This window comes from Carcharhinus amblyrhynchos, chromosome 29, assembly GCF_965287045.1.
Source record: "Carcharhinus amblyrhynchos chromosome 29, sCarAmb.v2.hapA, whole genome shotgun sequence".
NCBI lineage: Eukaryota > Metazoa > Chordata > Chondrichthyes > Carcharhiniformes > Carcharhinidae > Carcharhinus > Carcharhinus amblyrhynchos.
The window spans coordinates 2,794,965-3,083,322 of record NC_137352.1 but is presented as its reverse complement, the minus strand read 5'-3'; the positions used below and the strand labels follow the sequence as shown (position 1 = coordinate 3,083,322).

Below are 288,358 nucleotides of genomic sequence, written 5' to 3'. Positions count from 1 at the left end.
CCAAAAATTACCCCCAAATAGCACACATGCCCCTTCTGCCTTATCAGATCACATTCTCTCTTATCTACAGCTGCATCTTGAGTTTGATTAGGAGAGACATTTGAATAAAGGCTTTGAAATAATTATGTCAACACACACAGCTTTTCTCCCCCCACCTGGTTCTGACTCAATTGAAAACACCAATTTTAACATCTTGTGAACATTGTGAAACACACAAAGGAGTTTCCTTGTAGTTATGAATAGTGGGAAATGTACTGAGGGAACTGCTGGTGGAAAAGATCACCAAGTTTAATTAATATAAAACAATACCTACACACCAAACTCCAGAAGTTTATTTATTAGTCACAAGTAAAGCTTACATTAACGCCACAATGAAGTGACTGTGAAATTCCCCTAGCTGTCACACTCCAGCACCTGTTTAGGTCAATGCACCTAACCAGCACATCTTTCAGAAGGTGTGAGGAAACTGGAGTACCTAGAGGAAACCCACACAAACATGGGGAGTATGTGCAGACTCCACACAGACAATGACCCAAGCTGGGAGTTGAACTCAGATCCTTGGCACTGTAAAGCAGCAGTGCTAACCACTGCACTACCATGCTGTGCAAACCCAGGGAATCCAGGATATCTTCCATTGTTACATCACACTTGAATATTTGGGTGGCACAGTGGTTAGCACTCCTGCCTCACAGCACCAGGGACCTGGGTTTGATTCCGGCTTGGGTCACTGTCTGTGTGGAGTTTGCACATTCTCCCCTGTCTGCATGGGTTTCCTCCGGGTGCTCCGGTTTCCTCCCACAGTCCAAAATGAGCCAGTTAAGTGGATTAGCCATACTAATTTGCTCCTTACTGTCAGGGGGATGAGCTAGGGTAAATGCATGGGGTTATGGTGATAAGGCCTGGGTGGGATTGTGGTCAATGAAGACTCAATGGGCCAAATGGCCTCCTTCTGCACTACAGGAGTCTATGGTTTCCATTTGCAATACAAAGATCAGGTGATGCCTTGTTCCAAACCTTTATTTTAATAGCAGTGACCAGAGCCATGAGATGGACTGCAGACTCAAGAAAGTAGCTCACCAACATCCACTCAAGGGCAATGAGAAATGCGCAATAAATGCTGGCCTTGCCAGTGATACCTCTATATAGATGCTGCCCTTGCCGGTGACACCTCTATATAAATGCTGCCCTTCCCAGCGACACCTTATTTTGTAAATTGAGTTTGTTTCTTTATATGCCTTGTTTGTGAATAGAACTCCTTCTGCCACAGGGACTGGGAGCTGAATGTCCAGGGGTATCAAGTGTTTAGGAAGGATAGGCAGGAGGAAAGAGGGGGTGGCATAGCTCTGCTGATTAAGGATAGCATCAAGGTGGTAGCAAGGGATGATATTGGAGCCAAAGAGCAGAAAGTGGAATCGTTGTGGGTGGAGATTAGGAACAGCAAAGGGAGGAAGACGCTGGTGGGTGTCGTCTATAGGCCCCCGAATAATGATCTGGAGGTGGGGCGCGTCTGTGGTAGGTAAAATGTTAGAATCTGTCATTAAGGAGGAAATTGCGAGGCATCTTGAAGGGAATTGCTTGATAGAGCAGACGCAGCACGGTTTCATTAAAGGGAAGTCATGTCTGACAAATTTACTGGAGTTCTATGAGGATATGTCTAGGGCGGTGGATAGAGGAGAGCCGGTGGATGTGGTCTTTCTGGATTTTCAGAAGGCGTTTGACAAAGTACCTCACAAGAGGTTATTGCAGAAGGTCCGGGGACATGGAGTTGGGGGTAGGGTGTTAGCGTGGATAGGGGATTGGTTGTCAAATAGGAGGCAGAGAGTGGGGGTCAATGGGTGCTATTCGGATTGGCGGATGGTGACTAGTGGAGTGCCTCAGGGGTCGGTGCTGGGGCCTCAGCATTTTACCATTTATATAGATGATCTGGAGGAGGGAACCGAGTGTAGGGTGTCGAAATTTGCTGATGACACCAAGATTGGGGGAACAGCAAATTGTGCGGAGGGTGGGGAGAGTCTGCAGAAGGATCTAGATAGGCTGGGCGAATGGGCCAGGAAATGGCAAATGGAATTTAATGTTGGCAAGTGTGAGGTGGTCCACTTTGGTAGGAATAATGGTAGGAAGGACTATTACTTACATGGCGAAAAACTGCAGCAGGCGACGGTGCAGAGGGACCTCGGGGTCCTTGTGCATGAGTCGCAAAAACCCAGCCTGCAGGTGCAGCAGGTGGTCAGGAAGGCGAATGGGATGCTGGCCTTCATAGCGAGGGGGATTGAATATAAAAGTAGGGAGGTCTTCCTGCAGCTGTATAGGGCATTGGTGAGGCCGCAGCTGGAGTACTGTGTGCAGTTTTGGGCGCCGCACCTACGCAAAGATATTTTGGCCTTGGAGGGAGTGCAGAGGAGGTTTACTAGGCTGATGCCGGAGTTGAGGGGGCTGAGCTATGAGGAGACGCTGAATAAACTAGGCTTGTACTCGTTAGAGTTTAGAAGAATGAGGGGAGACCTCATTGAGACGTATAAGATGATGAATGGGATGGATAGGATAGAGGCTGAGAGACTCTTCCCGCTCAAAAAAGACAGTAGGACTAGGGGGCACAGCCTCAAGATAAAGGGGGGGTGGTTTAGAACGGAGTTGAGGAGGAACTTCTTCACTCAAAGGGTGGTGAATCTCTGGAATTCTCTGCCCATTGAAGTGGTGGAGGCTGCCTCGCTAAATATTTTTAAGACGCGGGTTGATGGGTTTTTGATAAGAGAGGGGATTAAGGGTTATGGGGAGAGGGCGGGAAAGTGGAACTGAGCCACGACAGATCAGCCATGATCTTATTGAATGGCGGGGCAGGCTCGAAGGGCTAGATGGCCTACTCCTGCTCCTATTTCTTATGTTCTTATGTTCTCTCCTGACGAAGTGGCTGCACTCCGAAAGCTAGTGGCTTTTGCTACCAATTAAACCTGTTGGACTTTAATCTGGTGCTGTGAAACATCTTACTGTGTTTACCCCAGTCCAACGCTGGCACCTCCACATTATCAAAGTGTCCCAAGGAGGGATGGTAACCACCTAGTCACCAGCTGAACTACATAAATCATCTAGGATTCAGAAACTGAGGGCAGGATTTTCCCATTCCCCCCTCCGTGGGGATGGTAGCAGGCAGGATGTGGACCATGCAGAGATCCATTGGCCTTGGGCAGAATTTTCCAGCCTTGGGGTGAACGCAGCTGGAAAATCCTGGCCTGAGTGAGTCAAATTTATAGATGATACTAAACTGAGAAAGGCAGAGAAGATTTGATGAAGCAACTGAATATTTACAGAAGGACCTGGACAATGCTCACAAGTGACAAAATTACAGGAGATAAATTTCATTGCAGATAAGGGCAAGCCTTTGTACACTGATGTTGAACAAACCAGGGGAGTGGCTTAAAAATTAAGGAGTGGTGGTAGACGCTGCATAAGGCAAAAATCTTCAGATGCTGGAAATATGAGATCAATGGAAAAGCAGGTCAGGCAACATCCATGGAGGGAACAGAACAGTTAGTATGTCAGAAGAGTTCACACCCTAAACACCAACTCCTTTCGTTTACCAGATACTGTCTGTCTTGCTGGGTGTTTCCAGCATTGTCTGCTTTTACTCTGATCCTGAACAGTCACTGCAGGTGAGTTGTTACCAAAGCAACTGGATGCAATTCTTCTGAATTGGCATTAAGTGCCCACACCATTGGGAAAACCAGAATGCTTTCTGCTGGCACTAGCACCCTTTTTAAAGGGTGCCTCAATGTCTGCATTCGCAGACAGCTCCACCTCATCCTAAAAATGGAAATGTTGACCCCTGCCCCCAGCTGTCAAGGGAAGCACACATGAGGACGACCTCAACCAGGATCTTGGGTTCATGTCACACTATCTGTAACCCCCACGACTTGCCTGGGCTTGCAAAATCTCACTAACTGTTCTGTCTGGAGACAATACAGATTCCTTTAACCTGTGCTTAGCCCTCTCTCCACTCACATTGTCTGTACCTTTAAGAATTGATTATCTGAAAAGACTAGCATTCTAATCATTATTTTGTAAATTGAGTTTGTGTCTTTTGTGAGTTTGTGAATAGAACACCCACTCACCTGACAAAGGGGCAACGCTTGGAAAGCTAGTGGCTTTTACTACCAAATAAACTTGTTGGACTTTAACCTGGTGCTGTGAGACTTCTTACTGTTCACGCAGGACGATATGAATGTAGCTGAGGAGGTCACTGGGGTGAAGGGGTGTAAAATAGAAAGTATTGCAGTTGATACAGAGGATGTGTTGGATATTCTAGAAGGGTTGAAAATAGATAAGTCCCCTGGTCCAGACGGGATTTACCCTAGGATTCTATGGGAGGCAAGAGAGGTGATTGCAGAGCCACTGGCTCTGATCTTCAGGTCGTTGTTGGTCTCTGGTATAGTACCGGAAGATTGGAGGACAGCGAATGTTGTCCCATTGTTTAAGAAGGGGAACAGAGACTTCCCTGGGAATTATAGACCAGTGAGTCTTACTTCTGTAGTGGGCAAGGTTTTAGAAAGAATTATTAGGGATAGGATTTATAGTTATTTGGAGAGTAATGAATTGATTAGAGATAGTCAGCATGGTTTTGTAGCGGGAAGGTCGTGCCTTACTAACCTTATTGAGTTCTTTGAGAAGGTGACCAAAGAGGTGGATAGGGGTAAGGCAGTAGACGTGGTATATATGGATTTTAGTAAGGCGTTTGATAAGGTTCACCATGGTATGCTTCTGCAGAAAATGCAGATGTATGGGATTGGTGGTAATTTAGGTACTTGGATCAGGAATTGGTTAGCAGATAGGAGACAGAGGGTGGTGGTTGATGGTAATTATTCATCATGGAGTTCGGTTACGAGTGGTGTGCCTCAGGGATCTGTTTTGGGGCCACTGCTGTTTGTAATCTTTATTAATGATCTGGATGAGGGTATAGTTGGGTGGATTAGTAAGTTTGCTGATGACACCAAAGTCGGAGGTGTGGTAGATTGTGAGGAAGGGTGTCGAAGTTTGCAGGGTGACTTGGACAGGTTGCAGAGCTGGGCCGCGAGGTGGCCGATGGAGTTTAATGCGGAGAAGTGTGAGGTAATCCATTTCGGTAGGAATAACAGATGTGTTGAGTATAGGGCTAACGGGAGGACTTTGAATAGAGTGGAGGAGCAGAGGGATCTAGGTGTATGTGTACATAGATCCCTGAAAGTTGGGAATCAAGTAGATAAGGTTGTTAAGAAGGCGTACGGTGTCTTGGCGTTTATTGGTAGGGGGATTGAATTTAGGAGTCGCAGCGTCATGTTGCAACTGTACACAACTCTGGTGCGGCCGCACTTGGAGTACTGTGTGCGGTTCTGGTCCCCACATTACAGGAAGGATGTGGAGGCTTTGGAGAGGGTGCAGAGGAGGTTTACCAGGATGTTGCCTGGTATGCAGGGGAGGTCCTATGAGGAGAGACTGAGGGATTTGGGGTTGTTTTCACTGGAAAGAAGGCGGCTAAGAGGGGATCTTATAGAAACATATAAGATGATTAGAGGTTTAGATAGGGTGGATGGTGATAGCCTGTTTCCTCGGATGGAGAAAGCTAGCACGAGGGGGCATGGCTTTAAATTAAGGGGGGGTAGTTATAGGACGGATGTCAGGGGCAGGTTCTTTACCCAGAGGGTGGTGAGGGACTGGAATGCCCTGCCTGCTGCAGTTGTAAATGCGCCTAGTTTGGGGGCGTTTAAGAGATTGGTGGATAGGTTTATGGACGAAAAGGGATTGGTTTAGATTAGTGGGTCAATGTTTTTTTTTTAAAAAATAAGACTGGTCGGCGCAACATTGTGGGCCGAAGGGCCTGTTCCGCGCTGTAATGTTCTATGTTCTATGTACTGTGTTTGCCCCAGTCCATCGCCAGCATTTCCACATCATGCCCTTTAAATACTGCCAGGGCAGCTACAGCACAGGGTTAGGTACAGAGTAAATATCCCTCTACACTGTCTCCATCAAACACTCCCAGGACAGGTAGAGTACAGGGTTAGATACAGAGTAAAGCTCCCTCTACACTGAACTCAACACTCCCAGGACAGATACAGCACGAAGTTAGATACAGAGTAAAGCTCCCGCTGCACTGTCCCCATCAAACACTCTCAGGACAGCTACAGCATGGGGTAGGATACAGAGTAAAGCTCCCTCTAAACTGTCCCCATCAAACACTCCCAGGAGAGGTACAGCACAGGGTTAGATACAGAATAAATTTCCCTTTACACTGTCCCCATTAAACACTCCTAGGGAAAGTACAGCAGGTTAGATATTCAATAAAGTTCCCTCTGTACTGTCCCATCAAACACTCCCAGGAGAACTCCCACACGGTCAGAGAAAGAAAGCTTTTCCGATGGATGTGAGTGCTCATTGATAATGATGTATATGTGAAGTTAAAATTTTCTTTACTAAGCCCCAACAATGTGTGGAGCTGTGGAATCTTCGGTACTGTGGGCTGGTTCTGATTTGAAACTGTGTCAGGACTACGCAATGTCATTCTAATTAGGACACTGAACAACTGCAGAGCTGACAGTTTCATTCATCTATCTCACTTGGTTTTTGAATGCGGCTCCCAGCGACAAAAGGGCAGCATTATAATCTGGCAGAGACCAGACCCCAGTAAATCTATTTAAAGACGGTAGAAACAGAATTTATGAGAATAGTCAATAATATGTATTTGATGCATTATTTCCTCCTTAATTTTTTATATTATCTTGCTACTGCTGTATTAATGTTAGTTTTCCATTAGGATAGTTATTAGAGTTTATGCACTGCCTCATTACCCATTAAGAGACAGCAGATGTGTTTGCTCAAACACTCACAGTACATTCCCCAACAAGCAGCATCGGAGGCTCACGCCTACAGAGTAAAATATTGAGGATCAACCAAGTTCCTACTGAATGAAATCCCAGATTTCAAAGAGAACCAATGGAACCTGTGCTAATTTTCCCAGGATTTTGCCTTAGGAAATGTTGTGGGTTTTTTTCAGAGACTCTTGTTCTGGTAGGTCAACATACGGTTCTAATGGCTTGACACATGACTCCTCTAACTATTCGGGTGGTAAAAACAAAATGTACTCATCTCCTCTGCCTTCCGTCCTACTGCCAGATTCCTGTGACTATCCTGTTTGCAGCGCCAAAGGTGTTGTAGGATTTTTTCAGTGACTAAGTATTGCCAAAACTCAGCTAATACAAAGACTCGCAAAGTCAGTATCCTGGTTAAAGGCGTATCTTTATTTGACCAATGATCGCTGGGAGTGATAGCATTGGGCAGTCCATCTGATAAGAAGGTCCTGAGCATCCAATACCACTCTGAAGTTACAATACATCAGACAAGACAACTACACACTTCCAAGTTTACTTTTCCCATTTTCCTTTTAGTTATGGATCGGCCATCATTTGTACAAGTCAATCATTAACTGTAGTCATATACCTTAGCCAATTACATTCTACCTTCTGACATCACGGGATTTTTTTGATCCATAGAATCCAAATGCTTCTTCCCCACTGTCGCTTAGCAACCCTGACGCTTAGCTATAGAGTTCAAAGGTATTGTCCCCATCAACTCTCAATTACGTCAATGATCGAAGCAGACAGCTGATATTTCTATGTCTGAGAAGCACTGTTCTATCAGTACAAATCAAACAGTTCTATTCAAATTATGGTTTTGGGAACCCATACTGTCTGTAACTTATGCTGATAAGAATATATACATTCTGTGGTTTTCATTGTTCCAAAGAATGTGGCTCATCTCACTCTGTCTTCATTCCATCATGCTCTGGAGCAGGCTGCCTTAGGCTACAGCGTACAGATTACTTTAAAAATACCTTTTAAAATCTAAAATACATGTTTAAATCAGAAATACTTGTTCAAATCTCTTACTTGTTTAAATCTCTTACAGTGATTATATGTGTCTTTATGCAGACAGTTCCCCATTAGTCTGTAAATCTGATCTGGAGTTAATTCACTTAGTACTAGCAATTTTATCAGTGTCTTAAATTCCTGATTATCTGAAATTTCTCCATCGGGAAAGGTGTGGGGTTTGGGGTCTCGTCAGTTCGACTCAGCCACAACAATGAAGTGGATCCTTGCAATGCTTCAGCACTGTGATCTCTGCCAATGTAAGGGTTAGGGAGGGTAAAAACCAGGAGAATGTAATTGTTAAAATAATAACAATCAGCCGGAAATATTATTGAAGGAACATTTACAATTTAGCACTCTCGCCTTGAGAGTAGGGTGCAACCATCACCAGCGAAAGAAGCAACAGTTTCAGCCCATCGGTCAGTCAAACAGGTCGGGTTGCAGAGATCAAAATAAATTCAGCCTTCATAGCAACAACTTGTGTTTCTATAGGACCTTTAACACACTGTGTTATCTAAGATGAAAGCAAATTACAGTGGATGCTGGAATCTGAAACCAAAAAAGAAAATGCTGAGAAATCTCAGCAGGTCTGGCAGCATATGTAAGGAGAGAAAACAGCTGACGTTCCAAGAACTATGCTGAGGCAATATTTGACTCCAAGCTATCAGAAGAGAATTCAGGCCAGGTAACCTGTCAGACAGGTAGATTCTGACAGGTAGGTCGTTTGGTCTAACAGGTAGATTTTTAAGCATCCAAAAGGAAAGAGCTGTAGAGAAGTTTAGGTTAATGAGGGAATTGAAGGTTTTTTAAATTCATTCACAGGATCTGGGCTGTTTCCAAAGTTCTTCCCCAAAGCTCTTCAGAAGGTCTTAGTGAGCCATCATCTTAAATTACTGCAGTCCATTAGGGAAAGGTGCTCCCATAGTGCTGTTGGGTGGGGATTTTGGATATATTAATCCAATGATAAAGGAATATGAATATATTTCCATGTTAGGATGGTGTGTGATTTCAAGTGAATTTGGAGATTTGCCAGTGTTCCCACGCTACAAGAGGAAGTTTAAGGTTAGGAATCTGTGATAAAAGACTCACCTTCACCATTTACAATCAGGGTGATCAACTCTCAGGGTGGGATTTTCCAGCCATGCTCGCCCCAGCCCAGAAAATCCTGCCCAAGATCAACAGACCTTTGCATGGTCCATGTCCCGCCTGCTATGGCAGGCAGGACAGGAAAATTCCATCCTCAGGTAATAAACTAAGGGACATTTGGTATCCAAACGGGGTGGATGCTGGCAAACCTGGGGAAGAATCTACAGGTGCAAATAGCATCTGGATACTGTCAAGAAACAACCAGGGATGTGAAATAAGTGCCTTAAGACAGGATGGATCTGGAAATTCCAGGACGTTTAGTCAGCTTGACTACGGAGTGTGAAGGAATATTCCCCACTTGCCTGGATAGGTGCAGCTCCAACAAGGTTCGAGAAGCTCAACACCATTCACAACAAAGCAGCCACCTCATCAGTACCCCATCAATCAGCTAAAACATTCAGCTTCTCCACCATCGCTGCAATGCGGTTACAGGTTGTACAAGGTGCAAAGGTGCATGGCAGCAACTTGACAAGGTAAGACAGCTGAAATTATTGTCAAAAGCAAATCAGTGTGATGCAAGAATTCAGAATTGGAGGAGTGCAGTAATCTTGGAATGACACAGATATTAATTACTAAAATTGACCTTGTACCAAAAACACAAAAAGGCAAAAGGCATTGTAGACCTTGGATGCAGACCTCAGCTGCACAGTAGTAATGAAACAGACAAGGGGAACTCACCAGCTGCTGTTGGAAAGAGGGATTTGAGGAATCAGATTCCTGGTGCTTTAGACTGGCAGGGAACGATAATAAGTCAAATGGAGAAATCTCTGACATTCTAATCCCAACACCTTCTGTTGTCCAGATAGTTTCATTCTCTCTGCCAGATGACTGGTATCACAAATACAAGCCCAAGAGTTTAAAGTTTAAGTATTGGTGTCACAAGTAGGCTTACATTAACACTGCAATGAAGTTACTGTAAATATCCGCTCATCACCACATTCCAGCACCTGTTCAGGTACACTGAGGGAGAATTTAGCATGGCCAATCCACCTAACCTGTACATCTTTGGACTGTGGGAGGAAAGCAAAGCACCCAGAGGAAACCCACACAGAAATAGGGAGAATGTGCTAACTCCGCACAGACAGTGACCCAAGCCGGGATCAAAACCAGGACCCTGGTGCTGTGAGGCAGCGGTGCTAACCACTGTGCCGCTTGTGGTAATGATTTGACAAAGTGTTTTCTGAATAGTTTGTGGAATTCCTTTGTGTATCCAGATCTCCTATGCTATGCCTTTTACTGTCCAGGTCCTAGGCTCTAGAATTTCTCCCAAGCATGGTGGCACAGTGGTTAGCATTGCTGCCTCACAATGCCAGGGACTTGAGTTCAATTCTAGTCTTGGGTCATTACCTATGTGGAGTCTGCACATTCTTTCTGTGCCTGCGTGGGTTTCTTCTGGGTGCTCCGGTTTCCCCCCACAGTCCAAAGATGTGCAGGTTAGGTGCATTGGCCGTGTTAAATTCTCCCTCTGTGCATCTGAGTAGGCACTGGAGTGTGATGATCGGGGATTTTCACAGTGATTTCATTAGTGTTAATGTAAGCCTACTTGTGACTAATAAGTAAACTTTAAGCTGTTTCAACAGTTCATAAACTATCTCCTTGACCAAGTTTTTGGTCATTTGCCCTCGTGCCTCCTTACTTGGGTCAGTGTCAATTGTTTTATCTGAAAATGCTCCTGTAAAGTTCCTTGGTACTTTTTACTACAATGAAGGTGCAATATAAATGCAAGTTTTTTTTGCTAACTTGCCTCTGGTTGATTCGCTCTCTCGTAGTCCTCTCAGATTTAAAAGCACTCTGACTTTATTACGTCTGCAATGCTTTGCAACCATCAACGCCCATTCTGCACTTTATTGGCTTCTAGAACATAAGAACATAAGAACATAAGAAATAGGAGCAGGAGTAGGCCATCTAGCCCTTCGAGCCTGCCCCGCCATTCAATAAGATCATGGCTGATCTGTTGTGGCTCAGTTCCACTTTCCCGCCCTCTCCCCATAACCCTTAATCCCCTCTCTTATCAAGAACCCATCAACCCGCTTCTTAAAAATATTTAGCGAGGTAGCCTCCACCACTTCAACGGGCAGAGAATTCCAGAGATTCACCACCCTTTGAGTGAAGAAGTTCCTCCTCAACTCCGTTCTAAACCGCCTCCCCTTTATCTTGAGGCTGTGCCCCCTAGTCCTACTGTCTTTTTTGAGCGGGAAGAGTCTCTCCACCTCTATCCTATCCATCCCATTCATCATCTTATACGTCTCAATGAGATCTCCCCTCATTCTTCTAAACTCTAACGAGTACAAGCCTAGTTTATTCAGCCTCTCCTCATAGCTCAATCCCCTCAACTCCGGTATCAGCCTAGTAAACCTCCTCTGCACTCCCTCCAGGGCCAAAATATCCTTGCGCAGGTGCGGCGCCCAAAACTGCACACAGTACTCCAGCTGCGGCCTCACCAATGCCCTATACAGCTGCAGCAAGACCTCCCTACTTTTATATTCAATCCCCCTCGCTATGAAGGCCAGCATCCCATTCGCCTTCCTGACCACCTGCTGCACCTGCAAGCTGGGTTTTTGCGACTCATGCACAAGGACCCCGAGGTCCCTCTGCACCGTCGCCTGCTGCAGTTTTTCGCCACGTAAGTAATAGTCCTTCCTACCATTCTTCCTACCAAAGTGGACCACCTCACACTTGCCAACATTAAATTCCATTTGCCATTTCCTGGCCCATTCGCCCAGCCTATCTAGATCCTTCTGCAGACTCTCCACACCCTCCGCACAATTTGCCTTTCCCCCAATCTTGGTGTCATCAGCAAATTTCGACACCCTGCACTCGGTTCCCTCCTCCAGATCATCTATATAAATGGTAAATAGCTGAGGCCCCAGCACCGACCCCTGGGGCACCCCACTAGTCACCAACCGCCAATCCGAATAGCACCCATTGACCCCCACTCTCTGCCTCCTATTTGACAACCAATCCTCTATCCACGCTAACACCCTACCCCCATCTCCATGTCCCCTGACCTTCTGCAATAACCTCTTGTGAGGTACCTTGTCAAACGCCTTCTGAAAATCCAGAAAGACCACATCCACCGGCTCTCCTCTATCCACTGCCCTAGACACATCCTCATAGAACTCCAGTAAATTTGTCAGACACGACTTCCCTTTAATGAAACCGTGTTGCGTCCGCCCTATCAAGCAATTCCCTTCAAGATGCCTCGCAATTTCCTCCTTAATGACGGATTCTAACATTTTACCTACCACAGACGTTAAACTAACCGGCCTATAATTCCCCGCCTTTTGCCTGGCACCCTTCTTAAACAACGGCGTAACATTAGCCGTTTTCCAATCTTCCGGAACTTCCCCGGAATCCAGCGACGTCTGGAAAATAACCACCAAGGCATCCACTATAACCTCCGCCATTTCTTTCAGAACCCTCGGATGCATTCCATCCGGTCCTGGGGACTTGTCCACAATCAGCCCCTCCAGTCTGTCGAGCACCACCTCTCTAGTAACAGTAATGTCATTAAGACCCTCCATTCCTACCACCTTTCCATCTCTAACACCCGGCAAATTATTAAAGTAAAAGCACAATAGTGTCGGAGGTTTTGTGTTGGGATTTTGCAATTCAGCATCATTTTCATATTTCGGCCTTCAACCCTGCCGTGTGAGGCTCTGATCTGTGACAGTCAAATCAGCCTGTAAAAGTGGCTCTTAGTCTAAGAAGCCTCAGAAAAACAAGCCGAAGGTTAAGGCCAATCAACCTGAAGCAACTATTGCTCTGCATTGGGCTATTCTTTGTAATTCTTTGAAATGTGGACCTCATCAGCACCAGGAGTTTGAGGTGAATGATACGATTACATTTAAGAGAAGGATAGATAAATAAACAAGTAAAATGGGAATAGACGGGGTTAAAGGGTGGGTGGGAAGAGGCCTGTGTGGAACATAAATGCTGACATAGGCCAGTTGGAATGAATAGCCTTGCTTTTGTACTGTTAATTCTAGGTAAAAATGTGGTAGGATGTTTCATTGATTTGGAAATACAATAATTACACTTTGAAATAATGATGAGATAAGGGATGTCAACAACTTGTGTGCTGTCCAGTGAGCTGTCCAAGATTTGGCCATTGCTATGGAAACAGTTCAGGCTATTCCAAACTTTCCCATCCCTGATACACACAATACCCCCCAGTGAATACTTCCCACACAGCAACTAAACTATTTTCCTGTGAAACTCACACAGAAATGTTCCTGCGGGACAGATTATGAAAATGTGAACACTTTACTGTGATTTATTGAATCTGAGAGCCTGCAGGGCATTTCCATATTCTTATCAGATTTACTCTGAAAGGTACTTGAGGGTATTGTCATAAAAGCAACTTGTTCCTCTCTTTGCCTGCTCTCCTCATTCAATATCACTGTCATATCTTTGCCCCCTTTGCAGAAAGCCCCTTCCCCAACACTTGTTATGGTTTGAATCTATTTCTATTAACATCCTACTATTCAATCTCTAATTACAAAAAGTAAAACAGCTGTTGTATCCCCATCACTCACTGACGGTCTTAATAGAGACCCACCGTCTTGCACATTTAACAGGAATTCCTCTGAAACTCACTATTCAATTACATTCTAAACATCCATTTTCTATGCTTGTTGCTAATGCCTGTAATTAGCGCTCGATTATAATTTATGTTTTAGCTTCTTTTTCACTCAGTGCCTTGGCTTTCAGAAAAGAATGAATTCTATTCTCATTGAACAAGCTGACTCTCTTACAATAGATAATTGATGATAATGCTTCCTAATGTGTCTTATTTCTCTGGGCCCTTACCAGGACTAGAATGTACAGACTATTTAAGGTTTTATTCAGCTTCTTGTATGGTGCCTCAATGATTGTGACTGTCTCTAAAGGAGGATGTGGGCTGAGGACATAACCTTTTTTTTAAGCTCTTGCCTCTTGACAGATATTTTTGCACTGTTACTAAGAAAGGTTTTGAAACTAAAAATTGCACGGATGACAACAGTAATGAGTGTGTGTGAAGCTGAGATTTGTTGGTTCTGATTTATTTTTTGTCTGAGGGTTTTAACAAGATCATCACCGCAGCAGAAAATGAGTCCGGGAGAAAAGGTGGATAAATAAAATGTCTAATGTGGTGAGATTGAAATGCAGCCCTACTCTTTTTCTTCCTCTTTATAAATCAGCAGCACAGCAGAACACTGCTGCTGTTTAATTTTTGTAAAGAGATGTCACTATACTTTCAAAAACCATTTAGCTGAATGGATGGAAAACTGTGGTGGATTAGGTGTTTGCAAGTCTCATGGCCCAATTTTCCTTTATGTGCTTATCCCAGATTATGCTTTACTCTCAGACACGCAAAAGATAGATTGTTTGGTGCTGCTCTGTTAAATAAAGTTCTGGTTGAGAGCCTGTGTCTCATTCCAGCATGTGTATTGGACCTCGCCACTACAGAGAGGCAGTAAAGTTTCTCTCTTTGATATCTGTGTCTCAGGAACATTTCCCTGCAATAAAAGTAAAGACCTGCTTGACATTATAATGGACATGAAGCCTATTTCTGGGGCATAAATTCCAAAACCATAACAGAAGGTCTTGCATCATCAGGAAATTGTGATTAGATGTGCTTGTTATTAAACCCCTTTGTGGAAACCACTACATTACCTGCAGAAAGCAAGGCACTGCGATGCTGTTCTGATTCCCTAGTCCAAAAGCAAAGTTCTATAAATGTTGGAAATACGCACCAGGTCTGGCACCATCTATGCAGAGAAAAATAAATAGATGTTCCAAGCTGTGATTTTTCATCAGAACTACAAATAACTCCCCAGCACATCCTCCAAACAGTACCATAGGACCTTTTACAGCCACCTGAGAAAGCAGACGGGACCTGAGTTTAACACCTTATCCAAAAGACATACCATCGACAATGCAGCATTCCTCCTGTACTACAATGTCAGTGAATTTTTTTTTACCAAGTATTGAATTGGGACTTGAACCCATAATCTCCTGGGACAAGTGTTACCACTGAGCTACCACAGTGCTGTTTAAGTTTTTTCCAGATTGGAACAGAAAGAAAGTTAAATTGAAAATTAGACTAGCATTGGGTGAAAGCTTACATTACATAATTGAGGGTTCCTCAGCCATGAAGCTAACAGACAGGAAGATATTCTATGATCATGTGCAGGTTAGGTGGATTGGCCACACTAAATTGACCCTAGTGTCACGGAAATTAGTACAGTAAATGTGTGGGGTTTTGAGAATGGGGCCTGGATGGGATTATGGCCAGTACAGATTTGATGAGCTAAATGGCCTCCTTCTGTACTGTTGGGATTCTGTAGTTCTTTGATATTTAGCACACATTCTTTAATAGTAGTAAATCCTTCTAGCCCTGTCTGTTCATTAAAAAATCAACAAATGGTGCTAGGGGAAAGATGGGACTCAAGGGGATACCTTTGATCTTGCTTTCTCCTTTCAATCACCCCTTTTTCTGTGATTTACACTTTTTAAAATTGCTCCTGGGATATGCATCCCACCAGCAAAGCCAGCTTTTGTGATCCAAACTAAGTGCCCTTGAAAGGATCTTCTTGAACCACTGCAATCCATATGGTGCAGGAACAGCCATATTGCTGAAGGGAGGCAATTTAGAATTTTGTCCCAGCAACAGGAAATAACTGATGAATGAGTTTCAAGTCAGGCTAAACCATAAGTTGGAGAAGCAGAAATAGACTATTCAACCCATCAAATCTGTTCCGCTATTCAATGTGATCATAACTGATTTGATATAATCCTCAACTTTACTTTCCTGCCTCATCCCCAAAACCCATGATTTCCTAGTTGAATAAAAATCTCTCTATCTCAGCCTTGAAGGTAATTTATGACCTGGCCTCTACACCCCTCTGCAGTGAAGAATTCCATAGATTCACTACGCATCTTGTCTTAGATGAGCCAACCCTTACTCTGTGATGATGCCCTCTGGTCCGAGGCTCTCCCACAAGGGGAAACAACCTCTCAGCATTTATCCTGTCAAGCCCCCTCTAATATGTCTCAGTAAGGTTCTCTCTCACTCTTCTAAACTTCAATGAGAATAGGCCCAGCCTACTCAAAGTCCTCTTATAAGAAAATCCGTCCATACCTGGGGTCAATCTAATGAACCTTCTTTGGATTGCCTCCAGTGCTAGTAAATCTTTTCTTCAATAAGGGAACCAAATCTGTTCATAGTATTCCAGATGTGGTTGACTAATGCCTTGTATAGTTTTAGCAACCTATTTTTGTAATTCATTCTCTTTGAAATAAAGGCCAACATTCCATTTGCCTTTCCCATTCCCTACTGAACTACATGCCTCCACTGAGTGATTCTACTGACAAGTTAGGGATCTTTTATCAAAACAAGCTTTATTCACCACAAAGTTTAAGTAAAACTCAAACAAAATGAAGTAGCTTAACTTCTAACAGTTCAACAATCAGTAACCACGAAAAAAGCTCTAATTCCTAACTGATCACTAATTCAGTTCCAAGTAAGCAACATGGACTTAAGCCCACTTTAAATATAGTTAGCAAACCTAGGCATTCTCACTTTAAATTAGTGTAAAAAGTCCTAAAGCTGTCAATTTAACTCTGCAGAGACTTCTGTATTTATACAGCTATCAACTGTTAAGAAAGAAAGAGAAATTGTTTCTCTGCAACAAGAGTAGCTCCTCCCATCAACTTCATGATCACATGACCCTGCATACCTGAACACAGCTTCCATTATTTAAGCAAAACAAAACCCAGGGGTCCTTCCCCATTTGTAAACAAAAGCCGATTAACCTTGCGCTAAATAAATACTACAGAGTTAAAATGAGTAATTATCCTGCTTTCCAGCATCTGCTGAATTCCCTTCAATCTTCCCAACTGTTTGTAGAAAACAAAAACTGAATTTCAAAACATTTTCCTGAAACATAAAATGTATAAATAGCATAATATCATCACACCTCCTCCTTAAAAAAGTGAACCAACAATATGAAAAGATGGCTTCATTATTCTACAATCTCCAGCTTTCACACTATTAGTACTCTATAAGATATGCACCATATTACATCTAACATGCAAATTTGATGGTAGTAAAGTCCAGTTCAGAGTCTCCTTTCCAATATTGAATGTTCCATTATTTGCATGTCATCATCGTGATAAAGCATCTGCAATCATGTTCCCTCTTCCTACTTTGATTCAAAGCCCAAGCCTAGTTCTGTTGTCATGATTGTAAATTAATCCTGGTGATGTCCTTATAGTAAGAAGTCTCACAACACGAGGTTAAAGTCCAGCAGGTTTATTTGGCAGCACTAGCTTTCAGAGGCTCAAGCTCCTTCTTCAGGTAAGGACTTGTGTTCACAAAAAGGGCATATAAAGACACAAACTCAATTTACAAGATAATGGCCAGAATGCGAGTTTTTACAGATTATCAAGTCATAAAGGTACAGACAATGTGAGCGGAGAGAGGATTAAGCACAGGTTAATGAGGTGCGTATTGTCTCCAGCCAGGACAGTTAATTGAATTGTGAATCTCCGCTCACATTGTCTGCACCTTTCAGACTTGATTACCTGTAAAGACTGGCATTCCAACCATTATCTTAGAAATTGAATTTATGTTTTTATATGCCCTGTTTGTGAACACAAGTCTTCACTCACCTGAAGAAGGAGCTTGAGGCTCCGAAAGCTAGTACTGCCAAATAAACCTGTTGGACTTTAACCTGGTCCTGTGAGACTTCTTACTGTTCTTACCCCAGCATCTCCACACGATGTCCTTACAGAGCAGGGCAGGGTCCAGTGGGTAAAACTTTACATTGAATGCAAACTGCCACAAACGACTTGGGATTTGCTTTTTAATTTCCTTCGCTGAATCCAACCAGTTCTTTTGATTTTCAGAGTCCCCAAAATATTATACTGAAGTAGAACAAAGTCAAGAACAAAGAAAACTACAGCATAAGAACAGGCCCTTCAGCCCTCCAAGCCTATGCCAATCATGATGCTGTAACTACACTAAAAAATAACATTCTGCCCTTACTCAGTCCGTATCCTGTTATTCCTTCCCTATCCATCCAGATGCCTCTTAAATGTTGCCAATGACCCTCCTTCCACCACCTTCTCTAATAGTGCGCTCCAGGCATTCACCACTCTCTGCGTGAAAAACTTCTCCCTTGGACCTGTGCCCCCTTGTAATTGACACTTTCACCCTTCGGGAAAAGCCTTTGACTATCTATCCTGTCTATGCCTCTCATAATTTTGTAGACTTTATCAGGTTTCCCCTCAGCCTCAGCGAAAACAATCCTAGTTTATTCAACCTCTACTCATAGCCAACACCCTTGAGACTAGGCAATATTCTGGTGAACCTTCTTTGCACTCTCTTCAAAGCTTCCATATCCTTCTGGTAGTGTGGTGACCAGAACTGTATGCAACACTCCAAATGCGGCCTAACCAAGGTTTTGTATAGCTGCAGCATGACTTCCTAATTCCTGTACTCAATGTCTGACTATTTAAGGCAAGCATACCATTTATCTTCTTAATCATCTTGGCTACTTGGGTTGCCACCTTTAGGGAACTGTGGACCTACATGCCCAGATCTCTCTGTATGTTCATGTTTCCTAAGGGTTCTGCCATTTATAGTATAATTCATGCCTAAATTTGATCCTCCAAAATGGATCATCACACATTTGTCTAAATTAAACTCCATCTGCCATTTCTGTGTCCAAGCCTCCAATCTATCTATATCATATTATATCCTCTGACAATCCCCAGCACTATCAGCAACTCCACCAATCTTCATGTTATCGCAAACTTTCTAATCACACCACCCACATTTTTCTCCAGGATATTTATATCTACTACAAATAACAGAGGTCCTAGCACTGATCCTCGCGAAACACCACTAGCTACAGATTTCAATTCTGGAAAACACCCTTCCAGCACTACTCCCTAACTTCTATAACCAAGCCAGTTCAGTATCCCTCCAGCCAGTCCACCCCGAATCCCACATGATTTTTGTTTTGGTATTAGTCTGCCTTTTTCGCAAAGATTGAGCTGCTCACTGGCCTTGTCAGAGAAAACCTGTCCCTTTGTTCGTTTTCTCAACTTCACATGTGTGTTCAGGGCCATTCAGAAGGGTCATTTTATCCCTGTCCCCTTTCTGTTTAATTGATCTTAGTTCCTTAACTCCCCCTTCTGTGGTGAAATGGTACAACCAAAATTCTTTCCAGAATCTCCAATTCCTAGCTTCAGGTTAGAATTTTCTTCCTTTCCTGTATCCTTGGCTTGCACTCACAGATTTTCAATTACAGTACAATCTCCAACTCTGAAACCATGAGAAAGCCCTCATATTTACCAACATTGTACTCCGTCTGCCAAACTCTCGCCGACTCACTTAGGCGATCTATATCCCTTTACAGACTTTCAGTCTCCTCTGCACACTTTGCTCTTCTGCCCATCTTAGTGTCACCTGCAAATTTTGACACACTACACTTGGTGCCCAACTCCAAATCACCTATGTAAATCGTAAACAATTGCAGTCCCAACACTGATCCCTGAGGCACTCCACTAGTCATTGATCACCAACCAGAAAAACACCCATTTACCTCCACTCTTTGCTTTCTGTTAGTTAACTAATCATCTATCCATACTAATACATTACTTGTAACACTGTGCACCTTTATCTTATGTAGCAGCCTTTGGTGAGGCACCTTGTCAAATGCCTTCTGGAAATCCAGATACACCACATCCACAGGTTCCCCATTGTCCAGTGCATATGTAATGTTCTCAAAGAATTCCATCAAATTAGTCAAACATGACCTGCCCTTCATGAACTCATGCTGCGTCTTAATAATGGGACAATTTATATCCAGTCTTACTAATGGGACAATTTATATCCAATCTATATTCCTTCTCTATCACTGTACCATTTGAGCATATTATCAAAAAATTCACCTCACTAAAATTTCTTTCAATTTGATAAGATCCGCTAAACTTGTTTTTAAAGGTTCACCTACCACTGGTAATAACATTAATACTTTTTCCTCACTAATAACACCACAAATTTTTGATCTCTTATCCACTTCTTTTTTCATCATACATTGTACATCTTTTAAATGCTGTTTGGCCAACTTACCAGCCTGAGTGATTCTCACCCTAAAGTCTAGCCTCAGAACACTGAATCACCAATTTCTTCTTGGTTAATTTAAGTGGCCCTTTTATCTCATGATCAAATGTCAGTTTGAATGGACTGAATTTTGTTGATTTATTAGGTGTATCTCTAATTGCAAAGAGTACAAATAGGATTCCTTTATCCCCATTCTCTGGATCATCCCTCAACACGGTCTTTAAAGTTTGATGCCACATTCTATCACACCCTGGGTATTCCTTAGAAGACACAAAGTTAAATTTGATGAATGTCCAATAAAATTTGGGGTTCAGGTGCTTAACACCTTTAAAAGGCCACAAACAGTTGCAGAAAATAGTCAAGATAGCCAATGGAATACTGCTTGTCATATTAGATGTATGAGGAGACCATAAGACCAATCTTGTGAGTCATGTGACCTGCAGCATCCACTTTTTGCTTCAGCAGCAGTCCATTTAGAAAGCAAGAGAAAATGAAGTTTTGACGTATACACTTTTAATTTCTTTTCATGTCTTTTGACATAACACTATCTAAGCCCTTTATAATTTCTTACAACTCTATTAAGTATCTTCTCAACTTTCTCTTCTCCAAGGAGAAAATCGCCAGCTTCTCCAATCTGAACTGGAGTCCCTCATCACTGAAACCATTCTCATAAAGCGTTTCTGCGCCTCGCTGTATTAGAAAAGTCAAAGATGCGTCACACCTACTTGAAGTATTATCTGCCATGGAAAAGTCTTCATGAGTCAAAAACTCTTTTTTCCAACGGCGGATAATAAAATGGTGATATTGTATTTCTATTTACGTTATATGGTGATACAATTGTTATACCAAGTATCATCACACAGAAGGGGACGGGGACAAAAATTTACATGCTTTGATTGAAAAAGGCAGTTGGTCTCAAAGTTTATCCTCTTCAAAGGATTAGTTGGGTTTGTGAGGTCTGTTAAATCTTCATAATGCCATTGACACCACCGTATGACCAATGATAGAGTGAATGTGGGAAAGAGCTTCCATTAGTAGGAGAGACAAGGACCTGAGGGCACAGCCTCACTCTTTCAAACTGAGATGAAGAGGAATTTCTTCAGCCAGAGAGCAGTGAATCTGTGGAACTTTTTGCCACAGAAGGCTGTGGAGGCCGGATCATTGAGTGCGTTTAAGACTGAGATAGATAGGTTCTTGATTGGTGAGGGGATCAAAATTTACAGGGAAAAGGCAGGAGAATGGGGTTGAGAAACTTATCAGCCATGATTGAATGGCTGAACAGACTTGATGGATCAAATGGTCTAATTCTGCTATCTCTTATGGTCATATATTGAACAGGGAGGTGGATTTGAGACCAGGAAGAGATTAGCCATGGTCTGAATGAATGGCTGGGCAGGCTCGATGGGCTGAATTGCCTACTTCTGCTCCAAATTCCTATGTTCCTAAAGGACTGGTGTACAGATATGCTGCAGTTGTACAAAACTCCAGTTAGACCCCACTCTGAATACTGTGAGCAGGTACAGACACCACACCTTAGGAAGGATGTTTTAGCCCTGTCAGGAGTTCAATGCAGGTTTACAAGAATGACACCTGGAGTTCAGGGGTTAGGCTATGTGGAGGCATTGGACAAATTAGGCCTTTGTTCTCTTGAGTTCAGAAGGTTGAGGAGTGATCTGGTAGAAGTCTATAAAATATTTACAGGGAAGAACAGTGTGGATAAGGATAAACTATTTCCACTAGTTGAAGGCTCAAGAGCCAGGGGCCACAATCTAAAAATTAGGGCCAAGCCATTCAGGAGAGATGTCAGAAAAACTTCTACACGCAGAGAGTGCTAGAGGTTTGGAACTCTCTTTCTCAAACTGTGGTGGATGCTGGTTCAGTTGTTAGATTTAAGTTTGAGATATTGGGGATATGGGTCTAGGGCAAGTAGATGGTGTTAGGCCACAGATCAGTCACGATCTTATTGAGTGGCAGGCAGCTTGAGAGGCTGCATGGCGTACTCCTGTTCTTATGTTTCCTATATCAAAACACCCCAGTAAACACTCAGATCCTCCTTCTATAAATGCTTTCTGATACAACTGCTTTATCTCCCCTTTTTTTTGTAATTCTGCCAACTTTCCTGAACTAGAACTATCCACTTAATAGAATCAAAGAATCATACAGTGCAGAAGAGGCCTTCAGTTCACTGAGTTTGCATCCACATGTGAGAAACATCTGACCTTCCACCAAATCTGATTTACCAGCACTTGGCCCATAGCCTTGAATGTTATGACGTGCCAAGTGCTCATCCAGGTACTTTTTAAAGGAGGTGAGGCATCCTGCCTCCATCACCCTCCCAGGCAGTGCATTCCAGACCGTCACCACCCTCTGGGTAAAACAGTTTTCCTCCCCTTGTGACTGACTCTTCAGTCCAGGACCAGCTGCTCCTTATTCATACTGTCCCTGCCCCTCATAATCTTGTACACCTCAATCAGGTCACCCCCTCAGTCTTCTCTACTCCAACAAAAACAACCCAAGCCTACCCATCCTCTCTTCATAACTTAAATGTCCCATCCCAGGCAACATCCTGCTGAATGTCCTATGCACCCCCTTCCCCAGAAAAGATTCCTATGATCCAAAAATCTAAATCCCTGCACCTTGCACCAGCTCTCAAACCACACATTCATCTGCCTAATCTTCCCATTCCTACTCTCACTAGCAAGTGACACAGGTAGTAGTCCTGAAATTACTATTTTCGAGGTCCTGCACTTTAGCCTTCTGCTAACTCTCTACATTCACACTTCAGGACCTCATCACTTTTCCTACCAATGTCATTGGTACCAATATACACAACAACTTCTGGCTGCTCACCCTCTCCCTTAAGAATGTCCTACAATTGCTCAGAGATGGTTCTTGATCCTGGCACCAAGGAAGTAACACAACATCCCAGAGTCTCATTCACGGCTACAGAAATGCCTGTCTGTGCCTCTAACTAGCTTCCTCTTTGCCCTACCCTATTCTACAGCAGAACTAGGTGTAGTACCACAGGCCTGGCTGCTGCTGGTATCTTCACCTGACAGGCTATCCCCCTCAATAGTATCCAAAATGGTATACTTGTTTGAAAAGGAAATAGCCACAGGAGATTCCTGCACTACCATCTATTTGACTGAACCTGTGGTGTGACAACCTCGCTGTAGCTGGTGTCTATCACACTCTCTGCCCCCGTGTGTTCCGCAGTGCATCCACCTGCCACTTCTACCGAACAATGCAGTCTGTGAGGAGCTACAGTTAGACACACTTCCTGCAGAAAAAGTTGTCAGGGTGACTAGATTGCTTCCCAATTTCCCACACCTGGCAGGAGTCTATCTTCCCAGTACTTTTCTTAAGCCACCAATACTGTGACTTTGTGTGTCCAACCTTATTACAATGAAAATATTTAAGGTCTTATCTGTCTTCCACCTCCATATGTTCCCTTTTTAACCTGAGGCAAACTGTTCTTACTATCTTTTATGCAATCTCCTTTTCCTTGACAACCCGTGGATTTCTCTTTTTCCCAGTTTTTATCCTTCAGACTGAAATTGATGTTGAAAACCAAACCTTGATTTACAAACTAAATCAAAATCATCTGTCATTTATGCAGCTAATCTTACAATTTTAACCTTTTGCTCTTTTCCCATTTTAAGTTCAAGTTTTTTGTTCCTTTCCTGAAGTTCAAATGCTTGCTCTTTTCCATGTTCTACTACAGTTACCTGTCTTTCTCTTTTCTTGGCTTCCTAACTTAATTCTTTCAGCTGCTACCAGTAGATAACTTCTTTCCTCCTACTTCGACCCCTGGATCAGACTTATAAGTTAAACAATATTTGCTGTTAAATGCAAAACACTAATACAAACAATATTAGATTTTTAGAAAGATATTTAAATTTGTCTCTTCTCACCGAAGATCCAAAACTGCACTCAGTGTGCAGCTTGAAAGGGATCTTGCTGCTGGTGGTGGTGTTCCCTCACATCTACTGCCCTTGTTTTCCAGGTCATATAAGTCATAGGCTTGGAAGATGCTCTTGAAGGTGACTTGGTGATTTGCAGCAGTGCATATTGTAGGTGGGGTGCTCACTGCAGTCACAATGTACCAGTAGTTAAAGGGATGAATGCTTAAGTTTAGTTTAGTTCATTTATTAGTTTATTTTTAAGTGTCAACACTGCAATGAAGTTACTGTGGAAAAACTCCTGGCACCTGTTCAGGTACACTGAGGGAGAACTTAGAATGGCCAATGCACCTAACCAGCATGTCTTTCAGACTGTAGGAGGAAATCAGAGCACCCCAAGGAAACCCATGCAGACACGAGGAGAACATGCAGACTCTGCAGAGTTACCCAAGTCGGGAATTGAACCCGGGTCCCTGGCGCTGTGAGGCAGCAGTGCTAACCACTGTGCCACTGTACTGCCCAGAGGTTATGGCTAGAATGCAAATTAAGTGGGATCCTTTGTGCTGGATGGTGTGGAGCTACTTGAATATTGTTGGAGCTGCACTCCTCTGGTAAGTGGACTGTATTCCATCAGACTCCTCATTTGTGCCTAGTAGATGGTGGACAGACTTGGGGCAGTCAAATCATTGCATTAGTGTCACTGTTCCATCTCCCATCATCGCTACTTCTCTGGATATGTTTATCAATGGGACCGTGCTTTATTCTGTACCCAACACATGCTGCATTGCCATTGGAGTATAGGCTGAAAATGATCCCTAAAATTGAAATGTATTCCTTCCTCCTGCTTTAACATCCCTTAAAAAGAATCACAAAAGATGAATATCATATTCATGAATGGGAAAATGGGTTAAAATGGTGGAGGTGGAAAGGGGAGAATGATGGGGGGGGGGTTGCTATGATTGGATAGCCCCCCAACAGCATTTCCTTTGTTTATGGCCTTAATTTAGTTTTGCTTTGCTACATTTAGATGCCTTTTCTCCTTTGTGTCCATTCAGGTTGTTATCTCCCTGTCATTTTATCAGTAGGTCTAGCATATTTATCTCTTGTTTCTATAGACACTCATTCATCTTTGTCTCTTCCCTTTGTCTGTCTTTCTCTTTCTCCTCTTGTCTTCTCGAATGCTGCATGAATATCAACAGAACATTAAAAATATCCAAACCACCCTCAATGAATCACTGTCAGCATAGAGTGATGCTCACTGTGCAGTAACACTGTACGAGCAGACAGCAACCACTCTTCTCCCTGATAACAATAATTTATCTTTTCTAGTTATTCATTAACATCACTGACACTGAATTTAGACAGAAGGAGCTTTTCTGTAAATATGTCCCTCTTGAGGGATGATTACCAGTGACACGGTTCTGCGAGTGTGTATCTTTCATTGTATTAAACTGACTTCAAGGATAGAGCCTTTTATCTGAGTGATCCTGAGAGCCTGGAATGTTGGCAGTGGCTCATAGGGCAAAAGGCACTCGTATTATCTGAAGAAGTTGGTGTTCTTATTTCATGGTCAGAACTTTCACCAAGATTTCATTCTGACTTCACAGCAAAAGAGACACAAAAAAAATTGTAATTTTTATCCAACCAGTTACAGCAAGCCTTCCCAGAGCTTCATTTTGCCATGACAGCAAGAATCTGTATCCGTGAACACAGATTATGAAATCAGACACATTTATATCTGTAAGTTTAAAGTAACAATGAGCTGGTTGGAATACAATTCCAGCTGGATGCTGTTACAAATCATTTCATTTCTGTCAGGTTGTTTTTGAACTTTTAAGAAATTAAATCCCAGTATCTCTTCTGCATTTGTTTTGGCTGAACTTTAGGCAGCATGGTAAGACCAATAATTCAGGGCACTGGGGTTCTCAATCCAGTGTGTGAAATGCAATAAAATCAACTTAAAAATCAATGCCTAAGCAACAACAAATCAAATCTTTGATTTGTAGCAACATGTTGGTAATTATTGTAAAATGACATCAAAACCAAAACTGATAGCAAACCCAAAACAGACAACCAAACTCAAAAGTAGCATGAAAACCAAACTGACAAAAAATTTCAAAGTAGTACCAATATCAAAATTACCATTCAATCCCACAGATTTAAAGTATAGATTTTTATATTGCAGTGCAGTAACATAAAGCTTATATAGTACTGAATTAATAACGCAATGATCTTGAGTTCAAAGAGGGCATGGCCTCAAAATAAGGAGGAGCAGATTTAGGACTAAGTTGAGGAGGAACTTCTTCACACAAAGGGTTGTGAATCTGTGGAATTCCCTGACCAGTGAAGCAGGTGAGACAAGGATAGACACATATTTGAACAGTAAAGGAATTAAAGGTTATGGAGCTGAGGCCATGAAAAGATCACCCATGATCTTATTGAATGGCAGAGGGGCCAGATGGTCTACTCCTACTCCTAGTTCTTATATTCTTAAATTTTACCATGGTAAGCAGTAGATTGAAGTCAGTAAATCTAGTAATTTCTGCATTGGCATAGGAGCTCAAATTATTCAGTCCCATCACACCAATCATGAATGATGGTGGATAATTAAATAACCAATAGAAGAAGGAAGTTCCATGAACATGAGTGGTCCAAGAAGGTCCAACAAAAGTCAAGACTGATGCATTTGCAACTATCATCAGGTAGAAGTGCCAAGTGGATTATAGAAATGTAAGATGGAATCTTCTGCTCTGAAGTTTAAACTCGATGGCAGATGTAGAAATGTAATTTCCCAAGACAGGCAGGACCACTTTACACATGTGATTTTGCACTGTTCAGCTCATTATTTGTACATCCTTTGGAGCATGCTGAATCTCGTGAAGAGGCAGGCAGAAAGTCACCCTCCCCACCGTTACTTCATGGACTCAAAGGATGGGCGCCATATTTAAAATGCTCTGAGACAATCTCCTTCTTTCCTCCCTTAGTGTGTTACCCAGGTCCAGAGTCCACTCCACTCTAAACTCCCCTTCCAGTCTTTGTGCAATTTGTGCTACTGGATCCAGTGCGAGTTATGAGTGGTCTCCAAGAAGGTGAAAGCAGCAGTTACTGACATCAAAATCATGGGCAAAGTGAAGGCTGCCATGAGAACGCCCCTTACACAAGTCATAAAGGTGAACGTTGTAAGTTTCCACTGGCAGGGAAGTTCGTTCTGGTGAGCTGGATTTGTAATCAGCATGTATGACATGCTAATGCATGCAAAAGGACTTCCCGACATTTCCAGCTTCCATAGATTCCCAGACATTGTTGGTTGGGAAACTCAAGTTGCCTTAAAGCTGCAAAACTGAATTTCGACAGTTAGTCCCATCATCAGGAAATTGATTTTGGTTTCCCCACTCGCCACACTCCCCACTGCTGACAAACCGGAAGATCCAGCCCATAGAACCTGAGTAAATCATTCAGCCTTGAGCCTGTGGCATCATCCAATATATAGAACAGTCCTTAGAGATCATATTTTTGGGGGTTCATCAGATGAGGCCATATGGATAGAACTTAGAACCAAGAAAGGGATGGTCACTCTGATGAGGTATTATAGACCCTGCCAATAGCCAGTGGGAATGAGAGGATTTGAATGTAGAGACAGGGATGTTTTGCTACAATTGTATAGGGTGTTGGTGAGGCCACACCTGGAGTATTGTGTGCAGTTTTGATGTCCTTGTCTCTTGCTATAGAGAATCATAGAATCTTAGAATCCTTATAGTGCAGAGGTAGGCCATTTGGCCCATCCAAACTCTTCTCCCCTAACTTCACACATTTATCCTATTGGTCTCCCTAACACGAAGTGGCAATTTAGCATAGCCAATCAACCTAACCTGCACATCTTTGGAATATGGGAGGGAAGCAGAGCACCCAGAGGAAACCCACGCAGACATGGGGAGAACGTGCAGACTCCACACAAAGGGTGGCCCAAGCCGGAATCAAGAGTGTATAGTGAAGGTTTACCAGGCCAATTCCTGGTGATGGCAGGTCTGTCATATGGGAAGATACTAAGTCAGTTAGGATTATATTCACTGGTGTTCAGAAGAGTGAGAAGGGATCTCATAGAAATGAATACGATTCTAACAGGGTTAGACAAGGTAGATTCAGAAAGAATATTTCAAATGGTGGGGGAGTCCAGAACTAGGGATCATAGTTTGAGGGTAAGAGGTAAAACTTTTAGAACTGAGGTGAGGAGAAATGTCTTCACTCAACGAGTGATGAATGTGTGGCATTCACTACCACAGAAAGTAATTGAGGCCAAAAAGTTGTCTGATTTCAAGAAGAAATTAGATATAGCTCTTGAGGCAAAAGGGATCAAGGGACATGGTGGGAATGGGGGAATCCGCGTATTGAATTCGAAGGTCAGCCATTATCAAGATGAACGGCAAAGCAGGCTTGAATGGCCGAATGGCCTCCTCCCACTTCTAGTTTCTATCTTTCTATGTAACTAGAGTAGCTGGTGTGGAGATAGATTTCAGAGTTAAGACTCATTTGCAAATCCCTGGTAATCACCTGTAGTTACATCTCACCAGTCAAAGTACATGTTTTTCTTCTTTACACATGTCCCAAGGCTGATTCCATTTCTGTGTGTTCTCTTATGTGGAACCTTATCAAATCTCTTCTCAAAGTCAGTACAGAAGATATCCATAGGCATGCCCTTATCTACGATGTCAGCAACCTCATCACAAAATTCAACTAAATTAAGCAGACCTTGCTTATCCTTCACAAATCAATGTTGAACTTCTTTGATCAGCTCAAATCTGCCCACATTCAGTGACTCTGCCCAGAACAATAGATTTTAATCATAAGAACATAAGAACATAAGAAATAGGAGCAGGAGTAGGCCAACTAGCCCTTCGAGCCTGCCCCGCCATTCAATAAGATCATGGCTGATCTGTCGTGGCTCAGTTCCACTTTCCCGCCCTCTCCCCATAACCCTTAATCCCCTCTCTCATCAAAAACCCATCAACCCGCGTCTTAAACATATTTAGCAAGGCAGCCTCCACCACTTCAACGGGCAGAGAATTCCAGAGACTCACCACCCTTTGAGTGAAGAAGTTCCTCCTCAACTCTGTTCGAAACCGCCCCCCCTTTATCTTGAGGCTATGCCCCCTAGTCCTACTATCCTTTCTGAGCGGGAAGAGTCTCTCCACCTCTATCCTATCCATCCCATTCATCATCTTATACGTCTCAATGAGATCTCCCCTCATTCTTCTAAACTCTAATGAGTACAAGCCTAATCTATTCAGCCTCTCCTCATAGCTCAACCCCCTCAACTCCGGCATCAGCCTAGTAAACCTCCTCTGCACTCCCTCCAAGGCCAAAATATCCTTGCGTAAGTACGGCGCCCAAAACTGCACACAGTACTTCAGCTGCGGCCTCACCAACGCCCTATACAGCTGCAGCAAGACCTCCCTACTTTTATATTCAATCCCCCTCGCTATGAAGGCCAGCATCCCATTCGCCTTCCTGACCACCAGCTGCACCTGCAAGCTGGGTTTTTGCGACTCATGCACAAGGACCCCGAGGTCCCTCTGCACCGTCGCCTGCTGCAGTTTTTCTCCACGTAAGTAATAATCCTTCCTACCATTATTCCTACCAAAGTGGACCACCTCGCACTTGCCAACATTAAATTCCATTTGCCATTTCCTGGCCCATTCGCCCAGCCTATCTAGATCCTTCTGTAGACTCTCCCCACCCTCCGCACAATTTGCCTTTCCGCCAATTTTGGTGTCATCAGCAAATTTCGACACCCTACACTCGGTTCCCTCCTCCAGATCATCTATATAAATGGTAAATAGCTGAGGCCCCAGCACCGACCCCTGGGGCACTCCACTAGTCACCATCCGCCAATCCGAATAGCACCCATTGACCCCCACTCTCTGCCTCCTATTTGACAACCAGTCCTCTATCCACGCTAAGTGGATCTATCCACGCTAACCAGTCCTCTATCCACGCTATCATTCCCCCACAACTGATGGACCTGGACTGTAATTATCTGTTTTTTCTCCCAAATTTCTTGAGTAATGGAGAAATATTTCCAATGTTACAAAGCAACAGATTAATTCCAATCAAGGGAGATCTGGAAAATTATTACAACCGTATCGGCAAATCCCTTTGCTACTTCTTTTAATACCCTGATGTGGAAATCATCAGGTCTTGGAGATTTGTCTGTCTTAAATCCCATTAACTTAAGGAGGAGATAGACATATTACTAATCAGCAATGGGTTGAAGGGTTATGGAGAATGGGTAGGAAAGTGGAGTTGAGGCTGAGGTGAGATCAGCCATGATTTTATTGACAGGCTCGAGGAGCTGAACTGCCTGCTCCTGCTCCTAGTTCTTATGTTCTTAATTGTCTACTCTGTAATTTTTATAAATTAAGTGCAATAATTTATTCCCCTTGAATTATTTTAAGCTTTCTACTTTTGGTCAGTCCCACTGTTGTGACATGGATTTAAAGGATCTGTTTAATAAGCTTTCCTTTTCCTTATTATTGATAACAGTAGCACCTGCATTTGTCTTTAATGAGGCCATATTTCCCATAACCACTCTCCATCTCTTAATATATTTATAACATCTTTTACTGTCAACCAATTTGATATCTTTGCATGATATCAAGAAATGACTGAGTGCACAGGGTATGGATCCTGTGGCTATTCTGCTGAGAGTCTATGCTGCGAAACCAGTCATGATTATAGTCAAGCTGTTCCATTAAATTGGCATTTAACCAATAATTTGGAAAATTAACCAGCCATGTTCTATCCAAAAAGCGTAAGTCAAATCTAACCTGGCTAATTACCACCCTTTCAGCCAATTTCAATCATCAGCAAAGAGATGAATCATCAACACTGCTATCAGATGACACTGAATTACCAACAATCCACTCGCCAATGCTCAACTTGAGTTTTGTTGGACCGCTCTGCTCCAAACTTCATTTCAACTTCAGTCCAAACATGAATATAAGAACGGAATTCCAAAAATAAGGTAAAATCACTGCCTTTCACATCAGGGCAGCATGTGACCAAATGTGGGAATTAAGGAGCCCAAAAGAGAGAACACTGGAAAATCTCAGCAGGTCTGGCAGCATCTGTAAGGAAAGAAAAGAGCTGATGTTCCAAATCCAGATGACCCTTCATCAAAGTTAAAGGCATAGAAGGTGGGAGATATTTATATTGCAGGGGGAGGGAATGAAAGATGAGTCATAGCCATAGAAACCAGGGGAAAAGATTGCCAATAGTTGTCCACAGAGAGAAGAAAGGGCGTGAGTGGCCAAATGGCAGAGAAGCTAAAATGAAGATGTTGGGGGAATGGATAGGACAGAGGTAGAATGTAGAAAAGAAGACAGGGGGAAAGGTAGGGGAAGGGGGACAAAATAGGGGGAAGGAGTGGGGGGGGAAGATAAATGAAGAAACAGACCTATTGAATCATTGGAGTGTAAATGACCTTACTCCCTCATTTCTATACTGTTAGTGCGCCTTTTGATGGCAAAAGGCAGAAGGCAAATGGCCTCTCTCTCTCCCCCCCCAAGTGTTAATCCCAAAGGTTCTGGAGTAAAATACAGGTTGTGGACATTTGTACATTTCTTCTCACCTTTAAACCTGCGCACTGAACATTCCCCAGGTTCACTGGGGGCCTGACAGACTTCATCGGGGGTGGGTGGCATAGTGGCACAGTGGTTAGCACTGCTGCCTCACAATGCCAAGGATCTGGGTTCAATTCCTGGCTTGGGTCACTGTCTGTGTGGAGTTTGCACATTCTCCCCGAGTCAGTATGGGTTTCCTCAGGGTGCTCCGGTGTCTCCATGCTTGCTTGGGTCATTGTCTGTGTGACCCAACATGACCTTGTTCCCCCGTGCTATCCTCCAGGTGCTCTGGTTTCCTCCCACAGTCCAAAGATGTGCGGGTTAGGTGCATTGGCCATGCTAAATTGCCCCTTAGTGTCCCGGGATGTGTAGGTTAGAGGAATAGTGGGGTAAATATGTGGGATTACAGGGGTAGGGTCTGGGTAGGATTGTAGTCTGTGCAGATTCGATGGGCTGAATGGCCTTCTTCTGCATTGCAGGGTTTCTATGATTCTGGGACATTGAATCATGGAAGCCATCACAAGTTGGTGCAATCTGGTGTCCACACACTCCTCTGAGGGTCACTGAATGAGCAGCATGCCCTGCTGCCCAGTCTGAATGATTCCTGCAAACTATGGCTCAATCCCACACCAGCCAGCATCTACCAACTGAGCTTTCTGTGAAACCTGAATATTTAATGTTGTCACACAATTTGAAGATAAGAAGTTTATCACTGAAGCTAGTTTAAATATTGTATCAGTTTCTGCCCAATATATTAACTCCCCTTTGACAGAATAAACAGTCAGCCTCATCAGAATCAGAGATTGCTCTGCAATGCACAACTCTCTGATAAATCCTGCCACAAACTGCCCACTGTAATGTGTCCTTTCATCCGGCTTTTCCATTCAGCATTGCAAAAATTGGAATTTTCAGCACAGCAGACCTATCTCATCATTCAGGCTGCAAACCAAGGGAAATGGCTTGCATTTCCAATCTATATGTTTTATGCCGAAAAATTGTGTTTTTATTCACAGAGTTGAGGTCTGTGTATTTTCTGTAGTGATGTCGGAATGAACGCTCAGAAGTCAGTTTTAGGCTAAGTGGTAATAAAATCCAGGGATCTTGTGTCTGGCCGACTCAGGCATCCTAAGTGTATGATTACAACAGTTGGTGATGTTGGAATTTTCCTATGGCCTGTGTCCCCACTGTGAGCAGCATTTCATCTGTGTGTCCACAGGTGAAGGATTTGCTGGAGTCTGGATAAAAGTGCAGATTGGCCATTCACACCTTTTATTCTCTCTATGGGCTGCCATCAGCAACCTTTCCCCTTGTTTTTGTAGTTATGATTCATTTGGCAGCTCATTCCACACTCCCACCACTCTCTATGTGAAGAAGCCCCCCCTAATATTCCCTTTAAATTTGGGGGAAAATTTTACATGGATGAGAGGGGTATGGAGGGATATGGTCCAGGTGCAGGTCAGTGGGACTAGGCAGAAAAATGGTTCGGCACAAGAACAGCCAAAAGACCTGTTTCCGTGCTGTAGTTTTCTATGGTTCTTCCATTCCCTCCCCCTGCAGTATAAATATCTCCCACTTTCTGTTCCTTTTAGCTTTGACAAAGTGTCATCTGGACTTGAAACATCAGCTCTTTTCTCCTGTTATAGATGCTGCCAGACCTGCTGAGATTTTCCAGCAGTTTCTCTTTTGGTTTCTGTTGGAGTCTGCATACTCACTGCTGCAGGGGGCTGGTGTGCCATAGGCTGGATGACTGGAGTGCTGAGGCACCTGGTGGTGCTGGTTCTGATACTTGTAGGTGATTATGTAGATAATGGGCATCGTCTAAGGTTACCACACAACTATTCGGTTGTGGGCATTGCTGTGTATCACTGTCAACTGCTCGTGGCCAAGTGTGGTTTGAATACAGACCGTTTGACCAGGTGTTAGTGGATCGAGTCTGTGGGCATCTTGATCATACAGCATTTTGCTTCTCAATCTGTGTTGCCTGAGGGTGTCGTTTACATTTCACATTTTGGCTTCAGTGATAGCAGGAGGGATTGTGGTCTTGGTACACCTGGAAAAATATCATTATGCTGATGAGGGCAGGTCCTATGGTGGTAGATTTCACAAGCTGAGTTGTGCAGCACAGTAGTCTGTGTGACCCTGTGCACATTTCTCTGGATGTTTGGCTGAACATACCCCTGTACTGCCAGACGATTTGACTGTGATAATAAAGTCCTCTGTGTCTGCAAAGCTGCGAAATTCGGTAAAGAAGAATTGGTGGGCACTGTGGGGGCAGCACAGTGGCATAGGGATTAGCACTGCTGCCTCACAGCACCTGGGACCTGGGTTTGATTCCTGGCTTGGGTCGCTGTCTGTGCAGAGTCTGCACATTCTCCCCATGTCTGTGTGGGTTTCCTCCGGGTGTTCCGGTTTCCTCCCACAGTGCAAAGATGTACAGGTTAGGTGGGTTGACCATGCTAAATTGCCCCTTAGTGTCAGGGGACTAGTTAGGGTAAATGTGTAGGGTTATGGGGATAGGGCCTGGGTGGGACTGTGGTGAGTGCAGATTCGTTCCGCGTTTTAGGAATGTTACGATTCTATGATTGTCTGCTAAGAGTCTCTGAGGGATGCCATGTGTGGTGAAGTGTTTCTTGAGCTTAATGATCTTAATGGTTATTGTGTTACTCGTCATGTTTGGCAGGTAGTCAAGTTTAAGCCACCCAGAATATGAAACAATTAAAATGTTGTTTACCATTCCGTTCAAAGATGTTGTGAGCAATCAAGGGAGGCCCGGAACCTCATGGATATGAAGTAGTTCCTTTGCTTCATGTGGCTTGAGTGCACTGCATGATGCACATCTGGAAATTTCCCTGTGCATATGGGGGAACTCTATGAAGATTCCTTAACTTTATATCTGGTTTCTTCCAACCCAGGGTGCCTTAGTACAGGGTGAAGTTCTCATTTATATTCCCTTTGTTCCCCCCTCCACTCCCCCATCCTCATAATATAAATCTCTGCTGATTCTCTTTGCTCACAGCTCTGAGGGAGGGTCAAAACATTGGCTCTATTCTCTCCCCACAGATGCTGTCACCACCTGCTGAGATTTTCCAGCATTTTCTGTTTTTGTTGCCCTTAGTACAGTTGTTGTGTATAATACCTCTGGAGGGCATTCAGGATGACAAATTGTTGACCAAGCAATGTTAGTCCATCCTGTATGGTCAGCTCTTCTTTGATGGTGAAAAATGTGCAGAGCTCGTGGGAAGGTTCCCTTGGGAATTCTGGCCAGTTGTCTGCATGTGATTCTACCTGCACGTCCTGTTTGAGTTCCTGAATTCGACAAGACGACAGTACTTCTTTTATCATAAAGTATATGTCTTCCTCATAATCTGTCTTGTCTGTGGAGGGTAAGAAAGTTCCAGAGAGGGCATCGGTCAAGTGCAGCTCCTTGCCATGTTTGTAGACAACACTGAGGTTGTAGCATTACAACTGTCACATTGTACATTGCAGCCTTTCAGGTGCAGTGTGAAGAGGCTTCATTCAGATGGTGATGACTGGCTGGTGATGCTTCAACATTTGCAGGCTGACCATAAATAAAACCATGAAATTTGTAACAGGCAAAGACTAAAGCATGAAGTTCCTTTTCAATTTGTGCATAATGAGTCTGAGGGCCCAATTTTACCATCAAGTTGCGGCAGTTTTCAGGTGTGAAAACTTGGTAAAGTCAGATGTGATGCGAGTAACACAATCCGCGCCCGCCTCTGCACCAGTTCCCCCTTTACCAAGGCCCGAAAATGGCCACGATCAGGACTGCATCCGAAACAGGCACGATGGCCATTTAAATGCAACTGCACGTCCAACCTTACTGGCACTTCCCTCTTTACCACTGCATTCGCCCATCAAGAATCAGCGCAAATCATACATGCTCCACTAAAGTCCGATTTGGGCGCTCCAGTTAATGAGGAGGTACGTGCTGAATGTCCGATGACTCTCTGCTTCAGATCGCTCACTCTGTCTAAGATCAGTGGGGGCAAGGGAGGGTCCGCAATCGAGCTGGTTGGCGGGGAGGAGGGGGGATAAGGGGTCAATAATGTTGTCGGGGTGGGGCAATGGCTGTGGGAGCCAGGGGGAGGAATTAACTGAATATGTTAATGTATATGGGTGCTCAAACAGCGAAGAATTGTATCATCGTTGGGGCTGCAAGTTCCTGTTTGAGCCTGTTGATGTATGGCATTCTTGCCCATACCATTCAACATTCTGGTGGAGAACTTGATGAAAAGATTCAGTGACTTCATTATAACACAGAATGAACTTAGAAAGATAATCTGTCATACCAAGAAAGCGCTGTAACGTGTATGTCCCCACAGGACCAGCCATCTGCTGTATAGCCATTGCCTTGTCTGGATTGGGCTTTACACAATTGGCTGTGAGTAAGTGACCCACATAAGGAACCTGGCTGATGCCTAATCTGCATTTTGCAGGATTAAACTTCAGCAGTCTGCTCCTGATGCTGTCAAGGATAAGAAGATATTTATGATGTTCTTGCATAGTACAACCCCAAACAAGGGTATCATCAACAACGGTTGACCTCCAAAGAGTTGCTCCATGCACTGCTGGAAAACTTCACTGCCACTGGAGATCCCATAGGGCAAATGAAGAAAACGATATCTGTCTGCTAGAGACATCAGTGATTAGTTTCAAGTATTCCTCATCTAAGGGGCTCTGCCAGAACCCACATTTTTACACACTGGGAATCCTAAGCACCATGGCTGGTATTCTCTCAAATAAAATGTAAGTGCCAACATTTGGGAAAACAGGAGTATTTCCTGCCTGTTTTTTGGGCATACTTACCGGAGCGATTCACCAACACTCTGAACAATGCAGAGTGATCAGCAGAATTCACTAAGCAGGGAGCGGGGCCGATTCCTGCCCTCGAGACCGGCAGTATAGTGCTGAGCAGGCCACTGTCAGCGCTGTCAGAGTGGAGATCGGTGCATGCACAGTGGCCCCCCATTGCTGGCCTCCTGATCACTGGCCAGCCTTGCAAATCCCCATCACTGGCCTTTTGACCGTCCCACCCCTTGGTCGCTGGCTTCCGCGACTTCCCTGGGCAACCCTCTATGTCCTCATTCCTTTCCGAGCAGCGCAGCGGGCTGGGAGAATCTCGGCTCTTGTACTTCCAGTTCGACTCTCTTCATTGGATGATGTGGTCTGAATAACTCTTGCAGCACCTGGCCCAGGAGGTGGCCCACCATCTCCTGGAACAGACACAGCCTTTCCCAGCACTGGACCCTAAGGTCACCATTTTCTTGCTTTATACAGCTATTGTAAATGAATATTTAGTGAGGTGGGAAGTGCTGGCGGGTGGATTCACTAACAATGCTATGAAGTATTTAAATTAGGTTCCCGATCTTCCTGGGTGGAAACTTCGTTACGTCAAAGGGGAACGTGGAAAATCAGGAAATGTCAGTGAGAATTGCCTTTCCCGACACTTGCTAGATTCTGCTCCTGCATTGCTGCTCTCACTGATTGCTAAAGTGGGCTCAAAATAGTCCCCCTTGTAAATAGTGTGGGTTCCCTGAAGCACTGACAACGATGATATTCAAAAAGGTAGTTTATTCGTTCGCTCTGCAACTACTTCACCCCCAGGGATAACTCCCATGCTCCCAGAATGTGACCTCTTCTGTAGCTGCATCATCATACTCTTACGTGACACCTCAGGAGTTCTCGTGTGAAAATTAACTCATGCATTTTCTCCACCAGTGACAATACTTCAAAACTACTTGATTGGCTGTAGGGAACTTTGATACATTCTGCGGTGATGACAGGAACTACCAAAATCCAAGGACTTCTTTCTTTCAGAGGGTGAAGAAGGCATTCGGCATGCTTGGTTTCATTGGTCAGAACATTGAATACAGGAGCTGGGATGTCTTGTTGAAGTTGGGCAAGACATTGCTAAGGCCGCACTTGGAATGCTGTATACAGTTCTGGTCACCCTATTATAGAAAGGATATTATTAAACTAGAAAGAGTGCAGAAAAGATTTACTTGGATGCTACCAGGACTTGATGGTTTGAGTTATAAGGAGAGGCTGGATAGACTGGGACTGTTTTCTCTGGAGCATAGGAAGCTAGAGTTCTATAAAATAATGAGAGGCATAGATCAGTTTGATTGTCAACATCTTTTCCCAAAGATAGGGGAGTCTAAAACTGGAGGGCATAGGTTTAAGGTGAGACGGGAGAAATACAAAAGTGTCCAGAGGGGCAAGTTTTTACACAAAGGGTGGTGAGTGTCTGGAATGAGCTGTCAAGAGGCAGAAGTGAGGCAGGTACAATTTTGTCTTTTAAAAAGCATTTAGACAGATGGGTAAGATGGCTATAGAGGAATCATAGAAAAGAATCCCTACAGTGTAGAAGGAGGCCATTCCGACCATCAAGTCTGCACCAACCACAATCCCACCTCGGCCCTATTCCCATAATCCTATTTATTTATCCTCCTATCCCCCTGACACTAAGGGGCAATTTAGCACAGCCCATCAACCTAACCCACACATCTGTGGACTGTCTATGGAATATGGGCCAAATGCAGGCAATTATGACAAGCTTCAGGGTTTAAAAAAAAAGACAGCATGGACAAGTTGGGCCAAAGGGCATGTTTCCATGCTATAAACCTTTACGACTCTAAGACTCTTTCCTTGTATTATATCAGTGCTCAGTTTCCCCACTCTAGACAGGAAGAATCATTCAGACTTCCTCCTGCAGTTCACTAGTTGGAAGGTGCTGATGTGAATGTGGGAACAGAACAACCTCAGTTATAATGTTGAAAGGGTCCATCAACACTTCCTCTCCTGACTGAGGCACCAGACTGTATCAAGAACTGAAGAACTCATAGAATTACTACAGTGCAGAAAGAGGCCATTCAGGCCATTGACCCTGCATCAACTGTCCAACAACGCATCTTACCCAGGTCCTATCCCCATAACCCCACGTTTACCTCGCTAATCCTCCCACCCTACATATCTTGGGACACTGAGGGGCAATTTAGCACGGTCAATAAAGCATAGAACATAGAACATTACAGCACAGTACAGGCCCTTCAGCCCTCGATGTTGTGCCGGGCTATGTCCGAACCCAAGATCTAGCTATCCCATTCCCTATTATTCTGGTGTGCTCCATGTGCCTATCCAATAACTGCTTGAAAGTTCCTAAAGTATCCAACTCCACTATCACAGCAGGCAGTGTATTCCACACCCCAACCACTCCCTGAGTAAAAAATCGACCTCGGACATCCCTCCTTTATCTCCCACCATGAAACTTAAAGTTATGCCGCCTAGTAACAGCTAATCCGCTCGAGGAAATAGTCTCTGCACGATCACTCTATAAAGCTCTAAAGCACATCGTTGGAACAAAGAAAATTACAACACAGGAACAGGCCCTTCAGCCCTCCAAGCCTGCACCGACTATGTTGCCCTACTGAACTAAAACCCTTTACCCTTCCGGGAACCATATCCCTCTATTCCCATCCTATTCATGCATTTGTCAAGATGCCCCTTAAAAGTCACTACTGTATCTGCTTTCACTACCTCCCCCACAATGAGTTCCAGGCAACCACTACTCACTGTGTAAAAAATCTGCCTTGTACATCTCCTTTAAACCTTGCCCCTCACACCTTAAACCTGTGCCCCCTAGTAATTGACTCTTGTGCCCTGGGAAAAAGCTTCTGACTATCCACTCTGTCCATGGCTCTCATAAGCTTGTAGACTTCTATAAGGTCTCCCCTCAACCTCCGTTGCCCCAGTGAGAACAAATTAAATTTCTCCAACCTCTCCTCATAGCTAATGCCCTCCGTACCAGGCAACATCCTGGTAAATCTTTTCTGTACTCTCTCCAAGGCTTCCACATCCTTCTGGTAGTGTGGTGACCCGAATTGAACACTGAATTCCAAGTGCTGCCTAACTAAGGTTCTATAAAGCTGCAACATGACTTGCCAATTTTTAAACTCAGTGTCCCGGCTGATGAAGGCATGCATGTCATATGCCTTCTTGACTACCTTCTCCACCTGCATTGCCACTTTCAGTAACCTGTGTACTTGTACACCAGGTCCCTTTGCCTATCATTACTCTTAAGGGTTCTATCATTTACTGTATACTTTCTATCTGTATTAGATCTTCCAAAATGCATTATCTCACATTTGTCCAGAGTGTGGGAGGAAATCGGAGCACCCGGAGGAAGCCCATGCCAAAACAGGGACAACATGCAAACTCCACACAGACACACAGAATCCAGGTGCCTGGTGCAGTGAGGCAGCAGTGCTGACCACTGTGTAAATGTATCTCAATATGAGTCAGCTCCTCCAGGACGCCAGGAAAAGCCAGAAAACAAATTCAAAGGAGAGGTTTCAGCCTCTTTCAGAAGGTTGGATCATTGTGTTTTGTTAAAGTTATAGTGCACTTCCCTTTCCTACATACTGTATCCTTCAGCTCACATTTACTGAGCTGAGTCTATTCTAGGGCAGGTCCAAGACCTTGTAAAGTAACATTGATTTCACTTCCAGCTCCATTATTATCTCCTAAACTGTTACAGAATTTACTTAAAAGCTCAGAATGTTGTTACTTAGACTAGGGGACTAACTGCACCAACTGGCAGAGGTGGTTACATAAAAAGCCTCAAAGATCCAAAAGGGCCTAATTCTTCTCCACTTTTCTTGCTAGAGAATGGAATTGTGGATAAAGGGCAGCCTCTGCGGCCTTGCCCATAGCAAGCTGTGAACCCATGATGTGGAATCATGGATTAAGGACAGTCTCTGCGGCCTTGCCCGTAGCAAGCTGTGAACCCATGATGTGGAGATGCTGGCATTCAACTGGGGCGGCACAGTAAGAAGTCTAAGCTGTGAACCCAGTCAGTGAATATCAGTAGGTGTTTCACTTAAACAAAACATCTTGGTTTCTGTCTTATGTCCATTGTCAATGCACATTTTCCAACAAGAAACACTGAACAGAGAACAAGTGCAGGAATTCTGGCTTATTTCTAGTCTAATCCAAGGCGCCTCGAGACTAAGCATGCATTGTATTTAGCCAGCACCCAAGAAATCATGAGTTCAAATCCTGCCATGAAATATTGTGGAATTCAATACAAAGAACAACCCAGCACGGGAAACAGGCCCTTCGGCCCAACGAGCCCGCGCCGCCGCATCCTCCTACACCTACCCTGCCCTGTGTGTATGTGAGTGGAGTACTTAGATCTGGTTTGTGATAGCACCAAAAAAATGACCTGAAGAACTGCTGGATTGCTGTGAACACATAACTGGCTCACTAATGTCCTTCAAGGTATCTGCCGTTCTTGCTCTGTCCAGCATTAATGTGAGTCCAGTCCCACACCATACAGTCGATTCTGAATGTCCTTAGGGTTTGATGTGGAGATGTGGAGATTACTGGGGTAAACACAGTAAGAAGTCTCACAACACCAGGTTAAAGTCCAACAGGTTTATTTGATAGTAAACACCACAAGCTTTCGGAATATTGTTCCTTGTCAGGTGAGTGGAGAGTTCTGATCAGAAACAGGGCATATAAAGGCACATACAGTTTACAGAATACTGATTAGAATGTGAGTCTTTACAGCTAATCTGCTATTCAAGTCTTAAAGGTGCAGACAATGTGAGTGGAGATGGCATTAAGCATAAGTTAAAGAGATGTGTATCGTCTCCACACAGGATAGTAAGTGAGAAGTTGCAAGTTCAGGCAAGTCATGGGGGTTACAGATAGTGTGACATGAACCCAAGATCCTGAAGGCTGCCTTCATGACAGTGCAGAGTCGCTGAGCAGAAACTGATAACCAAGTTCCGCACACATGAGGAGGGCCTCAACCGGGATCTTGAGTTCATGTCACACTATCCTGTGTGGAGACGATACACATCTCTTTAACCTATGCTTAATGCCATCCCCACTCACATTGTCTGCACCTTTAAGACTTGAATAGCAGATTAGCTGTAAAGGCTCACATTCTAATCAGTATCCTGTAAACTGAATGTGCCTTTATACACCCTGTTTCTGATCAGAACTCTCCACTCACCTGACAAAGAAAGTGTTCCAAAAGCTTGTGGTGTTTACTGTCAAATAAATCTGTTGGACTTTAGCCTGGTTTTTGAGACTTCCTACTGTGTTTGCCCTCAGGATAACCAGAGCTAGGCAATAAATACTGCTTTCAAGCATCATTCAGATCCCAAAAGTATCTTTTACAATGGACTTGGTTTTTAGGTCATTCTAGGGTAGGCAGTGGCATTTATTTTGCCACTGCACCATTAAATATCAAAGAACATTGGTATAAAACCAGCATGTAGCATTGTCATGTAGAATCACTGAATCCCTAGTGCAGAAGGAGGCCACTCGGCCAATCGAGTTTGCAACGACAACAATCCCACCCAAGTCCTATCCATGTAATCTCACATATTTATCCTGCTAATCTTGCTGACACAAAGGGGCAATTTAGCATGGTCAATCAACCTAATCCACACATTTTTGGCCTATGGGAGGAAATCAGAGCACCTGGAGGAAACCCACATAGATACAGGGAGAATGTGCAAACTCCACACAGTCACCCAAGGCCGGAATTAAATCCGGGTCCCTGGTGCTGTGAGGCAGCGGTGCTAACTACTGTGCCACCACGCCTCCCCCATGTGGTGACATTCATGTTGGAAATGATTGCAAAAAGTGAAACAGGTACAATAAAAGGTGCTACAAAATATTCTTTTGGGCAGGAAGGCAAACGGATCCTTGGAGACCAAGGCTGCTCACCACAACCTGTGCTTTCCCATCACTGCCACTGAACAATTAGAAACAAGACCCTCCATGATGATGAAGCTGTAGGAGTTCTGAAGGCACTTATGCTTCATCTGAGGAAGAAACATCTATGGTCTGTCCAGTCTTTTGAATTGTAAAACTGCTGTGCCTCTATGTTGCACCTTTGCAAAGTCTTCTCTCTTTCTAGTTTACAGCACCTTACATATCTCTTGAAGTTGAGAGAATTTCTACAGAGGCAGTTTCTGTGGGAAGGTTGAAGTCACATCCCACGATATGTCAAGCTACATAAAGAGGAAAATGCAATCCCAACTGTAGCGTACCTATTAGCACCTTAGCTAAAATCAGCTACTTGATTGTACCTGAGGAAGAAACCTAGAACCTTCTAATTGTACTGTTGATTACCACATTAGGCAACACATATATAAATTTTTAGTCAGTGCAGACTTAAGTTGTTTACCTAAAAATGAGAGACTCTTTGGAATTACGTGATATGAAGAATTGGAGATTTAATTTTTGAAGCAGGTTTTCAGAGTACAGGGAGAACCTGAAGAGGGAGAAATACAGGGCTGATTGCCAACTAGCTGCACCATGTCTGAAAGCTTCCTCCCAAACAGCAACAGAAGGAAAGAGGCAGCTGAGCTGGTATTCCAGAGAGACGTCCCAAGGAGATAATTCTGCAATTAATCACATCACTGTCCAAAAGAGCTCCTTAAAAATCACATCATGAAATTTTGATGTAAATTTCCTTATGGTCCCAGTAAACTCCAAAGCTGTTTGAAATAATAAAACAGCTGAATGTCTGCGTGTTTAGCAACTGGGAATTGTAGATTATTCATGCAAACTGCAGCAATGAGCACCCACAATCAGATTTATTACTGTAAATATCTCTCCAACTTTCTTTCTTTTTCTATATCTCAGGTGCTTGTTAAGTATCTTGGAACATTCCATCTACTAAAGGCACCACATAGGTGTAAGTTGGTATGTCTTGTTGTTTTTTTCATTCCTTTTTCCTAACCTTTCAGTCTTTCCTGTTCTCACTATCCCTTTATTTCTTTATTCATTTTTTGTTTCCTTTTCTTTTTCACTCTGCCTCTTTCTCTTGGATTCCACACTGTCCCCATCTCCCTATGCCTCTTTTACTCTCTGTCTTCTCTCAGCAGGCAGTAAGTCAAATTAGTGAACTACATTAACCTTTCACAGTGAAAGCACAGTTTGTTTCACTCCTTAACTTCAATGGGCATTGTGTAAAAAGAATAATTGTAACATTAATACAGAACAAGGGGTTGGCAACAGCTTCAGGTGCCATTCAAATGGTAGATCCAATTGGCACAAATTCAGAAGGCTAGCTCTTGATACAAAACCTAACAACGGAGGAACTATTAAATTGAAAACATTTTCATACAGTGCAGCAGCAATTACATTACTCACTGACAAAGAGTCATCCAGACTCAAAACTTTGGCTCTAGTCTCCATAGATGCTGTCAGACCTGCTGAGGTAAAGTTAAAGTTTATTTATTAGTTAGAAGTAAGGCTTACATAAACATTGCAGTGAAGTTACTGTGAAGTTCCCCTAGTCACCAGCATCTGTTCGGGTCAATGCAACACATCTTTCAGACTGTGGGAAGAAACCAGAGCACCCAGAGGAAATCCGCACAGACACAGGGAGAACATGTAAACTCCACACAGACAGTGACCTGAACCAGGAGTTGAACCTGGGACCCTGCCCTGTGAGACAGCAGTGCTAACAACTGTGCCACCATATTTTCTGTTTTTTCGTTTGAATAAACGCACAGAGTTACAGGGATAAGGTGGGTGGTCAGCCTGAGTAAGATGCTCTGTCGGCGAGTCAATGCACTCGATGGGCCGAATGGCCTCCTTCAGCACTGTAGGGATTCTACGACAATTTGCCCAAAACACCTATCACCATGATGAAAAGCTTTTGCTGCAAAGCTAAAGGACAAGAGGGTTCAATGTGTCATTCATATATTTTTAATTCAGGTAGCTTAATAAAATTAACATGTACAATAGCAGGAGTAGGCCATTCAGCCCTTTGAGCCTGCTCCAACATTCAGTAAGAATGCGGCACAGTGGTTAGCACTGCTGCCTCACAGTGCCAGGGACCTGGGTTTGATTTCTGGCTTGGGTCACTGTCTGTGTGGAATTTGCATGTTCTCACCATGTCTGTGTGGGTTTCCTCCAGGTTTCCTCCCACAGTGCAAAGATGTGGGAGTTAGATGGATTTGCAAAACTAAATTGCTCTTCAGTGTCAGGGGGACTAGCTAGGGTAAACACATGGGGTTATGGGTGGGATTATGGTTAGTACAGACTTGATGGGCCGAATGGTCTCCTTCTGCACTGTAGGGATTCTATGATGATCTAGGCTGATCTAGTTGTAGCCTCAACACTACTATCCTGCCTAGCCCCAGTGCCTTTGACTCCTTTGTTAGTCAAGAATCTATCCACCTCTGCCTTTAAAATATTGCCTCTACCAATCTCTAGGGAAGAAAAATCCACACTCACAACGCTGAGAGAAAAAAAAATCTCTTCTGTCTGAAATGGGAGAGCCCTTATTTTTAAACTGTCCTTTCATTCTGGCCTGTCACACAAGGGGAAAGATACTTTCAGCATCCACTTTGTCAAGTCCCCCCAGGACCTTAAATTTTTCCACATGATCACCCCTCAATCTTCCAAATTCCGATGTATAATAGTTCAATCTTTCCTCATAAGTTAAGCCCCCACATCACAGGAATCAGCAAATTAATCTTCTCTGAAGTGTTTCTAATGTAATTATATCCTTTCCTAACTAAGAAGACCAAAAGTGTACAGAGTATTCCAGATGTGGTCTCAGCAGTGCCTTGTACAACTGCAGTAAAACACCCCTACTTTTGTATTCCATTCCCCTTGCAATAAACAACATTCCATTTGCCTTCCTAATCACTTACTGTACCTGCATACTAAGATTTTATGATCCATGTATCAGGACATGCAGATCCCTCTGTATCTTAGTTCTGCAATCATTCTCTATTTAGATAATATCTTGCTTTTCTGTTCTTCTTGTCAAAGTGAACAAGTTCACATTTTCTCATATTGTACTCCATCTGCCAAATTTGTACACTATCCCCTCCTGCCACACTTTGACGGTTATTTCCCTTATTTTTACCCTATTCTCTTGCCTTGTCTTCTCTATTTAAAATATCACATCTTACAACACTTGATGCCTCGCCTCTACGATTTAGTTTAAAGCTTTCTCTCCCACCCTGGTTCTATGATTTGGTCCAGCATGATTCAAGTGAAAACAATCCTAATAATATAGCTTCCACTTTAGACCGTAAGACAAAGGAGCAGAATTAGGCTACTTGCCCATCAAGTCTGCTCCACCACTCAATCATGGCTGATATTTTTCTCATCCCCATTCTCCTGTCTTTTCCCTGTAACCCCTGATCCCCTTATTAATCAAGAGCCTGTCGATCTCTGTCTTAAAGAACTCAGTGGCCTGGCCTCCACAGCTTTCTGCGGCAAAGAGTTCCACAGACTCACTACTCATTGGCTGAAAAAATTCATCCTCATCTCTGGTTTAAAGACTCATTCCTTTAGCCTGAGGTTGTGCCCTCTGGTTTTAGATTTTCCTACTGGTGAAAACATCCTCTTCATATCCACTCTGTCCAGGCCTTGCAATATCCTGCAAATTTCAATAAGATCCCCCCTTATCCTTCTAAACTTCAATGTGTACAGAACGAGAGTCCTCAACAGTTCTTCATATGACAAGCTCTTCATTCCCCAGTACTGGTGCCAGTGCCCCATGAGTCAAATGTTATTGCTCCCACATCAGCCTTTAAGTCACACATTTAACTGTTACAATTTGTTCCAACAGGAACAATCAATCTGTGGGAATGATATTGCCATTTCACTGCTAACTGCTCTCTCTGTCAATTCTTTGTACAGGGAAAGATGAATGAAACCCTTCTCAACCTTACATCACGTACTTTTCCCACAAATGAAGGATATCAACAGTCGGGGCACAATTTGCCAACACAAACAGTCACCAACACAGAACGAATCTTCCATTCAATGGGCAAATGGAAATTATTATGTAATATGCTATTACAAAAGGAGTAGGTTCCAGACAAAAATCATATCTGATACAGGTAATAAGCTATTTTGTCATGCTTATGGTTTATGAATTTATTTGTTATTCTATATCTAAATGTTAATTCATTCTGAAGCCAGATAGTGAAGTAGGAAACCAGAAGCCAATCTTTACTTAAAAGTACAGTTATTTACAGAATACTATATTACGTATGTCTACCTCTTTTCTCGCCAACACCCGGGGGGAATTTTCTTGTCCCCCCCATGACAGGCGAAGAATGGATCATGCAAAGGTCCATTGCCAAAACATTAAATGTGTTCAAGAGGTGGCTGGACATAGCACTTGGGACGAATGGGATCAAACGTTATGGGGAAAAAGTAGGACTAGGCTATTGAGTTGGATGATCAGCCATGATCGTGATGAATGATGGAGCAGGCTCAAAGGGCCAAATGGCCTCCTCCAGCTCCTATCTTCTATGTTTCTATGACCTCTGACAGTGTGTCTGAGGAGAGGCTACAGAACAGATTTACCAGGATGTTACTTGATATGGAAGGCATTAGCTATGAGGAGAGGTTGGAGAAACTTGGTTTGTTCTCACTGGAACAACGGAGGTTGAGGGGTGATGTGATAGAACTCTATAAGAGGCATGGACGGAGTGGATAGTCAGAAGCTTTTTCCCAGGGTGGAAGAGTCAATTGCTAGGGGGCATAGGTTTAATGTGCAAGGGGCAAGTTTTTTACACAGAGGGTGCTGGGTGTCTGGAACTTGCTGTTGGAGGAAGTGGTGGAAGCGGATATGATAGTGAGTTTTAAGGGATGTCTGGACAAATACATGAATTAATGCATGCATTAATGCCTTCATGAATCAAGGGATTGAGTTTAGGAGTCGGGAGGTAATGCTGCAACTTTAAAGGACCCTTGTCAGACCCCACTTGGAGTACTGTGTGCAGTTCTGGTCGCCTCACTATAGGAAGGTATTGAAGGGGTGCAGAGGAGATTTTCAAGGATGTTGCCTGGATTGGGAGGCATGCCTTATGAAGATAGGTTGAGGGAGCTGGGACTCTTCTCCCTGGAGAGACGAAGGTTGAGAGGCGACCTGATAGAGGTTTATAAGATGTTGAGAGGAATAGATAGGGTGGATTCTCGGAGGCTATTTCCCAGGGCTGAAATGGTCGCTACGAGAGGACACAGATTTAAGGTGCAGGGAAGCAAGTACAGAGATGTTAGGGGTAAGTTTTTCACTCAGAGGGTGGTGAGTGAATGGAATCGGCTGCCATCGGTGGTGGTGGAGGCAAACTCGCTGGGGTCTTTTAAAAGACTTCTGGATGAGTATATGGGATCTAATGGGATTGGGGGTTATAGATAGGTCTGTGGCTTAGTAGGTATACAAGTGATCGGCGCAACTAGTGGGCCGAAGGGCCTGTTTGTGCTGTAGTGTTCTATGTTCTATGAATAGGATGGGAATAGAAGGATATGGTCGCCGGAAGGTAGGGGATTTTAGTTAAGTCAGGCAGCATGGTCAGTGCAGGCTTGGAGGGCCGAAGGGCCTGTTCATGAGCTATAATTTTTTTTGTCCTTTGTTCTCTATGTATTCTTTTAATGAAACCATCAATAAATTAAACAAAATGATGGGGGGGGGTGACTGTCCCAGTGGGCACAGTAACTAACATAAAATATCAAAGGGAAACTTAACTAATTAAATCAAAATGTAATTTCCGATAATGCACCCCTCCACCACCACCCACCCCCCCGCCCCCCCACCACAACCCCCCCTGCACAACACCCACTGGACACAGAAGGAGTCTGTCTATGTGATCTTCTTAAAATGAAAGGAAAATCAATAAATGAAACATAAATGATAAGGGTGACAGCCCCTATTAGAAATCCCCTATTTATACTCTTTTAAGAAAATAATAACCAGTAAATTGAACAAAAATTAAAAGGATTACAGTCCCTGTTGGGACACCATAACTAAGATAAAACATCAAAAGAAAACATAATAACTTAAAGCAAAATGTAAATCCCAGGGGTGATCATTCACAACAGCTAACCGCAGCTCTCAGTGGTCGTGGAAGAAGTCTCTCCATCTATTCTCTTTAAGAAAATTGTAATCAATAAATTAAACAAAAAATTATGGGGCTGCCAGCCACTGGTGGTACCATGTAACTAAAATAAAACATCAGAAGAAAACTTGAAAAATTAAATCAAAATGTTATTCTCAGGAGTAATGACAGGGCGCCCTGCCCCTGCAGTGCCCGCCAGTCACACTTGAAGGAATCTCTCTATGTAATCTTTTTTAATAGATTAGAACAATAAATTACACAAAAATGTGGAGGCGGTGAGGGGGGAATCCCCTTATTTATAATTTTTTTAAAAAAAATCAATAAGTAAAACGAAAGACCAAAAATGAGGAGGTAACAAAAATCAAAATTTCAAAAGAATCTCACAAAATAAAATTAAAATATCATTCCCGGGGTGATGCACCTGTTCCCCATTTATAATTTTTAGTTAGGGAAATGATCAATAAATTAGGCACAAATGAGTTGGGGGGGAGGGGGTGGGGTCACAGCCCCTGATGGAGAACTGTAACTAAAAAAACCTCAAAGGAAACTTCACTCACTAAACCGAAATATCATGACCAGGGATGATGATGCACCCCAGCCCATACCTGCTTGGGTCAGGGAGTGGCGAAGGGGCGCAATGATAAAATGTGTCTTATTGCCTTTCATTTATATTCTTTGCTCAGCTACTAATCTTCAGTTGAAAGTTAGTGGAAGTATTTCCAATTATTGAAAGGTGCAGATTGTATATTCCCAGCACAAAGAATTCTAGATAATTCCTGTTACACTGAATTTCAAAGGGCCAGCTACTCCCAATGTCCTAGGGTGGCATAGCGACACAATGATCAGCACTGCTGCCTCACAGTGCCAACATTGCGGGTTCAATTCTGGCCTCAAATCACTGTCTGTGTGGAGTTTGCACCTTCTCCCCATGTCTACATGGGTTTCCTCCGGGTGCTCCGGTTTTCTCCCACAGTCCAAAGATGTTTGGGTTAGGTGGATTGGCCATGCTAAATTAACACTAGTGTGAGGAGCATTCACAGGGTAAATATGTGGGGTTATGGGAATAGGGCCTGAGTGGGATTACAGTCAGTGCAGACTCAATGGACTGAATGGCCTCCTTCTGCACTGTAGGGATTGTATAGAATTTTTGTTGGTAAAATATTGTTCTATTAACTTATCCTTAATCCATTTGAGTAAAGGTCACTAGTCTTCTCACTCGTCTGATCTTGCTGAGTATCTCTTTACATTGGATTTCTGATTGGTGGTTAAAGAACTGAGGCAGGGATTTGGAAACAGACTCTCATACATCAAGACCCAAGCTGAGCGTGTAGTTCAAAAATTCTAACATTGTGTGTATAAAATATAAAATAATACAAAGTAATTTATTGAAAAGCTTATTACTTCAAAGGAATGATGTGGAGGTGCTGGTGTTGCACTAGGGTAAGCACAGTAAGAAGTCTCACAACACCAGGTTAAGATCCAACAGGTACTTCAAAGGAAGTCAGAAAAGTATATTCAAGAAAATAAATGAAAACTCCAAACTATAGTGAATCATTGGGCTATCTATCAGTTATATGTCTACTGCAGTTTATACTGCATCATTTCTGAGTCTAAGTTCCCTGACCAAATCTGCGAGCTGCATTTGAGAACTCAACGTATCTGGAAGTCTAAAACATGCATTAATTTACCATTGCTCTATATCAAAAAGATAATAATATTGAAATCGGGAAGTGCTTTATTCTAAGTTGATGCAAAGTGTAGTAATTCAATCTATCCTCAGTTTCCCATCACCAAAAACCCCGTATGGTGCATCAAAAGGGCTATATCAGCAGCTTCCAGCTAGACAGTCTACACTTTGGGACCTACAACACCGGTCTGGGTAAGCAACAGGTTTGAAAATACCACTGACTGCTTCTCATTGGGAGACCATCTGGTTATCTTCCATGGCCTTCATGGCCATTTTAACATCATCCCTCCCCTTAGGTCCGAGTCTCTCCCAGCACCCCTACTGCAGGAAGGTTCTGTCCATCACTTAGTGGTCAGTCTGAGGTCCATTGAAGGGGAGGCTGGGTCAGGTGGTGTAAACTGAACAAGGGCTTTCGTTTTAGAGAAAGCATCGCAGAGTCACTGATGTGGTTCCTCCCCACGTTCCATTTCAGCCTGGACTCCCACTTCTTTGGCCTCCATCTCAGAATCCATATCTTCACTATCCGGAGAGACTACTTAAGAATCAGCTTTGAATTGAGAGTTGCCGAGCAATGGCCATCTTTGTGACCTATAGTGAGGCCTGCTCAGGCATGAACTCCCTGGCTCTGAGATGATCCAAATGCCTCCTTGGATTTTGAACCTGTAAGATACTGGTTCCTTTTTTCTCCATAATGATCCCAATGTCCCAACTAGAACCACCCCAGCTCAGCTGGGGCAGCACCTAAAGGTGCAATGCGATCCTGTAGTTGAACAAAAATCATGCTAGTTGGGTGCCCATGGATCTGCAGGATGTTTCTTCATGCCATTTTTGAAGGTTTTGAACTTCCCCCTTTCAGCCAGTCCATTTCACAATGAGTGATAAGGTTCAGTTCATACGTGCCGCATACCATTCGAGGGCACAATAATCTGGAAATCACCACTGATAAAGGCCATGCCTTTATCGGACACCAGGATTTCTGGTATTCCACGTGTACTGAAGCTTTGTCGAAACTTCTCCATCATAGCCTGAGCAGTGGAACCCACGAGGTGCACTTCCAACAACTTGGGAATATGTATCCATCATGATTAAAAAGATCGAGCCCATAAAGATCCCACAAATACCACATGTACACACACCAATGGCCTATCAAGTCATTCCCATGGGTGTAGAGAGGCTGAGACAGGGAGGTTTTGATTTTCTTGGCACACGTCTTGGCACATTTAGATAGTTACATGGATAAGCTGGGTATAGAGAGATATGGGCCAAATGCAGGCAATTGGGATTAACTTACAGGGGTAAAAAAATGGCAGCATGGACAAGTTGGGCCGAAGGGCCTGTTTCCATGCTGTAAACCTCTATGACTCTATGAGGTCACATTGCTTCATCTAGTCTATGATACTAGAGTCAGGGCTTAGCCACCAGACATAACTCCTAGCCAGCATTTTCATTGTTGATATTCCCAGCTGGCCATTATGTGGTTAATTCCGTTAAAATTGGACAGTATTCTGGGGGCAGAACAATTACTTGGGACTCCCAAAGAAGGATCCCATCTTCAACATTAAGTTCATCTTCCTTCATAAGGTAGATCAACATGGTGGCAAATTAGTTAGCACTGCTGCCTCACAGCGCCAGGGACCCAGATTCAATTCCCGGCTTGAGTCACTGTCTGTGTGTTCTCCCCATGTCTACATGGGTTTCCTCCCAGTACTCCAGTTTCCTCCCACAGTCCGAAAGACATACTGGTTAGGTGCATTGGCCATGCTAAATTCTCTCTCAGTGTACCTAAACAGGTGGCAAGGTGTGGCAACTAGGGGAATTTCATAGCAGATTTGAACACTGTGTTAGTGCAAGCCTACATGTGACAATAATACATATGCTTTAAAACTAGAGCTTCACTTCTTCGGAGGATTGTCCTTGGAATCCACTCTGTAAGATCATATACCTTATTTTAGATAAGGTTGGATCTTTTTGGGACCAGGCCTTGCCAACACTGGCAAAATCTCCAAAAAATGCAGAGCCATCGCAATGCTGGTAAAGGCACCAGACTTGTGGTCAATGGGAAGTGACTCAGTGCACAGCATTGGCTATCCAGGTTCCAAAGCGAAGGTCTAGAAGATACTTGTAGGCTAACAATAAAAAGGCTCAATGCTGTATCCAAGTGGAGGCTCAATAAGAGTTTATGGCCAGGAAATATTAATATGTCTACCATTCACTTATTGATAGAATTTTTTCACATCAAATGCGACCTCCAATCCTTCTTTCTCAATCAGAGAATACCTTCACTCTGCTTCTGAAAGGGTTCTAGAATCAAATGCAATGGGTTCTTCCATCCCTTCTTCCCATTGATGTGACAGCATTGCCCCAACCTTGTGTGGGGAAGCATCACAAGTCAAGGGCAGCATGGTGGCACAGCGGTTAGCACTGCTACCTCACAGTGCCTCACAGGGACCCGGTTTCAATTTTTACCTTGGGTGACTGTATGGAGTTTGCACTTTCTCCCTATGTCTGCGTGGGTTTCCTCCAGGTGCTCCTGTTTCATCCCATAGTCCAAAGATGTGGTTAGGTGGATTGGGTGTGGTAAATTGCCCCTTAGTTTTCCAAGATGGACTAGCTCTGGTAAAAGTGCTGGGTTATGGGGAGAGGGCAGAGTAGTATCCCTTGATGGAAGTTCTCCATAACTCTTTGGAAAATGGCACATGCAGATGAGATTGCAAAGGGCAAACCAGTATACTCTTAGAGTCCCTTATGCATATTGATCATCGCATATGACCAGAAAGACTTATCTTATTCAGGTTGAAGATAGTGTGACTAATGTACAGCTTGGAGAACATCTTTCCACCTGTTAACTTAGATTACAAATCTTCGATTCAGGGCATAGGATACCGATCAAGTTTAGAGACCTGATTGACTGTTAGAGCACCCACAAAGACACATTGATTTGTCAAGCCTATGGACAGGGATTATTGATACAGCCCATTCTGAAAATTGCATGGAGCTTCTTATCCCTAAACTTTCAAGGCTTCCTAGTTCAGTTTCTGCCTTCTCCAACATGGACTGATGGAGTATAGGACTGATCTGGCTCTGAAACACTTAGGTGTAATGTTAGGTTCAATGTATCTGGACCATGGCCCTTTTTATTTTTCCCAAGCCCTTTTGGAAAACTCTAGGGTATTTACGAATAACTTTATACAGTCTCCCCTGTGCCTGAAGTTCTCCAACTATTTCAGCTTGGTCTGCTGGAGTCAATCTCTCCCCGTAGGCTTGGTTCATGCCCCCATATAACAATGAGTGGGAGACAAGCTAATTGTAGCCTGTTCATTACTGGAGCCATTGTGGTGCCTTTTATTTGTAAAAGTTCTCCCGTATAGATGGCTGTTCTAGCCTTTGTATCTTCCAAACTCAGGAATTGGGTGCCAGATTGGAGACAGTTATATATTTGTTCTTTGATAACAGAGATAGCAGCTTCCGTGTTCCCCTCTATCTTCAAGGGATGGCCATTCACCAGTAATTCTACCATTATTGGGATAGTGTTTGTTGTGATGATACGATTCAGTTCTGTCTCAGGAAGAGCAGACACTTGTATTGCATTGTCAGCTACTGGTTTCAGCTTCTTCACCAGACAGCACAGTGCCTATTCCTGAAATTTCACCTGGGCTGTGTTGTTTGAGGGTGCGTGCAATAATCCGTTGTCTGGCAACTGCCCCCATCTCTGGAGTATGTCCTCTAATATTCTTGGGGTTGTCACTGTCTTTCCTTGATTGTTTGGTGACATTCATGGTCCTGTATTGAAAAAGGTCCTGCAACACCTGATTTACACAAGTGGTCTCCAGTGAGGACTGATTACAAGAGGTTCCCCACGTCCCTCCTTGTTGGAGGACATTGCTATCTGATGCCCATGTAGTACCTGAGCCCCTTTCTCTGTGTTCTCAAGTGATAAGACTATTGCAATGATTATCTTTTAAGTCCATATTATGTTCTGCCAACAATTTGAGTGGTCAGGTCTTTTATGCCACATATCAATCTGTCCTGCAATATTTTGTTAAATTCACAATATTCTGCAAATTCCACATCCTAGCCAAGAACTCAGTGACAGTTCCTCAGTTCTTCCAGCCATGTTGAAGCAATATCTCTGGAGGATTTCAGAAGGCTTTGGTCTTGTGGTTTTTCACCAGGTCTCCTAGCTTATTAAAAGATCCGAATAGGTCAAACTTTCTATCACACTGAAAGTCGGGGCCTCATATGGCATCAACAATATCACCTTTTGTTTTGCATTGCCTGCAAATTTTATGTTAGCATCAAAGAAATAACGCTTGCATTTCCCATTAGTGTCTTAGGGTTCAAGATTCCCTAAAAATAGGTACAATGGCTTTTTCTTACCAGAGAAGAATCTTGACTTAGGGAGGTTGTCAGGAGAGATGGGGAAAAGAAATGGTCTCCTCGTTGCCAATGTAGCAATTCAGCCAAGCGTGACTTTCCCATCACCAAACATTCTTTATTTGCACTAAAGAGAATGGCCACACCTGCAGCTTACAGCCAGGCAGATTACACCTCAGGAGCTACAACATCAATCCAGGTTGGGCAAAAGTTAAAAATCCCCACTGACCCCTTCTCATTGTATGAACTCCACGGTTCAATAAGGAATTTGTACCCGACAGGGAAATCTATAATGGTTAGAGACTTGCATCCCAACCATTATCTTGCAATTGTGTCTTTCTCTATATATGCTGTGTTTGTGAAACCTACCTCTCCACTCACCTGATGAAGGAACAGCGCTCTGAAAGCTTGTGATTCCAAATAAACCTGTTGGACTTTAACCTGGTGTTGTGAGACTCCTTACTAACCCAAGATGAAACATGGAAAGGAGACTATGCCAAAGTGAAACATAAACAGTACACAGTTGACAATTTGGTTCAGGTGGTAAGTTCTGGTAAGTTTCCTTCTCAAGTTTAAATTTAGATCCAGAGTCAGGCTCTGACAGAAGTTTCAACTTTTAAGTGAGTTAAACAGCCTTTTTAAACAAGCAGCTGCCTAGCAAAGACAGTTATCTGTCATTCAGCTGAAATTAGTTGATTCAATAGCTTTTAATTACTGTAACAGGAAGCAAAGCTAGATGGTGACTCTTCAAAGAGTCTAAAGAAGCAGATTGATTTTTCAAATGCCATAGACTAAGACATCCACACAGCTGTTTACACTGGCGGGATTCTCCGGTCCCGCCGGCAACGCACCCCCATTCGTGAGTTTCCCATTGGGGTGACATCAATGGGAATTTCCATTGACAACAAGAAAGAATCCCACTGCTAGCAAACAACCCACCACCTCCTGCTGGGAGGCTGAAGAATCTCACCCATTATGTTGAAGTGAGACATAAAGTGTGTAGTTGGGAATTTGGTGCAGAGGAGCAAAGAGGTACTCCTTTGTCTAATTTTATTAGCCTCTGGTAGTTGATGAGTTTTAACATAGAAACATAGAAGACAGGAGCAGGACGCCATCTGGCCCTTTGAGCCTGCTCCACCATTCATTACGTTCATGACTGATTGTCCAACTCAATAGCTTAATCCTTCTTTCTCCCCATAACATTTGACCCCATTTGCCGCAAGTGCAATATCTACCTGCCTCTTGAATACATTCAATGTTTTGGCATCAACTGCTTCCTGTGGTAATGAATTCCACAGGCTCACTACTCTGGGTGAAGAAATGTCTCCTCATCTCCATTCTAAATCATCTACCCTGAATCCTCAGACTGACTCCTGGTTCTGGGCACTCCCACCATCAGAAATATCCTCCCTGCATCTACCCTGTCTAGTCCTGTTAGAATTTTATAAGTGTCTATGAAATCCCCCCTCATTCATCTGAACTTCAGGGAAAACAATCCTAACCCAGTCAATCTCCCCTCATACACCAGTCCCGCCATCTCTGGATCAACCTGGTAAACCTTTGTTGCCCTTGCTCGAGAGTAAGGACATCCTTCCTCAGAAAAGGAGACCAAAACTACACACAATGTTCTAAGTCTGGCCTCACCAAGGTCCTGTATAATTATAACAACACATCCCTGCTCCTGTACTCAAAACCTCTCGCACTGAAGGCCAACATGCCATTTGCCTTCTTTACCATCTGCTGCACTTGCATGCTTAACTTCAGCGAATGGTGCCTAAGGACACTCAAGTCCCGCTGCACACTCCCATCTTCCAATTTACAGCCATTAAGGTAATAATCTGCCTTCTTGTTTTTGCTTCCAAAGTGAATGATCTCATATTTATCCAAATTATACTACATCTTCCATTGATTTCCCCACTCACCCATCATATTCAGATCATGCTGAAGGATCTCTGCATCCTTTTCACAGTTCATCCTCTCATCCAACTTGGTATAATCTGCAAACTTTGAGATGTTATATTTTGTTCCATCATCCAAATCATGCATATTGTGAACAGCTGGGGTCCGATTCCTGTGGCACCCCACTAGTTACTGCCTGCCAATTTGAAAAGCACCCATTAATTCCTACTCTTTGTTTCCTTTCTGCCAACCAGTTTTTCTTATCCATCTCAATACATTTCACCCAATCCCATGCGCTTTAATCTTGCACGATAACCTCTTATACAGAACTTTGTCAAATGTTTTCTGAACATCCAAATATACCACATCAACTGGCTCCCCCTTGTCAACTTTACTAGTTACATCTTCAAATAGATCCAACAGATTTCCCCTTCATAAATCCATGCTGACTCTTTCTGATCCTGCCACTGCTTTCTAAATTCTCTGCTATAAAGTCCTTGATAACGGATTTGAGAATTTTCCCCACTACTGATGTTAAGCTTACTGGTCTATAGTTCCCTTTTCTCTCTATCTCCCTTTTTGACAATTGGAGTGACATTAGCTACTCTCCAATCTGCAGGGACTGTTCCAGCCTCTGTAGAATCCTGGAAGATGACCACCAATGCATCTACTATTTCTAGAGCCACTTCCTTTAGTACTCTGGGATGTAGATTATCAGGCCCTGGGGATTTATCCGCCTTCAGTCCCATCAATGTTCCCAATACCATTTCTCTACTAATACTGATCTCCCTCAGTTCCTCCCTCTCACTGAATCTTGCATTCTCTAACATTTCTGGTATCTGATTTGTGTCCTCTTTTGTGAAGACAGAACCAAAGTATGTATTCAATTGCTCAGCCATTTCTTTGTCCCCTACCACACATTCCCCCATTTCTGTCTGTAGAGGATTTGCCTTTGTCTTCACCAACCTCCTTCTCTTCATGTATCTATAGAAACCCATAGTCTCTGTCTTTATGTTCCCTGCAAACTTACTTTCGTACTGTATTTTCCCCTTCTTAGTCAATCCCTTGGTCCTCTTTGCTGAATTCTAAACTGCTCCCAATCCTCAGCATGACCTATCATTTTTCTTGGCCAATCTGTATGCTTCTTCCTTGGATCGGATACTGTCTCTAATTTCCTTTGTAAGCCATGGATTGGCCTCTTACCCATTTTGCTTTTGAACCAAACAAGAATAAACAGTTGCTGCAGTTCCCCCGTGTGTTCTTTGAATGTTTGCCATTGCCTGTCCACTGTCATCCCTTTAAGTAACTCTCCCCAATCTATCAAGGCCAAATCATGCCTCATATCCGTATAGTTTCCTTTATTAAGATTCAGCATTCTAGTCTCTGAATCAACTACTTCACACTCCATCTTGATAAAAAAATTCTATTATGTTATAGTCACTCATCTACAAGGAATCTCACGCAACTAGATTGGCAATGATTCCCTTCTCATTACACAGTACCCAGTCTAAGATGGCCTGCTCTTTAGTTGGTTCCTCCACATATTGGTTAAGAAAACCATCCCGTATATAAGCCTTTATGGCACTGTGGCTAATTTGATTTGCCCAATCTATGTGCAGATTAAAATCACCCATGATCACCAATATTCTTTTATCACATGCATCTCTAATTTTGTTTAATGTCATACCCAACATCATCACTGCAGTTTGGATTCTATATATGACACCCAGTAATGTTTTGTGCCCTTTGGTATTTCTCAACTCTACCCATATAGATGGCACATTGTCAGAATATCCTTTCTCACTATTGTGTTCATTTCCTCTTGGTCTTAATTTTTCTTCCATGTCTCCTAGCTAGGTAAGTGCAACTTTCCATTACATTACTCTGTAAATTATTAACTGATTAACTAATTAAATAAATAAGGTTGAACATAGGTTGGAGGGCTGGAGTTGCATCATGAATGCAGCATGTGCGAATATGTGGAAGATGCTGCAAGCCCAGACAACCTTATTTTCAGGAAGGGTCTGCAGTTGAGGCAACTTTGGCTCAGAATTGTGAGCTGGAGTCCGAGTTCTGAACATGGAGCGGCAAGAGCTAAGTGGAATTTGGCTCCAGGGAGCTGTCACACTCCTTATGTTGGACAGAACCTTAGAGCTGGTCAATGCTCAGGGATAGGAGGATGTGACTGAGTCCGACAGATACCATCAGCCCTGGATTTGTCCAACAGGTACATGTGTAGATGAAAAGGACTGCAAAGTGGATGGGCAAACTGGCCCTGTCACAGCGGCAAAGGGTGTCATTCAAGTGGCAGTGTGAAGAGGAACATCCTAGTGATCGACAACAGAATAGTCAGGCGGATAATATTCTCTGTAGCTGCGACAGGAAGCTCTGTCAGTTATATTGTCTGTCTGATGCTGGGGCTAAGGAAACATTTCGAGACTAAAGAGGAATTTGGAGGGGGAGGATCTAGTTGCCATGGTCCAAATGGGAACCAATGACATTGGTAAACCAGGAATGGTGTTCTGCAAAGAGAATTTGAAGAGGTAAGGACCAAATTAAAATGCAAGACATCAAAACTAATCATCTTACCTGCGCAATGTGCCAACTGGCATTGGATCAAGCAGATTAGAAAATTAAATGCATAACTCAGAATGGTGTGGGAATAACAGGTTTTGATTCATGGGACACCGCTATTTGTACTGAGGAAAGAGTAAGCTATTGGGATGAGCACCACTTTGTGTCCTGGCCAATCTATAACTGGACAAGGTTTTAACAAAGTGAGTAGGGAAGATTTGGATGAAGGGACATCTCGAAATTCAAATTTAAAAAGTTGACGCATCAGAACCATACAGCAATGTGGGTAAAGACAAGGAGAGTGGGTCAAGAATGGGGAGAGTTTAACATATTTGGATATTGGCAACTGTTCAGGGGATAGAAGTAAAAAATTATAATGAAAGATTCTTTATCTGAACGTATGATAATCTGCAATAGGAAAAATAAATCTGTGGCAAAATAGAGATAAATTATTTAAATTGAATTGCTACTGCAGAGACAAATGTTACAAGGTGATTAAAGATGGGAAATAAATAGTCCATTCAGACAGAATGGCAAAGAGAAGGGGTAGTCCTGACAGCAAAAGATAATCAGGACGTTCATGAGAAAGGATCAGGCCTCAGAAGATCATGAACTACAATCAGTATGGCAGGAAGTAGGAATAGTGAGTCAAAAAAAATCACCAGTGGGGTTAAACAGTAACTACACCATTGGGCAGATCATTATATAAGAAATTATTGGCACTTGTAACAAAGGAAATATAATAATTATGGAGGGCTTTTCATATGTACTGTGACAATCAGATTGGCAAGAGTGATCAGTTTCTTGGGGCAATACTTTGTGAAACCACCAAGGATAAAGCTATCTTAGATCTAGTGTTGTGTAATGAGGCCGGGTCAATTAGCAATAATGTAATAGAAGATCCACTGGGAAATAGTGATCACAATACTATTGAATTCCGTGGGTGGATTTTTCCAGCCCATCCCACTGGTGGGAATTTCTGGTTCTGCTGAAGTCAGTGGACTTTTGAATGACTCGCCACGTTTTCTGACCATGCCTCCATTACAACAGGGCTGTAAGCTTCTGCCCTATGTTTGAAAGTGACATAATCCAGTTGCAAACATGAACCTTAAACAAAGATAATCACATAGGATTGAAGGAAGAACTGGCTAAGGTTAATTGGGTAAACAAACTAAAAGGTATGGAAATAAATGAAGAACAGCAAATATTTAAATAAACAATTCAAAATTTTCAACAAAAATATATTTAATTCAAAAACATTAACAACAGAGGCTCATCCATGGCTCAGACAGGAAGTTAACGATAGCATATGATTAAAAGAGGAGGGTCACAGTGTTGTAAATCTTGGGATTAGGAGTGTTTCAGAAACCAGCAAAGAGATACCAAAAAGTTGGTAAAAAGAGAACTAGTCATAAATGTAAAACAGATTGTAAGTACTTAAAGAGCAAGAGTAGCTGAAGTAAATGTTGGTGCCTTGGAAATGGAAACATGGGAATTGACAGAAGCATTAAACAAACATTTTGGTCTTGGGTGGTACTACCAGCCATTCTTGATGATGGACATTGAAGTCTCCCGCCAGAGTACATTATGCATCCTTGGTTTTAAAAACCATATTAAATGGTTTTAACATGGAGGAGTATTGATTCATGAGGGGACCGTGTGAGGAAGTCTCTGGTTTCTTTGCCATGTTTGATCTGGTGCCATAAGACTTCATGGGGTCCAACATCAACATTGAGGACTCACAGGGCAACTCCCTCCCAACTGCATACTACTGTGCCACTGTCACCACTGCTAGCCCTGCCATGCCGGTGGGACAGAACATAACCAGGAATAGTGATAGTGGTGTCTGGGACATTATCTGTAATATGTCCAGACAAATGTAAGGTTCCAAAATGCATTTTGGAAGGTCTAATACAGATAGAAAATAAACAGTAAATGGCAAAACCCTTAAGAGTATTGATAGGCGGCAGGATCTGGGTGTACAGGTACACAGGTCACTGAAAGTGGCAACACAGGTACAGAAGAAAGTTCAAGAAGGCATGCTTGCCTTCATCAGCCAAGGCATTGTGTTTAAAAATTGGCAAGTCATGTTGCAGCTTTATAGAACCTTAGTTAGACCGCACTTGAAATATAGTGTTCAATTCTGGTCACCACACTATCAGAAGGATGTGGGGGCTTTGGAGAGGATGCAGAAAAGATTTACCAGGGTGTTGCCTGGTATGGAGGGCATTAGCTAAGAGGAGAGGGTGGATGTTGACATGGCGGGTTTGCCATTGTCATTTTCTCAACCTAGTTTGATGTTGGGTGATTCATCTGGTTTAATTCCTTTCTTGTTTTCTTTGTGGTGGTTCAATAGGTCATTTCCAAAGACATAGTCTCATGTAGCTGTTGGCCTGGAGTCACATGTAAGCTAGACTAAGTAAGAAGAGCAGGTTTCCTTCCTGGAAGGATATTAAAACATACGCATTTTTACTACAATTGACAATGGTTTCATGACCATCCTTAGACTTTTAATTTCATATTTATTTAAATTCAAATTGCTCATGCTTTGGTCAAGCAGGCTACTGGGGTGTTGAAGATGAGCTGTGTAGACCGGTCACAGCGCAGCACCACATAGCAGTCCCAAGAAGGTTTTGTACATCGTGGGCTGTCATAACATGGTGCTTCAATGCAGTGAGGAGATGGTCAAGGAGGAGATGGATAAGTAGCACATCTCCTCTGAGGAGGAGGATGTCAAGCTGGCTGAAGTTGAGGATCCCCTACAAGAGGCAGGTGATGGCCATCATGCATTGATGAGGGTCAGAAGGGGAAGGAGAGCTCAGGATGCCCTAATAGCCTCACATGTTGCTGATACCCATGATTAAGGTGACCACTAGACCTCCATTAAAGGAGATGGCCCTTGCTGACTGTTTGCTGGCACCACTCATTGAAACCTGATATGATTTGTGTCATGGGAGATGAGTGGTTGCCCCTAATCCCAACAATGCAGAAGGATGATAATGAAAACAGAGCATTGCTTCTCTAAGAGCTACTGCTAATGTTGTGACTCCTCTTTGGTTGACGCAGCTCACAAGCTCCCATGGACCAGGTTAATATTAGGACAATGATGCGCATGTAAAAACATCTCTCCAGATGCATGCTCCTCCATAGTTAGGGGTGTCCCTGAGGATCATGTCACCACCTCCATTTCTCAATGGTCTAGCACTGGGATAAAGGTTTCCCAATAATGGGGTTGAATGATGAGTTTGACCATTTTGGAAGAGCTCTCCATCACCTGTAAAAACACTTGAATTACTGATGTGCTGGGTCACTGAGGGTATGCCAATCAGTGAGTTGTGTGCCTCGCAAAGAGATGGAGGAGGCTATGTGTGAGCATCCTGCCCTTCGGTGTTAGATTTGTCTCCATATGAAGATATGAGTGCAAAAAGTGAGGTTTAATGATTTGACAAAGTTGGTAAGACACATGCGCTCACTATCTACAAGTCCCTGACAACACCCATGCCCACACTATGCAACTAATCTTTCTTCACTCTCTGCTTCTACATTTTGGTGTCTGTCCAGAATCCAAAAACGGGGGCAGCCTACTGTCTGTCACGCCCTGTAATCTGTGGTGACTTTGGCAGGATTCCTCTGACCTTGGCAGGCGTCTTCTGGAGGGCCGAAACCACATGTGCCTTGGTCTGTTTTCAGAGCGCTGAGTGGTGATGCCACACTCCTCCATGAACATGACTGGAGCTGGTTCAGTCACAGGAAGGGGAGACTCAGATGGGCCTGACATGCCCAGAGCCTCCTGCGTGGTTGGCTCTGAGCTATGGATCAGGTATTCCTCCTCCCAATGGGTGCTTGAGGATCTCTGGCTTTCTCCTTGGGATAGGTCAGCTGGAGAGACATCCAGATGTCTTGTGATCCTCTGGCACTGTCACTCATGGATGGCCACAATTGCCTTCACCACAGAGTGCATGTTGAGGTCATGCCCTCTACCAGTGCAGAGCAGGCCAAAGTCCTGCATCCAAGGTCTCCACTACAGCCGCCACATTCAATGTTGACCTGGTTGCCTTGGAGTGTCAGAATGATCTCTTCGGACATGAGGTGTTGACACTCCTCAGGTCGGCCTTCCAATCAGGGGAATGATGCAAACATCCATTCCTGATATTCCTGCTCTGCCTTTGGAGTTCCAGCACCTGGGGACAATCGAGTCCAGAGATATGTCAACCAACTGAGGCCCTTCAATGAGTCCTGCCCTCCGTCTGCCAGATCCCTGGGATATCCCTGCCTTTGCCTCAAGTGGATCATAGAGTGGAGTGCTCAGTGTGTGACTCTATGTAATGTCCCAAATTAGGGGTTGTGGGTTTTGAGAAAGAAAAGATGTGGTTTGCACACATAGATTCAAAGTAACACACAATGGCTTTATTAAAAGAGATGTTCTCTGCACAGAACAGAAACTTAAATTACACAACAGCCTGCGAAATCCACTAATGACATCATCAACAAATTATGCAACCAGCTCTTAACATAATCATGTAACTATTTAAATATATAATCCTCCAAACCCTCTCTACTATTTAAGCCCACCAAGGTATGTATCTCTGCACTAGTGAAGTGCATGTGAAAGCTGTGATGCCTCTTCAATGTGCATGTCAGAAAATTCATCAGAGTTGCTCTCCGGGCTGATGTCTGTTACTCTGCTGCTCAATACCCTGTGCTGCTCCCCTGCTGTGCCTACAAGAGAATGGGAATGGCATTAATGTATGGAAAGAGCATAAGGATATAAGAGAACTTGTATGCAGTTGCCAAGATGAATGATGGTGTTATCGGTCCTTTTTTCTGTGCCCACCTCTGCTCCTCACAGGAGCAGTCCTCATCTTCGCAAATGACAAGATTATTTTGAGTTTAGCCATTCCTTCTCCAATCTATGCTCTTCTTCCCTTTTATTGTGAGCCAGTTTGTCCAGCAATGAATAGATGGGGAGGGTGTAACCCAGACTTGTGCCAGGTGAGATGGTAAGTATGCCTAGCATGTATGGCTGGTAGGTGGAAGCAGCCATGTGATGAGGAGCCACATGGGAGATGAGGGGAGAAGGGTGTGGGAGAATGATCGTGGCACTCCTTGAGGTAGTAGTGAGTGAGCTCCCAGTATGTGCAATGGGTATGAGTGGAGATTGATGAGCAGCATTCAGGAAGCCCTTCATCCTTTTCCTGCACTGGATTCGTTTGCTAGTGCAGGGTGCTAGCATTCGTCAGTGCTTCAACTGACTCCTGTGCAGGTTGGGTGACCTTACTGGAAGGAGTTCTCCCTGCCTAAAGTACACAATGTGTCATCTCTCCTTCAAGGCATCAAACACTCGGGGCTCCCTCTGAGAATCTTGCAGCAGCCTTCCTCACAGCCAGGACTTGGATCAAGTGAAGCTCCTGAGTAATCAAAGCATTCAGCTGATGGTGGGTATAATAAGTCTTCTGAGGCAGAAGTCCCTTCACCAAAATTCCTTTATTTACAAACTCCAACAGCAGTGCACAGAGTGCTAGCAGTTGGCAGTCTATGTCCGTGGGTCTCAGAGGAACTGACACACCCTGTTTAATACAGGGCAAAGATTTCCTGATTGGCATCAATTGGATTCTTAATCAGGGAACTCTTTTTGTGTTCAAACCAAATAAACAAAATCAACTTAACTTAGGGACAACTCAAAAAGGCCAGCTCCCTAAAAGGAGAAGCACTACCTGGTACAAAAGACAAAACAGAAAGGAAATTTAAAACATCAAATTACAAGGCGATTAAAGGGGTCAATAATACATCCCAGACCCTGTGGTGCCCAGCATGCATGGAAGGCATCAGTAATGCCCTCAGACATCGCATGCTCCTCTTCCAGGGGATCCTTGATCAGGGAGTTCATACTCCAGTAGGTCAACTTCAATGGCCTGATTGAAGTCATTACAGTGGGCTGGGGGAATCAGGTTTTGTCTGTCATGGAGGCAGTGTCAAACGCATGCAATATTTTTTCTTCTAAGTTGCTGAAAATGCAGTTTTTGAGTAATTAAACCCTCTACTGTGGCACAGTGACTAACCATTGGATATATCAGAATAGAAGCAGACACCAAATCTGCACCAGCTCGAGCAGCCTTGATGTTTAAGGCAAGTCGTAATGAAGATGAACAATCAAAGCATTTTAATAACTCTGGTGTTTCATAGTTTTGTCACCAGCCCTGTGAAGTCTCTCCTGTTATTTTGAAACAATCATTCCAAATGCACCTCAATGGAGACTTTTATATTCTATTCCTTTGGCCATAAATGCCAACATTCCATTCACTTTCTTTATTATCTGCTGTAACCGCATGCTAGTTTTCTGTGTCTCATGAATGAGGATACCCAGATCCCTCTGCACCAGAGCACCCTGAAGTCTCTCCCCATTTAGATAAAAAGTCGCTTTCCCATCTTTCTGACCAAAATGCATGACCTCACACTTATCCACGTTAAACTCCATCTGCCACATTTTGGCCCACTCTACTAACCTATCTATATCCATTTGTAAGGTTCTTATTTCCTCATTGCAACTTACTGTCCCGCCTATTTTTGTGTTATCTGCAAATTTGACTATAGCATCTTCTATCCCTGTAATTCATCAACATAGACTGTAGACCCAAGGACGAAACTTTGTGGCACCCCACTGGTTACTTTTTGCCATACAGAAAAAAACATTTATCCCGACTCTCTGTCTTCTGTCCATCAGCCAGTCACCCATCCAAGTCACCTATGCAAGCTAATAAATTACTTTGAATCAAATGTGATCTAACCTTTTGTGCAGCATCTCATCAAACGCCTTCCAGAAGTCCAGATATACTACATGTACTTGATCCCCATTATCCACTTTACTTGTTGCATCTTTGAAGAACTCTACCAAATTAGTCAAACATGATTTGCCCTTCAAAAAAACCATGCTCTGACAGATAATGCTTTGACTTTCCAAATGTCCTGATATTGCTTCCTTGATAATTGATTCTAACACTTTCCCAACAACAGATGTTAACTGAAGGCTCTATAGTAACTAGGGACGGCATGGTGAACAATGGTTAGCACTGTTGCCTCATAGCACCAGTGACCTGGGTTCAATTCCTAGCTTTGGTCACTGTCTGTCTGGGGTCTGCACCTTCTTCCCGTGTCAGCCTGGCTCTCCTCCAGGTGCTCCAGTTTCTTCTCACAGTCCATTGAACTCTCCCTCAATGTATCCGAACAGGCGCCAGAGCATGGCGAATAGGGGATTTTCACAGTAACTTTGTTGCAGTGTTAATGCAAGCCTACTTGTGACAATAATACATAAACTTTAAACTAACTAGTCTGAAATTTCTCACATTTTGCCTCCCTTCCTTTTTGAGTAAGGGCATTAAGAACATAAGAAATAGGAGCAGGAGTAGGCCATCTAGCCCTTCGAGCCTGCCCCACCATTCAGTAAGATCATGGCTGATCTGTCGTGGCTCAGTTCCACTTTCCCGCCCTCTCCCCATAACCCTTAATCCCCTCTCTTACCCAAAACCCATCAACCCGCGTCTTAAAAATATTTAGCGAGGCAGCCTCCACCACTTCAACGGGCAGAGAATTCCAGAGATTCACCACCCTTTGAGTGAAGAAGTTCCTCCTCAACTCCGTTCTAAACCGCCCCCCTTTAGCTTGAGGCTGTGCCCCCTAGTCCTACTGTCCTTTCTGAGTGGGAAGAGTCTCTCCACCTCTATCCTATCCATCCCGTTCATCATCTTATACGTCTCAATGAGATCTCCCCTCATTCTTCTAAACTCTAACGAGTACAAGCCTAGTTTATTCAGCCTCTCCTCATAGCTCAACCCCCTCAACTCCGGTATCAGCCTAGTAAACCTCCTCTGCACTCCCTCCAAGGCCAAAATATCTTTGCGCAGGTGCGGCGCCCAAAACTGCACACAGTACTCCAGCTGCGGCCTCACCAATGCCCTATACAGCTGCAGGAAGACCTCCCTACTTTTATATTATTTATTTTATATTATTACATTAGCATTTATCCACTGGAACCTTTCCCATAACCAGGGAATTTTGGACTATTATAACTAACGGATCTACTATCTCCGCCACCACTTTCTTTAATATCCTAGGATGTAGGCCATCAGGCCTGGGGGACTTGGCTGCCCTCAATCCCAATAGTTTGCTGAGTACCTTTTCCTTATCGATGTTGATTGTTCTCAGTTCTGCCCTTTCTATTACCTCTGAGTTGCCCATTCCTGTAGGAATGGAACTAGTGTCCTCCACTATTAAAACTGAGGGAAAGTATTGATTTAGCACTTAGACACCTGAAAACTGGGAGTAGTGGACAGGAGGAAACATAACTCTAACTGAAAAAAAGGTGCACATTCCCTCCCTTCCTTACATCAATGCTGCTTTAAATCTTGCTGCAGAGTTGTACAATGAGCACTTCAGCTTCTTCAGTTTGGAAAATGAGGAACAGAGTTGCAAATAACTCTATGACTCTTTCCTGCTAACTGAAGAAAGAAACTTCCGAATGGATCGACCAGACCTTCTGTCGAACGAAATGAGAGGTTGTATAGGCATGCAGCTCACAAAAAAGGAGAACTAAGGTTAAGATAAACTTTACAGTGTAGTTCATCGATTAACTCAGTGAAGCTATTTGTCTGCACTGCTCAGAAAAATAGTTATCTTAAAGAAAATAGACCAATTGAAATCATAAAACTTAAAAGAAAATTTGTGTCTTAAAAAAATACATTTCCTACTTTTTAATCTTCTATGTATAAATGATAATGAAATTCTGATTATTTTGGAGCTCTCTGCTTCAATAATTCAGAGACAGTGATGATTTAATGTTGCTCAGTAATTACCTTTCATGCTGATAGTAATTGAAGTTCTAATAGAAATGAAATACCAGACGTAAAATTAATCCTCACCGGGTCGAATTCAGGTCAATCACTTTGCCGATGTTTGATCATACGACCTGTTAATAGCTTGTTACATCAAACCATAGGGACACACTCCAACAGTCATTGCTTTGAAAACTGGGACATGAATTCTCTTCTTCGAAGGAGGAAACAAGGATTTGTAATGTTTTGAGCTGCATTGTGAACATCTGCTGGCCACAGGATAAGTATAAATGAAGCTTATCATGCATCACAATGCTTGGAAACATGAGGCCAATGTGTCCTTAAAATAAATCCATCCCTAAGCACCAGCCACGGGTGAGAAGATAAAGTTTTGACAGGGGCACTGTCCTTGAAAAGATTATTTTGAACTTTTAAACCGTATTACCTTGATGGCCTCAAGTTCTTTGTATTTTAATTTTACTTCTTACAAAGTTTTGTGGCTCAGCTTGCAATGCAGGTTTTCAGTGCAGATAGGCCTGTGACAGCCATCATTACCAGATGTGATCAGACGAGAGCTATAAATTGCCTGGTAGCCATAAGGTGAAGACCCTTGGCATAATGCCTTGACTTCAAGCTTTGCCATTCCCCAATACTTCTGTTTCCTTCCACCATTGATCACCTCCACCGACCTCCCATTGGAAAACTCTTCAAAGCAGCACATAGCTGAGAATTAGATGATGCACACAGTGTATTTTCACTGAAGGAAAGCATTAAGACAAGCACTCTGGATATATGTGGACCACACACTGTTAAGCTTAATAAAGGTTAGGTTGACCGAGAGCGGAATGTGTCCTGACAATTCCTTTGGTATGAGGCAGAATAGGTTGTTGAAGAGTAATAAAGTGGCACTGATGGGTTTTGATGTATGGTTGAGGACTCAGTGGTGGAGGTAATGAATACATAGATATGACTTGTCTCTTTCAGGCACAAAACAGTTAAATAAATGTGTGGTCTATTAGACCCCACCTAAAACGCCTTGTTCAGCTGATGTTTTATTTGCTCAGTAAAATCTATCTCTAAGTTGGATTAGACTGCTTCTTGTTTTTTCTGCTTTCACTTTCTCCTGCCCTGTCCAACTGCATTGGAGATTCACAGAAAACAGGAGGGAAACTGCAGATGCTGGAAATTTTCAATAAAAACAGTAACAACTCGAAACACAGAGCCAAGTCAATCAGCATCCTTAAAGAGAAAAGACAAAGGGATGTTCGAGGCAAGTTCTTTGTTCGAGACTAATGAGAGAGAGCATTTTTCATTGAATCAGATAAAAGAGATGTTGAATGTTCAGTATCATTACCTATTTCTCAGGTGAAGTAGTCTGTCTCCATATGCAACAAAACCTAAACAACATTCAGAATTGAAGAAGTGGCAAATAACATCTATCCTTATTGATCCTCACTGATTGCAGTTTGTGGATTAGGAAGTTTAGGATCTCATCTTCTTGAAGCAGGTAGGGACCTCATATCTGTGTAAGGAGAGATTAAAGATCTCTGTGAATACTCCACCAGCTCGTCTGTGCAGGAACTGAGTACACATCCGGACCAGCCACTTTCTGTGGGTTAACTTTCAAAAACGTCTGTGATGGTGACCTCAGATACTTGTTCAGCTGATGCTTCCGGGGTGGAGGGCATACTCTTGTTGACCTCTTGCTCAAAACAGGCATAGAATGTATTGAGGTCATTGCTATAATCGGATGGCTATCCTTGTGGCTAATCTGGGACTCTAGTTTGGTCCAGTACTGTCTCTTGGCACTTTTAATGGTTCTCCATAGATCATCTCTGGATTTCTTGTATCGGTCAAGGTCACCTGACTTGAACACCTCAGATCTGGGCGTCAGTAAGCAGTAGATATTCCTGTTCATTCATAGTTTCCAGTTGGATAACATATGGATTTGCTTCTTTGGCACACAGTCTTCTATGCACTTATTAATGAAGTTTGTTACTGTAGTGATGCACTTATTCAGGCTGGTCGCTGAGTTCTTAAATCTTGGCCAGTCACTGATTCAAAGTACTCCCATAGGAGATCATCCAGTTCCATAGACCAACGCTGTATGACTTTCTTTATTATATTGTGGATGGCACGGTGACACGATGGCACAATGGTTAGCACTACTGCCTCATAGTGCCACAAATCCGGGTTCAATTCTGGCCTTGGGTGACTGTCTAGTGGAATTTGCACATTCTCTCCGTGTCTACGTGGGTTTCTTCCAGGAGCTCTGGTTTCCTCCCAGAGTCCAAAGATGTGAGGGTTATGTTGTTTGGCCATGCTAAATTGCCCTTTAGTTTTAGGGGGTTAGGAGGATAAATACATGGGGTTACAGGAATAGATTGTTGTCGGTGCAGGGTTGAATGACATCCTTGTGTACTTAGGGATTTTATGATTCTTGAGGGATTCTCACGTTTCAGTTTTTGCTTGGAAGCCGGGAGCAGGAGCACAGCTTTGTGGTCTGATTTGCCAAAGTGTGGGTGGGCAATAGTACGGTATGCATATTTGATATTTGTGTAACAGTGATCGGGGATGTTTGGGCCTCTGGTGGGACAGGAGATGTGTTGGTAGTATTTTGCTAGGACACTCTTAGCTTGACCTGATTGAAGGCCCCAGCCATGATGAACAAGGCCTCAGGATGTTTCATCTCAAGGCTATTTGTTGTGGTACATATTTCGTCCAGTGCGGTCTGCATGCCCACATAGGGTGGGGTGCAAACTGCTGTCAGGATTACAGCGGTGAATTCCTGCGGAAGGTAGTAGGGGCAGCATTTTAGTGTCAGGTATTCTAGGATCTGGGGACAGAAACTTGCCAGTGTTGCTACGTCTGAGCACCAAGAGGTGTTGAAAAGAAGGCAGAACCTACCTCTCCTCGCCTTGCCTGAGCTGCTGTATGGTCCAGTCTGTGGATTGAGAAGCCCTCTGGTTGTAGGCCGTAGCCCGGTGAAGCAGGAGTGAGCCATGTCTCCTTGAGACAGAGTACACAGCTGTTTCTTAGTTCCCTTTGAAAAGTGAGTCTGGCTTTAAGTTCGTCTAGTTTTTTTTTCAAGAGATTGGACATTTGCCAGAAGTAAACTGGGGAGGGAGCCTTTGGATACACATTGTTTCAGTGTCATCTGCAGGGCTGTGTGTTTCCCACACTTATTGGTGTGGCTGCTTCTCTTCAGACCTGGGAGTTGGTGCGTGTAGTCTGCGGTATCAAGGATGAAGGTGCACTCATTGAGGTTCTGCACTTTGGTCAGTGTGTGGAGGAGGTTTTGTTGCCATGGTTGCTGTCCTGGTTCCTGCATTGACAATCAGGTCTATGCAGTTGGGCATTCTGGGTTGCTGTCGGGTGGTGGTTTAACTTCAGAGGCCAGAGGATGTCCACATCATGCTCTGGCATGGACTGATTGAAGGCTGGTGAGTGGATGGGGTCTCCGGAGTCGCGGTCACAGATGAGCCAATGGTTGGGTCCACTTGTTAGAGTTCTCTGGGTCACTGCCACAGGGGGGTTTTCTTTGGAGGACGGAAAATCTCTCGACCTGCAAGAAGATGTAAAAGAGCAGTGTTAGTAATTTTTAAGCGGTGGGAAATGATTTTTAGAAATGTGGTGATTGTAGAGGGGTGGGGGGATGGAGTGAGCACTTGGGGCCATCTGAAGGTCACAGCTCCCCAGATCAGAGGAGCTGGGGGCCAATGGAGTGAAGGTCCTGTAGGTGGTTCCTAGTTGGTGGGGACTGGGGAAGCAAAGGTCTCAGCTCCTGGACTGCTGTCCTGGATGGTGAGTGCTGGGAGAGCGAAGGCCTCAGCTCTATGGGTGGTGTCCTGGTCAGTGGGGACTGGGAAAGCGAAGTCCTCAGCTCCCAGACTGCTGACAGTGAGGGCTGGGGGTGTGAAGGCCCTGGATCCAGGACTGCAGCGCGGCCTTGCACCCACATGGTCAGTGAGTCAGGGTCACCCCTATGTCAGAAGTCCTTGAAGTTTGGAGGATCGCCAAATCTATAACAGATTGAAATGGGACATTATCAGAGAGTTTGAAAGGGTTATAAAAGCATAGAATGAAAGTAAAAGATAGAATTAGAGACCAAGCTGTGCAGAGCTCTCAAGAAGTTGCCTCGCTCCGCCATCATCTTAGGAAAAGCAGGCATAGCCAGTGACACTCACATCTTGTGAAAGAATGAAACAATACAAATGGAGCGTCTAAGTTGCAAATACCTCTGCAGATCTTGATTCACATCTTGCAAAAATAAAGGTACACCCACTTCTCCCCAATTCAGCATTTTGACAATGTTCATTGTCAAGCAAGAATAAATAACACTGCAGTGCAGCTTTAATGAACTGACTAAAACAGCTTCAAGAAGCTACCTTGCTTTTCCCAACAGCAGAGAAATAAGAAGTTCCAAACAAGCAATATTCCAGAGCAAAGAATCAGCTGAACAGAAGAGCAGCTGTTTTATAAGGGCCTATTCAGACATACGAATCAGATGATGAAAATCTCCCCAATTTGGACTGGAATCAGGCACCCACTGATGAGCATTCCTCTTGAGAGCTGTCCACAGCATAGCCTCTAATTCTATCTTTTACTCTCATTCTATGCTTTTAAAAGTAATATAACCCTTTCAAACACTTTCAGGCTGCAATTATAGACTACATACATGGTCTCAAAATGCAGGGATCCAGCACCTGATGCACAACAGCATCTCTGAGATCAAGATCACTTGTCAACCTTACAGCTATTTTCATGTGACCTTTTGTTTCATACTGCTTTTTTAAAAATTCATATCTGTAATTCCATTGCAGGTTTTAATTGTTATTGGCTGCAAGAAACCCAAGAAGCATGTCCACTTTCCATTAGAAAGTATCTTACATATTATACATAATAGAAGGAAGTCTAGAATAGAGAAGGCAACCACAAAAGCTAGAAGAGGAACTACAAAAGATTGTGAATGTAGCCCAATCCATCATGTAAATCAGTCTCCCATTCACTGACTCTATCTACACTTCCAGCTGCCTCAGCAAAGCAGCTAGCATAATTACAGACCCCAGGCACCGCGGACATTCTCTCTTCCACCTTCTTCCATCAGGAAAAAGATACAAAAGTCTGAAGTCATGTACCACCCGACTCAAGAACAGCTTCTTCCCTGCTGCTGTCTGACTTTTGAATAGACTTACCTTGCATTAAGTTGATCTTTCTCTACACCCTAACTATGGCTGTAATATTACATTCTGACTCTCTCGTTTCCTTCTTTATGATGTTTTGTCTGTATAGCGTGCAAGAAACAATATTTTCACTGAATGTTAATACATGTGACAATAATAAATCAAGTCAAATCAAATAAGATTAGAAAGGTAATTCATATTTTTGGGCAAATATTGAAAATGCTGAGTGCTGGTAACTGTCTGTATCTACAATAGTTTTAAATAACATACGTTGAGCAAAAGAGCAGACTATGTTCAACATTCTGAATTGTATATTGACGTTTTCCGACAATTCTGTATAAGGTTTAGCATAGAGTGTATAGATCTTTGGTGATTTCGTAAACCAGTTCTTAGCAAACTGATTCATGATTTTCTTGCACTTTGCAAAGAGCAAATGTTCCACGCCTTTGACAGTCAAACTTAATTTATCATCTCCCTTGTTAAAAGTAATGGAATGGGAAAGAAGACAAAATTATGTCCCTTGTCTACTATAGTGTGAGCTTCCTTGGGAGTGACAATCTGAGGAGCAAGCATAGGCAGGGTCAAGAATGTTTGGAGCTTGCAAACAGTCTGATATAAATGCAGATTCTTTTTTCTTGAACTCTCCTATAAACATCCAGCTTTCACAATCAGAAAATACCTTCCTATGTCTAGTCATCCAATAGTGTAGCCAGTGTTATCAAACCCAAAAACTGAACATTGTGATTTTGAACATGCCCCGCATGTATATTTCTTCAAATTACTGAGGATGGAATAAGGAGTAATCCAATGAATTGAGGTCAATGTAAATCACAAAATGATTCACTGCACATTTAATTAGTATTCTTACGAATATTTGCAGTGACTTTTGAGCCATTTATTAACACTTTTTTGTAACATAAAACACCAAAACATGTCATACCATCCCTGCAAGGCCAAATACTCTTTTCTAACGGGTGGCACAGTGGTAAGCACTGCTGCCTCACAGTGCCAGGGACCCGAGTTCAATTCCCAGCTCGGATCACTGCCTGCGTAGGCTGCACGTTCTCCCCATGTCTCTGTGGGTTTCCTCCGGGTGCTCCGGTTTCCACCCACAATCTGAAAAAAGTGCTGGCTAGGTGGATTGGCCTTGTTAAATTCTCCCTCAGTGTACCTGAACATGTGCCGAAGTATGGTGACCAAGGGATTTTCATAGTAACTTCACTGCAGTGTTAATGTAAACCTACTTGTGACTAACAAATAAACTAATAATTCTTCTGAAACTAGTTGGCATCAAATGGAGGACTCTAACAAAAAAAATGCTGCAAATACTCAGCAGCTCAGGAAGTACCAGCGGAGCGAGAAACTTTGCAAATAGCCTGATTTTCGTGCATTCAGGCATGCATGCCAGGCAGGACATGAAGCAACCACATTTTCCGCTTCAGCCAGAGACTTACAAAAAAGGTAATATCATACTGACTTACCAATTAAGGGCTGGCCAGTTTGAAACACAGCCAGACATTCCTGAAGCAACACCAGCAAGGACAGATCCAATGGGGACCTGGCAGGAAATTTATAATGTGGGTATGCCGGCGTTGGACTGGCGTAAACACAGTAAAAAGTCTGACAACACCAGGTTTTAGTCCAACCGATTTATTTGATAATACTCACAAGCTTTCAAGGTTTCCCTCTTCGTCAGGTGAATGGAGAGTTCTGGCCTCAGACAGAGCATATAAAGCACAGACAGTTTAGACATTACTGATTAGAATGCGAATCCTTACACCTAACCTGCTGTTCAAGACCTGAAGTGGCTGACAATGTGAGTGGAAGGAGCACTGATCACAGGTTACAGAGATGTGTATTGTCTCCAGACAGTACAGTAAGTGAGGTTTTGCAAACCCAGGCAAGTCACGGGGGTTACAGATAGTGCGACATGAACCCAAGATCCCTGTTGAGACCGTCTTCATGTGTGCGGAACTTGGCTATCAGTCTCTGTTCAGCGACTCTGCGCTGTCGTGTGTCGTGAAGGCCGCCTTGGAGAATGCTTACCCGAAGGTCAGAGGCTGAATGCCCGTGACCACTGAAGTGTTCGCCAACAGGAAGGGAACAGGCTTGCCTGGTGATTGTCGAGCGATGTTCATTCATCCGTTGTGGTAGCGTCTGCACGGTCTCCCCAATGTACCATGCTTCGGGACATCCTTTCTTGCAACGTATCAGGTAGACAATGTTGGCCGAGTTGCAAGAGTATTTACCATGTACCTGGTGGATGGTATTCTCACGTGTGATGATGGTATCCATGTCGATGATCCGGCATGTCTTGCAGAGGTTGCTGTGGCAGGGTTGTGTGGAATTGTGGTCACTGTTCTCCTGAAGACTGGGTAGTTTGCTGCGAACAATGGTCTGTTTGAGGTTGTGTGGTTGTCTGAAGGCAAGAAGTGGGGGTGTGGGGATAGCCCTGGCGAGATGTTCGTCTTCATCAATGATATGTTGAAGACTCCGGAGAAGGTGTCATAGCTTCTCCGCTCCGGGGAAGTACTGGACGACGAAGGGTACTCTGTCCACTGTGTCCCGTGTTTGCCTTCTGAGGAGATCGATGCAGTTTTTCGCTGTGGCGCATCGGAACTGTCGAACTGAGTCGAGCACCATATCCTGCTCTTATGAGGGCATCTTTCAGGGTCTGGAGGTGTCTGGCACGATCCTCCTCATCTGAGCAAATCCTGTGTATACGGAGGGCTTGTCCATAGGGAATGGCTTCTTTAACATGTTTAGGGTGGAAACTGGAGAAGTGGAGCGTTGTGAGATTGTCTGTGGGCTTGCGGTACAGTGAGGTGCTGAGGTGACCGTCCTTAATGGAGATGCGTGTGTCCAAGAATGCAACTGATTCTGGGGAATATTCCATGGTGAGTCTGATGGTGGGGTGGAATTTGTTGATATCATCATATAGTTGTTTCAGTGATTGTTCTCCATGAGGCCAAAGGAAGAAAATGTCATCGATGTATCTAGTGTATAGCATTGGTTGAAGATTCTGTGCAGTGAAGAAGTCTTGTTCAAAATTTATAGTCAGCTCTGTCAGTCCAGGGAAAACATTGGAGGAGGCACAAGAAGCACTCCAGAAACCATGTCAGCATCAGCTGTGTGACACACCAGGTGGGGGAGGGGTGTGCATTTTGCAAATGCAGGTGGAATCTCAGCCCCTGGTTTTCTGACAATTGCCTGGGCACTCTCATGGAGGCAGTGAGTGCCAGGTAGATTATATTAGTGCTCAAGTTGGCGAGAGGAGGCCATCTCACCAAACCAGGAAGGTGTGGACAGAGGTGACCACCAAGGTTATCAGGACTGACATGACGGCAAAGTCAGCAATGCCGCTGTCAGCGAGAGGGTGAAGGGGGACAGCAAGAGGTAGAACTCACAAGTATAGTTTAAGACACCATGAACAAGGGAAAAGGTTTTCACAGACTAATTTAGTAGATTTCCTCACCGCACTGTATTGTTTTTATGTTCCTGTGTCAACCATTGTATGTTTTATTCTTTAGTTACATTTGATATCAATATAACTCAAGATTTTGTTTCAAGCCCTGAGTGGTCCTCATGTTTTTCGTAGATACAGGCCTTATGATAGGCGATAGCAGCAGCAAACTTTGTTACAGAGGTTGTAAGGTGACACTGGGGACATGGCATTGTATTGTCTTAAATATTGGTGAAGTGGTGGCCTTGGGCACAGTAGCCTTGGCAGCCAAGCTAAAGGAGCATTGAATTAAGGCCTCCCTGGTGTCTCTTCCTCCCTGAAGTTTTCACATTGCTGGTTCCTTGTCCTCATGCTGTGCCTTCCTGGGGTCCTCATCAGATCCATTTACAGAGTCTTCAAGTGAGGCATTTGGAGCACCACAGGCAGCATTCACATCTTCAATTTATGATATTACTGTTGATAGGGTCCTGGAACTGAACCCCAAGGCATATTATTAAGCCAGACTATCTTTGACATAAATGTGAGAACGGGATGCTTCACTAACAAATTAAGGATCTTTCATCAAAATAAGCTTTATTCATAACACAGTTTAAATACAACTCTAACAAAGGAAATAGCTTAATCGTAAACAGTTGGACAATATTTTAGAAAAGGAAATAAATTATCATTGTTTTAGTTCCAAATCAGCAACTTTCTGTTACAGACTTAAATTTCCAATTTAACTCCGATTTAGCAACCATAATTACACTTGCTATAATCTCAAAGCTTTCAGAGAGGTTTTGATTTTCAGAGGAGCTTGCAGACGTCTGTCTTTAAATAAATCCCAGCCAGAACTTAAAGCTGTTTCTCTGCTACAGATCTAGATCCTCCCATTAACCACATTATCACATGATGCTGTCAATCTACCTAATCAAATATTCCTGGGGAAATCTTCATATTTCAACAAAAATCCATTACCTCTCTCTAGGTAAACACTTCTTGGTGCAAATAAGTAGTTATCCTGCATCTGAGCTGTATTCCATCCAAGCATACTATCTGTAGGAAAAAGCAGAATTTTAAAACATTCCCTTTAAACATAAAATATACTGATAGCACACTATCATCACACTGTCAATAAAAGGGTGCTTGGTGACAGAAGCCTGGCCTCAGGTTTATTACAGAAGATGAGTGCAGTCAATGGCACCCTAGGTGCAGGGGAAGACTGCAATAGTTGCGAAGCTATGGCTTGCTCAGCCTAGCTGGGCTTTGTCTGTCTGGTAATGAACAAATGTGCAGACCTATCTGAACAGAACGTCAGGTATGAGCTTGGTGCAGCAATGGGAAGCTGATTGAGAGGTTTCATACAGATCCCCCACTGACCCCTGAAATGATCTGCCTGTATAAAAATTGTAGGTTGCTGTGATCTCAGAGATACTGGCCCACCCACATGGTTGAAAGTGATTTCTGGCCCAATCATATGGCACAATACTGTCATGGTGTTCATTGAGAGGAAGGGCCTTCTGTGGCAATGGACCTTGGAGTTTTGCCAAGTTAGCTTGACTGCTGCCTACACTCTGGCAGCAGGATAGTGGTGTCTTCCACAGTGCCATTTGCCTTGCTCTCACTGCTGGTCCTGCACCCCCAGTGTCTACACAATGCCTCTCACAGATCTCTCCCTGCAACGCCTGACCTCTTCTCCTTTTAGCTCTTCCCGTCCTCCACAGAGGAGGTGCCCCAGTGGAGTACACAAGCTCCATCTACTGAAATGCAGATGCCACTATCCTGTGCCCTGACAGTTGCAATGGGCAGAAATGCTGCAACAGAGCTGACAAAAAAATCCTCAGAACAAAGCTAACAAATACTTCACGAAAGATTGACTATGTTAGGACTGTTTTTGCTGGACTTCATACGAATGAGGGATCTCATAGAGGCTTATAAAATTCTAACAGGACTGTTCAGGATAGATGCAGAGATGATGTTTCTGATGGTGAGAGAGTCCAGAACCAGGGGTCACAGTCTTAAGATTTGGGGTAGACTATTTAGGATGGAGGTGAAAAGACATTTCTTCACCCAAACAGTGGTGAGCCTGTGGAATTCATTACCAGAAGAAGTAGTTGATGCCAAAAAATTGAATGTTTTGGGACAAATGGGATCAAAGGTTATGAGGAGAAAGCAGGAGCAGGTTCAAAAGGCCAAATGGCCTCCTCCTGCTCCTATCTTCTATGTTTGTATGTAAGGAAACATAGTAGAAAGTCTGATATCTTCAGATTAAAGCAACAGCAAGCACTCATCTGAATGCCTAATAATTCACTGCTAAAGCTCCAGCCCGCCTTCATCCTGCCCTTAGATCAGAACATTGAATAAAAGGATGGCTGGCTGCCTGCCTGCCTATGGGCTACCCTAAAACTTCCGACAGTCAATGTTAAATTGCAGTCAATTGGATTTTTAATCCCTTTAACTGCCTTAATTGCTGGCAGGCATTCAGCCTCCCCACCCCCCACCCGCAAGCCATGTAAAACTCTGTGGTTTTGGATTGAGGACCTTTCATTAGAACTCTCACTTCTTCATCAATGGTTGATAGATTTTCAGTATGCCGTTTCTTGGCTGAACAGGAAGGCACTCTGACACTTCCCTATCTCCTTCATTCTTGTAGAATGGCCAGACAAGCTGCAGTTATTGCCCTTCTAGCTCTGGACTGCAGACAGCGATCCTCTGCTAAGCTCAAATGAATTAAACCATTCCAAAATACACATTCCAGAACGTGTTGATCTTTTTGAAAATGTTTTTAACATCCATTAGTTCTCATTAAGGTGCTGTGCAGAAAGCACCATATAAGATAGCTACTTTGTGTACTATTGCATAGTGACACAAGCCTTGTAAGTGGTTTAATAGCTTGAGTTATATTTGGGTACTTTATAAATTACCTGAAAGTCATCCTGGGTTAAATAGTTGAAGTGATACTCGTGCATCTCAGTAACTCCCAAGCAAGAGGTGCTACTGTCTCATTTTTGCCAAAGGTAACAAGCCATACAGATTCACATGCCTTTTCTTCCTGCTTTTAAGCATTTTATCCTTCTCCACTTGTGGGAATATCAGTGTTGCCCAGGGCTGATTAGTTTTGTGTGCCCACCTTCTGTTCTTCAATCAAGTGACCATTCTTAAGGTGTGAGCATCCTGAGTGAAGATTTCTTTTCAATAGAGCTTGTTATCACTGGTGCTAAACCATTGTATTGTCCTATCTCTCAAGAGGTGAGATCTGCCAACTCTGATTGGATGTTGAGATGGAGACTTCCTAGTCTTTAGGGTTTAATCCCATTTAAATCAGTGGTTCTACCAATTGACCGATTAGGGAAGCAAGCTTGTGAACAATTTTATTTTTAACCAGGATTCAGTGTATTTCATACATTGGTTAATCTGTGGTCAGGAATCAATTCAAATTCAAGGACGAATGCAAGAACAAATTTGACAGCAAGCATGCAGAGATTTTAATCTTTCTAAACCTTGAAGCAAAGTACACTTGAATATTTCTGGAACCCAAATGAGCAACAGTTCCCCCATATGGTCTGCAAACTAAGAGTTGACATTTTTACTCAACTTGTGGCCTAAATTCTAATTTTATGTTTCTATCTGGTTTGCAAAGCCTACACCTATGCTCAGTGACACTAACTGAGACTCTGCTATCCTCCTGCTGATATCAATTAACAAACGATAGAGTCTCTTCCATTACATTTGATGCCTTTCCACCAATCCTGCTGAAACCAATATGTGGCATAAATAATTCTTATGAGAAGCATGCTAACACACACACACGGACACTCTCACACACGTGCATGCACACACTCACACCCACACGCATACATGCACACGCACTCACACAACCCACGCACACATGCACATGCGTGCACACACACCCATGCACACACACACACACAAGCGTGCACATACACACATTCACGTACACACACATTCACCCACATACACACACACGCACACACCCATGGACACATGCACACACACACCCCCACATACCCACACACACATGCTCACACCCACACATGCACCTCACACCCACACGCGCACACATACATACCCCTCACATACCCACACACAACCATGCACATGTGCACTCACACACGCCCCCACACCCACACGTGTACACATACACATCCCCACACCCACGTGCACACACACACACACACACACACATACACACACACACACACACACACGGGATTACCTGGGGTTTCCCACTTTCCTTCAATAGTTGATTGATTTTTCCATTTCTTGGCCCTTTTTCCCCAATCATGTTCACACTTACTTCATTTACTTATATTTAAGTAAATAATTTATCTGTTTAAATTAAACTACCTGGATAAAACCATTCAGCTTGAATTAGCATCTGCATCCTTTAGAGTTTCACGCTCTCATTTATAAGTATGATCTCTCAGTTCACAAAGCAATATAAAAATGGTTTGCCAGATCTCAAATAATTGATTTGTTAATATTACACAATGCTACTCAACAAGGTTTCCAATAACAAAAATAAAGATTTTTTTAGTGTTGTTGAAGGCTGTTTGTGCCTCTAAGTATAAAGTGTTGATCAACAATGACCTTAATATTCATTTTGTAAGTTTAATAGAGTTATGTGAGCCTACAGCAGTAATGTAGCAGTTGCATTAGACTTCATTCCGAGCCTGTCGCATAAGAGTATAGTTAAGTGGCAGGGGCTCCTGGGAACTTAACCTCTTAAATTTTAATTTAAAAAATTCAATCGATAATTTACTTGTTGTGGGAAATCGTGCTGTTGCATAAAATGGCAATCGGCAAGGCACTGTGTCTGGGAGGAGCTGCATGCTAGATAAATCTACAAACAGTGACAATTCCAAACTTCAGTCCATCTTTCTGCATACACCTCAGCCTGGCACTTGTTCATATGAAACTTGTAAAATGTTTATATCAATTCCTTTCTCTGTTTAATGTATTTTAATGGAGGCAGTGACCCTTTTAAAATAAATTAGTGTTCTCTGTGGCTTTGGTCCGTTTTGCTCGTTGTTCCCATTTGTGAAAAATGGGACTTTTACAGTAATGGTATAATATAAATGCAAGTCTTTTAAGCTTCAGGTTCTTCAATGTGCAACACAAATGGTCAAAATTGCTCTTGAAACCCACAAAACCAGAAAATGGTAATAACTGAACCATTGACATTTACACAAAGAAAAAGCCCGTTGCTTGACTTAGTCTCTTGTATGTCTTTTTTTTCAATCAAATCAAAATGAATTCAATTGCTCTGACTTCCTCATAACTCTGCAGCCTTCTTTGTTTCAAAATATTTATTCAACTTTCCCTTAAAATATGTAAAGGCCATAATTCAACCATTCCATGTGGTAATGCATTCCATACTCCCAACAACCCTCCATATAAGAAACTCTCCTAACCGCCTCACTCTTTTGAATTCATGACTTTGTCATTGATTCCTAACCGATGAAAATAATATTTCCTTTTTCAATACAAAACTCTGCAATAAACTTCTATTAAATTTTCTCTTGCTGTTTTCTACTCACTCCATTGTAAATAGCTCCTGCATCCTGCTTTTTCTCACAACCACACTCTTTTCAAACCACTCTCCCCTCACCATCTTCGTCCAACTAGGTATATAGTCCTGGTGGTTTTAATATCCTTTAGATAATGAGCATCCAAAAAGTTTCCTTACAGCGGCCTACACATTGATTTATTAAAGTTTGGCATCATTTGTCTAATCTATTATTCTGTCTTACTGTTCATGTGTCAAAAACTGCGAGCAAGCATTTAATGGCTTTATCTACTTCCATTCATACTTCAATAAAATTATATACTTGAATCTCATGATCATCCACATCCCATCAGCACTTCACTACTGCATGTATAATCATTATTTATTTCAGTATGGATTCAGTCAAACTTCTTCATATTGTATCTACCACTTGTTAACGTAACTATGTCCTCTTGAAGTCTTTGACAATGTTATCACCTAGCTAAATTTCCTATTTTTGTCATTATCAAGCTGTATGCAAGTCCAATTCTCTCCCTGAACCTACTGATAAATTAAGGCAGACTTTTGTCTGTTACCATAGCTAGTTATTCCTGGAACAGGTTGCTAAGTCTGTCATTAAAGGACTATTGCTTGAGGGCACCAATCTGCATCAAGCATGGCTGACCAGGAATATCTCTCCTTCTTCTGCCAGCCAATGGAGTATTGGAAGGATTTGCAGGTTGGCACTGAACTTGTTTGGCTGCCTTATGAACGCACCTTCCTTGGCTATCAAGTCCTAGGGTGGGACTTGAACCTGGAGTTTCTGGTTCAAAGGCAGAGACACTACTCACTGCACCACAAGACCTCCCAGGTGTATGTAATACTGCAGAAAAATGGTTCAACACCTGGTCCCTGAAACTTGCTCATACTGTAGTTGGGAATAGCATTGACAAGAATACAGTACCCAGAAATACAGAGCAGGATTTCTGATATCTACTAAATAAACATTGGAATCGCACTGCCTCCTGTAGCTATTAGCTGGCAATAATTCTTCTTGCTCCAGTTAAATTACCACAGTGATCCAGACTGGTGCTAGCTCATTACTACTCTAAGAATTGATGTCACTGCAGTGTCCTGAATACTTCTGCTTAGGTGGTCCCTCAGGATCGAGGTTGATTTGTTTCCACTCCAATTTAATTAGTTCTGAGAGGTTGGTAAGTCCAATGTGAGATCTGCAGACTCTGCCATGTCTAAGGTAGGTGGTTCTGGAAGGACAAAAAAAAACAAAGAAACAAAAAACAAAGAGAATCACAGCACAGCCACGGGCCTGCCAAGTCTGCACTGACCATGCTGCTCAACTGAATAAACCCCCTGTCCTTCTGGGGACCATATCCCTCTGTTCCCATCCTATTCATGTACATGTCCAGACATCCCACAAAACTCACTATTGTATCTGCTTCCACTACCTCCCCTGGCAGCAGGTTCCAGACACCCACCATCCTCTGTGTAAAAAACTTGTCTTGTACATCTCCTTTAAAACTTGCCCCTCGTATCTTAAACCTAAGCCCCCTAGTAATTGACTCTTCCATTCTGGGAAAAAGCTTCTGACTGTCCATGCCCCTCATAATCTTTTGAGCTTCTATTAGGTCGCCCCCTCAACCTCAGTCATTCCAGTGAGAACAACCTCGCCTCACAGCTAATGCCTCCCATACCAGGCAACATCCTGGTAAATCTTTTCTGTACCATCGCCAAAGCCGCCACATCTTTCTGGTAGTGTGGTGACCAGAATTGAACACTATATTCCAGGTGCAGCCTAACTAAGGTTCTATAAAGCTGCAATGTGACTTGCCAATTTATAAAGCCGATGAAAGCAAGCATGCATTCTTGGCTACTTTCTCCACCTGCATTGCCACTTTCGGGGTGACCTATGTATCTGTACACCCAGATGCCTCTGCCTATCAATACACTTAAGGGCTCTGCCATTTACTGTGTATTTCCTATCTGTATTGGACCTTCCAAAATGCATTACCTCACATTTGTCTGGATTAAACTCCATCTGCCATCTCTCTGCCCAAGCCTCCAACCGAACTAAGTCCTGCTGTATCCTCTGATGGTCCTCATCGCTGTCCACAAATCCACCAACTTTTGTGTCGTCTGCAAACCTACTAATCAAACCAGTTACATTTTCCTCCAAATCATTTATATATATTACAAACAGCAAAGGTCCCAGCACTGATTCCTGAGGAACCTCACTTGTCACAGCCCTCCATTCAGAAACCCACCCTCCCGCTGCTATCCTCTGTCTTCTGTGACTGAGCCAGTTCTGCATACACTTTGCCAGCTCACTTTTGATCCCATGAGACTTCATTTTCTGTGCCAGTCTGCCATGAAGGACCTTGTTAAAGGCCTTACTGAAGTCCACAAAGACAAGAACCATTGCCCTACCCTCATCAATCATCTTCTTGATGATTGATGATTATCAATCACGAATTGCAAAAACCCAGTCTGCAGGTGCAGCAGGTGATCAAGAAGGTGAATGGAATGTTGGCCTTTATAACGAGGGGGATAGAATATAAAAGCAGGAAGGTCTTGCTGCAACTGTACAAGGTACTGGTGAGGCCGCAGCTGGAGTACTGTGTGCAGTTTTGGTTGCCGCAATTGCGGAAGGATATTTTGGCCTTGGAGGGAGTGCACAGAAGGTTCACTAGGCCGATACTGGAGATGAGGGGGTTAGCCTATGAAGAGAGATTAGATAGACTGGGTCTGTATTCGTTAGAGTTTAGAAGGCTGAGGGGGGGATCTTATAGAGACGTATAAGATAATGAAGGGGATAGATAGGGTAGAGGTAGAGAGATTCTTCCCACTTAGAAAGGATAGCAGGACTAGCGGGCACAGCCTCAAAATAAGGGAGGGGGCAGTTTAGATCGGAGTTGAGAAGGAACTTCTTCACTCAAAGGGTGGTGAATCTCTGGAATTCTCTGCCCGTTGAAGTGGTGGAGGATACCTCACTGAATATATTTAAGTCACAGGTAGATAGGTTTTTGATAGACAAGGGAATTAAGGGTTATGGGGAGACAGCGGGAAAGTGGAACTGATCCACTTCAGATCAGCCATGATGTTACTGAATGGCGAGGCAGGCTCGAAGGGCTAGATGGCCTATTCCTGCTCCTATTTCTTATGTTCTTCTTCACTTCCTCAAAAAACTCAATCAAGTTGCCTCTTGCTAATTGTCTACCTATTTCCAAGTGGGAGTAAATCCCATCTCAAAGAATCCCCTCCATTAATTTCCCTGCCACCGATGTAAAGCTCACCGGCCTGTAATTACCTGGATTATTCTTGCTAGCCTTCTTAAACAAAGAAACAACATTGGCTATTCTTCAATCCTCTGGAACTTCCCCTGTAGTCATGTGGAGATGCCGGCGTTAGACTGGGGTAAACACAGTAAGAAGTCTCACAACACCAAGTTAAAGTCCAACAGGTTTATTTGGTAGCAAACGCCACTAGCTTTTGGAGCGCTCCTCCTTCGTCAGATGAGTGGAAGTTCTGATCACAAACAGGGCATATAAAGACACAAACTCAATTTACGTAAATAATGATTGGAATGTGAGTTCCAATCACATTCGCATTCCAATTATTATTCATGTAAATTGAGTTTGTGTCTTTACTTGCCCTGTTTGTGATCAGAACTCCCACTGATGAAGGAACAGCGCTCCAAAAGCTAGTGGCGTTTGCCACCAACTAAACCCGTTGTACTTTAACCTGGTGTTGTGAGACTTCTTACTGTATCTCCCCTGTAGCCAGAGAGGATACAAAGATTTCTTTCAAGGCCCCAGCAATTTCCTCCTTTGCCTCTCTCAGTATTTTGGGGTATATCTCATCAGTCCTGGGACATGTCCATCTTAATGTTTCTCAAGAATCCCAATACTGCCTCCTTTTTGATCTCAACATCACTCAAACTATCTACACAACCTTTCCCAGATTCATCATTCATCAAGTCCTTCTCTTTGATGAATACTGATACAAAGTACTCATTTAATACCTCACCCATTTCCTCTGGCTCCACGCATCGATCCCTCTCCTGTCCTTGAGTTCCCTCCCCTGTTCTTGAGTAGAAGGGTTAGGTAGATGAATCGTTTGGAGGTTCGTGAGCTCCCTCAAATGTCTTAACATTACCTCGATGCGTTCCCAGTGAAGTCTTTCCATGTGCATGATGCCTTCCCAAGTAAACCTTCATTTTGTTCAGTCTCAAGCCAAGAACTCCTATGAATTGGCAGGGATGTTTAACATCTTCAATAGGGATTGGAGGACATTCCCAAAATTTCTGCTTTTCTTCTGGGATCTGCTGCATGATCAGTAGGATAGTTGCTTTGGGAGACTGGTATACAACATGTTCTATCCAGCAGAACTTGTTTTGTGTAATTTGCACTTTTTTTCATTCAATTGTGGGACATGCCCATCCCTCGTGGCTTGAGGGCAGTTAAGAGTCAACCACATTGCTGTGGTTCTGGAGTCACATGTAGGCCAGAACAAGTAAGGACAGCAGATTTCCTTCTCCAAAGGACATTAGTGAGCCAGATCGGTTTTTCCAACAATCGACAATGGTTTCATGGTCATCAGTAGATTTTTAATTCCAGTCTTTTTAAACTGAATTCAAATTCCACTATCTGCCATGGTGGGATTCGAACCCGAGTCCCCAGAACATTAGCTGAGTTTCTGGATTAATAGTCGAGTGGTTGTACCGCTAGGCCTTTGCCTCCTCATTAATGTTGGGCTGTTGGTTTGGAGAGGATGCTGCTGTTGACTGCCTTTCGTGACACCAGATTAGGAGGATCAGAAGGCATTGCCGATGGTACTTTTCCAGTGCTTTGAGGTGCCCGCTGTAGGTTGTCCAAGTCTCTGGAGCATATAGGATCACAGGTGTCACTGCTGCTTGGTAAATCATGACCTTAGTCTCAGGTTTGAAACCCTGGTCATCAAATATTCATATGCTCAGTTGTCTAAAGGCTGAGCTGACCCATTGGAGGTAATGACAACACTGAAACATCCCAGCTGCACAATCTTATATTTCCTTACCTGGGAAGTGTCTGCCTCACTCCCTGAACTCAGGGACGCTGTGGTAGTCAGCAGACAAGTACAATTGTGGTGCCAAAAGAGGAGTCTTCCTGATGTCTAACACAGGGAAGATGATTGTAAGAATTTTCCTCAATTGCTTTGCCACAGTGGCCAAAGACTCCTTCCAGAGCTGCAGTTTGGTTTCCACCCATCAAGAGGCACCACTGACATGATCTTCAAAGAATCTTCAGAGAATCCACAGTACAGAAGGAGGCCAGTTGGCCCATCGAACCTGCAATAACAACAATCCCACCCAGGTCCTATCCCTGTATCCCCACTAACTTCAGTTGTGTCAACTTCACTTCTGGCCAAAAGAGAAAATGCTGGAAAATCTCAGCAGATCTGGCAGCATCTGTAAGGAGAGAAAAGAGCTGACGTTGTGAGTCCAGATGACCCTTTGTCAAAATGTTTAACTCACTTCTTGGCAAATGTATGGAGCCTTTTCCAACCTCACAAAACCTCTTGACTTTGTCAACCTTGAAGATTTTTGGAGTATCGCTCCTCAAGTTTGACTGCCTTCAGAAATTTGTCACCATGCTCCACCTGTTGTAGGGCAATCGGGGATTGGCAATAAATGCTGTCCTACCTTAGCCAGTGACAGCCACATCCTGTGAAAAGATTTTTATAAAAACTCCAATGACAAGTTCCTCTCTAATGGAACTACAAGTGACCCTATTTCAGAGAAGGCGTGGGTGAAACTGGGTTGTGTCATTGCACCAACCCTCTTCTCCATTTTAACAAATTATCCATAGGCATGCTCACAATCTCCAGAACAGATGGGAAACTGTTCAACCCTCATCACCTTCAATCCAAAACTAAAAGCATTCCAATCTCAGTCACTGAGTTTCAGTATGAAAATGACACTTAGGCATTCACTTACTCAAAAACTGATCTCCAGGTCACTATCAGCTCCTTCTCTGAAGCAGATGAGAAAATGGACCTTTTGCTAAATATCTGGAAAACTAAAGTTCACTTGCAACCAGCTTCCATAGCACAATGCCTGTCTCCAGCGATTAAAATCATCATTGAAATCTGGAAAATATTAAGTATTTAAAGTAAAAAGTTTACTTGTTAGTCACAAGTATGGTTACGTTCACGCTGTAATGAAGATCCCCTAGTCGCCACACTGCGGTGCCTGTTCGGGTATACTGAGAGAGAATTTAGCATGGCCAATGCACCTAACCAGCACATCTTTGGGCTGTGGGAGGAAACCGGAGCACCTGAAAGAAACCCATGCAGACAGGGGGACAATGTGCAATCTCCACACAGACAGTGACCCAAGCTGGGAATCGAATCTGGGTCCCTACCGCTGTGAGGCAGCAGTGCTAACCACTGTGTTCCAAGTATTTACAGTAACTTGGGAGCTTCCCCTCAAACAAAATGATAAAATTCGTAATTTCGCTGAATATTGAGTGGGCACCTCATTGCCCTTATTACTGGTTTCTCTGCAGTGCTTTGTGAAACTGGCTTGTCAATGCCACTGAGCCGTTCAGTGCATTGGAATTGTTAGATTACACTCTAAAATAATATTCTAAAGTAAGAATTTAAATGTGGTCTACGTAAAGACTTAAATTAACATAAAATTAAGACATAGATAAGTTAAAACATTGAATTCAACCTTATTTGAGAAAATCAATTATAATATCCATGCATTGTTTAATAGTTTTTTTTGTTGTGCAGCTTATTTTTTATGGTCCCATACTTCTCCACAGTAATTACTGAATATTGTATGCATTCTAACCATTGCAGATTAATGTCTTCTTTAATATAATTAACAGTGGGAAAAGACTGCCAAGAAAAGTTGTACCTTCTTGTGACTCTATTTTGCATCCATTCACTTTTTTTCCTCTTTGTAAATCTATTGATTAGTGTCAACTCCATTAAACACAAGTAAAATGTTTCATCGGCCAGGGCATTAAGTTTAAAAATTGGCAAGTCATGTTGCAACTTTATAGAACCTTGGGCCAAACTTGGAATATAGCGTTCAGTTCTGGTCGCCGCACTACCAGGGGGATGTGGAGGCTTTGGAGAGGGTACTGAAAAGATTTAACAGGATGTTGCCTGGTATGGATGGCATGAGCTATGGAGAGAGGTTAGAGAAACTTGGTTTGTTGTCACTAGAATGACGGACGTTGAAGGGCAACCTGACAGAAGTCTTCAAGATTAACAGAAGCATGGACAGAGTGGATAGTCAGAAGCTTTTTCCCAGGGTGGAAGAGTTAATTACTAGGGGGCATAGGTTTAAGGTGCAAGGGGCAAGGTTTAAAGGAGATGTACAAGGCAAGCTTTTTCTAGAGGGTGGTAGGTGCTAGAAGTAGTGGAAGCAGGTACGACAGCGACCTTCTTGCGACGGCTTGATGTAATATGTCTTCGGAGGCAGAAGTCCTTTCGCCAAAATCCCTTTATTTACAATTCCAACAGCAGCACTCAGAGTGCTATCAGTCAGCAGTCTACCTTTGGGAGTGCCAGAGGAATAACATACCCGGTTAAATATAAGGAAAAGACTCCCTGATTGGCCAATTTACTGATTCTTTAATCAGGGAGTTCATATTCCAACAGATCAACATAAATGGTGTGATTGAATTCATTACACTTGACAAATACACAAATAGGATGGGAATAGAGGGATATGGTAACCAGAAGGATAGGGGGGCTTTAGTTCAGATGGGCAGCATGGTCAGGGCAGGCTTGGAGGGCCAAAGAGCCTGTTCCTATGCTGTAATTTTCTTTGTTCTTTGTCCTTATTGGAGTAATTGCATTTATTTAAAGAAAGTGGTAGTTTACTGTACAGCACCGATGAAGGTTGATTTTGGATTGGCACAATTTTGATGAATTTCAGTACTTGTCCAGGTGAAAGATGAGCACAACTAAGTTTCTACTTTGGGAATCCTAATCATTCCCAAGTCAAGAACATCACAGCCAGTTGAAATTACAAGGATGTTACCATACTTTTACAAAGATTATACCAGAAATGAAAAATTTAACGCACTGGGGCTATTTTCTCTGCCACAGAGGAGACTGAGGGGTAATCTGAATGGTGTCTTTGAAATTATTGAAGTGTTTGATTAAAATAGAAGTTAAGAAGATGTTTCCAAAGAGAAGAGAAACCAAACAAAGTCTCTGTAAGCATATGGTTATCACTGATAAATCCAGTAAGAAATTCAGGTGATACTTCTTAACCCAGAGAGATGAGAACATGGAACTCACTACCACATGGAGCAGACTCCACTTAGACAGTGACCCAGGCTGGGAATCAAAACCAGGTCCCTTACGCTGTGAGGCAGCAGTGCTACCCACTGTACCACCATGTCACCCAAACAAGTGACCCAAGCATAAATCTACGTTGGCACTCCAGTATGGGACTAAGCAAGTGCTTCAATATCAGAGGTGCTTACTTTCAGGTGATGCAATGAAGCAGGTCTCTGCCTGCCCTTTCAGATCTCCTGGCACTATTTCGAAGAATGAGGGAATATTATATTTATAAAATCAAACCCAGCCACTTACAGATGGCATGGCAGCTGGGGAAATTACTGAATTCCATTGTAGCCAGGAATCGTGGAAGCAGAAAAGCCTCAGTGCTCCTGCATATAACATCGATAAGGTAGTAGAGAAGCTTCTTAAAAATTATGAGAGCCCACAGTATCTAGTGCAACTAATCACAGAACAGTTTGACAATACCTTAAAACTGATTTGACTTTCAGCTGGGGCTACTGGGCATGCTGGAGTGTTGCAAACGCAGTGAATTTCCCCCATCACCACCTGAAGTGAGGAACTAGCTCAACAAAAATATTGCTGAAAAAAATACCCAACAAACATCCAAATGAGCTATACCCTACCAATGTCAGGGTACACAGTGAATCAGATGCGAATTTAGCCGTGATCAAAAACTTCAAGATAATTCTGCTTCCTGAATTATTTTAAGTTGAATTGTATGGAAGCAAAATAAATATTTTGACTTAAAACAGTTTTACTATGTCCCTTGTAAACTGTGGGGGTGGGTCATGTGAATGGTTGCCCTCTTCAATGGTTAATCCCTGTTTGAATGCAGGCCGTTATGACCCTGCTGACTAGCTCCTGCTGCAAGCTCCAACATAAACTTCATTTCAAGGTATGTGCACTTAGACAATGGGAAATTTATCTGTTTCTAGTTTCCTTGGCAACATGTATTTGTTTGCCTGTCCAAACTCAGCACAGAAAGCATCTGTCATTATTCATACACCAATTCTGCAAGGGGATGGAGAATGCATAAACACTGGCTGCTACAAATCAATTGAGCTCAGCCCTGCCCCTCTGCTGTACATCCGTTACACCATGAGCATCTGGCTTGCTAATATCTGCATTTCACAATAAGACCAATCTGTTATACCTGAACATGATTATTAGCTTTATTGTCTTATTGAGAACAAAATGTAAACAAAGACCAAGAAGATAGCATTTATTCAACTTTTATCTAATTAAAAATGCAATGTTTAGTTAAAGGGATTGGCTGACTTCTTGGTATAGGTTTGCTTAAATATTGGGCATTCCAGAGGGCAGATACAGTGGTGGGCGGGTTTTGCATTTCCCGCTGAGTGATGATGGCAGGAAATAGGGCCCGATTTCATGCTCAGTTCATTAATTATGCATTGGTGAATAGGTCTCCGAAACACTTGGCAGCCAGGCACTGATTTGTCTGCCCCGCTAATAGGGTTATAAGTCTGGTCACCATATTGAAATATCACACGAACACGCACACTACTAAAAACAGGCCAGCTGTGTGCCAGAAACATCTTGAAAAGAGAAAGATTCACAAGATTCCGAGATTCGCAATGGCTTCCTTGAGGCCCTCATCCATGGAGTCTGCAAACACTGGATGTCCTCTGTCCAAGGGGTGGATCCAGGAAGCTTGCTTCGCTGACCTCCAAGGTGGTTGCGAAGGAGGTCAGCTTGCTGGGCACCTGCCCGAGAAATACCATTCAGTGTAGTAACAGAGTGATCACACCTGCTCCACCAGGGTAAGTCAACCATCACCTCACTCAATCTCACAATGGCATCATGCATTCAAATGATTACACTGCTAAGGCATCTCACACAACATTAGCAGGGGAATCATCAGCACTGATTTGTCTTATGGACACTTTACCGTCACCAGCATCTCATCTATCATGCTGCACAAACTCTATCCTAAGTCCCTTCTGGTAGGATTCAACAGACACAGTAAGATACATGCTTCCCAACCACTCCTCCATATACTTTCATCACATTACATTACCTTTATCTTCATGCAGGCCAAGCATGCCCACAACTGGTGGGTCATATCCCAGAGGGGAGAAGGAACGGCAGATGTACAGGAGCAGTGCCATTTCCATGGAATCCATAGAATCCCTACAGTGCAGAAAGAGAACATTTGGCCCACTGAGTCTACACTGGCCTTCCAAAAGAGCTTTCTATCTCAGGATCACTTCCTTGTCCTATCCTCATAACCCAGTGCATTTTTTATGGCAAATCTGCCTAATCTGCACACTTTTGGACTGTGGGAGGAAACTAGAGCATCCAGAGGAAACCCACAAAGACAGGGAGAGTATGTGCTATCTCCACATAGTCGCCCAAAGCTAGAATTAGACCCAGGTCCATGGCACAGTGAGGTGGCAGAGCTAACCACTGTGCTATCCTATGAGGAGGATGCCTCCGGGCTGGCAAGTGAAGACAAAGATTGCCATCTCCCAGCAAGCCAGTATGGCTAAGCCTTCCATGAGTTGATCACATACTAATAATCACAGTGGGTCCCTGCAATGTTGTATGCACCTTGCTCATAAACTATATATTTTCTCTCTGTCAGGCACTAGCAGATCCAGACAAACCACCAGAGTTACCATAAGCCCCAGACTCCAGACCACCAGAGAGGAGGGTGCTGAGAATGCATCAAAGAAAAAACTGCCACTGCATTCATCTTCATCCTCCAGCATTATTGGCATACATCCCAATTGATCATGGATCTATATTAGGCTTTGATTCACATTCTGGAGAGCACCTCCTCTTCAGTCTCTACAGCAGTCAAAGGCAGTGAAAGCCCAGGTCTCTGGCACTCAGAGGACTGCTGGAGATCAGGCACCATCTAAGTCCGATGATGAGCCTCTGGAAGTGGCCATCTCAAGCATGCTGGAGATGCATTGACAGTCAACAGACTAGAGCGAATGATGGAGGAGTCTGCCCACGTTCTGTCTGATGTCATGGCTTTGAAATGCAAGGTCTCCCTAGAATGGGTGACTGCCTTGCAGACCATGATCCAGCAGATTCCACACCACCCCTCGTCAAAGTCTGAGGCATCTCAGTGGTTCATGCACCTCATGGGTCTCTTGTGATGTTTCAGCACTGGGTCCAGGTCCTCCAACTTGGCATCCAATGTGGGAGGAGTGTATCTAACAGGTGCCCATCTCTTATGATGCGAGCGCCTGAGTTCTAGTTCGCCCCCTCCCTTGGGTGGCAAAGGAGTAGCTGTGGCTTCATCTGCCATGTCCATTTTGGATTCCAGATCTCAACTACAGGCGAAGAAGAGGCTGGCATCTCTGAGAGGACTCTTCTTGTTTCTTGGCCCGCTGGGCATAGTTGGCTCTGGGTTGAACTGATTCACTTGGTCCAGATGTTTTTTCAACCTCCCAACTGCCTCTCCACTCATTGTTTTCAATCTCCGACTGCCTCTCCTCTCATGCTGTATTCAATCTCCCAATTGTTTCCTCACTTGCTCTGTGTTCGATCTCCTGACTGCCCCTCTAGTCATGCTGTTTTCACTTCTGTGTATATTTTATTAAATTTATTCACGCAATGTGGGGGTCGCTGGCTGGGCCAGCATTTTATGCCCATTCCAAACTCAACTGGACTCACCACATAAACACAGTGGCTACAACAGCAGGTCAGAGGCTAGGAATACTGCAGTGAGTAACTCGCCTCCTGACTTCCCAAAGCCTGTCCACCATCTACAAGGCACAAGTCAGCAGTGTGATGAAATATTCTTCACTTGCTTGAATGGGTGCAGCTCCAACAACAGTCAAGAAGTTCGACACCATCGACAAAGCAGCCCCGCTTGGTTGGCACCATATCTACAAACATCCACTCCCTCCACCACCAACACTCAGTAGCAGCAATATGTACTATCCACTGCCGCAATTCACCAAAGATCCTTAGACAGCACCTTCCAAACCTACGACCATTTACATCTAGAAGGACAAGGTGAGCAGATACATGGGAATACTATCATCTACAATTTTCCCTCCAAGCCACTGATCATCCTGACTTGGAAATATATCGCCATTCCTTCACAGTTGCTGGGTCAAAATTCTGGAACTCCCTCCCTAATGGCATTGCGGGTCAACCCACAGAACATGGACTATAGCGATTCAAGAAGGCAGCTCACCACCGCCTTCTCAGGGGCAACTAGGGACGTGCAAGAAATGCTGGCCCAGCCAGTGACGCCCATGTCCCATGAATGAATTAAAAAATATAACTTTCTTGACGACTCTTTTAGCTCTAACTGGAAGCACACACACGACTTATATGCAGCTTTGTGAATATCTAGCTTATGGATATCTTTGCATAGAGGTCATCTATTTGTGACTTTGGATATTTGTCTAAACAAAATATTTTATTCACCATCACAGGCGGATTGTGTTGTCTGGCTTCAACGTTGGATCTACCAGTGCGGCCTCTCGGAAAACTGTACAAGTCTAATTATCCCCAACCCTTCTAATCGCTTCAGTTTGTCCTCCACTTTCACTTGTAGTGCATATGGAACTGGTCTTGCCTTAAAAATATCTTGATTGAGCATCTGGGTCCAAGTAAATGTTGGCCTTGACCCCTTTTATTTTTCTAAGGCCTGTCTTGAAAACCTCCGGGTGCTTTCCAATTATTTCAGATAAAAGTTTTCAGTGCCCATTTGAAACTTTTCCTCCGAGCACTGTTTTTTGTTAACAGTCCCTCCCCAAAAGGCTGGGGCCTGGCCCTCGTACCACTATCAACAGGAATCAAAATGTTTGTTGTCCATATAAGGCTTACAGTGGTCCCTGCCTCTCGTATTGGCTCTCCCAAAATAGTTGCCAATCTTGCCTTAGTATCTTCACTTGAATGTAGAGATACCAAATCACAATCTTCTAAATTCACGCTCCCCTACAATGGATACTGCTGCCTCTGTGTCTAATTCCATATCCAATGGGTGTCCATTCACTTGGAGCTGTATCTGTATTGGGGCCACCTTTGGTGTGTGACACAATTTAGTAATGCTAGTTCCTCCTCTTCAACCTGACTTATCTGGTACATTCTGTTTTGGGGCAGCTTCGTCCTTCGATATGGGCATTGCACACCCTCTTTGTTTTGGTAGCCTTGCTTGGGGTAGGCTCCCTGGTTGCATGCACTGGCTGCATGCACTGGCTCCTTAAACTGTGGAGGTCTGTTGTTGGACTTCCCTGGATTCTTTTCTTGCTCATTTTTCCTCACCTAAGGCTGCGTTTCACAAATATGTTCAAATGGGGACTTGCGTCTACAGTGGGATGCTCCCCCAAGCCAATGGACATTACTATCTAAAGATCCTTGTAGCTCTTGGGCCACTTTCTCTGCAATTTCCCAAGCTCTATGGCTTATTTTAAATCTAGGTTTTGGCTCCGTCAAAAGCCTTGTTGGGGTTGCTAGATCATTTATGTGGCACACTAAACAGTCTCTAAGCATTACCAGTGATGCTGTGCCATATTCGCAATGCTCCGCCATGTCAGGGATTCCTGCAAATCTAGCGGTTGTATTGAACCTACACTACTGCAAGATCGCGGATGGTTTAGGATCATAATGATTTGAACATAAGAACATAAGAACATAAGAAATAGGAGCAGGAGTAGGCCATCTAGCCCTTCGAGCCTGCCCCGCCATTCAATAAGATCATGGCTGATCTGTCGTGGCTCAGTTCCACTTTCCCGCCCTCTCCCCATAACCCTCAATCCCTTCTCTTATCAAAAACCCATCAACCCGCTTCTTAAAAATATTTAGCGAGGCAGCCTCCACCACTTCAACGGGCAGAGAATTCCAGAGATTCACCACCATTTGCCACCATTTCGATTCACTCACCAAAGGTCTTGGAATCTGGAGTTTCTGGATACGTCAGACTTTTTATAATACTGAATGTTGCAGTCCCACACGCAGTCAATAGAATGACATTTGCCAAATATCTCCTATTTTGTTTGCTCAAAAGAAATACCTCATTCTCTCAGCATACGTGGCCAGTCTCAATATTAGCATCGTATGGCTCCAACTTCCAAAAAAATGGCATTGCAAAGACTGAATGACACAGGCTTACCAGAATCTAATGAGCAGGGTTACAAAACTGCACCTTTATCTAGTCACCAATATAATAACTCCAAGGGTCAGCTGGGAAGGAACCATGCTTTCTTTGCACAAAATGAAAATAAACAATAACCACAAGCCTGTGGTGAACACAACAGATCCCAAGTGAGGCTAAAGGGTTAATGGGCCCTTTCAGGGTCTTGCTTTATACAGGGCTTGGTATAATTACCAGTCCCAAGGGAGCTCATTTCAATTAGCTAACTGAGTGGTCAATTAGTGGTTCCCCTTGCATATCATGGAAATTATCATAGTTTAGCTCACTCTCTGCTTTCCTGTTTATCTCCATGGCTTCATAAAGATGAGGGTCATGATCTTTTAAACTTACACAATAGAACAAAGAACAGTATACAGCACAGGAACAGGCCCTTCTGCCCTGCAAGCCTGTACCAATCACATTTACCTATCTAGGCCAACAGTTCATATCCCTCTATTCTCCATTTGTTCATATGCCTTCAAGATAAGTCTTAAATGTGGCTAATATAACTGCCTCAACCACCTCACTTGACAGTCATTCCAGACTCCCACCACCCTCTGTGTAAAAAAACTTCCCCCGCACATCTCTACTGAATCTTTCCTCACTTATCTTGAACTTGTGCTTCCTTGTAATTGTCATTCCTGCCATGGGAAAAAGTTTCCAACTCCTCACGCTATCTATCCTGCTCATAATTTTATAAACTTCTATCAGGTCACCCCTTGGCCTCCTTCTTTCCAAGGAGAACAATTCCAGTTTATTCAATCTCTCCTTACAGCTAATACCCTCTATACCAGGCAATATTCTGGTAAACCTTTTCTGCACTCTCTCCAAAGCCTCCTTCTGGCAGTGTGGTGACCAGAATTGGATACAGTATTCCAAATATGGCCTATAATCAATGCTTCATACAACTGTAACATAATTTGCTAACTTTTATACTCAAATGCCCCATCTGATGAAGGCAAGCGTGCCATATGCTTTCCTCATCACCTTTTTCATCTGTGCTGCCATTTTTAAGGATCTGTAGACCTGTACTCCCAGATTCTCTGTGTGTCTATGCTCCTGATGGTTCTGCCATTTATTTTGTAACTCCCATCTGAATTGGATCGATCAAAATGCATCACCTCACATTTGTCCGGATTAAATTCCATCTGTCATTTCTCCGCCCATTTTTCCAGCCTAACTATATCTGCTGCATTCTCTGACAAACTTTATCACTATTTGCAACTCTGCCAATCTTAGTATCATCTGCAAACTTGCTAATCAGGCCAGCTACGTTTTCTTCTAAGTCATTTATATATATTACAAACAGCAGAAGTCTCACCACTTATCCTTGCGAACACCACTAGTTACAGACCTCCATTCAGAAAAACTCCCTTCCACCACTACCCTCTGTCTTCTATGGCCAAGCCAGTTCTGAATCCATCTAGCTAGTTCACCCCTGATCCCATGAGATTTAATCTTTTGCACAAGCCTGCCATGAGGGACCTTGTCAAATGCTTTACTAAAGTCCACGTGGACAACATCCACAGCCCTTCCTCATCAATCATTTTTGTCACCTCCTGAAAAAACTCAACTAAATTAGTGAGACCTGACCTCCCTCATACAAAACCATGCTGTATGTCGCTAACAAGACCATTCAGTTCCAAATGCGTATAGATCCTATTCCGAAGAATCATCTCCAACAATTTCACTATCACTGATGTCAAGCTCACTGGCCTATAATTATCCGGATTATCCTTGCTACCCTTCTTAAATAATGGGACAACATTGGCTATCCTCCAATCCTCTAGGGCCGCACCAGTGGAAAACAAAGAAACAAAGTTTGCTGTTAGAGGCCCAGCAATTTTATCTCGTATTCCTCAGTAATCTGGGATAGATGCCATCTGGCCCTGGGGATGTGTCCACCTTAATGCTTTTTAATTCACCTAACACTTCCTCCCTCATAATGATGACTTGTTCTAAAGGGTTTACACCCCTCCGAGACACCATCCATCAATGTGTCCCTCTCCTTTGTGAATATCGATACAAAGTTCTCATTAAGAATCTCACCCACGTCCTTTGGTTCTACACATAATTTCCCTCCTTTGTCCTCTAGTGGACCAAATTTTCTCTAGCCACCCTCTTGTTCCTAATATATGTATAAAATGCCTAGGAATTCTCCTTAATCCTCTCTGCCTAGGACATTTCATGACCCCTTTTTGCCCTCTTAACTCCCTGTTTGAGCTCTTTTCTACTTTTCCTGTGTTCTTCAAATGCTACATCTGTTTTTAGTTGCTTAAACCTCATGTATGCTCATGTAACACCACTGTTTAAGAAGGAAGGGAGGCAGCAGACAGGAAATTATAGGTCGGTTAGCCTGACATCGGTCAATGGCAAGATTTTAGAGGCCCTTATTAAAGATGAGATTGCAGAGTACTTGGAAGTGCATGAGGACTGAGTCAGCATGGCTTTGTCAAGGGGAAGTCATGTCTGACAAATCTGTTAGAGTTCTTTGACGAGATAACAAAGACGTTAGATAAAGGAGAACCAGTGGACATGACTTATTTAGATTTCCAGAAGGCCTTTGACAAGGTGCCACATAGGAGACTGTTAAATAAGTTAAGAGCCATAATATTAAGGGTAAGATCCTGGCATTGATAGAAGATTAGCTGACTGGCAGAAGGCAGAGAGTGAGGATTAACGGATACTTTTCAGGGTGACAGCTGGTGACTAGTGGTGTGTCTCAGGGGGCCACAACTTTTCACAATACACATTAATGATTTGGAAGAAGGAACTGAAGGCACTGTTGCTAAGTTTGCAGATGATATGTAGAGGGGCAGAAAGTATTGAGGAAGCGGGGGGTGGGGGGGGAGCTGCAGAAAGACTTGGCCAAGCTAAGAGAGTGGGCAAAGATGTGGTAGATGGAATACAATGGAAAAGTGTGAGGTTATGCACTTTGGAAGAAGGAATGGAAATTTTCTAAATGGGAAAATGCTTAGGAAATCAGAATTACAAAGGGACTTGGGAATCCTTGTTCAAGATTCTCTTAAGGCTAACGTGCAGGTTCATTTGGCAGTTCGGAAGGCAAATGCAATGTTAGCATTCAGGTCGAGAGGGCTAGATTAGAAGAGCAGGGATATACTTCTGAGACTGTATAAGGCCTCAGAAGTACATTCCTCAGACCCCATTTGGAGCATTGTGCCTTGTACCTAAGGAAGGATGGAAAGTGTCCAGAAAGGTTCATAAGAATGATCCCTGGAATGAAGAGCTTGTTGTATGAGGAATGCTGGGTCTGTATTCATTGGAGTTTAGAAGGGTGATGGGGGGATCTTGTTGAAGCTTACAGGATTTTAGAAGGATGAGGGGGGATCTTACTGAAACTTACAGGATACTGCCAGGCCTGGATACAGTGAATGTGGAGAGGATGTTTCCCCTAGTCGGAAAAACTAGAACCAGAGGGCACAACCTCAGGCTAAAGAGACAATCCTTTAAAACAGAGATGAGGAATTTCTTCAGCCAGAGAGTACTGAATCTGTGGAACTCTTTGCTGCAGAAGGCTGTGGAGGCCAGGTCTTTGAGACAGAGTTAGATAGGTTCTTGATTAAAAAGGGGATCAGGAGTTATGGGGAAATGGGGATCAGAAAAATATCAGCCTCATCACCAGAACTGACAAACAAGCACCAAGACCTGGCTTGGCTGGTGGTGAGAAGGGCACTCCCCGTCAGATCCTTTATGCACGCTCGAGGTCTCAACAGCACCGCACGCTGCCCTCGAAGCGGCTGCGGGGCTGACGTGACGGTCGCACACCTCCTTGTGGAATGTGCCTTTGCAAAGAAGGTCTGGAGTGAGATGCAGTGGTATTTGTCGAGGTTCGTCCCGAGCAGCTCAGTGACGCAGGACTCTGTGCTCTACGGGCTGTTTCCGGGGACGCACACCGAGACAAATATCAACTGCTGCTGGAAGGTCATCAACTTGGTGAAGGACGCACTTTGGTCCGCGCGAAACTTGCTGATCTTCCAGCTGAAAGAGCTGTCCTCGACCAAGTGTTGCAGACTGGCACATTCCAAGGTCCAGGACTACGTGCTGAGGGACGGGCTGAAGCTTGGGGCAGCCACCGCAAAGGCACAATGGGGAAAGACCACACTGTAAGGCCTTTTAATGGAGGCAGACCGAGGGCCCAGGAACTGCAGAACACCCTCGACCTGCGTAGCTGTGTGCCAATCTGAGCACTAACGGCACACAGTAATTAATTGAGGCATGTATATAGTTTTAAGTATTGAAATGTAATCATTGTAATTAGCACAAATCTGTAAATATTGAGACATGGATATAGTTTTTAAGTATTGAAATGTAGTCACTGTAATTTGGACAGATCTGTAAAAATGTTTTGATTCCACATTGTTTTGCAGCTCAAAGCCCTGTACATTTGCAATAGATTACTTGAGATTTTTATGAATAAAGTAAATTTTTGGAAAAAAAAACACCCGCCCGAAGCTTGCTGATCTTCCAGTTGAAAGAACTGTCCTTGACCGAGTGTTGCAGACCGGCACATTCCAAGGTCCAGGACTACGTGCTGAGGGACGTGCTGAAGCTTGGGGCAGCCGCCGCAAAGGCACAATGGGGAAAGGCCACACTGTGAGGCCTTTTAACAGAGACAGACTGAGGGCCCGGGAACTGTAGAATACTCTTGGCCTGCGTAACTGTGTGCCTATCTGAGAAATAACAGCACACAGTAAATTTTGAGGCATGTATAAAGTTTTAAGTTTTGAAACGTAATGACTGTAACTTGTATACTACTGTAAAAATGTTTTTATTCTGCACTGTTTGCAATTTTTAGACATGTAAATTTGCAAAAGTTTAATTGAGATTTTTATGAATAAACCATATTTTTGAAATTAAAAAAAGTGCCCTCGCTTCTCAGCCTTTTGGCTAAGATCAAGTGTAGTATTGACATGCTGTACTTGGTTGAAGTCATTAGATTGCATTTTAGCTTCATTTGAAGCAATTTTTTCAAGCGGCATCTCGGCCTTTTGGCTAAGATGCAAATGAAATCAAGCCTTGGAGGAGGAGCTATACCTACTCCAATCAGCTTGGATCATGTAGGTCAAGCCCAAGACAGAGGGTGAGAACCCTGTCTTGTCAGCTTGGATCTGGAATATCTCAGCTTGTTGAGACTCTGAATTGGACTTGATTAAATTGAATTGGAATAAAAACTAAACAAAAAAAAAGTCCCAAGCTTTCGGAACACGCTGTTCCAAAAGCATGGGGCATTTGCTACAAATAAACCTGTTGAACTTTAAGCTGATGTTGTGAGATTTCTTTCTGTTTCACCTCCATCAACTCATGGCTTACTGAGACATGCTGCCACTCTTCACCACTGCTCAATCTTAGGATAGCATGAACATTTGTTTCAGTGACATAAAACATGCCGTTAACATATTTCCCTTTGTGTGTTCCTGTGATTTGATTTGTTCCTGGCTGTTGAATCTCTGTACTTACATATGCCTTTGGCATGACATTGCTCAGCTTTAGAGCAACTTTCCTTGGATAATCAGCTTCTGTCAGATTTTCAGGAAAAATCTTCTGGTATGGTCGGAGCAGGATGATGTTATTCTGTCCTCCCATATCAAGCTTCAGATTTCTGGCTGTTGGCTTATTTCTCCTTTTCCTGATCGGAATGGTTGCGTAAATTTCTTTTCCCTGGAAACTGTCACATTCAAACATCTCATGGGGGGTGATTCTCCCATCCTGCCAAGCTAATTTTTTTATGTGGCAGGCCAGGAGAATCGCATGATTCGCAGCGCCAAAAATCGGCTGGGAGGCGGGACTAATATTTAAATAACCTTTAAAATAGAATTTAAATATAATTAGCGGACCCGGGACTGAATTGTCATGGCATGCTAGCATCTCCCACCGCACTAGGAGTATTTCACTCCAACAGCATTCAGACTAGCTCCCCACTTTCGGCGAACTAGTGGGATGACCCCACTGAAGCAAAGGGGGGCAATCTGGGCATGGGCAACCTGGCACTACCCAAGGGGCAAAGTGTCCATGCCCAGGGGGCATCATGGCACTGCCCACCAGGCATGGGGCAGTGCCAAGGGGCGGGACCTAGGGGGCAATCTGCGGGGTGGAGGGTCCCGCTGCCACTCTGCAAGGGGATCGGTCAGAGCTGAAGGGAGTACAGTGGTTGGTACACAGCTTCAGGAATCTTGGTCCGATTCCAGGTTTGTGTCACTCTCTGTGCTGAGTCTGCAGGTTTTCCCCGTGTCTATTTCCTCCAGGTGCTCCGGTTTCTTCCCACAGTCCGAAAGACATGATGGTTAGTTTCATTGGTTATGCTAATTCTCCCTCAATTTACCCGAACAGGTGCAGAATGTGGCAGCTGGGGGAGTTTGATAGTAATTTCATTGCAGTGTTAATATAAACCTACTTGTGACAATAATAAAAATAAATTTAAAAAATGATGGAAAGACATTTCGATCAGGAACGCGCAGAGGCAAAGATATGGCATCGGAACGAGTGCACAGACCTCTAAAGGCCCCATGTACTATCCTGGATGTGGCCTAGTCTGCAGGTTACAAACTGGACTTCCCAGCTGAGTCTCACCAACCAGTGTGGAAGCAATTCCTCGATCCCTGGGGCTGTTTAAGAGATAGGTGACACATTGTTAGCCATGACTGTGGTACAACATTCATGTGCCAACCAAGGAGATATACTTATGTAACAATTAGATACTAACTCTATTTAAAAATAAAGTTAAATGTTATATCATTTATATTATTTTATAGTGTAGCTACAAACATTGTAGATGTTGATTGTGCATTGCGGTGACACTGACATTTAGGATTAATGTTACTAAGATGTGGAAGATTTGGAGAGAGCGCAAAGAAGTTCACCAGGATGTTGCCTGGTCTTTCCAGACCTAATAGAGGATTACAAAATTATGAGAGCATAGACAATATGGATAGTCAGAGGCCTTTTCCCAGGGTGGAAGTGTCAATTACAAGGAGCACAGGTTCATGGTGAGAGGGGATAAGCTTAAGGGAGATATACGGGGGAAGTTTTTCACAGAGTGATAGGTGCCTGGAACGCGCTGCCAGAGGTGGTGGAAGTAGGCACATTAGCAACATTTAAGGGACACGTGGATTGGTATATAGATAGGGAAGGAATAGAGGGATACACTCCAACGCACACCAGGTTTTACAGATGCACTATAAGATTTCTTTCTGGTTCTGGCATAGCTTGGTATGGTTTCTGCTCTGTCCAAGACCACAAGAAACTACAAAGGTCATGAATGAAGCCCAGTCCATCACTCAAACCAGCCTCCCATCCACTGACTCTGTCTACACTTGCTGCTGTCTTGGAAAAGCAGTCAACATGATCAAGAACCCCATGCACCCTGGACATACTCTCTTCCACCTTCTTCCATTGGGAAAAGATACAGAAGTCTAAAGGACATGTACTAAATGACTCAAGAATAGCTTTTTTCCCTGCTGCCATGACTTTTGAGTGTACCTACCTGGCATTAAGTTCTCTCACACCAGGTTAAAGTTCAACAGGCTTATTTGGAACCATAAGCTTTTGGAGCACTTCTCCTTCATCAGATGAGTCAGGATTTTGTCTGCTTTCTTGCATCTTTGTGGGAACTTTTTGTTTGTGTCAGTAGCACAATCTTCTTGGAGATCTTCTCCACTTTGAGCCGGCGGTTTACGGTGTTGGTGGAGCCATCTGTTAACGTGGAAATGTTGGTGTTGGATTAGGGTTGGACGCTCATCTGATGAAGGGGCAATGCTCCAAAAGCTCGTGATACCAAATAAATCTGTTTGTCTTTAATGTGGTGTGAGAATTCTTACTGTGCCACCTCAGTCCAATGCCGGCATCTCCACATCATCACATTAAATTGATTTTTCTCTACACTCTAGCTACGACTGTAACACTACATCCTGCACCCGCTCCTTTCTTCTCTATATGCCGCATGCTTTGTCTGTATAGCGCGCAAGAAACAATACTTTTCACTGCATACCAATACATGACAATAATAAATTAAATCAAATCAAAGATACGGACCAAGTAAAGGCAGGTTTTTTTCAGTTTAGTTAGGGCATGATTGGCACGGGCTTGGTCTGTCCTGTGATGTACTTCTTTTCGTTCTTTGTACTAGCTGGGGGTTTTGCTTCAGGAGTTGAGTTTGGGAGTTGGAAAGTTTTCTAATCTCTGATAAAATCATCAGCACTCGAGCAGCCCATCCAAAAAAGATAGAAGAGAACATTAATCTGATAAGTAACAGAATCCCCAAGCTTTACTAAAATAAAAATGCTGGAAAAAGCTCAGCAGGGTTAGGGTTATCAGCGCAGAGAGGGACAGCAATTGGATGCTTACTACCTGACTGGGTTTATTGCCGCGCATCGCTTCAACATCCCGCCAAAATCCAACCGCCAACACAGCCCGGGGGCGGGGGCAGATCGCAATTGCGCTCAAAGACTGACTGGCTATTTCAAACGTCAATCATTTATTAAGAGCCAATCGCAGCCTTAGATCCGCAACCTTCTCATTCTGATTGGTTTGTTGGTGTTCCAGTCTGCGCATGCGCCGCTTTGCCGTGCTGGCTGGGTGAGCTCGCGCGGAGTCAGTTAACCCGGGGAGGCCTGGGGCCTTACTGGAATCATTTTTCCACTGAGTCGCCATTCTAACCCGAACCCCGCTTCCTCGGGCTCTATCTGTTTTCCACAGTCTCTGACAGGACCTCTTTCGAGGCACTTTGCCGCTGCGCTCAGCGCCTCTGATATAAGCCAACGAAGTTTTTACCTCAGCCTCTCCTCCGTAATCCAAGTGGCCCACATCTATCTGCCCAGTCACAACTCCCCACAACAACTAATGTACATAGAGCCCCTGGTGAGAAAGAACATGCTCAGACACTTACCAAGATCACAAAGCAAAATCTGACACCAAGCCAGATAGAAAGTTTGGCCGGAGGTGGGTTTTAAGAAGTGTCTTAAAAGATGAAAATAGCCTAGAAAGGCAGAGGTATGCATGTTGGGGTGGCGGGTGGGAGAGGTTGCTGGAGATGAAAGGGGTGCTAGAATTCAGAATTCAACAAAGAAAGACCAAGGGATTGATGAAAAAGGGGAACATACAAAATACAAGTAAGCTTGTAGAGAACATAACGACCGACATGAAGAGTTTCCAGAGAAACATGAAGAGGTTGAAAAATATAGATTCCTACAGACGAACGGTATGTATTGGAAGGAGATAACTGAATACATATTTTGGTTTTGTCTTCACAAAATAGGACACAAATCATATACCAGAAATGTTGGAGAATGCAAGATTTAGTGAGAGGGAGGAACCATGGAAGATCAGTATTAGGAGAGAAATGGTACTGGGAAAATTGATGGGATTGAAGGTGGATAAGTCCCCAGGACCTGAAAATCTATATTCCAGAGTACTTAAGAAAATAGCTCTGGAAATAACGGATACATTGGTAGTCATCTAGGATTCTACAGACTGAAGATTAGAGGGTAGCTAATGTCTCCAATATTTGAAAAGGGTGGTAGAAAACTGGGAATTATAGACCAGTAAGCTTAACATCGGTAATGGGGAAAATTCTCGAATCCATTATCAAGGACTTTATAGTGGAGCATTTAGAAAGCAGTGGCAGGATCAGACAGAGTCAGCATGGATTTGAAAGGGAAATCATGCTTGACAAATCTGTTGGAATTCTTTGAAGGTGTAACCCATAGAGTTGACAAGGGAGAGACAGTCAATGTATATTTGGACTTTTAGAAAGTGTTTGACAAGGTCCAACGAAGATTATTGTGCAAGATTAAAACAAATGGCCAATGGAGGAAGTGTATTGAGATGGATAGAAAACTGGTTGCAGAGAGGAAACAAACAGTAGGAATTATTGGGTCCTTTTCAAATTGGCAGGCCGTAACCAGTGGGGTGCCACAGCAATTGATGCTGGGACCCCATCTATTCACAGTATGAATGATTTGGATGAGGGAACAAAACGTAACATCTCAAAATTTGCAGATGATACCAAGGTGAGTTGGAGGGTGAACTGTGACGAGGATGCAGAGATCCTTCAGCATGATCTGGATAAGTTGGGTGATTGGGCAAATCAACAACAGATGCAGCATAATTTGGATAAGTGCGAGGTTATTCACTTTGCAAGCAAAAACAAGAATTTCACAGTAACTTCATTGCAGTGTTAATGTAAGCCTTACTTGCGACAAATAAATTTTATCATTTCTTCACCCAAAGAGTGGTGAGCCTGTGGAATTCATTACCACAGGAAGTAGTTGATGCCGAAATGCTGAATGTATTCAAGAGGCGGCTGGATATAGCACTTGGGGCGAATGGGATCGAAGGTTATGGAGAGAAAGCAAGATTAGGTTATTGAGTTGGACGATCAGCCACGATCATGATGAATGGTGGAGCAGGCTCAAAGGACCGAAGTGTCTCCTCCTGCCCTAATCTTTTATGTTTCTATGTAGAGATGGATGGGGTGCTGGAGTTGAAAGGAGTGCTGGGGAAAAGAGGTTGCCGGGGCATAGTTAGACAGTGTTCCCTGATTCTTCCATGGTGGTGGGGGTTTCTCTGAAGCTTATGGGGTGATCTTCTGAGTTCCTGAGGGGGTTGGGAAAACTTATTTTAAACGCAGATTAGGGGCTCTATCAGGTTTTGTCCCACCAGAGTGATAGCGTAAACCATGCCCCTAGATTTTCTGTGTACTAAGCGCCAGAAAGTCTGGTTTGAGAACCCAGCAGTGTTTCTGGAGAACAACATGTCGGTTTTCAGTCAGAGCCTGACATTCTGACAGATTTTGGGAAAATTCCACCCAATGTCCTTTTATGGAAATATTAGTGCCAAACTTATATGAAAATCTGTCAATACTGTGGACAATATGTGACAGTTGGGTAAGATTACCTCTGCTATTGGTGGTGGCATTATAAATGCTTTAAACTTGCATCCAAGATTTAGTCACAAATAGCAAACAGAAAATTTGCATCTCATAGCTCTTAAGAATTATTTTAAAACTGAGGGAGCATGTTTTGTAATTGTTAACAAGTCATTTGCTTTTATTTGGCTTCCAGGACTGATTGCTGGTTTTGATGTCTACCTCAACAGTAACGGACACATTATAAATGGATAGTTTGAACTGTTGGTGAATATGAACGTGCTGCTGCAAAACTGCTTTGAGACACTACTTTTCAATTATTGATTTTTTTTCCCCCCAGTGACTAATCATATACACACATACATTCAGACACTGGGAGCAAGTAGATACATTGCGAAGTATGGTGAATTTGGGTCTTGCTTCAGATGTTCTCTTGGGTGCAATAGTGTTAGCTTGTCCTGCGGACAGTCTGAAAGTCTTGTAATGGGGTGATTTCTATTACACATATATTAACTTTACAGGAGTGTAATCCTCAACTGATGGGAATGCGAATGTGCTCCTACATATGCTTTTCCAATCTTTTCAAAGGCAAACCAAGAAAGTACTTAATTCAGTACGACTTGTTTTTGCATAATAAGACAAGATTATGAACACACAGTGGGTTCCTTCACATCAGTGTCTTAATTTCCATTCTTATTCTATTCTCTTTTATCTCTGTGTTCACATTGATGGAGATTGCTTCTGTTCGTCAGCACTGCTGAATGTCTGTGACCAGTGACTTCAAACAGACAGTTGTTTTAGTTGATTGCTGAGATAGTAAGCTTTTTCCTTTAGAGAAATCACTAATGCACAAGTTATTATTTTGACTGAAAATAATGTGTTCGTTCAGTTACTTTAAAAACCTAACACTTAATGTAACTTCCACAGTCCAAAGATGTGCAGGTTGGATGGATTAGCCATGCTAAACAGGGCATCAGGAATATGGCAAGGTTGGGATGCTCTTTTGAACAGTTGGTGCAGACCTGATGGGCCGAGTGGCCTCTTTCTGCAGTGTTGGGATTCTATGATTTCAGTTTCTCTGGAAATGGTAAAAAATCTAGAAAACACAATGATTGATTATGAAGTATTTGTTCAGAGTATCATTATCTGTTGTAGAATAGAATTTGCTCTAACTCAACCAATGAATTTTACAGTGTAGAAGTAGGCCATTTGAAACTTTGTACTTAGATCCCTAAAATATTTATCTATTTCGTTTCAATCCACTTCCCTTTGCCCATACCTTTCTTAAATTATTTTTAACCAATATTTATGCAGTTTCATTTTAAAAGCTCATTATGGATTCTCTTCTTTATATTTCACAGAATATGTGCATTGCTAGCTAGGCCAGCATCTTTAATGCTCATCCTTATTGCCTTTGAGAAAGCGATGGTGAACTGCCTTCTGGAACCACTGCAGTCTATGTGGCATAGGTACACCACTAGTGCTATTCGGAAGGGAGTTCCCAGCAACAGTGAAGAAATGACAATGTAGCTCTAAGTCAGAATGGCGTGTGACTTAAGGGGCATGGCTTTAAATTAAGGGGGGGTAGTTATAGGACAGATGTCAGGGGTAGGTTCTTTACCCAGAGGGTGGTGAGGGATTGGAATGCCCTGCCTGCTGCGGTTGTAAATGCGCCTAGTTTGGGGGCGTTTAAGAGATCCGTGGATAGGTTTATGGACGAAAAGGGATTGGTTTAGGTTAGTGGGTCATTGTTTTTTAACTGGTCGGCGCAACATCGTGGGCCGAAGGGCCTGTTCTGCGCTGTAATGTTCTATGTGACTTGGAGGGGAACTTGCATGCAGTGGTGTTCTCATGTGTCTGCTGCCCTTGTCATTCTATGTGGTAGGGGTCATGAGTTTAGAAGGTGCTGTCAAAGAAGCTTTGGTGAGTTGCTGCATTGCATCATGCAGATAGTACACATTGTTGCCATCATACTTTGGTGATGGAGGGAGTGTATATTTATGGTTGTTTATTCTGTTATGTTTAATTTAGCGAACTTCTATTTATGCTCTTCTAGTTATTGACTCACTGATCAAGACAGCTTATCAAAATTTGGCACAATTCTGAATAGCTATCTGATCTACTTGCATCTTTTATTTTAATTAAAAAAGCCTGAATTTCTGCACCTTCCCTTACAAAGCTTTAAAAATTGGCACAGAATTAAGTCATGTACCAATGATTGAATGATTGATTGAAAATAATTGCAAACAACATAGTAATCATATTCAGGGTATTAGCGGATTCCTGATCATTTCGAGTTCGCTCAATTTGTGCAGAATATGATAAATGATTCTTTTGATCATTTGTTAAATATATGTGACATAACACGATATTGAACAATAAAGTCTAGTTCTGAAAGGATAACAGAAAATGCTGAAAATACTCCAGCAGGTCTGGCAGCAGCTGTGGGGTCTCAGGTCTAGGTATCTATTAATAGTGCCTTTCTTGGTTGTGGCATCTATAACGATGCTCCAGTTAGCCTCCAAATCTCTAAAATAGGTTTGCCAGTGGCTTCAGCTGGCTGTATGCTCACTGGCAATTTACAGATACATAATGATCACATAATTGAGGTACTCCAGAGCTGCTACAAGCTTATACAGTGCAAATCATGAACATTGGGATTTGAATAAAGAAGTGTTTGATGGCTGGCGCATGTGTGAAAGGCTGAAAGGCCTCGCTCTGCAGGGAACTATGTTTCTTAAAATTAGATCAACATAATATTATTTTGGTAGCGCAGAGCATGAATTATGCTGATAAAAGAGACTTCAAAGCTTTTTATCTTGCACTCGTCAAGATACGTTTTCAAAATACCAACATAAGGGGAAAACATCAACTTGAATTGTATGAGAAGAGCATGCAGACTGGTTGACAGGTAGACTCTGGTAGAGATATTACCATGGAAAGGGCACCAGTCCAAAGATGTGTGGGTTATGTCGATTGGCCATGCTAAATTGCTCCTTAGTGTCAGACTCAGGTCATTCGGGGGGCAAAATGACTGCCTTTGGCACTGTAGGATTCTATGATTCTAGTAGATGGTGACTGATAGTTAACTGCCAAATAAAATTAGAGACAACTTGACTCAATGCCCTGAGGAATGAATCAATGGCTGTCACTTATCCTGTTTAGCTAAAACAAATGCAATGTGTGTACATGTTCTTTCTGTCTACAAAGTACAGAACCTTGTGCATTAATATATGTATTTTCGAGTACATGCAAATGCGCCACACTGAGTGACCAATATTAGATGTGATTCCACAATTGGACACATGCGAAATAATCTTCAGTGGCTAAGAATTACATTGACAACCAGTTTAAGAATGCAGTGAGGAATGGTGACTGACAGTCAGGATTGCAGCAACTGTCAGTCACCATCCACAGGTGCATTCTCCTTGGCATTGCCTTTACCAAACAGAATCCATTTGCCAAGCAATCAGGGCTCTTTCTCCTGTAGTTTTAATTCAGGGAAGACAGTGGAACTGTCACTAGCCTTGTAACCCAGAGGCCCAGGTTAATGCTATGGGGACCCAAGTTTGAATCCCACCATGGCAGATGGTGAAAATTGTATTTAATAGAAATCTAGAATTAAAGGTCTAATGATGACCATGAAACGATTGTCGTAAAAACCCATCTGGTTCACTAATATCCTTTAGGGAAGGAAATCTGTTGTCTTTACCTGATCTGGCCTACATGTGACTCCAGATCCATGGCAATGTAGTTAGCTCTTAAATGCCCTTAGCGATGGGCAATAAATGCTAATCCAGCCAGTGATACTCATATCCTATGTGTTATAATTCAGGTCAGAAACTCCAAGGTGTTTTATGAGGTCCGCCTGGATCATAAGTTTTGCACTTTGAATTTGGCTAGGTTAAGCATGATATGTTTCACTTCAGGTATGATTCAAAGGCCCATTAGGGAGCCTGTATCAAACAAATTTTATTTAAGAATATAGTTAATATGTCTGGAAAGAAAATAAGCAATAACTTTTATCAATTATAAACAAAAGCAAAACAATCACAATGACGTACAACTTTTAACAAATATATCTAAAATGTTCCAATCAAACAAATCTTCCCATAGACAAAAACTCTTTCTGCAGATTTAACACAGCAAAGATTACTGCTCACGTGACACTGGAACGAAATCCTTTGGATGTATGCTGGAGCTCTCTTGAGACACACAGACAAACTTGGAGTCGGAACAGCTTCCCAGAGCACTAACGAGAGATTCTGGTTGAGCCACTAACTGCAGGTTCTCTATTCCATAAAGGCAAGAAGCCTTGCTTTCAGCAAACCAGCAGAATTTCCTAAAAACCAGGGAGAGAAAGAAACACTTCTTTTCAGCTATCTAATGTCCCTTCTAAACTAAAACTTCTGCCAGCCAAACAGAAAATGAAACCTTAAAATCACCAGGAAGAGAAAAGAACTCTCCAAAACACATGACCTTCCTATTTTCCATGCAATGTCACAAAAAATCCAAGATTAAAAATAAACAAACCTAATCTATTAGCAATAAAAGGACTTCTCCAGATAACTTGGTAACACTGAGAGCTACAGAGAACTTTTTTTTAAAATATATTACATTCTTAACTCCTAACATCACACCTCCCCCTTAAGAAATAAAACAAACCATCAATATTCAAAGATAGTTTCATTTTTCAAACTTTCAGTTTCACACTACTAGTAGTCCACACTAAATATACATTTTACAATATCAAAACATGCAAACATAATAATATAATCCATTTCAGTCCTTGTCTTCCACCATCAAACACTCCTTCTTTATCACATTCATGACACACTGCTTCCTCTCCAATATTCTCTGTCATCCTTAATCTTGCTTTGATTCCAAAGCCGAACTCAGTTTGTTGTTACAAAGATAAATTAGCTCTGGTAATGTTCTCCAAAAACTAAGCAGGATCAGTGGGATAACACATTGTAGCCATAGTAGCACGGTGCTTCATCAACAGTTTTCTTAACATAAATGGTGCGCTGTCTTTGACAGTACTGCAGTGTATATTCAGGCAATTTGAACAACTCGGGAACATGTTCCAAAACAGTCAATTTGACTTGTATCACTCTCCACACCTGCTCACATTCTTTGTTCGCATTATTGTCAATTAACTGGCTCTCCTTCACCACCTCCACCAGTTTTGGAGAATCAAATCAAGACTTTCGGCTGCTGCATCTCAGACCGAGTAAACAGCATAGAACAGTACAGGCCCTTCAGCCCTCGATGTTACACCGACCTGTTAAACCAATCTAAAGCCTATCTAACCTACATTATTCCAATATCATCCATATGTTTATCCAATGATCATTTAAATAGTAAATATCTGAACCTGTGCCAACTTGAAAAGGTCATGTTTGCAAGGATGTTGTTCAGTTGGAACAGCACTTTCTACAACTATCTCCCCATTATTTTAGTACTTCTCAGTGTATTCCCACACATTTGTTCGTGTGGTAGTAATAACTCAGGTCAGTTCAATTTTCCTCTGAAAGGTAACTCAATATTCTATCCCTATTTTTAATCATGAACTCGTTATCCAATTTAATTTGAGGAATGTCAAACTCAGAGTCATCTTGATTTGGTTCTTCACTCTGAGTAATAACCACTGAAACCTCCTCTTTTTGCTTTCCTTCCCTATCAGAATACTTTTTAAACATTTTCACATGATTCACTGAACTTTCCTTCTATCTGGCATTCTTATCAAATAATTTACCTCACTCAACTTCCTTTCAATTTTATAAGGCCCACTAAACCTTGCTTTTAAAGATTCACCTATCACTGGTAGCAAAAGCACAAAACTTTGATTTCCTATCTGCTCCCTGTTTCATCGCATGCTGTGGCATTCTTAAATGTGTCTAGCCAATTCACCTGCTCTACTCAACCTTTCCCTAAAATTTGATACATAGTCCAATAATATAGTCTCAGAACACCCACTCACGAATTTCTCTTTAAGTGGCCTCCTTACCTCATGATGAAAAATCAATTCAAATGGACTGAACTTCGTTGATTCATTAGGAGCATCCTAATTGCAAAGAGTACAAGTAGAATTCCTTTATTCCAATCCTCTGCATAATCATGACAATAAGCCTCAACATTGTCTTTAAGTTTGATGCCACCGCTGTAATGCTCCCTGCGATTCTGGATGGTAAGCAGTTGATTTAAATTGTTTTATTCCTAAGCTATCCATAACTTCCTTGAATAATTTTCATGTAAAGCTTGACCCTTGATCTATTTCTGTGGGTAGTCCACATCTAGTAAAAAATTGAAATAACTCCTCTATAATCCTTTTGGCTGTAATATTACGTAATGGAATGGCCTCTGGAAACCTAGCAGACATCAATTATAGTTAAAAGATACTGATTCCCACCTTTTGTTTTAGGGAGGGGTTCTATGCAATCAATTAAGACCTTTGTAAAAGGTTCCTCAAATGCTGGAATTAAGGGTGCTGCTTTTAACACCGCTTGAGGTTTCCCTATCGCTTGACATGTGTGACATGACCAATAAAATTTGACTCCACCTTTATGCAGTCCAGGCCAATAAAAATGTTTTTGTATTTTAACTTGAGTTTTCCTTATTCCTAAATGACCTCCTGCTTGTACCTCATGTACTACTCGCAACACCATCTTTCTGTATTCTACCAGCTGTACCACTTAATGAACTTCTGCCCACTTTTCATCCACCTGAATATATAAAGGTCTCCATTTCCTCATTAAGACCCCATTTTTAAGATTATAGTATTCTGGTATACAATCAGATACCTCTTCTGTGTATGCTTTCTAATACAACTGTTTTACTTCTATATCTTTCTGTTGTAACTCTGCCAACTTTCCTGAACTATAAATATCCACCTCATCCTCCACTGTTTGTGTTCTTTTCCAACCATCTGGTCAAAAATCGTTCCTGATAATTGAACTTCAACTTCCTTTTCTCCACCTTTGATTTCTTGTCTTAACCTGTGACTTTGTGACCTTGTTATTACACAATCAGGAAAAATCCCAGGATATGCATCCTTCAACAACTCAGTTGTTTGATTTTCCACTGGCTTTTCAACCACAGTAGGCATCACCCCCACCTATGATCCAACTACATCATTATCCAAGATAAACTATTCCCGGACAAGACAACTTCTCTACCACTTCTACTACCACTTCACTCTTCACTGAACTCTCCAACCTCACCTTATATAATGGAACACTACTCTTCTCACTCTGAATTCCACATATTACCATCTTTTCTGGCAATACTCCTCCCAAACTACACAGCTCTTCATTTCTTACCATCAAAGATTGACTTGCTCCCATATTGCTTAAAATTTTATCTTCTTTACCTACTCCTCTTGGTACACATCACAAGTACCACACAAGTCAAATATTTAAAGAGACCTGGCACCTTCCTATCAATCAATTCTTGACCAGGCTGCACATTATGTTGTACCTCTTTCACTTCAACTGGGCTTCCCTTTACAACTTTAACAAAGCCCACTGGCTTATCACATCAGTCTTCCCAGTGCTTTTCTTAAACTACCAACACTGTGACTTTACATGTCAATTTATTACAGGCAAAACATCTGAAGCTTTTAATTTCTCTTCCACCCTCCTATACTTCCTTTTTAACCTGAGGTACATGGTCTTTATTACATCCCACAAGATCTCCTTTACATTTACCACCTGAGGATTTCTTTTTTTCCCAGTTTCTATCCCTCAGCAGCTGAAACTGATGTCAGAAACCAAACTTTGACTCATGAGCTAACTCATAATCATCTGCTATTTCTGCCACTAACCTTGCAGTTTTAACCCTCTGCATGAGTTCTTGCTACATCAGGAAGTGAATTTTTAAACCCTTCCAAGATAATAATTTCTCGAAGAGCTTCATGCATCAAATCTATTTTCAAAGCCTTATCCATCTATCAAAATTACTCTGTTTGATCCTTTCAAATCTAGGTATGTTTGACTAGGTTCTTTCCTTAGATTTCTGAAGTGTTGTCTGTAGGCTTCTGGCACTAGTTCATATACACCTAAGGTAGATTTTTTAACTTCATCATACTTCCCAGATATCTCTTCTGATAGTGATGCAAACACCCCACTACTCTACCTACCAACTTTGTTTGAATCAGTAATACCCACATGGTTTGTAGCCATTTAATTTGTTTAGCCACTTTCTCAAATGAAATGAAAAAGGCTTCTATATCCTTCTCATCAAACCTTAGCAATGCTTGGACATAATTAAATAGATCCCCACCAAGTCTTTGACTACAAAGCTCTTGTTCCTTTTCATCTTCCTCATCACTATCCTCAAATTACTTTTCCCTTTACCTCCACCGATTTTAACTAATGATCACTATTGCCAGTTTTTGAAGTTCAAATTCTTTTTTTCTTTTTCCCTTGCCTGCAATTCAAACAGTCTCTTTGTTCCTCACTTTCTCTGGCTTTTTCTGTGGCAATGGCCTCCCTTTTGCATTTTCTGCTCCAATTGCATCCCTTTGGCTTTCATTATCCTTTGTTTTGCATTCAAGCTATTTTTCATGTTCAAGCTGTTTCATTTGTAATTGAATTCTAGCCACTTCCAATGATTTTGACTTTTTCTGGCAATATTAAATATTGAGCTGTCGCCACACTTATCTCCCCCTTTCTTACAGCATTAGGTAATGTCAACTGCAACATTTTTGCCAATTCCAAAACCTTTGTTTTAGTCACCTTTTGCAAACCACTCTGTGTGACTTCTTCTACCCCCAGGAATTTCTTAGCCTCTGAAAGAGCCATTATTCCATAAGGCATTCCCTTTTTAAACCTGAATACAACAGCCAAAAGGAAAACAGAAATATGCTCACCACTCACTGTCTTTGAGTTCAATAATCCCAAATCAATCAAGATATATAGATTTAATCCTACAAAAGAGCCCCCAATTGTTATAATTCAGGTCACAAACTTCAAAGTGTTTTATGAAGCCCACCTGGATCATTTGAGTTTTGCACTTTGAATTTGGCTCAGATAAGCATTATATGTTTCACCTCAGGTATGATTCAAATGACCTACCAGGGAGCTTTTATCAAACAAAGTTTATTTAAGAATATAGTTAACTTTAATGGAAAGAACGTATAACCCTGAGAAAATATATCTGAAATGTATCAATCAAACAAAAACTTCCTAATGACAAAAACCCTTTCCACATGTTTAATATAACAAAGACAAATGCTCATGTGATATTGGAACTGAGTCCTTTGGATGAATGCTGCAGTTCTCTTGAGGTACACACAGACAAGCTTGGAGTCAGAACAACTTCCCAGAACCCAGGGAGAGATGCTGGTCAAGTCACCAACACCAAACTCTCTACTCCAGGAAGGCAAGAAGCCTTGTTTTCAGCTATCCAGTAGAATTTCCCAAAAAAAAAGGAAACACTTCTTTTCAGCTTGATGTCCCTTCTAAACTAAAACTGCTGCCAATCAAAGCAGAAAAACCTTAAAATCACTAGGAAGAAAAAACAACTGTCAGAACAAATGAGTGTCCCCCTAACCATGCAGCATCATAAAAGATCTCAGGTTAAAAATAAACAAACCCCATTTAAGTAGCAATAAAAGGACCTCTATAGGCAACACTGACAGCTGCAGAGAATATGATTTTTTAAAAAAACCTCTTAAAGATGCACCAATGTCACAAATGAACGAATTTTTAAAAATATTCTTTTCTCCTGATATTGGTATTCTTGCAAAGTGCCCTGATGAGTGCAAGGCAAAAAACTTGGGCATATCTTCTTTTACAACAATATTTTGGCTGTAACATCTGAGCTCCTCAGTGTCAGGTTTGGATGCAGTGGGGAACCCTCTCAGAGTTTCATAGGTAGGCAGTTGCATGGCAATTGCCCAGAAGAATAAATTTCCCCCAGACAATTGCCTGTGTTAGGAAATGCAGTTTGAATCACAAAATTTATATGGTTCTGCCAGAGTTACACAAATAGTTACTCAGAAAGTTAGTAGAATTAAAGCTTCTCCTAACTGCTAGGTAAATTAGGAACATTGGAATTAGGAGCAGAAATAGAAAATTCAGCCTTTCAAGCCTGATCCGACATTCAAACAGACCTCCCCCTGGTTTCAAATCCACGTCTCTATCTGTTCCCCATATCCTTTAAACCCTTTTTTTAAAATCAGAAATACATCTATCTTAAAACCATTTAATGATTCAGACTTCCCTGTGCTATGGGGCAGCGAGTTCTACAAATTCACTATCCTCTGCAAGAAGTGGTTCCTCCTCAATTCAGTTTTAAATCTATCACCTCTCAACCTATGCTTGTGACCTCTTGTATTGGAGGCAGTTCAGAGGCGGTTCACCAGATAGATTCCAGGGATGAAAGTGTTGACTTATGAGGAGAGATTAAACAGTTTGGGTGTATGCTCACTGTAGCTTAGAAGGATGAGAGGGGATGTGATTGAAATATGTAAAATACTAAAAGGGATTGACAAAGTAAATGAAGATCAATGTTTCCCTACTGTAAAGAACCAGACTGGCAGTCCCATGGGATTGTCCCCACAAGCCAACCTTCGGGGTCTCCTCCCATACTCTCTATTTTCCAGGAAAGACCCTTCCCTAATGGTATTTACACCCATTTTTTGCCCCTGGTGGGATTCCCCAATCCCACATGGAACTCCTCGACCTACCCCACAGGCCATACTTCCTGACTGAACCTTGCCAACACTATGCCTCCCAGACCTAACCCAGTCCTGCCCCCCAGCCCCCCCAATCCAACCAGATTGCCTTCCTAATCCCTACCTCCCCAACCCAGCTTCCCTTCCCACCCCACCCCATAATCCGACCCCATCACCATCCAGCAAATTCACAACTCCCATCCCGGTGTGTGTTCAACTCACCCCTCACTGGATGGATCCATCTCCCCAACCTCCCAATAGCTAAACCCTGTCATCCCCAACCTAGAACTCTGATCTGCACCACCATCACCTACCCCGGCCAAAATCCTATGCACTTACTGGATTAAACACTTTGGCTTTAAACACAGGATTTTAGCAAAGGGTCATCTGCTCTTGAAACATCAGCTCTTTTCTCTCCTTACAGATGCAGCCAGACCTGCTGAGATTTTCCAGCATTTTCTCTTTTGGTTCCTATCCACTTACCTTTTCTCTGACCTGTCAATTTCAATAGACCTTTAATTTATCTGGGTTACGCAATTAATGCTATAAAAAGGGATGCGTCCGTCCTCCATTCAATGGTGCTAGACTTTGAGAAATCTCACAACACCAGGTTAAAGTCCAATTGTGAGACTTACTGTGTTTACCCCAGTCCAGTGCCAGCACCTCCACAGCTAGACTTTGATACAGAGAATTGACAAATGCTGTACTGCCTGGATCTCACATGGCCCAAATTGGAAGGCTGGGTGAGACAAGCATGGAAGAAATTAGCATAAGCACTTATTCTTAGAGAAGCAATCCAATGCTGATTGCAACTCCGAGGAACCCCTAATTACATCGGGGACCTGAGGTGGAGGGTGACACATGCAGCAGTTCCGCACAACTGTAGAATTCACTGGTTCACGGGCTCCGAAGCTTGCCCTTTCTGTAGTCTTGTGGAGTCCATGGATCATGTCTATGTTTTGTGTCTTAGATTGCATTCCCTTTTGGTTTTCTTGAAGATCCTTTTATTAATGTTTTGTTTGCACTTCAGTCCCACACTCCTGCTTTACAGACACCTGGTGCAGAGAGGGGCAGGTCAGGATGGCGACCTCCTCATGAACCTGCTCCTGGACCTGGCGAAACATGCCATTTACAGGTCCAGGCAGCGGGCGATCGATGGGGCCATCCATCCATGCCCCTCTACCGCAGCTACGTTTGCGGCCAGGTGTCCCTGGAGAGGGCGCATGCGACGTCCAAGGGCGCAGTTGACACCTTCCGCGCCTCTTGGGCACCGCAAGGGCTGAGGTGCATTATCGACCCTGATAATCACATTATAATTTGATGTTTTAATTTTCCTTTGTACTTTGATTTTGTTTGGGCTGTCCCCCCTCCTTTTGGGAAGCTGCCCCTTTTACTTCGTCCTGATTTAACTTGAGTTTGTTTATTTGCTTTGATCTAAAAGAGACCACTCCGAGGAAGTTATGGCCCATTGTTTTATTACACCTCAGTGGAGCTGAAAGGCACAACTGCTTTATCTGCCAAAAGCAATGCAGTCACAAGCTGTAGAATTTTAGTTTGGTAATCGAAAGGGGATATGACCGAAGTCTGAACATGTGGACTTACATTGGAACCATGCTGGAAATGTTCCTAGTGCTGGTAGCGCCCTGCTTTGGGATGCACAAGGCTGGCTTAAGTGCACTGAACCTATGTCACAATTCTGTTCCAGTTCTGTTTTTATCGTTGCTGTTTATTTTCATTCTCCACGGCATCAGTGATGCACAGATTCAGTCAGTTGTGGGCAAACTGCATTTCTAGTTTCATTATGAGCTTGTTATAGGGATGCAAGTGATGCATTGTTAGCCTCTTGAATTTGATTACACATTTAAGATGTCGGTTTCTTTGTGACAGATTTAAATGGATTGTGTTGGTCCAGTAGATGCAACATCTACTTACTTTCCTTTTATATTAGAACAGCAGTGAATAGAAAAAAGTTGATTTAGCCACCACTGCTCTTCAAAGCATCTTCAGCAGTTGTGGTTCTTCTGCACAAACTCTGCATCAATAATATCTTACATATCGAGAATGCTATCTCAACAGCAAGACTGCATTATGAATATATCACAGGCATTGTGATCGATTTATACATAGAATGTAATAAGTAGTGCTGACATTTTAAATCCATTGTTTAATCACTTTTTTGAAACAAATATCTGGTGGAAGTAACAGTTAATTTTTACTTAACATAAACTACGAAAAGTGATATTGGATGACCTTGCTTGGAAGTTAAATTGGAAACATTTTGGAGAGGACATTGTGGATGGTTAGTGATGAGGTGACATTGCTTGTTGAGCACTATCACTGGGCTTGATGGCATGATACGACACTGGTTCATTTCCCCACATTGCAGGGTCTCCATCTCAGCATGGCACCACAGAATGGTATTGAGACGTGAAAGGAAAGGTGAAGAGTAATCATGCATGAGGATTTTTCTTATCTTTAACGGATAGCTAGAAGAAAAGTTGATAGAAGCCTAGGAGCAGCTTGGCAGATGTTTGTGGCCAGGATAGAACCAAGGAGAATCAACTTGAACATAATCAACTATATTATTTTTCATTAGAGGTGAAATAATAAATTGGTTGATTCATTGGTTGTGCTTGATGGCAGGAGGGAATGCCCTTACCAACTGCTACTATGTAACCATGATGGTTGACGAAATAGAATATTGTTGATCTGAGGGAAGCCAAACAGATGCTTTATTGCGTATAGAGACTTGAGGCTTGGGAGTTCTTTTATACAAATAATATAAATACTGTTGTGCTGAACACAGTAAGTCAGAGAATGTCCTGTTTAAAAAGGCCAGGAATACCATGCAACCAAAGATGTTGTTTAATACCAGGTGTTTCTATTGAATAAAGACTGGGTGAATTTACACAAAGGTCAATTAAGTGGTGCATATACCATGGCTTTAGTATTTTTATACCTAAAAACGTTCTTTATACCCTTTTGAAGTTTGACACACAAATATGAGGAAGATATTTGACATGATCAACAAAAATATGCAGTTCAGCGAGCCCCAAGTGAGGTGCCTGAAGATTGGAGGGTGGCAAATGTTGCGCCTTTGTTTAAGAAAGGCTGCAGGGAAAAGCCTGGGAACTACAGGCTGGTGAGCCTAATGTCTGCAGTGGGTAAGCCGTTAGTAGGTATTCCGAGAGACAGGATGTACAGGCATTTAGAGACGCAAGGACTGATTAGGGATAGTCAGCATGGCTTTGTGAGTGGAAGATCATGTCTCATGAATTTGATTGAGTTTTTTGAAGGGGTAACCAAGAAGGTAGATGAGGGCAGTGCAGTTGATGTTGTCTACCTGGACTTTAGCAAGGCCTTTGACGAGGTAGATTGGTACATAAGATTAAATCTCATGAGATCCAGAGAGAGGTAGCCAATTGGATACAAAATTGGCTTGATGATAGAAGACAGGGTGGTTGTAGAAGGTTGTTTTTCAGACTTGAGACCTGTGACCAGTGGTGTGCCTCAAGGATCAGTGCTGGGTACACTGTCATTTATATTAATGATTTGGATGAGAATTTAGAAGGAATGGTTAGTGAGTTTGCAGATGATACCAAGATTGGTGGCATTGTGGACAGTGAAGAAGATTATCCAGGTTTGCAACAGAATTTTGAGCAGTTGGGCCAGTGGGCCGATGAATGGCAAATGAAGTTTGATTCAAGTAAATGGTAGATCAAATCGAGACAGGACCTACTTCGTTAATGGTAGGGCTTTGGGGAGAGTTATAGAACAAAGTGATCTAGAAGGACAGTGGAGTCAGAGGTGGAAGGATGGTGAAGAAGGCATTCGGCATGCTTGGATTCATTGATCAAAACATTGAGTACAGGAGTTGGGACGTCTTGTTGTAGTTGTAAAAGACATTAGTAAAACAAGGATGTTAGCTGGATTGGGTGGCATGCCTTATGAGGATAGGTTGAGAGAGCTCGATCTTTTCTCCTTAGAGAGACGAAGGATGAGAGGGGACCTGGTAGAGGTGTACAAGATGATGAGAGGTATTGATCGCGTGGACTCTCAGAGGCTTTTCCCCAGGGCTGAAATGGCTGTCACAAGAGGACTCAGGTTTAAGTTGCTGGGGAGTAGGTACAGAGGAGATGTCGGGGGTAAGTTTTTCACTCAGAGTGGTGGGTGAGTCGAATTGGCTGCTGTCGGTGGTGGTGGAGGCAAATTCGTTAGGGTCTTTTAAGAGACTTCTGGATGAGTACGTGGGACTTAATAGGATTGAGGGTTATAGGTAAGGCTAGTAGCTAGAGATAAGATCGGTGCAACTTGTGGGGCGAAGGGCCTGTTTGTGCTGTAGTTTTTCTATGATTCTATAAAACCACACTTGGAATACTGTGTACAGTTCTGGTCACCCTAGAAAGGATATTATTAATCTAGAAAGAGTGCAGAAAATATTTACTGGGATGCTACCGGGACTTGATGGTTTCAGTTATAGCTAGACTGGGACTTTTTTCCCGAGAGCATAGGAAGCTTAGGGATAATCGTGTAGAGGTCTATGAAATAATGGGGGATATAGATAGGTCAACATCCTTTCCCAAAGGTAGGGGAGTCTAAAACTAGAGGGCATAGGTTTAAGGTGAGAGAGGAGATACAAAAGGTTGCAGAAGGGCAGTTTTTTCATTCTGAAGGTGGTGTGTGTCTGGAACAAGCTGCCAGAGGCAGTAGTAGAGATGGTACAATTTTGTCTTTTAAAAAGCATTTAGACATTTACATGGGTAAGATGGGTACAGAGGGATATGGGCCAAATGTGGGCAGTTGGGACTAGCTTAGTGGTAAAAACTGGGCAGTATGGACAAGTTGGGCCAAAGGGCCTGTTTCCATGCCGTAAACCTCTATGACTGTGTGACTCTAGCCTAATGGTTACTGGACAAGCTTCCTGGAAAATCCTCCCCATCATGTCTACAGTTCCCCTTTATGGTGTAATTTTCTAAAATTCCCTGGAATCGTGAAAAGGTCCCATCAGATTGGAAAATGGTAAGTGTAACTGCTCTGTTGAAAAAAGGAGACAAAAAGCAGGGAACCACAGGCCAGTAAATCTAACATGTCATAGGGAAGATATTAGAATCTAATATTAAGGAGATTATAGCAGGACCTCTACAAAATCCTGATGCAGTCAAGCAGAGTCAACATGGTTTTGTGAAAGGGAAGTTGTATTTGAGTAATTTGCTGGAGTTCTTTGAGGAGATAACAAGCCATGTGGGTAAAGGGGATCCTGTAGATGTGTTGGGCAGGATTTTCTGGCCATGCTCACCCCAAAGGCAGAAGATCCCGTCCGAGGTCAACAGACCTTTGCATGTTCTATGTCCCACCTGCTACAGTTCCCATGGGTGGATGGGACAGTAAAATTCAGCCCAATGTACATGAATTTCCAAGAAGTATTTGGTAAGGTGCCACATTAAAATGAGAGCACGCAATGTAGTGTGATGAATACTTCAATCGTTGAAAATGATTCATCTTCAAGAAATAAGATCTTTCCGGAGGAATTTGTATTTTGAAAGGCACTGTTTAATAAATGGTTAATGGAAGAACTTTGATTACTTTTCTTGGAAGAGATATGTATTTATAAGAAAAGGTAATTAAACAACTTTAAAGAAGCTGCAACCTTATGATCCTGGTGGACTATGTACAAAACAGATCACTTGGTAGTTTATGGCGCAGAAAAAAATTAGGAAGAAGTCTCACAACACCAGGTTGAAGTCCAACAGACTTAATTGGTATCACAAGTTTTCAGAGCATTGCTCCTTCATCAGGTCGCCTGATGAAGGAACAATGCTCTGAGAGCTCGTGATTCCAAATAAATCTGTTGGACCTTAATTTGGTGTTACGAGACTTCTTATTGTGCCCACCCCAGTCCAGCGCCGGCATCTCCACATCAGAAAAAAATATACCTGGAAAACTGCTTAGAAGTTGCTTTTGCGAAGAAGGACCAACTGCTTATGAAAAGAAGATAGCAACCATTTTGTAGCCTGGAACCAGATCACAACCAGAAGTAAATATAAGCTGCTCTTAAGTTGCCTACATGCTGGGATAGAGTTCTTTCAGATGTTTTCTGAGCCCACCTGAAAAGCAGTGCAAGAGTCATTGATTGTTTCACCGACCAACGCTGAGAGAACAACTGTATAATCCAGATACCATTTCAAGCATTCCATCACCTTTCCTTTTCCCTTAAACCATTGACCCTTAATTAGTGGCAAAATTTCCCTGCTTTTTTGGTGTGTGTGTGTATCTGTCTGTCTCTTAGGATTTCTCAAAAGAGTAATACTAGTACTAGGATACTTTCATATTCCATACCATAGATTAATAAGCATTACCTTTCTATTTGACAAGACTGGTTTTATAATTTGTTTTATTGAAAGAAGCTGGATCAGCTAACAAAAAGTAGCAAGGACAGTAGCAGGAAGAGTCAAAGTGCAGGCTTGCAGTGGTGACTGGGGATTCACTAGTAAGGGGCACAAACAGGCACTTCTGTGTCTGCGATCAAGACTCCAGGATGGTCTGTTGCCTCCCTGGTGCTAGGTTCAAGGATATCTCTCAGCGGGTACAGGGCATTCTGAAGTGGGAGTGTGAACAGCCAGTAGTCATGGTCCATGTTGTAAATGACAACATAAGTAGGAAGGAAAATGCGGTCCTGCAAAATGAGTCAGGGAGTTAGGAAGGCAGCTGAAATGCAGGACCTCTGGGGTTGTATTCTCAGGAATACTCCCTGTGCTTCTTGGTAGTGAGGCAAAAAATAGGAAGATAGTGCAGCTTAGTAAGTGGATTGAGAGTTGGTGTGAGAAGGAGGCTTCAGATTTTTAGACCACTAGATCTGTTCTACGGTAGATGGAATCTGTACACAAAGGGCTGTTTGCATCTCACCTGGAAGGGCACTGATATGCTAATGGGAACATCACTGTTGAAATAGCACTATATATCTAGCCTTCTACCAAGCCATAAGGCTTAAAGTTTTTAAATGTCCGAAAAAGCCTATATCCATAAGATTCCAGGTTTGCCCAGGAAAGAGGTAGCTAGTCCTCCGGCTGCAAGTATAATCAAGGCTGTCTAATCTAATCTACTTGCTGTGCATCTCTTATTCTCAAAAAACTCCCCAGAATTCTATCTTCAGCTATCAGGATTCATCTGAACTTCAGCTCCTGAGTGAAAAAGACTCTAACAAACATGTGATCCATTCTATTTGGTTTGAACATTCATAGAAATTAAGTGCCATTCTTTTACTGTATCGTGAATATGTGTATGTGTGTGGCTAGAAGAAGCAATAAACTTGTCAGGGGAAAGTGGTTGTAAATAAATAATGCCCCGGTTTAAAAATCCATGGAAGTCTGCTACTAGTGACTTTGTAAAAAGTGACCAGACACAATCAGAGGTTTGAGAGCACACGTCAGTCTTAACTAAATGAAACCACACTGGTTATGAACAGAAGACTAGAAGACTTAGGAAATTCGTTCTGTCTCTCTCCGCTCTCCGAGAAGTTTTATTATAGAGCGTTGGTGAGACCAAATCTGGAGTACTCTGTACAGATTTATTCTCCTTTCTTAAGAAAGGATATAATTGCATTAGAGGCAGTTCAGAGAATGTTCACGAGGCTAATTCCTGGAATGAAAAGGATGTTAATTCCAATAATTGTATGTTGATGAAGAATCAGACTGATGCTGGCCTTTACCTTAGAACAGATTTGTTCCAAGACAGCAAACTAAATTCACAAACTCTCAGTCCTGCCCGCCCATCTACCATCACCACCACCATCACCCCCACCCCCACCCCCCAACACATACATACACACACATATCCAGACTGGTTATATACTCTTACAGTAATTCTCTAGTTATAGAGACAGCTGGAAACAGGCACTTTGGCCCAACTTGTCCCTGCCACCCCCTTTTTTAACCACCAGGCTAGTCCCAATTGCCCACATTTGGCCATATCCTTCTATATCCATCCTATTAATGTAACTGTCTAAATGCTTTTTGAAAGACAAAATTGTACCACTACCTCTGGCAGCTCGTTCCAGACGCTCACCCCTCTGGATCCTTTTGTATCTCTCCCCTTTCACCTTAAACTTATGCCCTCTAGCTTTAGTCTCCCCTACCTTTGGGAAAAGATGTTGACTATCTAGCTGATCTATGCTCCTCATTATTTTATAGACCTCTATAAGATCACCCCTAAGTCTCCTGTGCTCCAGGGAAAAAAGTCTCAGTCTATCCAGTCTTTCCTTATAACTGAAACCATCAAGTCCCGGTAGCATCTAGTAAATATTTTCTGCACTCTTTCTAGTTTAATAATATCCCTTCTATAATAGGGTGACCAGAACTGTACACAGTATTCCAAATGTGGCCTTGCCAATGTCTTGTATAATTTCAACAAAAAGTCCCAACTCCTGTATTCAATGTTATGACCAATGTCCTTCTCCAATTGGTGACTTTTGTACTTAATTACCAAGTTAAAGTATGTATTCTATCACAACACATTTTTAACATTAATAGTTTTCTGAGAAAAGGTTGAGCGGATTAAGCCTGTACATATTGGAGTGTAGAAGGATATATGGTGACCCCTTTGACAAAAGTATAAGGTTCTGTGGGGACTTGACAGGGTAGATGCTGAGAGAATGTTCCCTCTTGTAGTGGAATCTAGAACCAAGGGGCACAGTTCAAAAATAAGATGTCTCCCATTTAAGACAGATGAGAAATGTTTGCTGTTGAAGGGTCTTTAGTATTTGGGGAATTCTCTCTCCCCCACAGAGCAATGAAAATGGGGTCATTCAATATTTTTAAGGCTGAGTTAGATTATTGACTAACAAGCTGGTGAAAGTTTATAGCAGTAAACAGGAACATAAATGGCCTAGTGGTATTATCACTAGACTATTAATCCAGAAACTCAGCTAATGTTCTGGGGACTTTGTTTCGAATACCACTTTGGCAGATGATGGAATTTGCGTTCAACAAAAAGTATCTGGAATTAACCTACGCAAGAATTGTCGATTGTCAGAAAAACCCATGTGGTTCACTAATGTCCTTTAGGGAAGGAAATCTGCCGTCCTTACCTGGTCTGGCCTACATGTGAACCCAGAGCCACAGCAATATGGTTGACTCTCAGCTGCCCTCGGTCAACTAGGGATGACAATAAATGCTGGCCAACAATGCCCAAGTCCAATGACTGAATAAAATAAAAAGGTAGAGCAAGTAATTAGGAATGCAGATGGAATGTTGGTCTTTTTTGCAAGGAGAATGGAGCTGTTACAACTGCGCAGAGCATTGGTGAGGCCACATCATATTAAGTTCTCTGTACTTAAGAAAGGGTATACTTGCATTCGGAAACAGTGTCGAGAAGAATTGCTAGGCTGATTCCTGTAATGAAGGGGTTGTCTAATGAGGGATGGTTGAGTTGATTGAGCCAAAACGAATTAAACAATTGGAACAATGAGATATTATCAAGACAAAAGATTCTGAGGGGGCTTGACAGGAGAGGATGCTTTTTCTCAAGGGGGAATCTTGAACTAGGAGGCACAGTTTAAAAATAAGAGGTCTCCCATTTGAGACTGAGATGAGGAGCATTTCTTTTCTCAGAGATTATTAGTCTGTGGAAGTTTCTCCTTTGAGAATAGTGGAGGCTTGGGCATTGTATACATGCAAGGCTGAATTAGAAAGATTTTTGATTGACAAGGGAGTTAAGGGTTATGGGGGACAGTTAGAAAGATGGAGTTCAGGACAAAATCTGTTCACCATTGCTGAACCTAAATCATGGAACTCCCCTTCCCCCACTAATAGCACTGTAGGTGTATCTCTGCCAGATGGATTGCAGTGGTTCAAGATGGCAGTGAACCACCTGCTTTTCAAAGGTAATTAGAGATTGGTAACATGGTGAATGACGCTTACATCCCATGAAAGAATTTAAAGATTGGCTGCTGTGGCAAAATGAGGCTCCTGGGTCAAAGCCATCCAGGCATATCCGCAACCCCTCTCAATACAGAGTTGAACACAAAGGCGCAAATATTCTCTCATAAGACAGAAGACTGTTAAAGAGAAAGTTTTTATAATAACTCTAAAACTTTGACAAAGGGACATCTGGACTTGAAACATCAGCTCTTTTCTTTCCTTACAGATGCTGCTGAGATTTTCCAGCGTTTTCTCTTTTGGTTTCAGATTCCAATATCTGCAGCAATTTGTTTATAACCTTTATAATAACCTATTCTAACTTATAACATGCTGAGATTATTAATCTTTTAGACAAATCTTTTTTTCCCCTGTGAAAACCATAAAACCTTGTATATTATGCTGGCTTAATATTGGCCTGTAGTATTTCAGGTTTATTTCTTATTTGAAACCAAGGTAGATGATAGGCTGGAACAGAAAATGTTTGAAGAATTTAGCAGTCTAGCAGCATCTGTGGAGGGAGAAATAGAATTAAAGTTTTGAGTCGATAGATGCTTGCTCTTCATGGTTAACTCTATTTCTCTCTCATAAAGCTATTTCTCTCTCATTAGTATAAAATTTAAAAGGTCCTGGAGTTGTGTTGCAGTGATGGATGGTTCTGGGCTCTGGCGCAGTGGGAGGAGAGCGGTAGACAGAGGGGAACCGGTGGATGTGGTGTTTCTCGATTTTCAAAAGGCATTTGATAAGGTGCCACACAAAATGTTGCTTCAGAAGGTTAGGGGGCATGGAGTTGGGGGTGAGGTGTTAGCGTGGATAGAGGATTGGTTGTCTAATAGGAGGCATAGAGTTGGTATCAATGGGTGCTATTCTGATTGGCGGTTGGTGACTAGTGGAGTGCCGTAGGGATCAGTGCTGGGGCCTCAGCTATTTACCATTTATATAGATAATCTGGAGGAGGGGGCTGAATGTAGGGTAACAAAATCTGCTGATGACACAAAGATGAGTGGAAAAGCAAATTGTGTGGAGGGTGTGGAAAGTCTGCAGAGGGATCTGGATAGGCTGAGCGAGTGGGCGAGGACCTGGCAGATGGAGTACAATGTTAGCAAGTGTGAGGTTATCCACTTTGGCAGAAATAATAGTAGGAGGGATTACTATTTAAAGGGCGAAAAGCTGCAGCATGCTACAGTGCAGAGGGACCTGGGCGTCTTTGTGCATGAGTTGCAAAAACCCAGTCTGCAGGTGCAGCAGGTGATCAAGAAGGCAAATGGGATGCTGGCCTTTATAGCGAGGGGGATAGAATATAAAAGCCGGGAGGTCTTGCTGCAACTGTACAGGGCACTGGTGAGGCCAGCTGGAGTACTGTGTGCAGTTTTGGTCGCCGCACTTGCTCAAGGATATTTTGGCCTTGGAGGGAGCGCAGAGGAGGTTCACTAGGCTGATACCAGAGATGAGGGGGTTAGACTATGAAGAGAGACTAAATAGACTGGGTCTGTACTCGTTGGAGTTTAGAAGGATGAGGGGGGATCTTATAGAGACGTATAAGATAATGAAAGGGATGGATAGGGTAGAGGTAGAGAGATTCTTCCCGCTCAGAAAGGACAGCAGGACTAGAGGGCACAGCCTCAAGATAAGGGGAGGACGCAGTTTAGATCAGAGTTGAGGAGGAACTTCTTCACTCAAAGGGTGGTGAATCTCTGAAATTCTCTGCCTGTTGAAGTGGTGGAGGCTACCTCGCTAGATATATTTAAGTCACGGGTAGATAGATTTTTGACAGACAAGGGAATTAAGGGTTATGGGGAGAAAGCGGGAAAGTGGAACTGATCCACTTCAGATCAGCCATGATCTTATTGAATGGCGGGGCTGGCTTGAAGGGCTAGATGGCCTACTCCTGCTCCTATTTCTTATGTTCTTAAATGAGGAATTGACGTCTAGCAGGAATGGAAGGGAGAATTTGGGAGCAAGGATTGATGGAATGTAGCATTGTGGAGTTGTTACTTAGAAGATCCTGGGCTTCAGCAATATTAAACATGAGGCTGGGATTTTGTTTTATTGGGAATATAATTATATCTGGTTTGGTAGACTGGCCTAAAATACTGAGAAACAGTACTTATTTTCAAGTAAAGCAGGGCAAACCTGGTAAGCAGGATTACTGGCCTGATAGATCTGAGAGGAGATATTCCTATCACTGCGGAGTGTTGAGCAAGTTCTTGGATGTTGTAAGAGCAGCAATAGAGGAGATGTTCTTGGGTCTGTAATTACAGGAATAGGGTACTGAGATCTTGGAGCAGTGATGCATGTTGCTTGGTGTCTGGGCAGGCCTGGGAAAAGTGTGAGTGGGATTCTGTTGGCTGAGAGGAAGGGCCATTATCTGTCAGCATTCCCAGGAAGGTTTTCTGAATGTGGCAGTAATAACGGTTGTTCTGGAGTATGATTTCACTGTTCGAGATAATGAGAAGGACCTTGAGTGTCAGCATTGAGGCTGTTAAAATACAGAAATACTTGAATAGAGTATCTGAGTCTCGGCTTTTAGAACACAGGTTATTGTTGGGATCTCAGGTTTCCTGGAGTCTGATCATGATATTTCTTATATTTAGGACAAAGGATTCCAAGATTGTTGGGTACTGGAACCTATAAGTTGGCATTTCTAGAATGCTGGATCATTTAATGTGGGAACATTTGAAAGTTGAGGATAGTAGCATTTAGTTGCAATGTCTGCAATGACAGGGACCTCAAGATTTTGAATATTTTACCAAGCAATCAATTAACTGCATCAACATTTGCAACAATTGATTAATCCTTTTGTTCTCGACTCCATTGAAGATTGAGAGGAAGGAACTCAACCCAATCCTTTCACTGATGCTTGCTGAGCAGTGTTTCCAACATTTTCTGTTTAATTTCCAGTGTCTGCGGAATTTTATCTTTTGCTTAATAAATTTGCAAATCTGCTTAACAACCAAGATCAACTTGAGTGTAAAATATGTTCACACAATTAGCTTATGATGCTGCAGTGTGATGCTCACATGAAAAAAAATGCAAGCATACCATTTTTACCATAATAAAATATAGATGGATACACAAAAAATACTTCTTCTGGATTTCCACTTCTGTTTAAATGTAACTTAAACCAAACACATACACACACACAAAAAACATAATGTATAATGTTTATTAGATTTTTAATTCTGTTCACTGTTTAGCGATTATCACACTCTGTTGATGGTTTGGGGACGTACAGCCTAAGGCAGTTAACAGCACTATAAGAGTTTGATTTATGTAGACGTATTGCAATTAACAGTTTAGCAACGTTACACATTGTGAAAGACCTGGATGTTAGATATCAAACATCGTGATGTGTTACAAATTGTGAGAACAAGTGCCTTATCGTGGTGTACATCACCAATGTTTTGGAGCGAGGTGGCTTTATTAATGTAACAGTCAGAATAGTGATGTCGTGACTTTACAGTAGATTGCAACATTTAAGTGTGCAATAATTCTGCTTATTTGCTTTTATATGTTTTGATCTTTGCCATGTTGCAACTAATAATTGTGAGAAGTCAATTGGAAGTGTGACCTTTGGACATTTTTAAAGATGCTGTGGGGTTGATGTACCTTTTTACTGTAGTTTATAATCTAAAGTTAATAGCTCTTTGGAAAGCGAACTATGCTGCCCTGGGTGCAAATTGTAATAATTCTGTTCTTACAGTTAGAATAGAATGGCGTCATGGAATTGAATCCCTTCAGTGCAGAAGGAGACCATTTGGCCCATTGACTCTGCACCAACTCTCCAAAAAGCATTCCACACAGGCCCATCTCCTGTCCTATCCCTATAGCCACACATTTAACCCGCTAGTCGCCCTAACCTATATATCTTTATCCCAATGGTGGGTGAGTCCAGAACTTGGGTCATGGTTTGAGGATAGTGAGAAAACCTTTTAGAACTGAAGTGAGGAGACATTTCTTCACCCAAAGTATGGTGAATGTATGGAATTCATTACCACGGAATGTAGTTGAGGCCAAAACATGTGATTTCAAGAAGAAATTAGATGAAGCTCTTGGGGCTAAAGGGATCCAGTGTTATGGGGGGAAGGCAGGATCAGGATATTGAATTTGATGATCAGCCTATTGAATTTGATGATCAGCCATGATCAAAATGAATGACGGAGCAGGCTTGAAGGCCGACTCCTGCTTCTAGTTTCTATGACACTAAGGGGCAATTTAGCATGGTAAATCCACGTAACCTAAGTCATGCCTCACCATATGAAAATAGTTGTGCATTGTTAACCTGCTCGATTGGTATGTTTAAAATGATTTGTACCATTGCCATTCACATACACGCTGCTATCTCAATACCACAGGTTACCCTGACTTAAATGGGGAAGATGTAGACCAATTGCTCACATAATGATGTGGCTACAAAAAGAGTCATAAGAACATAAGAAATAGGAGCAGGAGTAGGCCATCCAGCCCTTCGAGCCTGCCCCGCCATTCAATAAGATCATGGCTGATCTGTCGTGTCTCAGTTCCACATTCCCGCCCTCTCCCCATAACCCTTAATCCCCTCGCTTATCAAAAACCCATCAACCCGCGTCTTAAAAATATTTAGCAAGGCAGCCTCCACCACCTCAACGGGCAGAGAATTCCAGAGATTCACCACCCTTTGAGTGAAGAAGTTCCTCCTCAACTCCGTTCTAAACCGCCCCCCCTTTATCTTGAGGCTGTGCCCCCTAGTCCTACTGTCCTTTCTGAGCGGGAAGAGCCTCTCCACCTCTGTCCTATCCATCCCATTCATCATCTTATACGTCTCAATGAGATCTCCCCTCATTCTTCTAAACTCTAACGAGTACAAGCCTAGTTTATTCAGCCTCTCCTCATAGCTCAACCCCCTCAACTCCGGTATCAGCCTAGTAAACCTCCTCTGCACTCCCTCCAAGGCCAAAATATCCTTGCGTAAGTACGGCGACCAAAACTGCACACAGCACTCCAGCTGCGGCCTCACCAATGCCCTATACAGCTGCAGCAAGACCTCCCTACTTTTATATTCAATCCCCCTCGCTATGAAGGCCAGCATCCCATTCGCCTTCCTGACCACCTGCTGCACCTGCAGGCTGGGTTTTTGCGACTCATGCACAAGGACCCCTCATGCGTCAGGAGCATGGAGTTCTCCCAAGGGCGCAGGCAGAGTACAACATAGAGTAGCTGCTCAGCTAGTGAATAAAAGTTTGTTACAGTTCCTTGTTGTCAGACTTTGGGAACCCATGACTTCTACAGCAATGAGCAAGAACAAAAAAAACTGTTCCTTCCAATCATTCTGCATTCATCGTGTCTCTCAAATAATACATGTATCCTCGACTATTACCTCAAATTATTTTCAGCATAATAAAGCCATTTTAAAACTGACAAAATGGGCCTGGAATGTCCTGGAAAAACTATTTCTTTGGGAGAAATGGCATCGGTAAACAAGGGATCCCCAACCCAAACAAGACAAGTAAAATAGCCCATGATATTTCTACAGGCTACCCGAAGTGGGTTCTAGAGAGGGAACATTCTCGAAAATTTGAGGACAAGGTTTAGCAGTCAGTAGATATAGCATTCCTCCACTTTGAGCTTGCTCTGCTATTCATTTTGATCATGGCTGTTGCAGCTGGTGCATAGCCCATCGTGTCTCCACTTCAATGCCACTTCATTATGTAAGGATGAGTTTTGAAGACCAATTGTAGGCTAGGTGCTAACACAGTCCTGCAACTTTGTCTTCAGATTGATCAGATGCCCTGAGCTTGTGGTTATGCTAGTTGTGTTGTAGTTTTTCTCAGGCTGGTGTCCTCAGTGGGCGGTAGACAACTTGGGACATTCCATCAGTGAGTACAGAGCTCACTGCATATCCACTGGTAAAGGGGATTTGTGTTGTAGAGCCTCTGATCCAAGTTGAATAAACCTCAAGGTAAATGCAGTCCCGAAGATCTAGCAGTGGTCTTACGTTCTGGTCAACAGTATAAAATCTGAAACTGCCCAGTTTGCAGTAGAGAATGACAGTAAATTCAGTATGGATAGTTCATCTGCCGTAGCCACAAAGTTCACCTTGGTAAAGGAGTCTGGTGCTGCATATGAATTTAGTTCCTATAACAGTCTTCTGTCACTGAAAACCATGTCAAGGGTGGTGAAGATCTCATCGTTTTCTGCGATTGTGCCAACACTCTTGCAATAGAATATTGGAGGCTCAGTGGTTTTGCTGCTTTTGGCTGAGCTCCGTTTCACTCAACTTGCTGACGTGCCGACCTTTGGAGGACTGACTGGCTGCAAAGTGGCTGGCCTGTGATGAAGGTTGCTGCAGTTTTTATTTGCAACATTTTGCAAAATTATTCCACTTGCTACTTTAGTTGCAGCATTTATCATATGTGAAAATGCTGTTCTGCTCTGAGAGTGATGGACATGCAGTTGGAGCAGGGCATGATCTGTACAAAAAATCTTCTGTTTCCCATCTAAAATCTCCGCTGCCTTTTATGATAGTCTATTTAACATGCAGGGCTTGTTTGTCATGTTAAATCTTTCCTTCACACCACAAGATCACTGTGCATCCCACAGACTATTCGATCTCTGACTAGATCATCTGTAAGGGTGCAAAATGCATATTCCTTCAGTAAGATTTTCTTTGTTGCCATATAAGATTGTATTGATTCACCTGCTCTCTGGTTTGTTAAATTAAATGCATGCCTGTAGAGTATTATATTCTTTTACTAGAGGACAAAGTTCTCAAACTTTTTTTAGAATTATTTCAGGTCATCTTTCTCCTCTTCTATTTGGAAAACAATTCAAATTTCTCAATGGCCTCAAGGCCAGCTATATTTAGTAAGGTGTAAGCTTGTACCTTTTTCGATTTGTCAGATAATGCAGCACTGCAGCAAATGTGTCACTCCTCAAACCTTTCCCAACTGTCTGCAATGTTTTCATCAGTGACGAGTGGGTTGATGCAGCAAAGTCCTTGTGCCATACTGCCAACTTCTGACACCATGTAGAAGTGCTGGGTTCCCAAACACTGAAAACAAGGACTTGTAAGAAATAATTCTTTATTCACTAGCTGAGCAAATATTCCATACTTGTACTCTGCTGCTGCTGAAAACTGGTGTAAATCACGATTGTTTTTTCAGTGGGAGTTCAGACTCAAACCTCTCCACTCTGTGCAATGCAGAGGTCACAGTCATGAATCTCATTAAAAACTTGGGAACGGGGCCTATATACACCAGAGTGTGATGCACAGTGGCCCCGAACTGTCATCCTCTGGTTTGCTGGCCAGCCCAGGATCCCTGCAGTCCTGCCACGCCCCCAACGGCCTAATCGCAGCACTCATAAGGATTCCTGGGCCAGCCCCAACAACCACCCCCCCCCGCCCCATCTCTAGTCTCCCCCACCCCAGCAATCATGATTCCCCCCACCCTAGCAGACGCCCCCACACCAAGCAGGCCCTCACTCTAGACCGTCCTGATCGCTGGCCTCCCTCCAGTACGAACCAATTCTGATGCAGAATGGCAGCTGGACATCCCATCCCCATCGATTGCCCCTATTCAGTTTCCCCTAGGTCCTGCCCCCTTGGTACTGCCCAATTCCTGGTAGGCAGTGCCAAGGTGCCCCCTGGGTGTAGGCACTTTGCCCCTTGGGCAGTGCCAGGGGCACTGCCAGGGTGCCCAAGGCCAGGGGGCACCACAGCCCCTGCTGCCCGAACCCCTGGGGGAGCCCCAATTGCCTCCCCTTCTCTTCAGTGGGGTTTCCCTTCAGTTCCCTGAAAGTGGGGAGCTACTCTAAAGCCTGCCAGAGTGAAATTGTACCGGCTGAGTGAGAGATGCTATGAGGCCCAAAGAATTTAGTCCTGGGCCCGATAACCACATTCAAATAATATTAAAATAAGATTAAAATACTTACCTGCTGTTCCCATCAGTTTCTAGTGTGGGCCCCACCGCGCCAGTTTTCGTCACTGGAAGATGTGCACACGTCGGGAACTCATGCACGAATCCCGCAATTGGCATACGTGTGATTCTCCTGGTCCGACCCCAGTAAAAAAATTAGCGGGTCAGGATGGGAGAATCGCGGCCAATTTTAATTGCTCCCCATTATTAAAAAAAGATACGAGCTGTACAATCTTTTTGTTTTTCACTCTTCAGGACTGACATAAGAGTACCAAATTTCCAATGAAACAACAATTTGTCATGCATGACTAAATGAATGCTCACTGGTTGGCGTTGGCTCTGATTGGTTGAGACACTGCCATGGTGAATGTATCAGGGGACAATAACATGAGGGACAACATCTCCCTGGTGAATTTGACATGGCAAGATCTCAATCAATCAGCCTACTTGCCAACCAATCAGCATCACTTTCTCATGTTATTCTCTTTGAAATTTGGTATTCTTGCAACTGTCCTGATGAATGCAAGACAATGTCTTGGCATTTATTGGTAGGGGGATTGAATTTAGGAGTCACAGCGTTATGTTGCAACTGTACACAACTCTGGTGCGGCCGCACTTGGTGTACTGTGTGCAGTTCTGGTCCCCACAGTACAGGAAGGATGTGGAGGCTTTGGAGAGGGTGCAGAGGAGGTTTACCAGGATGTTGCCTGGTATGGAGGGGAGGTCCTATGAGGAGAGGCTGAGGGATTTGGGGTTGTTTTCGCTGGAAAGAAGGCGGCTAAGAGGGGATCTTATTGAAACATATAAGATGATTAGAGGTTTAGATAGGGTGGATAGTGATAGCCTTTTTCCTCTGATGGAGAAATCTAGCACGAGGGGGCATGGCTTTAAATTAAGGGGGGGTAGTTATAGGACGGATGTCAGGGGTAGGTTCTTTACCCAGAGGGTGGTGAGGGATTGGAATGCCCTGCCTGCTGCGGTTGTAAATGCGCCTAGTTTGGGGGCGTTTAAGAGATCCATGGATAGGTTTATGGACGAAAAGGGATTGGTTTAGGTTAGTGGGTCATTGTTTTGTAACTGGTCGGCGCAACATCGTGGGCCGAAGGGCCTGTTCTGCGCTGTAATGTTCTATGTTCTATGTTCTAAAAAGCTTTGGCATCATGCCTCTTTTTCAATAATACTCATGGTCTACCATTGGTGACCGCCTCTTGAATTGCCTAGGTTGAAAGATCTGGAATACTCTGGCTACACCTTTCTTTATGACTTCACCTATCTCCATTTCTCCTTAAGACCTACCTCTTTATCCAAACTTTTGGTTATGTGACCTCTGTGAAGAACTTGGGACCTTTCATTACATTAAAGGCACATATAAATGTAAGATGTTATTCCTTTCAATGGGCAATGAACTTTGTTGGCAAGGCCAAAATCAATTGCCCTTGAGATGATGGTGGTGAACTGCAGTCTTGAACCACTACGGTCCATGTGGTTTAGGTACACCCAAAGTGCTGTTGAGAAGTAAGTTCCAAGATTTTGACCCAATGACAGTGAAGAAACAGCAATATCATTCAAAGTCAGGATGGTGTGTGGCTCAGAGGGGAAATTACAAGAAGTGATGTTCCTATGCATCTGCTTCCATTGCTCTTACTGTGGTAGAGGTCTCAGGTTTTGTAGATGCTGTTGAAAGAGGCTTGAAGAGTTTCTGCAGTCCATCTTGTAGATGGTATAAATTGCAGCAAGTGTGGTTTGCAAAGCTCAGCACCGCTGTGTCTCATATCTGATATAGACTTATTAGTAAAGCTTTAGTTAGTCAACAACAACATTGAAACTTATTTTCAAAATTCATTCTTGAGATGTGGGTATCAGTAGTTAGGCCAGCATTTATTGTCCATCCCTTGTTGTCCTTGAGAAGGAGGTGGTAAGTTGCCTTCTTGAAGAGCTGCAGTCCCTGAGGTGTAGGTACACCCACAGTCATGTTAGGGAGGGAGTTTTAGGAATTTGACCTAGCAACAAGGAAGGAACATTGATATTTTCCATGTCACATTAATGGCTTGGAGGGGAACTTCCAGATAGTGGTGTTCCCATATGTCTGCTGCCCTTGTCCTTCTAGGTGGTAGTGGTGGTGGATTTGGAAGGTGCTGACAAAGGAGTCTTGGTGAGTTGCTGCAGAGCATCTTGTAGCTGCCACAATTTGTCAGCGGTGGAGGAATGCTAATCTAATGGCAATTAGATTAGAGGGGTGCCAATCTAATGGGCTGCTTTGTTCTGGATCATGTTGAAGTCATTGTCATTCAGCAAGTGGAGTGTATTCCATTACACACTTGTCTTGTGTCTTGCTAATGGTGGACAGGCTTTGGAGAGTCAGAAGGTGTGTTAATTTTTGCAGGATTCCTAGTCTCTAACCTGTTCTTCTAGCCACATTATTTATATGTCTAATGCAGTTCAGTTTCTGGTCAATGGTAACACCCAGGATGTTGACAGTGCAGGGTTAAGTGATGGTAATGCCATTCAATGTCAAGGATAGAATGATAAAATGTGGATTAGCCTGACAGCGCCAGGGTTCGATTCCAGCCTTGGAAAACTGTCTATGGAGAGGTTGCATGTTCTCCCCATGTCTGCGTAGGCTTCCTCTCATCGTCCAAAGATATGGAGGTTAGTTGGACTCGGTAAATGTGTAGGGATACAGGGATAGGATGGAGGGGAGGGCCAGAGTGGGATGCTCTTCTGGAGAGTCGGTGCAGACTCGATAGGCCGAATTACCTATTTATTTATTGTAGGGATTTTATGGAATTAAAATGAATCTTAGCATTTGCTTTTCTAACAATTATTGTTACAATAATAATTGCAATTGTTTGGATCATTCATGATGCTTAACCAAAGACCAGTATGCTGCTGGACAAAGGAAAATCAGAGATTCAATTACAAAGGAGTTAGCCTTGTGCAACTATTTAGCTACAAAGTGCATAGCAAAGGCTTAAGGGAAGCACACTTGTTGAACCTTCCACTAGTGTATGATTTAGGAAGACCTGAAGGTTAAATTTTAAAATATTTTTAAATTCTGCCAATACTGTGCAAGATTAAAGACAATACCTGTTGCAGCATAAATCGGCCAAGACCAGGTATAAACATTAGTTTTGTCCAGTTAACTGCTTTCAACAGATGGGGTGCTAAAACTCTCTGAAACCTCTGGCCCAAGCTGAAGAATGAAGGGAAAAATCAACTTTTGTTCACTAACCAAGCACCCATCCCGGAAATGACCATTTATGGATATCAATTGAAAGCATGATGTGATGCCATGGCAGTTTTGCCACCTGCTCAAAGTATTGGAGGGTAGCAAGTACCTGTGATGTCATACCCCAACAAGGACTGAACATCTTGAGGGGATGAGCTTCCAGACACGCGTAAATAAAATAAGCAGAAATCCTGTACAGTAGTTTAGTTCGGCACATTGAATTATATTGTGTGTAACATATTATTATGTATTATTATATAAGGTTTATGTTTATCATAAGCTTATTATTAAAAAGCAACTGATAAGCAATTAAGTCCTGGCAAGACTACAGCCAAAGGCTTTATTCATTTAGTTTTCAGTTATGAATTTTGCTGATGTTTTAGAAGTAACTTCTCAACAAAATAAAAATTCAGGCCTTGGTACTGAACTCCTTAGATTATTAAGTAAATTAATTTAAATGGAAAACATGTTGGTGTTCATGTTACATCGAGGTTGGGTAATTTGTACTTCTCTTTAATGAACATAAGGTGTTGGAGTAATCCAAAATACAAAGTTGGATTCTATCCTGGATCTTTAAAGATTTTATATCGTAGGAGCTTATAAATTAGGACTCCATTAATGCCTGTGTCATCTCCTTAGAAAGAGCACTCTAGTTTAGTCTCACACCTTTGTTTTGTCCCCAGTATCCGTGCAAATAGTTTTCAAGTACATGATCAATTGCCTTTTTAAAATTTTTTATTGAATCTATATCCACGACCATTTTAGATAATGAATTACAGAGCTTAACATTTTTGTGTGAAAACTTTTTTCTTTATTTTTGCTCTATGTCCTTTTCCTATTATTTTTAATTTGTAGCCTTCCATCCAAATTGTTTCTATTTTGGAAAGGAAAGCTTTATGACTTTGTTTAAATCTTATACTGTCCTACTGCATGGGGTGACAGACATTTTGCTATTTCTAAGGGTAGAGATGCTGAGTGTTTCTCCATTCTTCAACTTTAACTTAGAAATAGCTTTTCTTTAAACTGCTTTGATGGCTGTATTGGTAAACTCAGTGTGTAACTAAAACTAGAGGTCCCTTGTTCAGTTCCTGGATGGTGCTGAGTAAGCAGAGCAGCAATTATGCTCTGCAGTTATCTCCAGTGCCCTACACTTTCAGGGTTCTTGCTGATATTTGTTGGCCTTTTGAACCTTAGCAATTGTTCATTATAATCAGTTTCTCTAATTTCAACTGGAGTCACTCAATATATTCAGGATACCAGCTGACCCAGTGGCATGGAGACCACAACTCACCATAGACCATAGAGATTGGAGCTCCTTCTCTGTATGAGCTTTACCCATGCCATTGTCATCAGTTTTCCTTCGATGTCAAAGATGGTGATTTCTTACATGCGAGATTTTCTACAATGCATTCTAACATAGCCATAGACCGTGATGCAACCTGCATGACTTTCCGTAGCGCAATTGTCTGATTTTATTGGGTCTTGCAGTTTTTCTGACTTGCCTTTGGCCCTTAGCCACCTGTATTCTTTGCTGTTTGAGGAAAACATTTCCACTATTTGATATTGCTAGGAAGTTCTTTATTGCTCATTTTTCTTCCAGTCCATAGTTTCAAGGAATTCTTAAACCTTAGTCCCAGCATACCTCACAGGCAACAAATTTAACTTGTTTAATATGAATGCATTAAAGATTTTATCATCAATTACATGTACCACATATCCATTCCACCTGAGCTAAGCTCTGATGATAAGTGCTTTGATTGCTGAGATTTCTGCTCTTTGAAGTACCTCAATGCTTTACACTCTGTCTTCTCATTTGATGCCCAGGATATTCTGAATACAACTCAAGTGGAACCTCTCCAGCTACTGAATATGTCTAGAGTTGGTAGTCCAGGTCTCATAGGCATACAGGAGAGTAAGTATTACCACAACTTTCACAGTAATTTTTGTTGTAAGTTTTATCCAGTTTCTGTACCCATACCAATGGGGCATCTTTTGTCCAAGAAAGGAAAAATTTAATTAATGTACAAGTAAAGAACAGAGATCTTACAGCATGGTGGGTAGCAAAGCTGCCTCTGAGCCAGAAGCTCCGGGTTTGAGTCCTACCCCAGGCCTTGATGGCCAAGAAGGTTGCAGCCTTCCAAGGTGCTGATGGCTTGTGGTAAGAGTATGAGAGACTACTGGTCAGCAATGTTTGATGTGGAGTGATGCCTCTTAAGCCATAAACCTCTGGCAACAGACTAGTGACCTGTTCCAGGAATTACTAGCTATGGACACAGGAGAAGGTCTGCCTTAGGGCAAGATTAGGTGCAGAAAGAGAATTGGTACAAGTGAAGAAAGTAGTTTGATCCTTTAACCACAGGATGTACATGTAACACTATATTTACAGGGAATAAATCAGTCTGAAAGGTGGTCTCCATTGCGGGACAGGCCTATCCTAGTCTTCCGCAATTTTCATGGAGTCAGGCCAGCTTTTCAAAGAGTCGTGGTTCATGGCACCTCAGAGGTGTCATGAATCATTGTCTACATGAAGAAACCTTCTTATAAGAAAATTCAAAAGGCTTATGCCAAGCTCTGGCACTTCCATGCCCATTCACCCACTATACACTGTATAGAACCAACGGACTATCAGAAAAATACTCCTCCTTACTATAGATGAATAGAGGTGTCAATCATCTAGACTCTGTATAGAACATAGAACATTACAGCGCAGAACAGGCCCTTCGGCCCACGATGTTGCGCCGACCAGTTAAAAAAAAACCATGACCCACTAACCTAAACCAATCCCTTTTCGTCCATAAACCTATCCACGGATCTCTTAAACGCCCCCAAACTAGGCGCATTTACAACCGCAGCAGGCAGGGCATTCCAATCCCTCACCACCCTCTGGGTAAAGAACCTACCCCTGACATCCGTCCTATAACTACCCCCCCTTAATTTAAAGCCATGCCCCCTCGTGCTAGCTTTCTCCATCCAAGGAAAGAGGCTATCACTGTCCACCCTATCTAAACCTCTAATCATCTTATATGTTTCAATAAGATCCCCTCTTAGCCGCCTTCTTTCCAGCGAAAACAACCCCAAATCCCTCAGCCTCTCCTCATAGGACCTCCCCTCCATACCAGGCAACATCCTGGTAAACCTCCTCTGCACCCTCTCCAAAGCCTCCACATCCTTCCTGTAATGTGGGGACCAGAACTGCACACAGTACTCCAAGTGCGGCCGCACCAGAGTTGTGTACAGTTGCAACATGACGCTGCGACTCCTAAATTCAATCCCCCTACCAATAAACGCCAAGACACCGTATGCATTCTTAACAACCCTATCTACTTACATAAGAACATAAGAAATAGGAGCAGGAGTAGGCCATCTAGCCCTTCGAGCCTGCCCCGCCATTCAGTAAGATCATGGCTGATCTGTTGTGGCTCAGTTCCACTTTCCCGCCCTCTCCCCATAACCCTTAATCCCCTCTCTTATCAAGAACCCATCAACCCGCTTCTTAAAAATATTTAGCGAGGCAGCCTCCACCACTTCAACGGGCAGAGAATTCCAGAGATTCACCACCCTTTGAGTGAAGAAGTTCCTCCTCAACTCCGTTCTAAACCGCCTCCCCTTTATCTTGAGGCTGTGCCCCCTAGTCCTACTGTCTTTTTTGAGCGGGAAGAGTCTCTCCACCTCTATCCTATCCATCCCATTCATCATCTTATACGTCTCAATGAGATCTCCCCTCATTCTTCTAAACTCTAACGAGTACAAGCCTAGTTTATTCAGCCTCTCCTCATAGCTCAATCCCCTCAACTCCGGTATCAGCCTAGTAAACCTCCTCTGCACTCCCTCCAGGGCCAAAATATCCTTGCGCAGGTGCGGCGCCCAAAACTGCACACAGTACTCCAGCTGCGGCCTCACCAATGCCCTATACAGCTGCAGCAAGACTTGATTCCCAACTTTCAGGGATCTATGTACACATACACCTAGATCCCTCTGTTCATCCACACTATTCAAAGTCCTCCCGTTAGCCCTATACTCAACACATCTGTTATTCCTACCAAAGTGAATTACCTCACACTTCTCCGCATTAAACTCCATCCGCCACCTCTCGGCCCAGCTCTGCAACCTGTCCAAGTCTTCCTGCAAACTATGACACCCTTCCTCACAATCTACCACACCTCCGACTTTGGTGTCATCAGCAAATTTACTAATCCACCCAACTATACCCTCATCCAGATCATTAATAAAAATTACAAACTGTAGTGGCCCCAAAACAGATCCCTGAGGCACCCCACTCGTAACCGAACTCCATGACGAATATTTACCATCAACCACCACCCTCTGTCTCCTATCTGCTAGCCAATTCCTGATCCAATTTCCTAGACTACCCTCAATCCCATACATCTGCATTTTCTGCAGAAGCCTACCATGGTGAACCTTATCAAACGCCTTACTAAAATCCATATATACCACGTCAACTGCCTTACCCCCATCCACCTCTTTGGTCACTTTCTCAAAAAACTCAATAAGGTTAGTAAGGCACGACCTACCCGCTACAAAACCATGCTGACTATCTCCAATCAATTCATTACTCTCCAAATAACTATAAATCCTATCCCTAATAATTTTTTCTAAAACCTTGCCCACAACAGAAGTGAGACTCACTGGTCGAAAATTCCCGGAGAAGTCTCTGTTCCCCTTCTTAAACAATGGGACAACATTCGCTAACCTCCAATCTTCCGGTACTATACCAGAGGCCAACGACGACCTGAAGATCAGAGCCAGAGGCTCTGCAATCACTTCTCTTGCCTCCCAGAGAATCCTAGGGTAAATCCCATCCGGACCAGGGGACTTATCTATTTTCAATCCCTCAAGAATATCCAGCACATCCTCCTTATCAACTGTAATACTGTCTATTCTACTCCCCTGCAACCCAGTGTCCTCCTCAGCTATATTCTTGTCCCCCTGCGTGAACACTGAAGAGAAATATTGGTTCAATGCCTCTCCAATCTCTTCCGGTTCCACACATAACTTCCCTCTGCTGTCTACAACTGGCCCTAATCTTGCCCTAACCAACCTTCTGTTCTTGACATACCTATAGAACACCTTAGGATTCTCCTTAATCCTATCAGCCAAAGTCTTCTCATGTCCTCTTTTAGCCCTTCTTAACTCACTCTTCAACTCCCTCCTAGCCAATCTAAAGTTTTCTAGTGCACTACCCGAGCCCTCAAGTCTCATCCGAACATAAGCCTCCTTTTTCTTTTTAACCAACGAATCAACTTTTTTAGTGCACCACGGTTCCCTAGCCCTACCAATTCCTCCTTGCCTGACAGGGACATACCTATCACGGACTCGCAGTAGCTGCTCCTTGAAAAAACTCCACATTTCGGACGTTCCCAGTCCCTGTAATCTCCTAGTCCAACCTATGCTTCCTAATTCTCTCCAAATGGCCTCATAATTACCCTTCCCCCAGCTAAAACTACTGGCCCGAGGTTCATGCCTATCCCTTTCCATCACTAAGGTGAACGTAACCGAATTGTGGTCACTATCACCAAAAATGCACACCAACTTCCAAGTCTAGCACCTGGTCTGGCTCATTTCCCAGCACCAAATCCAATATAGCCTCACCTCTAGTTGTCTTATCTACATACTGACTCAAAAAACCCTCCTGCACGCTTTGTACAAAAACTGACCCCTCTAACGAGCTAGAGCTATAGCAATTCCAATCAATATTAGTAAAGTTAAAGTCCCCCATAACAATTACCCTATTACTTTCACTCCTAACCAGGATCGTCTCCGCAATCCTTTCCTCAACCTCTCTAGAACTTTTAGGAGGTCTATAAAAGACTCCCAACAGGGTGACCTCTCCTCTCCTATTTCTAATCTCCGCCCATACTACCTCAACAGACAAGTCCTCATCAAACTTCCTCTCTGACACTGTGATACAGTCCTTGACCAATAATGCTACCCCTCCCCCCCTTCTACCTCCTTCTCTACTCCGACTAAAGCATTTGAACCCCGGGACCTGCAACAACCATTCCTGACCCTGCTCTATCCATGTCTCTGAAATGGCCACAACATCAAAGTCCCAGGTACTGATCCACACTGCAAGTTCATCCACTTTATTGCGAATACTCCTCGCATTAAAGTATACGCATTTCAAACCCTGCTCCGCCCCAGCCCCACGATGCCGTGCATTGCAGTCCCCATCTATGCCCCCCTCACTTTCACCCCCTTTACTCAGGATCCCACCCCCCCTCCGAATCAGTTTAGTGCGAATAGTAGAAACTGAAAGCACTTGACCTTGTGCTCTTTACCTTGTGTAAATAAAAACCTCTTTACCTTGTGTAAATAAACATTGTGTAATTGACAGAAGTGACCATAGAGCCGAAGCTGTCAATTAAGTAAAGTTTTCCCTGGGGCTCAGCTATTTCATCTCTCAGTCAAGCTTCAATATGCATTCTTGGGGGCATGAGGTAGTATGGCTAGGGAAGGGATGAGGGCTAGAGAACCTTAAATATTTCAGTGTCACTGGGAAGACGTTCCACTGCACTGAGGCAGACCTTTTAAATAGCCTGCTTCAGCACCTGCCCCAGCTGTCTCCAGATTTGTCCAGGTCAGCTGGCCTGACTGAAGCTCACCCCCACGCACTCCCATCTACCAGCAACCGCAACCTTCTGCCAATACATACACTTTACTATCTTTCATGGCACTTTCTCCCAAAGTGGGTGGGTTTTGCCAAGTATTTTTCCAACTTTCCCCTACCTGCCTTAAAGATGATCAGAAATCAAAATCTATCCTTCATGTCTCAGATTCCATCTGTCTTGTTGCCTACTGGACAGAATTCACAGGAACTTCACCTTGGTGTCCTCCCTGACCACAAGCTGAGCTTCACCAAGGCTGCTTGTACCTTTCAAACTTCCTTTAGCCCAGTACAGCCTTTTGATACTGAGAGCCTCTCTTTGTTATTTTGACACAATAAGAATGTGTTAAATTTTGATTTTGAAAGCAGGTTTTTATTCTGATAACACAGGAAACTACCCCAAACAGATCCCTGCGCACCAGCAGGGGGCCTTTAGTGAGTCTCCCAAGTGTTTTTTTTAGCGCAGTCAGCTCCAGGCCAGAAATCGGTCGAGAGTTTATTATCATATTGAAATTAGAATTTCAATATGATTAGTGGACCCAGGATGTTATTCTCCTGGCCGTTTGGGGGGGGGGATGTATTGGGGGTGGCTGGTGGGAGGGGGGTGGGGTGTCAAGGGTACCGGCCGGGAGAGGGGGTTGGGGCGGCGGGGCATCAGGTCTGGTCCGGAGAGATCTGGTAGGCCAATGATCAGGGGTGGGAAGGGTCTGGAAGGCCAGTGATCAGGTGGGTTGTAGGACTGGCCAGCGATTGAGAGGCTGGGAGGGGGGCGGGGTGCGGCGCATGGGCAGTGTGCATGCGCCCATCTTCACTCTGACAGATCAGCATGTGCACAGTGGCCCACTCAGAGCTATGCTGCTGGCCTCTCAGGTGGGAATAGGCCCTGCCCATTATTTACCAGAGTGAATCATGCTGAGGTGCTCTGCAATGCTCAAAGTGTTGGCAATTTGCTCTGGTAGGTATGCCCAAAAAAAACAGACAGGAAATGCTCCTGTTTTCCTGCACGTTGGGCACTTATTTTTTTGGGAGAATCCCAGCCAATATATCAAACTATAACTGTAAATTGGGTTTTTAATATGTCCAAAGCAACACTTTGCATCATTAGTGTTAGTTGATACTAGCAGTTTTACAAGACTGATTTTTTTATTTGCCTCCTTCTTCAAGGTACGGTAGTACAAAAAAGCATGAATTTGAAATTCTAGACCACATTGACTTGTGTTTTGATTCTCTACCCTTTGAAGGCTCAACTTGACAGGTTTTAAGATTAGAAAGCATAAATCACAATTAGATAAAAAAATCAATCAAAATAATGTTCAAAAAGTATCATAGTATGTCCCAAAAACCTGACTCGAGCCATACCCCGTCTTTCAAGATAGCAGCTTGCAAGACTGTTGCAAAGTCAGTAGAAAGATGTAAACAGGGCTGGAATTCTCTGGTCGTGGACATTTGGCACTCAGCCAAATCTCCATTCATAGCAGTGGGACTGGAGAATCCCAGCTGCGCATGAGGTTGGAGAGTCCTGGCCGGTAGTTCCAAGTTAGCAGCTGATGAAGAACTAGATAAGTGGTTGAGCTGTGAGTAGGATGTGGAGATCTTAGAATGATTTGGACAAGCTGATTGAGTTGGCAAATGCATGGCAGGTGCATGTATAATGTGGGTAAATGTGCAGTTATCCACTTTGGTAGCAAAAGCAAGAAGGCAGTTTATTATCTGAATGGCTATAAATTGAGAGAGGGGAATGAGCAAAGGGACCTGGATGTACTCATACACCTGTCACTGAATGTAAGTATGCAGATGCAGCAGGCAGTAAAGAAGGCAAGTGGTATGTTGGCCTTCATAGCAAGAGCATTGAAGAGCAGGAGCAGGAATGTCTTGCTGCAATTATGCAGGGCCTTGACGAGACCACATCTGTAATATTGTATGCATTTTTGGTGTCCTTATCTGAGGAAGGATATTCTTCTTATAGAGGGAGTGCAGAAAAGGTTTACCAGACTGATTCCTGGAATAGCATGACTGATGTATGAGGAGAAATTGAGTTGGTTAGGATTATATGCTAGCGAGTTGAGGAATAGGGAGAGAATGCAGATAAACATGTGTCTGCAGGGATGGTGTAGGAGGGAGGGTTGTTACATGGATAATTGGAGCACATTCTGGAGTAGTTGGGACCTGTACAAACAGGACAGTTTGCACCTGAACCAGAGGGGCACCAATCTCCTGGGAGGGAAATTTGCTACGGCTCTTCGGGGTGGTTTAAACTAATTTGTCAGGGGGATGGGATAACGAGCTGTAGTCCAGAAGCCAATGTTGAGTGTAGTGAGGTACTGAGGAGGGCATCAAGGTCGCAGGAGTGTGCCGGCAGACAGGAAGGTGGGTTGAAGTGTGTTTACTTCAATTCAAGGAACACCCGGAATAAGGTAGGCAAACTTGGAGCATGGATTGGTACTTGGGACTACCATGTTGTGACCATTACGGAGACATGGTTAGAACAGGGATAGGAATGGTTGTTGGAAATGCCGGGGTATATATGTTTCAATAAGAGTAGGGAAGATGGTAAAGGACGTGGAAGAGTAGCATTGTTAATCAAGGATAGGTTAATGGCTGCTGAAAGGCAGTTTGAGGGGATCTGCCTAATGAGGTAGTATGGGCTGAAGCTAGAAATAGGAAAGGAGTGGTCACGTTGTTAGAAGTTTTCTATAGGCCCCCAAATAGTAATAGAGATGTGGACGAGGAAATTGCAAAGCAGATAGGTGTGGAGGTCACAGGGTAGTTATCATGGGCGACTTTAACTTTCCAAATATTGATTGGAACAAATATTGATAGGTCGAACAGTTCAGCTGGGGCAGGTTTTGTACAGTGTGTGAAGGAGGGTTTCCTGACATAATATTTGGATAGGCCGACAAAAGATGGGGCCACATTGGACTTGATACTGGGTAATGAACCGGGCCAAGTGTTAGATTTGTTTGTGGGAGAGACTTTGAAGATAGTGACCACAATTGGGTGTCTTTCATTATTGCAATGGAGAGGGATAGGGCCATACGGCAGGGCAAGGTTTATAATTGGGGGAGGGTTAATTAAGATGCAATTAGGCAAGAATTAGGGAGCATAAGATGGGAACAGAAACTGTCAGGGAAAGACACAAATGAAAAGTGGAGCTTGTTCAAGGAACAAATACTGCGAGTCCTTGATAAGTATGTCCCTGTCAGGCAGGGAGGAAATGGCCGAGTGAGGGAACCGTGGTTCACAAAAGAGGTTGAATGTCTTGTCAAGAGGAAAAAGGAAGCGTATGTAAGGATGAGAAAACAAGGTTCAGTTGGGTCACTTGAGGGTTACAAGGTAGCAAGGAATGAGCTGAAAAAAGGACTTTGGAGAGCTAGGAGGGGCATGAGAAGTCCTTGGCCGGTTGGATAAAGGAAAACCCCAAAGCTTTTCACTCTTCCATGAGAAATAAAAGAATGACCAGGGTGAGGTTAGGGCTGGTCAAGGATAGTATTGGGAATTTGTGCATGGAATCAGAAGAGATAGGAGAGGCGATGAATGAATACTTTTTTTCAGTGTTTACCAAGGAGAGGGGCCGTGTTTTTGAGGATGAGAGTGTGATATAAGCTGATAGGCTGGAGGAGGAAGATGTTCTGAGGGAAGATGTATTAACAATTTTGAAAAACCTGAGTGTCGATAAGTCCAATAAGGTAGATGGGCTATATCCTAGGATTCTTTGGGAGGCAAGGGATGAGATTGCAGAGCCTTTGGCTTTGATCATTGGGTCCTCATTGTCCATGAGGATACTGCCAGAGGACTGGAGAATGGCAAATGTTGTTCCTCTGTTCAAGAAAGGAAATAGGAATGACCCTGGTAATTATAGGTCAGTTAGTCTTACTTTGGTGGTCAGTAAGTTAATGGAAAAGGTCTTGAGGGATAGGATTTATGACCATTTTGAAAGGTGCAGCTTAATCCGGGATAGCACAGATTCGTGAGGAGTAAGTCCTGCCTCTCAAATTTGATTGAATTCTTTGAGGAGGTAACTAAGTTTGTAGATGAAGGTAGAGCAGTTGATGATTGGCGGATGGTGACTAGTGGAGTGCCCCAGGGGTCGGTGCTGGGGCCTCAGCTTTTTCCCATTTATATAGATGATCTGGAGGAGGGAACCGAGTGTAGGGTGTCGAAATTTGCTGATGACACCAAGATTGGGGGAACGGCAAATTGTGCGGAGGGTGTGGAGAGTCTGCAGAAGGATCTAGATAGGCTGGGCGAATGGGCCAGGAAATGGCAAATGGAATTTAATGTTGGCAAGTGTGAGGTGGTCCACTTTGGTAGGAAGAATGGTAGGAAGGACTATTACTTACGGGGCGAAAAACTGCAGCAGGCGACGGTGCAGAGGGACCTCGGGGTCCTTGTGCATGAGTCGCAAAAACCCAGCTTGCAGGTGCAGCAGGTGGTCAGGAAGGCGAATGGGATGCTGGCCTTCATAGCGAGGGGGATTGAATATAAAAGTAGGGAGGTCTTGCTGCAGCTGTATAGGGCATTGGTGAGGCTGCAGCTGGAGTACTGTGTGCAGTTTTGGGCGCCGCACCTGCACAAAGATATTTTGGCCTTGGAGGGAGTGCAGAGGAGGTTTACTAGGCTGATACCGGAGTTGAGGGGGTTGAGCTATGAGGAGAGGCTGAATAAACTAGGCTTGTATTCGTTGGAGTTTAGAAGAATGAGGGGAGATCTCATTGAGACGTATAAGATGATGAATGGGATGGATAGGATAGAGGTGGAGAGACTCTTCCCGCTCAAAAAAGACAGTAGGACTAGGGGGCACAGCCTCAAGATAAAGGGGGGGCGGTTTAGAACGGAGTTGAGGAGGAACTTCTTCACTCAAAGGGTGGTGAATCTCTGGAATTCTCTGCCCGTTGAAGTGGTGGAGGCTGCCTCGCTAAATATTTTTAAGACGCGGGTTGATGGGTTTTTGATAAGAGAGGGGATTAAGGGTTATGGGGAGAGGGCGGGAATGTGGAACTGAGCCAAGACAGATCAGCCATGATCTTATTGAATGGCGGGGCAGGCTCGAAGGGCTAGTTGGCCTACTCCTGCTCCTATTTCTTATGTTCTTATGATGTCGTATACATGGATTTTAGTAAGGCGTTTGATAAAGTTCCCCAAGGTAGGCTCATGAAGAAAGTAAGGTGGTGTGGGATACAGAGAAATTTGGCCGATTGGATAAGTAACTGGCTATCTCATAGAAGACAGAGGGTGGTGGTGGAGGGAAAATTTTCAGACTGGAGACCAGTTACCAGCCGTGTACCACAGGGATCAGTGCAAGGTCCTCTGCTATTTGTGATTTTTATTAATGACTTGGAGGAGGGGGCTGAAGGGTGGGTCAGTAAAATTGCTGATGACACCAAGATTGGTGGAGTAGTGGATGAGGTGGAAGGCTGTTGTAGGCTGCAAAGAGACATTGGTAGGATGCGGAGTTGGGCCGAAAAGTGGCAGATGGAGTTTAACCCTGAAAAGTGCGAGGTGATTCATTTTGGTAGGATAAACTTGAATGCAGATTACAAGGTCAACACAGGGTTCTGAGGAATGTAGAGGAACAGAGAGATCTTGGGGTTCATATCCACAGATCTCTGAAGATTGCCACTGAAATGAATAGAGCCGTGAAGAAGGCCTATAGTGTGTTAGTGTTTATTAACAGGGCGTTTGAGTTTAAGAGCCATGGGATTATACTGCAACTGTACTGGACCTTGGTGAGACCACATTTGGGATATTATGTGCAGTTCTGGTCACCTCACTATAAGAAGGATGTGGAAGCATTGGAGAGCATGCAGAGGAGATTTGCCAGGATGCTGCTGGTTTGGAGGGTAGGTCTTATGCGGAAAGGTTGAGGGAGCTGGGGCTTTTCTCTTTAGACTGGAGGAGGATGAGAGGCAACTTAATAGAGGTTTATAAGATGATGAGGGGGGATAGATAGAGTGGACGTTCAAAGTGGATGTAGCTGTTACAAGGGGCATAATTATAATTGTAAGGCTCATGATGGGAGATATAGGAGGGATGTCAGAGGTAGGTTCTTTACTCAGAGAGTGGTTGGGGTGCAGAATGGATTGCCTGCTGTGGTAGTGGAGTTGGACACTTTCGGAACTTTCAAGCGCTTATTGGATAAGCACATGGAGTACACCAGCATAATAGGGAGTGGGATAACTTGATCTTGGTTTTGGACAAAGCTCGGCACAACCTGATAGGGTTGTATAAGATGTTGAGAGGTATTGATCGGGTGGATTCTCAGAGGCTTTTTCCCAGGGCTGAAATGGTTGCTACGAGAGGACAAGGGTTTAAGGTGATGGGGAATAGGTACAGAGGAGATGTCAGGGCTAAGTTTTTCACTCAGAGGGTGGTGGGTGAGTGGAATCAGCTGCCGTCGGTGGTGGTGGAGGCAAATTCGATTGGGTCTTTTAAGAGACTTCCGGATGAGTACATGGGACTTAATAGGATTTAGGGTTATAGGTAAGCCTAGTAGGTAGCGATATGATCAGCGCAACTTGTGGGCCAGAGGGCCTGTTTGTGCTGTAGTTATTCTACGTTCTAACATCGAGGGCCCAAAGGGCCTGTACTGTGCTGTATTGTTCTCTGTTCTATGTTCTGTATTCACTAGCACTCAGAAGAATGCGGGGGATTGCATAGAAATCTACAAAATTTGAATAGGACTAGCCAGGGTACATGCAAAACGGATGTTCCCGATGGTGGTCGTAGTCTAGTAAACCTTTTAGAACTGAGATGAAAAGAAATCTCTTCACCCACAGAGCATGTGGATATTCTCTACCACAGAAAGCAGGTGAGGCCAAAACATTGAAAGGAGTTCGATACAGCTCTTGGGGCGAAAGGGATCAAAGTAAGTAGGGAGAAGGCGGGATCAGGCTATTGAGTTGGATGATCACAATGAATTGCAGAGCAGGCATGAAGAGCCAAATGGCCTACTCCTGCTCCTATTTTCCATGTTTCTATATTTCTCTGTAACAGCCAGTAGCTTAATAATTAACTTTTGTTTGTTCTTTATCATTTGGATGGACTACATCTTCAATATGTTAAGTATTGCACTTATGCAGACGTGAACTAATCTTTCTTTGGAATGGCAGCCTGCATATTAATGTAGATTCGCTCTAATAAAAATAAATTGTGTCAACATGAAAATTTCTTGAAAATGCAGTTCACTGAACCTTCTTAATTTTCTACGGTTTAAAAACAAATTGGTCGCTGCTGTGCCCCAATGCCAGTTAAAATTTTCCTACCTCGATTACTGCATTGAGCATCATAGATCTACAGGTGTCGAGTGAAAATTGCAACTAATATCATGTACATTTTCTCTCGCATGAACAAGAATTATTGGCGCTTTCCAGTCCCTTATCAGAGAATTGTAAAAATTACAGCATAGCAGAAGTCTGTTCACCTCAGTGCACCTATGTTGCTGCTAGCTCTTCAAGTGGAGCTATCCAGTCTAATTCATTGTCATATAATGTAGGTTGCCCTGGCATTACAGTATTTACAGGGGTGGGATAAAAACAAATTGCTGCTCGCCTACGGATATCTGTTTTCCAATTATTTTGTCCATAATGGCTTAAAAATTCTAGCATAGAGTTCAAGGTATAATTTCCAACTTCAGTTAGAATCTCAGTCAGAAAAACAAAATTCTGAGGGAAACAGTTTCCTGATATATAATCATTTCTTTTTTAAATTGTGTATTGTGGTTGTTGCGCAAATAAATGTTAGCTGAGAAATTCAGCATCATTTTTGTGCATTTTCAGTTTACAGTTTTGGCAGGTAACAGCTTTAGAAGTATCAAAATCAGATGGAAGTTGTTGATGCCAGCTTTCCTCTCCAAAATCAACTCCCTCAAATCCCCTCATGCTTTTAGGACCTTCATCTCATGGAGTCAAACCCATTTACATGTCATAATAAGGGTCAATTTCCCGCTTCTGCACTCTCTATGCACTTGGGTTGAGTTAGACTGTGAATGATAAGGGATAGCTGTTACCTGGATCAGCTGAGGCAGGTGGAAATGAGGAATTTCTGAGCCTGAAAAGTGTGGAGAGATTCAATATTGATTTCTGTAACTGGCAATTACTTTTTACAGCGGTTTATTTCTGACATCCTGCTGGACTTTTGCTGCTTCTTACAGTGTGAGACTATTAAGAGTTTCACTAAGTTTCTAAAGCCTTCTAATTTCCATGGAGTCAGTGTATTATTTCTATGTGAGATCATTTTCACATCAATACAATGGGTATGCAAATGAGCTGGCACAGGAAGTTCTGGTTTAAGTACCTCCAAACTATCAATGGGCACAACTCATTTTTCGTATTACTGTAGAAGTGGTGCAACTAACTGTGTGAAAGTTCTAGCTGTATCTGCTCACCTGAGTGAAGAAAACAGATTAAAACTAAAGGAATTACTTGCAGCCCATTTAATAAATTGACTTTTTATTTGTAGTTATAACTGACTGCCATTTTTGATTTGTAATATTTCCCATTATGTCATGGTGGTTTTCATTTCTGACCATTACTTACTGATCCCATTTCCTATCTCTAGTTGCTGATTAATGAGCATGATTTTTAAATGAATTAATTCAAATTGTGGTATTTAATTTGTATATTAAAGTAGAAGAACCTTTAGCTTTCTCACCTCTGCTATGTAGTTTCTCTCTGCACCCCACTGTCTCATTACTTCCATCACCACTTATGGTTACCTCACCTAACTCTCCAACTATAGCTTGGCACCTTACCCTTCAGAAATCTGACTGTCTTTTCAACTGTGATTGATGGATTAGTCAGAGGTTAAAGACATTCTGCAACCTCCCATTGACAGTGGTTCACATATGGATTCTACCACAGGGTACAGGTGCTTAGCTTGGAGAGTCTCAGCTGACATTGGATTCATGGCTGAAGAGTCATTAGCCCATAACTTTAGGGTTTTCCATCATTGCACTTGGAGGGTACCTCCAGGAATCCCTCCAGGAAGTTCCCATGTAAGAGTTTACCTGGGAATTGCCCAGAAGTGCTAACCTCCCCTGGCTGGGAACCTTCCAAAAGAAGGGATTTAAATTGCTAACTTTGGGTGGTTCTGCCAGTTATACCCTGATAGTTACTCAAAAAGAGGTAGAAGGAAAGCAATCCTTTCTAACTCCAGAGTAATGATCTAAATACCCAAATGCAGCCTCACAGGGGACCCACCAACCCCATTCCTGGTGTGATGAGTGCTTATAAATATACTGTAAAAAAAAGTAAACTGCATTTGGATACCTTTGAACTTAATGTTTGAAATGAGACTTGAAACCTCATACATCTGACGTGCAAGCTGTAATTTTACCAAGATGTAAATTTTAAATTTAAATCCCTGCTTCCAGTCTGATACACCCCCCCTCCTCCCCAACCCCTTCACCCCCCCACACCCCAGCTCCAGTCTGGTCTGAAGATCTTCTGTGTCTGGCTCCAAAGAGCAAATCACAGGAACAGGCCCTTCAACCCACCAAGCCTGCTCAGACACGTGATGCGTTTCTATATGAATGACCTTGGGTGGGATTTTTTCATCCTGAAACTGGAAAATCCCTCCTGAAATCAGCGGTCCTTTCCATGCTCCGCTCCTCGCCCACTATGATTCCCATGGTGGGCAGAACAGGAAAGTTCATCCTCTTTTGTCTCTACGCAGTCTGTATTCCTCTACTCCCGGCCTATTCATGTATCTGTCGAGATAAGTCTTAAAAGTTGTTATATCTGCTACCACCTCAAGCAGCGCATTCCAGGCACTTACCACCCTCTATGCAAAAAATCTTGCGTTTCACATCTCCTTTAAACTTTCCCCCTTTTATCTTAAACCTATGTCCCCTAGCGATTGACATTCTAACTTGGGAAAAGGACTCTGACTATTCTACCAATGCCTGTCATAATTTTGTAAACTTCTATCGGGTCGCCCCTCAGCCTCCAATGTTCAACTGAAAACAAACCAAGTTTGTCCAGTCTCTCCTCACAGCTAATACCCTTCGAACCTGGCAATATGTTGGAAAATCTTTCCTGTAACCTTTCCAAAGCATTCAGGAGGGAGTGGCATAGTGGCATTGTCACTAGACTAGTAATGCATATAGATCAAGGTACAAACCCTGGAAATGCAGATTGTGGAATTTGAATTCAATAAACATCTGAAATTAAAGGTAGTTTATATTCCAAATAGGCCTAACTAAAGTTCTGAACAGCTGCAAAAAGACTTGCCAATTTTTATACTCATATGAGTAAACTCCTGACCAATAAAGTTAAGCACCTTGCCACTTTGAGAGAACTGTGGATCTGTATGCCTAGATCTGTATGTTAATGCTTCTATGGGTTCTACCATTTACTATATGCTTCCATCTGAGTTAGACCTTCCAAAATGGATCACCTTGCATTTGTCCAGATTAAATTCCATCTGCCATTTTCTGCTCAAGTTTCCAGCCTATCTATATCCTGTTGTAATTTCTGGCACTCCTCACTATCTGCAGCTCCCCAAACTTTGCAAACTTACTAATCGGACCATCGACATTCTCCTCCAAATCATTTATATATATATTACAAACAACAGGGGTCCCAGCACTGATTCCTGCGGAACACCACTGGTCATAGGTCTCCAGTCAGAAAAACAAGCTAGTTCGGTATCCATCTTATCAGCTGAACGCAGATGCTATGTGACTTCACTTTCTTAAGAACATAAGAAATAGGAGCAGGAGTAGGCCATCTAGCCCCTCGAGCCTGCCCCGCCATTCAGTAAGATCATGGCTGATCTGAAGTGGATCAGTTCCACTTATCGGCCTGCTCCCCATAACCCTCAACTCCCTTATCGATCAGAAATCTATCTACCCGTGACTTAAACATATTCAACGAGGTAGCCTCCACCACTTCAATGGGCAGACAATTCCAGAGATTCACTACCCTCTGAGAGAAGAAGTTCCTCCTTAACTCTTCTAAACTGGCCCCTCCTTATGTTGAGGCTGTGCCCTCTAGTTCTGGTTTCCTTTCTAAGTGGAAAGAATCTCTTTACTTCTACCCTATCTAGCCCCTTCATTATCTTATATGTCTCTGTAAGATCACCCCTCAGCCTTCTAAACTCCAATGAGTACAGGCCCAATCTACTCAATCTCTCCTCATAAGCTAACGCCCTCATCTCCGGTATCAACCTGGTGAACCTTCTCTGTACTCCCTCCAAGGCCAGTATATCCTTTTGCAAATAAGGGGACCAAAATTGCACACAGTACTCCAGTTGCACCCTCACCAGTGCCTTGTACAGTTGCAGCAAGACCTCCCTGCTTTTATATTCTATCCCCCTAGCGATAAAGGCCAACATTCCATTTGCCTTCTTGATCACTTGCTGCACCTGAGTTTTTGCGATTCGTGCACAAGGACCCCCAGGTTCCTCTGCACAGTAGCATGCTGCAACTTTTCACCATTTAAATAATATTCCATCCTTCTATTATTTCTTCCAAAGTGGATAACCTCACATTTGCCATCGTTATATTCCATCTGCCAGGTCCTCGCCCACTCACTCAGCCTATCCAAATCTCTCTGCAGACTTTCCGCATCCTCCATGCAATTTGCTTTTCCACTCATCTTTGTGTCATCAATAAACTTTGTTACCCTACACTCAGCCCCCTCCTCCAGATCGTCTATGTATATGGTAAACAGTTGAGGCCCCGGCACCGATCCCTGCAGCACGCCACTAGTCACCAACTGCCAACCAGAAAAGCACCCATTTATTACAACTCTCTGCTTCCTGTTAGATAGCCAATCCTCAATCCACGCTAACACTTTACCCCCAACTCCGTGTCCTAACCTTCTGCAGCAGCCTTTTGTGAGACACCTTATCGAACGCCTTCTGGAAATCCAAAAACACCACATCCACAGGTTCCCCTCTGTCTACCACACTAATCACATCTTCATAAAAATCCAGTAAATTCGTCAAATTTTCTGCATCAGTCTGCCATGAGGGACCTTGTCAAAAGCCTTGCCCTGTCCCCATAAACAACATCCACACCCCTGCCCTCATCAATCATCTTTGTCACTTCCTCAAAAAACTCAATCAAGTTTGAGAGACACTACCTCCCCCATAAAAAGCCATGCTGCTATTGTTAATCAGTTCATATTTTTCCAAATGTGAGTAAATCCTGTTCCTAAGAATCTTCTCCAATAATTTCCTTATCACTAATGTAAGACTCACCGCCCTGTTATTTCCCAGATTATTCCATTTTTCTTAGATGAAAGAAGGACATTCGCTATTCTCCAGTCCTTTTGGACCTCTTCGAACTGCATTACCCACTTCCCTACTCCTGGACCCACCACTCACCCTCTCCCATTTGATCCCACCCCTAAACCATTTACCAGTGAAACCTACCTGCTCCCTTGTCCTTTTGGAACTCCCCCGTCCTTCCACTTCCCTATTCCAGGACCCCACCACTTACTCTCTCCTGGCTGATCCTACCCCTAGACAATTTACCAGTGAAACCTACCTGCTCCTTCATCCCTTTGAGCATCCCCTTTACAACAGCTACGTCCGTAAAAAGGGGTAGTGACTTTACCTCCCTGCACCCCAGTTACTCTGCATTGATGCTGTTGGGAGTGCGCTTCACAGCTGCTGTCTCTCCCAGCCTAAGCGTGGAAGGTTGGGCAAGATGGGACCTGTGCAATTACAGCAAAGGGTTGCAATCCGACTGACACTCTGCAGAGATTATAGGCCAATGACAATGCTCTTTCCAAAATTGACAAATGGCATTGTGCCTCTTAAGAAGAGAAGCACCATTCTGTAAGCAAAAGGGATTTTGTCCATTTGACATTGGTCTATAGATAGCTCTGGTAGCTGCAAAAAGGCTTTGCATGTCATGATGATCATATTGTTGAACTTCTTGGCAATCAAAGGATGAAAAACAATAAAGTTGCAAGTCTTCAAAGCTAGTGGGCTTTTAAGACTCCATGGATGCATCCTGTGGATTTAGGAGGAGAAAGAACGTTCCCTCACTCCACCCCGCGACTTCAGGGATGCAACAACCGTAACAATTCTCAAAAGAGTAAAACTTCAAACTGTGGAAATTATCGAGGTACTTCCCTCTTGTCCATTGCAAGGAAAATCCTACATAGAAACTAGAAGCAGGAGTAGGCCATTCAGTCCTTTGAGTCTGCTCCCATCATTCATTGTGATCATGGCTGATCATTTGAATTCAATGTCTTAATCCCCCTTCCCTCCATAATCCCTTGATCCCTTTAACCCCAAGAGCTATATCTACCTAATTTCTTCTTGAAATCAGACAATGTTTTGGCCTCAATTACTTTTTGTGGTAGTGAATTCCATACATTCACCATCCTTTGAGTGAAGAAATTTCTCCTCACCTTAATTCTAAAAGGCTTATCCCTTATCCTCAAACTATGATCCCAAGTTATGGACTCCCCCATCATCAGGAATATTCTTTCTGAATCTATCCTGTCTAACTAATTTTATAAGTTTCTATGAGATCACACCTCTCATGCTTCTAAACTCCAGAGAGTATAACCTTAACCAATTTAATCTCATATGATAGACTTGTCATCCCAAGAATCAATTTGGTAAATCTTCGCTGTATGCACACAATACTCCAGATATGGCCTCACCAACACCCTATACAATTGCAACAAAACATCCCTTTCCCTTTACTCAAATCCTCTCACTATGAAGGCCAATATTCCATTTGCATTCTTTACTACCTGCTGTACCTGCCTGCTTACTTTCAGTAACTGATTCACGAAGACTCCAACGTCTCACTGAGTATCCACCTGTCTCAATTTATACCCATTCATGTAATAATCTGTTTTCCTATTATTATTACCAAAGTGGATAACCTCACATTTATCCTCGTTATACTGGATCTTCCATACATATGCCCACAAATTCAGGCTGTCCAAATCACGCTAAAGCATCTCTGCATCCTCCTCACAGTTCACTCTTCCACCCAACTTTGTATCATCTGAAAATTTGGAGATTGATTTCCTCTTCCAACTCATTAATGTATAATGTGAACAGTTAGGGATCCCAGGATACATTCCTGAGGAACCCCACTAGTCAGTGACTGCCAATCAGAAAAGACCCATTTATGCTCTTTGTTTCCTATCTACTATCCTGTTTCTATCCATCTTATGACATTACCTGCCATGTAATCAATCCTGACAATACATTCTCTTAAATTGTCTACTTCCTGTGGTTAAGGAAATCTCCAGAGACAGAGTGTCTTTACACCTTCTAGAGGAATCTGTGACATGGTCTTTGTTGCCAAATAAATCCAAGATAATATCAAGACCAACATCAGAACTCTTCATTGCATTCATCAACCTGACCAAAGCATTTGACTCAGTATCGCGAGTCTCCATCGATTGTGCTCCAAAGATTTGAATGTCCAAGAAACATCATCAAATCCTGCAGTTGTTTTATGACAATATGATGCAGCTGTCTTGAGTGGGAAATCTGAAACAGTTCTCCTCAAAATCTGGACCGTATCAAGCAAAGATGTATATTATCCCCTTACTATTTACAATCTACCTGCCAGTGGCTATTCACCTCATCAAAGCTCAACTGCCCTCTGGTCTCAATATTAAATATCATCTCCATCGAAAACTCTTTAACCTCAGTTACCTCCATGCCCAAACTAATGCCTTTGCACACTCTGCACCACGTTTACAAGCCACTCTTGATCTCTTCAATTCTGCATACAACAAACTCAGACTGCCCTTGAATGTTGCCAAAATAAACTTGTATACCAACCCACACCTGGTCAGACAAATATTCCACTTCATATATATTAAAGGAGACACTCTGTAATATATTGAGTGCTTCCCATATCTAGGCAGCTATTTCTCAAAAGCCACCATTGACAAAGAACTCCAAGTCTGATCAAGTGCATCAGCTCAGCCTTCTATAAACTATGACAGCATGTGTTCGACAACAAAGACCTCAACAAATCAACAAAATTCCTAGTGTACAGAACAGTTATTGCCACTACACTGCTGCAGTGCAGTGAGATCTAAACCATGTATCAGAGACATCTGAGCACTAGAGAAATTCCATCAGTAATGCCTCCTCTGCATCTGGATTCAATAAGAGAGCTGTTGAACACTAATGTCCTTGAAATCAACTCCACAGCATTCAGGCTAAACTCCTACACTGTGTCTGGGTGGGTGAAAAATGTCTCCCACACCAGGTCTTGCTTTCTAAAATCTTTAATGGTCAACACTCCTGAAGGAAAAGGAAAATGCTTCAAGGACACCCTGGAACTCTCTTTGAAGTGCAGCAGCGTTAACAATAATGACTGGGCGGAGTTTATTATCTATTGTTCAAAATGGCGACAACATTTTCGTCAAGCTGCATCACACTTTGAGACACAGCGTTTTAACACGCTTTGAGTCACAGTGCTTTAACACCCTTTGAGTCACAGCGTTTTAATGATGTGGCATCACAGTGACAGAGATAGTAAAAAAGGAAATAAATCCTGCACCCTGATCCCACTGCCTTATAGGACATCCTGTTCATGTGACCAAAGATCTATGGGTTGAAAATTTGCCTGTAAACTCACATGAAGACCCAGGGCAGAAATTTGAAACTCTGAGCAGACATCAAATGGAATCGAGGGACAGCTGGCAATGAAATATTTTCTGACTCCGACACCAATTAAGGAATTTTTAATGGCTGAAAATTAGTTTCTTTATACTCATAATTCAATTGCCATGGAAAAATGTATGATGTACTAGATTTGTTTGGTATTTATATTCTACTAGTCACAGAATCCCTACAGCGCAGAAGGAGGCCATTCGGCCCATCGAGCCTGCACCAACCACAATCCCATCCATCCCCTATCCTCATAACCCTATCTATTAACCCTACTAACCTCCTGACATTAAGAGGCAATTTAGCATGGCCAGTCAACCTAACCCACACATCTTTGGAGTGTAGGAGGAAACCAGAGCACCTGGAGGAAACCCATGCAGACACAGGGAGAACATGCAAACCCCACAAATACAGTGATCCAAGCCAGAAATCGAAAACGGATCCCTGACGCTGTGAGGCAGCAATGCTAACTACTGTGCCACCCCAAACTATTCTTCACTAGTCACTATTCATCTTTGGCAATATATCAATGGTTTAATAATAGGGCCTTAACTTGTTATATTTGTGATGGACCAAAAAGCTGGAAATACTGTGGGGTGGGGGATAATGGAATATTGGTGAATGTCCTAAAACAATGGAGCACAGCAATAGGATCCCCATATCTGGGAAAACAATCAAGGGGTTTAGCAGCACTGAACTTTGCCCTACAAGTGAGAATGACATCTTGAAAAGCATGATCCTGATGTCCAGGAGTATTGTAAAAAGGAGTCTGAGAATATTTATTCCATCATTAATCAAAGATGACTTTATCAATGAACTAACCCTCTTTTGTTCCTTTGTCACCTCCAGACTTAAATCTTCCCATACTCTTGTAGTTGGTATCCCCTCTGTTACCTCATTTAAAATTTTGCAGTCCATATCTGATTCGGCATCAAGTTTTGCTTGCTTTTCACACAGACCTTCAGTGGCTACTAGTCACGCAGTATCCCACATTTCAAATTTTCATCTTTCTGTTATCCCCATGGATCTTGGCTTTGGTTATCCTTGGTTAGGATTGATAAAGAATGCTGAAGGCAAGGCTGCTGGTGAACTTTATCTTTTATTGAACGTTTTTCTGATTATGTACAGGGTAAGCTTTAGCACAAAGTTTCACATAGAACTCTCTCTCAGAAATTCCATTATCATGCGATTTTACATCAGGCAGATGAAGCTTTCTGGTTCAATACTGAACACTCTGGGTTTTGGATTATGTCTTTGTAATTTCTCAACTGTCCCTTAACCTTCATTTGAACACCTCCTGGAGCGTGAAGTTGTATGGTTGATGGCTAGAAAACTCCTGCTCCAGTCACTATTCAGAATCAACTGAAACTCCTGCTCCAGTGTCTAATTTGAAGTTTGTTTTATGTCCTTATGCCATAATGTTTGCACTCCAATAATTTCCATTAAATCTTGTAACTTCTCCCAAGAATGACATGTCATTGTCTTTTGCATCTTCAATATCTTGAATGCTCATTGTTTTTTTAGATTGCTCCTTAAATTTCTAACTTGGTAACTTATTGATGCTTTAAAATGTTATCTTCTCTTACAAGCATTTTGGGATATTATTTGCACTGATTTAGCCTTTACCCACCATATTAGAACCCTGATTAATGGCAGAAACTACGTCTCTTTCACTCTTTTTTTTGTTTCTAAGTAGGTGTACTGCTGCTCCTGTGTCCTGCAAACTGCTGTCATCATTTTTCTCCATGAAATCTCCCTGTCATGTTGAATAAATACATGATTCTGCTTTCTTTTGCCTTGCCTGCCTCATTAACTGCATAGCCTTTGATAGCATTAAATCCTACCTTGATTGTAGAAAATCTGATAAAGTCTCCTCTAAGATACCTTCAGCAACGTGATCCCTAAGTTATTTGTCTTTCAGGGCTCCATATTCATATTTCTCAGCTACCTTATATAAATGGCCAATGAAAGAATCCACAAACTCTCCTGGTCTTTGATTTGATGGGTCGAATGACCTCCTTCTGCACTGTAGGGATTCTATAATTAGGTAAAATCGATATGACTGGTTTAGATTCTGCTACTTTTTCCTATATGTTTGTTACATTTCCTAGAATTCTGACGTGTCACTCTTCTATGTAGGTGAAACGAGTCAACCAACTGCGAAAAGTTTTACATCCCATTTTATATATGTTATAGAAATTACAACACAAAAGGAGGCCTTGTGGCCCATCACACATGCTATTGGCTAGAAGGTTAGGTGAATGAAAAATAAATATGCAAAAATGAATGGGTTAATTAGCCTCAGGAGAGGCTTTAATCTGATGCCTTGTCTACCTATTTATTTGGATAGAAAGATCACGCAGCTGAATTAAAGTTAAAGTTTATTTATTAGTTACAAGTAGGTTTACATTAACACTGCAATGAAGTTACTGTGAAAATCCCCTAGTCGCCACAGTCCAGCACCTGTTCAGGTACACTGAGGGAGAATTTAGCGTGGCCAATTCACCTAACCAGCGCATCTTTGGACTGTGGGAGGAAACTGGAGCATTTGGAGGAAACCCATGCAGACACAGAGGAGAATGTGCAAACTCCACACAGTGACCCAAGTTGGGAATCGAACTTGGGTCCCTGGCGCTGTGAGGCAGCAGTGCTAACCACTGTGCCACCCCAGTTGAAGGAACAGCAGCATATTTCTTGGTTTTGTGGCCAACATGTGTTCATGAACCATCACTACCAAAACAGATCTGTGGGATATTTATTTTTCCAATCTGCTAAGTTTCTAGGACTTTAGTGCATGCAATTTGGCTGCTGCATTTCTTTTACAAGTTATTGCATTTCAATATTATTTAGTTGGCTGTAAATTGCCTTGGGATGTCCTAAGGACATGTCAGTACAAATGTATGTTTTTTTTAATACCCTTTCCCATTACCTAAAATCTCTTATGTTCTTATCAGATTCGTAATGATAACTGTTATAAAGTGGAGGCTGACCCCCTCTGAGAACTGACGTCTAACCACTCAAAGCGAGTACCTCGCCTCATAATCTGTAAAAGTGAGTGTGACATGGTACGATCTGCTCTTCAGCAACTTTTAATGGTTAAATCAAAATAACTCCCTGACACTCTCTTTTAAGTTAACAAGTGACACTTTTCTAACATTTACCTAATTACCAGTAAACAAATTAATAAAGTATTAACAAACTGAATAAGACAAGATTCTAATGGAATGCCATTCAGATAAATACAATTCCCACTTATTAACAAAAAAATAGAATTTTAGTCAGTTTCTAAACTACAACCAGGTTTTGTGTCTTCCAGAATATTCTGGGCCTTCTCTGTTGATTCTTCCATCTGGAACTTTTGTCTTCTTTGGTACCTTCACTGTAAATTGATGAGATGAGGCTTTGAGCTGAGCCCTGAACTAAGAGCTGTCACTTTGGCAGTTATGATGTGGGTATGCCGGCGTTGGACTGGCGTAAACACAGTAAAAAGTCTGACAACAGCAGGTTTTAGTCCAACCTATTTATTTGATAATATACTCACCAGCTTTCGAGGGGACTGCCTCTTCGTCAGGTGAATGGAGAGTTAGGACTCTCCATTCACCTGACGAAGAGGCAGTCCCCTCGAAAGCTGGTGAGTATATTATCAAATAAATAGGTTGGACTAAAACCTGCTGTTGTCAGACTTTTTACTTTGGCAGTTGACAGTTGCTGTCCTCCTCTGATGCTCTTTCCCCTTTTTGTACCTGTGATGATATATCAATATCATCCCCATAATATGATTGGTCTTAGGTTGTCAAAAACATCAAATTTAAACTTAATAGGTTCTTGGTATCTAAGTGTCTGATTCAAATTTGATTGGCTGAATTCAGAAAATTCAAATGCCTGAAAATCTGTTACCAAGGCAACCCTGCTGCTTGGCCTTCCGATACAAGTGTTTCATTCTGTGCACCTGCATTTTTAAAAACTCTGAGCACAGAAAAAAACACCACCTTTTAAGGGGACTATGCAATGCTTTCACTTCTTAGCTTTTTCCATTTATTTTTATAATTTTACAAACACTAAATTCTAACATTCTACTTCTCAATCTACAATTATTCTATTTGACTTCACAACATAACCAGTATACTTCTTTTACTGCAAGAATGCATATTTCTGCAAGAATGCATTTCAGTGTTAATGTAAGAACATCAGAAGGCCTTTAGACCCCCTTGAAGCACATCCCTCTAGTTATCCTGTAATTGTAGTATCCAACTGCCTGACTGATTATTTCAAATGTTTATCTTAGTAAAAAGTTTGTAATATCTACTATAAATTTACATTCCACCACTTTAATGTCCGATCCTAGTTTTCTGGTTTAATTTAAAATAACATTCTTTGCTTCTTTCTCCATCCTATTTTATATTTTATATATCTGATGAGATTGTGCCTTAAGGGCTTTTTTTCTGGACTGCAAAGCGTGTTGTAATGCATAAATTATGTTTTGACACTGAAATTCTTGTGATGCATCTCTACTTGTGATCTTTTTGGAATGCTCCAGAACTTGCTGAATTCTTACTTTTATTGCTCCCTTTATTACTATTGGAAAAGTTGCTTAACATTTTTAAAGAATTCTGAAATGGATGAAAGGTTTTTGAGCATGAATAAGTAAAACTATGTCCTGTGCTTTGGGAGAAGGTCAAGCCCCAAGTAAGGGTCATCCAGTTTAAAATTAAATGTAAGAAAGGGGTTAGGAGAAATTACTACATGAGGAAATCTGTGGGAGCTAAGAAACATCACCATGGGGAGTAGTTGAGGCAAAGAGCATTGCACCTTGAATCTTAAGGGAAAAGTAGAAAAGCTTTTGAAGTGAATTGGTGTAGGGCTATGAGGAAGATCAGGATAGTGGAATTTTTTTGATTGTTTTCCCAAAGGGTTGCAGTAGCCAGAATGAACCAAATAAAATCTTAAGAATTACGAACAAGAGTAGGCAATTTGGCCCTTTGTATCTGCTCCATCATTAGACAATCTTCTACCTCAACTCCAGCTTTTGCACTATCTCCATATTCCTTTTTTAATACCAAAAATCTATCACCCACTGACTTGAATATACTGAAAACCGATAAGAAAGAAGAATTTCAACAATTCTCGACCTTTTGAATTAAGATTTTTTTCCCCTCATCTTGGCTAACCCCTTACCCTGAGGCTGTAATTCCTTTCACAGCATCTCATGTGTCAGGCCTCTTGAGAATTGTGTATGACCACCTGTTCAGCTTGAACTGTAATGAAATTAATGCCCAGCATGTGACTATTGGGATATTAAAAATTCTGGGAAATTGAAATAAAAATTACTTTTATATACTACCTTTCATGTCATCTGAATGTTTGCAAATTAAATGATAAGTTATTCTTGGAGCATAGTCACTTTTTTACAGCACGGTCTCACATAGATCAAATGAGTTAACCTCTCTCAGCTTGTGCCATATTGTCTCTGCTTCTATTTAATAAGCAGATACGGCCTTGTTTTAATGTTTATTGAAAAGATAATATAATGTGGAATTTCCATGGATGCTGAATTACAGTGACTTAGTTTCTGTGTTCAATTGCATCTGTACATTACAACAAATAATGCTGCCTCACTGTGCCAGGGACCTGGTTCGATTCCCGGCTTGTTTGTGCGGAGTCTGCACTTTCCTCTGTGTCTGCATGGGCTTCTTCCGGGTGCTCCAGTTTCCTCCCATAGTCCAAAAGAAGTGCTGGTCAGAATCATAGAATCCCTACAATGCAGAAGGAGGCCATTCAGCTCATCAAATCTGCACTGACCACAATCCCATCCAGGCCCTATCCCCATAACCCCATTCATTTACCCAAGGCAGGCCCCCTTGACACAAAGGAGCAATTTAGCATGGTCAGTTCACCTGACCTGCATGTCTTTTAGACTGTGGGAGGAAACTGGAGCACCTGGAGGAAACCCACACAGACACGGGGAGAATATACAAACTCGGCACAGTGACTCAAACTGGGAATCAAACGTGGATCCCTGGCACTGTGAGGCAGCAGTGTTAACCATTGGCCATGCTAAATTCTCCCTCAGTGTAACCAAACAGGAGCCAGAAAGTTTTTTAAGTTTATCTATTAGTCACAAGTAAGGCTTACATTGTTGTTTATCCATCGTCATTGATGAGGACCTCGACACCATTAGTCATTTTGAGGCTGGTTGTGGTGTGTCTGAAGATGACTGATCAGGCCAATTCGGGCACAGAATGTCCTGGCACATATTGGACAGACTTGTGGAGGCACTGCCGTAGTTGTGCTGGTGGCTCTGGACTTGTGCAGCTCACGCTTAAGTTGTGCTTCAGCAATACACCTTGCTTTGTAAGCTTGACAGCCTTTGTGGATGAGGCAGCGCCAGGTAGGGTGGTTTTGTGCCAGTGTTTCCCAGGTGGTCGTGTCCATGTCAAGCAACTTCAGGGAAGCCTTGAGTGTGTTCTTGAAACATTTCTTCTGCCCTCCATGCGAGCGTCTTCCAGCAGAGAGTTCCCCAAAAAGGAGCTTAACACTGCAATGAAGTTACTGTGAAATTCCCCTAGTAGACACAATCTGGTGCCTGTTTGGGTCAATGCACCTAACCAACAGGTATGTCAGAAGCTTATAGTGTAACGATTAGGGGATTTTCACAGTGATTGCGGTGTTAATGTAAGCCGGCTTGTGACACTAATAAATAAACTTTAAAACTTTAAATAACTATGACATGGTCTTAACGGAGACTTTTTGCCTCTGAAGCTACCTTGGGTCCAGTGCTTGCTTTGTCTTTGAGCTGGATCTCTCCCAACAGTCTTAATGCAATCACCGGGCTAACTGAGTGAGTGAAGCGACCAGTCTCCAATCTCTGTGTAACTCTCAGGCTCTGCGGCTCAGCGCTGCTGGCAGTTGCCATGGCCACAAGCGGTTAAAATGCCGCTGCCTTCCATATTTGGTCTTTATTCCCGCCTGGCTGTGACATCAGTTGTTGCAGAGAGCACGCCTCTCCCTCTCTGCCTGTGATTGACGCGGGGAGTTTGGTCCAGTTTGCGGAGGCTGGCGGCGGGAGCAGTGGCAGCAGCGCGGGCAGAGAGGCAGCTCAGCATCGGCGCAAGCCCGGCTTTCCCGCACACACCGCCGGCGGGGAGCGCGGCGACCCAGCCGGATTTAGCAGATCCTCAGCCGAGGAAGCGGCCTCTCGGACCCCCCTGTCCCCAGGGGGCGGCTCTGCTGCTGCCTTTTTGCTGAGGGTTTGGATCAGGGCGGCGAGCTGCCGGATATTTCGCTGCGGTTCCTCGCTCCCCCCTCCCCCTCCTCCCCTCTCCCTTCCCCGGCGTTCGCTACCAGGATGGATCCGGGATTGTGTGCCGGGAGGACGGCTCGCCTTCTGCTGCTGCTCGCAGCGCTCTTGTCAGGTAGGAAACTCCACCGAGAGCGGGGCTGGGAGAAGCGGGGGAGCGGGAGCGATGCTGCAGCGAGCCAGCACCGGGGCTAGCAGCAATAGGCTGGCTGAAATCTAGCCACTTTGAAAGGTTTCAAACCGGCTCCCAGGCTCCAACCAGGAGCTGATTAACTCCGGGAGCAACAGCGATGAAATTTCTGGGACAAATATTTATTACAATTTCATGTAAGTACCAAACAAACACAATGTTGAGCTCAGCTCCCCCTTTAGATTCCATTCTACATTCCATCTAAAAGAAACTAATCGCTACATTTCCAAGCTACCATGACCTGGTCTGAAAAATCTAACATTGAGTTTAGAAACCAAAATAATTCAAATTGTTGAGTCCAGTTGAAGGCATTCTGCCTGTCAGCGACCGGAGATTGATTCTGATGTGGAGACACTCCATCTGGTTGGAGTCCAGCTGCTTCATCGCTATCCTAAACTTTGCCTGGAGACTTTCTGCCCCTCGCTTTGCTCAAAACTCTGCACACTACTGTCCCTTTTTCTCTTCCCTTGGGAGTCAGGTATCTGTACCAACGCCGCTAGGAACTGGGGACTGCGGAAGGGGCTCAGTTTGGGTGTCAGAGTCTTGCCAAGATCGAAGCTACATCATTTGTTTCATATCTGAGATTTCCCATTGACTCAAACCCCATCTGAAATCGGTCAACATCTGAATCGAAGCACTTTGCGAAAAGTAGGAATTCAGGTCTTAAGTTTCTGTCAGCCCGTGCGAGTGTCTGCTTCCATTCGTCTCCACTTTCTCACCCACCGTTTTTCTTTGTAGATGGCGGGGGTTTCATTTTATTCATTTTTCCCAGATAAAACTGGTGACTAACCTCTTCTCAGCCAGTCTCATTCATTAAATAAATATTAAATATCTATCACCATGTCTATCTTCTGGTTTTGTGACTTGTCAAAATCAGATATTTGGTAATCCTAATATTTGACCCCATAGCTTTGTTTAGGTGATTTTGTCAGGCTGCTTGCTTTTTTCTGTGTGGCCTTTTTCAGTGTTCAGTTTCTGCTGTCTCCCGATGAAAGCAGTGATCAATTAAACCTTGCGCTGATATTTTATCTTATTGCCACATTTGCAAACTGTAATCCTCATTTTTTTCTTGTGTTATTTGTAATATGTACAAGAAAATTATCCTTTTTTATAATGAGAACAGAATTACATGATTGAAAATGCTGTTAGAAGAACCCATTAATACCTGAGATTTAATTTTTTTTCTCTGGTAGACATTATTAACTGGCAGCTGTGTTTTTATAATTGCACTGGAGCCTCATCTGTGCTGCATGAGTATAACTGAATGGATTGCCAATGATATGGTTTAGGTTGCAAATAGTAGATACATGAAAGAATTGCATTTTTGATTGAATTTTCAGCTTTTGGATCAGTTTATTGTCTGTTTTCCTTGTCATTTTAAATAAAAATTGAGCTCACAGTCAGGATCTGAGAGTGTAATCAGTGTGGGTCCTGTTGTGTCTTTGGGAAGTTGACAGCTTTGTTGGTCTTACACTGTCTGAGACAGGTGAAGCTGGAGTTTGACAAGTGTTTTTTGTTGTGCTGTGAGGTTCAGCATGACCATGGTGATGATGTGATTCAATGTAACCGACATCAGGACAAGCAACTGACGTAAACTGTAAGATTTGGGAAAATTCACACAAATATAACAAATCCCTTTGCATGACATTCTGACTCTTTGGCCTTCTCCATCACATTTGATTGCAGTTAGCATAGCTAACTGCAGGATCACTGGTAAAGTTGCAGGGTGGGCAGGTGATTTTGAATCTACTGATAAATGTTCTGCTTCAGTACAAGATTTATCTTTAAGTTTTGAAAACCCAGTGGTAATTGCCTGGGGGAATGGGAATAGAATTCTGTTTTTCCCAGATCCATTAGGGTCAGTTGAGAGCAAAAATTTACCATGGTCTGTTATTAAAGGTTTTTCATCGCGGTGTGGTATACTGACTGGAAGAGATGCTGTGATAATTCTGTGTTGATATTGTTCCTGCAGAGAGGATTGCCTTAATTATTTTCTCTTGCATTTTTTTGAAGGATTGGCATGATATTGACGCAGTTAATTAGCAGGCAAAATGAAAAAGAACAAGTTTAATTTGTGAAAAGGCTTGGGTAGATGTGTGACCAACCACCAAACATGCAGAGACGTCGTTTTGTAGTCTTGCCCTGATGATTAAGCTGCTGAACAATGAGAAACGTTTGCTTTTTAAGGAGATAAAGGAAAACAGACTTGTAGGGTCTTCTTGTTGCTGGCTTCACTGATTTATATCCCTTCCCCAACCTCCACACTATCATTGCAGCCTTTTTATAGCAAACTTCTGGTGGGTAATGTGTTTCCCACAGAATCTGTGATCACATCCACCAACTAGAAATCCCATTTACATAGTTATAATAAATTAATTTGAGTTGTATACCACAGTGACTTAAAAGTCCAAGTATTCTATCTTGAGTAACAATAATTGTATCTTGATGATGCAGCATGTTAACAGTAACATCATTTCAACAGCCGATGTAGGACCAGTGTGTTGGATATATTTATATAATTCTGCTTCCATTTGCAGTCCTGAAGTGAAACAGGCAATCATTACATCCTTAGTACTTTTATTTTTGTAAACCTGCATGCATCCTGGAAAGCAGGAGGAGGATAAAAGAAAAGGAGTGGGGATTAACCAATCTTGTAATAGTGACAAAGCTGTTTTGAAAAGTACAGTTCTGCTGAAAAGCCCAAAGAAAATCCTGCCTCCGCCACCCCTTTAATTTCAGCCTGTTCCAGATGGCATTGAAATATCATGAAATGAGTTGAGACTGAATGCAGTTTCGTAAACCAAGTTGTTGATGACTCCAACCCCATTGAGCCAATTCTCAACCTTTTGTCCTGTGTCTGATGAGATGTTGAGAGATTCTGTTCTGATAGCTCTGGGAGGGGTAAAGAATAATTGAGTGTGTGTTAGTTTTTAACAATTTAGTTTTCTATCTGGTGTTGGAAAAATAATTTGTGAAAGGCAGGGGAAGGCAGCACAGAACACAAAACCCTCGAGAAGACAACACCGGATTTATCTGCTGACATTATTGCTATTTACAAGTATGAGAATATACTGTCCAAGAAATTCTGTGGTTAATTTGAGTGACATTGCTCCTGTGGTTTAGATAAAGCTGCTAAGATGTAATGATCTTGGAATTGCAGAACAGAAGGAAACCATTTGGCCCACTGCGTTTATGAGGCCATTGCTCGAGTAAACTTTGTAGATAAATGGTCTAAGTCGGAAAGTTAAGTTAATTGTAAATGTTTGCCAATTGAGTTCACTTGTATTAGCTTATAAAAAGAAAAGATTGCTATGCATTTAATTAACTGATACACATTGGATGAAAAAAGAACCATATACATACAAAATGAGCTGATGCAAATTTGTTTTTGATACGCATGGGCCCATTTTCTGTATATTACTGACAGTTAAAACTGAAAATCTTAGCAATACTCAGCACTGACAGGTCATCAACTGGGAATTTTACAGCCCCTCCCACCAGCAGGAGTTTCAGGTCCCACTAAAGTCAGTGGACTTTTGAATGGCTTATCGTGTTTTATAGTGGTACCCCCACCATGATGATGTGGTAAAATACCACTTTTCAACTCTCTTCCTCTGTCCACAGATGCTGCTCAACTTGCTGAGCATTTTTTTTTAAAGTTTCAGATTTCCAGCATCTGCAATACTTTGCTTTTGTTTCACTGATTATAATCTATCTTCACTCTTTGTTCACTATCCAGATCAGCGACAACATGCATTCAGCGCAATTCAGTGTGCCATGCTTACTGACAAATAGTGGTACCATAGGAACAAAGGAAACCATTCTCCTTTTTACATGTTGGTGGATTGCAGTCATCAACTGACAGTTTTACAGCCTCTGGCTGGTGTGGCTGTAACACTTCAGATCTGCACCCTGTAAATTCCAATGTGCATCAGCTTTTAAGCAAGTTTGACATAGGAGAGGTGGAGTAAATCATTCTTTGTACATGGGTTTAAAGGAAACATCAAGGACTGGCTTGTAATTGGGGTAGTTTTATTTATGATGGCTTTATAAAATTAATGTCATAATTTTTAAAGAATGTTTTCTCTGGATACTATAGGTAACATTCCCATATGCTAAATAATCTAAATACTTTAGCTCTTTGCAAATGTAGTTTGTGTCCTTTTGCTCAGAGTTTGAAAATATCTAATTGCAAATTTTGCTCAAGCTTCTCTGAGCAGTAGATGATTGGACAGTGGGACGGATGTTCAACACAATTCAAATGGACAAGTCACCAATGTAGCAAGTTGGTTGCAGCTAGGAAACACTGTCACTCGCACATCTTTTCTTCACAAAAGCATGATGTAGTCATTTATCTTAATTGCAGAATTTTGCTGTATGTAAATTGGCTGCACTGTTTCTACCCATTATAACAATCACTACATTTAAAAGCCCTTCACTTGCTGTGAAATGACCCAAGGTTCTTTTTTCCCCTCCTATTTTGTATTTTTCTTTTTATGGAATATATTTAAAACCACAAAACAATTAATCTTTTTTCACGTTAACTATTTAAATCCACTCTTTGCTGCCAATAATTGGATGGATTTCCTGTTTCACCAGCATTTGGGCTGTTGGTTACAGAATCCTTCATCCATGTGCAATTGGACTTCAGATTCCTTTAACAATCTGAGTACATTCTGATTTTTGAAAAATAGATTTAACCATGATTTCCAGTGCAATGCAAGTGACCTTCAGTGTCAAAGCACTTAGGGGAGAAAAAAACTTAAATTTTTTCTGTCTTGTCATTTATATAACTTTCTATTTTAGAGTCTGGCATCATGTCAGTCTGTTGTTCCCTGTCCTTTGGGAAAAGGCTATTGCATTATAGAAAATACTGAGTCTGAGACGCACTGCATCATTCCAATTAGTGCAGTTTATTGTAAGGAAGTGGTGTGTAAACAAGCATCCCGGTCAGCAAATGACAAAACTCCAGTGAGGCATGAGGAATGCTATCATCTCCCTGGTGAACTACAGTTTGAAACTAAAAACAAAATGGTCTCTTCATTATAATCTGCAAAATGCGAGGCTGTGATTAGCCTTCTGAGGCTTCTAATGCAGGGACAGATAAATTGACACGCAGCAGGTATTGAGAGATTGTAGGCCTAACTGAGAATACATGTTAAGTACAGTGTGATCACATGTGCACAGGCGCCCATGTGATGTATAGAGACCGCTGACGCTGTTGTAGACACACGAGAAAACTCCCACAGAATTAAATAGTAGTTTCCTGAATAGATAGACATGAATGCAGGTACAATTGGACCATGAACATATTTGGGGAAGTTACAAGCCAGTATTGTTATAATGATATTAGCTTGACAAGGCAGATGTTGCTTCTCATTTGCTGGAGAGTTTAGAACTGGGGATCAAAGAGATCGGCCAGTTAGGAGTGAGATGATAAAATATCTTCACTTCAAGGGTTTTGAATCTTTGGGATTCTTGAGTCCACATGGCTGTGAATCCTCAGTTATTGAGTATTTTCAAGATTGAGATCAATATACAAGAGAATCAAAGGATGTGAGAATAGTGTGGGAGAATGGAGTTAATATACAAGGTCTCCCATGATCATACAGAATGATGGAACTGATTCTGGACCGTAGGGTCCACTGTTGCACTGCTTTATCTGATATGTTTAGCAAATAAAACACATGGCCATCTGGAATCTTAGCAGCTGATTGAATTTGTCAGCTATGTTGTGAGGTTTTCCTTTTTTTGTGTAAGTGGGTGTCATGTATATGGGTTTTGCATGTGGCTCTTTACTCAGCAGTTGATTACTGGCATGGCCCTGTTCCCCATCAGGTAGGATGCTGCATGCAAGCTACTGCAGATCTGTTTTTGTTTTAATCTGATTAAGTGTGATAACAACTGTTTGGCAGAGTTGGAAGTTTTCTGCTTCTGATGGAAGCGTTCACACTTTATTGAAATAGTGATTTATGATTATACCTGCCCTACTAGTTGAATCAACTTCAGTCATCTCTGCCACTCCCTCCCTAACAACACTGTGGATGTATGCACACCAGGTGAATTGCAGCAATAAGAACGTGGCTCAGCACCGTCTGCCTGAGGACAACTGGGGATGGGCAATAAATGCTGACTTTGCTAATAATGTACAAATCCCAAGAACAATTTTTTTTAAAGTAAGTGTCCCTTTAAAAATAAATTGTTGCTGTGCTACATTGAAGACCTCGTTATGGTGCAAGTGCGCAGCTTGGGGCAGAGCTGATTTCTCAATTTCACTTATAAAAGGAAGCGGTGAAATTAGAGTGTAATGTCATTAACAGGTCTGCTTCTATTATCATTCAACCTACAGAAGCATCTGTGAGACCACTGATTTGACTAAAGCATATAGATTATTTTTTGAATGAAAAAAAATTAAAGACTTGGAAGGGGCAGAAAGGACAGGCTGTCCATACTGTGTGGTTTCATGGTTGGACAAGATGACCAACTGGCCATTGCCAATCACAAAGTGACTAACTTCCCTGCAGATCTGTTGCAAACTTACTATATAAATTGTGTGGAAGTTTGAGATGAAATACTTAAACTAATTGAGAGATTGAGGTCAAGGTCACTATGATTCCAAGCTATCTCCACAGTTTAACGCTGAGATAAATGGATTTAATTTGTTCCGTGAGCAAAACAAACCGTAACCACTGTGATGGCAGTATGAATATTGGCTGTGCATGCAGCTTTTCCCTTTGGTTATCTACATGCACTGCATGCTGGCAATTGCTTAGTTTTGGCCATTTGGATGGATATCTGATACATTTGGAAACCCATCAACATTTTGAGGCCTCTGAATGAAGCTACTGAGAAATGTTTATCTACAAAGTTTTGCTTGCCTTGCACATTGTCTCCTCAAGCTTACTAAGCATATCTAGCTGAGTTGAAATGGACAAGACCTTGGGCTCAAGTCGGTGCCTGGAGCTACTTACAGAAACTTAACCAGTGGAAAGTGAACAGCTTAACAAACGTGATATTGATGAGCATTTTGGCCCTAACCAAACAGGCAACAGTATATTACCTGAAGCTGAGTGGGAAGAATTTAATCTTTTTCCCTACCTCCTTCCAGCCCAGTCCTATGCTTGGTTCCTTTAATTAAACAGAGTCCCTTTGATCATTAAAGTACTCTGTAGTACTGTGTTGTTTTGGAGCCACTTCTAGTTCAAAAGCATCCTAAGTTTATACACACTGGCTATAGGTTTGAGTTTGGCAGAACCCTTAAGAGTATTGATAGGCAGAGAGATCTGGGTGTACAGGTACACAGGTCACTGAAAGTGGCAACAGGTGGAGAAGGTAGTTAAGAAGGTATATGGCATGCTTGCTTCATTGGCCAGGGCATTGGGTTTAAAAATTGGCAGGTCATGTTGCAGCGGTTTAGAACGGAGTTGAGGAGGAACTTCTTCACTCAAAGGGTGGTGAATCTCTGGAATTCTCTGCCCGTTGAAGTGGTGGAGGCTGCCTCGCTAAATATTTTTAAGAAGCGGGTTGATGGGTTCTTGATAAGAGAGGGGATTAAGGGTTATGGGGAGAGGGCGGGAAAGTGGAACTGAGCCACAACAGATCAGCCATGATCTTATTGAATGGCGGGGCAGGCTCGAAGGGCTAGATGGCCTACTCCTGCTCCTATTTCTTATGTTCTTTGTAATAGGCCGCACTTGGAATATAGTGTTCAATTCGGGTCACCAGACTACCAGAAGATAGTGGAGGCTTTGAAGAGGGTACAGAAAAGATTTACCAGGATGTTGCCTGGTATGGAGGGCATTAGCTATGAGGAGAGGTTAGAGAAACTTGGTTTGTTCCCACTGGAACGAGGGAGGTTGAGGGGCGACCAAATAGCAGTCTACAAGATTGAGAGGCATGGACAGAGTGGATAGTCAGAAGCTTTTTCCCAGGGTGGAAGAGTCAATTACAAGGGGGTATATGTTTAAGGTGCGAGGGGTAAGATTTAAAGGAGATATACGAGGCAAGTTTTTTACACAGAGGGTGATGGGTGCCTGGAACTCATTGCAGGGGCAGATACAGTAGTGAGTTTTAAGGGACATCTGGACAAGTACATGAATAGGATGTTTAAATTTAGTCGGTCAGCATGGTTGATGCAGGCTTGGTGGGTCAAAGGGCCTGTTCCTGTGCTGTAATTTTCTTTGTTCTTTGCACTATCTTGGTCGATAACACAAGCTTCTCATGAGTAGCATAACTTGTCACAAAATTGCCATTATCTCTTGACCACAGCTTGGAGCTGCACCACCTCCACAGAATAATGGTTCCACTAACTAAAGGCATAAAACATCAGCCCCAGCAGCTTGCCTGTCTGTAATTCGATTGTGGTAAGCCCTACCTTCTGTATATAGTTTGAATATTTCATGTTCACACCCCTCTTCAGATAATACTTTCCAGCAGTTGTCACCCCAAGACTGTTTGCTCAAAAACTACATGTTGGACATTTGCTAACAGTGACAACAGGATCTGTGGTGAGAAGCATGTTACACCAGCCAGTTCGATGGTACCTGCTTTGGAGAAGGAGTGACAGCTAAATTGCAAAGCTACATCTTTTATTTATAGAAAACACTTGCACGTGTGCACTTGTCTGTCTTATGGCTGATGTGAAAGCTTCTCTGCAATAAAAGGACTAGCTGACATATCAGGTCCCCAAGGTAGAATTAGAAAGCTCTAATCAACAATGGAAATTGTCTAAAACTGTCTTGCACTGCTCACGTTGGCACTATAGTAATGAATGCATGAAACTGTTGTTATTCATTAAAATTAGCCCTCCTGACCCTGAGAATTGATGGAAGGTGGTGGTTAATTATTGAGCTGTTTATTGTTATGGAGTAGTAAATAACTGTCACGTTCCATCTCTGAATAAAGGTAGGAATTGCTCATTTGACTAGTCATTGTACATTAATTATATAATAACTAAAGATTAGTGACTTTTATAAACTATTAATTTTTAAGTTGTAGGCTGTAATTTAAACCACTTTTTCCAACAGTATTAGATATATTGGCAGTGAGTTACGTGTCAAAGTCAGCTTGAGGTTTAGTTACAGGATCAGATGCTCATGATGAGGTTATAGTACTCGATACTTTATCAGGAAACATTGGCATAATTATAGACTAGTGTTGGTGGATAAGGCATAATTTACTGGGAGATGAAGATTAACTTTTACTTCGCAATTTAAAGCCATACGTTCTGTCCTTATTTTAATATAATTTTTATGTAATAGCTTAATAGTTGGATAGGAAAATGGAGCTCAATTTGGGAATCAGAGCTGGTTAGAACACAAGAACATAAGAAATAGGAGCAGGAGTAGGCCATCTAGCCCTTCGAGCCTGCCCCGCCATTCAATAAGATCATGGCTGATCTGTCGTGGCTCAGTTCCACATTCCCGCCCTCTCCCCATAACCCTTAATCCCCTCGCTTATCAAAAACCCATCAACCCGCGTCTTAAAAATATTTAGCGAGGCAGCCTCCACCACCTCAACGGGCAGAGAATTCCAGAGATTCACCACCCTTTGAGTGAAGAAGTTCCTCCTCAACTCCGTTCTAAACCGCCCCCCCCCTTTGTCTTGAGGCTGTGCCCCCTAGTCCTACTGTCCTTTCTGAGCGGGAAGAGTCTCTCCACCTCTGTCCTATCCATCCGATTCATCATCTTATATGTCTCAATGAGATCTCCCCTCATTCTTCTAAACATGAACTGGGAGAGACAAAACTGAGTTGGAAAGTGCCACCTCTAGCAGAAGGAAGCAGCTAATGTGACAAGTTTACATGGGAAGTTTCCATAACAAGAATATACTTTGGAAAAAGATGTAAGAAAGTCACACAGATGTAATATTTTTAATATGGGTAGCGTTTTTCCAACTGTAAAAGAACACTGTGACTTCTGATGTGCATATGGTCTTGTTTTTTTAAATATACTGTTCATGGAGGATAGTGCAAAACATTTACTGTAGCAGGCCATTCAGCCTAACAAACCTATGCGCTATTTGTGTTTGATACAAAGTTCCTTCTACCATTCATCTAATGCCATCAATGTATCCTACTCTCTTATATATGTGTATTTACCTATCCTCCTCTTTAAATATTTCAAGATACTTGACTCAACTATTCCTTGTGGTAGCGAGTTCTACCCTCTGGGTAAAAAATTCCCTCTTAGATTTATTGTTCACTTTCTTATATTAATAACTCTCAAATTCTGGTCTCACCTGAACCTGGAATCATCATCTCTGTGACTACCTGATCAAATCCTTTCATGGTTTGAAGGTCACCTTCAGATCATCCTTCAATCTTGTGTTGCCTGAAGAAACAGCCAACCTGTTCAATCTTTCCTGATGCTTCTAGCCTTTCAGTTGTCATTAGTTTAGTCTTTTATTCTACCTTCTCTGGTGCCCCAATTAGCTATTTAGAATATAGAACGTACGAATTAGAAAAATGGATGAGAAACATAAGTAGATTATTGCTGATGACACTAAGCTTGGGGGAAAGGCAAATTGTGCGGAGGGTGTGGAGAGTCTGCAGAAGGATCTAGATAGGCTGGGTGAATGGGCCAGGAAATGGCAAATGGAATTTAATGTTGGCAAGTGTGAGGTGGTCCACTTTGGTAGGAAGAATGGTAGGAAGGACTATTACTTACGTGGCGAAAAACTGCAGCAGGCGACGGTGCAGAGGGACCTCGGGGTCCTTGTGCATGAGTCGCAAAAACCCAGCCTGCAGGTGCAGCAGGTGGTCAGGAAGGCGAATGGGATGCTGGCCTTCATAGCGAGGGGGATTGAATATAAAAGTAGGGAGGTCTTGCTGCAGCTGTATAGGGCATTGGTGAGGCCGCAGCTGGAGTACTGTGTGCAGTTTTGGGCGCCGCACCTGCGCAAGGATATTTTGGCCTTGGAGGGAGTGCAGAGGAGGTTTACTAGGCTGATACCGGAGTTGAGGGGGTTGAGCTATGAGGAGAGGCTGAATAAACTAGGCTTGTACTCGTTAGAGTTTAGAAGAATGAGGGGAGATCTCATTGAGACGTATAAGATGATGAATGGGATGGATAGGATAGAGGTGGAAAGACTCTTCCCGCTCAAAAAAGACAGTAGGACTAGGGGGCACAGCCTCAAGATAAAGGGGGGGCAGTTCAGAACGGAGTTGAGGAGGAACTTCTTCACTCAAAGGGTGGTGAATCTCTGGAATTCTCTGCCCGTTGAAGTGGTGGAGGCTGCCTCGCTAAATATTTTTAAGAAGCGGGTTGATGGGTTTTTGATAAGAGAGGGGATTAAGGGTTATGGGGAGAGGGCGGGAAAGTGGAACTGAGCCACGACAGATCAGCCATGATCTTATTGAATGGCGGGGCAGGCTCGAAGGGCCAGATGGCCTACTCCTGCTCCTATTTCTTATATTATTCGGCCTCTCAAACCTACTCTGCTATTCGATAATATCATAGCTGATCTGAATATGGCCTCGTGTCCATAGAGTCAGAGGTTTACAGCATGGAAACAGGTCCTTTGGCACAACTGTTTTTTTTAAACCCCAAAGCTAATTCCAATTGCCTGCATTTGGTCCATCTTCCTCAATACCCATCTTACCCATGTAACTGTCCAAATGCTTTTTAAAAGACAAAATTGTACCCGCTTCTGCTACTAGCTCTGGCGGCTTGTTCCAGGCACTCAGCACCCTCTGTGTGAAAAAAATTGTAGTAAAAAGTCTGACAACACCAGGTTTAAGTCCAACCGATTTATTTGATAGTACACTCACTAGCTTTCGGGTTAGTCCCTTCGTCAGGTGAATGGAGAGTTGTGGCCTCAGAGTATATAAAGCACAGATATGCTCTGCCTGAGGCTAGAACTCTCCGTTCACCTGACGAAGGGGCTAACCTGAAAGCTAGTGAGTGTACTATCAAATAAATCAGTTGGACTTAAACCTGGTGTTGTCAGACTTTTTACTGTGTTTACCCCAGTCCAACACTGGCATCTCCACATCGTGAAAAACATTGCCCCTCTGAACACTTGTATCTCCTCCCTCTCACCTTAAACTGAAGATCTGAAATAAAAACTCAGCATGCCTTCAGTTGGGAGGATAGATTGGAAAAGCTGGGACTCTTCTCCTTGGAGAGAAGAAAGGAGGAGGATATTTGATAGAGATGTTCAAAATCATGAAGGGACTTGACAGAGTAGATCGGAAGAAACTGTTCCTGTTCCGGGAGGGCAGAGATTTAAAGTGATTTGCAGAAGAAGCTATTGTGATGTGAAAAAAACTTTTTCACACAGCAAGTGGTTCAGTCTGGAATGCGTTGCCTAGAGGTGAGGTGGAGAGGGAAGTATTTGAACAGCCTGTACTGCTGATGGTGGATTTAAGGAAGTCCCTGAAAACTGAGGAGAATATCTGGAGATGGGCATTCAGAGTTACTTTCATATGTATTAATCAAACTCCTATGATTTTACTCAGAGCTGTTGCAGTCTCTGTAGAAATTGATAACTCTTGAAAACAGTCAAACTTTCAGTTACAGTCTAAAAGAATGACATGACAAAATTTCATATTTTAGAACTTCTTTTCTAATAAGTAACTAAAAGCACTATTCACTAACACTATTTTACTATAAACTACAGAGTTTCTACTTTAAGTTTCAGAGGAAACTATATTCCTCTTTTATATTTGGTACACAGTGCACTCTGCAGTGAACAATAGTCCTTATAGCAAATCGTCAACATTGCTCCCAGCTTCCAATAGGCACCTGTATCACTGAGTAGTAACTTTGAATGACTCTCTTCTCAATGTTAAGAAAGTTCCTTAAATCCCATATTGGCTTTAAAGCTTGAATGATTTTCCTTTCCCTGGCATGCCAGGACAAATCTCCCAAAATTTTGAGATGGCTGGGGACTATCTCCCCCCCCCGCTGTATTTGGCTGGTGGAGCTCACTAAGTCAAGCTGTTGGCTACGTTAAAATGTTCCTTGTGATATTAATTAACCTGTAGGGAAGACTGTAATGTGATCTCAGAAAATGGCTCCCTCTTCCCCATGGCAATGTGAAACCTGTTAAACTTGCATCCAGGTAGAAATACTGATTAGCTTTTCCTGATCCCCAACCGTCTTTCATCTTAGAAGTAAATGGATAACTTATAACGCAACTGTTTACAACCTGGTACTTGGAATTTTGGGAGACTCAGAATCAACCCATTATGAATTCAGTGACTGCAGCCATTATCGCCTCATGGAAACCTTACTGGTAAAACAATCTAATTCCTTTTCTGCCTTCTGACAATCAAACCACCTTGGCATACTGTCAGACAAACGTCAGAAAAATTTAAGGAAACAGTTCCAAAGCATCATTGGGCATGATCGAGCTTTTTTTACCCTGCTGCTGCTGCAGTGAAAATGGAGAATTTGGCACTCTGCCAAATCCCCATTCACTGCAGCAGGATCGGAAAATCCAGCTGACATAAACGTCTGGAAAATTACACCCGACATCTTAAACCTTTCAATCATAACAGGGATATCCATTAAATATGTTGCTCTTCTAAGAAGGAGCTGTCTTATCAGATGAAAAAAATCTAGTACAGATCAAAATTGTTGTTTTGGGAAACTTGAGTTTAATCAAAGTTGAATGTTTCAAGTTGAAAGCCAAGGAAGAGTGCCTTGCATTTTCCTTTTAAGTATGATTGCCATTTTTTTGAGTGATATTAATAAGGTGTTTTGTGTTGGTACAGAAGAAATTTTGCTACAACTTTGCAGTGCTTTGATGAGAGTACACCTGGAGAACTATATACAGTTTGAGCTCCTGCATTTAAGGAAAAATATGCTTGCCTTTGAGGGTGTGCTACAAAAGTTTAATGGTTTTGGCTTGATAATTTTACTCTGGGATATAAGGAGTGTCTTATGAGTAAAATAAAAGGAAGGAATAGAACCTGTGAACAACATATTACACCAAGGGATCATGCAAGAGTAGGGAAATTTGATAAAAGAACAAATTTAAAGACTTTCTTCTCAATGTTTTGAGCATTCAGATACAAAATTAATGAGTTAACCGCAAAAGGACAAATTGGTATGATTTGGTGGCAATTACTCGTAGGGAAACGTGGTTAGGGAACTGAATATCCAAGGCTTTTCAGTATTTCAGAAGGATAGATAGAAAGGAAAAGGTGGTAGTGCAACTTTGTTATTGAAGGAAGAGATCAGTGGTGAAGTAAGAAGTGATACAGGCTGGAGCTCAAGATGTAAAATCAGCCTGAGTAGAAATAAGAAGTAGCAAAGGAAAGAAGTTCCTAGTGAGAGTAATATGAGACCCAAACAGTAGTTCTGTAGTGAGGCACAGTATAAATGAGGAAATATTGAGAATGTGTAAGAAAGTTACGACAATAACCTTGGGTGATTTTAATTAGTATCTAGAGTGGATTAATCAAACTGGCAAGGGTAGCCTCAAGGGAGAATTTATTGAATGTATTAGTTTCTTGGAGCAATATGTTATGGAACCAGCCGAGCAGCAGGCTGTTCTGGGTTTGGTGTTGTGCAATAACGAGGGATCAATTAATGATCTCATTGTTAAGTATCCCACTAGGGAAGAATGATCATAGCATGCTTAAAATTTCAAATTGAGTTTGAAGCTGAGAAACTGGAGTCCCATACTAGCATTCTGGACTTAAACAAAGGTAATTACATAGGCATGAGGATAGATTTGGCCCTGCTAGAGTCAGCAGGAAGACTAAAAGGTAGGGTGGTTGATGATCAGTGGTAGATGTTTAAGGAGATAGTCAATTCCTCCGAACTAAAATACATTTCAGAGAGGAAGAAAGATTGTAAGATGGGGAAGAAACATGCATGGCTAAGCAAGGAAGTTAAGAGTAGCGTTCCAAAAAATGTGTGGATTAGGTGGATTGGCCATACCTGTTCGTGTCCCAAGATGCGTAGATTGGCATTAGAAGGGTGGATGTATGGAATTACGGGAAAGGGCTTGAGTGGGATCCTCTCAGAGATTTGGTGCAGACTTAATGAACTAAATGGCCTCCTTCTGCACTGTACAGATACTGAGGCATACAATATTGCAAAGACTAGTGATAGGCTGGAAGATTGGGAAACTTAATCAACAAAGGATTACTAAAAGAGTAATAAAAAGAGCAAAAGTAATTTATGAAAGAAAACTAGCACACAATATGAAAAATGATAGCAAAAACTTTTTTAATTATATAAAAGGGAAGAGAGTAGCTAAAGTGAGATGAGAAGTATCATCACTGAACATTGTGAAGCTTTAGCATTCTCTACGTATGAATGAGTCATAAACTGAAGTACACTATTCGGCCTTGTGAGCCTACTCCGCCACTTAATAATATCGTGGCTGTTCTGACTGTTACATCTCGCCTAGCTCTGGTAACCTATCAACCCCTTGTTTTAGCAAGAATCAATTTATCTCTGCCTTGAAAACATTCAAGTACTCTGCTTCCACTGCCCATTGAGGAAGAATATTCAAAGACTCACTATTTTGAGGAAAAAGTTATTCTCGTCCCTGTCTTAAATGGGTGCCCCCTTATTTTCAAACAGTGACAGCTAGTTCTAAATTCTCCCACTGAGGGATAATCCTCTCTGCATCCAGCCTGTCGAGGCCCCCTCAGGATCTTGTAGTTTTCAATTACTTTGCCTCTTACTTTTCTAAACTCCAGCGGATACAAACTTTGTCTGTCCAATCCTTTCTCCTAAGACAACTCTCTCATTCCTAGTATTCTGGTACTAGTCTATTGAACCTCTGTGAACTGTTTCTAAAACACTTAGTTTCTGTATTAATTAAGGAGACCAATACTGTATTCCAGATGTGGCCTCACTAATGCCCGGTACAACTATTGTATTCAACTCCCCTTACAATGAATGATAACATTGTTAGCTTCCTAATTACTTGCTGCACCTATATACTAGCCTTTTGTGATTCATACACTGGGACATCCAGATCCATTTGCACCTCTGCAGTCTCGCACCATTTAGATAATTCCTTTTTTATTCTTCCTGCCTAAATGAACAATTTTGCATTTGCTTACAGTATCCTCCAATGCTGGACCTTCACCTACTCAATCTGTGTCCACTTGTAGCTTCCTTATATCCTCTGCACAACTTGCTGTCCTACCTATTCTTATATTCTGTAAGACTTTGAATGCTCAGTCTTTGAAAATATTCAAAGCTGAGAACAGTAAATTTTTGGATACCAGGCAGATTAAGGGATATGGGGATAATTTGAGAAGATGCAGTTGAGGTTGATCTTATTCAATGGCAAAACAGGCTTGAGAGGCTCTTTACTTCCTCCCTCTTTTTTTTCATGTTTCTATATTCTAAGCAGCTGGGCATATTTTAAAAACTAGACCAGGAGAGAAATGTACTTCTAATCCAATCAACTCTTGCCATGAATAAATTTGCCTATAATATCCAACAATACATATTGTATATTAAAACATGGTTTGTTATTCATCTCATTGTTGTATATTTGATCTAGCTATTTGCAAACTGGCTACCGTATTTTTTAAGTTCCACTGGTTTTTCCCTATTTGCTTTGTTCTAACCCCTCATGATTTTTAATGCCTTAGTTCTAACCCCTCATGATTTTTAATGCTTTTGTCAAATCTCCTCTCAACTGTCCAAGGAAAACAGTCTCAAATTCTCCAAATTATCTGCATAACTGAAGTTCCTCCTCCATGGAACCGTTTTTGTGAATCATTTCTGCATGATACTTTCACAATCATCCTAAAGTATGGTGTCCAGAACTTGGTACAATACTCCAGTTGAGTCTGAACCAGTGTTCTGTACGAGTTTAACATAACTTCCTTGCCTTTATACTCTGTGTCCGTATTAATAAAGCCTGGAAGTATATTTATTAACCCCACACGCAACCTGTCCTGCCAACTTCAATGTTTCCAATGGCTGAAGGATTTTTTTTTAATTCATACGTGAGATATGGGTGTCACTGGAAAGGCTAGCATTTTTAATTCCCATCCCGGTTTGACCTCGAGAAGGAAGTGATGAGTTTGTTACCTTCTTGAACTGCTGCAGTCCCTGTTGTGTAGGTACACTCACAGTGCTGTGGACAGAGTTCCAGGATGTTGAACCAGCTACAGTGAAGAAACAGCGATTATGTTTCCAAGTCAGGACAGTGAGTGAATTGAAGTGCAACTTCCAGGTGGTAATGTTCCCATGTGTCTGTTTTTCTTGCCCTTCTAAATGGTGGTGATCGTGGATTTGAAAGGTGCATTCTAAGGCACTTTGATGAATTTCTGCAGGATATTTTATAGATGGTATACACTGTCGCCAGTGTGTGTTGGTAGTGGAGGAAATCAATGTTTGTGGAAGAGGTGCCACTCAAGCATCTCATGTCCTGAATGGTGTCCAGTTTCTTTGGTGGTGTTGGAGCTGAGGTGGGAGAGTATTCATCACATTCTTGATTCATGCCTTGTTGATAGACAGACTTTGGGGAGTCAGAAGGTTAGTTACTCGCCACAGGATTCCAAGCCTTCAACCTATTCTTAGAACCAAAGCATCCCTATAGTACAGAAGGAAGCCATTTGGCTGATCAAGTCTGCACTGACCCTTCAAAAGAGCATCTTTTCCAGGCCCATCCCTGCACATTTACCATGGCTAGTCCACCTAACCTACACATTTTTGGACACTAAGGGGCAATTTGGCAAGGCCAATCCACCTAATTTGCATATCTTTGGACTGTGGGAGGAAACTGGAGTGCTGAGAGGAAACCCACGCAGTCACAGGCATAGTATTTATATGGCTAGTCCAGTTCAGTTTCTGGTCAATGGTAAGCCCCCAGGATGTTGATAGTGAGGGATTTGACGATGATAATGTCAAATTAGCTACTCTCTTGTTGACAAATGGTCATTGCCTGGCACTTGGGTGATGCGAATGTTACTTGCCACTTGTCAGCCCAGGCATGGATATTGACTAGATCTTGCTGATTTTGGATATGGACTGCTTCAGTATCTGAGGAGCCACGAATGGTGATGAACATTGTGCAATCATTAGAGAACATTCCCGCTTCTGACCTTCTGATGGAAGGAATTAGCAACCAGAGGCACGAATTTAAGGTAATTGGTAAAAGAAACAATGGAAATGAGAGGGGAAACCTTTTTATGCAATGATTGGTTGGAAACAGACCACTATCTGAGAGGATGGTGACAGCAGTGCCCTTCTTAGTACAAGCATGAGGATATTGACTGCTATGGACTGTAATGTCATACTTTGTGAAAGTGGCCACAAATCCTGTTATGAACATGAGTCCTGCTGTTCACTGGTGTTGTGTTCCTATGAATTCTCGCAAAGGACAAAATTACGAAGGATGAACGTCCTTTATAATGAAACTGAATTCCAGCCATCCTAAAATTTGGATGTTAATTGGGTTTATCAGTTGGACACAATTTGCCTTATCAAATCCATGCTTGCTTTTCATAAATCTGCATTTGCCCAAGTGACTAATAATTTTGCCCTGAATGATAATTTATGACGTGGCTGCAAGGTGACAGGGACTGGGAGCTGAATGTCCAGGGGTATCAAGTGTTTAGGAAGGATAGGCAGGAGGAAAAAGGTGGGGGTGTAGCTGTGCTGATTAAGGATAGCATTAGGGTGATAGCAAGGGATGATATTGGAGCCAAGGAGCAGAAAGTGGAATCGTTGTGGGTAGAGATTAGGAACAGCAAAGGGAGGAAGACGCTGGTGGGTGTCGTCTATAGGCCCCCGAATAATGATCTGGAGGTGGGGTGGGCTGTTAACGCGCAAATAAGTGAGGCGTGCAGGAATGGGACGGCCGTAATTATGGGGGATTTCAATCTACATATTGATTGGTCGACCCATGTTGGACGCGGTGGGCTCGAGGAGGAGTTCTTGGAATGCTGCCGGGATAGTTTCTTTGAACAGTGTGTGTTGGAGCCGACGAGGGAGCGAGCTATCTTGGATCTGGTGTTATGTAATGAGGCGGGTAGAATTAGGGACCTTGCGGTGAAGGATCCTCTTGGGGAGAGTGATCATTGTATGGTGGAGTTTCTGGTGCAGGTGGAGGAGGAGAAAGTGGGTTCCCAGACACACGTCCTTTGTTTGAACAGAGGGGAGTACGGTAGGATGAGAGAAGAATTGGCGAATGTGGACTGGGGGAGCGCGTTGGAAGGTAGGTCTGCTGAGGAGCAGTGGAGGATCTTTAAGGAGATCTTTCTTGGTGCTCAGCAGAAATTTATTCCAATGGTCAAAAAGGACCGTAGGAGGAGAGGTAATAAGCCGTGGATAACGAAGGAGGTGAAGGAAAATGTTTAACTAAAAGCGGAGGCGTTTAGAGTAGCTAAGAGTAGTGGGCGAGAAGAGGATTGGGAGAGGTTTAAATGTCAACAAAGATTGACAAAGAAGTTGATAAAGAAGGGTAGGAGAAACTATGAAGCTGGGCTAGCGCTTAATATAAAAAAGGATAGCAAGAGTTTTTATAAATATATAAAAAGGAAGAGGCTGGCTAGGGTGAACGTTGGACCCTTAGAGGATGAGAAGGGGGACTTAGTGGTAGGGGATGGGGATATGGCTGAGGTCTTGAATAACTTTTTTGTTTCTGTCTTCACGGAGGAGGACGTGAATAATTTGCCGGGTGTTAGAGATGGAAAGGTGGTAGGACTGGAGGGTCTCAATGACATTACTGTTACTAGAGAGGCGGTGCTCGACAGACTGGAGGGGCTGATTGTGGACAAGTCCCCAGGACCGGATGGAATGCATCCGAGGGTCCTGAAAGAAATGGCGGAGGTGATAGTGGATGCCTTGGTGGTTATTTTCCAGACGTCGCTGGATTCCGGGGAAGTGCCGGAAGATTGGAAAGTGGCTAATGTTACGCCGTTGTTTAAGAAGGGTGCCAGGCAAAAGGCGGGGAATTATAGGCCGGTTAGTTTAACGTCTGTTGTAGGTTAAATGTTAGAATCTGTCATCAAGGAGGAAATAGCGAGGCATCTTGAGGGGAATTGCTTGATAGAGCAGACGCAGCACGGTTTCGTTAAAGGGAAGTCGTGTCTGACAAATTTACTGGAGTTCTATGAGGATGTGTCTAGGGCGGTGGATAGAGGAGAGCCGGTGGATGTGGTCTTTCTTGATTTTCAGAAGACGTTTGACAAGGTACCTCACAAGAGGCTATTGCAGAAGGTCAGGGGACATGGAGTTGGGGGTAGGGTGTTAGCGTGGATAGAGGATTGGTTGTCAAATAGGAGGCAGAGAGTGGGGGTCAATGGGTGCTATTCGGATTGGCGGTTGGTGACTAGTGGAGTGCCTCAGGGGTCAGTGCTGGGGCCTCAGCTATTTACCATTTTATATAGATGATCTGGAGGAGGGAACCGAGTGTATGGTGTCGAAATTTGCTGATGACACCAAGATTGGTGGAACGGCAAATTGTGCGGAGGGTGTGGAGAGTCTACAGAAGGATCTAGATAGGCTGGGTGAATGGGCCAGGAACTGGCAAATGGAATTTAATGTTGGCAAGTGCGAGGTGGTCCACTTTGGTAGGAACAATGGTAGGAAGGATTATTACTTACATGGCGAAAAACTGCAGCAGGCGACGGTGCAGAGGGGCCTCGGGGTCCTTGTGCATGAGTCGCAGAGACCCAGCTTGCAGGTGGTCAGGAAGGCGAATGGGATGCTGGCCTTCAAAACGAAGGGGATTGAATATAAAAGTAGGGAGGTCTTGCTGCGGCTGTATAGGGCATTGGTGAGGCCGCAGCTGGAGTACTGTGTGAAGTTTTGGGCGCCATACTTACGCAAGGATATTTTGGCCTTGGAGGGAGTGCAGAGGAGGTTTACTAGGCTGATGCCGGAGTTAAGGAGGTTGAGCTATGAGGAGAGGCTGAATAAACTAGGCTTGTACTCGTTAGAGTTTAGAAGAATGAGGGGAGATCTCATTGAGACGTATAAGATGATGAATGGGATGGATAGGATAGAGGTGGAGAGACTCTTCCCGCTCAGAAAGGACAGTAGGACTAGAGGGCACAGCCTCAAGATAAAGGGGGGGCGGTTTAGAACGGAGTTGAGGAAGAACTTCTTCACTCAAAGGGTGGTGAATCTCTGGAATTCTCTGCCCGTTGAAGTGGTGGAGGCTACCTCGCTAAATATTTTTAAGACGCGGGTTGATGGGTTTTTGATAAGAGAGGGGATTAAGGGATACACTTAAATCTCTGTTTTTGATCCTTAATCAGCCTCGCTCCTCCTTTTACCCCCCTTTTTTATTATTTGTATACTTATTAAAAAAAACTTGGGATTCCCATTGCAAGTTATTTCTATGATTATGTACTGACTTTGGGATATTGCAACTTTTTATAGATTATTCTGAGTTTGGGAATTGAATGACCTTTACAGAAGGGATTTGCAGTTTTTTAAAAACTCCAAATATTGCAGAGAAACTCTGCACACATGTTGTGGATTATTGCACTTTTAACATCAGCGAATGTTTCAGCATTATTGGGAGTAAAGGAATAATCCACTCACATGGTTGACAAACTGCCCAAACTTATTACATGGCATTCTGTGCTTGTTATTTAAAAATGAAAAATCTCTGTGAAATCCAGCATTAATGAGATACTAAGAATTTCTCTAATCCTTTCCTTTGAAATCTGCCTGAAATTGCAGTGGGCCTCAGATTGCTGGTAAAGTAACTGCCCCCTGCTTCAGCGTAGTCACCTTGTCCAAAAGCTCTGTGCTGGTGCATGTTCACCAAGGTAGATAGTGAAATAGAAAGTTGAAATGAAATTCTGTATTGTAACCCAAGGTCAGCAGTGTTTTTCCCTGTGTCTCCAGTTTTAGTTGGTTGCACAACATCAGTTACCACTCTGGGAAGAGTAGGAATTAGTTCATCTTTTCCCTTTCCAAGTGGCCTGTGATTTATTTTTAGCCAAAGATGGTCGAGTTTTGTTTGTTTCTCTGTTGAGGTGTGATTCTTTATATTGGTTCATTTGTTCTGACCTCTCATCTTTGGGAATTTATTTGATTGCTACCAATAAATGCTTGATTAGCATTGTGATGTCTGGGCACACATCAAAGTGAATGAAGAATACTAATCTATCCGAGCAACAGCAGGACATCAAAACTACCCTTGTCAGTGTTGCATGCTCTCCAGAAAATGCCCTGAGGGGAATAAGAGGAAGTTAGACATCACTATCAAAGACATTGCTCTGTACTAATAATGATATAGATTGAGCTACACCAAAGCATATGCATATCAATATTCCCAGTTGTTACAGAAGACTATGGGTTTTTGTAAAGAGGCTGAGATACCTGAATGATAGTCTGTTGCTTGGAAAGCATGGAATAATTTTACTCTGCTCAGGCCTTATGTTCGACAATAACAGTATTTAGTTACTCATCAGTAGTGACCACACATTGTGCCACTGGTACTGAACAGTGTCTGGCTGCACTGGTGAGAGTAAGAATACTCACAAAAACCTCACCATAGCTTAAGTAGTAGTTGCAGTGTCAGCCTGCTGACACCAGGCTGTTAATACTTGACCAATAAGCCACAGGAGAATGAGAGCTCAGTAACATTGAACTTCCCTGGTTTGAGCAATTAAGGGAATTATAAATTTAATGATGGATGCAGCTGCTCCACTCTTAGCTTCCTCACACTTTCATAGATCCTGGCAGTCTCATACAAAGTATAAATTTACAAGATGGCAATTTTTCACCACCCCAGGTACCAAGAGAAATTTAATTGTTTCTGATTGCTGTCTTTTGGAGTTTCCCAAAAATTTCTTAAATATTGAATTGATAGGATATCAAAACATAATCAAATTTGTTTCTTTAATAAAATAATCTTACAGTAATGCCACATTAATCCCCCCACCTCACTTGCACTCGCTCGCTCGCACTCACTGCCCTACACTTCCAGCTGGCTCAGTTTGACGAATAATTTTTGCCATCTCAGTAATTTCCCAGAGCATTATCTATGTTCATAACATGCAACTTTTGTCTGAGAGTGAGTACCTTCTTTCTGATTGATTAACCAAATGTTTAAGCCACATTTGGTCTAGCTGTTTCTGCTTGGTTTGCAGTTACCAATTTCACACAGAATGTGGCTCTTTTTGACCTTTTGCAATTCTGCAAATCTTGCTTTCTTACTTTTCTTGGCTATTGAGGTGACATATATTCATCAAACATCCAAAAAGCTTTAAATTTGTTTTACTCTTTCATGGTATGTGGGTGTTTCTGGCTAGGCCAGCATTTATTACTCATCCCTGACTGACATTGAGAAGGTGGCAGTGAGCTGCCTTTGTGAATCAGTGTCGCAATGCTGTTAGGAAGAGAGTTCTGGGATGCTGGTGAGGTGTTAGTTGGATTTGCCCTGTATTATGTGGACAGTAAGAAGTCTCACAACAGCAGATTTAAGTCCAGCCAGTTTACTTGATAGTAATCCCACAAGCTTTCGGAAACGGTGTTCCTTTGTCAGGTGTGTGGAACCTTCCAGGTAAGGACAGCAGATTTTGTTCCTATATTGTCTGTAGAGAATTGTAGCTTTTTTTAATGAGCTGAAACATTCTTTTGGTTCATTGTGCATGATCTCTTCATCAATGTGGATTCCTGTGTTAATGACAGATGTGGAAGTCCTGGCTTAGTTTGAGATGTAAAATTTGGGAATTCAATGTGAAACAGCTATGCCTCATGATGATTATCATTTACTTTGATAAATTATCGAATACTTTTTTTAAGAAAGCAGTGCAATATCTATTTTAGAAGCATCTTGGGGTAATTGAAGTAGCCTGAGGTCACAGTGTAATCTATTGTTTATACTCTTTATTAGTTCCCTCTGGCTGCTTTGCTGATTGATTAATGTTTTGCTACTCTGTCTTTCCTAACTATCCAGTTTAGCCTTTTTGGGCTCTCTGCTATTTGAAAATGTTGCCTCTCCACTCCCCATAAACTAACCCCTCTCTCCCTCAGAACTTAACTTTGATCTTGACTCCTAAGTGTTATCAGTCTAGTGTTTAACTCATGAGAAAGGTACCAAACCTACGGTCAGCATGTCTGGTGTTTTTATGAATGGCATTTAATTGTTATGATAGTAATTGCTTTTGAATTGATGGAATCTTGCTATTGGACTGAAAATGGGTAATCTACCTCTGTGAACGTCATTGGCAACTTTTGTCTGAAGGGCTGTTTTCTGAAATGGTGCAATACTTTAAGTCGCCCTACATGTGTCAGCTTGTGGGAATTATCACGGTTCACATTGTTGCCATTTTGAAGTGCTTTTTAATAATGGGTTACCTTGCTGTTATTGTTTCTCTTCTTTCTTCACGCTTCTCTTCAGCTAGGTTGTTGACTTTTGGGGATACAGAATCCGTAAGTGCATTTGGCCCATCGAGTCAACATTGACCAGAATTCCACCCAGGCCCTATTCTCATAACCCTACATATTTATCCTAGCCTAATCCCTCTGACACGAAATGGCAATTTAGCATAGCCAATCCACCTAACCCGCACATCTTTGGACTGTGGGAGGAAACTGGAGCATCTGGAGGAAACCCACACAGACACAGGGAGAATGTGCAAACTCCATGCAGACAGTGACCCAAGCTGCAAATCGAACCCAGGTCCTTGGCGCTGTGAGGCAGCGGTGCTTACCACTGTGCCACCCATCTATCTTCACCCTTCTCTCCCCACTGGTCTCTAAGATTAGCTCTTTGACCCTATGCCATTCTATTACAAAGAATTTGTGTGTGTGTTATACTTTAGACTTAGTGCCAGGTTTCAGTCAGTTCTATCTCTGAAAGCTTCCTTGGCATTTGGTGCTCTTGAATTCAGTGCTTTTGGCTGAATGCATTGCATTTGGTAATCCTTCATTGTGCTTCACAGCTGCCAGCACAAGACTTCCCCTGAGCTTTATATACATCATTTAAAGAATTGCTAAATTCCGTGTTATGCATCTCGCTTGTTTGAGAGTCTCCTTTATTTTGACTTGCTGGTAACCATAAGCCATAGGCTTGTATCTACTCTTTGGGGTTGAAATGATCTGTTTTCGGTTGGGAAAGTAAGTTTGTACCACTGCAACAGGAGAAATGGTTGTAAAAATGTTGACTCCCAGGTTGGTCTCATTGAGCTTTTTTCCATTGCAGTTGGCAGTGCCAGTCCCTGGTTAACTAATGACAGTCTCTGTTGGAAGTTGAATATTCTTTTGTTGTAAGCTTGACTGAGAATAGCTATTCCTATTTTTAAAAGCTGTAAGTAAATTTCAGTCCTGAATGATAGCTTCAGGAATAAATATTGCAGTTGACTGTTACAATGATGTCTGTCAGCCTCAGTTTACCTGGTTATTTTCTTGGAGGACTTTGAATAGTGTGGATGAACAGAGGGATCTAGGTGTGTGTGTACATAGATCCCTGAAAGTTGGGAATCAAGTAGATAAGGTTGTTAAGAAGGCGTACGGTGTCTTGGCGTTTATTGGTAGGGGGATTGAATTTAGGAGTCGCAGTGTAATGTTGCAACTGTACACTACTCTAGTGCGGCCGCACTTGGAGTACTGTGTGCAGTTCTGGTCCCCGCATTACAAGAAGGATGTGGAGGCGTTGGAGAGGGTGCAGAGGAGGTTTACTAGGATGTTGCCTGGTATGGTGGGGAGGTCCTATGAGGAGAGACTGAGGGATTTAGGGTTGTTTTCGTTGGAAAGAAGGCGGCTAAGAGGGGATCTTATTGAAACATATAAGATGATTAGAGGTTTAGATAGGGTGGATAGTGATAGCCTTTTTCCTCGGATGGAGAAAGCTAGCACGAGGGGGCATGGCTTTAAATTAAGGGGGGGTAGCTACAGGACGGATGTCAGGGGTAGGTTCTTTACCCAGCGGGTGGTGAGGGATTGGAATGCCCTGCCTGCTGCGGTTGTAAATGCGTCTAGTTTGGGGGCGTTTAAGAGATCTCTGGATAGGTTTATGGACGAAAAGGGATTGGTATAGGCTAGTGGGTCATTGTTTTTGTAGCTGGTCGGCGCAACATCGTGGGCCGAAGGGCCTGTTCTGCGCTGTAATGTTCTATGTTCTATGTTCTATGTTTAACCATGGCGAATGACAAGCTTGTGGAGCTGTTCTCTTGGAAAATAAATTCTTTACACATTTGCTGGAGTTGAGGTTGGGGTTGCGAGCATGGTCTTTATCAGGTTAATTACCAGCTCCTGCATCCAGTGGGAATTAAGCTGCAGATGTCCGTGATTCATTTCACTTGTCAAGGTTTGACATTCAATGTTCTTCCATCAAGTGTGCACTGATTTCTGCCACTTGCACTAACCAGATGTAATTAGTTGCTACACCGGTATTTACTGCTGCAACCTTCAACAATCAACTGCTTGCATCCATCCACCTTCCAGCTCCATTCCTTTCTTTAGTGCAGCTGGAGGCTTCAGCTGAACAGCAGCAAACTTGTCTATCCAGCTCAAGCTTGCCACAGGTAAGGGAAAGGAAAGTAGTTTCAAGTATATGATGTCCTTCATGATCTTGGGCCGACCCAAAGCACTTACAGCCAACTGAGAACTTTTGAAGTGTAGGGGACAATTCTCTAGGGCCACTAGCCCCAATCCTCCCCTTCCTAAGCTAGAATTCCAGCAGGGTTGGGATTTGTGTAGCTGGTCATCTCCATATAACTCTGAGAATCCTCAGCATGTGAAAATCAAACACCTTTCAGATTGGCATGGATACTCATCTATCTGTAACTTTGAGTTGCTTTGAAGTCCTTAAGTCAAGCCCCATCAACATTTAAAAACCTCAAGTTTGATGGCTCCAATCCATTTCAAAGCAGGGAATCCCTAAGGAGCATAGAATTGTCACAGTTCGTCCATTAAGCTATTTGAACTCCTTTAGTTTGACAGCCCCAGTCCATTTCAAAGCAGCCATTAGCTCTTTGCTTCTAGAATTACTTCATGCTCTATTAACTTTCACAGCCCTTTTGATTGACAGGCCCAGGCTAGTTCAAAGCAGGCATGATGGAGATGGGCTGGTGAATAAATCAACAGGTCAGCTTTATTGGAATGAAGATCAGAGTGTGCCCCTGTTTTTATTAACTTGTTGTCTGGATTAAATGGAACAAAGTACCAGTCACTTATCAGTGGTATGTGTTTAAGCTCAAATCTGGCAGTAACAAATATTCTTCTACTCTGCTATTTGAATCATGTGTTATCACAAATTGGATTCAAATACTTCTGTCGATGTGGGATTTTTGCAGTCAAACTGGTGTTTCAGCCATTTCTCGAGGGTACCTGAGGGTCAAAGCAGATTGTTGCCCTTTTCTTTCCCTCAGCACATTGACAAAATAAAAATAAAGTTTTTTCAGCACCGGTGACCAGTGTAGAAATTCATACAGATGGAAAGTGAAATTCCATCTCTTGCTGGGATGGAACACCTTACTGCGATAAATCATCACCAGCATGCATTCAATAGATTGAGAAATAATGAGGTGAATCTTTTCGATGTGCGAGGAAAATGCCATCATTGATCTTTGCTTCTTGTCTGTGTTCACACAGGTGCACAAGACTGGCTTACTGAAGGTAATAAATAGCCCAGGTTTTTGGACTGAATTATTCAGCACTGTGCTGCGGTGCAGATGTTTGATCAACATCAGCTTTTAACTGTTTCAGCTGCTGATGGCATATGTGGGTCCATTTGACACCAGCTGGATGAGATGACTGAAAATGCATTTTAAGCCAGAGGGGAAGAGTTTGGCAATCAGCCTCTGAAATCTGGCGACCAGAACAAATGGTACAGAATCCAAATCAAATTAAAGATATTTTTGAATTTTGTCCAACTCTTTCATGAAAGACCACAGATAATGGAGAAATTGCTGTAGCATTGCACTCCAGTGTTGATTGTGCACCTGGACTGTGTATGTGTTGGGGAAGGGGTGGGGGGGGGGGGGGATGCGGTCGGTGGGGAGGTGGGAGAAGAGAGAAAAATATATTTTACTACATGGGCATTGGGGAGATTAGAGTGAGAGAGGCCCCACCACAACTGAGCCAGGGATTTTCCTCTTTACTGCTTAGTCACATACCATGCTGTGTGTTTGAACTGTCTTGAGTAGCAAGACAATTTGCTTCTTTCTAAAATGTTTACTATGTGCAAAGCATATCTTATAAGATGATAGGCAAGTGGAGTGAGGCAAATAAAAACAACATGGCCAGTGAGGATCATCCTCAGTAGATTTTTAAAGGCAGAGCAGGAGTGTAACAAGATGTTGATGCTGAGATTGAATCCCAGAGGACTGAGGCAAGTTGAGAAATAGTTTGGTGTTGGATAACTGAAGAGTGTGAACAGGGTGGCAAGGCTCGAGGAGAAGCTAGAAACAAAGGGTTTGGCAATGGATAGATTTGACAGTGAATGCAAGATTCTTGCATCCATTTTGAAGACCACAAGAAGCAGTGACGATTTGTGAAAAGACGGGAGCTGAGGATTGCAAGCTCTGGTGAAGTTGAGGAGGGGGCAGTACCAGGCCATTTGGTGAAGGTTGCAACAAAGCTGTATTGGTAGCTACATCTGAGCTAAGGTCCAGCACTTGTGGACTAATTCTGAGATTGGAGACTGAGTTGAAGGCCAAAAATTGTCAGGGTTTGTTGGTGCTTAAGAAGGATGGCTTTCAATTTTTCACTAGGAAATACCTTCCTCGTTTAGGTTTTAGCTTATGGTCAGCAGTGAATGGTAAACTTGAATCTTCTGTCCCAGTGCAGTGCCTTAAGCAGGTAAAGGAAGCTGATGTGTCAGAGATATGCTGCTGCAACAACAATTAATCAGTGACCATTTGTGTGATTCATTACAAATCCTTGTGTAGTTTGAAGCTAAACACTTTGTTAGTGAACTGGAAGATATGATACTGGAAAGGTTTTTTCAAACAATCAGTTTACCTTTAATCAAATCTCCAAGTTGTGACTCAACTTGTTCTATAATTAATAATTTACAACATGGTCCGTTGTCAGTACAGCCTACTTCTCATTCTGATATCAAGTTTCTGGGAACGCACAGCATATTATTAGCCCTTCATTGATTGTGATAATTGTGGTGCACATGTGCATGAAATGACTGAAGTCTGGTTAGCCAGATGCAATTGTTATTTATATGTGGGACTTGTGATAGAGAGGGCTGTGAAGTGGGCATGCTTAATTAATGGCACCTATCAGTGCAAGAAAAACAAAAGTTCCATTAACTCTGAGTCATTAGTCCTCTACAATTGAAGGGAACTACTTTGTGCTTAGCGGAGGCATGCTTCATTTGCAAGCTTCGTTTCAATGAATGCTGCATTTGCTCACAGCATGTCCGCTGCATCAGCCAGTGTCTCTGAGCATTGTTTGTGGGCTTTTATCATTCCTCTGGTACCTTGCTTGAGCGACGATTGATTTTTGTGCAGGTTATTTTACCATTGCAGGCGAGCCCGATGGGATTCTCCCTGCCTCTGATTTCTGCCAGAGCTTTGCTATTTAGAGATCGGGCTGATAGAGCCTTGGAATTAGATTTTTGCTTCCCATGTCTAACCTGTTATTGTAGTTTCACTGCTGCCTCAGCCAAAATACCTCTGTCAGCAGATGTGTAATGTTTTAAAGTTTGTCTCAGGTTTGTCTGCCCAAAATAAGTATGCAGCAACTAGTATGTAATCTTGCAGCCTGTAAATCTCATGTAAATAGTAGCAATTTAATGTTCCCAGCTTCAGCTTTTGTATGTTTGAATTCACACATCAACAGTGGACCATTTTACTGCCTCATTAATCATTCAATTTTCAGCAGAATAAACATTTTTATGGTGCTAAATGTTAACATTGCTTATGTCTATAGTTTATTCAAAGACCCTCTACAGTCGTGTACTTGTCTTGGTGCAGGCATTCTCATTTTGGGATAACTTTTTCATTATATATATATATAAAGATCGGGTGGTTAGGAGGAGGAGGAGAAGTGGAAAGCAAGAATTGCCATTTAAATAATTTCAGTTTCATTTTCACCACAAATAAACAGAGTGCACAATGTTCCAGTTTCCTGAAATCACATTCCAAATGCTCCTTGTGGGCAAAGTCTTACATAGCCAGGTTAATAATGCTTCTGCTAATATTCTAGCTGCTTATTACATATTGTTAGCTCAGTACAGAGAAATTTCAAATTCAAAATGCTTCTGAAGTTACTCTGGAAGCAATAAAGTAATTCCCTTGCTGTCACAATTGTCTCCTGTCTGTATATGGTGTTTATGTGTGTTTTTGTCATTGCTGGATCATTAGTCTTTGGAAGCTGCACCTGGCTTCAGCAGGAGCACAGTGGGATCATGGTTTAAAGGAGTTAGACTCTGCATCAAATACTTTGAATGCAGTGTAGGAGACTGAGCTTGTGGTATACGGTTAAATAATTGGAACATTGCCTTTCAAAGCTCTATTCTCAAAAGTAAAATTCGTTGGTTAATGAATGATAAATTCTGATTTTAATTTTCAAATCCATACACACACACACACACACACAAAATCTCACTGTGATTGTTCAGTTTTGTTTCAATCCTGCAGACTGTACTGGGGGGATCTATTTTGCTTTTGTTTGTAGGGTTTAAAGTGTTGAAATTGGTAGTTCCAGACCAAATATAAAGATGACATCTTTATATGTTTAGGCCCTGATTTTACTGGCATGCTCACCCTGAAATTGGGGCGGGCAAGGCTCGCAAAATGGCATTTATTGTTGGCTTCAGGTGCGATCTTACGAGCCTTGGAAGGAGATGCCGGTAAAACTCCGGCCTTTGTTGTTTTAAGGATTAAATTCACCTGTGTATAATAAATGTGTGTGCAGTAAAATGGTCATCTAATGGACAGTACTGACATGTATTTTAATACCTTCTGTTTTTCATTATAACATTCTACATTTAACCATATATGCCTCCCTGGAAGAAGGTCCATCTGATGCTGAAGAATTTGATTTGAATTCCCTGCTTGAGGAATTAAAAGAAATGATACCAGAATCTGAGGATCGAATACACAACAGCAGAGAAGGAGTTAGATGTTGAGTTCAACTTAACATATTGAAGTGGATCTGAACTTCAAAGTTAAGTTCTTGTGTTTGATGCGTTCCAGGTTACTGGTGTCATACAAACTAGCTGTAGAGAGTTGTGAATAGTGTTTTTCAGACACGAGGGAAGTACGATGATTCCCAGAGATTGGTTGGTATCGAGACCACTACTCCTTTCGATGTATATTGATGATCTAGATTGGAGTATTCGGGACATAATTTCAAAGTTTGCAGATGCACAAAACCGAGAAACATCAAAGAGGAATCTAGTTGATGTTAAAAGGATAGTGACTGGTAAAATTTGGCAGATATTTTGCAGAGACGTTTTTAAAAAAAAACAAGAGCCAACGTAAATTAAAGGGAAATGATGAAAGGTCACAGACTGGACACTATCTCTGTCTCCCTCTTCACAGATACTGCCCGACCTGCTGAATATTTCCAGCATTTTGTTTCCAGTCAAACAACGTTCTCGCTCTCCATTTTCTGGGACTATGCGGGTATGTGCAGGTCTTTTAATGTTCTTTGCACAGCCGTGCTTGCACGATAACTTAAAGGGACTGACTTGCACACAGCTTACAGGAACATTGCTTTTAAAGCACACAGGTTTCTGGTTTCATCAAGTTAAAGAGTTCTAAGATGAGGACTTTGTTAAAGCTTTATGAATCACTGATTAGATCTTAGGGTGTGGGAAGCAGTTTCAATATGAACTTTCAAAAGGGATTTGGAGGAATTCTTCAAGGAAAAGTTGCAGGACTGTGGAGAACAAACAAGAGTACCTCCCATCCATTGACTCTGTCTATACTTCCTGCTGCCTTTGCAAAGCAGCCAGCATAATCAAGGACCCCCCCCTCCGGACATTCTCTGTCCATCTTCTTCCATCAGGAAAAAGATACAAAAGTCCAAGGTTACGTACCAACTGATTCAAGAACAACTTCTTCCCTGTTGCTGTCAGACTTGAATGGACTTACCTTGCATTAAGTTGATCTTTGTCTACACCCTAGCAATGACAGTAACACAACATTCTGCACTCTCTTGTTTCCTTCTCTATGAACAGTATGCTCTGCCTGTATAGTGCGCAAGAAACAATACTTTTCACTGTATACTAATACACATGACAATAATAAATCAAAGGGTAGCTTTTTCAAAGTGGCAGCACGGAAACAATAGGTTGTTTTGTGCCCCTATGCTGTGTGATTCTATGACTTAACTCTTCATGCTGTATATTGATTTGACACTTCAGTGTTTTCTCTTGGAATTTAATGTTTTGTGAAATTTCCAAGGACAAGGCAGGATTGTAATCAATTTATTGATTAAGGTTTTTTAAGAAAATAGCTTATTTGCAGGAAATAACTATCACAAAATTGGAATACCTTTATGAATGTCTTTGTTGTTGGTAATCTGTGCCATGTCACGTCAGCACTAGTTGTGCTTGCTGTAATTCACCTGAAAAGAATCTGATTCAATGATTTTAACAAAGGATTGTAAACAAATCGGGAAACTTCAGTGAGAATCGAAACACCTTTGCAAACTATGAAGCCTCAGTAGAATCCTGATTTGATTTATTAAAGGATGGTCCATAACCGATCTTAAATCTTGGTGACGCATCTCCAGTCTGGAAAAGAAGACTTGCAGATGTGCCTCTCGGGATGAAAACCCTTTATGTCAGTTAAGTAAGTATTTTTTGAAAATGTAGTCACTGTTGTTGCAATGACTTCAAGTAGGCATTGAGGTTGGCCTATTGGAATATGAATTTCCTGATTAAGAAGGCAATTGTTAGGCCATTCAGAGTCTTTTCCTTTATATTTAATCAGCAGTGCCAGAGGAACCGACATTCTCGGTTAAATACAAAAGAACAAAGAAAATTACAGCACAGGAACAGGCCCTCCGGTTTTCCAAGCCTGCATCGACCATGCTGCCTGACGGAACTAAAGCCCCCTATCCTTCTGGGGACCATATCCCTCTATTCCCAACCTATTCACATATTTGTCAAGATGCCCCTTAAAAGTCACTATCGCATCTGCTTCCACTATCTTCCCCGGCACACAGCATTGTCCATATTTAAAAAAAACCTGTCATAAATCTTCTTCAAACCTTGCCCCTCGCATCTTAAACCTATGCCCCGAATAATTGACTCTCCCACTTGGGGGAAAAAACTTCTGACTACCCATTCTGTCCGCATCCGTCATAATTTGTAGACTTCTATCAGGTCGCCTCTCAACCTGCTTCGATTCAATGAGAACAAACCAAGTTTCCCCAACCTCTTCTCATAGCTAATGCCCTCCATGCAAGGCAACATCCTGGTAAATCTTTTCTGTACCCTCTCCAAAGCCTCCACATCCTTCTGGTAGTGTGGCGACCAGAATTGAACACTATATTCCAAGTGTGGCCTAATAAGGCTCTATAAAGCTGCAACATGACTTGCCAATTTTTAATCTTAATGCCCTGGCCGATGAAGGCAAGCATGCCATATGCCTTCTTGACTACCTTCTCAATCGTGTTGGCACTTTGAATGACCTGTGTACCTATACACCCAGATACCTCTGCCTGTCAATACTCTTAAGGGTTCTGCCATTTACTGTTTATTTCCTATCTGGATTAGACCTTCTAAACAAATTATCTCACATATTTGTCCAGATTAAACTCCGTCTGCCAAAAGACTCCCTCATTGGCCTACCAATTGACTCCTTAATCAGGGAGTTCATATTCCAATAGGCCAACCTCAATGATTGAAGTCATTTCAGATGTAATGAAGGAAATATGATAACTAATTTTCACAAACAAACTTTTTCAAACAGCAATATGATAATATCATATTAAAATATCTGTTTTGCCTTAAGATGTTAAATTGAGGCCTCGTCTGCTCTCTCATAAGACCTGACAGATACTGTTGTGACGCAGAAGAGCATGGGAGCTGTTCCTTAGTGCCCTGGCCAATATTTACCCCTCAACAGCATTAACACAACATTTCCTATCACTGTTTATTGGAGATTATAGGCAACAAATTAGATGCCACGTTTACTATGTTAGAACAGTGACTACACTTCAAAAATATTTAGCGGCATCCTGAAGTAATGAAGGACAACATATAAATGAAAGTAAAGCAAAATACTGAAGGTGCTGGAATCTGAAACAAAAATAGAACCTGCTGGAAAAACTCAGCAGGTCTGACAGCATCTGTGGAGAAAGAATAGAGCTAATATTTCAAATCTGAGTGGAGAGAAAGAGAATAATGTTTTGAGTTGAATGTGACAAGTGAAGAAAGATAGAAATGTAATGGAGTTTAGCCTGTGGGAAGGGGGAGGTAAAGAACTAAAAAGAATTTCTAGGATAGGGTAGAGAGTGGGAGAGATTAAATGACAAAGGCAAAGTGAGTGGTAACAATTGTAGTATGGAAAGAAAACATTTGTCCAGAATAGGTGTAACAAAATCATGAACACCTTGAGGGACAGAGTTCATGGTCTGAAATTGTTGAACTCAGTGTTGAATCTGGAAGGCTGTAAAGTGCCTTGCCAGAAGATGAGCTGCTGTTCCTCGTGCTTGTGTTGAGCCGAGGACAGGAATGTGAGTATGCGAGCAAAGACCTTTAAAGTGGTGATAGGAAGCTGGCATCAAAGAGGCTTTCATGTTTAGTAGAAATGTAACTGAATGTGAAGCTTGCAAGTGTAGCAATGCTGTTGAGCCCTGCTCAGCCCACCGTCCTGATGCTTTCCCAGGATCTGCCCCAGGCCGGTAACGCCAAATTGAAATACTCTTTGCTGATGTTCCTCCTGTGGAGAAACAGCGCACATCTGCATCTTTCCAGTGTCATACAGGCTTTTGGTCTACCTGTTCTAGTGCAGGTTTTATTCACACCGACCTGCCAACCTTTAGGCCTTTGTGCCTAGACTGGCGTATGAAAATGTTGATTTGAATGAGGCACGAGAGGACTTCAGCAAGAGTTGATGGCTTCAGGAAAGGAAAGAAGAAAATCCTAATGAGTGTGTCTGAAAACAGAATGCAGGACTGTGGCAAAGAGCAATGCCATGTGAAATCTGCTCCATGTTGAGCTTAAAGCCATGGGTCATGTGGGTGGAAACAAGAGGTTAGTTGTATTTTTTTTCTCGCTCCTCTTTTGTATTGGGAAATAATTCTGCCATTTCTAACAAACCAGTAAAAATATGTAAATATTTGTACTTCCTGATTGTGTAACCTGGTGACTTGCTGTCATCTTTCTCATTCATGGCAAATAAATAATCATTATTTGAACTGTCAACATTAATAACTGTTTGCAGAATGTCTCAAAGACTTGGCCTAACAGCCATTATTATGTTGCTTCTCACAGAAGGTTTCAATTGCCCGAGGGTTTGACAGCTAGCTAACTATCAGTCATCCTGAGAATCAAGTCTCCAGTTCCCTGGATCAGTGGGAGTCATGGAGGAATGAGTCGAGACAGAAATTATTGCTTATTCAAGTTGGCAAGATGAGAACGAAATATCCTGTCCCACTCAAGCAGGGAACCAGAGCCTTACAGACGAAACATGGCTCCTTTACCATTCTGTTTGCAAAATGTTGAGGGTATACAATTAAGATGATCATAATGATCACAAAGAATTAGTGGTTAAGAAAATATTTATTTTCACAAGAGTGGTTATAATCTGGAATTCTAATGGTGAGACCATTCCTGCATCGAGTTTATACATTCTCCTCATATCTGTGGGGATTCCTCTGGATGCTCCAGTTTCATCCCCACAGTCTAAACTAGTCTAGGTAGATTAGCCACAGTAAAAACACAGGGTCACGGGTATAGTGTAAGATGCTCTTTTGGAGAGTCGGTGCAGACTCAGTGGACCAAATGGCCTCCTGCACAGTAGGGATTCTGTAATATAGTTAAGGGAGAGTTGGTTATTTGAAGAACCGGAGTGGAAGGGGAGAAAAATGGAATAAAGCTAGATCAGGTCTTTCAGCTTACTTAATCAACCATCCTAACTGTGGCTCAGACACAGAATGAGAGTAGCCTGGTACCGACCTTAAGGTATAGGAACAGAATTAGGCCCATGGAGTTATGCTTCACCATTCAATCATGGCTGATATTTTTCTCATCCCATTCTCCTGCCTTTTCCCCATCACCCTTGATCCCCTTATCAATCAAGAACCTAGCCATCTGTCTTAAAGACACTCATTGACCTGGCCTTCACAGCCTTCTGTGGCAAAGAGTTCCACAGATTCATCACTCCCTGGCTGAAGAAATTCCTCCTCATCTCTGCTTTAAAGGATCGTCCCTTTAGCCTGTGGTTGTGCCCTCTGGTTCTATTTTCCCTACTACTGGAAACATCCCCTCCACCTCCATTCTATCTGGGCCTCGCAGAATTCTGTAAGATTCCCCCTTCATCCTTCTAAACTCCAACGAGTACAGATCCAGAGTCCTCAACCGTTCCTCATTTGACAAGCTCTTCATTCCAGGAATCATTCTTGTGAACCTTCTCTGGACCCTTTCCAAGGCCAGCACATCCATCCTTGGATATGGGGTCCAAAACCGCTTACAGTACTCCAAATGAGGTCTGACCAGAGCCTTTTACAGGGTGATGATCTGGATTAAAGAACCTGGTACTGAGAGATTTTTTTGGACTCAGTAGGAGCAATTCACTCACCTTCAGCAAAATTTGTAAAGTGTGACAGTGGCCTGAACTGGAGAATAGAGAACCTTTTCTCTTTGTCCCAGATGCGTTGTATATTTATCTATAATATCTTTGCATATATACATGGACATGCATATGAGATACTGAATCTCTCATCCATGTTTTTATCCTGTATTGTGGAAAATTACTGCACATTAGAAAGTCATTCAGTCTGTTGTGCCTACACTGTCTTTTGGAAAAAGCTGTGGCTTGTACCTCATTTAAAACATCAAGCTGGTATTGTGTGTGTGTGTGTGTGTGTGTGTGAGAGAGAGAGTGAGTGAAATCTCATGTTTAGCTAGTGGTGTCAAAAGTATCATGTTCCAAGTCCTGTTCATTTTTAAGTGTGGATTGCACATAAGGAATACTTTGAAATGCCTATGAAATGGTATAGTCAGAATTTGGTAGTTAATGCTGCTGTCAGGTTACATCTACTCAGTTTTTCTTATATTCATTTATGGGACATAGGCGTCACTGTCTGGCCAGCATTTATTGCCCATTCCTAGTTGCCCTTGGAGGGCAGTTGAAGGTCAACCACATTGCTGTAGCTCTGGAGTCACGTGTAAGCCGGATCAGGTAAGGATGGCAGATTTCTTTTTCTAATGGACATCAGTGAACCAGATGGATTTTTACAACAATCGACAATGGTTTCATGGTCAGCATTAGATTTTTAATTCAATATTTTTTATTGAATTGAAATTCCACCATCTGCCATGGCAGGATGTTATGTACACTAAGATTTACGCTTGTAAGGAAGATATTTTGAATGCAGATTGGTATGTGAGCATAGTGGCAAAGTTTGGTAAAACTGCAGAGGTTAAGTGGAGCAGAAAGAGAAGGAAGATAAAACTGGGAAGGGCAGTGAAGATATAGCATTATTGGCCTTTTTACCTTCCTCTTCTATTCCAGAACAAGACTTTGCAGCTGTCAGCCTTTCCCGTTTCTTAGATTTTTAACTTTGCAACATTCACCATCACATTTGAATGGCTAAGGCACCTTGGTGGCTGCAAGTTTGAGTGGATAATTGGGCCAGATAAAGGGCTGAAATGTAGGAATAGCATACAATATGGTAGCAAAGACCATTAGACTAACACCTGCAAGATCACAATGTGAAGCTTCTGGGGAAGGTATGCTCAACACAATTATGGTGATACAGGGATAGGAAAAGATGCGGCCACATGATGGATTGTGATTGAGTACCATTTTTATATATTTTAGCTGGAACTCTTGTGTTTTTAGATCAATCCCTGGTGATGGGCAGTGTCTGATTATACTGTACCACTTTGGGGAAGGCTGATGATTGATTGTACAGAAACCTATTTTAAAGCATCGTTGGGTAATGGCATTGCAGCTAATTAAGTGGGGGAAGGGCTAAAAAAGGTCATTGTAAACTTCATTTAGAGTTTAAAATGCATGAGATATTTCAACAGCTTTCTTAACTTCACTGCCAAAAGACTTGTGGCAATGGTAGTATTCTGATGCACTCTATAACCAAAGATGCAGCTGTTTACAGTCCTGCCCTCAGTGACATATTGTGTGGAAATGAGGGCGCAGGTGATAACTTCAGCTGTTTATTCCAAAGATCATTGACTGCCCTTCCATGCCTTGCCTGTAGCAATGTGGGAGAGACATCTGGTGTCATCCCTACATTGTATTTCAGTACTAGTGGACAGGTCAGTTGGCAATATACAAATGAGTACACACTGTCCCAACTAAGAAATGGGGGAGGTGTACAATCTGCAACTGCATGCAAACACCAGCACCAAAATGATAGTTAGAAATTGAATATACAGTAGATGAACTTGAGCTAAAGAAAAACTGGCATAAAGCCCAAATGTCCATCTCCATCCCCCCATCCCTTCACTGCAGCCACCAATGCAGAGACCTATGCCTTAGTTTCACCTATGGGGGTTATAACATCCAGTCTTGTCATTCAGTCTAGTTTGTCTATTATCTTCTGTTTCATTGCCAGGGGTGCTCTTGGAGGACAGACAGTGGATGCTACTGTGATGTTTAACAGGCAATTTCCCAATACAGGGAAACAGGTACCTGAATTCCAACATCTCTGGTGCTTGTTGCTGTAAAGTGTGCATGTCTGGCCCAAGGTGGGGTAGTCTGAGTGCAGTGCTGTCATGGAGACCCATGTCAGCATGTGGTTTAACATCCTCGTTGACTATGTGGAATTGCAGTTTGCCCTGCCTGCAGCCCAAGGTGACTATGGTTGCTGTGAGTATGGCCTGTCCACCATTTGCAACAAGGTTCACTTTGTGGGTAGAATTGAGTGCAACACAGTACTTAGTTTTCAGCTGCTTCACCAAGGCATTACATTTTGACTTTTAGTTTGACGTTATGAGCAATGTTGAGCATTGTGAATATTTCATCCTTCTCAGTGATGAGGTCAACACTTTCACAGTAGAAAGCTTCCAGGAACTGAAGGTTTTGATACATCTCCAGCTCATTCACTTTGTTTATAGGTTGAGCTTTGGAGAGATAGCTGGCTGCAGCATGTCTGGTGAATTGTAGCCGGCTGATGTGGGTTTGATCCACAACACTTGGCAAAATGATTTCATTTACCACAGTTGTTACAGCGCTTGTTAAATGTTTCTTTATCGTGGGTGCTGGCCTTGCAGTTTCTGTTTTGTACTGAAAATACTTAAGCTTCTCTCCATAATTGTTTAGTGCTTCTCTTGGACTATTCATGAGAGAGCCTAAGGTTAAGTTATTTTTGCAGAGCCGCTGCTTGCTTACAGTGTTGCCGTGTATTCCGCAGGCTGCAAGTTCTTTTACAGGCTTGTCAGTGAGAGCCCCAATTTCACTGTTTTGCCGGATTGATTTTGACACATTGTTGAAAGTGTCTATTCACGATTACATTTTTTTTTACGGGTGTGCAAATTTGTTCAAATTTCCTTAAAGGTCTTCTTTGTCTTGTCCCTTCTGCAAAGCGGAGGATTCCAACTTCTCCAGTGCCTCCCGGCCCACCAGGTTCCACAAAGTATAGGCATGGACTCCCTCTGATTTGAGAAAGAGACTGGCAGAGCAGGAGACGTGCCATTCCTTCTTAGATTCTTCCAGTTGTCGGTGATGATCTCATCAAAACTAAACGGATCAATGGACTGGAGTCCTTGTGCCATCTCAGCCACCTCCTGACACCATGTATGGTTGTATAGAGTGAAATGAGGGTGCAGGTGTGATAACTTCAACAGTTCATTAGAGATCTTTGACATGCTGTGCCTATTTCCACGTGGTAGAGACGTCCAGCACCTTCCCCCTTGTCACATAGCCAGTACCGCTGCACATGTCATTTGGCAATATGTGAATGAATGCATATTCAACAAGTGATATTTGTGTAAGGTAACTGCAGCCTGTAGGATACGATTTCCGAATAGGAGGTTGGTCTGTCCGTGTTGTAATAACTCAGGCTCTAGTAATTTATTGCCAAAATGTTAAAAATGAGGCATCTTGGTGTCTGGATTCTGAGTACTGTCCAGCAGTAACTCTAGGCAGTGTTTTTTGAAAGGTATCCTGATATCCCTTTCTAAAATAGGTTTGTTTTGAAATGGCTAATGATGTTCCAGGTATTCAACATGTGATCGTAGTAGGTGTACCATGTCGGCTAATTTTAAGGCAAGTCTGTATTATTTTGATTGATGTATTTATGTATACAGACTGGAAGCAGTTGATGCCTGAATAGTCTGGCTTGGAGTTTTGTAAAGAGCATGAGTTTGCTGTTTTCGAGTGTGTGGACTCTTGCAGCAAATAGTCTCTGCTGTTTGCTGTTCTTCTGTTAACATTTAGAGGAAGATTCATGTTCTTTAAAGATCAAATCACCTATTGATGTCAGGGCAGGCGTGCTCAGTGATGTCATGCCCAGTTATTAACGTGGCGTTCAGAGTCTTGTCTGAGCTGTTTGGCAATGACAAAAGTGAAAGAAACCAGTTCAGGTGAGAGAGAGGTTTGGAGTAGGCATGTAGAGCAGGTGCTGAAGGGAGCTATTCTATTCCTAGAAGCTTTAACTGATAATTTCTTTTGATTCATTGTTACTGTCCTTGAATTGTGTGTTTGAGCAGTGGTATTATCCCCAGCAATTTCTCAATGTTATGTACTTCAAAATTCTAAATAAAACAATCCTTATTCAAAGCAGAAAGGGCTAGATATAGCAGTTGGGGTGAATGGGATCAAAAGTTATAGGGAGAAAGCAGGATTAGGCTATTGAGTTAGACGATCAGCCATGATCGTGATGAGTGGTGGACTATGCTCCAAGGGCCAAATGGCCTCCACCTGCTCCTGTCTTCTATGTTTTCACATGTTCCTAGAGACTCCTTGACACACCCCACATGAAATTTTCTTTCCACAGTTTGGTTTGCTAAAACAATCCATTATTGCCCACTATCCTTTGCATATTTACACTGTTATAAACAGCAACAACTTGAATTTACACGCCACCTTTATTATGGTGAAACTTCTCAAAAACTTCATGGGAGCATTATCAGAGAAACATTAAAGCCAAATGACCACTTCTGAAATGCAAGCCACTCAGTTCAAGGGCAACCCATGTCTCATGAATGAACAAAACAAATACAGTACTAACCATCTTGAGGTCAGAAGAGTCAAAATCTCACTAACTGCCCTGGCTTGAGATAATTCACTCCTTCAACCTGTACTTAACCCTCTCTTCACTTGCAATGATTGCACCTATAAAAACTTGATTACCTGTATCTTGTAATTGAGTTTGTGTTCATATATGTTCTGTTTGCGAACCAAATCCTCCACTCACCTGATGAAGAGGCAGCTCGACTACCAAATAAACTGTTGGATTTTAACCTGGTGTTGTGTTCTTACCATGCCCACCCCAATCCAGTGCTGGCATCTCCACATCATTGAACAAAAAGGTGAAGGAATTGTTTAGGATGAGGGGCAGAGCAGAGTCTGAAATGGTCATAACTGCCAAGGATCAGCAACTAATGAGATTGCCAGATTGCTCAATAAGTTGAGTATCTGTCTATGACCAATAGGGATAATTCAAATTGTGTGTATACCATTTTGAATAATATTGAACAGAAGTGAGAAAAACTCGGCAGATTGGCAGTCACTGGAGTGAGCAGACAGAAGTTTCACTTGCACACCCTTGATCTAATCAACTCCAATTATTTTTGATGACATTGAAATTTTAGCAGCGTTGATGGGACATTTTTTGCCTGTTTATACAGTTTAACAAGGATATCCGTATTTCTGTTTAATGCGGGGGGGGTTCCATGAAGTTGCGTAGGTTTTTCCGGTATAATTCACCAGAAATTGGCCAAACCAGACAAGAAATTTTGAACACAAGTTATGTCCAGTGCACATTGGGTTTCTGTGATCTTTTGCATTGGATAAAGAATACATTATGCTGGAAAAAGCCCACCCCCACACAAAACTGCTCGGGTGTCCAGATCAAATTAATCATTGTGATGAATTTCCATTGATTGTACCTGTCTGCACAACTATAAGGAGACTTTTAAAATTGTGATTTATTAGAAAGTGTTCTGGTCACTAGTTGATCAAAATCTTTGGAAAGCTCTTGAGTATTAAAATGTTTGGTTCACTAAGAAACTGACAAATATAGAATGATGAAACTATTAAATGGTTCTGTATATTTTTCTGCCACAGAGTCATAGAAAGAGGCCTTCAGCCCATTGTGTCTGTTCTAGCCATCAAGCACCTGTCTATTCAAATTCCACTTTCCAGCACTTTCTATTACATTTCAGGAGCTCATCTAAATACAGCTTAAATGTTTTGAGTGTTCCCACCTCTGTTGGCAGTGACTTCCAAATTCCCACCTTACCTTAAATCTATGCCCCTTGATTAGTGATCGACCCCTCAACTCGGTGGAAAAGTTTCTTCCTATCCATGCAAGATTCCAAGAACAACCCCAGCTTCTCAGCTGAAATGCTCCAGCCCAGGCACTCCTGGTGAATCATCTCTGCGTTTTTTCTAATGCAGTCACATCCTTCCGACAGTATGGCTACCAGAACCACACATAATACTCTAGCTATGGCCTAAAGAGTATTTTATACAGCTCCATCATAACCCCTCATAACATTCTGCTTCTATATTCTATGCCTCAGCTAATAAAGGCAAGTACCCCATATGTCTTTTTAGCCACCTTATCTCCCTGTCCTCCTGCCTTCTTGGACCTCTGGATATGCACCCTAAGGCCCCTCAGGTCCTCTAGTTTGTAGCTCCCTACCATTCATTGTATATTGCCTTGTTTAGTCCTCCCAAAATGCATTACTTCACACTTTGCAGGGTTAAATTACATCTGCCCCAGTTCTGACCATCTCTATCATCCTGTAAGGCTTCCTTCCTCAGCATTTACCACCCACTAATTTTTGTGTCATTTGCAAACTTACCGATCATACCCCCCACATTCACATCTAGATCATTAATGTACACTACAAACAGCAAGGGACCCAGCAATGATCCCTGTGATACATCACTAGATGTGGAGATGCCAGCGTTGGACTGGGATAAACACAGTAAGAAGTCTCTCAACACCAGGTTAAAGTCCAACAGGTTTATTTGGTAGCACAAGCCACTAGCTTTCGGAGCAAACAAACAATTTACAAAATAATGGTTGGAATGCAAGTCTTTACAAATAATCAGGCCTTAAAGGTACAGACAATGTGAGTGAAGAGAGGGTTAAGCACAGGTTAAAGAGATGTGTATTGTCTCCAGCCAAGACAGTTAGTGAGATTTTGCAAGCCCAGGCAAAATGTGGGGGTTACAGATAGTGTGACATGAACCCAAGATCCCGGTTGAGGCTGTCCTCGTGTGTGCAGAACTTGGCTATCAGTCTCTGCTCAGTGACTGTGCATTGTCGTGTGTCATGAAGGCCTTCTTGGAGAACATTTAACTCACCTGACGAAGGAGCAGAGGCCTGAAGGTTAGTGGCCTTTGCTACCAAATAAACCTGTTGGACTTTAAGCTGGTGCTGTGGGACTTCTTACCTAGTTTGCTGTGGACAGTGGTCTGTTTGATGTTGTGCAGTTGTTTGAAGGCAAGAAGTGGGGGTTTGGGGATGGCCTTGGCGAGATGTTCGTCTTCATTAATGACATGTTGAAGGCTCCGGAGAAGACGTCGTAGCTTCTCTGCTCTGGAGAAGTACTGGACAATGAAGGGTACTCTGTCCGCTGTCTCCCGTGTTTGTCTCCTGAGGAGGTTGGTGCGGTTTTTCGCTGTGGCGCTTCAAAACTGTTGATGAGTCGAGCACCATATCCTGTTCTTATGAGGACATCTTTCAGCGTTTGGAGGTATCTGTTGCGATCCTCCTCATCTGAGCATATCCTGTGTACACAGAGGGCTTGTCTGTAGAGGATGGCTTCTTTAATGTGTTTAGGGTGGAAGCTGGAGAAATGGGGCATCGTGAGGTGTATGCCCATGATCTCATCTCACGTACTCCCCATGTTGGAGATCTCTACTGCCTCCTGAAGATGCACAAGGCAAACACACCCATCCCAAAATATCGGGCAATGGGAGCCTGTGCGAGAACTTCTCCGGCTACGTTGAGGGCATCCTGAAACCCATTGTACAAAGAGCCCCAGCTTTTGTCACGACACTATGGACTTCCTTCGTAAACTGAGCACACATGGAGCAGTTGAACCACTCCTTGTCACAGTGGATGTCTTGGCACTTTATACCCTCTGTATACACTCTGTATACATTCCGTATACACTCATGTAGAGCCCTCTGTATACACAGGATCTGCTCAGATGAAAATCGCAACAGACACCTCCAAACACTGAAAGATGCCCTCATAAGAACAGGATATGGCTCTCGACTCATCGATTGACAGTTCCAACGCGCCACAGCCAAAAACCGCACTGACCTCCTCAGAAGACAAACACAAGACACGGCAGACAGAGTACCCTTCGTCATCCAGTACTTCCCTGGAACAGAGAGGCTACGACATCTTCTCATGGAGTCTTCAACATGTCATTAATGAAGAACATCTCGCCAAGGCCAACCCTACACCCCCATTTATTTCCTTCAAATAACCGCACAACCTCAAACAGACTATTGTCCGCAGCAAACTACCCAGCCTTCAGGAGAACAGTGACCACGACACCACACAACCCTGCCACAGCAACCTCTGCAATATGATGTCAGCATTTCACGTGAGAACACCATCCACCAGGTACATGGTACGTACACTTGCAATTCGGCCAATGTTGTCTATCTGATACACTACAGGAGAGGATGTCCTGAGGCATGGTACATTGGGGAAGCCATGCAGAAGCTATGACAACAGATGAATGAACACCGCTTCACAATCACCAGGCAAGAGTGTTCTCTTCCTGTTGGGGAACACTTCAGTGGTCACGGGCATTCGGCCTCTGATCGTCAGGTAAGCATTCTCCAAGGTGGCCTTCACAGCAGATGGCAATGCAGAGTCGCTGAGCAGAGACTGGTAGCCAAGTTCCGCACATAGGAGGACAGTCTCAACGGGATCTTGAGTTCATGTCACACTATCTGTAACCCCCACAACTTGCCTGAGCGTGCAAACTCTCACTGACTGTCCAGTCCGGAGACAATACACATTTCTTTAACCTGTGCTTAACCCTCTCTCCACTCGCATTGTCTGTACCTTTAAGAATTGATTACCTGAAAATAAACCATTATTTTGTAAATTGAGTTTGTGTCTTTATATGCCCGAATTGTGAACAGAACTCCCACTTACCTGATGAAGGAGCAACACTCCAAAAGCTAGTGGCTTGTGCTACCAAATAAACCTGTTGGACTTTAACCTGGTGTTGTGAGACTTCTGACTGTACATCACTAGACACAGGCTTCCAGTCACAAAAACATCACCCGCTGCCTCCTGCCACTAAGCCAATTTTGGATCTGATTTGCCAAATTGCCCTGTATTCCATGGGGCTCTTACCTTCTTGATCAGTCTCCCATGCGAGACCTTGTCAACAGCCTAATTGAAATTTATGTTGACTACATCAAACTGCATTTTCCGCATCTACACACCCAGTCACCAGCTCACAGAATTCAATCACGTTTATAAAACAGATCTTGAGAAAACCATGCTGACTATCTTTGATTAATTCTTATCTTTCCAAGTGGAGATTAATTCTGTTTCTCAGAATTTTTTCCAGTAATTTACCTACCACTGTAAGGCATACTGGCCTTTAATTATCTTGTTTTTCCCTACATCCCTTTCTGAATAATGGCACCAAGAAAAACAATTTAAGATGCCGTGGGTCAGGAGTCACATATAAGCCAGACCAGGTAACGGTGGCAGATTTCCCTGAAGGACATTAGTGAACCAGATGGGTTTTTACAACAATCGACAATTGTTTCAGGGTCGTCTGTAGACATTTAATTCTGTATTTTTATTGGATCCAAATTTTACCATTTACTGTGGTGAGATTCGAACCCGGGTCCCCGTTGACAGTCTCAAAATGTATTTCACCAGGTCTTTGACTGGCCCCATCATGTTCTTCCATCTGGTGGTGTCCATTCTGCTGCTACTCTGGGACGTAAACCCAGGAAGTGAAATACATGCTACTAGCTTGATGGAGGCACCATCATGATATCATGCAGGCACCTCTGACCAGTGCTCTGTAGCATTTCTTTGGTGATACTGTCTCTCCATGTGATGCCCAGCTAGTGAAAAGTGTCCAATTTATGTTACTCTTTGCTGTTCTCTTTCATGTCATGATGACATAAACGACTATGGACATGCAGCTTCATGGCAGGTGGTGTTGGATGCCCAGATCATTTGGAACCATTGGAATTCTGATGCAGCTTTGCCATTATGCAGGTCAATCAATATCTTGCCCTCAAACCATCACCCTCCCTGGGGATATTGTTTCCCAGGTATGGGGTGGTCACCATTCTTTGTTTTGTTGCCATTGGTGATGGGAGGGAGGATCTTATTAGACCATAAAAATATAGGAGCAGAATTAGGCCATTTGACCATTGAGTCTTCTCTGCCATTCAGTCATGGCTGATATGTTTCTCAATCCCATTCTCCTGCCCTCTTCTGTAAAGCTTGATCCCCCTATTCATCAAAAACCTATCTATCTCTGTCTTAAAGACATTCGATGACTTGGGCTCCACAGCCGTCTGTTGTAATAAGTTCCATAGATTCACCGCCCTCTGGCTGAAGAAATTTCTTCTTATCTCAGTCTTAAAGAAGTGTATCTTCACTGTGAGATTGTGCCCTTGAGTTCTAGTCTCCTTCACGATTGGAAACACCCTCTCACGTGCACTCTATCAGGGCCTCTCAGAATTCTGTAAGTTTCAATTAGATCCCACCTCATGCTTCTAAACTCCGAGTACAGACCCAGGCTCCTCAACCACTCCCCATATGACAAATCCTTTGTCCCTGGGATCATTCATGTGAACCTCATCTGGATCCTTCTCCAAGGCCAGCACATCCTCCCTTGGGTATGGGGCTTAGACATGTTGCTATCCAGTCATCATTGTGATAGCCTTCTTGCAGTTGATGCATAGACAAATCTTGATGACGCTACTCTCAAGACTGCTGCTCGCATCTTGGAGTGCTCAAATACGATTCTTGAGCCAGAAAGATAATGATATCTGTAAAATCTAGGGATGTTGCCATGGGATGCCAATGTCTGTACCCACCTTTGCCTTATGATGAAATCGATAACCAAGAGAAAAAGAAATGGGGAAGAGTTTGCAGCGTTCTGTTACTTTTTTTTGTTCATGGGATGTAGGTGTTGCTGGCTGGGTCAGCATTTATTGGCCATTTCTAACTGTCTTTGAATTGAATGACTTGCTAGGCCATTTGAGGATATTTTAAGAGTCAACCAAATTGGTGCTGAAGGAGTCCATGATGTACATGTTGGACTTGATACAGCAGCTGGAATCACAGTATAAGGTTTTGAAGATGCCTGGGATGTTGTACTGTCTTGCAGTGTACCAGAGTGAATGCTAATGGATGTTTTTGAAAGCCTTCTTAAAATCAATGAAGTTGATAATAAGTGTCTTTTGAAATTGTTGGATCTGCTCAATGATATTTCTAAGTGTAAAGATCTGGTCGCAGCATGATCCGCCACCCTCGAGCTGTTGTCCGTTCTTCACAAAGGATACGGTCTGCTCCTGCTTTCAATCTGTTGAATGCTTGCTGAAAATTTTGCCAGGCACTAAGAACAGTGTTATGTCCTCCAGTTATTGCAGTTGTCGATTTATACACTTTGGCAACTTGAAGGATACTTTTTGCTTCCAGTCATTAGAACGACCTCTGTAATCCAGGTCTTGTTGAACAGATCTGTGAATTCTGTAACATGTTTCAGTAGCTCTGCTGCTATCTTGTATGAGTGCCTTGTTATTTAGATTCTTAATGGTTCTTTCAGCTGTTGATCTGTGTTATCATTGAACTCGAATGTGAAGCCTGGGGTTGGGCTGTTGAGGATCTCTCTCAAGTGTTCAAACCATCTTGCCCCTTGCTCCTCGTCCATCCATAGTTCCCTGTCCTTTCCCCTGATTGGTGTTGATTCTTGCACTAATCAGTTCCCATAAAATCCTGTACGACGTTTTGGAGTCATTCCGATTTGTTGCTTTTTGTTTAACTCTATGCATTCTTTTTCATCCTTGTCTGCAGCTCTTCTTCGCAACTTTGTCCAGTTTTCAGTACTTTGTATCTTTGCTCAATGTTCTCTTTCCAGTCTCTCTCGCTGTTCACCAGCTTTCTTTGCTGTTGAGTCAGTGATCCAGTGTTTGTTGTTTTCCTCTGCTTTAGTGATTTCTGCACTATCCTTAATCCTCTTGTTGAAGACTTATCACTATTTCCTTGATGCTATCCGACCTCGGTAGTACTTACATTTTATTGGGGAGGGCCAGCTGGAAACTGTCCAACATGTCCTTGTCTTTTAGTTTCTCCATTGCAAATGGCCACTGTGATTTTGTAGTTATTGTCTTCTTCAGCTTCAGCTGAAGTTTGTCTAACACAACATGGTGGTCCAATCCTACATCAGCATTTTGACAAGTCTGGATATCTTGTACGGATGTCTTCCATCTGCTGCTCCTGCTGCATGTATTGTCAAACTCATTCAGTTTTGTCCTCTGTAGACCTCAGTTTTATAGATGTGCTTGATGCTATTCCCAATGCTGAACCCATTACTATTGCAGGAGGCCATCAGACATTTGCACTTTCCATTTGAGTATGCGTTCTGACCCATGGGGTCCACTCATAGTGTTCAGTCCCTTCCATTTGCCATTGAGCTTAGCCTTATGATCACCAATGAGTATCTTAATATCATGTTTGCCACATCCAGCATCTTCTGCAATTGGTGGTTGAATTTATCTTTCTCCTCCTCTGTGTTGGTCTCTGTTGTTGCATAAACTTGCATGACAGTGACTTTGGCATACTGTGTGGGGAATCTGGCAGTGATGATTTACTGGCTTCTATCCAATTAACACTTGTGCTAGCATCTGTTGAGTATGACGCCAAATCCATGGATGTGGAATTCTTCTTTCCCAAAGCACAAGATTGTGTCACTCTCCCTGCTGATTAGTCGTTGGCCTGTACACTGTATCTCACTGATGCCTAAGATGTTAAGTCGATTGGTCCTCATCTCTTGCAGAACCTGAAACATCTTTTCACACTGGAAGTGCTTGGATGTTCCACATGTCAATTTTGTTGGACTTGGGCTTGTCTGAAATCAGATTTCCTTTCTGCTTTCATATAGTCCAATCGTACGTACATCCTTGAAGTTTGTGTGCACATGTTTGCACATTGGCATCAGCATGGAGATGCAACTTTTCCTAAATGGTGAGTTATTGTCACCTGGAAGCAGATTCAACAGTTAATGTTCATAAGGTCAAAAGGAAACTATTGAAAAGTTATGGGAAAAGGAGACTAATTTGGCTCCTTCATTGAAACAGTACAGCCATATGAAGGCTGAGTGGGCACCCTCATAAAATTTCATGATTATATGAAACTGGATTATGCTATTTGCACTGCCCAGCCTTTGTGAATTTCAGTAAACCTGATAATTCTGAGCCAATGCACCTGTCCTGCGTCTTAAGCAAGTAGGAATACAACTGTGTATCTTTCTGTATTGTAATTATGTTATCTTGTTTTTATTGAGCTGAAATGTCCAGTTGTGCACAATATCAGGGTCCCACATTTGAATCAATATGTTAAGAGATCACCTCATTCTGTTATGCAGGATTTTCCCTTGTGTGTTTGGAATGGGGGAAAGGAGTGCTTATAGATATTCATATTCTTCAGTTACTTTTTCGCTTTTTGCAATGTTTGCTGTGTATTTTGATCCATAGTTGAGGTTTTTTCCCAATCTAACTATTATTGTCCCAGGAGGGTCTGTTTTGAAAGTCTCCCTAATAGAGTATTTTGTGGTGACATAGTAGATCTTGATACAGTTACCGGTGTTAGGACAAGCGCTGACTCGAATGAGTTGTAAAACCATATCTTTGCAGCATTGAATTTTGTGTCGTTCATCTGCTTTTGGATAATAATATTACATACTTAAGGTGCATAGAGACTTAGAAACTTATTGTCGGAAGGAGGCCGTTCTGCCCATTGGTGTTTATGCTGGCTTTTTGAAATAGCTACATGAGAGTCTCATTTTCTGCTCTTTTCCCATAGCTCTGCAGTTTTCTCTCAACCATAAGCAGTCAGAAATCTCTTACCACGAATTGCAGTTTAAGGATTACATGTTCATGGTATTTCATTGGACCCCCTTCGTCATCCTCCTTGCAGAAGGCTCAAGCTGTGTGGAGAGCATACTGAAGTGATGTTCATGAGCTGTCTTCACAATATCTGTAAGACCAGCTGATTACTCTGCCACCGCATAACTTGGGCTTGTGTAGCAGTGCCGTGGTTTTGAACATGGATCACCAAATCAGCTTTTAGAACATAGAACATTACAGCGCAGTACAGGCCCTTCGGCCCTCGATGTTGCGCTGACCAGTGGAACCAAACTAATGACCCTCTAACCTAAACTATTCCAATGTTATCCATATGCCTATCCACTGACCATTTGAATGCCCTTAAAGTTGGTTTTAGAAGAGTATGTTTATAAAATTAGCAAACAAACAAAACTACTGAGGAAATATTGATCTAGAAAGTTACAACAGTCTGTATTAGCCTGTTTCCTGAGGAGTGGCACAGCAGCAGCTTGTAGTTTGGCTGCATCTTCATATTCATAACTATAAAAGATGCTGGAGCTTTACCTGGGTACTGTTATTCATTACCAAGCACTACTACTGAAATGTCACACTATTGCTTTTGCCTGGCTCTGTTTTGACATAAAAACATAAGAAGTAGGAGCAGGAGTAGGCCATCTAGCCCTTCAAGCCTGTCCTGCCATTCAATAAGATCATGGCTGATCTGAAGTGGATCAGTTCCACTTTCCCACTTTCTCCCCATAACCCTTAATTCCCTTGTCTATCAGAAATCTATCTACCCGTGACTTAAATATATTCAACGAGGTAGCCTCCACCACTTCAATGGGCAGAGATTCACCACCCTTTGAGTGAAGAAGTTCCTCCTCAACTCCATTCTAAACTGCTCCCCCCCCCCACCTTATTTTGAGGCTGTGCCCTCTAGTTCTGGTTTCCTTTCTAAGCAGGAAGAATCTCTCTACCTCTACCCTATCTAGCCCCTTCATTATCTTCTCAGTCTCATTAAGATCCCTCCTCAACCTTCTAAACTCCAACAAGTACAGACCCAGTCTATTTAATCTCTCCTCATAAGCTAACCTCCTCATCTCCGGTATCAGCCTGGTGAACCTTCTCTGTATTCCCTCCAAGGCCAATATATCCTTCCGCAAATAAGGGGACCAAAACTGCACACAGTACTCCAGTTGTGGCCTCACCAGTGCGCTGCACAGTTGCAGCAAGACCTCCCTGCTTTTATATTCTATCCCCCCCCCTTGACACTTGAGATTCTTTGAAACATTGCTAATTATAAATTTCTTAAATATTGAAAAAGGTCAAAGGTTTAGCAAGTAATTCACCGAAAAGCAACATAGTCATAAACAACATATGGGTGGCACTCACAGCACCTGGGACCAGGATTCAAAGTACAAAAAACAGTACAGGAACAGACCCTTTGGCCCGCCAGATCTGTGCTGATCAGGCTGTGATGCCTCTCTAATCTAATATTTTCTTGCCTCGAGGTAGTCCATACCTCTCTGTTGCCTTGCTTATTCCTGTATAGATCCAGATGCCTCTTTAACATTGTTATAGAATCTGATTCCACCGCCACCCCTAGCAGCACGTTCCAGGCATTCATCACCCTCTGTGTGAAGAACGTGCCCCTTGCATCTCTTTTAAATTTTCTCCCTCTCACTTTCAACCTATGCCCCTGTCTTCGACCCTGGGAAAAAGACTGACTATCCACTGTATCCAAGCCTGTCATAATCTTGTAAGAACCTGTATCAGGTCCCCCCTCATCCTCTGACGCTCCAGTGAAAACAGTCCAGGTTTGTCCAACCTTTCTTCATAGTCCATACCCTCCAAATCAGGCAACATCCTACTAAATCTCTTCTGCACCCTTTCCAATGCATCAATATCCTTCCAGTAGTGTGGCGACTAGAATTGTACACAATACTCCAAATGTGGCCTAACCAGTACAGTTATACAGCTGCAACATGATTTTCTAATTCCTATACTCAATGCCCTGACAAATGAAGGCCAGCATGCCAAGTGCCTTCTTGACCACCTTATCCAAATTGCATCACCTCACATTTGTCCATGTTAAATTCCATCTGCCATCTTTTGGCCCAGGTGTCCAGCCGATTTATATCCTGCTGTATCGTCTGACAATCTATTCTGGTTCAATTCCTGCCTTGGATGATTGTCTGCGTGGGTTTCCTCCCACACTCCAAGATGTGCAGGTTAAGTGGATTGGCCATGCCAAATTGCCCATAGTGTCCCAAGATGTGTCAGTTAGGGGGATTAACGGAGTCAATATGTGAGGTTTTAGGCACGGGCTTGGGTAGGATGCTGTGTCAGAACTCGGCGCAGACTCAATGAGCCAAATAGCCGCCTCCTGTACTGTAGGTATTCTACAATTAATATAGCACCTTTAACATAGCCCTCTAGGTGTCCTCTTATAGGATCCTCATCCCCTAGTATTCAACTATGGCTATAGCTAGAATGCTGCGAATGACTGCTGTTCTGCTACCTCACCTGACTTAGGATTGCAAACGTACCTTGTTGTCTATTGTGTGACAAGGCTGCTCATGATATTTGATCCAAGTTTTCTCATTAGTAATTTATACTAGTTGTACGAACGTGTCAAATTTTAAGGTTCACTATCTTTCTAAATATACTTAGATATTTTTTCCTAAGCCATTTAATATTTTTTGCACAGTATCCAACCTTCCGCACTTGTATGGCTCCTTACATCTGTCAATTGCTGCAAACCACAACACCACTGGCATCAATTACAAAGGTGCTGCTATTAAAGGCAACCTATTAAACACAGTGACAATGTTGAGCAATCCAAGCTGCTTCTTCAGTTCTTTATAGCTTGTTGGATTGTGATTGCCATTGTGATATACAAATGGTGACTACAGTATAGAACATAAGAACATAAGAAATAGGAGCAGGAGTAGGCCATCTGGCCCTTCGAGCCTGCCCCGCCATTCAATAAGATCATGGCTGATCTGTCGTGGCTCAGTTCCACTTTCCCGCCCTCTCCCCATAACCCTTAATCCCCTCTCTTATCAAAAACCCATCAACCCGCTTCTTAAAAATATTTAGCGAGGCAGCCTCCACCACTTCAACGGGCAGAGAATTCCAGAGATTCACCACCCTTTGAGTGAAGAAGTTCCTCCTCAACTCCGTTCTGAACCGCCCCCCCTTTATCTTGAGGCTGTGCCCCCTAGTCCTACTGTCTTTTTTGAGCGGGAAGAGTCTTTCCACCTCTATCCTATCCATCCCATTCATCATCTTATACGTCTCAATGAGATCTCCCCTCATTCTTCTAAACTCTAACGAGTACAAGCCTAGTTTATTCAGCCTCTCCTCATAGCTCAACCCCCTCAACTCCGGTATCAGCCTAGTAAACCTCCTCTGCACTCCCTCCAGGGCCAAAATATCCTTGCGCAGGTGCGGCGCCCAAAACTGCACACAGTACTCCAGCTGCGGCCTCACCAATGCCCTATACAGCTGCAGCAAGACCTCCCTACTTTTATATTCAATCCCCCTTGCTATGAAGGCCAGCATCCCATTCGCCTTCCTGACCACCTGCTGCACCTGCAGGCTGGGTTTTTGCGACTCATGCACAACGACCCCGAGGTCCCTCTGCACCGTCGCCTGCTGCAGTTTTTCGCCACGTAAGTAATAGTCCTTCCTACCATTCTTCCTACCAAAGTGGACCACCTCACACTTGCCAACATTAAATTCCATTTGCCATTTCCTGGCCCATTCGCCCAGCCTATCTAGATCCTTCTGCAGACTCTCCACACCCTCCGCACAATTTGCCTTTCCCCCAATCTTGGTGTCATCAGCAAATTTCGACACCCTACACTCGGTTCCCTCCTCCAGATCATCTATATAAATGGTAAATAGCTGAGGCCCCAGCACCGACCCCTGGGGCACCCCACTAGTCACCAACCGCCAATCCGAATAGCACCCATTGACCCCCACTCTCTGCCTCCTATTTGACAACCAATCCTCTATCCACGCTAACACCCTACCCCCAACTCCATGTCCTCTGACCTTCTGCAGTAACCTCTTGTGAGGTACCTTATCAAACGCCTTCTGAAAATCCAGAAAGACCACATCCACCAGCTCTCCTCTATCCACCGCCCTAGACACATCCTCATAGAACTCCAGTAAATTGACCTTCCATGGTGTTTAACATTGGACCAAGCAGTCTTGCTGCCTTCAGTGTCTCTAGAACAAGTGTTGCCAGCCCTCCTTGCAGGGTAACTTGCTGCCATGGGTTTACAGAATTAAAGCTGGACTTCCAGCCTGGATGCTGGGCAGGATGCCATTCAGAGACTGGGAGAAATGATGTGCATAGAGTTATCAGCAATGCACCTATTCTAAATAATGAGAACTGCATACAACAGTTGGTCCCTCTTAAATGCTTTCTCCCTAATTTGTAGATATCCTTTATTGGGATATAAACTGCCATCAATACAATTCCAGTGCAGGTTTTCTGTGTTTCATGTGATTGTCATCAGGAATTTTTCTCCCTTGTAGTTTTCTTTGACGCATCCTGTTAAATCACCTGGAATATCAAAGACAAACTCATCTTGGCTGCAGACTGAGTTTGCTTCTCTTAAGTGCATCCTACCTTCAGTCTCAAGGATTCCAATATTCACAGGCAAGCAGCTGAACCACATGCACTCCCTTTGCATCACTCCCAGCATCCTCTAATCCCAAAGGATTGATCCAAATTGGAAGCAATACATCTTGTGGGCAGCATTGTCATTTTTATGTTGGGTTGTGTAAGTTGCGATCAAAAAAGTCTGTCTTTGTATATTTTACATGAAAAATAAATGCAACAAATGAATAATTGATGTCAAACTATACTCCCTCTCAGTTGGTGCCTTGCGGTAATCATGATGTCTTTCATTCTAATTACGCTAAAGAATCCTTTGTCAAGATTAATAACAAAGAATCAAGCCCAGGGGTCCAGTAGTAAAACAAAAGCCCTAGTTGAGAATGGGTCAGCACCTTCAGATGGAACATTTCTCAAGAAAATGAGAGTTTGACGTATCCTATCCAAGGGTGGCTGGGATTGAAACTGCATCACTTATTAATGAGTAGCTGCTTATCTTAAGCTGCAAGTTTCAGAGATGACAAGTACAAGGTACTTTCCTGGTTCTTTCATGGACTAACTGAGAGTGTTATGAGAATTCCTTAATGGATTTCTGTAAGGTTATGATTGGGTTGAAGGACTCCTGTCTTTTCTTGGCTGAACTTCAATGATGTCTTCCTGTTAGAGGCATTGTAATGGGCTGAATATCATTCTGGCTCCATCCTCAATTTTTCAACGCTTGTTGCTTACGGCAATAAATATGTTGATTCTCAGCCATGTAGCATCAACTTTGTCACTGATGTAAATAAGCCTGGGATAATGTGACCTAGCTAATAGTGCTAAATGGAGATGCAACCACACAGGAGAGAATATTGGCATCGTTTTACTAGTGGAAAGTATTGACATTAATCATTGACAGGAGCTTGTTATCAGTCATTCAAAATGGTGATAGCTTGGCTATTAAGTTGCATCACTCTTTGAGTCCAAATGCTTTAATGATGAGGCAGAACAGGAACAGAGATGGAAAGAAAAGGAAGCAATTTGGATCCCATTAGCTTTTTGGTTGTCCTGCCCCATGCCCCCAAAGATCTGTGGGTCAAGAACTGGCTTGCTTCAGTCGCATGAAAGACCATGGCAGAAACTTGTGACCCTGAGTGGATATCACATGGATGGACAGCTACCAACTGCAGAAAAGTTTATTGGTGTCTTCAGTCTTAATTAAGATGTAAGTTACGGTCTCAAACAATTCTGTGCAGCATCTTTTGTTTCCTTTCTTTGAAAGCCAGCTCTCTTCTCCTGGAGGTTTGACTTTCACAGAGGTGTGGTTCGCTCCGTTGTTCTCAGAGCGATGACTCACACCCAAACTTAAAAATATTCTAACTTGACATGCATATAAGTGCATTTCTAGAAAGTGTTGTTGTACAGTGTGAAGTGAAAATCTTGGCTGTGTTATGACCATTTCCCCTCACTGGGTTAATTCTTGTTCTCTGTCAACAACTTGGTTCAGATTTGCCAACTGAAGGCAGGCTTGGATTGAAATGAAACCCTTGGATGTACATACCTCACTTTGCTAAATATGCACAAGGCATTATCTTGGAGCTTTCTCTATGAAGTTCTATTCCTGCTAATGACTTGATGAGAGTATCGCAACTGGAGTCACCACCTTCATTGGAGCTGGCTGAAAAGAGCACTTAAGAAAAAAAGTAATAAATGTAAAGGGAAAGTTCTGCAATTTTGGTTAAGTGATGTGTTATCGATGAGGTGAATTAAAAGATCTTGCCCATTACTTTCTACCCCTATCACGCTTTGTTTTGGCTCTTGTGATTCTGACGTGCCCAATATAACCTTGGAATACATTATACTGTTGCTTCGGGATGCAAGAGGAGAAGTTATAACTAAAGGCATGGTCTGCCTATTTGGGCACTTCACTGAATCACAGATGGAGGCCATTCGGCACATTGCGTCTGCATTGGCTGTCCGAATGAACAGTTTAATTAGTGGCATTGCCTCACCTTCTCCCCATATCCTGCACTTTCTTCCTTTTCATATTACAGTCTAATTTCCTTTTGCCTCAATTGAACCTGCCTCCACCACGTTCGGGTACATATCAGTCACTACAGGAATGTGTTTGTCCTCCTATTGCTTTTGCTTCTTTTGCCAATTGCTTTAAATGTGTGCCCTCTGATTCGCAATACTTTCACAGAATCGTTGCAGTGCAAAAGGAGATCATTCTGTCCATCATATCTGCACCTGGCTCTCCAAATGAATATCATAGTGTCATTCCCCCGTCTTTTCCCCATATCCCTACTCGTTGTTTCTGTTCAAATAATTATCTAATATCCTCTTGAATGCCTCGATTGAACCTGCCCCCACCACATCCCCTGGCAGTGCATTCCAGACTCGTTAAAAATAAATTACTGACATGACAGTTGTTTCTTTCGCAAATCACTTAAATTTGTACCCTCTCATTCTTGATCCTTTTGTGAACAGGGACAACTTTTCCCAATCTACTCTGTCCAGCCTCCTCATAATTGTGAACATCTCTATTGAATCTCTTTTCAGCTGCCTTCTCTCCAAGGAGAAAGTCCCAACCTCTCTAGTCTATTCTCATAACTGCAGTTTCTCATTCCTGGAAACATTTTTGAAAAACTCTTCTGCATTCTCTCCAACGTGTTCACATCCTTCCTGTCGTGTGGCTCCCAGAGCTCTCCATAATATTCCAGCTAAGATCTAACTAATGTCTTGTATAAGTTCAGCTTGTTCTTGTACTCTATGCCCCTATTAATAAAACCCAGTTCACTTTTATGCTTTATTAACTGTTCTGTCCACCTGCCTTGCCACTTTCAATGATCTTTGCACATATATCCCAGGTCCCTCTGCTCCTGCTCCCCTTTTAGAATTGTACTTCTTATTTTGCACTGTCTCTCCACGTTCTTCCTACCAAAATGCATCACCTCACACTTGCCCACATTGAATTTCATCTGCCACCTATTTGCCCACTCCACCAAGTAATCTAAGTCCTTTTGAAGTTCTATACTCTCCTCTTCACAGTTTACAAAACTTGGAAGTATTGTATCATCCACAAATTTTAAAATTGTCATCTCGCACCACGATCTAGTTTTTTTTGTGTGTAAGAAAAAGCAAGGATTTCAATACTGTCCCCTAATGCCACTAATAAACTTTCCAGCCTGAAAAATCTCCATGACTTACTCTCTGCTTTCTATTATTCAGCCAATTTTTTTATCCGCATCACTCCTGAACCATTTATCCCCTGAGCTATAACTTTTCATACAAGTCTATTGTGTGGAAATAATTTCTCCCTCTTTATGCTGTCCAGACTCATGAGTCCCAGCTTCTCCAATCAATGTTAATAACTGAATTCCTCATTCCTGTCAGTCTTTCCAGTGTCTTCATGTCTTTCCTCAAGTGCAGCTCCCAGAACTGAGGCTGAACTCACGAGTTATACAATTCAGCAAAACCTCTTTGCTTATTAATAAAGCCCAGGAAGCTGTATACTTTATTAACCACTGTCTCAACATGACCTTCCTCCCTCAATGATGTATGCACATCAACGGCTAGGTCCCTTTCCTCCTTTATAGTTGTGCCCTTCTTTCTTTTTTTTGTCTCCATGTTCTTCCTACCAAAATGATTCATTTCACATTTCTCCCTATTGAATTTTGTCTGTGATTTGTCTGCCCATTCCACGAACATACCTATGTCCTGTTCTTGTGAATAGGCTCTGGTCTTTTGTGCAGATCGAGTGAAGGATCTTGAGCAACAGCTTGTGGGTCTCTTGAGATATTCTCCCTAGTTTTGGACAGCTGATGGACTATTCCACATGTAGTCATTGTGAGAAGATACCACCAATTATAGATCCCTTGTGTGGTGATAGTTTTATTGGTTAAGTGACTATATGTTTGAGAAAGACGTCTAGTTTTCTTGGACGCTGTAAAAGGTCAAGATTAAAGAGATAATTATGCATTTGTACAAGAGGACGTTAAAGCCCTATAGAGTATGGATCATAGATTCACCAGGGTGTTGTTGGGTTTAGGACACTATCTCACGGGAGAGATTGGATACACTGAGATCATTTCCAGAGAAGGCCAGGAGAAGATTTAATGGAGATGTTTAATTGGGAAGTGTTTAAAGTACAGCAAACTGGGATACGTATTTCAAATAGCGTAAGGCTGAGCTCAAGATAGTGCAATTACTTTAAGGAGTTTGTTACCGAAGCCAAATGGCCAGATTCTGTACTATACAGCTATACTCTGGTACCTAGTTGTGTGATGGCCACCATTTTATTGTAGATGCCAGATGAATTTAATTTATTTCACTGACTGGCAGTTTAATCTGGTATGGAATCCCTGCAGTGCAGAAGGAGGACATTCAGCCCATTAGGTCTGCACCAAATCTCCAAACTGTCCCTCCGCTGTTATCCCTGTGACCCCACGCATTTACCATGACTAATCCACCTAATCTACACATCTTTGGACTAAACAAGTATTTCAATGTCTGCTGATGGATAACCGATTATTTTACAAACTGTGACTGGATTTTAGTGTCACAGCAGTCCTCTGTTATATCAAAACACTGATTCTTTTTCTGTAGGATTTCAGTATGTCTGAGCAGCTTGGATAATGGGCCAGTTTGGGTCTTTTGCTTTCTGATGGAAGAAGTTGGGATTTACATCGAGCATCCCTCGATTCCACTGATAAAATTGGTGCTGGATTTGGAGAACACAGTCGACAAGACTGTTTGGAGCAGTGCATACCTTGACTCTATGCTGATAGATTTGAGCAGATAAAAGAATATGGCAATAGCAAGTTGAGATTTTTAAAATCCATATTGCCAGAGCACTGTTAATTCCTATGAGCTGTAGGGTTGGATAGATTCATCCTCTGCAATACTGAGACATAATTGCCTGCTGAGCTAAGTGAGATTTTGGGAGGCGGATTAACAATTCTTTGAATAAAGCATTTGAAAGGCTGCTATTGGGAAGCTGTACACAGAGTGTTAGATTATTTCCCTCTATGACAGCCTAATATGACAATTTCTAATGAAGTATCAGATTCATTCAATGCAGAGCATGTTGGAATATATTTTATCTTTTGATGTAAAACCACACACGTACTGCTTTCTACTGAGAGGGAATGAGGGAATACAGAGGCTCTTTGTGATTACTTCCCATGCCTTTTAAACTGAACAAATGCGTTTACGATGCCATTTTTTTAAAATAACATTTTAACATAATATCTGTCATTTAGTATGAATTAATTTTTTCGAATAGTTCTGCCTTGCATATCAAAACCTTCAAACATCTTTCGCTCCAAGGTCCAGAAATCCTGTTTGCTTAGCAGAAGGCTACTGATTGTGGAGCTTTATGGAGCTACTGTTTATTCAGCAGAGTAAGGATTATTAACTGTCTGGAAATCCTGTGGATTCAGCAGGTTAAGCGATAATTTACAAAATTTAAAAGGTTTGCTATTTTCTTGATTTTGTTGTTATCCACCCGGTTCCAAGTTAATAAGTTCGCTACACTAGAATGAATTGACCGGTGTTGGAATTGCGCTGAAATATTTTGGTGGATATTTGATGTATTTTTATTCAAGGTGCAAATTTCTCCAAACAGTCATGTCAGGCTAGTTCTAGCTTCTGTTCTTTGTGCCATTGAAAGCCAAAGAGACCATTGAATTCATTGAGATGTTAAAAGTCTCATCCTTGTTTTCAAATCCATCCATGGCCATCCCCCTCCCTTCCTGTGTAGCGCATATTTCAGCCCTACATTCGTCCGAGATCTCTGCACTCAACCAATTCTGGCTTCTTGAACATACTGGAATTTCATTGTTCATCACTGGCTGTCATATCTTTGGTTGCTTTGCCTCTAAGCTCTGAAATTTCTTACCTAAATCCTTTCACCTTTCTGTCTCTCTGCTTTTATTCTATCTATTTGATCTCTTTCTGGTGAAAGATTGCAGAGCTGAAATATTAATTCTGTTTCCTTCTCCACAGAAACTGCCATACCTGCTGAATATTTCCTGTTTCTATTTCAGAAGTTTTATTTCAGCACCTGCAATATTTTACTTTTGTTTCCTTAATTGGCCAGTTATCTCATTCCTGGGACATCACTGCAGGAGCCCCTCAGGGTAGTGTCCAAGGCTCAAACATCTTCAGCTGCTTCATCAATGGCCTTGCTCTGTTATAAAGTCAGAATTGAGGATGTTCACTGATAATTTGTTCAGTCCCCTTTGCAACTTCTCAGATAAATTTGGTCTGTGTCCCCATACAGCAGGACCTGGACAACAGTCAGGCTTGGGCTGACATGTGCAAGTAATGTTCCCTTTACATAAGCAGCCGCACAGCAGGCAAAAACACACAGGCCATGTATAAGTTGGCCTCTTTGGTGCGTGGATAGCCAAGCAAAGAACAAGGATCTGCACAATCACACAGAACACTGCACATTCTAAGAAATAAAACACAGGGAATGTTGGTGTTGAGTAACATTGCTCAAGTGCCAGGCAATGACCACCTTGAACAAGCGACCCTAACTATCCCACCTCGACATTCAACAGCATTACTATTGCTGAGTTCTCCACCATCACCACCTAGGGTTGGGTCACCAATGTCCAGAAACTGAACTGGAGCAGCCATATAAATGCTGTGGCTTCAAGAATAGAGCAGAAACTGGGAATTCTGTGGCGAATAACTCAGCTCCTGATTCCCCAAAGCCTGTCCACCATCCACAAGGTACAACTAAGGAGTTTAATGAAACACTTCACTTTCCTGGATGAGAACAGCTCTAACAACATCCAGGAAGCTTGTCACCACCATCCAGGACAAAGCAGTTTGCTTGAGCAACACCCCATTTACCACCTTAAACATTCAGTCCCTCCATCACTGGTGTACAGTGACAGCAGTTAGTACCATGTACATGCTGCATTGCTGCTCCAAAGCTTGTTCAGCAGTACCTTTCAAACCTGTGATCTTTACCTCCTAGAAGAGCAAGAGCAAATGCGTGGGAATATTGCCCCTGCTAGAATCCCTCCAAGTCAGACACCATTCCGACCTGGAACTATATCACTGTTCCTGGGTCAAAATTCTGGAACTCCCTCCCTAAAGCACAGAGTCTGTTCTGGTTCAGGCACATGATGGAAATTGGGTTTGGGCAATAAATACTGGCCTTGCGAGTGACATCCACATCCCACAAACAAATATAAAAAAGAGAGATAGTATCAATACTGAGAATAAGAACATAAGAAATAGGAGCAGGAGTAGGCCATCTAGCCCTTCGAGCCTGCCCCGCCATTCAATAAGATCATGGCTGATCTGTCGCTGCTCAGTTCCACTTTCCCGCTTTCTCCCCATAACCCTTAATCCCCTCTCTTATCAAAAACCCATCAACCCGCGTCTTAAAAATATTTAGCGAGGCAGCCTCCACCACTTCAACGGGCAGAGAATTCCAGAGATTCACCACCCTTTGAGTGAAAAAGTTCCTCCTCAACTCCGTTCTAAACCGCCCCCCCTTTATCTTGAGGCTGTGCCCCCTAGTCCTACTGTCTTTTTTGAGCGGGAAGAGTCTCTCCACCTCTATCCTGTCCATCCCATTCATCATCTTATACGTCTCAATGAGATCTCCCCTCATTCTTCTAAACTCTAACGAGTACAAGCCCAGTTTATTCAGCCTCTCCTCATAGCTCAACCCCCTCAACTCCGGTATCAGCCTAGTAAACCTCCTCTGCACTCCCTCCAAGGCCAAAATATCTTTGACTGATTAAAGTAGGAAGTGAAACTGAGGGGCAAATTTTCTCATCCTGCCTGCCCTGGGAATCTCACAGGTGGATGGACGATTTGATGGACTGTTTAGAAGGTCTGTTGACCTTTGTCAGGAATTTCCGATCTTGTTGAGCATGACTGGAAAATCCCACCCTATTGTCGGAATTTTACAATCACTCCCTCCCCAGCATCAGGACGGGCTAGGCTCACAGAATGGAATTCTCCGTTGGCCTCAGGCAGGATTTTATAAGCCTTGCCTGAGCGAGGTCGTAAAATATCGACCTATGTCTGTCTTGTGAGGGAAAGTCATGAGCTCTCATTATGACTATTATGGACAGACTTTCATCCTGTGTTTGTACTGCACCATTGTAAGGTGCCTGATCTATTCATCCTTATTTTACTAATATATGTAAATTATTCACTGACGCAACTCTGTGGAGTAGTTTTATATCTCTGCAAATATATTCCAAAGGTGTCCATCACTTTGGCATCATGGTCGTGTGCTGCATTTGGAAGTCTCTCTCTCTCTCTCTCTCTCTGTCTCACCAGATGTTTCACCTTATGTAGGGTTCCCCAGTTCTGTCACTGCAGTTTTGAAGAGCTGTAACTGGACCTCATATATTTAGTTGCCTGGAAAGTTGGCGAGAGTGTTTTCTAGTTGCATTTGTAAACTGCCTGGCAGCTGGCTGGAAAGTGATGTTGGCAAACTCTTGAACAGCCATCTGCCAATCACTGAAGAGCATGCGGCAGTTAGAATTTTTTTCTAAAAAAGAAAAGGATGGGGGAATTAATGAATAAATTCATTTGTCAACTTATTAGGCTGCCAGGGACGAAGTTGCCAATTGAAGAATCACAGCTGTGTTTTTTTAATATATTCAGTAGTTCTGTTTGAGAAAGGATAAACTGGAACTTCAAATTTATTTTAAATGTTTGCTGTTCATTCTCTGCTTTGTTCAAAGTAGCCTGAGAGCCAAATTAGTGGTAGAATTATGTGAAGCAGGAATAGTGAAAGAACAGACTAATATGGAGATTGTCAGAGCACATATATGTGAGCGAGTGGTTTATTCTGAATCTGGTGAGGGGCAGAGAAGAGGCAGCATGACTTGAACTGATTGCAATCTCCATGGCTTTTACAGAGCAGAGTTATGCACTGGCTTGTGTTTCTTTGCGTCTCTGTATATAATAGCCAATACTGACGAGTTGACTGCACTGTTGGTACTCGGGTGGACTGTGATGACTAGAAATTAATGCACTCTATTAGTACAATTCAAATGCAAATCTGAAGCTGTGGTCTAAAGGAGTTTGAGAGAAGGAAGGGATTAGTTCAGAGAGGGCATTTGAATACTGTACTTGGAACCCACATCTGTGCATCTATATCATTCAAGTAACATTGAATAGCTTTGTTTCCATGGATCTTAAAATTCTTTAAGAGTTTGAGAAAAATTCACTCCTCACTCAAACCATACAGATCTCTCTTCAGGATCTGTGCAAAAGCCTTTAACAGAGTGATCTGATTTTGGAGAACTTTGAAAAGTGCTTGTATTTTTAGTGTTTAGTGGAGGTGCATTCTGTGCCCACCGCCTCCATCCATGCACTACTAAATCTGGATAAAACTTGAATTTTGCTGACTAGGAGATGGGAGTGATGCCTACTGAACTAAGTTGGCTAGTGTAAGATTGAAACAAGGCAAGTAGATGGAATACATTTAGTAGGATTTGAGCAACGTTATGATTTTTAGTATCTCCATTCATTTCTGTGCAAAACCCACAAAAAATCAACAGTGCCAATATTTCTCCCTTTTTAAAGAAGGCAGGGCAATGTGAAGCATCAGCTTCTCATTTTGATTTCCATTAATTTTCTGTTTCATCTGTTCCTTGCCCCCAGGGGATGGAATAGTAGGAGTTTCTCATGGGAAATCCAATGGGATTTAACTATTGCATGGTTTCCATTAATCCAGTCATGAATTTCCTGAAAAATCTGTTAAGCAACTCTTCTGTGTTCAGGGAACAAGCCCACAAAATAATTGTCTGGCAATAAAAAAGTTCTATTGATTCAAAAAACCGAGATGAGAAGCAAATAACCCATTGGGTGGTGTGGTTTTCTGACTTTAGTTACCACAAGACTGGAAAATCCCTCATGAGGACAACAGACATTTGCATGATTCATGTCCTGCCTGCTACAATTCCCTTGGCGGGCTGGACAGGAAAACTCTGCCCATTGTGTGAGACACCATTAGAAGCAAAGCAATCTTCTATGTCCCAAATCTTTCACAATGTTGCATTTTTGATGTATATTTATATTTGTTCATATGATGTGTGAGTATCACCGACAAGGCCAGCATTTGTTGCCCATCCCTAATTACCCTTGAGAAAGTGGTGAGCTGCCTTTAACTGTTGCAGTCCATGTGATTTAGGTGATAATAGATTAGTAAGTCTGGCTAGTTGTATGGTAAATGTATGTAACAATTATAGTTGAAACAAATTATCATTTAATTTGTTGATATTGGTTCAAAGTAGGGTGGTTAGTCCACCAGCGAATTAGCTGCTTTTCTTCAAATTGTGCCATAGGATTTTTGATGTTCACTTACACAGTAGATAGAATGTTAGTGTCTTATCCAAAGGTCGGTGTCCCCAATGGTGCAGCACTCCCTCAATACTCTTCATTAAAGTGTCAACCAAACTTATGATCTCTAGTCATGAAGTGGGGGACTTCCTGACTTGAGAATGGTACCAACTGAGTCGAGCTGACATGCAATATTAAGAAGCATAAGAAAGGTCAGGTAAGTGAGGTTGTAGTGATTATGCAATGGCACATGCTGTGTTTAAATTTCTATAGCTCATTGGGAGGAAAGGGAGACTGTTGGTGTCAAATATGCAGCTGTTTTGAGGTCTTGATACAGATTCAAGATTGAACAGCAGATTCTTTTAATCTTGCTCAGTAATATAGCTGATCTTTTTAAATGTAAACATTACTGGATAAATTTATTGTGATTTTATCCATGGCGACAGTCTTCTCTTTACCAAATAATTAGTGTCCAACTGTGTTATACGTATACAGGGAAAATGTTTATTTAGCACTGTTTCTCTCCAAGGGGATTTATACCAGGTGGCAACCTTGGGTAGACAGTTCGACATTGCAAACAATACAGCTGGGTTTTCCTATCAAGCCATTTTTTTTGTCACTATGTCACAAAGTTGTAAAAGCTATTACATCTTGAAGCAAGAAGGTGTGATCATTCTGAAACAAGTAACCTATCTATTTAAGCTTATCAAAAACTTATCTCTTCTAATGTACAGTTTATGTTGGAGCCATAAACCTGTCTTCTAAACTCCAAATACTAATTATGACATTTCAAACTAGATGCTGCTATACTGATATTTGAAGTCTCCTGATTTCTTTATATATGTTTTATATAAAAATGCAACCAATAAAGATCATTATTTTTGAAGATCCCCAATAAATACTACTGTACTTGGGGTGTCAACTACCCAAATTATAATTGTTTTGTAATTACAGGGAATGCATCTATTGTTATCAGGCATCAGATATGATGTGGCAATAAACAAAAAGATGATCAAAAATCTGTGAGAGACAAAAATCTAATGATCCCTGGAACCCTAGTTGGAAAATCTGATATTGTTTTTAAAAAATTTTCGTAGTATCGTGCAGCACAGGGAGAAGTCATCTCACCCATTATAACTGTGCCAGCCCTTTCTCGGGGTGGCATAGTGATTAGCACTGTTGCCTCACAGTGCCGTGGACCTGGGTTCGATTATTGGCTTCGATTATTGGCTTGGATCACTGTCTATGCGGAGTTTGCATGTTCTCCCGATGTCTGCATGGATTTCCTCTGGGTGCTCCAGTTTCCTCCCACAGTTGTGCAGGTTGGGTGCATTGGCCATGCTAAATTCTCTGGGTACCCAAACAGGTGCCGGACTCTGGCGACTAGGGAATTTTCATAGTAATTTCATTGCGGTGTTAATATAAGTCAAGTTGTGACGCTAATAAACTTTATAAACTTCAAAGAACTATCCAATTTAGCCCCATTCCTCTGTTTGTTCTCCATAGCCCTGCAGATATTTCCCCTTCAAGTATTTCTCCATTTCCTTTTGAAAGTTACTAATGAATTTTCCTTCACGACACGTTCAGGCAGCACAATAATTCACTGTTTAGGAATGTTTTATTCAGGAACCGCACTGGAATCCAGCTCAGTGCTGAGATGATGATGATGATGTTTCCACACTGTTGGAGCTTAGGGATCCTTATAGCACAGTGCCACCTGGAAACCTTCAGGTAGATAGCTTTCATCAGTAATTCTTCAAAAACCATAGTAAAATTGTGATGCAGAAAAGGGCCATTCAACCCATCGAGCCTGTGCCAACCAAAAATTAGGAAAAAGGAACTAGCCACTCATTTAATGCCAATGTCCATAGCTTTGAAATTCCAGCACTTCAGATGCAGATCCAGATATCTTTTAATTGAGTTGAACCCTTCAGCCTCAATCAGCAACTTCGGCAGCCAATTCCAAACACCCACCACCATCTGTGAAAACATTTTCCCTCGTGTCCTCTCTAATCCTTCTACCAGTCAACTTAAATCTATATCCACTGGGAATTTATCCCTCAACTAGGGGACATGAGCTGAGGCTCTTCATAATTTTGTACACCTCAATTAGAACACCCCTTAACCTCCTCTGTTCATAGAATCACAAAATCATACAATGCAGGAGGCCATTTGGCTGATCGAGTTTGCACCAGCCACAATCCCACCCAGGCCCTTGCCCATGCATTTACCCTCACAATCCCCCTCACACTCAAGGGCAATTTAGAATGGCCAATCGCCTAACCCGTACATCTTTGGACTGAGAGAGGAAACCGGAGCACCCGGAGGAAATCCACGAGGAGAATGTGCAAACTCCACACTGACAGTGACCCGGGTCCCTGGTGCTGTGAGGCAGCAGTGCTAACCACTGTTCTAAGGAAAACAGCCCTAGCCTGTCCAATTTCTCCTCCATAATTGCAATTTTCAAGCCCTGACAACATGGGCATCTTGCTGTAGGACAATGGGTGGCAAGTTGCCCCAGCCTGATTACTTACCCAAATATTCAGTATTCATGGGTCTAGTTTGGCAAATAATATCAAAGTGGATATTCTAGCTTAAATAAAAGCAAAAAGTGCTCGAATGTGCGGGCCAGTCAGCGTCTGTGGAAAGTTAATATTTCAGATTAATGTTCATTCCTCACAACGAAATATTTTTGACCTGAAATGTTAATTTTGTTTTTCTCTTATTCCAAATACTGTCAGGTCTGATGTGTGCTTCCAGCATTTTCTGTTCTTTTTTGGATCTTTCCCCACTTGACATTTACACACCCACACACTTTCAAAAAAGGTTGCTAGTTAACGATTATTTGTGCCAGAGGCACTGCTTTCCTCTCCATGTAACCCAATCCATACACCAGCTTAGATCATCTGACCAGAAGAAAGATTCAAGCTTCCTGTTGGCCAGAAACTCATTGCTAACCCAATTGAGCCATTTGGGGAGCCCATCGGTTGCATTCCACAGAGGTTCTGAATATGTAGCGTTTGGCACAGATGTACTGCAGATCCAGCTGCGTACATCCAGTTTCAACTTGCTTCTCTCAGATTTTAGTGAACCATTTCTGCATTGAGGAGAGATAAAGCAAGCATTTGAGCTGTTTTCACTTCCGTTAATAGTGAAACCACTCTTTGGTTTTTGGCGTGTGGCCATAAAATGAGAGGCCACAGATTCATCAGATATCTGTCACTACGGGCATCTGCAGGCTAGAATTAATAGCTGAAGGACTCTGGCTATGAGTCTTCTTGTATGTGTAAATAATTGCTGGGAAAGGTTACGGCTGCTGGCTCTGGTATTGAGGCTGACGCACACAAAACGAGGATTAACTCTGCGTCACTTCTTTCCTTCTCTTTACACAATGGATTTTTTCACGTTCGTATTTCTCTCATCAAAACTGAAAGAACTTGAATTTTTATACAGTCTCTTGTGACTGCAGGATATCCCAAATCATTTTCGAGTCAATGGAGAACTTCGACAGTGTAATGATGTAATGTGAGAAATGCATAAGCCAATTTGTGCGAAGAACAAGTTCCCAGGTATAGCAATGAGATAATGAGCAGATGATCTGTCTTGTTTGTTGGTGAATTATAACCATGGGATCTTTGAGGTCCTTACGGGAGGGCAGATGGGGGCTTCAGTTTAACATCTCTAAAAGGTGCCACCATGGATGATTCAGTACAGGTGCTCTCTTAATACTGCCATGGAGTGTCACTCAGATCTTTGCAGTGCAACTCGAATCCACGCAGCCATCTAATGTTGCATCAGGAGTGTTATACACTGAATTATAACTGATGCACAAGATCAAGAATCCACCGTATTCCATTATCAGATAGTACCAAAGAGGATTGGCTCTCTCGTTTACATCTTAATTACTCATGTAAGAATCATTCCTAATTGTCTGGTGCTGGATATTTGACATTGTAACCCAGAAACGTCTGCCTCATAGTTAGTGGAACCTTTATATCGATTCATGTTTCCTCACTTTCCTATCCTGCTTGAAGCAAAAAAAAGGCCCTCTGCGAATCCATATTTTCAGTTCCCTTCATTATTTCAAAAACTTAAAATTTAAAAAAGCCAAAAGCTCTTCAGAGAACTTTCAGCCTGACCTTTGTTGCTTTATAATTTGAAATCAGGAACCCTTAATTTACCTATGGTCAGCCTTCTGTATCATCTATTCGTGTCATGCTGTAGGCATGGAGCTTACTTCTCCACAAATAGTCTCACTAGTTGTTTATACAGCATCAACATTACTTCTCTGTACTTATATTCTGTCAATCGGCAACATCTCTCAGCTGATTGATCTAGTCAATATTTAGTTAACTGTTAAACTTGGGCACTTTTTGTTGAATCGCTTGTTGACCTTACTTCATTTTGTGGTCATATTGCACAATTCTAGTATTCCAGGCAACGACTGCAAACTTGCACATTCTACTTGTAATGCCTCCGTTGAGGTCAATAGTAAATGTGGAGCTAGCTCTGTTCCCTTTCTGAAAGGAGAGGACTCTCCTTTGAACTTTCTCATTGTTCCATTTTGTCCTTTATCGTTATGTTGATGTACTGGATATACAAGGCCAAGCTCTATAGCAAAGTAAATTTAAAATTGTTTGGTCAGTGTAATAGTTTACGCCATTCAAGAGACACTGTTACTGGGCTTTGCAGTAAAATGATGGTGAAGAAGACCATCATCCTATAACAAATCAAACAGATTCAATTAGGTGAGTGTGGAGAGAGTGGCCTTGGACTGGAGGTTCATGGAAAGCATCTTGTGAATGAACTTAAAAGATCAAGCGACCTGTGTCTGCACAGAACAACTCTGAAGATATTGCTTTAAACCAGGATAATGGCCAAATCCTTTTTAAACCATAGGAAGAGGTCTCATAATACCAGGTTAAAGTCCAACAGGTTTAATTGGAATCACAAGCTTTCAGAGCCCTGCTCCTTCATCAGGTGAGTGAGCAGTGCTCCGAAAGCTCGTGATTCCAAATAATCCTGTTGGACTTTAACCTGGTGTGGTGAGACTTCTTACTGTGCCCACCTCAGTCCAACGCCAGCTTCTTCACATCACTTCTAAACCATAGTCTAAGTTGGGACCCTTGAGAATTTTTTGTAATCTGATTAAATTGCTCGTCCTGGCATCTATTCCAAGGACAGTTACTGACTGAGGATTAATGTTATTTTATCCTGCCCTGAATTATGTGATTCCTATTTCTTTGTGGCCTGTTTCCTTTCACCCTTCCACCTATATTTTATGAATCTTCCTATGTGTCTAAAAGAACAAAAGAGCTGTGTGTGTATTACAAAGACTAATGGCTTTGTTTTCCGGGATTCATTTCAACTGGATCCAACCCTCGCCTCTGCACTGTTGAAAATTCCAGTTAATCACTGTATTTGTTTATGCAGCTGGTAACTTCTCCTTCATGGATTTTAGAAAGAAGCTAAAACACAATCCTTGCAAATTTACTTCCCAATTCCAAGTAAATGATTGTAATTTAGGATGGTGCCACAGATTAGTAGTTAGTTTTTTAAAGGGAGGAAAAAACTGAATTTCCTCTTCCTTTTGAAGGGTACATCACAGCTCTGTAGGAACTGCTGGTGTTTGCATCTTGTTTTAGTTTTGCTAATTTCTAAGTTCTAAATATTCATCAAGTAACAAATGGTAATAATTGCCCCAGTTAATAGTTTAACTTTATAAAAAGACCATGATAATAAAGATCAAAAAATTCACTTCCCACACCAATATTGGAGATTAAAGCAATTCTGCCTGTTCAGTCTCTGGGAAGTAGTTAAGTTGACAGTGTAGTTGCTTCAAGTTCTTTGATAGCACAATTGCATTCTGACTCCTAGACAGTCTTTGCTGATGCCATTGTGTTTCCTATAGACCACCCACCTGCCAGCAGGAGATTGAGTAACAGATATGTAGGCAGATTTTGGCCGGATGTAAAAGTAACAGGGTTGTTGTGGTGGGAGATTTTAATTCCCCCAATATTGACTGGAACTCACTTAGTGCTAGGGGTGTGGATGGGGCAGAGTTTGTAAGGAGCATCCAGGACGGCTTCCTGAAGCGGCATGTAGATAGTCCAACTAGGGAAGTGGCCGTACTGGTACTGGGGAATGAGCCCGGCCAGGTGGTTGATATTTCAGTAGGGGGGTAATTCGGGAACAGTGACCACAATTCAGTAACTTTAAGGTACTGATGCATAAAGATAAGTGTAGTCCTCAAGTTAGGTGCTAAATTGGGGAAAGGTTAATTACAACAATATTAGGCAGGAACTGAAGAATGTAGATTGGGAATAGATGTTTGAGGGCAAATCAATACCTGGCATGTGGGAGGCTTTCAGGTGTAAGTTGATAGGGATTCAGGATCGGCACATTTCTGTAAGGATGAAGGACAATTATGGCAAGTTTTGGGAACCTTGGATAATAAGCGATATTGTGAGCCTAGTCAAAGACAAAAAGGAAGCATTTGTCAAAGCTAGGAGCTGGGAACACATGAAGCAAGTGTGGAATACAAGGAAAGTGGAAAGAAACTTAAGCAAGGAGTAAAAAGGGCCGAAAGGGCTCATGAAAAAGCATTTGGCCAACGGGATTAAGGAAAATCCCAAGGCTTTTTACACATTTATAAAGAGCAAGAGGGTAGCCAGGAAGAGGGTTGGCCCACTCAAGTACAAAGGAATCCGTGTGTGGAGCCAGAGGAATTGGGCGTAGTATTAAATGAATACTTGGCGTCAGTGTTCACCAAAGAGAAGGATTTGGTGGGTGATGAGTCTGGGAAAGGATGTGTAGATAGTTTGAGTCATGTTGCGATCAAAAAGGAGGTATTAGGGTTCTTCAGAAACATTAACATAGACAAGTCTCCAGGGCCTGATGGGATAAACCCCAGAATACTGAGAAAGGCAAGGGAGGAAATTGCTGGGGCCTTGAGAGAAATCTTTGTATCCTCACTGGTTACAGGGGAGGTCATAATGTGGAGATGCTGGCGTTGGACTGGGGTAAACACAAGGCTCCAAGGTGGCCTTCACGACACACGACAGCGCAGAGTCGCTGAGCAGAAACTGATAGCCAAGTTCGGCACACGTGAGGACAGCCTCAACCGAGATCTTGGGTTCATGTCACACTACTTGTAACCCATATAACTTGCCGGGGCTTACAAAATCTTACTTACTGTCCTGTCTGGAAACAATACACATCTCTTTAAGCTATGCTTAATGTTATCTCCACTCACATCAGCTGCACCTTTAAGACTTGGTTAGCTGTAAAAGCTTGCATTCTAATCAGTATTCTGTAAACTGAGTGTGTGTCTTTACATCCCCTGTTTGTGATCAGAACTCTCCTCTCGCCTGACAAAGGGTCAGGGGCTCAAACTAGTGGCATTTGCTACCAAATAAACCTGTTGGACTTTAACCTGGTGTTGTGAGACTTCTTACAGTGGAGGTCCCAGAAGATTGGAGAATAGCTAATGTTGTCCCTTTGTTTAAGAAGGGTAGCAAGAATAATCCAGGTAATTACAGGACAGTGTGCCTTACATCAGTGGTAGGGAAATTATTGGAGAGGATTCTTTGAGACAGGATTTATTCCCTTTTGGAAATAAGTGAGTGTCTCACGAATTTGATCGAGTTTTTCGAGGAGTTGACGAAGATGATTGATGAGGGTAGGGCAGTGGATGTTGTCTACGTGGACTTCAGTAAGGCCTCTGACAAGGTCCCTCATGGCAGACTGGTGCAGAAGGTGAAGTTGCATGGGATCAGAGGTGAGCTGGCAAGGTGGATACAAAACTGGCTCGGTCAAAGAAGACAGAGGCTAGCAGTGGAAGGGTGTGTTCCTGAATGGAGGGTTGTGACAAGTAGTGTTCCTCAGGGATCAGTGCTGGGACCTTTGCTGTTTGTAATATATATAAATGATTTGGAGAAAAATATAACTGGTTTGATTAGTAAGTTTGCGCACGACACAAAGGTTGATGGATTTGTGGAAAGCAATGAGGATCATCAGAGGATACAGCAGGTTATAGATCAGTTGGAGACTTGGTCAGAGAGATGGCAGATCGAGTTTAATCCCAGACAAATGTGAGGTAATGCATTTTGGAAGGTCTAATGCAGATAGAAAATGTACAGTAAATGGCAGAACCCTTAAGAATTTTGATAGGCAAAGGGATCTGGGTGTACAGGTACACAGGTAACTGAAAGTGGCAATGCAGGTGGAGAAGGCATTCGGCATGCTTGCCTTCATTGGCCAGCATGTTGAGTTTAAAAATTGGCAAGTCATGTTGCAGCTTTATAGAATGTTGGTTAGGCTGCACTTGGAATATAGTGTTCAATTCTGGTCACCACACTGCCAGAAGGATGTGGAGGCTTTGGAGAGGGTGCACAAAAGATTTACCAGGATGTTGCCTGGTATGGAGGGCATTAACTATGAGGAGAAACTTGGTTTGTTCTCACTGAAGCCACGGTGATTGAGGGGAGACCTGATAGAAGTGTATAAGATTATGAGAGGCATGGACAGAGTGGATAATCAGAAGCTTTTTTCCAGGGTGGAAGAGTCACTTACTAGGGGGCATAGGTTTAAGGTGTGAGGTGCAAGGTTTAAAAGAGATGTACGAGGCAGATTTTTTACACAGTGGTGGGTGACTGGAACTCATTGCCGGGGGAGGTAATGAAAGTGGATACGGTAGCGATTTTTAAGGAGCATCTGGACAAGTACATAAATGAGATGGAAATAGAGGGATATGGTCCCAGAAGGGTAGGGGAATTTTAGTTAAGTCGGGCAGCATGATCTCAGTGCAGGCTTGGAGGGCTGAAGGGCCTGTTCCTGTGCTGTATTGTTCTTTGTTCTTCTTTGCTCACTGTCCAGAGCTCAAAAAATACTGGGTTAATATTGTCCCGGACAGGAACTTGACATTGTGTGTGGAATTGTTATTCACAAGACTCCTACGGATAATAACTTTTCAAAGAAGTCAAAATAATTATTTTATTATAGTATTGCTCATCAACCCACAAGACACCTCACAAAACGGTCAGTCAAGACAACTGAAGCTGATCACACCTATCTAGCCGTCTCACCAGAGTATGGCTTTGTCATTATCTTTGAATTGTCATTCCACTTTTTGAAGTTATTATTTACTTTTACTTCGTAGAATCATAGAATTCCTACAGTGCAGAAGGAGGCTATTCAGTCCCTTGAGCCTGCACTGACAATAATCCTACAAGCCCTATCCCCATAATCTCATATATTTACCTTACTAATCTTCCTGACATTCCCTAATACTAAGGAGAGCAATTTAGTATGACCAATCAACCCACACACCTTTGAAGTGTGAGAGGAAACTGGAGCACCCGGAGGAAACCCACGCAGACATAGGGAGAATATGCAAACTCCATACAAACAGTGACTCGAGGCTGGAATCGAAGCTGGATTCCTAGTGCTGTGAGGCAGCAGTGCTAACCACTGTGCCACCATGATGCTGCCATAGGGTTCATCCCAGTGACCATGTCTGCAGTAAGTAAGTGCAGGTTGCTGGAGGAGCTCCAGCTCAGGGTACATGAGCTGGCCTCTAAGCTACAGACACTGAGGCTCATCAAGGGGAGAGAGGGTGCCATTGTCAATGGGGTGCAAGTGACATCCACCCCCCCTAGACCGGCTAACTCTAAGGGTCAGGGACAAGAGGGGGCTGCTGGGAGGAGGAAGGGGGGTGAGGAGCGGAGGCCTCAGCCTCTTAATCTGCATAACAGGTTTGAGGTTCTTGCTTCCAGGCTGGACGAGAACGAGGCAGGTGAGGTTGGTGAGCAAGCTGCACACGGTACAGTGCTGCAGCAGGACATAGGCAAAGAGAAAGGGAAAAGGAACGTAGTAGTTATTGGGGATAGTGGGGTGAAGGGTATTGACACTGTCCTTTGTCACAATGACAAAGTGTGTTGTCTGCCTGGTGCTCGGGTACGGGATGTCGCAGCTGGGCTGCAGAGGAACCTGGAGTGGGAGGGTGAGAATCCGGTCATTGTGGTACATGTGGGTGCCGGTGATGTAAGCAAGATGCAGACTGAGGATCTGGGGAGGGAGTATGAAAAGCTTGGAATAGAATTAAAAAGTAGAACCGACAAGGTGGTTATCTCTGGGCTACTGCCTGAACCGTGTGCAGATGGGCGTAGGGTTGACAGGATTAAGGAAGTGAATGGGTGGCTCAGGGATTGGTGTGGGAGGAATGGGTTTGAATTTATGGGGCATTGGCACCAGTATTGGGGTAGGTGGGACCTGTTCGGGAGGGATGGGGTTGGTCTGAACCGTGCTGGGACCAGAGTGCTGGCGAATCGAGTAAAGAGGACTGTAGACAGGGCTTTAAACTAATTAGAGGGGGGGAGGGTGTGAGGGTAGGTGGCCTTACGAGGTCTAAAGTTAAGGAGAGTGTACATGTAAGGGAAGAGGCCGAGGATGTCCCAATAATAGAGGGAGTAGGGGGCGTGAGTATAGTTGGTGGCGTTGTGGCAAATAGGGTCCAGGTGAAGGCTGGGATGAAAGCACTTTATCTGAATGCACGAAGCATTCGGAATAAAGTGGATGAGCTGATGGCGCAGATCGACACAAATGGATACGATCTGGTGGCCATTACAGAGACGTGGCTGCAGGGTGACAGGGACTGGGAGCTGAATGTACAGGGCTATCAAGTGTTTAGGAAGGATAGGCAGGAGGGAAAAGGGGGGGGCGTAGCTCTGCTGATTAAGGATAGCATCACGGTGGTAGCAAGGGATGATATTGGAGCCATGGAGCAGAGGGTGGAATCGTTGTGGGTGGAGATTAGGAACAGCAAAGGGAGGAAGACGCTGGTGGGTGTCGTCTATACGCCCCCGAATAATGATCTGGAGATGGGGCGGGCTGTTAACGCGCAAATAAGTGCGGCGTGCAGGAATGGGACGGTCGTAGTTATGGGGGATTTCAATCTGCATATTGATTGGTCGACCCATGTTGGACGTGGGGGGCTCGAGGAAGAGTTCTTGGAATGCTGCCGGGATAGTTTCCTCGAACAGTGTGTGTTGGAGCTGACGAGGGAGCGAGCTATCTTGGATCTGGTGCTATGTAATGAAGCGGGTAGAATTAGGGACCTTGTGGTGAAGGATCCTCTTGGGGAGAGTGATCATTGTATGGTGGAGTTTCTGGTGCAGATGGAGGAGGAGAAAGTGGGTTCCCGGACACGCGTCCTTTGTTTGAATAGAGGGAAATACGGTAGGATGAGAGAAGAATTGGCGAATGTGGACTGGGAGAGCGCGTTGGAGGGAGGGTCTGTTGAGGAGCAGTGGAGGATCTTTAAGGAGATCTTTCTTGGTGCTCAACGGAAATTTATTCCAATGGTCAAAAAGGATAGTAGGAGGAGAGGTAATAAGCCGTGGATAACAAAGGAGGTGAAGGAAAGTGTTAAATTAAAAGCGGAGGAATTTAGAGTAGCTAAGAGTAGTGGGCGAGAAGAGGATTGGGAGAGGTTTAAATGTCAACAAAGATTGACAAAGAAGTTGATAAGGAAGGGTAGGAGAAACTATGAAGCTGGGCTAGCGCTTAATATAAAAAAGGATAGCAAGAGTTTTTATAAATATATAAAAAGGAAGAGGCTGGCTAGGGTGAATGTTGGTCCTTTAGAGGATGAGAAAGGGGACCTAGTGGTAGGGGATGGGGATATGGCTAAGGTATTGAATAACTTTTTTGTTTCTGTCTTCACGGAGGAGGACGTGAATAATTTGCCGGGTGTTAGCGATAGAAAGGTGGTAGGACTGGAGGGTCTTAATGACATTACTGTTACTAGAAAGGCGGTGCTCGACAGACTGGAGGGGCTGATTGTAGACAAGTCCCCAGGACCGGATGGAATACATCCGAGGGTTCTGAAAGAAATGGCGGAGGTGATAGTGGATGCCTTGGTGGTTATTTTCCAAATGTCGCTGGATTCCGGGGAAGTGCCGGATGATTGGAAAACGGCTAATGTTACGCCGTTGTTTAAGAAGGGTGCCAGGCAAAAGGCGGGGAATTATAGGCCGGTTAGTTCAACATCTGTGGTAGGTAAAATGTTAGAATCTGTCATTAAGGAGGAAGTTGCAAGGCATCTTGAAGGGAATTGCTTGATAGAGCAGACACAGCACGGCTTCATTAAAGGGAAGTCATGTCTGACAAATTTACTGGAGTTCTATGAGGATGTGTCTAGGGCGGTGGATAGAGGAGAGCCGGTGGATGTGGTCTTTCTAGATTTTCAGAAGGCGTTTGACAAAGTACCTCACAAGAGGTTATTGCAGAAGGTCGAGGGACATGGAGTTGGGGGTAGGGTGTTAGCGTGGATAGAGGATTGGTTGTCAAATAGGAGGCAGAGAGTGGGGGTCAACGGGTGCTATTCGGATTGGCGGATGGTGACTAGTGGAGTGCCCCAGGGGTCGGTGCTGGGGCCTCAACTTTTTACCATTTATATAGATGATCTGGAGGAGGGAACCGAGTGTAGAGTGTTGAAATTTGCTGATGACACCAAGATTGGGGGAACGGTAAATTGTGCGGAGGGTGTGGAGAGTCTGCAGAAGGATCTAGATAGGCTGGGCGAATGGGCCAGGAAATGGCAAATGGAATTTAATGTTGGCAAGTGTGAGGTGGTCCACTTTGGTAGGAAAAATGGTAGGAAGGACTATTACTTACGGGGCGAAAAACTGCAACAGGCGACGGTGCAGAGGGACCTCGGGGTCCTTGTGCATGAGTCGCAAAAACCCAGCTTGCAGGTGGTCAGGAAGGCGAATGGGATGCTGGCCTTCATAGCGAAGGGGATTGAATATAAAAGTAGGGAGGTCTTGCTGCAGCTGTATAGGGCATTGGTGAGGCCGCAACTGGAGTACTGTGTGCATTTTTGGGCGCCGCACCTGCGCAAAGATATTTTGGCCTTGGAGGGAGTGCAGAGGAGGTTTACTAGGCTGATACCGGAGTTGAGGGGGTTGAGCTATGAGGAGAGGCTGAATAAACTGGGCTTGTACTCGTTAGAGTTTAGAAGAATGAGAGGAGATCTCATTGAGACGTATAAGATGATGAATGGGATGGATAGGATAGAGGTGGAAAGACTCTTCCCGCTCAAAAAAGACAATAGGACTAGGGGGCACAGCCTCAAGATAAAAGGGGGGGCGGTTTAGAACGGAGTTGAGGAGGAACTTCTTCACTCAAAGGGTGGTGAATCTCTGGAATTCTCTGCCCGTTGAAGTGGTGGAGGCTGCCTCGCTAAATATTTTTAAGACGCGGGTTGATGGGTTTTTGATAGGAGAGGGGATTAAGGGTTATGGGGAGAGGGCGGGAAAGTGGAACTGAGCAGCGACAGATCAGCCATGATCTTATTGAATGGCGGGGCAGGCTCGAAGGGCTGGATGGCCTACTCCTGCTCCTATTTCTTATGTTCTTATGTTCTTATTTCACTGCTTTCCTGCAACCAATGCATTCGATTAGATTCTGCAGTCCTACCACATCAAGGCATAAATGTTGGACAACTCACAGGAAGATGATACTCCGTGAAGCTCCCCATCCTCAGTGTTGGCAGAACCCAGTATGAGTGCAAAAGACAATGCTGAAGTGTATGCAGCCATTTTCAGCTGAAATATGAAATGGAGGATCCATCTTCCGCTCTTCCTGAAGTCTTCACCATCATAGGTTCCACCAAAAGGTACCTAAAATGGGTAAGCAGAAGCAAATGTTATACTGGCAACAACATCGTAGTAGCCTGACAGGTTTTGATTGTTGGACACCAAGCAACAAGCAGAGGAATGATCCCACTCTTGGAATAGGCGCCTTCTCTCCAAGTCAGCAAATGATTGAATTCAAAGAAGGTGATATTCTGATGATTTGCTTATTTCCCTCTGGCCATCCATTAGAAGAGCTCAAAACAACAAAACTAAAATAATAGTTTGTGTAATAGTGTCATTTTAAGTTGTTGTGCTTGTTTATGTTGCCTTCGAAATTGTTGAGTAGCTCAAGCCATTGTTTTTCAATGTTACATTAAAACTTAGTTCTGTTCAGTTTTTTGGCCATTTGCATTTAGATTGTATGGGGATTATATAGTGGTATGCTTTTTATGTAAATGATTTGGAAACTGCCCAGCAAGGTCCTTTAATTCAGTTCTTTGTGAGATAATGTGTTCACCACTTGGTGCATAAATCAGAAAATGTAAATTGGTGCCTTATGTGGGAAATTGCTTTGACATTAGTTGTGGCTCATAGGATCAATGAACTAGAAGTCCATATTGTCTACTAATGTACACAGTTATCCTGACAGGTCAGTGTTTAGTCCCTGGGAGTTCTTGTAGGTCTTCACAGTTTAACGTGTATCAAAAATGATGTCCCTTCATCTTAGAATTGAAGCATTGAGCTGGATTTTAACCCCAGAATCGGACTGGATTGGCATAAGGGAAGATGTTTAAAACTTCCTCCATCTCAAAATCCGATCCCCACCCTTCCACTTCAGAATTTAGGTGGGACGTGGTGGGCAGCCTGACTGGACCAATATTTATTACCCTTACCTTTTAAGAGTCAACCACATTGCTGTGGTTCTGGAGTCACACATAGGTCATACCAGGTAGGTCAACAGATTTCTTTCCCTAAAAGACATTAGTGAATCAGATGGTTTTTTTCCGACAATCGTCAATGCTGTCATGGTCATCAGTAGCTTCATAACTCCAGATATTTTTTATTGAATTCAAATTCCATCATCTTCTGTGGTGGGATTTGAATCTAGGTCCCCAGAACATTAGCTGAATTTCTGGATTAATAACCTAGTGGTATTATCACTGGACTATCGCCTCGTCCATTAGCCTTTATGGATATTCATTAAGGGCAGCACAGTGGGTTAGCACTGCTGCCTCACAGTGCCAGGGACCCAGGTTAAATTCTAGCCTCAGGTCACTGTCTATGTGGAGTTTGCATGTTCTCCCCATCTCTGCATGGGTTTCCTCTGGGTGCTCTGGTTTCTTCCCACACTCCAAAAATGTGCAGGTTAGGTAGATTGGCCAAGCTAAATTGCCCCTTAGTGTCAGGGGGATTAACAGAGTATTATGTGGGGTTATGGGGATAAAGCCTGGATGGGATTGTCAGTACCTACTCAATGGGCCAAATGGGTTTCTATGCTTTCATGGTGCAAGGGCACTAGGCAAGCCAGTGGTGATGAAGGCTGGGGTGACTAAGGGGATGTTAGGATTTATTCTACATGGCTACAGCCATGTTAGGAAGAAGCTTGTGTAGTAAATTAAGGCTCGTGCTATCTGCTCCATGGTTAATATTTTCAGTTCAATCACATTTATGCAAAGCTTATACTTGGAATCTTCACATGCCAGAACAGCCATCCAGATATAAACAGCAGCACACAACATTTATGGGAGATTCAAACTGAATCTCTTCACTTGCATGTAAACAGAATTTCAGTGTGCAGAGGATGTAGAATTGTGAAGGAAAGTTGGCTACATTGTAAAATGGCGTTTATCCTTCATCTGTTCTTGCCTTACTTTATAATCCGACCTAAACTGAGGAACAATGGAGTACAAAGGGGTCAGTGTTTACTGGGTACTTGGTAGCAGCTTAGACTCAGGGCAAGTAAATGAGTGCAATAGCACAGGTGCTGGACCTTCAGGGGAATAAGTTACATGTGGTCCTTACATTAATCCTTACATGGTCATCATCACTTTAGACCATAAGCTTTGTATGTGGAAAATGCATGTTGCTCAAACAATAGCCCATACCACAAGCAAAATTAAATCTGGCTTTTGCTAAAAGTTTTGTTCATTTACTTTTCTTCCCCAGAGATTTTTTAGAATTGAATATTGTTTTTTTTTCTCTCTCTGGGTGTGCCTGCTCTGGGTGCAATTGCTTATTGCTCCTGTTGCTTATCTCTGCACTGGAGGCATGTTCTTCGCTTCAAGTCTTCAGGGTTAACTGCTTTGATGGGGCAGCTTCAGTTGTTTTACAGTAATTGGTGACTGGTTGTGCTGTGCTGCTATTTCTCAAAAGGAAGCATTAAATTGCTTTATTAAAAAATGGTTTTGTGTAACAAAATGGCAGCTCTTTAGAGCTAAAATAGGCGGAGGAATATTGAGGTTTAGATCCAAGGAGTGATTACAACGACACATATAACAAAGCTCTGTCAATTTGTTGGCTTTTCGTCACATTTTGTAAAAGACCCAAGGGTATCTTGACATCCACCTCAGCTGTGTCTGTGTATGCAACGTGATGAGCGAAAATGCTGAGTTGTCATGTTTACTGTTTAGCAACTTTGCTCCCTGTTTTCCTGAGGGACACCGAAACTGACCCCAACTATTTGTTTGTGTGCTGATAAAAAGCGCTGCCTTCATTTGAAATGGGCATGTGATTTGCTTGGTAAGTCCAGTAAAATACAGTCATGAATGAGCATTTGCAGGGTCTAGATTTAAACGAGTCAACTCTTCTGCAGTGAGCTGCACAGTGCTCCTAGTACTGTCCAGACAAGAAACTCCATTTGCTGAACCAATTTAATTAGCTTGAGCATTTTGTCTAGTGCTGTAAAAGGTGTGTCAATGTTGGAGATACAGATAATTCTACCTCTTTATTTCTGGAAGCGAAGTCTTGGTGCTCCCTCGTTTATTCTCAACTTGTTGCAAAGTTTCTGATTGTCATCTCGGTGCTGCCAGGTTATAGCAGCCATATTAATCCTGTTATGAGGAAGTATTTGCCAGTTGGCTGCTGGCCTCCTGAAACTTTGCGCATTGTCAATAAAATGACTGTGTTGTCAAAGGGAAGGGAGGTAGCTGTATATGGATCAGAACTTATAATCAGGTCTTTGATTCAGAATTAAATTTCTTGCTTTTATTATTTCTTCATGTGCCCATAGGCTCATCAGATTTTCAGTTCTGTTACATAACGGGGCTTAAGTGCTTTGTACAAGTATCAGGCATAGGCCCAGAGGTAGATGTACCTGTAAATATTGTTGTAGCAGCACTCATCCTCAGTCCCTCGCTGTACTTGTTGCAGCCGGCCCGAATGAGTATTGTGCTGGTGGTTGGAACCAAACTCCATAGATTAACTGCTGCGCTCTTTGAGCGAGGCATGCTAATATCACATGCCCTTATTTTCAAGTTTGTGAGTAAAGGGGAAGGTGGAAGCTAGTTAGCATATTGGGACATGAGGCTCTTTTCAACTATGGGTGGATGTATGTGTTCAGGTTAGACTGCGTGCTTAGGTTTTTGGATTCCTTTGTACGTGAAACTCTTGAAGATGTTGAACAACAGATGCAATATTTAAGGAAGTGCCCAAAAGCTAGATCAGAGAAGTAAGTTAATGACCCAGGTTTAGGAATTTTATAAAATCCCAAGTGCAGAAGGAGGCCATTCGGCCCATCGAGCCTGCACCACCAATAATCCCATGCAGGCCCTATTCCCGTAACCCTACATATTTACCCTTCTAATCCCCTTGACATTAAGGGGCACTTTAGCGTGACCAATCCACCTAACCTGCACATCTTTAAACAGTGGGAGGAAACCAGAGCACCCGGAGGAAACCCACGCAGACATGGGGAGAACATGCAATCTCGCACTGACAGTGACCCAAGCCGGGAATCAAACCCAGGACCCTGGCGCTATTTGGCAGCAATGTTTGCCACTGTGCGGAATGGGAATGAGGTTTTTTTACATTAGCCAGTTGAGAGACATGGCAGTCAGCTTGTACACGATAAGCAATGTGTACCCAATAATGATCTGTTTCAGCAATGTTAGTTGAAGAGTAAATATTGGCCAGGACACTGGAGAGAAGCTTTTTGAATAGTGCCATGAGCTGACAGGGCCTCAAGTTACATGGAAGCCGCCACCTCAATCAGTGCACAAGGTTCAGCAGAACTGGTATTATTCAAATTGTGCAAATGGACACAATTCTTCATCTAGGATTATGTCCTGTGGCGGGAGGTGAGAATGGGGAAGGATTGCCCACTGCAGAGGCTGGCAGGAGACTATGCCTTATCTTCTGGCTCTGAACTCATTCATTGTACATCCGAGGGTTTTAATGCTGAATTCTGTGGCTGGGTGGGAATGAATGCGCAAATCCCACCATCACATATGGGTGCTATATTAAAGTTGCCCAACATCACTGCCTGGTTCGTTGAAGAAAATAGATGGACCTCCTGAAAAAGATGATGGATCCCCAGGAATACTTGAAGGCTGGAGGATGGGCCTTCTCAATGACACTGAATCTGGAGATCCACTTGTAGATACTCTCTGCCCCCATTGCTCTGGTGTTCTGGGTTCCAGGGTTGCTGGTAGCCTCCATTCCAAACTTTGGAGACAGCCCCAGGTATTATTCAAGCGAGTCCCAATTTCTGCACGCGGTTCTGTTCCAAACATAGTTGGGACCAGCATGTTTACCCACTGGTGTCATGGAGAATCAGGCATGGATGGAAGATTCCATTCAGGGCTTTATCTTTATCCCATTAGCAGGATTCAAATTGGCTTCATATCTGCCTCTAGTGGATTTGCCGATCTGTCGTGATGGGCACTGCAGGAAAAATCCCGCAGGAAGTTCATGCTAGCATGAAACAGTTCTGGATTCCCATTGAGTTCTCCTGAAACACAGTGATTCATTTTAATGTGCAAGGAATTAGTTCATCAATGCTGAAATGTTCCTTTGAACAAGTGTGGTTAGTTGTTGCTTTGTGCATTATACTAAGTCTGTGGGGCAGTCATGTGGCTGTCCAGACGACACTGAACATTGACTGCCTGAGATGCAGAGAACCCACTTGCTAAGTTTCTGTATCCAGTGGGGACCTGCAATGTGTTTGCTAACTCGGCAGTGCAGAGATAATTCTGCAGCTCCACTTCATTAATCTGTTTCATCACAACATTCTCCTGGGTGTAACACTCTTGAGCAACACAGATTTTAAAATTACTGTATTATAGTGAGCAATAAAATGAGTGATGAGATAGCGAATAATAATTAAAGAAGCCTTTTTAAAATGTAAATGAAGGCAACATAGTATGTAAGTGATTATTGCAGGGATGGCAGCTGCTATGTGTTTAACAGAGGACGGGATCAGGTGAGGTGCAAGTCCCAGGAAGGTGGAACCACTCCTGAGACAGGGACTGACGTGTTGGGCCTTGCAAAAGCCGCACCCTCTGCGATGCTTGGTCATTTGCAAAGGGTGAGTCACTGAGTCTGGATATCATGGAGAGGAAATTACATATAAGCCAATGTTTGGACATTTTCATTGGTGCTTTTAATACTCTTGAGTATTAGAGCCTCTGAATGAGTTTAACTTTCTGCCTAGCTGTCTACAGTAGGAGTATACTGAACCCTGAAGAATGTTGCCTGTAGGCTCTTCGAAGGAACTGTTAGTAAAATGATAATCTCATGTCCTTTTCCATTCCTGTTCAAACATGTTGCTGTCTTTATATTGAGACAGCAAAGGGATTTTGTTCTTCAATTCTATGGCAAACTGAATCTGGTTTCATTGATTAAACATCTGACGTAAATAGATCATTCAAACTTTTTTTTCTTACTCCAGTCTGATAATTCCTGGTAACCTGCTTTAGTAAAACAGTTCACTTTTTTGCGTGAAATGTATCTTTTATTCGTCACGAGGCAGTTTGATCGCCTGATAGTGTTGTCATCATGACCTACACTTTGTGGTGTTTATGTTCGGTTGTCAGCTGTGGTTCAGTGGTAATCACACCTACCTGAGTCAAAAGATACTGGGTTCAAGTCCTGCTCGTGAAACTTGTGCGCAGAATCATAGAAACCCTACAGTACAGAAAGAGGCCATTCGGCCCATTGAGTCTGCACTGACCACAATCCCACCCAAGCCCTACCCCCATATCCCTACATATTTACCCATTAATACCTCTAACCTACACATGTCAGAACACTGAGGACAATTTTTAGTATGGCTAATCAACCTAACCCGCACATCTTTGGACTGTGGGAGGAAACTGGAGCACCCGGAGGAAACCTATGCAGAATCTGCCCTCCTGCAGCTCTGAGGGAATACTATACCATCAAATAAGACATTTGAAGAAGAGTACATGAGTTCATCTTGGTGTCTTGAGCTAATAATTATCTGCCAACCATAATCACTAAAACAGACTATCTGGGCATTATTACATTATTGTTTTTGGGAACTCTGCTCTGTGCTGTTTTCTACATTGCAACAGTAAATTACAATAATACATAAACAAAAAATTGCTGGAAAATCTCAGCAGGTCTGATAGCATCTGTGGAGAGAGAATAGAGCCAACGTTTCAAGTCAGGATGACCCTTCGCCAGAGTGAAACAAGGAAAATAGGACAAGAGATCACAATAGTACTTCACTGGGTGTGAAGTTTTGGGAACTTCTGAGACTGCTATTTAAATGCAAGTCTTTATTTTATTGGTGCTAAATGAACAACATGAAGGTTGCGAATTCAAGTCTCCCCTGGGAAGTTTTGAAATTGAATTTAGTGAATTTAACAGCAGAAAAATGATTATGGAGTTTGATGGATTGTTGTTTTAAAAAAAACCCAACTGCTCCACTTCTTTCCTTCAGGGAATGAACGTGCTGCCCCTATCCAGTCTGGCCCACCTGTGACTCCAGTCTGTGTATTGATTCTTAATATTCTCTGAAGTGGCCTCAATTTTTCAGGGCAACCAAGAATGGGCAGTAAAGGAGAAATAGTCCCATCATCGAGGGAAAACATTTTAAGTTCACACACATCAATAGAAGTAATGTGCTGTTAACTCAAAATATGTAATGTAACTCGATGGCAGTCCAGGCCTTTACAGAGGGTGATTGGGGAGGTATTTTCCAATTTGCACAAATGCTGCAAAAAATAGAAAGCTAAAGACATACTAACAACAGTGACCAGAATCTGTGTTCAATGCAAGTATATGAGGCAGATGTGAAAAGCAGCAATAATTCACATAGGAAAAAATCGTTGAATGATACAGCATGCAGGGAGCCACTCAGCCCATTTTGCCTATGTCGGCACAGGTGGTACCTCCAACATCACCACAGTTCTTCAGTACTGCACTGGGAGAGACGGCCTCCATCTTGTGTTCAACACTGGAGTAGGACTTGAATGAACAATGTACAAATGGGAACACCTTCTTTGCCAAAAAAAAATAGAGGTAGAATACCTGTGGGGAATATACTGAAGGAATGGGCTTTTGATAAGACCATAAAGTATAGAATTAGGCTATTTGGCCCATCGAGCCTGCTCCACTGTTCCATCATGGCTGATAAGTTTCTCATTCCCCATTTTCCTGCCTTTTCCCTGTAACCTTTGATCCCCTTAGCATTCAAGAACCTATTTATGTCTGCCTTCAATATACTCAATAAGCTGGCCTTCACAGTCTTCTATGGCAATGAATTCCATAGATTGGCCACCCTCTGACTGAAAAATTCCTCCTCATCTCAGTTCTCCCCCTTTATTCTGAGGCTGTAATCTCAGACCCTAGTCTCTCCTACTAATGGAAACATCTTCCCCAAGTCCATTTTATCCAGACCTTTCAATGTTCTGTAAATTTGAATGAGATTCCCCTCATCCTTCTAAACTCCATCGCATACAGACCCAGAGTCCTCAAACGCTGATGAGATGGTGAACATGTTAAAGGACTTGAGATGAGTTTTGATTGTTGAATCACCTTGCCTTTCCGTGCCTTAGGCTCAGATGTAATATTGAACCATATGCTTATGCCCCAGATGAACAGCTGACACTCCTGTTCAATGCTGTAAAGTGAATTCCAGCTATCCAGCTGGACAGGCTATTAACCAAATAAAATCAAATGCTGATGCTGTTCTCGCAATAAATGTTCCTAGCTCTTCAGTGAATACGTTGGATTATAATTACTTGAGAAATATTGTTGACATTGTAGTTTGACCGTGAATCGTGCCAATTCAAGCTGACAATCTGGACTGTATTTTATGGAGCAAGATTTAACCATGGTATGTGGTACTGAAGCTTTTTAATCCTTATATTTCTAATGGGTGTTCAGATTGGTGGTTTGTTACATCAACTGAGATTGAACACTCTGCTTCTCTATTCAATGTTTTAATTACAGTGTGTAATGATTTTACTGCTGCCATTTTCCTCCCACCACATAGGGTTGCACAGTCCCTTTTGACTGGCACTTGCTATCTAACCATGCAGCATCTAACCATGCAACCATGCAGGGGGATAGATAGAATGGACGTGCAGAGACTATTTTCTTGGGTGGATGTAGCTGTTACTAGGGGGCATAACAATAAGGTTCATGGTGGGAGATATAGGAGGGATGTCCAAGGAAGATTCTTCACTCAGAGAGTGGTTGGGGCGTGGAATGCACTGCTTGCTGTAATAGTGGAATCGGACACTTTAGGAACTTTCAAGCGGTTATTGGATAGGCACATGGAGCACTCCAGATTGATCTTGGGTTTGGACATAGCTCAGCACAACATCGAGGGCCGAAGGGCCTGTGCTGTTCTATGTTTCTATCTCAATAGCTGCCTTGGCTTTATATTTGTGTGGGAGCTGCTGTATTTGGTTTGGAAGCATTGAGCTTGTTGTACACGGCATTTACCTGTTTTAGACATATTAGGAGAATATACATGACAAAAAGAGTGGAGTAGGGAGCAAAATTCCAATTGACATGCCAGTGTCAGTCCAATAGATCAAACTTTGTATTTTGTTTGAAAAAAATCCAAATAAATTTTTTCTGCATTATGTTGCTCCATCAACATCTCCGATTGTGGGCAAGACTGAGACTTAAAGGACACACTATGGGGATATGGTACACAAAAGCCATGTGGTGAGACAACACACTGGAGCCATCCTGTTGTCTGTCATAGCTTTTAAGGTTTTGGGACAAGGAGGAGCGTGAGTTGAACGTTGTAAATGTTTCTGTATAGGGCAATGTTTTCAATCATTTTCTGTTTTGGAAATGACTCCAGGCTAGAATTCCCATAACAACACAGTGGAGAGGTCAGAATTTTGAAAGGGAATTCATCACATTTAATTGTGATTTCCCAATGTCAAGGGATGGCATTGTATCCAATTCCATTCAGATTCTTTCTGGTCAGTAACTATGGTTTAATCTTATAAATTAAACCAAGCAGAATGCTGCACGTTTTGTCTGTGAAAGCTCAACACAGTTTTCATTTTAAATGTGTAGTGCTAAGATGCTGCACAAGAAGGGTTGTTATTATAGTGACTGATGAGGAAAATGGGACAATTAACCTGCACAACTTGCATTTGTCATTGTTTGTTCACTTGCTGTACACCAAACAGTTGTTATAACTGGGTGAGATGGTGATGAAGTGGCTCCCCTTATCGCAGCCTCCCCAGTTAGTTACTACAAAAGTTTTAAATTTACTTTTCATATAGATGACTTTTCCAATCCAGGTGTAGGAACCAATCAAACCAGGTTTTCTTGAGTGAAAGAAAGAATAAGTTTATTAATTACTAAACCCAAGGAACAATAGTAGAAGATGTGACACCACGCAGACTCAAAATCAGAAGTAAGAAAAGCTAGAATCCAATTAAAATTTAAAGAAGATACAGTCAAGTCCTTTCCTTGTCTTTGACGTGTAGATTGTTAAACGCTGTAGTCCATCTGAAGCAGGATTCTTAATGAACACTATGTGTCTGTCTTCACCAAATGGAGGGATGATGCAGACATTCTAGTTTAAAGAGTGTAAAAATTTAGCTACATAGAGAAAAAGTACTGAAGGCACTGATATCCTTGAAGGTGAATAAACAGCCAGGGATTGTATCCCAGGCTGTTAAAGGAAGCCAGTGAGGAGATAGTTTTAAGGGGGGGAGGGGGTGTTTGAGTTGGATCAGAAATTGGCTCAGCCAATTTTTCAGATGTAAAGTAGTTTTCAGTGGTGTTCCACAGGGCTCAGAATAAGGACGCCTTGCTGTTTGTTGTGTAGATTAATGATCTGGGCTTGAATGTGAAAGCATGACTGGAAAATTTGCAGATGGCACAAAAATTGGCCGTGTAGTTGATAGCAAAGAGGATAGCTGTAAACTCCAGAATGATATCAATGGTTTGGTTGAGTGGGTTGAAAAGTGGCAAATGGAATTTGCCATGAAAAGTGGCAAATGGAATGTGGCAAAGTCCTAATAGGTTAGGACTTTATTTGCTGGAGCGTAGAAGAATGAGGGGAGATTTGAAAGAGGTGTATAAGATTTTGATGGGTATAGATAGAGTGAATGCAAGCAGGTTTTTCCACTGAGGCTAAGGGAGAAAAAAAGCCAGAGGGCATGAGTTAAGGGTGAAAGGAGAAAAGTTTAAAGGGAATATGGGGGCGGGGGGGGTCTTCTTCATGCAGAGTGTGGTGGGAGTGTGGAATGAGTTGCCGGATAAAGTGGTAAGTGCGGGGTCACTTTTAATATTTAAGAAAAACTTGGACAGGTTCATGGATGAGAGGGGTGTGGAGGGATATGGTCCAAGTGCAGGTCAGTGGGATTAGGCAAAAAATAGTTCGGCACAGACAAGGGCCAGAAGGCCTGTTTCTGAGCTGTAATTTTCTATGGTTCTATGGAATTTGGTGGATCTGTGGAACTCTTTGCCGCAGAAGGCTGTGAAGGCCAGGTTATTGAGTGTCTTTTAGACAGGTTCTTGATTAATAAGGCGATCAAGCGTTGTGAGAAAAAGGCAAGAGAATGGGGATGAGAAAAAAAATCAGCCATGATTGAATGGTGGAGCAGACCCGACAGGCCAAGTGGCCTAATCATGCTCCCGTGATCTTATAGAATTCAACCTGGAAAAGGGCAAGGTAATACGTTTGTGGAGGGCAAACAAAGCCAGAGCCAATAAATGGTAGGATTTTAAGAGAGTTAGAGGAAGTAAAGGACCTTGGAGTTCATGTTTGCAGGTGCCTAAAGGTAGCAGGACAGGTGGATAAGAAAGCGAATGGAATGCTTGGACGAGTTACTGAATATAAAAGCAGGGATATAATGATGGAACTATAAAAAGCTGGTGAGGCCACAGCTGGAGTTTTATGTACAGTTTTGGTCACCGCATTACAGGAAGGACATCATTACTCTGCAGAAAGATTTACAAGAATGTTGCCAGGGCTTGAAAATTGTAGCAATGAGGAGAGATTGGATGGGCTGGGGTTGTTTTCTTAGAACAGAGAAGCTGAGAGGTGACCTAATCGAGGTGTATAAAATTGAGGGGTCTAGGTTTACCAGACTAATACCAAGAATGGACAGATTGTCTTAAGAGGAAAGGCAGGACAGGCCAGATTTGTGTCCATGGAGTTTAGGAGAGTAAGAGGCAACTTGATTGAAACATGTAAGATCTTTGAGATTTGACAGAGTAGATTTGAAGAGAATGTTTTGTGTTGAGGGGCCTCTGTTTAAAAATAAGGGGGTCACCAATCGAAGAGTTAGATGAGGGCTGAGGATTGTGAGACTTTGGAATTCTCTTCCTCAGAAGATGTTTAAGGCAGTGTTTTTGAATATCTGTAAGACAGTGCAAGATAGATTCTTCATAAGCAAGGGAATTTAAGGTTTTTTTGGGGATGTGAAGTTCAGGTTAAAATTAGATCAGCTATGATCTTAATGAATGGCAGAACAGGCACCAAGAGGCCTGTGGCCGTCTCCCCTGCTTCTAATTCAAATGTTTGTAACAAACTTTAAAACAAAATCATCACAAAGAATAAGGAAGTTGCAGTATAATTTAAATCAAGTTAAGGTAATACTTCCGAAATGGGATAGTTCAACTTTCACTCTTCGTCTGAGTTGAGAGATTTGCGGGTAGATGTGGATATCACAGCCATGGGAAAAAATACTGATGCACCTTTAGCTCATTACCCTCATGAATATGTCATTCCCAAGTTAAACAAGAAAGAGTGATCTCATTTCCTCTGAACTCATGTCAGCACTTTGTTCTGTTGAGTACTTGTGACATGTTTAACTCTGAGAATCAAACCAGTTATGTGATATGTGTCAAGGTTCAGCACAATTGGTCAGCTTTTAAGTATATGTGTGTGTGCATTTGTGGTGTGTGTGTGTAATATATAGGTATTTTTGAATTGATTTATTATTGTCACATATATTAGTACAAAGTATTGTTTCTTGCGTGCTATACAGACAACATACCGTTCATAGAAAAAGAAACGAGAGAGTGTGGAAAGTAGTGTTACAGTCATAGCTAGGGTGTAGCAAAAGATCAACTTAATGCGAGGTAGGTCCATTCAAAAGCCTGATGGCAGCAAGGAAGAAGCTATTCTTGAATTCGTAGGTACATGATCTCAGGCTTTTGTATCCTTTTCCCGACAGAATATAAAAGGAATCAGTGGGTTAAAATTGAAATTAAAACAGAAATGCTGGAAAAGTAATTGATCTGAAATGCTAACTTGATTTCTCCCACATTGATGTGCCAATCCTGTTGAGCTTTTCCAGCATTTTCTACTTTTGATTCTGATTTCCTGCTTCTACGGTATTTTGTTTTAGCATTTAAAAAAAATTGAAACACTGGCCACCAAAAATGCAGATGAATGTCGCTAATCTCTTTTAAAGCTGACTTCTTTTAAAACAATGCAGTATGGCCAAATAGAAACCCATAATTATTGACACAGTTCATGGTTCGCATCATTAGACTTGATCCTAAATGACTTTTTATTTTTAAAAGCTCAGGTGGAATTGAAGAATCTAGATATTATATTCTAGGCTCTTGTCCAGCACCATGCCGAGAGAGATTGTTGGAATCGATATAGAGAGATGTAGCTGTCAACTTGTTTTGAACAAACCGTGCTTTTACGTGACCAAAGTTAGCTTTCGGTTGATCACGTTGGTGTTTTGGGGCCTGTTATTTTGCTTCCACATTAAGATGTATACGAAGGTAAATTGTTGAAGGATGAAGTGCGGTAGAAGTTCTTCATTGTATGTTACGAGTGAAGTACGGATGAGTCTAAGTCTGTAACTGGGGGTGGTATTGGGATGGATCTGTGGCAGTAGATCAGGAGTAATGGCAGAACATTGACTCACCACTCATTTTTCCTTTGATGTAATGGTACCAATTGGCCCATTGACCACTGGGTATGTGAAGTGATATTGATTTGATGTTTTGCGTGCCAGTATTCTGAAGCTTCTGATTCTGTTAAATTGATTTGATGATTTCACTGAGTTGGTATAATCAGATCTGCAGAACTGGGCTTAACTTTGATGTGGCAATGCTACTTCCCTCTATCTCCAGAGGGCATGTTTTAGTTGTCACAATACAGAAGAAGCTTTAAGTTGAGGGGCTTTGTTTTGATGGTGGATAAAAGATGATATCTCCATCATTTACATTGCTTGACTCAAATACTTTGCAGATTAACCCTGTTACTTATATTGTTTGTGGCTTTGTGGTGAGAATAGTGATACTTTAGTAGTTTGCAGAAAGAATCATAGATTCCCTATAGTGCAGAAGGAGTCCATTTGGCCCATTGAGTCCAAACTGACCACAATCCTACCCAGGTCCTATTTCCTAACCTCACGTATTTACCCTGCTGATCCCCCTGACACAAAGGGACAATTTGTATTACCAGTCAACCTAACATGCACATCTTTGGCATGTGGGAGGAAACCAGAGCACCCAGAGAAAACCCACATAGAAAGGGGGAGAACATGCAAACTCCATATAGATAGTGACCCAAAGCTAGAATTGAACCAGGGTCCCTGGCACTTTGAGGCAGCAGTGTAACCACTGCTCCAGATAATCTTTGTTTTGTCAAACTCCAAGAGCATTGGCAGTTTTTAATAGTGCTTATTTTCAGGATGTGGACATTGCCAACAAGGTCAACGTTACAATATACCCCATATTTAAAATATTTGCACCATTTAGCAGTTGAGAACTAGTGTCCTTTAGGGAAGGAAATCTGCCAGCCTTACCTGGCCTGGCCTACATGTGACTCTAAAGCCACAGAAATTTGGTTGACTTTCAACTGCCCTGAACAAGGACAACTAGTGATGGGCAATAAATGTTGATCAGCCAGTGAAGCCATGTTGCATTAATGAACAAAAAAAATGCAATCAACATGCAGTTGATATGAATACTGGATCTACAGAATAACTGAAGAACTCTTGAGTAAACAGGAAGGATTGATGAATGACCTTCGAGAACTTGTCTTGTCCTCTGAGTGGATTACATTTGTCTCTCTTTGACTAATGTAAAGTCAAAGCATAATTACTTGACATTAGTAATACTGGAATCATTTTAACTGTGAGTTCAAATCCCACAATAGTAATTGGGGAATTTAACTTTTTAGCTCCTTAAATAGATTTGGCATAAAAAAGCTCATATCAGTAATGGTGACCATGAAACTACCAGATTGTCATAAAAACCCATCTTGATTCACTGATGTCCTTTAGGGAGGGAAATTTTCTGTCCTTATCCAGCAGACTTTAGAAGAATGAGAGGCAACTTTATTGAGACATAGAAGATTCTCAGAGAGCTTGATAGGGTAGATGCTGAGGGAGTGTTTCCCCTTGTGGAAGAGTCTAGGACCAGAGGGCACAATCTCAGAGTAAGGGGCCACTGATTTGAGACAGATGAGGAGGAATTTATTCTCTCAGAGCAGTGAATCTGAGGAATTCTTTGCTTCAGAGTGTTGTAGATATTGGGTCATTAAGCATGTCCAAGGCAAAGATGGACAGATTTTAAATCCATAAGGGAATCAATGGCTATGGAGATAAGCGAGAAAGTGGAGTTAAGGATTATCACATTAGATCAGTAATTATCTCATTGAATGGCAGAGCAGATTTGATAGGCCAGATGGCTTTCTTCTGCTCTTGTGTCTTATGGTCTTATCCAGTCTGGCCTACATGTGACTCCAGGTCCATAGTAATGTGATAGAATCTCTACCTATTGAAACGGTGTAGCAAGCTATGCAGTGGTATTAAAAATACAATTGACAATGACTAAAGCAGTTCACCACAACCTGTTCGAGGGCAATTTTGGATGGACAATAAATGCCAGCCTTGTCAATGATGCTTGTATCTCATGAATGTATTAAAAACATTTTGGTCATGCAGTATTAGTAAAATAGCTTTGAAATTGGCAATGGAGGGATTCTTTTGTAGATGACGAGAATTGTTGCTGCATTTTAGTAAGTGATGTTGTTAATGTGTAAACTCATCACGTATTTTGAAATGAAATTATTCTGTTTTCCATCTAACAAAGCAGGACATTAGGCTTCTTTCTGCTGAGCTTGGCTAATGCAAGGGCAGGTGCGTTACAGTATTAACTATCCCCTGAGGCCAGATTTTCAGCAAGGCAAACGAGGCTCAGATAATACTTTATGAATACGCTCAGGAATGGGGACGTTCACCTTTTTTTCTCTTAATTTGTCAGTTTATACGGTTTATGAAAGTCTGAAATGGTCAGGGGTTGTTTTAGAAGCCTGAGAATTGCAGTTACAGCTTAAGTTCAAACTTTTATTAATTATGGAAATGAACTGAATAGAAGAAGATGTGGGCCTCAGAAAAGGAGAGAAAGAAAAGTATTGTTCATATGTATAGCTAGGGCTTTTCAGGACCTCCAGAATATTCCAGTGCTATAAGCCAGTGAAATTCTTATCCGTAACATCTTGCAGCATAAGAACTTTGAACCACCTTTATTAGCTTACTGGAGCCTTTATTTTGAAGCAGTTGGCATTGTTAATCAAACGTGCCTGGAATGTGAAGGCTGTTTTTATAGACTGCTGCTGATATTGAGATCTCTGTCCATGCGCTTACAGCAATACTGATGGTCAGATTGTGGCATGTTTCTAATGATGCCTATAGCCATGGGATCTGTGTTGCTGATGCTATGTCTGCTTCGGCATGTTTGATAACAGCAAGAGGCAAACTAGGTAGATAACTGAAAGTGCGTTTGTTTCAGTTAGTGCAAATGAGGATTGAGAAAACACCATTGATTTCATAGCAATGGTGAGCCGTAAAGAGCCCTACTTCACTGTGCCAAGTGATGATGCTTTTCGTGGGCTTTGGACCATATATTTGTGTATAGAGAACTTTTAGAAAATTCTGGGTTAACTTCAGAATTTAATTTTTTTTTCAAGGTATGTTTATTTTCAGATTTAAGATCAGCGCAATTATTTTCAGGTTGACAGTACAGTGAGTCCCTGTCACATGATCAGTTGATGTTCAATGTCATTGAATTCAATCTCCAGTGAAGTATAAGAGAACTTGTTGGCTTTCTAATTGTTAGTGTATATTCTATGTACATAGCAAAGGAGGCAGAAAGAAAAATTCCAGAATTGTGACTCTACGTGTAAAATAAGGTGGATTGTACAGGTCCTATGCCAATACAGTGGGATTCTGTTTCTCTCCATCTTCCTTTCATAAAGCAAGGAATCCTGCACTGTTCTAGGTCATTTCTAATGTGGAGATGGGTACAGATGATGTACAGTTGATATTTCCACACCCTTGATTTCTGCTCTTCACCCACTCAAGATGCCTTTGTGATTGACAGCCAGCATGTAAGAGACATGGAAACTGACTGGCTTTGCAAAGAACTTAAAGAACTAATCATGCCGAAATCAATAGTTTTTCATAAGCAGCAGCCTTTGATCTTGCCTATAGCTATAAAAATAGGACAGCTGTGCCATCTCAACTTCACTGTTTGCAACTCATTCAAGTACTAATCAATGGATTGTCCAACTCAATCTATGCAGCTTGTGATGTGGAGCTGAGTAATGCACATCCACTAAAAATCCTGGCCTTGATGGTCTTTGTTGGTCTCTTAGGGGAGAAATGTTCAGATTTGGTGCTTTTAGCTGGTGGTAGGGAGTGGCGAGAAACTAGCCGGCAGTGTTCTGGTCTGATGTGCAGTAACCTTTTCTGAAAAGTGGACTTGGGTTTCAGGGGAGAATAGTATTGTACTATCAGTAGCTGGGTAATGTCCAGACATAGAGTATGGCCTGACAGAGGAAAAGCAGGGAAGTGTCCCCACCCCATCAAATTGTAACGAGAGGAAACAACCTTGCGGAGGAGAGGAAAGAATTAAGGGGAAATCAAAGAGCAATGAGAAATTGTATTGGGTATTTTTGGAGCTGTCAGCCAGATAGAACACTGGATTATTCCAGTGGAATGGGAATCAGCAGAGGTTTCCCAATGTGGCAGCATTATTATCAGGTGGTGAAAACATACTTGTCTCTGTAGGATTAGGAAAGCTGAATATTTGATTCATCTTAATGTGTAATAATTACAGTACCAAAATAAGCAGCTGTCAAGTAGAGCAGTAATGATGTATAATTTTTCTGCATTTTTAAATCCCTTTCTAACTATGTCTTTGCTCTGCCAGACATTTCGAACCAGTGGGTGGAAACGGCTTTTAACAAATATCCTTTAGTGTTCTTGTTTCTCAGCTTCTAAATGAGGTGAATGCTCATTGTTGTAAGCTTTTCACTACAGCTGCCAACATCCAGATCAGTGCACGATCATAGATCATAGAACCCTACAGTGCAGAAAGAGGCCCTTCGGCCCATCGAGTCTGCACCAACCACAATTCTACCCAGGCCCTACCCTCATATCCCTACATATTTTACCTGCTAATCCCTCTAACCTAAGCATCTTAAGACACTAAGGGGCAATTTTAGCATGGCCAATCAACCTAACGCGCACATCTTTGGACTGTGGGAGGAAACCCACGCAGACGCAAGGAGAATGTGCAAACTCCACACAGACAGTGATCCGAGCTGGGAATCAAACCCAGATCCCTGGGGCTGTGAAGCAGCAGTGCTAACCACTGTGCTACCGTGCCGCCCCCACCTTATACCATCTCAAAAGCTTCTTCATTCAGCACACTTTGCATCATTTCAGTGTTCACCTCTCATTCCTGTCCCTTTCGTAACTCTGCATCACATGTTTGTTTTCCAGCTTTCAGAATCTCCAGTTTCTGCATCGAGAAGCCCTAGCAGAGGCAGCATGCATTGCTGCATCATTGAATCTTTCAGTACAGTATTGCGCTGGTGCACTCCACATTCAGTCAATCGACCTGAAACTCAAATGACCGTTGCAACTGACTTTTGCACTCTTGTTTTCCCCATTTTGAAGTACAGGAACGAGAATACCCAGCATTTACCAAGTATGGATGGGTGAATGGGGCTGCACCAGGGGTGTAGTAGTTAATTCCAACAATAGTATCCAGTAAAGGAATACATCTGAAGCTTGTCTTTTATCTTTGTCAAATTTATTCTCTTAGCATAGTGACAAGCTCCTACTGCTTCTCCACATCCAACTGTTCCAGATCTTTTTGAGTTTTAACCAATTAAACAAAATCAAATAAGTTGAGGGATTAAGTAAAAGAGGAAGCCCCTTGAAGGGGAACTGCCTTAAACAAAAACAAACCACAAATGGAACTTAGAATGTCAAACCAAAAGGTGAAAAAAAGGGTTGATATGGCACCCCAGTCCCAGCAATACCGAAGGAGCATGAAAGGCCTCAGTGGCATCCATGGCCATTGCATACTACCTCTCCAGGAACATCCGGTTGTGAATGTAGCTGCGGTAGAAGAGTGGACAGTCAGGTCGGAAAGCCCCTCAGTTGCCCATTGCCGGGACCTGTTAACCCATCTGTCCCAGCTGTGTACATTTATAGTTGAGCCAATGATCATCACCTGCCTTTAACAATGCAACTGTCTTAGCAATATAATTGCCGAAGGATGTAATTGTTGATACATTGACAGTAGTGATGGATGATTTTGTGTGTAACAAGTTTTGCTGCTGTATCATTTGAGAGTGTGACAATGGAGACAAAGACTTTTATTCAGTTTTGTAAATTTTTGATAATGAGTTTGGGCCACAGGATGCTTCTGTGGTGTAAATATGCCATAAATCTCTGGGCTAGCTAGCTGTAAGTTCTGCGTAGCTTTCAGGTTATTGCATCTGTTGTTTGGCATTAAATGGACTTTAGAATTAACCCGTGACCTGAGGATTAAACATAGTAAATCATCACGCTCATTTCAGTTGTTTGGCATCCTGATAGTGAAACAATGTAGGCGTGATCAACACAAACTGGCAGGGGTTCCATTGCATGTGAAGAGGAAGCAAGGCATTGCTAGTGAAATGTTTATTACTTACCATCTTCTGATGATGTTTTCCTGCTACATGGCAGTAGACTGGCCAATTCTCAGGCAGTTTGCATTAGGAGGAAAACTGACCTTTATATAAGTCAGTTCATCTTATTCATGTGTGTGCATTTTCCAGGCAGCATCACAACTGCTGAGAGGAAAATGGAAACCATGTCTCATTTCTCCCCCTCTCTTACCTGAAGATACTGCAATGTGTTGTCTTGGTGAACACAATTAACCACATATCCTACAATAAACTAGCAGTCAGTTATCACTTTCCATAATGGCTACACAACTGAGAAATTATATGTGGTGAGGAAGAGCTCTTAAACCAGGTGTTGTGTTCACAGCAGAGTGTATATTCTGCTTTTCTGATCGAAGTTAGATTAAGCGGTCCTTGTTGAGTTGCCTGATGCAAGCATCAGATGGGTCAGAATTTTATCGCCTCACCCAGCCCAGAATTGGGGCAGACGAGGCTCACAGAACGGAATTCTCCATTGGCCTCACGCAGAATGTTCTGAGCCTCACCCGAGCAAGGTCATAAGATCCCACCCAAATCTGTCTGTCTGTTTGTGTGTGGAACATTGCCATACAGCCCTGATGTTTGTGCATTATTAATGTGCGCGGATAGATTGGAAGGGTGTATAAGGGCGTATTGTCCTGCTCTTTACTTTTGCGATGGCACAGTTTCCAGGTTGTTTTCAATCTAGACGCCTCCATGGGAAAACAAACTCTTCATTTGGCCTGAGGTGAAGGTGGAGAAACAAACCACTGTGTATGTTTCATTAAAATCCAGTAATGGGTGGGAAAGAGCAACCGCAGCTCCTGGCAGCTTTCCAGCCACACAGTATCGATGGGTAATTTGCACACGGTGAGATCATTCAACCACACAAGCTTTTGTGTGTGAACAGGATCAAATCCAGGAAGCTCTGGACAAACTCAGCACAGTGCAAACAATTGTTTCTTTTTCTCCTTTCCACCTCTATCTCCCTGAAAGTGTTCACTCTCTCCTGTTACAATGCAGACCAGCAGATCTGCTTTCATTTTGTCTCGCTCATCATTCTATATGTATGAGACCAGACAGTCAGCACTGTGGCCTATCACAGGTGGGACTTGCCTTGACCTCACCTGATGTTCATAACTGTTACTTTTCAACATGAATCACATGACCAAGATGTACAGAGGGTTTGAGAACCCCTCCAAACTACATAACTTCCTCGGTGAATTTCAGCATGTGGTCATTACTCATCATTGGGTCCTGATCAAGTGATTAAACAACTAGAGGCTTTTGTCCTTAGATAAGAGAATCCTTAAAGGCTTTGGTAGGAACATTTGGACTTTGGAGTAGGAATAAGCCATTCAGCCTTTCAAGCCAGCTCATGGCTGATGTGGTTGTGATCTTCACTCCACTTACCTGTTCAATCCCGTCACTCCCTTCCCATAACCCTGGACTCCCTTCACAGCTCCAGGGTCCTGGGTTCGATTCTCGGCTTGGGTCACTGTCTGTGGAATTTGCACATTCTCCTCATGTCTGCGTGGGTTTCCTCTGGGTAGTCCGGTTTCCTCACAGTCCAAAGATATGCAGGTTAGGTTGATTGGCCATGCTAAGAAATTGTCCCTTAGAGTCCAGGGTAGCAGAGGTTAGAGGGATTAGTGAGTACAATATGTAGGGACATGGGGTGGAATTGTGTTTGGTGCAGACTCGATGGGCTGAAGGGCCTCTTTCTGCACTGTAGCGTTCTATGATCTATGATACCAAGAATCTATCTAACTCAGCCTTGAATAGCTTCAGTGACCCAGCCTCCAGCCCTTTCTGGAGAAGAAAATTCCACAGACTAATGACCCTCTGTCAGAGAAAAAAATTCTTTTTCCTCGTCTTAAATGGGAGACACTTTGCTCGGAATTTTACCGTTCTGCCCACCACGGGAATCGGAGCAGGCAAGGGGTGGACCATGAAAAGGCCTGTTGACCTCAGGTGAGATTTTACGCTTTTGGGACAAGCAAGGCTGTAAAATCCTGCTCTTCATTTTTAATCTGTGTCCCGCCTAGTTCTAGTCTCGCCTCGAGCTCTCTCAGGATCTTTATATGCTTCAATAAGTTTGTCTCTCATTCTTCTAAACTCCAGTGGAAATGGGCCCAACCTGTTCAACCTTCCTCCATAAATAAGCCCCTTATCCCAGGAATGAATCGAGTTAACCATCTCTGAGCTGCTTCTGAAGAATTATATATATTTTTCAGATAAGCAGACCAAATCTGTAAACAGTATTCCAGATGTGGTCTTGCCAAGATGCTGCACAGTTATAGTAACAATCCCTACTTTTATATTCCATTCCACTTGAAATAAATGCCAACGTCCTATTAGCCTTCCTAATCGCTTGCAGCACTTGCATACTAACCTTATACAAAGAACAGGCCCTTGAAATAAAAGTGTTGCTTTATCTATTTTCACTAATGGAATGTGGATGAAGGCCCAACGTGAATTTCCCACCCCAACTTGTCCAATTCTCCATGATGCCAGTCCAGAGCACATCTCACACAGCTGATAAATGTAATAGGAAAATAGAAAGTATTTACTCAGAGGGTGGTTTGAATATGCAGCTTGCTACCAGAAGAAGTGGTTATGGCAAATTGCGTACATGTTTTCAAAAGGAAACTAGATAAGTACACGATAGAAAAGGAAATAGATATTCAGAAAGGCTGAGATGTGGAAGATGAAATGGGAAGAAACTGATGAGGAGTATTAACACCAGGAGGGACGATTTGGACCGCAGCCACTGTTTCTATGCTGCATATTGTATGTTAGTGCTGGTACACTGATTTTATTTTCTGCCTCCTTAACCTGCTCATCAATTGTAGGATGGCACTTAGGGTCTGAGTTGGTTGTGGAATCACCTAGTCTTTATGGCTCCATGCTGCACAACATGGGTGAACTTAAAACTGTTCCATCAAGAAAGCTTCAAAAGAAATCCTCCCTTCTTTGGTTGGAACGCTTTTCCAGAGCAGTAACATGTCAATAAAGCAAGGAAAGGCATTTTAAATCTTTTTTTGGTTGGACAGCTTTTTTCTGTGACTTTGTTTTCCAATAATTGATAGAAGACTTGATGCTTCTTAACTTTGACTAGTACCATGTGAAACTTTTTGTGGGGTGCTGAAATGTTTGGGTCCCAATCTCTGCCTAATCACCACTGGAGAGAGAATGATCATAGTGCTGGGGACATATAAATAGACTCCCATGTGTTTAATCAGTGATGATTTTGTGCCTGTTTTCTTGCTTTTCCTGTTTTTGGATTTGTTGAACCATTCTGCTGAGGTTTCACTGTTTCCTGATTGGAAGAATGTTCGGATGGGATTGCATCAGTGGTTTCTACCTACATTTAATGATGGTGAGAGTAACTGACTAAAAATAAGAAGTTTCATTGGTCATCCAGTTGAAGGTTGCACAGTGTGACGCAGTATGGAAGTGTACGAGCCAATAAAATCCCAGAGTTCAAACACTCATTTGTACTTATCTGTTGAGATGCTGAGGCCATTGCAACAGGGGTCACTCAACAGGCTAGGGGACAGGTATTGTCTCATGGATTTTATATACTTTGAGTGTATTACTTGAGAGTGTGAAATGTGCAAACTGTAGTCATTTGAAGCATTCTCATTGGTACAGCTTTGGAATGTTGTGACATCAGACTTGAATTCTGCCAGGCGAATGTTTTCATATGAGTAGCACAAACATGAAGTATGGAGGAAGGAAAGCATCAAGGACAGCTGTGATGCCAGCATGCCCTGTCTAGAGCTGTTTTACTGTTGAATCATTGCTGCATTGCCTATAGCCCATGGGACAGACTCAGCACAGGCAGCAACCACATTAAAGTACATTTGTAGGAAAATGACTGGCAGGCAGGAAGATCAGATTTTCCAAGAGTCCTCCTAACTGCGCTTATTTCGTGCAAGACCATTTCACAGCAGCTGTGAAAGTTTAGGGACATTGTGATCTCCCCCTTGTTTGCTTGTACACTGGCCAAAGCGTCTGTTATCTGTGCCTGCACATGATGCTGAAGACCCACCCAGTAGTTCATCTTGGAATAGTAACTGAGAAAATGATGCAGTGGCCCCTCTTGACCAGCAGCTGGTCTGAAATATTGAAGCAGTGTTGCCTTTCATACAAAGCAAGGTCACTAAGACGCAATATCAAGAACCACTCATAACTGAGCTTACATATTCAGAATAAGAGGATGGGAGGCAGGGGTTTAAAAGTGATTCAACCCAAACCTGTTTTGTTGGTTTATTTAATTTCTGGATAATTTTTGTTTGTTTAAAAAGATATGATATTTCTTTTTGTTGACTCGATGGTAAAGTTTGAATTTACGTTGTATTCAAGTTTAAATTTGGAAATCCCATTCATCGTGTATTCAAAAAGCTTCTGGGTGTCAGTGGAAACAGGGTTTTCAATTTCAAGCAGAAAGCTTGAAATATAAACGTTTGCTGTGTGTGGGAACCATCCTGTAGCGGCATTATCATTTTCTGAAAATAGAAGCTCATTAGCACTGCAGTTAGAGCTCTTAGCATCAGCCATAGGAAGTAGCTATCTATCAGCAGGTTCTCAGAATCTCTGAAACATTAACTGATTCCAGCAAGATGTCCATGCTTCAACTCCAGGCTTATTCTGCAATTTAAATATGTAGGAACTTAGGATTTAGATAATAGGAGAATTTGTGAAAAGAATCATTAAGATATGCTGTACATTATTACAAGGGGCTGTTGAAATCAAGAGAAATATTAAAGCATCAGAGGAGAGAAATAGGAAGCAGCTACCACATCTCCCTAAGAGCTCACACTGGTGCAAGCACATTGGACCAAATAACATTGGACCAAATCTTGTGCTAAACTATCTGTGTACTTCTGTGATGGCTTGCAATGGGGAATGTAGAATTTGTGATTTGCATATTGCTTGAGATAGAAACAAATGTTAATTTATGGCCCTTTACCTCGGCTTGCAGTCTGTACTAAAGTTTAATTTGAAAAACATATTGGACATCTGATTTAAGAAAGATTTTTTTGTTGGACCCCATGCGATGATTGTATCATTCATAGAATCCCTACAGTACAGAAGGAGGCCATGCAGCCCATTGAGCCTGCACCAACAACAGTCCCACCCTACCCCAAGTCTTGTATATCTTGCATCCATCATAATGATCAACAATCATTTCCTATTGCTGAAAATTATACAGCTGCTTTGAGAAATACCCAGACCTTTAGATCATTTTGAATATTGCTTGATTAAAGTATATTTTTTATGGTTGTAAAGCTGTGAAATGCATTGTGAGTGCTCAGCTCTTTGCTGATGTTTCAGCCAAAGGTAATCATTGATAAGTTCGGTGTCTCCTCACTGTTTAACAATTGTAGTGCTGTCAAACAGGAGTTGGGCAGTGCATTTGAACGTGATTTGCATAGTTGTAGGTTAAAGCAATTAGTTGATTGGTTCAAGGTGACAGCAAATTGCAAAATTGGTGGTAAACAGAATGCCAAGTAAACCGTATCTTAGACTGGACTCTGATGGCATGAAACCCATCACAAAATTTGAGATGTATTCCTTTTGTCATAAATATGATGTATCAGTGTAAAGTAGGTTATTGAGGTAATAACCAGTCCATGTTTTCCCCCAGGGCAGAGGAATGGCTGTTCCTGTTAGGGACATTAACCCTATTTTACACTGCAGTGATTTGGGAATTTTAGTAATGAACTAGGTGCACTTGCTTGTAAGTCTGCTGTGTACAAGTAGGATGTGTCTGGCCTGTCTTTGCAGCCTGGAGACATTACCTACTGCTGCACATGAAGCTTACACAGAAGAACATGTGAACTTCATCCATTGTTATTACTGTTAATCAGCTTTTGGCGCGAAGGGTGCATTTTTGTTTTTTGCAGTTTGTTACCTGTGGACCTAGATTGATTTCAAAATAAACCAAACATTTAATTAAACAAATTCTGTTGTGACTAAGGAAGTCAGAATGTGATTAATTAATTATTGATAACTGAATTACTTTTCAATGTAGTTCCTAAAGTGACTCGTTAGTCATTTTTAACAGGAGGACTGCTGCTTTATTTGCCTATCTTGTCTTTTTTTAAAATGGATTGATTCAGTTATTGGGCAAAATGTTTTCAATTTCCATTTCAAAGTAGAAATTTCTTGTCTGTACCAGGTTGCTGAGTACAAAATTGCAATGGAGCTGAGAATTTGCCAGCATTCGCATTACCATGCTGTGTTTGGATAGTTACTGGTTATATTGGAAGAAATTCAAATTTGTTCACTAGTCTCTTCATTGTGGAGAAGTCCCCTTTTAGCCTCTGAGATTCTGGACTGGGTGCTGTTTGTGTCAAGTGTCTGAGCGTGAATTAGTTCAGGAGTGACATCAGCATTTTTAATTCCACCACTCCGACTGCTCTTCATTTCCTTTCATTGAATGCCTGTCACTCCTTTGCTTGGAGCGTTTTTTAGTTCACTAATCTTGGTCACTTCCCTTTGAGTACTCTGCTTAAATGATTGTGGGTAAATGCTGCCAAGTCAGAACATGTGTTCTCCTAGACTGGGAATTGTAGTTTTGTCTGTCAGTGTATAGTTTATTTATCACTTCTTAACAATCAGAGAGGCAAGCTAATACCTATTTTGAGTTGCCATGGCAAACCAGTTTATCGGCCTATTTCCTGCACTCTTTGATTCTGTTAACTCTAAACTGTTTGGGCAACTTTAACTAATCAGAGACACCATTTGTGCACAGTTTCGGGTAGAATGTTTTAAGTCTATTAATTTTAATGGACGTGTATTCTCTGGTGTCAACTGTTCGTTTAATACTCCATTGTAAGCATTAATACCATGTCCACACTTAAATACTTGCCTTAAAATAATCTCAGATTTGCGTGCTTCTTGTATTTATTGCTTCCCCACATGTTTCATGAGGTCTAAACTCTCCACTTTTCCTCTGATGCTTATTTTCACAATTTTTCTTAAGTGATGTTGTGGAGAGAGAATGAATTCGCTGTTTACACATTCCAGGAATTCTTCCATACGTTTGAGCTGTTCCGTGTCAGGCAGAGGATCCGATTAGAACTGGGGCCATTTGCACTGAGAGCAGATCCACATCTGTGAGCCAACCATGGAATCGATGCTGAGGAGTGATTGCAATCTGTCTCTGTAAAAAGTCTGACAACACCAGGTTTTAGTCCAACCTTCACGACACACAACAGCGCAGAGTCTCTGTTCGGCGACTCTGCGCTGTCGTGTGTCGTGAAGGTTGGACTAAAACCTGGTGTTGTCAGACTTTTTACTGTGTTTACCCCAGTCCAATGCTGGCATATCCACATCAATCTGCCTCTGCGCAGGTTACCAAAACTTGGTGTTACCAATGTGCTAATTTCCTAAATTGACTCCTTTTAATTATTGCCCATTAATGGCTCTGGGCTCTTCTGCTATGGTCCTTATTGAGGTTTCTCAGTAGGAAATATCATCTGATGTTTTTGTGCGATTGTACTTGATGTCTGCTGTCCTACCGTCAGCGGTACCTGAGCTTCTTTGCTGGTCTAGCAGGAATTACAGCTGTCTATTTAGCCTCAGGTAATCGGCATTTCTATCCTTTGATTTCTTGGCATTTGGCATGCTATTACTAGTTTTTGTGTCTCTATTTCACTCCAGCATTTTCTTCTTCTCTTGCTGTATTGTTACCTGCACTCCCCTGTGGGATTTGGAGGTGTGTTTGAGAACAGTGACTGCAGACATGGAATAGAGTGGAAGGCTGACAGCTTCACAATGTGAGCCACATTAAACAGCCAACTTGGACAAATGCACAAAGCAAGAGATATAAGCAGCTGGGAGCACCACATGCTCCCTCGACGATATATACTTCAAAGGAGTGGGGAGTAGCCCTTTCGCAGCTGCCACCCCAACAAGCTAAGTACTTGCTTAGCCTGTCAGGACAATACTTAGCCGAAAGCAAAAGGAAGATTTTGTTGGCAGTCAGACTTTTCCATTCTGTCCCTACTCGTGTATCACTAGGATTCCAGCAGCAGGATGTAGTTTGCCCACTTTAAGTTTAAGCTTTTCCAGAAATTCCTCCACTCTGTAGAGTGGATACTAAAACACTTGGCGGTAAAATAAAATTTTTTTTTCCCTCTGTTTGTGTTTTGTGGCTTTGAAACAGTAGTTACAGCTGTGATAGGGCCTTTGGTTAAATTTCATTAACTCAGCAAGTCTCAGAATGTTAGCTATGATTCCATCTGGTGCCCTTCCTCTTTCCCATTCTGTAGAGTGCCCTCTGAGGATGCCGATGCTGCATTTGGTCCTTATCCTGGCTGAAGTGTGATGTTCCAACTGGCTGTTAGAGGTGCAGGATGCACACAGGTGTTTAAAAGTTTCGGGAATAGCACATCACGCATCAGTAAAAGCTTTCCTGACACTGGTGAAACTCTTTTCTGACTTGGGCGATTGCCTTTCCACTGGTTTAGAATTAGACAGTTTTTATTGATTATTTTACAGATGAATGTTCACTGGATTAGCTGGAGGTAATAGGGTCATTCCCAGTGAAACAATATAGGAAATAGCATCATGAATAGAATTCTGGAATGATACTGCACAGAAGTCCGCGGCTGAGGATGGCTCTGCTGCCACAGCTCCAGGAACCTGGGTTCAATTCCAGCCTTGTGACTGTGCAGAGTTTGCTCATTCTCCCCATGTCTGCGCGGCTTTCCTCTGAGTGCTCTGATTTCTTTCCACTGTCCAAAAGTGTGTAGGTTAGGTGGATTAGACGTGGGGATTGCACTAGGATAGGGTGAAAAGAAAGGGCCTGGGTGGGATGCTCTTTCAGAGAGCAGTGCAGACTCAGTGGACTGAATGGCCTCTTTCTGTACTGTAGGAGTTCTGTGATTTTATTCTATGGTTCTAAGAAGGAGACCATTCAGCTTTCTGTGCTGACTTTTAATCCCTATCCGATCCAATTAATCCCCTACTGTTATCCCATAGTCCTGAAAGTTATTCCCCTCTCAAGTATTTTTTACATTTGTGCAGGGGATGTGAATTTTAACTGGCAAAGCATTTGTTGCCCAACCCAAATCGCCTTTCAACTAAATGGTTTTCAGGGCCATTTTCAGAGGGCATTTAAGATTCATCACCTATGTAGGCCAGACCACGTAAGGGTGGCAGATTGCAATCCCTAAAGGGCATTAGTGAACCAGATGGGTTTTTACAACAGACAGCAATATTTGTTCAGATTCTGACAGCATTACTGAGACCAACCTACAATCCAGAATTTATTAATTGAAATTAAATTTCACCAGCTTTTGTGGTGGGATTTGAACACATCCCACCCCCACCCCCAGAGCATTAACCTGGACCTCTGGATTACTAGTCCAGTGACCAACGTGCCACCCCTCCTTCGTTCAATTGCCAGCTGAAAGATATTATCGAATCTTTCACTATTCCTTCAGGTAGTACATTCCACATCAGAGCAATCTGCTGTCTATATTTGAAAATAATTCTCTGACATCCTGGATTTTGTGGCCTCTCCAGCTTGGTGGGAAGTTATCGTGCCACTGAACTGAATGAAGATTTAAATTCCTCATCACGTCCACTGGGGCTGAAATGTTGCATTAGGGCTGTAAAATCCTGGCCCATTTCTTTTTGCTAGTTACTTTAATAAATCTCTAGCCCCTGATTGCCAACCCTCGTGCTACTATAAGCAGTTTCTCCTTAGTTGCTTTATCAAAACCATTCATCATTTTGCACAAATCTATCAAATCTCCTTTTAATCTCTATGCTGTTATGGAGAACAAATTGATGGGGCCAAGATATTAGCTTAGATTCATGAGGATCACCAATTCATCCTCCCACTGTTTCCCCCTTTGTGTTTTCACTTCATTGGTTAGGTTTATCCATGACCCATTTGCTTGTGGAGAATGTTTGATTACCATCTGATTTGTCACGCTGCCTGACTGATGCTGAAGAGTTGATGAGCAGACAGTTCCTTCAGTTAAGTATTGAGAAAACAAAAGCTATTGTGTTGACTGCTCTCCATAATCCCTATTCCCTCAATTGATTCTACTTTACTCCCCATTCACGGTTTGAAGCTGAACCAGATTGCTTGTAACCTTGCTGTCGCATTTGACCCTGAGCACCCAATGCCGTGGTCATCTTCATCACCAAGACCTCCTACTTCCACCTCCATAATATCATAATCAGTATCCACACCTCAGCCCATCCGCACTCAAAGCATTGTATGATTTTCCAGTTTTAACTATTCCAAGATCCTCTTGACTGTCCTTCCATCTTCCTTCGGAAACTTAAGTTCATCTGATTCTCTGCTGCCCCTCCTAGTTTGTACAAATTCCATTCATGTGCTATGTTTCTCATCTTCACTGGTTCAACAATGCCACCAATTAAAACTTTCACCCTTGTATTAAAACCCTTCTTAGCATTTGTCCTTTGCTATCTCTAATCTTGTACAATCAATGTTCCTCCAATTTTTGTTTGTTGGGCATGTTGTAATGTGCCTTTAAGGGACAGCAGCATGCCATCGCTAGAAGGGAAATGTGCCATGTGATCTAGTCTCAGTAACATTTTGGTCTGTGAGTAGAGCAAAGCACACACAGCCCCACTGGCTGTCCAGCTTTCCATGTATATATGCTCCCATACCCCTAGTCTAAATAAATTAACCCAAGATGTGTTTACCCGATTCTTTTTGGATTGATGCCTTTACATCATTGTAAAAACATAACAGCATGCATCCCTTAAAATCTTTTGCACAGCTGTGTACGCATGGCAGCTCAAAGGGACCAACTTGTACGTGGCCTGTACAAGAACATTCGAGTTGCTGTGTGGCGATGCAGTTTAAAGGAAACATAGAACATAGAACACTACAGCACAAACAGGCCCTTCGGCCCACGAGTTGCGCCGATCACATCAACACCTATCTATAACCCCCAATCCCATAAAACCCCATATACTCATCCAGAAGTCTTTTAAAAGACCCCAGCGAGTTCGCCTCCACCACCACTGACGGCAGCCGATTCCATTCACTCACCACCCTCTGAGTGAAAAACTTACCCCTAACATCACTTCTGTACTTTCCTCCCCGCACCTTAAACCTGTGTCCTCTCGTAGCGACCATTTCAACCTGGGGAAATAGCCTCTGAGAATCCACCCTATCTATTCCTCTCAACATTTTATAAACCTCTATCAGGTCGCCTCTCAACCTACGTCTCTCCAGGGAAAAGAGACCCAGTTCCCTCAACCTAACTTCATAAGGCATGCCTCCCAGTCCAGGCAACATCCTTGTAAATCTCCTCTGTACCCTTTCAATAGCTTCTACGTCTTTCCTGTAGTGAGGCGACCAGAACTGCGCACAGTACTCCAAATGAGGCCTGACAAGGGTCTTATAAAGTTGCAGCATTACCTCCCGACTCCTAAACTCAATCCCTCGATTAATGAAGGCCAGTACACCATACGCCTTCTTGACCACCTCTTCCACCTGCGAGGCCGATTTAAGAGTCCTGTGGACCCGGACCCCAAGATCCTTCTGCTCCTCAACACTACCAAGACTCCTGCCCTTGATAGTGTACTCGTTCATCCCGTTGGTTCTGCCAAAATGGACGACTTCGCATTTATCCGCGTTGAAGTCCATCTGCCACTTCTCCGCCCAGTCCTGCATCCTATTTATGTCCTGCTGCAACTTTTGCCATCCTTCCAGACCATCCACAACACCACCGACCTTCGTGTCATCAGCGAACTTACTTACCCATCCCTCCACTTCCTCATCCAGGTCATTTATGAAAATGACAAACAGCAAGGGTCCTAGAACAGGTCCCTGGGGCACTCCACTGGTGACTGACCTCCATTCAGAAAAAGACCCATCCACAACCACTCTCTGCCTTCTGCAGGCAAGCCAGTTCTTGCCTAGAATCCTTGCCAGAAACCTTCCCTAGAATCCTCTGAAAATTTTGCATTCCTCCAATTGTGACCTCTTGTGCATCCTTTGCTTACTTCTCCCCTCCAGCAGTAGCCACGTGCTTTTATTTGTGTCGCCCTTAAGCTTTGGCGTTTCCTCACTAAATTTCTCTCTTTGTTTTCAGATGCTCCTTAAAATTGCCTTCATTTCCCAAACTCTTAATCATCTGTCCTTCTATTTCCTTGTGGCTTTTGGAGTCAAATTTACATTTGGCAACAGTCCATGAAGTACCTTTGAGTGTTTTGCAATGTTGCTGGTGTTATATTATTGTAAATTATTTTGTAGATTGTGCTGGTAGACAATATTTTTGTGTTTTTAGTTGAATAACTCAGATAGTTTGACTTTTTTGTTTACTTTACACAAAGGCTTCATCCATCTTTGTGGTATTTATATTTTTTCAGTTACATTTTCTCCTTTGTGTTCAGATCTCTTGTCTTTTTTCCACAGCTGAATATTCTATGTTCCTGTTTTGTTTACTTAAACTGATGTCTCATTCCTGTCATATATTTGAGAAACTGGGGATTTATGCCCTCTGCTCTTGGAGCATCAGCATATTAAAGTTTTAAAGTTTATTTATTTATCAGTGTCACAAGTAGGCTTACATTAACACTGTAATGAAGTTACTGTGAAAATCCCCTAGTCACCACACTCTAGCACCTGTTCGGGTACATAAGGGAGAATTTAGCATAGCCAACGTATCTAACCAGCATGTCTTTCGGATTGTGGGAGGAAACTGGAGCACCCAGAGGAAATGCATGCAGACATGGAGAGAACGTGCAAACTCCACACAGACAGTGACTCAAAACAGAAATCAAACCTGCGTCCCTGGTGCTGAGGGGCAGCAGTGCTAACCACTGTGCCACTGTGCTGCCCCATTGTGATAAAATAAGAAAAGTAATGAATCCAGTAATGTATCCAAGGAGAGTGTCTGTGAATGCAGAACCTTGGTGAAGTGGCTACCATCGTGTAATCAATAGTGTAGTGTACCAGCCAATACAGTTTGTGTTAAAATCCCATTTTTGTGAGGTTTTACACAAAACAAAAGTTGTAAAAGTGAATTCAATAAATCTGGTAATTTCTGGTCTGGAATAACGAAAATGGTCATGGAAGCCAGATATTTGTTTAAAACAAAATCCAACTGATTCAATAATGTTTTTTAGGGAAGGAAACCCAGTGCTCCTACCAGGCCTGGTCTACATCTGACCCCAGCCCCATATTACCCAATTCACTCTTAAATGTCTTTTGTGGAAGTAGAGGTGAGCAGTAAATTCTACCCGACCAATGCTGCCCATATCCCAAGAACAAATTCAATGTGTTTGGAACTGAAAACCAATGCACCAGAAATGGACAAGAATCAGAACCAGTTCCATCTGCCAGCACTAAGATCAACAGGTTTCTTAATGTGGAGCATTTCAGTGGCAATTCATCCCATATCTGCAGGAAGTTTCCTGATGGTACAGTATGATACGGGGCTGTGTAGACCAGCACAAACCTCAATATTCAGTTTCTGCACTAACACTCATCAAATCATAGAATCCCTCCTGTGCAGAGGGAAGCCATTGAGTCTGCACCAACCAGCATCTTACCAAAGTCCATCCCTGCCCTATTCCCATAACCCCATCTATTTACCATGCTAATCCCCCTAACCTACACAGCCTGGGACTCCAAAGGGCAATTTAGCATGGCCAGTCAACTTAACCTGCACATCTTTGGACAGTGGGAGAAAACCAGAGCACCCAAAGGAAACCCACACAGACGCAGGGAGAATGTGCAGACTCACACAGGCAGTGACCCAAGGCCAGAATTGAACTCAGGCCCCTGGCGCTGTGAGGCAGCAGTGCTAATCACTGTGCCACCATGCTATCCCTGGATAAAGTATGGTTCAGGGTATAGTGCTTTTGTGGGGAGGGGGAGTGAGGGATGGAATAATACTTTTTCTGCAGTTTTAAGCAGCCTGGAAGAACAGGAATATTGTCCTAAAGCCGTGTTTTTAAAATAGCCAGACAGGATGTGTTTACTTGATAGCACTGTACACCAACGTGAATAGCCTGCACGGTTGGATAATCTTCTAAATCCTCCCGTTCTGTTTCCTGAAGGTTACACATGTTACTGTACAGATTAAGCTCTCCTTGCATTTGACTGACTGCATAAGATAATGACCAGCATTTCACAGCCTCTCCATCATTGCAGTGACTTTGACCTCATGTTGGACAAACTCCTTTCGGCATGATGTGAGTGTGAGCTGTCAACAGTGAGAGAACTTACTGTGATTCATCTGAAAATAACCAGTCACATCTAAGGAAGGAGCTTGTTATAATTATTGTAACATTGGTTTCTGAGCTAAGGCTGATCAGTGTCGCTTGCACTGAACACAAGCTGTCACATCTCTGGTTACGATCTGAATGCTCACAGCAAAGTCTCCTAGTATACAGATCATCTGTTGCTCTCGAATCTAATATGGCTGTAATAATGTTAAACGGAAGCTGCTTTAGTTACAGTAATCTCTTGGCAAGTCCAACAATCAGGTGTTGTGTTAATATGGTTCTGTAGTCCCCAGGACTGGATGGAATGCATCCGAGGGTCCTTAAAGAAATGGCAGAGGTGATAGTGGATGCCTTGGTGGTTATTTTCCAGACGTCGCTGGATTCCGGGGAAGTGCCGGAAGATTGGAAAACGGCTAATGTTACGCCGTTGTTTAAGAAGGGTGCCAGGCAAAAGGCAGGGAATTATAGGCCTGTTAGTTTAACGTCTGTTGTAGGTAAAATGTTAGAATCCGTCATCAAGGAGGAAATAGCGAGGCATCTTGAGGGGAACTGCTTGATAGAGCAGACGCAGCATGGTTTCGTTAAAGGGAAGTCGTGTCTGACAAATTTACTGGAGTTCTATGAGGATGTGTCTAGGGCGGTGGATAGAGGAGAGCCGGTGGATGTGGTCTGTCTTGATTTTCAGAAGGCATTTGACAAGGTACCTCACAAGAGGTTATTGCAGAAGGTAAGGGGGCATGGAGTTGGGGGTAGGGTGTTAGCGTGGATAGAGGACTGGTTGTCAAATAGGAGGCAGAGAGTGGGGGTCAATGGGTGCTATTCGGATTGGCAGATGGTGACTAGTGGAGTGCCCCAGGGGTTGGTGCTGGGGCCTCAGCTATTTACCATTTATATAGATGATCTGGAGGAGGGAACCGAGTGTAGGGTGTCACTTGGTTCCCTCCTCCAGATCATCTATATAAAAGGTGCAGCAGGTGGTCAGGAAGGCGAATGGGATGCTGGCCTTCATAGCGAGGGGGATTGAATATAAAAGTAGGGAGGTCTTGCTGCGGCTGTACAGGGCATTGGTGAGGCCGCAGCTGGAGTACTGTGTGCAGTTTTGGGCGCCGTACTTACGCAAGGATATTTTGGCCTTGGAGGGAGTGCAGAGGAGGTTTACTAGGCTGATGCCGGAGTTGAGGGGGTTGAACTGTGAGGAGAGGCTGAATAAATTAGGCTTGTACTCGTTAGAGTTTAGAAGAATGAGGGGAGATCTCATTGAGACATATAAGATGATGAATGGGATGGATAGGATAGAGGTGGAGAGACTCTTCCCGCTCAGAAAGGATAGTAGGACTAGGGGGCACAGCCTCAAGATAAAGGGGGTGGGGGGCGGTTTAGAACGGAGTTGAGGAGGAACTTCTTCACTCAAAGGGCGGTGAATCTCTGGAATTCTCTGCCCGTTGAAGTGGTGGAGGCTACCTCGCTAAATATTTTTAAGACGCGGGTTGATGGGTTTTTGATAAAAGAGGGCATTAACGGTTATGGGGAGAGGGCGGGAATGTGGAACTGAGCCAAGACAGATCAGCCATGATCTTATTGAATGGCGGGGCAGGCTTGAAAGGCTAGTTGGCCTACTCCTGCTCCTACTTCTTATGTTCTTATGGAGCCTGTACCTATAGTAAGACCGCCACAACTATCGATCATCACCTACTTAGGCTGGCACAGCAACACAGTGTTAGCACTGCTGCCTCAGCCCCAGGGACTTGGGTTCGATTCCTTGAGTCATTGTCTGTGTGGAGTCTGCTTGTTCTCCTGTGTCTGTGTGGGTTTCCTCTGGGTGCTCAGGTTTCCTCCCACAGTCCGAAAGACGTGCAAGTTAGGTACACTGGCCATACTAAATTCTCCCTCAATGTACCCAAACAGACGCCAGAGTATGGTGAATAGTTAATGTAAGCTTGCTTGTGACACAAACTTTACTTCTCTGATGGGAGTGTGGCAGATCATCTGCAATGTTATTTCACCTTTTGTGTCTGTTTTGTGTGTATTGCGATGGACTGTGGATTTCTGAATTGAGTGCTTGCGGCCCTCATGACTCAGTTGGTGTAAGTGCTTTGTGGTTGGCCTTGAGATCTCTGCTAATCTGGAAGGGAATGTTGATTGGGAGGTCTACCAATGCTGCCACTCTCTTTCATCAATGGTTTTGAAGTCAGTGCATTATGTGGGACACCTTATGATCTCTGTCTGCATGGCATACTTGCACCAGTGAAGCCCCCAAATGTTCTTTAGAAATGGCATTGGTCATCGGTATTCAGTCCTGATTGTTCACTCCCTCTAGGAGCCCATGTATCTATTCCACGTGTCTTGGGCAAAGAAGACAGTTGTATATTCTGAGCTTGGTGCTGAATGACTTCTTGACTTCCATTGTGATTGAGCAACACTTGCTTGCAATCTCTATTCACTGACATATCTCTCCTCCAGTGACACCAGGTGGCACATGATGGATTAATCAAAATTGGACAATCTGTTTCTGGATCTCCTGAAGTCACTTTCTATCATATGATTTTGTAAAAGTGACACCTGACATCCAGCCATGTCCGATACTCTGCCTTATCCAACATGAGATCCTTAACCTCATCCAATCAAGCCATCATCTCCATGCCTTATCCAGCCAAGGCATTAGGCTGGATTCTCCAACCTTGCTCACAGCCAGGATTCCTTCATTGCTCTAGTGAACGGAAATTTGGCTGAGCGTCAAGTACGGGTTTGAATGGCCAGAGAATTTCGGCCGTTGTTATCAAGACCCTGCCATATCCAATCAAGGAATTGTGTCCAGTACCCTGGCTGATGCAACTGAGACCCTTAACTTTGAGACAGTATGGTGGCACGGTGGTTAAGACCGCTGCCTCACCGCTCCAGGGACCTGGATTCGATTCCCCATTTGGGTCACTCTGCAGAGTTTGCACATTCTTCCCGTGTCTGTTTGGGTTTTCTCCGAGTGTTCCGGTTTCCAGCCACATTCCAATGATGTGCTGGTTAGGTTGGCTATGCTAAATTTCCCTTTGCTATGCCAGGATATGTAGGTTACAGGATTAATGGGGTAAATATGTGGAGTTATGGGGAAAGGGCCTGGATGGGATTGTTGTCGGTGCAGACCCGATGGGTCAAATGGCCTCCTTCTGCACTGTAAGGATTCTATGAAAACTAAGCATTATCTCCAAGACCCTGCCAAATACTCAGATCAGTTTTTCAACATTTCTTTGGAGCTTGTCAAGATAGCTGCAGTCAGAATGGGGATTTCCAGTTTGGCTTCAGGAAGCAGAAAGCTGCTTTACTGAGTGTCTATTTCTTACAGATGAGCAGCGATGAATGAGTTCATGTAACTAGCGAATAGTCTTTGGATGAAAAAGGTTTAGAGATCAAGCTGAAGAGAAGCATTGTAGCAACACTAAATTATTTTGACAGACTCTGGGAGACTTGTATGGGAGACTTATGATGCTAAGTGAAGAAGAATATTTGAAGCTAATGCAACTTTATGTGGCCTTCATGGCACACAAATGTGAGACCATGACCATCTCCAACAAGAGAAAATCAAAACATTTCCCCTTCATGTCCAGTGCCATTACCATCACTGAACTCCTCCACCATCAACATTATGGAGGTTATCATTGACCAGGCACAGAGCTGGACCAGCCATATGACTACTATGGCTACAGGAGCAAGTCAGAGGCTGGGAATCCTGCAAGGGGAAATTCACCTCCTGATTCCCCAAAGCCTATCTATTGTCCACAAGACTTCAGTCAGGAGTACAATGGAATACTCTCCATGGCTGGATGAGTACAGCTCCAACAACACTGAAGAAAGTCAACATAGATTTTCAGGGGTATGAAGACAAGGCAGTGGGACTAGCTGAGTTGCAGAGGTCCAGCATGAATATGATGGACCAAATAGCCTCTTTCTGTGTATTGTTCATTCATGATTTTATGACAGCATCTGAAACTAAGCAGCCCACTTGGTCAGCATACCATCTACCACCTTAAGCATTCACTCCCTCCATCACTGGCACACTCAAGCAGCAGTTTGCACCTGCAGCAACTCATCACAGCTCCTTCATCAGCGCCTTTCAAACCTGCAACGTCTGTCACCTAGAAGGACAAAGGCAGTAGACACTTGCAAACACCACCACCTTCAAATTCTCCTCCAATCCACACACCATTCTGACTTGGAACCGTATCACCATTTCTTTGTCGTCACTGGGTCAAAATCCTGGGAACTTCCTCACTTCCAGGAAGGTGCCTCAATACTATAGAGATTGAAAATTACACACCACTGGCACCTTCTCGAGGACAACTAGGAGTAGGCAATGAATTCAGGCCTTGCTTGCAACATCCACATCCTATGAATGAATAAAAGAAGATGCATGTTGCTGAGACTGCAGACATAAAAACAATATGTGGATGTTTGACATTATCTGGAAGAAAATACTAAGATGGTGCGTAATGTGCAGTAATCAAGTGATTTACAGAAGGAGAATCTGATGGCTAGGGTGTGTGTGTGCCTGGCTGTTGGATTAGTATCTCTGGCAGCTAATGGAGTGGGTTTCAGCTCGGAATGAAGTTTCACCTGGGAGGAAGGATGAAGCTCAAAATCCATTGTCTGCCAAAATGAAACTGGTGACAGAATAACATCTAGGCAGATTCTAGCAGAGAACTTGGGAGTGTCTGTGACCGGTCTGGTGTGGAAACAGATTGACTGCTACCAACCAGAGATAACAAATCGTGGAGAAGATTTTGATAATGTGGCGATTGGAGCACTCAGGATTGCTCACCAAGTGCTGCCCAATCACAAAATCACATCGAATAACGTAGTTTTGAGTGTTGCAAACATGAGCTGGATGAGTACAATCTGTCTCTGCCTGTTACAAACAGCTGCAGGAATATATTTGATTCAATCAGCCAATCAGTCATACAATCTACCTACCTGACATTGCAACAACGTTGCTGAATTGTGCAGTTGGCAGACATTTTTTTTGGATTGATAGCAGCATGCTGTTAGTGGAAAGTATCACTTGCGTCACCACTGCAATGTAGCAGTGTGAAAGGACTTAGTGCAGTAGTACTAATCGAATAGAAATGAATGAGTATCTTATACTGAAGGATCTGGGCAAGGGGTCAGTATGGGATACTGTGATAATTGGTGCTCCCAGACTTGGCAAGTCACTCTATGCAGAAAAAGCACACCTTTTGATTAACAACCAGGGGAGGCAGTGACACAGCAGTATTCCCGCGGGACTAGTAATCCAGAGACCCTGGGTAGTGCTTTGGGGACTCGAGTTCAAATCCTATCACGAGTAGTGGAATTTGAATTCAATAAAAACCTGGAATTAAAAGTATAATGATGACCATGAAGCCATTGATTGCTGTAAAAACCCATCTGGTTCACTAATTTCCTTTAGGGAAAAATTTCCTCGGTCCTACATGTGACTTCAAACAACTTCTGTCTGAAATGGCCTAGCAAGCCACTCAGTTAGGGATGGACAATAAATGCTGGCCTAACCAGCAATGCCCACATCCTGTGAAAGAATAAAGAAAAACCTGTCGCTTATGGTTTAACTTCAAAATCGGTCTCCATAATTGTGTGCAGCCAAAAGTTCACCAGACTGATTCCTGGGATGGTAGGATTGTCGTATGAGGAGATGTTGGGTCGATTGAGCTTGTATTCAGTGGAATTTAGAAGAACGAGAGGGGATCGAATTGAAACGTATGACGTTCTGACAAGGCTGGACAGACTGGATGCAGGCATGTTGTTTCCTCTGGCTGAAGGATCTAGAGCAAGGGGTCACAGTCTCAGGTTCTGGGCTAGGCCATCTAACACTGAGATAAGGAGAACTTCTTCACTCAGGGGGAGATGAATCTGTGGAATTCTCTATCACAGAAACTGCCATGCCGAGTTCTGGAATTGGAAAAGTAGCTCCTCAGCATCTACTCTGCCAACACTGCTAAGAGTTTTATAGAAAAGCAGTGAGTAAATAATGTTAGAAGTATTGCATCTGAGGTCTGAATCTTTTCAGTATCACTTGCATATCTAATATTTGTCTCATGCCAGCCTTGGATATACTGTTTCAGTGAAAGACAAGCTGCTGTCAATATCTGAAACTGCATTCCAGGTTCTGGACTGCCTGCCAGCCACACCAGATGTGAAGTCCAGGGAGTGTATTTCGTATCAATCAAAATACAGAACGAAATAACAAGGGTTGATGCAATTCCTTGAGTTCCTCAACTCAAAGATATAACAGTCTGAAGTCACGTACCAGCCGACTCAAGAACAGCAGCTTCCCTGCTGCCATCAGATTTTTGAATGGACCTCCCTTATATTAGTTGATCTTTCTCTACACTCTAGCTATGACTGTAACATTACATTCTGCACCCTTTCCTTTCCTTCTCTATGAACTGTATGTTTTGTGTAGTCGGCAAGAAACCATACTTTTCGCTGTATTCCCAACGCATGTGACAATAATATCAAATCAAACCTTATCAGTATATTGAAGTCTTATTCTCAAGCCATGATATGGTGTTGGGTCCCAGAGACAACCTGTTCAAAGGAGATGAAGGCACAATCCCGTGGCTGCTGGAATCTGAAATAAAAACGGAAAAGCTGGAAAATCTCAGCAGGATTGACAGCATCAGTGGGGAGAGAATAGAGCCAATGTTTCGCAGGGTCATCCAGACTCAAAACATTGGCTCTATTCTCTCTCCACAGGTGCTGTCAGACCTGTCGTTCAAAGGGGATCTGTTTAGTCGGCCACCTTACTGTGTGCTCTAATAAAGAGGTAGAAATTAGGGAAAGATGGGGGGTGTTCTTTGCGAATGTCTGAATACAAAGGCCTTGTGCATCTGCTTTCAATTGTAGTTTACTGCATTGCAACATCTGCAAAAATAATTTGTCATTTTGAGAAATGTAAAGATAGAAAATTGAGGAGAGTAAACATTGTTGTCTTATTAAACTTGAAT

At 42.7% G+C, this 288,358-nt stretch overlaps 1 pseudogene; it reads left to right on the top strand.

Moving 5' to 3' along the window:
* Positions 1 to 101,421: 101,421 nt before the first annotated feature.
* On the top strand, positions 101,422 to 101,562 carry LOC145359975 (U2 spliceosomal RNA; annotated as a pseudogene).
* The last annotated feature ends 186,796 nt before the right edge of the window (positions 101,563 to 288,358 follow it).